The sequence below is a fragment of the Apodemus sylvaticus genome, chromosome 7 (genome assembly GCF_947179515.1).
Source record: "Apodemus sylvaticus chromosome 7, mApoSyl1.1, whole genome shotgun sequence".
NCBI classification, from domain to species: domain Eukaryota; kingdom Metazoa; phylum Chordata; class Mammalia; order Rodentia; family Muridae; genus Apodemus; species Apodemus sylvaticus.
The window spans coordinates 8,076,195-8,364,552 of NC_067478.1; the positions used below are offsets into that span (position 1 = coordinate 8,076,195).

General features: G+C 44.2%; 1 protein-coding gene and 1 long non-coding RNA gene across 2 annotated transcripts; one reads left to right on the forward strand and one right to left on the reverse strand.

The window, feature by feature from the left end:
* Nucleotides 1–13,090: 13,090 nt before the first annotated feature.
* On the reverse strand, nucleotides 13,091–154,110 carry Gadl1 (glutamate decarboxylase like 1). The gene is made up of 14 exons (XM_052187048.1): nucleotides 153,907–154,110; nucleotides 148,289–148,415; nucleotides 145,445–145,535; nucleotides 140,752–140,858; nucleotides 139,918–140,033; nucleotides 133,578–133,657; nucleotides 133,404–133,458; nucleotides 128,059–128,175; nucleotides 123,938–124,002; nucleotides 123,378–123,459; nucleotides 81,634–81,833; nucleotides 67,090–67,141; nucleotides 58,815–58,904; nucleotides 13,091–13,264 (listed from the first exon to the last, which is right to left on the reverse strand). The coding sequence occupies exons 1-14, from the start codon at nucleotides 154,057–154,059 to the stop codon at nucleotides 13,091–13,093; spliced, it is 1,509 nt and encodes a 502-aa protein (XP_052043008.1). The 5' UTR covers nucleotides 154,060–154,110.
* LOC127688432 (uncharacterized) lies at nucleotides 34,807–50,736 on the forward strand. Its single transcript, XR_007978698.1, has 3 exons — nucleotides 34,807–34,915; nucleotides 47,801–48,074; nucleotides 50,635–50,736. It is a non-coding gene; the product is annotated as an uncharacterized LOC127688432 (long non-coding RNA).
* Nucleotides 154,111–288,358: the final 134,248 nt, after the last annotated feature.

Consider the following 288,358-nt stretch of genomic DNA (forward strand, 5'->3'; position numbering starts at 1 on the left):
CAACTTGGCCAGAATGACATACACCTGGGAGGAAGCTATAGAAAGAAGTGGATGAGAAGGGAAGGGTCTGATGGCCCCTGCTTCTGGGAGGGGATGCAGGCAACAGGGCCCGTCTTGAGGTCTCTTGTGGGTGGGTAATCACAGCTGCTCTGATGAAGATAGCTTATGGAGTATTTGTGTGTGTGTGTGTGTGTGTGTGTGTGTGTGTTGTGGGGCATTTTTAGTATAAGCAGGAGGAAATAAGCTTGGCCTTCAGATTTCAGGCAGAAAAAGCCACAGGTGATATAATGTGCTTATAATCCTGGCTGAGGAGGCAGAGATAGAGGCTCCTGTGAGCTTGCTGGTCAACCAGCCTAGCCTAACTGAGCCCTAGGCCAGTTAGGTCAGTGAAGAGACTGTGTGAAAATCCATGTGTACAGGTCTAAGGAATAACACTGGAGTTTAACCTCTGACCTCCCCACCCACATCTGCATGTGTATACGTGAGTACATACACACACACCCGACCAAAAGATAATCCACAACAGAAGCTCTCTAATAAAAGAGGAACAGTAGCTAGCCCTTGGCAGCCTGCTGTCCCTTAGCTCTGGTCTGTCCCTGATCCCTGTGTCCTGGCATGGTGGCTCTTGGTGTGCCAGCACGGCCTCTCCATCCCAGGAACTGCTTTGGCCCATGTGGCTATTTCTTCCAGGACTGTCACAGTGATGGCTGCTTCAGAGAATGTATGTCTGCGTGTGTTTTCATGCCTCTGACTAGCATGCCAGTATAGCTTTTGATAGTCCATACATAGCTTTGCTTTTGTGTGTTGAACTTAGAAAACCTTGCCTGAATCTTGGCTGGTAGTAAAGTTGTGCAGTGGGACAGAGACTACATAGAGTGAGGAAATGCTTGCTGTGAGAACAATGGGAAGAGGCACTTGTCTTCTGGGTGTGGGTAGCATTTCTTCATGTGTGAGATGTGTGCCCGGTACCTGAGATGGTTTCACAATTTGCCATCCATCAAGAACATTTATTTTATTTTATCATATATACCCTTTTCTCAAAAGGTATTAGAAAGAGAGTAGAATGTGAAGCCTGGACTTTCACAAATGTTGTTTCTTGAATGATTGATGAATAAAACACTGTTTGTTTGTTTGTTTGTTTTAAGTCATTGGGAGATTAACAGTACTTATTTATGGCGATCACAGGAGATGAATTCACAGGGCTGCCAATTCTTGTCTAAAAATAGAGACAGCTTATTAAACCCAGGAATGTAAGTGTCCTAACAAGCCACTGAGGAAAGAGCTCCAAAAAACCATCTGCCCATCTGGTGTGCAGCCCTTAGTAGGAGTTTCATAGTCCTTACCTCTCCTGCTTGTATTTGAAGGGCTCCTCTCCACCCCCACCCCACTCCCTGCATAGGCATGCTCTGTTCTGTGGATGAAGCTCAGGTAAGGATGGGCTGCCAATTTTCCTTTGCAAGCTGGCTTGTGCGTGCGTGTGTGCGTGCGCGCGCGCGTGCGTGCGTGTGTGTTCATCTTGAAGCTTCCATTCAGACCCTGCTCCAGCTACAGAAGTATTCTAATGGCAACAGCTGGGCGCCAGAGTCAAATGCCCACCCTGAATACCATCAAGGCTGGAGCCTGGACAGCAACACGGAGCCATGGAGAGCTCAACGGTCTGACTCATTGGTTGTGCTACATTTCTGGTTGCTGGGACCAGATACCTGACAAGCAGGGGGCAGGGAGGCTTCTTTGGGTTTACAGTTGAAGGTGACACGACTTACTATGGTTGGGAAGACATAGCAGCTTGAACAGAAGGCCGCTGGTCACATAGTGTCTGTAAGAGCTAAGTTACATTTTAAGTTTTAATTACTATGCACAAGAGATCCACAAAACAGAAAATGCCTCCAATCTTGACCAAGGACAGATACTTCCTGAAATGCTCGAAGCTATTGTTTGTGTAAGTTAGAAAACCACGTGTTTTAGCTCCCCTAAACAAGCTTGTTTTTGTTTTGTTTTGTTTTGTTGCCAAACTGCGGTTGTAGTCGATCACATGTCGATGGAAGGTCAGTGGGTAGGAAACATGTAAGTATGTATGATGGACTCTGATTGGATGTAGGCAGGAGATACACAGGCAGGAAGTACATCAGGATATATGCTTGTCGCTGATTGGACCTAGTGGCCTTATGGATTTGCCTTTATTAACGTTTGCAGAATGTGACTTGTCCCCATTTTCTGGGAACCCCAGGATGGGCCTGGCCAGAGTCCATCATCCCGGCCAATATTTAATTAAAGCTTGCTTCAGATTTGGCTCAAAAATTGTGGCAGTGGTCTTATTTTCATCTGGTAGGATTAACAGTGTTGGTACCGAGATCTGTGAGGCCTGTGATGTCATATAGGCGACAATTAGAACTATAGGCCTGTTGCCAAGGCAACAGCCGCCATATACCCAGAATTCAATGGCCCACCTTAACCTGTAATTTACATCATCACCGTATATAACTGGGTAGCGTTTTCCCCCTCTCTCTCTTTCTTTTCCTTCCTTCTTCCCACCCGCTACACCTTTCCCCATCTTAAATAAAGTCCCACGTGGAACTGTTTGGCTGGTGTATCTCATTGCGGCCCACATCTCCACTGCATCCCTGCAGCCCGCATGGCGGGCAGACAGATGACCTGTGCTGCAGAGTAGACAGACAGACCTGCGTAGAAAAACCAACAATGTCCACAATCAGGAAGCAAACTTCGGAAGCAGAACCTTACTACAGAACCGGAAGTGAATGCTCAATGACCCACTTCCTCCTTGAAGCTCCACCCACTTCAGGTCCCACAGATTTCCACCAGCCTGGGCTCAGGTGCAACCCTGTGGGGCCATTCACATTCAAACCACACCACCTGCTCAAACTCCAGAGTACAGAAGATGCCCTTAGGACCGGAGAGCTGGAGAGAGCAGCCGACCAGAGCACAAGAAGCAAAACTCTTCTCCCCACCCCCCCAAATGTACAAGATCTCTGGGCTCAGTCCCAAGAGCCTCAGCCAAAACGGAAGCCAAGGACTTCTGACCCACCTCTAGGCTCTGTTCCACCCTGGTCATTTGAGTTCTGGCTACAGCAAGGTCAGGAGTATTAGCAGTGGGCTTTCCGAGGGCCCTCTGGAAGGACCCCGTCTGTCCCTCCTGCCACTCACCAACTTTTAGATGCCAGGTTTGTTCTGCTCCAAGGACTTCCTGTTTTGTGGTGACCTTTTATTTCTTGTCTTAAACTCTGAGTGCAAATGACATGCTAATGGACCCATCTTGAAGGCACTTGCTTCCCCAGGTGACAGACAGGGAACTTTTCATCAAAACCATCCTGTCAGGGTTGGCATCTGCTTATCTAGTTCATTTTCCCCTGAAGTAACTGCCTAATCGCTGCTTATCACGTTTCTAATTAGTTTCCTCTTTTTTTTTTCACTTGAATAATTATGGCTTCATACTTTATGGGTTGGGGACCATGCCTTTCAGGCCTGCTTTGCAAAGACTGCTGATCAAGACAAGATTGGGAACTTGCGCGCATTTCAGGGCCTGCCAATCAGTTGCGCATGGCATAATCTATTCTGGTATACCTCCCGATACTTGCAGCACTTAAAAATAGCTTGTTAATCGCCTTCCTATTCTAATTAAGCAGACATCGCTCCTTTATTTTATTATATTTTTTGAGAATTTCTCGCATGAGCACCCTTTACATCATCACATCACCCCTCGCCCTCCCCCTCGCCCTCCCCCTCGCTCTCCCCCTGGTCCTCCTCTCTCTCCTCCCAGTTCTACATTTTCCAAAGGATTATCTCAACATAGTCCAAATGCTGGAGAAAATCTGGTGTGGCATATTCTGGTCTTCCACAGTGAATTTTTTAGGGTGACATTCTGGTCATCTAAACTATTCAGGCTACATAGGAGGACAGGATGACTTCCAGGGTGGAGCTGTTAAACAGAAAACCAGAGAAGTCTTTGGAACTTCCATAGGATGTCCTTTGAATTGTCTGCAAGCAGTCACTGAGGGCTCTCAGTCCCAGGACAGAATGAGCACCCAGCTCTGCTCACATCATAAGAACAAAGTTCTGTTGTTGGGGGTGGGGAAGGAGGTGATGGGTCTGGAGATAACATCTGAGAAATTAGGAGTGCCTGCAGCTCTTTCAGAGGACCAGAGTTTGCTTCCCAGCACCATATTTGGCACTTAAAACTTCCTGTGACTCTAGTGACAGGGGATCCAGGCTTTCTTCAGGCCTCTGCAGGCACATGAGCTCCTGTGCACAAGGCTTCAAGCAGAGGTAAGCACATACACATAAATAAAAAACAAATAAAAACACACATAAATAAAAAACATATAATAAAAATAAAGGCAGCTATATACCAGTGGTCTCTGAAGAGTGACTGTGATAAAACGACAGCTGCTCTTCTTTGGATATTTTGAGATTGGGGCAGCCTCCCTGCTAGGAATATATATTAAAGCTATCCTCTCCATAACAGAGAAATATGTTAAAGTATTTACAAGTAAATAATAACTATAATTAATGTTCTGAGACTCTTAATGAGGAATGCTTTTCTTTTTTTGCTTGTCCCCTCCCCCCCAAATTCTCTCTGAGTAGCTCTAAAAATTGATAAACACCTTAAAGACAGAGCTGGCAGTTTCTAGATGAAAGACCCTGGCTTCTTATCCTCTACATTTGAGCCTGGCTGGGCTGAATGGAATCTTTAACACTGTCTTATAAACTCAGAGAAGCAATGACTGTTCCCTGGATCTTCTTGGTTAGGGGACAGACCCTAGCTTGGAGACAGGACAGCATTTGTTGGACGCCTATTCAAAGCTATAGTCTATGAAGTCATGACCACTTGGTGTGTGTCTGAATTTTACACAATTGCCCACGGACACCTGATGATCTGAGTTCTACCATGTGCTTTGGTTTCACGAGGCAAGTATTGCATTAGGAAATGTCACACTAGTGTACCAACACTGCCTTCAGGAATTAAACCATCACTGGCATCCTCTCTCACTAATCCATACTAAATGTGATTTTTTTCAATGTGATGAGATACTGTTTAAACAGTGAGCATGCAACATTGTAACATAATCCCCGCTTTGCCAATCCCACCCTGCAACATTGTAACAGGCACCCCCTCCCAAGTTACCATTCTTAGGATAGTCTATCTCAGCAATAGGGAGAGTAAGTAAGACACATCTTCATAACGTCTTGGCAGTTTTCTTCTCCTTGTGAGCTGAGGTCCTTGACTTTTGCCTTCCATCTGCTTCTTTCTTAATCTTCCAATATGGTCTGCAGGCTCTAACCCAATCCTGTGACTTGCAGTACCATTCCTACGATGATGGATCCACAGCTCAAGGCTTTCATTCCCAACTTCCTCCCTGAAGCTGAGATTCATAATTACCAATAAATCATGTGGGGTTGGCTGATTTCTACATGGCTTAAACCTTGCACAGCTACATCAGGTGACATTACAAATTTACTGCTCCCATCTCAGGAAGCCACAAGTCCTCCCTAACAGTTGCCCAATCAAAAGTGTTTGAAATTGTCCTGAACTCCTCCTTGGTCTATGAACACTCTATTCCATTTGCCAGTTCTAGTGCAGCACCAGATATAAACTGTCCCCCACAGGCTCCTGTACTGGCGGTCGATTGCCAGATGATAGGCTTTGGAATTTATTAGAATTTATTAGTCTTAACGTAATTGCTCTATTAATCCCTTGATGGATTCATAACAGGCAATGATTACTAGGGGATGGAGGAAAATAAGAGGTGACACTGAGCTAAAGTAAATAGATTACTGTGAGTATATTCTTTCTGACAGGGCCTGTCTGTCAGTATATGTATACATAAACATATATGTGTGTTTTGTCTGCATATATGTTGCAAGAAATATAAAAATTGAACCGGCACATTCCTGTGCTTATGCTGCCAACTCGCTGTCCTGGTGGTCTGGCTGGCCTTGCACTGACAGGCAATGGCCAACCTGTTACTATCTCATGGAGACTCTGACTCAGAACTCCAAAATCTCTCCACCCAGCTCACTAGGTTCCCACTGGCAGGTCACTACCATGCCAGCATCTTTCTTCAAAACCTACCCGACTTTCGTGGTACACTCAGGCAAACTCACACTTTGCCACCATACGTTTCTCTCTTGAACCCAGATGAGCCGCCACGTGAAGGAAAACACAACACAAACTTAGTTCAGAAACAATGGTAACTCAATCGCTGGGTGCAACCACTAAATTCCTAACTTGTAAGCCTTGTTAAATCTAAATCCTCTGGTACCAAATCCTGACAGATCCACCACTGAAACTGGGAGACACTTATAATTACATCTTGTCCTCATGCTGTCCCTGTCCAAAAGGACATCTTTCCTGCTTCCACTCTTCCTCCATCCAACCCAGAAATCCCGCCTACTTTCCCAGTGATTGGCTCCTTTATTCATCAGGGCATTGGTTCACAAGAAGTCACCTGTGTACGAGACTCAGACCTTGTCTGCAGCCCCTCCAAGGAGAGTAGAATTAGCATCAAAATACAAACAGCACTAGGCCCATCCACAACAATGGAGTGCTCAGATACACATGGAATACTCAGATACACGTTTGGAAGAACACAAACCCAAGAACTGGAAACAAAGCCCAGAAGTAAATATGATGCCAGGAACTGACTTTTTTCCCTATTCATTTTCTTCTTTTCTATTTTGTTTGATTTTCATGTAAGTATTGTGGGGTTGCAGTTAATTATGTTATTTTTCTTTTTTGAAAAACAAATTTTATTAAAATTTGTAAGAATTTGTTCTTCCCCATATCTACTCTTTCCCACTAACACCCCAGTGTACTGAGTGTAGTCCACATGCTTCTTGTGATACTCAGGTCAACTACTGTAGTGTGCTTCTATGCCACTCTAGGTCCTACACACGCAAGTCTGTAACTAACTTCCCAAAACTTATTTGACGTCATCACATATCACCTATCCAATACCCACTTTGCCCCAGGGAGTTAGTTCCATGCTGGTCCTTGGATATCCTGTGGATGCCGTCCTCAGACTCAGTCATTACAGCCTTCTCTGTGGATCATTCTTTCCTGAGAAACTCTCTCTTTCTCTTACATGCTTAAGCTGCTCAACTGCTCAACTGTCACAGGCTTGCTTGGTCCGTTGTTCTACAATTGATAGTTTGCCCTATCCACTCTCTTCTTCCATTCATTCTCTGTTTTTCTTCATAATACTTACTTCTGTTTTGCTACTACATAATACTTATTGGGTAAGACAACTTGCTGGGGTCATTTTGTTCTACACAGATGGAAATCTGAAGAAGAAGAAGAAGAAGAAGAAGAAGAAGAAGAAGAAGAAGAAGAAGAAGAAGAAGAAGAAGAAGAAGAAGAAGAAGAAGAGGAGGAGGAGGAGGAGGAAGGGGGAGGAGGAGGGGGGAATAGGGGTAGGAGGGGGAGGGGTAGGAAGGGAAGGGGAAAAGGGAGGGGGAGGAGGAAGAAGGAGGGGGAGGAGAACGAAGAAGAGGAAGAGGAGAAAGGGGAGGAGGGGAGAAGGATAAAAAAGAGGTAGTGGAAGAAGAGGAGGAGGGAGAGAGGAGGGCAAGGAGAAGAAGGGGGAGGAAGAAAAGGAAAAAAATGAGGAGGAAGAATAGGAAGAGAATGAGGAAGAGGAGGACAAGGAGGGGAGGAAGAAGGGGAAGGAAGAAGAAGAAAAAAGAAAGAGAAAAAGGAGGAGGAAGAGGAAGAAGAAGAGGGGGAGGAAGAGGAAAAAAGAAGAGGAGTATGCAGTTCTTCCAGTGCTGGCAGTTTTGGAATCACAAGTTCAAACATTGATAGAGTGAGCTGGCAGACCCAGGAGTTCATAGAGCCAAGCCTAGAGACACAGAGGCTTATGGTTGTCAGCTGTAAAGGTCAAAGGAATTTTTCGGTGCTCATGTCAGAGACTTCTTTCTCTGGGCTATCCCCACTCTTCGCCTGGCCCTTGGCATTTAGGAGAAGCCTCAGCTCTTCACAGAAACCAACGGTAGTGGCGCTTGTCACAGGTTTGTGGCCCAGCTCCAAAGCCATGGACACCGGGAGTCCTCAACAGCAGCTCAGGCCATACCTTGTGAGCTCTGGAGAGCTAGATATATAGGTGGCCCTCAGGGTTTGCCCATGTGTGAAATCTTGAAGCAGCCAGGGCTCATGGTCTCCCATCTTTGTCTCGCTGAGCTTTGTGCCTCCTGATGGTGTTGTGTTTTACTTCTCTCAGTATCTCTGTCTGCCCACCGTCATTACACATCCCCACCATTTCTCTTCCTCGCTGTCTCTGTCCTCAGTCTGCTCTCTGGAACTGTCAGCTGTCTTCTATTGCTCTGGCTCCTTCCACTAACTCAGCAGTGTCAGGTGTGGGCACCTTTTCTGGCCCTGTGGTTTTCTCATTCTTGCATTACCAACTCAACCTACAGTATACATGCTGGCTAGTTTCATGTCAATGACACAAGCTTGGGTTATTTGTAATGAGTAAGGAACCTCAGTTGAGAAAAGGCACCCATAAATTCCAGCTGTAAGGCATTATCTTAATGACTGATGCAGGAGGACCCAGCCCATTGTGGGTGATGCCATATCTGAGCTGGTGGTCCTGAGACCTATAAAATATATATGAGCCAATCAAGTCATAATGAGCAAGCCAGTAAGGAGCACCCCTCGATGTTCTCTACATCAGCTCCTGCTTCCAGGTTTCTGCCCTGTCTTGGCTTTATTCAATGGTGTACTATAATGTGGAAGTGTAAGCAAAATACTCTCCCCAACTTGCTTTTGGTCATGGTATTTCATCATAGCAATAGAAGCCCTAAGATACTACCACAAAGGACCAGTCTCTGGTCTCAAATGGCACTAGTTTCAAGCTTTCTGTTAGGTCACTGTGGGACATGCTACTTCCTGGTCTGAAGTTAGAAGGCTGAAAAGCTGACAGGTTAGCAAGGGTCAGCACAGGCCACCAAGACTTTTGAAGGCTAAAGCCCATACACAGCAGTCATAGTGAAGAGGTCAGCTCAGGAACTTTGGAGAAGTCCACCAGACCCCTCCCTTCCTGAAAGAGAAAGGCACCCTCCTTTCTGGACTGGAGGGACTAATTACATTCCTCAGACCACAGGGAGGGGACACTAACCATTGGCCACCTCCATGTAGGGGAGGCTCAGAGCTCATAGACACATTCCATGACCACTAGCCATCTACAGACAAGGGAAGGCCTTGCCACCTCATTCCCTAAAGACCAATCAGTTTAAAAGTCACACTGTTCTGCTGATCACTCTGTGCCTAATGGCTGCTGCTTTGAAAACTGTATAAAACCTCGCTGGACAGGCTGCACATGGGTGTTCTCCGTCTCTTTCATGTGCAGGGTAACCTCAGCATGCTGGAACAATAAATTTCCTCTTGCTTTTGCATCAGTTCCCGGCTCCACACTGTTCACTCAGGGGGTGGGGTCTCTGGTAAGTTAAGGCTCATAAGTCAGAGTTTTATAGTCACTGGGGCACAGTCTGGAGCAGGTGCTGCAGCTTCAGTAACAGTAACTCATGCACCTGGGAAGAAGTTTCCCCAGTGTATGCAGCCTGGTGAAAAGCAGCCAGCTTGCTATGACGTCAGCCCAGCCTGTCACTGAGAGGGATTGAATCAAGGTAGCCTGACAACAGGAAGGGTCTGGTAACTTCCAATAAGTCGAACCTGGTGAAGCCCATAGCAACTTAGCTCATGTAAAGCCAGCATGGAAAGGATGCTTAAAGCAAGGCCTCCTATTCCATTCTCTGCAGCTTAACTTTGAGGGAATCATATTTGTCTTGCCTGCTACCACTTGACTTGTGTGTGTCTTTGGCAATTCTAGAATGAAGACTTTAAAAGACAATTTCATCTATTCTATCCATTGCCTATGTTTTGGTTTACTTTGATTTTTTATTTATTTAGTATTTATGTGTTTGTTTGTTTCTGTTGTTTGACACAGAGTCTCAAGTAGATGGAGCTGGCTGTCTAGTCTACCCAGGGCTAAATTACAAGGGTAGGTGATGACATTTAGTGATTTCTGAGGGAACTGACGCAGGTCTTAATGCTTTTAAGGTACATGTTTTACTGAATGAGATCTCACCCTATCCTCTCAAATGATTATTCTCCTAATCATTGAGACAAATACCCGATTATCCTCCTAATCATTGAGACAAATACCTGATTGAGAGTGTTTTCTGAATATTTCAAGAAACAAAAAGATGATATTGTAAACTATCTGCCCCTAGTAGTATTTTCCACCAGTCAAGAAGCTGCTGTGTCTCATCTGTGGAGGCTGGAACTGAGCTGGGTTGTTGAGTTTCCCATGATTCCCTGGTGTTGCTACTTTGTTTCCAACCCAATTCCCCGGTAAAAGAAAGCTCAGCTCAATCAGTTAACAGAGCAAACTACAAGCCTAGATTGGGCAGACCTCCCACTACACTACTCTATTCCCATCTATATTATCCCATATATCTTGAGGTTTCTCCAGGCCACGAGATTCTCTCTCTGCAGCCTCTCTGTCGATCCTCTGTAGCTCCTCCCCTTCCTATTGATCCCCCGTGGCTCCTCCCCTAGACTCTCAGCTCCTCCCACTTCCTCTTGCCCAATCATTGGCTCAAGCCTTTATCTGAAAAGGTAAGGTGGGGAGAAGGTAAGTCACAAGGCAACTCATCTGCATCCCCTCTGAGGAGTGGAATTAGCATCAAAAAACACAATCCCAGGACTATCCACAACAACCTGGTAGAAAAGTTGACTGAACAATAAACCCATACTTTGCTATTTATTCTTTTCCGATTTGGGGGGTGTGGGGGCTATTGACTAAGACAGAGCATATCTGACCTCTTCTGCTGTTAAACTAAATTTCCAGTTGAATCCAGTTCACTTCTTAGGACTGTATTGATACCATCTTTAGAAATAGAACTGTCATTTAAAGAAATGCCAGTCATGCACAGCGCTGACAGAGCTTTTTATTTCATGAAATCCAACTTATTTCTAGCATCAGTCTTAGAAGCATTTTATGTAGAACAATTTTTAAAAGGCAACAAGAATCAAATCATGAACAGATAGCTCTTTCCACCAGGGAATTTGAAGTTACTCAGAAAATGAAGTGAAAATACCCTCATGAGTAGAGACAGTAAAAGATCGCACAGTTTACAGTGAAGATGTTTGGTGCACATAATGCAGTACACATCAGTTTCTCAAAATTTAAATGCCAGGAGTTGGAGATCCAGCATGAGGTGATCGCAGCCCCATGCCCAGACAAATCTCAACATGTAGCCTTCATCTATACATCATCTCGGGGTCATCTTTGTTCTTAGTCAAGAACCTCCCCCCACCCAGAAATAAGTCTAAGGTGATGGCCCCAGAGAGTTGCAATCATTCCCTTCCAGGAACAACAGGGGACCGCCATGGAGTGCTCTCTGACTCTAGAGTCTCTGCGCAAGACAGACCACCGAAAACCCTAATCGACATTGCAGAGTTTGAGAAGGAGAATGTTTGGACTTCGCTTCTGGAATTTATTCTATTCCCTACAAAGCCAAGAGTGAAAATAAGAAATGCATTCCTGAACCTAAAAGAAGGACAGAGACCCACACAGATGTGCAGTGTTTGTTCCCACCCAATAGTGTGCTTGGAAAATGGATGGATGCTTTCTAATCTCTGACCAAACCTGTTTGGTTTTTACCCTAATTTATAACACAGATGAATTAAAATAGTGATTCAATCTAACTCCTGAAACAAAAACTTCAGCCTGAATAAAATAAAGCATACATCTTTAGGCAGTAAAAATCTTACATAGTTTCTCCCTCCCCCCACTCCTCCCCCTCTCTATATATATATCTATATAGATATAGATATATATATATGAATATTTCTACAAACAAGCAAATATAATGAGATTGTGAACTATCTCAACCCAGTGGTATTTTCCATCAGTCAAGAAAGGCACAGTGGGACCTGAACTGCGGTTATTGAGTTTCCATGATTACCTAGTAGAAAAATCACACACACACACACACACACACATATGTGTACATGAATGTGTGTATATGAATATGTATATGCAAATGAAAAATGAACAAGTATATTTATATGATTATGAATATGCATATGTGCATATGCATATACATATGGATATATGTGTGTGTATGAATATGTATATGAATGTGTATATGTATATGAATATGTATGTATATATGTATACGAATATGCATATGAATGTGTATGTGTATATGAATATTATGTATGTGCATATGAATATGAACATGTATATGTATGCATATCTGAATATGTATGTATATGTGTATAAGAATGTGTATGTGTATATGTATATATCTGCCCCCCCCATGCAGAAATACATCTAAGGTGATGGCCCCAGGGGAGATGTGGTCTGTGTATCTCTTTGACATGTTTCAGCTGTTTCAGAGTCCCTGAACATTTGTAGCACAAATGCCACAGCTGAATTTTTCAAAGACTGGCTGGGGTGGGGGGCTACTGAAATATCACATGTCCTTTAGGGTGCAAAACATCTGTAAAGGCTTTTACTGGACCATTGTTTCTCAGAATTTAGTGTGCATCAGGTTCACCTGTTGGGCTTATTAAAACTCAGGATGCTGGAACTAGAGTTTCTGATTCAGGGAGTGTGGGGTAAGGCTGGAGAACCTGTGTTTTCATTAAGCCCCTGGTGGCGCTGATGCTGGTGGCACAGGGGTCACACTGGGGTCCACTCCAGTTGTATTCCAATGTTCTTCAAAGAGCAATGGGAACCTACAATCCAGCATCCATCCACGCGGCACTGCCTAGCATCTCCTCGGGGTTGTTTCCGAGGATAATATTTGAGAGAATAATTTTTTATCACATCTACTTTCTCCATTCTACAAACAGTAGCAGCAGGTAGCCAAAGAACCCTTAGCGTTTGGCTTTCCGTGGGGGGAAGGGGGGGTGAGGGGGATGGGAGGTGGTGGTGTGGGGGGCTGAGGGAGTGGGCGTGTTTCCTAATCGCAGCAGGACTGTCATCTACCTAGAGTGTCTTCAGACGCACTGGATCTGTGACCCTCCCCAGGACAGGAGTCTCTGGGGGGATGAAAGCCATGGCTACATGTCTCTACCCAGGCTGTCTATCTCGTCCAGCAGGAAGTCCATGTCTTCCCGGCTCACTTGAGGGCTGATGACCACCTGGCGGAAGAAGTTGACCTTCCCCCGGTGGGGTTGGTAGCCCAGCATGAGACTTCCCTTCTTCATCATTTTCTCCTTAATGGCTGGGGCCACCTGCAAGGGGAGAAAGGACATGGTTGAAACCTCGCGGCCTTGCACTTTGCCTGCTCTTTCGTCAGCTGGTATGTCTCACGGTCTTGTCCCAAGGGTGATGTAACAATGATTCATGCAGAACTTACAGCATACATACACCAAGCCGCGTGGCTGAGCTGTGTGTGCGACTTTGCCCTTGGCACCAAGGGGAGATAGTGGCAGTGTATCCATTGACAGATGGGGAGACCCAGGCACTGGAAACTCTTGAGATCCCTTTCTGATGCTGGGATTAAATATTCAGCTCAAAAGCAACTCAGAGTAGGAGGAGTTCATTTCAGTTACAGATTACAGTCTATCATCAAGGGATGTCAGGGCAGGACCTCAAACAGAAACCTGAAGCAGAAACCATGAAGGGACACTGCTTGCTGGCTCATGTGAGTATTGATGCTCAGCCCAGGATGGCCTGGACAGGAAATGATGCTGTCCCTGTAGACTGGGCCCTCCTATACCAACGAACAATCAGGACACTCTCCCTGACGCCATTCAATACAATCTGGAAGATCTCTCAACTGAGACTCCCTTCTAGGCTATGTCAAGTTGATGGTTAAAGCTACCTAGGACATGGGATCCCTACTGAGCCAAGGCTTGCCACCTCAGCTCTGCAGGCTGGCCAAGGAGCTCTCAGGACCTGTCTGTCTCTGCTGTCATGGCCGTGCCTGACTTGCATGTTCCCGATGGTTCTCGATGAGTGTACTTTATAGGATGATGGTACTGGGCCATGCGTGATCTACCCTCTACTTAAGCGAAGCCTCACTTAAGTATTTGAAAAGTCACACTCAATGGGCAAGAAATAAAACAAACATCCTTTCTGCCAAAGACGAGAAAATAAAATGTATACAGTTGTGCAGGTATAATGGGAAAATATTTATGTAAAATAGAAAAATTACATGGACTGGAGAGATGGCTCAGAGGTTAAGAGCACTGACTGTTATTCCAGAGGTCCTGAGTTCAATTCCCAGCAACCACATGGTGGTTCGTAACCATCTGTAATGGAATCCAATGCACTCTTTTGGTGTGTCTGAAGACAGTGACAGTGTACTCATATAAATAAAATAAATAAATTAAAAAAATACATACAAAAGTGTTGCATGATTATGCATCTTGTTTTTTTTAGGATTTGATTCTTTAGCTTATTAACCATCGTGGACTTAAGTAGGGAGCTTCTCTGCCTATGTGCACGTAAGTACATGGATAAATGCATGTATCATATGTGTATGTGAGTGCTCATACCTGTAACATGTGCTTTTCTCATTCAGATGTCACTGTGTGCTCTTAACATCTGGTTACAACCCCATTTGGTCACCAGGTAACATAGGGTCAAGTCTTATGTAGGCTTGTGATAAAGCCACATTTTTTTCTTTCTGTTCAAACAAGTAGTTACTGGCTACCTGTATGTAAACTGGGGCCATGAGAGAAATCCCAGCCCGGTGCCAGCAGCAATCAATACTAGGAAGGCCTTGCTCACGAGGGTCAGGTGTCTGTCAAGGAGAGCCCTGAAGCATCCTGTTCAGAGCTAGCAGCTTGTGGTCCTGTGGATGATTTTAGGATCCTGGCCCCTTTCCAGATCCATTTCTATCAGCTTGCAGTTCCACGGCACAAATCTGCTCAGACTCTCTGCTGATATAAAGCACCTACACTCATGGCTTCAGCCTAGTTTTGTTTGTCTGTCTGTGCCAACTTACTTTTCAGTGCTTTTGTTTTGCTCCCCCAAAGGTCATTTCCTGTTCTACCCATGGGAAGCATTCAGGACGTTCCCAAGGCTCAGTGAAGCCATTATCAAAGCAAATCTGACAGGCGGCCACAGTTTATAAGCAAATCAGAAGTATTTTTTTTTTGCTTCAACTTCTTTTACATTTTATTTGTTTGTTTGTTTATTTATTTATGGAAGGAAGTAGGGTACATGCCTCTACCACATGTATGGAGGTCAGAGGACAATTTTTAAGAGTCCATTTTCTCCATCCGCCAACTACCACAGATTGGCAGGCTCAGTGGTAAGCATCTTTGCCTACCGAAGCATCCATCGCCCAGTCCCAGAAATATTTTCTAATGCAATAAACTGCAAAACTAAGAGGGTATGTTTTAATATAAAGATGTTCTGGAGGTTTAAATTTCTGCTCTTGCATCAGGCACAAAAACATACAGGGTTTCGCGGGCAGCGCTCGTGAAGCGGGAAGCGAATATCCTAAGCTCAAGTTAGTCTCTGGTCTTCTGAGATTACGAAGAAGTAATAAAATATCTCCAGGTCCCAGAGAATGAGCAGAGTGAGGGTTTGACAGTGCACAGGGAATTTATTAACCTACCAGTGAACCCCGAAGATTAATTCCTAGAAGTAGTCACTACCGGGCCCATGGTAAAGGCCTCATCTATCCAGAAATGTGGAGCGGGTAAGAGAGTCTGGAGGACCCTCACAGCTGACACCCTATGGAGTCTGTTAGCACAAATCTCCATAGAAAAGGTAGCAGTCAGCACTGTGAACATTTGCTGGTTCTTTCTGCTTTGCAGTGCTCATCTTGAAATAATTGAAAAGTGCCCACGTGTTTACAGTGTGGAGACCGGAGTGTTTTTCTTTTCTTTTTCTTTTTCTTTTTTTTGAGTCAGGATTTCTCTGTGTAGCCCTGACTGTCCTGGAACTCACTCTGTAGACCAGGCTGGTCTCGAACTTATAGATCCACCTGCGTCTGCCTCCCAAGTGCTGGGATTAAAGGCGTGCGTCACCACCACCAGGTGTGTTTTTCTTAACCGTGAGGTTACCACCTTTGCACTCACACACCAGCGTTCTCCCTTTACAAAGCTGCAAGGCACAGGCTGATACTGGGAACTACCCATCCTTCCTTTTTGCTGGAGGCAGCAGAGAAACAGTCCTTATCTGGCAGGATGGACTATTCACAAGGGAAGAAAAACACGCACAAACGCCATGTAAGTCCAGGAGTCTCGTGCCTAAATAGAGCACGCGTGGCAGAAAGCAATTTGGCAGGGCCGAGATTGCTTTCCGGCTCTCAATTATTTTCCCTTCAAATTGTAAATCAAATTCTTTCCTTGTGCCTCAGTGCACCTGGTTCCCGCATCTTAAGCAGAGGAGGAGCCTGACACTTCCGTTTCACTGCACAGCTTCCTCTCCTAGCTTCCCTAGGATTTCTGTTTCCCCCTGTAAATTATGTTCCAGTAACGATTGGGGGTCATTTCAACAGCATTCTGTGGTTGTCCTGCTACAACACAAGGTAGCAAGGCATTTAAGGCTTAAACAGAAGGGAGCACAAAACAAAATGTTGCCATTTGATAACACCTGGCCTAGTTGCTTCTCAGCCTATAAAGAAAGACGGTCATACCCAGAAAAATCTCTTTTGAAAAAACGTGTACAGACTTAAAGCTAACACGGACATGTATCCCTGGGTACAGGAGATGGAGGTTGGAGGATGAAGAATTCAAGGCTCATCTAGGCTACACAAGATTCTGTCTCAAAAGAAAATCAAAACAAGAGGCTGGGAGAGATGGCTCAGCAGTTAAGAGCACTTTCTGCTCTTGCAGAGGACCCAGGTTCAGGAACCAGCACCCACACTGTAGCTCACAACCATCGGTACCTTTTGGAGTTCTGGGGAATTCCGACCCCCTGGAGCCCCTGCACATTCATTCATAGAGGACATAAACATGTAGGTTTAAAACAAATCAATCACAATTGATAATCTGTCACAAAAGAAAACATTGTTTTCTCTAATGGAGTCTGACTGGCTATACAAACTACTCAAGGACAGGTTCCATAGACTGCCAACACAAAACAAACTCAATGGTGATTTTGGAAGATTTTTTTTTTTGTCTCATTGTGCTTTGTCTGGGCATTTTGAAAACTTTACATATCTTTTGCATATATCTGTGTCTGTATCTATATAGATATCTGTCTACAAGAAACAGCAGATGTCAGAGGAATGGGGTGTTACCATGGCAGCCTCCCCACAATGGACCAATACTATTTTGTCAAAGTGTCACTTACAAGGTGGATTATATAAAAGACAGGTCATTGTACTCTGAAGCTGTTAAGTTCACACATTAGGAACTACACCATGCATTTCTTAAAATTAATTTGCTTTTAACCAATTTTAATTTGTACCTGATCTCCCCCCCCAACCCCCATACTCTCTTTTTCCCTCTATGAGTATCTGTTAAGACTTGAATCTTTGGAAACACTGAGAAATCCTCCACTTCTGATTGATTTCTTCTCCGCCAAAGCATCCACTGCATCTCATTGTTAGGAAAAGCCTTTGTGGTTTTAGATGCGGTATCTCACACCTCATGTGTACAGTGACTGATCTTCCATTCAGACTCCAACCTTATTTCCAGTCTGGACAATGTGAGCTTACTTGTTCCTTTAGGAAGTTGGGACTATTATTGGTTACCTTGACAGTGTTTCTCAGTGACGCTGCACCACTGAAATTTATTAGGGATAAGAACGACTTCCTATGGTTTTCTAGAAAGGTCTGTGTTTGCCTAGGTTGCCAGCATACCGGCCTATTTTGTGAATGAAGAAATGACCATGAGGTCCGAATTCAGAACTATCTCTAGGCTCCTCGGTTCCCCTGTAATCTGCTACTTACCTTGCTATCATATGAAGTTTGAGAGGCAGGTTTGGTGTTTTCTAGAGGTGTTTGAAGATACAGGTCACTTGCCTCTAGAGACCTGTCAGAGCACTGGGTTTAGATTTAGATGGACGTTCCTGGTGGTTCATAAGTTTGTTTACTAAGGAACTCAGATGTACTTTATATGAGTTTGGAGAGACTGAATAACAAAGTATTCTTGCTGGGACATCAGCAGAGGTGGAGGTGGGGTAGGTGGTGATTGGAGGGCATTCTGGGTAAGAGATACAATCTTGAGAGAGGGAGGGTAGGGATGAAATCTCCTCTTGATTTGCTTATATCAATTTGCCACAAATAAAATTTTCAAAGCCTTTGGAGACGTTAGTTAGGTTATTGTCAAGGTTTAAACCCACTTAAACATGTCCCAGAAAGTACTGAGTTCTTAAACATGTCCCAGAAAGTAGTGAGTACTTAAACATGTCCCAGAAAGTAGTGAGTTCTTAAACATGTCCCAGAAAGTAGTGAGTACTTAAACATGTCCCAGAAAGTAGTGAGTACTTAAACATGTCCCAGAAAGTAGTGAGTTCTTAAACATGTCCCAGAAAGTAGTGAGTTCTTAAACATGCTCCATAAAGTAGTGAGTACTTAAGCATGTCCCAGAAAGTAGTGAGTTCTTAAACATGTCCCAGAAAGTAGTGAGTTCTTAAACATGTCCCAGAAAGTAGTGAGTTCTTAAACATGCTCCATAAAGTAGTGAGTACTTAAACATGTCCCAGAAAGTAGTGAGTACTTAAACATGTCCCAGAAAGTAGTGAGTACTTAAGCATGTCCCAGAAAGTAGTGAGTTCTTAAACATGCTCCATAAAGTAGTGAGTACTTAAACATGTCTCAGAAAGTAGTGAGTTCTTAAACATGTCCCAGAAAGTAGTGAGTACTTAAACATGTCCCAGAAAGTAGTGAGTACTTAAGCATGTTCCAGAAAGTAGTGAGTTCTTAAACATGCTCCATAAAGTAGTGAGTACTTAAACATGTCCCAGAAAGTAGTGAGTTCTTAAACATGTCCCATAAAGTAGTGAGTACTTAAACATGTCCCAGAAAGTAGTGAGTACTTAAGCATGTTCCAGAAAGTAGTGAGTTCTTAAACATGTCCCAGAAAGTAGTGAGTTCTTAAACATGCTCCATAAAGTAGTGAGTACTTAAACATGTCTCAGAAAGTAGTGAGTTCTTTCATTCTGAGTCTTTGAAGAGTCAGTTTTCTCCCTCCAATGTGTCTATGGCCCACGTCTTAGCATCTCTCTTGTCTTCATTCTTTACCTTTCCCCAATCCTCTGTACGGTGTACTTACCCTGATACCCTGCCCCATAATTTAGAGTTGAGATATATCCCTGTAAGTCTCTCAAGCTTAAATTATATAAAATTGGTGTTCTGTAGTCCATGAAATATGCATCCAAAAGATGGATTCAGCTTGGCGGAACAGGAAGAAGGCTGCATTGCCTCTAGACAAGCTTCCTCCAACTATGAATATTTTTAGCCTAATTTCTCCCAGAGTACATCTGAAAAGTCAGAATAACATGTGCCTCCATTGAAAAGAACTGTCCCTCCTATTCACGCTTTCTCTAATACAAGTGATCAAGTCCCAGAATTAGGAGTCTGGAGTCATAGTGTCTAAAGGAAGCAGTTAGCTTCACGTGGTGTTTACACCATGGAGACAACTCGGGCAGACATTCCAATAAACCTAATGTCAGTCATATATCTGAGGCCAGCTAAAATGAACTGTCATAAAAACAAACCAAACTGAACCGAAAGCTTTAGCTGAAGAATGGATGCAATAAACACTTTACGCCCTCTATAAAGCAAAGCTTAATACTCGTTTGTGATCTGGCGGCCAGTTGAGCTAAGAACAACCAGAGAATTGTGGGGGGCCAACACCCACATTTCAGCGATGTTCAGAGATGTTCTATGTGTGCTGGGAAGCAAAGTGTATCTCAGTAAATTCCAGCAGAGGTAGGAACTGGGGCTTGTGAAAGCACACTGGAGGCTGGGGAGATGGCAGAGTGCTTACCACAAAACACACAAGGACCTGAGATTAGATCCAGGTAAAATCCAACTGGAGTGGGGTGTGCCCACAATTTCAGAATGTGGGAGGCAGAAACAAGAGGATCTCTGCAGCTTGGTAGCAGGCTGCTATGGTCAACCTGGTGAGCTTCGAAGTTAGTGAGAGAGAGAGCCTTCTTAAAAAAAAATCATGTGTGGGAAGACATCGAGGGTTGACCTCTGGCTACACACAAATACACGCACGCGCACACACACATACACACACGAACAAGCAAGTGCACATACACATACACACATCATGCATGCACGCACACAAACATGCAAGTGTACATACACACACACAAACACACACACACACACAAACACACATTTGTTACACTTGCATACACGGCACACCAAACCATTTAAGATGACTTCAATGACTGGAGTGCTACTTACATTTAGTGTTCCCAAGATCAGGACATTAAATAACCCACAGGTCTTGACATAACCCAACTCCCAGGGAGAATTCCATTGTCTCCAGTGTCCAAGAGTCCATGTTCAGCATCACCTTTCAGTCAGTAACAACCCTGATTGCTCTGGGCCCTTCCTGGTTTTCCCATGATTGACTAACATTGCTGTGGACCACAGGAAATAACTAAATTGAAGGGTCAGCAGGAGAGGAAGACTGAGAGTTGAAAAGGACTTTTATGTTTCTCAAGAATTCTTCACATGATCCCTTGGAGATGGTCTCTCCTTGGAGAGTGAGAAAGCAAGGGCCAATTCCCACTTCCCCCATGTCCCGGGCCGGATGGCCCATTATCCCTTCCCACTCCCCTGGCTATCTGAGCACAGACAAGACTTTTCTCCCCAGAGTGATGCCTGACACAGTATGTGGGTGGGAGACATAGGCCAGCATTCAAATCTCACCTACAGAGCTGGGGATGTGGCATAGAGGCCTGGGGTCAAGCCCCAGGACAGCAAGTCAACCTCAGAGAGAGAAGGACGTTTGAGGACCGTGCTGAGGAGGATGAAGAGACTCAGTCAACTTCCTGAGAATGGCACCTGCCTCCATCGCCTGAAGTGAGGTGTCCATGGGCTGAGATTTTTGGGGACTGATTTACTCCATGCCAACAAGCTTCTAACCGAAGCAGAAGCCCTTTAGGTCATTGAATACAATCCCTTTAGAGCATTGAATATAATCCCTTTAGGGCATTGAATACAATGCCTCTGTCGGGCAATGTGGGTGCAAACAGGGGCTCCTTGGGGATGACACCCTCGAACCATGAGCCAAAATAAAACCTTCCTTATGTTGCTTCTCTCCATATCCCTGACCCACACAATACAGAGCAGAAAGGGACTGTTAAAAACATTTATGGACAGGTAAAATGACCACCAGGAAAAGGTGACTGCCACCAAGCTGGGTGAACTGAGTTCAATCTTAGGGACCAACGAAATGGGGAAAGCAAATTGTTCTTTGACTTCCATACAAGCATTATGTCAACTGTACACACACACACACACACACACTCACACATACACACACACACAAATAAATGTGATAAAAATTAAAAAATAATAAAATGGCTATAGTTGTCAACTTATGAAAAAGAAATTGTTCCTGGTACATTAAGTTCATATTTTTTGTTTTGGCCTAAAAGTCTTACAATTTCCATCTTTAGGTACTATCTCTTCAGCACAGGAGAGGCATAAGTGTGTAGCAGAGAGCTAGGAAAGAAAGAGAAGCAGAGATGGAGATGTGAGGTGGTGAGGAACAGCCTTATGTGAGTGACCTATACTGCCACCCAAGGCCATGGTGAAGTCCCAGCCCAGATTGCCACCAAAGGCCATGTCTGGGTCTGTGACCCTGTGACAGCAGGGCTCTGTGTTGGTGTCAGATGACTGTGGCCCATGCTACCACCAAAGGCCTATGGCTTAGGCAGGACATAGAGGTGGGACATCTGGGAAAGAAAACAGATTCTGGGATGGAGCTGGGCAGGAGATTCTCTGGGAAGATGTATGTAACAAGGCAAACACATGGCACCCGAGCACAGGTTTCCAGCTGTGTGGTAGGATGCAGGGTAACAATCGGGTATCTGAGAGGAGTCCCAGTGAGGATCCAGTATTGATGGTGTAGCAGAAGCCAGAGGCCTTGGATCTGAATACTTGCAAGTAACACACTGTGACACACCAGTTTCCACGGTGAGATATTTTGGTTGTTTTGAGTTTTTTTAAGTGTTTTTTTTTTGTTATTGTTGCTTATTTGTTTTTTGGTTTTAGGTTTTTCAAGATAGATTTCTCTGCATAGTCTTGGCTATGGGCTGGCTTCAAGGCCTGGGACTTGCTCTGTAGACCAGGTTGGCCTTGAACTCAGAGATCTGCCTGTCTCTTTATCTATCTTTATCAATCTTTATCTATCTATCTATCTATCTATCTATCTATCTATCTATCTAATCTAATCTATCTATGCATCCATCCATCCACCCACCTATCTATTTATGTCTTCTTTTGTGGGGAGGTTGGGGCAGACATAGAGGGGTGAGGAGATGAGTGGAATTGGGTTACATGATGTGAAATTCACAATGAATCAATAGAAAGCATTAAAAAAAGTTTACAAAAATAAAAAGTACTGCCTTTTCTTTAAGTTAGCTCTTAGTTATACAATAATATAGTTATCATTACGATACTATGTAGTATAGATACATTTTAAACATTAATGTAATCAAGCCATTTGGACTGAAGAGCTGTCTTCTGCTGGCCACTCCAGCCTCTCCCCTCTAGCTTCTGCTCACTAGGAAGGGAAGCGCTTTCAGCCCCCAGCTTTGCCTGTTGATGATGGTAGAATTCTAAAGGACATTTTCTCTCATGGTCCTTCCTTTTTACAGACACACAACTACAGTCTATAGTAAACATGTTTAGTATTTTTCTTTTGACATATTTTAAGGCCTGTGTCTCCCACTATCATCGCTGCAGTGGCCAGAACCATGTAAACTTCCAGCAGGTACCGCGGGTACTCCTCACCTGTTCTGATGTAATGTGGAGAGAAACTTTTCATGTTTAACATCTATTAACCCAACAGGTCACCCACGCAAGCCTCAGCACGTACTGCAGGTGACTCCCCTGCCTTCCAGAAGATTGGAAGGTCACAGGAAGTGTATGTTTTAAGTCAATCTCTAAGGTTATTGTTCTTTCTTTGTGTACCAAAGTGGAAAATATAGTTTTGGATTATATTTTTTTAGTGTGTTCAGAAACAGATGAGAAAGTGATAAAACCTGTTCTTTAAGGCCTGCTTTTTACTTAGCTTCTGAGTGAAGCCCTAAAAATGGAACCTGGGGTGGGGGAGGCCATGTGTAGCTCTGGCTGGCTAATTCATCTCTCCAGACAGTTCCCCGAAAACACCACGTAAATTGTTTCAACCTGCATGAATGGATTATTGTAAAGATTCCTGAAATAATTCTCTCATCTTTTAACACAGCTCTGACCCAGTTTGGGAAGTATCTTTGATACCTCTTCCTGCTTCGCTGGCCTCCAGGATGAACGGTCAGGCACATCTGCATTTAACAGGCCACTTTCATCTCTGGGCTCTCAAAGGGGTCAGTCTTTCTTTCAAAAGGAAATTGAAATGTATATTACTAGGCCGCATTTCAGGAGATGTTGGTGTCTGTTCCGATAACCAGAGCAAACAAAGAACGGAGATGCAAACCCACAGGTGTGTCTTGGAATAGCACATTGATTGGAGGAGAATGGAGAAGCCATCGCTTAACTGGAGTTTACTTCTGTAAGGATTGTTCACAAGTCAGGGACTCTCACTCCAAAAGGAAATACAGACATATATGGGAGATGGGGTGGGGCTGGTTGCTGGAAAGAGTTACACAGGGATAGCCCAGGCAGAGAGGAGTTGGAGGAAAAGAGGAGACCTTGCAGATGAGAACTCTTGAGAGTGGCCTTTGGGAGATGCTATGGGCAAAGTGCTTGCTGCTCAATCAGGAGGACCTGAGTTCAAAATCCAAGGACCGACATAAAGGTGGGACCGGGACAGTCTGCTTGTGATCCCAGTGCTGAGGCATGGGGGAAATGGGGGGAGTTGGAGCAGGGGCAGGAGGACCCTGAAGATTTCTGGCTAGGCAACCCAGTTGAATGGGGAGAATCTTTGGGCTCAAGGAGAGACTTTATTTCAGAAGACAGTGTAGAGAAGTGATCAAGGAAATCCTGTTTACATTCTGAATGATAGAAAATTGGATCATTCTGCACCAGTTTGGGAAATGCCTAAACTGTGCATCACAGCTTTGCCCTATGTAGACAAAGATTAGAAAATACAGCTCTGAGTATTCCCTGCTGTATAAAGCAGCTCCCGTGTTTAAATGGTGGTCAGTCCTGTGTTTGATTTGCCTAACTGGGGTTTTCATCTTCTTTCCCCAAGCCATGACCTCCTATGTTGCTGTGTTCTCTAGAATGTCTGCTCAGGAGCTGTGGTCGTCAGCAGTGACTCAACACTCATTACTCTAATCCACCAACAGTGGGGTTTGACATTATTAGTGGAGATAGCCCTCAGGCAATCCTGTGAAGTGTTCTGGGAGTGTCTTACATGGAGATGGCACCGGAGTCTTAACTTTAGAATCTAGTCTAGTCATTGAAAGCCCTAAGTCCTATAATCACTAAGACTTTGACCTGGAAATTCATGTTAGCCAATTGATCCAAGCAGGGGAACCTCCATGCTAAAGGAGCAGGAAGAGTTCGCGGGTGGGAACATGGTTTTCAATGGCTCTACTGTTGCAGAATTTTCCATATCCAATCATATTAGGGCAGTGGAAGGCCTGTGATTGGACAGGAAAAGGGAGGCAGAGCTAGGGGTTAGGGGAGGGGCAGAGGTCGCAGGTGGAGAAAGGAGGAGAACCGAGATGGCTTTGGACGTGGACCTGCATGGCATTTACTAGCCACAAATAGCTATGTTCTTATAAGGTTAGACATATTGGAATAAAGCTTTTATCATTATCAATTGGCTCTTAAATTACTGTATTGGCATCTTGTGAATTTGATTTTAAATTTACATAAATCTGTTTGGTTAATTAAGCATTATGAGTTTTGATTCTACCAGGTAATTAGGTGGTGAGAAGGCAGATCATGGGGTGTATGGGGCATTGTGTGGTAGCCAGAGGAACTTGGGGTCCCCTGCTGGAGAGATGGCTAACAGAGGGATGACTGAGTGAAATAGCCCAGCGGAGACCTTATGGCCCTGCAGAGCCAGAGAGTTCGCAGACCTAGAGACCAGCAGCTCCAGAGAGTTGGTGGCTACACTCTACTTCCATAGGCGGGGCTTGGGAAATAGCTTAAGGCTCATCCTTGGACAGTGAACAAATAGGAGGGCAAACTCTTTGTGTAGAAACAAGCTTCTCACTCTCTTTCTTACTCTTCCCTCATCTGAGAGAGATTCTAGTCCCTGCCCATCAGACTTCCTACAGTTGCAAGGACAACTTATTAAAACAACAATTCAGAAGGAAGAAAACAAACATTGGAACGATGAGGGATGGGGTGGAATGAGCTAGAGTTATCACATCATCAGAAGGATTTTCCTTAAATGGGGTGCTAGGCTTTTTTTTTGATGCTCTTAGTGACCATCATTGCAGGGGAGTGGAAATAAAATAGTATAAGATTTTTAAAAAGATTTACTTATGTGCCTCTGTGTGTGTGTGTGTGTGTGTGTGTGTGTGTGTGTATGTGTGTGTGTGTGTGATGTGTGCAAGTACTTGGAGAAGCCAGAAGAGGGCGGTGAGTCCCATGGAGCTGGAGCTACAGTCAGTTGTGAGCCAACTTATCTGGGTGTTTGGAACAGAACTTGGATCTTCTGGAAGATCAGTGCGCACTGCTCTTAACCACTGAGTTCTATTTTCCGATTCCTACAATAATATGTTTGAACATGGAAAGACAAAAGAGTCTTGACACATGATGTTCTGAAAGAATACTACGTGGGTTCAGGAGTTTCCACTCTCTATCCTCTTGGGCTATTTTTGGTAGCATGTACATGGTGTGTGCTTGAGAACGCATGTCTGTCTCCAGCAGATACAGTACATGGTGTGTGCCTGAGAACGCATGTCTGTCTCCAGCAGATACAGCGTTCTGGGTCCCTGTGGGTGTGTTCACCTCCTCAGATGGAGTTCATCACCACAGGGATGAGTGTGTCACATGACAAACAGGTCATGAAACAGATTTGGAATTGAGATCTGTTCTGTTTGTGAGCACAGACAGACCATGGCCATGAGCAAGCCGTCCTCCTTCCTAGGACCTTAGTGTCTACACTCTTGGATGATCTGCAGTTTCTTTCTATAGAGCCTTTAGATCTCAAGCACAGACCTCAAGCACCACACACACACACACACACACACACACACACACACACACACAGAAAGCCATTCAGAAAAACAGACATACACTTACAGATACAGTCAGACAAGCAGACAAATATACACTAACAGATACACAGACAAATACACATTCACAGATACACAGACAGATGCTCCACCCTCACTAACACACACAGTCAGAAAGACAGACACACACACACAGACACACAGTCAGAAAGGCTCACAGACACAGTCACACACAGTCAGAAAGGCTCACAGACACAGTCAGAAAGGCTCACACACACACAGTCAGACAAACAGACAAATACACATTCACAGATAGACAGACACCCTAACACACACACACACACACACACACACACACACACACACACACACACAGAGTTAGTCAGAAAGACAGACACACACACTCCCACACACACACAGTCAGACAAACAGACAAATACACATTCACAGATTCACAGACAGACTGAAACACACACACACACACACAGAGTCAGTCAGAAAGATAGACACACACTCACAGGCACTGTCAGACAAACAAATACATATTCACAGATACACAGACACACACACTCACAGATACACAGACAGACGCCCCGACACACACACACACACACACACACACACACTCCAGTCTCTTTGACTACTGGCAGCCACAAATGAGCCAACCCTGCATAAATCTGTCAAGATGGTGATGTGTTTGTGTTTGTCTAGCTGAAAAATAAAGAAGGGCGGGAAGGAGAGAAGAAGCAGAATGTGGAGTTAAATTCAATTGGAAGCACACACGCTTATTCATTCTTGTAAGAGATAAAGTCATATCAATTCAGACATCTCTCTGGACAATTTTTTTCCAGAAATCTTCAAAACCAATTTCCTCCTGAAAAGGTAGCCTCTGTTGTATTTTCCTGAATCAAGTTACTATGTCAGTATCTTAAAAAAACATTAGATTATCACTTGCTTTGAAAGGAAAGTTCTAGGCATGGAATGCGGACAAAATAGTCAAATAAAGTGCAGGGTTTAATGGTTTCCACAGATTTATCTCTTTTAAAAAGATGTATGTGCATCTCTCTCTCTCTCTCTCTCTCTCTCTCTCTCTCTCTCTCTCTCTCTCTCTCTGTGGTATGTGTGTGCCACATGAGTGCAGGTGAGCTCAGAGAGATCAGGAGAGGGCGTTCTATCTCCCGGAGCTGCAGTTGCTGGCAGCTGTGAGCCCCTGAGGTGAGTGCCGGTCCTCTGGAGGACTGATACCACACCATCTCTCCAGTCCCTCCCCCTTTCACCTATTTGTCCTTTCCACCTAAAATCTGAGTTTCACACTTGTCACGATTGTGGCCAGGGGTTGGGGCTTGGGACTGTCTCCTTTAGAAGCCAACTGAGAATGAATCTGGTACTGATTCACTGAACCGGCTGGATGGCTGGGGTCAGTAATGATGGGTCTCTCCAAACTTCCTGCCAATCACACAGAACTATTCTAGGACTTAAGAATGCCACCTCAAAAATATTTCCAAGGACAGCCTACCAAACACTCAGCAACATCATTACTCATCTGGAGATGGGAAAGGGAAGTCAGTCTGGAGGCACGCTCCTACAGACAGGAACACTGGCACAGAGGCTATGGATTGATTTGGAACGCCATCTAGTGAAGGAAATGAGGAAGTGCAGAAAAAATCCAAACTGGATCCCCTTTCAATTGTCCTTTAGAACTATTTTAAATCCTTCTGAAAGAAAACGGTGACAAGTCCCACTTACAGATGCTTACCTCTAGTTACAACTACTCAGGGGGCTGAGGAGGGAGGTCAAAGGTCAAGGTTAGCCTGGCCACTGAGTTCAAGGCCAGCATGGGCAACTTTGGGAGACCTTGTCTAAAAATAAACAATCAAATCAAATCTGTTCGTAGGGGCTTACAAGGTGCCAGCTTCAATCCCTAGGACTGTCCTCTGTTTCCCTGGCCCCCAATATTGATGCCAGCATGTGGTAGTGGTGGTGGTGGGCACAGGCTCAGTCCTGAAGACACACTTTTGGTTTGATATAAGGTCTCTCGTTGGTCTGGAATTACAGGTGAGCCCTGCTAACAGGCCTGGCAACTTTGGTGGAGTCACCTGTCTCAGCTCCTGTCTCTCAGCACCAGGAGTCCACACAGGTGACTCCCCCAGCTTTTTACCTGGGTTCTAAATGCAGGCCCTCGTGCTGGTTCAACAAAACCTTTAGTGGCTAAGGCACCTCCAACCCTCCAGCCTTGTGCGCTTTTAAGCTATAAAAGAATTACAAAGCACGATGACTTCAGCACAGACCAGATTCAGCTCATGACCCTACCTGCCTCTCGCGATGGGTAGACCAGCAAGCTCCCTGCCTTAGTCCTCTTGGGCTGGCGTCCCTGAGACTGCAGTCAGCATGGCCATAATTTCCTCCCACAGCCTCCACGATGTAAAGGACACATAAGGGCCTGAGGAGGTGGATACCAGAGTGCCAGCATTTTGAATCGAGCCTCAGACGGCCATGGTGGTCTGCAGTGAAAAGGCCCCTGTGCAAGGGATCCCAGCTATCAAAAAATTAAAAATTGTCTGACCTCAATAGTTTCCACCAGAAAATCAGTGCCAACAGCACCTGTTTTCCAGCATGCCACATTCAAAGGGCACTCGATAAATACCACACCGTTCAATAACTAGAGGAGGCAGCTAAAGTTTTTAATCCCAGAAAGAGAGCTGAATATAATTCAACTCACACATTTCTTTCTTTCTTTCTTTTCTGTATACAGCCAAGCGACTCATTCCTTTCATTCTGAACCTCTCTCTGCGCCTCAGTGTCATCTCTGGGAACATCACTCTGTGCTTTCTCCTAACTGAATAAATGCTATGTGGTTTTTCTCTCAGATTGTCGCAGTGAAAAGAAAAAGCAAAAGAACAAAACTCCCGAACTCCATGCTGTGGTGGCTTTACTGGAGCTAACGATAACTATTTCTCACCTGACTTTAATTCAACCATTCTGATTTTAAAGCAAACACAACCACCAATGCTGCGGCTACTGCGGCTGCTGCAGCTGCTGCGGCTGCTTCCTCTACCACCAAACCTCACCTCATCATTTCTGTTTCAAGCCTGCTTGCTTCTTCCACCCCCCACCCCCACCCCCGGGAGGGTCACCTCTGAGAGAACCTTTCCTGAAGGGACTAGCTAAGGGGAGGAAGATTCAGCCAGACATGAATGAGTGTTAGCACCTCATGGGCTGGGATCCTGGACACAATGAAAGAGTGAAGGGAGAGACGCGGCTGGAAGTATTATTCACTGTGCTCTTCCCCAGGCCTGCTCAGGTGAGGGGAAGCCATGACCTCTGCCAGTCTTTGCCCTCCGTGATGGACCCTTACAAACTCCTCCTTCTCAGTGAGTTTCTGGTTGCCAGGTATTTGGTTTCAGGGACTAGAAAAGCAATCAATATTCTAGGTGGGAGACTTGGTACTTCAGACAATGGTTTGACATAGCCAGAACTCAACTTCGTTTGTCTTATAGGAAACTTATTCTATTGAAATCCATGACTTGCAAGTAACCCTTACTCCCATCTTCCTTTCCGTTAGCATAAATTATCCCAGAATACCCCTCTCACCCCTGCTCTGACACACTTTAGTTAGTGGGAGAGGAGAAGGGTTTGAAATGGCAGTAAAATGAATACATAATTAGGCATGCAGGTTTGCCCAGGGGAGACCTGAGGGTTTATGTGTGGAGCTGTTGTCATGGTTACAGCATTCACAAGACTGAAAGTGTCCTGAGTGGGACCATCTGTATACTATGGTCACCAGACCCGCATAGTCTATTTAAAAACTGATTTTTCTGTTTTCATGATGTGCGAGTGTAGGCTTGTACACTTGTGTGCTGTGCCCGTGGAGTCCAGAAGAGGGCACCAGGTCCCCGGGAGCTGGAGTTACAGGCAGTTGTGAATTGCACAACTTGGACCCTGGAAACTGAACTCAGCTCCCTTGCAAGAGCAGTAGTCAGTCTTCAGAGATGAACCTGCCTCTGACCCCGCCCCTCTCATATTATGGATTCTTCAGTGGTGGATGGAGCGAGAAGGCAGGCATCTTTCTATGGGCCTGCTAGCCACACCTCACTGTTGATCCTTCTGTTTTAGTTTGCCTAAATTCCACTTCTACCTGTTGTTCCACCATCGCCTACAGATGAAATCTGTGTGAAATGTCACTTTACACTCGTGTGAATACCAACCGATGCTTCCAGACTCTGAAAAGGCCTCTTAGGTGGAGTTTCCACCTCTCCTTTTCCTTTCCTTTTCCTTTTCCTTTTCCTTTTTCTTTTCCTTTTCCTTTTCCTTTCCCTTTTCCTTTTCCTTTTCCTTTTCCTTTTTCTTTTCCTTTTCCTTCCCTTCCCTTCCTTTCCCTTCTCTTCCCGTCCCTTTTCCTCTCCTCTCCTCTCCTTTCCTTTCCTTTCTTTTCTCCCCATAGTCAATCTGCAAACACAACTGCTACATAATCACTAACATCAGCACCCACCCACCCCCACACACACAGGCCATAGTCATCTGACAGTTTCATGTTGGTTTAAATCCACATCGTTGAATTAGTTTATTCAAGGCTGGAGAGACAGCTCCATGACTAAGAACACTTATTGCTCTTTCAATGGACCTGAGTTCAGTTCCCAGCACCCAGTAGGGCAGCTCACAACCTCCTGTCACTCCAGCTCCAGGGGATCTTATACCCTTTCCAGTCTCCCTGGGTACCTATGTGCGTGTGTGTGTGTGTGTGTGTGTGTGTGTGTGTATGTGTGTGTACACACACAAAAACAAATAAATGAATAAAATCTTAAAACATTACTAATCCATTTGCCCAATTTTGCACACCCACTTTTCATTAACATTGAACACTAGGGCCCATGGGATTGGTAATCATATTATTTCATATGTGATTAGGAATCATGGGAAAGTGACCCGCTGGGCAACCTTGCATGTGTGCACTATGCCAATATTAATAATCATTGTAGCAAATGAAAAGAGAAGTGCGCACTGAGGTAAAGAAGCAAGAAACCCTTGCATAAGCAAACTAAGGGTGTCAGACAGAAGCCCCCAGAGCCCTAGATTGACTGGAGGTCTCTGCAGAAGGCAGTCTAAGATGGAGATTTAAAAAGAGAGAATTTCTGACCTGTTTACTGGGGAGCCCGCCCCATATGCTCTCTACCAAAGCTATGTCCCAAAGGACACTGAAGAAAATCAACTAGATCTATTGTGCTGGCACCTCCCAGTGGCCTCACCATCTCCCCGAGTTTAGGTTTTGGAGAAAAGCCCTGACCATTGCATTTCAATCTCTGTGAGGCTTCTCAGCACTTACACAAAGAGGCATTGGAATGAGGAACCTTGGTTGACTACTTGGGATTTAGAATCAGCACAGAAACACACCTTTAGGCATGACCCTGAGGATGTGCCTACGTTGGGTTAACTGAGGAGGGACAGTCATTCAGGCAGCACCGTCCCACGGCTTAAGTTACCAGACTTCACGGGAAGCAAGCTCCTCACCAGCATGCGTCTCTCTCTGCCCCCTGGCTCGGGATGCAGTGTGACCAGCTACCTCAAGCTTCTGCCCTGCCAAGATCAGGCATAGCCTCACACTCCAAGCTAAAAGAAACTCTCACTTCCTTAAATTGCTGTGTGTTTTCTCACAGGGACGAACAGCACCTGCCTCAGGGGCTTCACAGGAAACAGGAGGACTGAGAGGTGCCAGTGGCACACCAAGGCACTCTGAAACAACTGGAAGTCCTTGTGCTAGTGTGTGGCACACAGCACACCTTTAATCCCAGCCCTTGGCAGACAGAGACAAGTAGATCTGCGCGAGCTCAAGTCCATGCTGGTCTGCATAGCGACTTCCAGGCTATACAGTGACACTGTTTACAGAAACAGTACTTGCTCTAGTGGATGGGACAATCATTTCTCAAGTTCTCAAATAGGCGTGAGGCTACCGCTGGCTAAGCAAGATGACGGCGAGAAGCTGGTGGGACCTTGGCATCAGCTGGGAATCGTCCATCATTGTGCATATACAACTATCAAATATTAGGTAGCTTTGTATATGTGAAGGAGACATCTTTTTTTTTTTTTTTTTTTTTTGAGACAGGGTTTCTCTTTGTAGCCCTGGCTGTCCTAGAACTCCCTCTGTAGACCAGGTTGGCCTCGAACTCAGAAATCCGCCTGCCTCTGCTTCCCAAGTGTTGGGATTACAGGTTGTGCCACCACCGCCCAGCTGAAGGAGACATCTTAAGAGACATCTTCCCAATCAGCTTCCTTTTAACAGAAATATAATACCACCACTACCCATAAACAGACACGGTGTTTCCTCACATGGGCAAGGAAGTGACTTACGGCCATACTGACCTCAGTCTTCTAGGTTGAACGGCCCAAATAACTCTGTTTTGTCCTGGTTTTAGCAAAAATCCATCTTGTGCTTCACCCCACCATTCCCTGGGACCTGCTAACTACAACCACATCCTACTAAGCAGAATGTAGCTTTAGTTTGGGGCTCTCCATTGTTTTACAACATAGAGCAAATTGTTTTAATCAACTAGATGCGGCCATTGAGCCTTTGGAAACAGATCAGCTTCCAGCTTGATGCAGTTGTGGGCTTGGGCTCTTTGAGCCATCTCCTGCCGCTCTCCAGGTAGAGAGTCCCATCTGGAAAGAGCCTGTTCTTCACCAATCCGACCTGCACTGAGTGTCCTGGGAAATTGGAAGCAAAACCTAACGTCCTATTTCCCTCCCCCCAGCCCCTTGGAAGACCCTTCCAATACAGGGCAGAAAAGGCAGTGTGTCGGTTTCGTCTTTCAAGGGTGCAGCCCTCCCTCTACGTGTGCTTTCCCTGGGTTACAGAGCCCAGTGCTGTGCAGGGTCAGGGAATAGGCTGCTCTGTTTTTATTGCTATGTAAAGAGAAGCCCTCAGGGTTGTCTTTGGGAAAAAGTGGTAACTATATACAAATGATAAAGTAACACTTTTCATGGAATATCAGATCTCTCCAGGAGAGAAAGGGCATTCTGCAGCTTCCTTTTGAAAGTGGTGCAACAGTAGTGAGAAGCAGCACAAAGCCTCCATCCCACATGGACGTGCGAAAGGGCAGCGCCCGCTTCCTTCCATAGCCAGCAAGGACCGCCTAGAGCATCAGGAGCCTGGGGCTCGGATCCCACAGCTGACCTGAGGGACGGTAAGGAGTGTGTCACCTCCATGCATAAATGCTTAAGTTTCATGGTGTAGGGGATATTTAAATGTAAATGAGCCAAGGATACCAAAAAAAGTTTTTTATTTTGTTTTTCTTTTTTTTTTTAAATGCCTATGAAATTTTACTGGCCAGGAGCTCTGGTTTTGTCAAAGTTGAGACCAATGAAGCAAATTAAGCTTTGGCTTGTTTGCTGAGATGAACAGACAGAAACTGGCAAGCGAAGATGAAATTATCAGGGATTTTACTAAAAGATGAATCTTCACCTTGCTGAGGGCCAATAACCACAGGGTAGTGGTGGCCTCCCTCCCTCCCTCTCTCTCCTCCTGCCTCCCTCCATCCCTTCCCTTCCTCTCCCTGTTTCTTCCTCCATTCCTTCCTTCCTTTCTTTTTACATAGTTTTCTGAAAAACACTCTGACATATGCTTTGAGAGCAATCAAATCTGCTAACCGATGAAACGTAAAATACGGAGAGTCCAAGAGGCTTCTTCGAGAAGGCGCAGCAGAGGAAAGTCACTCCAGCGTCACCATAGAAGATTCTATGCTGTATGCTCCTGAGAGAGCCCAGAGAATTATTATCATCTGTATCAAGAATGGACCTTCAGTTCAGGGAGTAAAAGGACAGATGCCATTGTGGAACAATGACCACAGATAAGTCCTGACTATCTAGTACAGTTTCCCCCAACACGAGTTTAAAGTTCCGATACCATCAAAAGGGCTCAGTCTATCCCTAGAGTCTACCCCAACTGCATTTGCCTGAAGTGATTATTTATTGGCTGGAAGATCCATAGAGATGCTGGCCAAATGGAACCATCAGCCTGTTTCAATAGAGAGGTAGCGTTTTTATTATTAAAATAACAAGAGTCTTGGAAGAAGACACCACTATGAGCAATGTAGGGAGGCTGGGGAGATGGATTCAGGCCTCCTGTACACTGAGAGGACCAGAGTGTGAATCTCCAGCACCTTGGTAAATGCCAGGTGGTAATGGCAGCCTGTCTAGAATCCCAGCACCAGGAGGGCAGAGACAAGGTGTTGTGGGGTTTTATAGCTGTGAACAGACACCATGATGAAGGCAACTCTTAGAAAGTACATTTAATTGGGGCTGTCTGACAGGTTCAGAGGTTCAGTCCATTATCATCAAGGCAGGAAGCATGGCAGCATCCAGGCAGATGTGGGGCTGGAGGAGGTGAGAGTTCTACATTTTGTTCTGAAGGCAAAAAGAAGATTGGCTTCCAGACAGCTAGGAGGAGGGCCTTAAAGACCATACTTACAGTGACACACTTCCTCCAACAAGGCCACACCTACTCTAACAAGGCCACACCTCCAAATTGTGCCACTCTCTGGGCCAAGCACATTCAAACTACCACACAAGGGATCCACACAGCTGACCAACCTGGCTAGCTAGAAGGTTGAATCTGCAAGTTCTGGGTTCAAGTAAGAGACCCTGCCTCAAAATATAAGGTAAGGAGAGACTGAAGAAGACACCAGATGTTAGCTCCTGTGCTCGACACTCCCATACACCTGCATGTACACACACACACACACACACATACACACATACACACACACACACACTACTCACATACACTACTCACTCACAAGATAAATACAAATAAATTTAGGATTTCTGGCTTGCTTGTTTTCTTGAGCTTTCTTAATTTTGTGGGTTTTGGGACTAAACCCAGTTTCCACTGGCTAGATAAATGCTCTACTGTTGAGTACTGATAAGGGAGTAGTTGAAGACACCTCCTTCTCTCTGGCAACTTCTTAGGCCTGTACCCTGAGAGATACCATTGAGGAAGGATACCATGCCTTTCTCTCTTTAAGAGACACCAATCGTAGAGAATGCACACAGGGGTGTGGTTATATATTTGTCTGTCTGCATCTTCCACTTGACCAGAAGGAAGGGAGCCCTCCTCATCCATAGCCTGACAGCCCAAATAATCTCAGTGCAGATATGATAAATGTATGAGTGAAGGGAATGAAAATAGTGTCCAGAAATGTTATGCTGTGATGGAAAAAAAACCTTGAAATGTTTTTAAGGCTCTCTCTGTTGTTCCTGGTAACAAAAGAGTTAAGTTTAGGTTCTCACTGTCTTCAAATATTCAGTTGCTCAACTCATCAACTCATGCTGTTCTGTTTCCTCACATGTAAAATGCAAATAATAAAAACAAAGTGTGACCTTATAGGGTTATTACATATAGCCACCCAGACTGCAGATATGGAAACATTGATCGAGCCACAAAACACTATGCACTGTATAAAGTTATGAAGTCAAGTGTCTTTACCGTACAATAACTGCAATCCCAGTGTTATCTAACAATATTAGTTACTTTTCTCATTGTTATGACAAAAGGCAAGAAGCAGCGTAAGGGGTTGGAGGGATTGTTCAGCCTCTAAAAGTGCTGACTGCTCCTCTAGGGGACCCACGATGGGAGGCTCTGGGGACTCTAACACCCACTTCTGTCCGCTGTGGGTGCCTGAATTCACCTGCACTCACCTGCACATACCCGCACAGGGACACGCATGCATGCATGCACATAATTTTACATTATTTTAAGAAGCAACTTAAAGGAGGAGGAATTTATTTGGGCTCACAGTTTGAGCAGTACAGCCCTCCATGGTAAGAGAGGCAGACGTCCAGGGGTGTGAGGCAGCTGGTCTTCTGCACTCAGGATTCAAACTGTGGGCAAGAACCGCATCTGGAGCCCAACACCACTTTTTTGCCACCTGATTTAAAATGCCGCCATCAAGAGACATGACAGATTCTTTCTCCACCTAATCTGGGTTATTTTGTAGAAACTTCTCAGCCCATAGAAAACAGCATTAGTGATGGTATATTGGTTCTGAGTGCAGACCTCAGGACTTCTTACAAATATTCCCTTGTCCTCTTGGGTCCTTCCTGTCCCAGGACCACCAGCCTGAATTACCTGTCAGAGGGTGAGAGATTACACAGCTGCGAGCCCCACTGTCCCAGACCAGCTCGAAGTAGTTTAATAACTGCAAAGCTTACCTCCTGACCCACAGTCAACTGCAGACATAAAAAAACAGGGCTGTCCAAACCAGAAGGACCACCTAGAAGATAGCAGCAACCTATAGCAACCACTGAGTTGCCTGGTTTATTCTGTGAAATAATAGCAAATCCATGGTCCCCCATGAGTATGCCTATAAATGTGTTCTGGAAGAGGGAGTGACACAGGCAGAAGGGGTGTGTGTGTGTGTGTGTTCACGCCCATGTGTGCGCTTGCATGTGCATATGTGATGCATCATCAAGGGTAGCTTTCTACTCCCCCTTTAGCTTCCTTCAGCTTTTCCAGAGCCATTTGAGAAGCTGCTGTGAGCTGACCTCGGTATGAGGGCTGGAAGCTGCCCCTCTCAGCAGAAAAACTGCCTCCATTCACAGAACGCTGGGCACGGCTGCACTTCTGCTTCCAAGACACGTTCACAGGGAGAGTACGAAATGACTTCCTGGCCACTATCAAATCTCTCTTCATGGATGTCATTCCTCTCAAATATAGCTTCTGAGATCAACCCAACCTGTCTGACATTTAAAGCTCAGCTGATGCAAGAAATCAGGAAGGTATTAGTTAGCAAAAGTGGACAGGGGATAGACGAGGCGCTAGCTCATCAGGAGCCCATGAAGCCGTAGACGCGCAAGGACATTTGAATTGAAAGTGGAAAGGGGATTTGAAAGGAGATGAGAGGGCAGGCCCTGGATAGAGATGACTGAGTCTGTGAAGTGTTTGTCCCACAAACATTAGGGCCTGAGTTCAGATCCTGAGCACCCACAAAAGAGACTGAGTGTGCTAGCGTGCACTTGTAGTCCCAGCAACCCCAGGACTGGGGGAAGAGATAGGAGGGGTCTCCAGGGTCTAGCTTTCCAGCTAATCTGGCCAATCAGCAACTTCCATGTTTAATAAATCATGGAAGAAAATAAGATGGGGGTGATTGGGGAAGACACCTTATAGCAACTTCTTAATTTCACACAAACATACAGGCCACATGCATGGAACTAGAATTCACACACATACAAACACATATACATACATACACAGGAGCACATACACATGCCACGTGCATTAAACTAGAATTTACACACACATACACACACACTCATACACATACACACACATACATATTCACACATACACTCATACACACATACACACGCACTCACACACATACATACATACTCACATATACACACACTTATACACATATACACTTACACACATACACTTACACATATACACACTCATACACTCATAAATACATATACTCACACACATACACACATATTCAGATACATAGACATATACTCACAAACATTCACACACTCATACCCTTACACACACATACACATACTCACACACCCATACATACTCATACACATACACACTCACACATACACTCACACACACACACACACACACCACATGCATGGAACTAGAAATTTACACACACACACACACACACACACACACACATACACACACCACACACTCTAGCAGCAATGTTGTTCAGACAAATCATCAAAACAGAGAAATTCCAGAGCTTAAGGCGGCAGGGCTGATATCGAGCCACAGAAAACGCAGGTGATTTTTATAGCTAGCTCTGATGTGTACTAAGACACACAGTTTTCAATAATTTAAACTTTGTTCTCTCAACTGTTCCAGGAACTAGGTATTATTAAAGCTCTGTTACAGATGAGGCTTGGGCAGATAAAGTGATTTCACGATGAAGGTTTTATAAGATAGTTTTATTTGTTTGTTTTCAGAGCCTAGAGCAAAATCAAATCTGGATGATGGTGGAGGGCTTTTTTTCCCTTAGACTATTTGAACTCGAAACCTCTGCCTACACGACAGACTTTGCGTCTGAACCTAGTACTTGGTGACACTTTTCTAAGGGCTCTATGTTTGTAGTAGTCTGAGTTAAACACCCGTCTCTATGGTGAAGCCCTTTCTTAGTGGGTTAGTGGACCACTCTGACCCCTGATGGATACTCTCCTTAGTTTATCACTTTTCTCCTCCTTGTCTCTGATGCTGGCTCTGCCTTCTTCCAAATCTCAGTGTGTTTGGGGAGGAGGGTGCTGAACCCTATTTGGTTTTGAGTGGGTGCTGAGAGTATTGAGGGGCTGGGAGAAAGGCCTTCTCCAGGAGACTTAGGAGACTCCAGGATCCCTCAAGGCAATCCATGATGAAGACAGTTCTTGCTTGTCCAAACTGCTTTATTTGATGGCAAATGTGAATGCATAAGCCTTACTCAGGGTGAACCAGGGATTAAATAGCTTTTGTGGGAAGGAATGCCCAGGAAGAGAAGCTCATTGGGTGAACACATGGTCTATCTAGACACCTCATTAGCATAGAGAACTCCAGGTTTTTATGTTAAGTGACTGATTGACACTGTCCTCTCAGTTGGGTGTCATGGTCACATGTTCCAGAGCAGGGAGTCTGGCAGGGAGCTGGCCCACAGCTACTGCACTCAATTCTGAGGTTCATGGGGTTTGGGCTTACTCTTTACCAGTCTTCTGTCTGGAGGCATGGTCCACTCGCCCCACACCCAACTCTGGGGATGTTGGAGATAGAGATTAAATGTAAATAACAATATGAACATTTGATGGGAAGAGAGATTGCTCTTCCTAAAAGCATGCATGCATCCATGCAGAGGTGAGAAGACACCTCAGGACCTGTCCACCTTATTTCTGAGAGACATAGTCTCTCATTGGCCTGGAGCCTAATAATTAGCTTAGGCTGGTTATTCAGCAAGCACACTCACTTTCCCAGCCTGGGATTACAAATATGTAATCTATACCTCCATACCAAGCTTTTTATAATGTGGGCAAAATCAGATTTCCCAACTAAGCCCTTTCCCCACACCTTTCCTTGGATTCTTTATCCTGGTGACCCTGTCCAAGAGTATCTATCCCCTTGTGTTTCCATCAGATAAGTCTTCTCCATACTTGCTCCCTGATCAAAAGGTCACAAACCACTTCCATGGATCCTTTGCCATCTTTATCAAAAGCAGCCCTTCCTAAGACCTGGTACAAATGCCAACCCTTTAATAAAGTCTTTTTCTGAGCCTCTAGTGGAAGATGTTACAGTCTGGCTCAGCATTTTCCTGGAGTCTCTCCAAAGTATCTTTCAATCCAGTGTAGACAGTGCTCCAAATTCCTTTACAGCTCAGGGATTTGGCATGATTGACAGCTGCCTTGTTGTAACTCCATGTGTCCTCATTTCAGAAGTAAGTGGGAGAAGCAGCTTATCAGGGAGGAATGTTCTTTGTCTAGTGGGGAATTGTGGTGATGGGATCTAGGGCGGGCACAGCATTGGGGTACAGAGTTTAGAGGCGGCCACACAGTCAAGTGCAAAGCTTGCTGGGCAACCCAGTGTGGAGTATTCTTTTGAGTCACTGTTCCTGTTAGTTTCTTATGAATTTATGTCGTTTAAAAAAGTTTTATGATTTTTATGTGTATGTTTACATGCTATCTGGTCTGTACACCATGTGAGTGCACCATCCACAGAGATGAGAAGAGAGTATTGGATTTGTTAGTTGCCATGTGGGTGCTGGGACTTGAACTGGGTCTTCTGCCAGAGGAGCCAAAGTTCTCAACTGTAAAGCCATCTCTTTAGCCTTGAGCTCAGTCATTTTACTGAAGCATGAGTAATACCCCTGCTAGATAAGGAGCTGAGTTTGAAATCAGAACATGAAGTCTTACCACTATCTGCCTGTGTTGCTTCTTTTTCTGTCAAACACCACAACCAGAAGCAACTCAAGGAAAAAAATCATTTTGACTTAAGATTCAGGGGCTAGCACCCATGATAGTTGGGAAAGCATGGGAGATATGGCGGCAGGTGGAAGGAGAAGGGAGCTGGCGGATAACATCTCAATCCCCTATGGGAACCAGAGTGCACAGGGACCATCATAAACTCTGACTGTCCACCCTAAGTGACAGATTTCCTCTAGCATCTCTAAAGGGTCCATGACCTCTCCAGATGGCAGCACACACTGGAGACCCCATGTTCAAATACATGAGCCTGTGGAGCACAGATCTCACTTGAACCACAACAGACCGCTATCTATAGGGGATTGTTTTGTTTTTTAAATTCTGTATTGCAAAACCTGACCCAAACACCATCTCAGCATGTGGTGGGTTCAGTTTCATTTCAGAACTATCACCTCATGTCTTCCCTTCTATGGCAGAATTGCTTTTCATCAGACCATGGACACTGGACTTTACCCTGCAGCTAGTTGGGCTTGGCTGTCCAACTTGTTTTGATTAAGCAAGTATTAGTAGCTATGAGAGGACGGAGATATGAAATGTTCTTGTACCCCTGTCCAGTCCCTCAGAACCCCCTTCTCATGTTCATAGGTTCAAGGAAGAGGGTAAGAGGTTGACATGGAGGCACATAAGGTAAGTGTGACACAAGGTAACCACCTGCCATCTTCCTCTTCCCTACAGAGGGGTGAGAGACACATGCTCACTATTCTGTGATCGACAGTGTTACAGTGTTATCATGACAGTAAATGAAGGCAAAATGGAAAATTTTCTCCTCCAAAAAGAGTTTGCTGTATTAGAAACAGAAGGCACAACTTGTATCAAAAGGTAGACACTGCCCCAGCTAACTTGTTAAGTGCTCCACACTTAACTTTCTTTGAGGATTAAAATCTGTCCCCTTCCCAGCCCCATCTAGAGTTGCCTTAAACTCACAGTAAGTTGAGAATGACCTTGAACTCCTGATCCTCCTGAAAAATGTGCACCTCCACCTGTCAGGACACACTTCTTTCATTGCCATAGCAACACACATTACCAGAGCTATAGCTCTTTTCCTGTGTTTCCTTTAGCACTCCAGACTTCATCTGTAGGTGTTCCTCTTCCTCCATCATTTGTCTCCTTTAGTTGCCATTTGACTTAAATCTTCCTGTGAGGAACAGTCTACATCTGTCTTCTTCAAGCCATAAACTTTTCCTTCAGCTCTAACTATTATGTTTCAACAGCTAGTAGACTGTACCAAAACCAAGTCTTTCTATAACCCCTTACACAGATAGGATGAACAAGAGACACCTCAAGGATGTTTTCAAATTTGTTCTGCTGTTTCTTTCTTCTGATGACCATGTACCAGGCCAACAACCCCCTACACACACACACACACACACACACACACAGACACACACAGACACACACACACACACAGAAATACAATATACACATATACATACACACACACAATCTCAGTGTGTGTGTGTGTGTGTCCTCTCACTAAGTCACACACAATAACTACCAAACTTTTTGCAACTGTGATGGCCATGGCGTTGATTGACAGTCACTCTGGGAATTTTTCAAGTTACTAGAGGTTTTGTATTAAAGAATACCATTTGGGGGGCTGGAGAGATGGCTCAGTGGTTAAGAGCACAGACTGCTCTTCCAGAGGTCCTGAGTTCAGTTCCCAGAAACCACATGGTGGCTCCCAACCATCTATAATGGGATCCAGTGCCCTCTTTTGCTGTGTCTGAAGAAAGCAACAATGTATTCATATACATAAAATAAATAAATCTTTTCTTAAAAGAATACCATTTGGAATAATTTTGAGAAGCAAAAACGTAACCTTGATAATTTGACTTTACACTGAATACATGCACTGCTTCCAGAATTCTACTATATTCATAATGTTAAAAAATGAGAAACAAGGGACTACGGAAAGATGCTAGAACCTAAGCTATAGTTACAGGAAACAGGACAGTAATCATCCAACGAAGCAGAGAAAGGGAACGTTGCAGCCAGTCCTACTTTGCTTAGCAGGATTAGAGGTTGATTTCCCATGCTGCCCTACTCGAAAATCAATGGCCAGTAAAAATGTGAACGATATTAATTCAAACCGGCCAAACAAGGATTAAACTTTACCATGCGGAACACAGCCCATAAAAATATTTTGCAATTAGATTTCTTCTTCCAATCACAGAGGAGATAACACATCATTTTTCCTATGGGCACTGAGGGAAGAGCCTCTGACCTCAGCCATCATGTCAAGCAGGTATTATGTGGGTGTTCCGTTTACTAATTTCATAGGACCCAGCCTTCTACACTGGCTGGATCCCCCCGAGAGGTACTGCACTGTGGACTTTCACAAGAATTCTGAGCAGAGACTCCAGGGAGATGGCAGCTAGAGTCCATCCAAGTTCCTTGTCCAGTTGTAGAGTTTATAGCTCAAGGTAATAGCTCAGTGGGTAGTCAGACAGCAGGGAGACCTGAGCTGAACAGGACACCCCAAAACTAGTGTAAAAAAGAGCCAGGTGTGGAGGCACATGCCTGCTATCCCATTGCTGAGAAGGGAGAGACAAATGATCACCTGGGGTTCAGAGTTGGAACCTGCTTTGGATAACAAGAGAGATGGAATCCTGAGGAACAATGTACACACCAGTACACACATACAAATTGGATCTGTATAAATTCATTTGGTGGATTTTAGGTATGTAGTGGCTATTCAAGTCGTCAACTTGACTATATGTGGAATGAACTACAATCCAGAATTGGAAGGCTCACCTGTGAGCCTAATCTGGAGGCTGGGAGATATAAGTTTCTGACCTGGATCTCCGCATGGAGATCTTGAGGCAGACTGGCTATGCATCCCAGAAGATTAAGATAGGGAGATCTCTGAGTTCATGGTCAACCAGGACAAGGCAAGTCCCAGATCCAGGCGTGGGGGCACACATCTTTAATTTGGGCCACACCCTCTGCTGGAGACCTACATAAGGACATTGGAGGAAGATTCACGCTCTCTCTCTTTCACCTGCTTGCTTTGTGGGACTGAGCAACTGCTAGATCCTTGGACTTCCATTCACAGCTGCTGCTGACCACTGTTGGGGAGTTGGACTACAGACTGTAAATCATCAACAAATTCCTTTATTATACAGAGATTACCCATACATTCTGTGACTCTAGAGAACCCTGACTAATACAAGGTATGAAAAGGTTTCCCAAACTCCCATGACACATGGGTACATGGGCCCATTGACAAAATGAGTGGTTCGGGTCTCCCACTAGCAGTCACCTGGTGTTAGGGGCTTGAGTACACATGCATGTACCTGTGCACATGCACGTACACACCCATGTACCCATACACCCATAGTATATGGTTACATTTTTATTGGAAATCAGAAGACATAACGTATATTGAGTAAAGCATGCTTATAGGCTTGCAAAACAGTATTTAAACATCCAGTGTCTGATTGTAGGGTGGGAACCAGCTGTCACACTGGAGAATTCAGGTATGTTTTTCACCTGTTTTTTTCATATAGTATACAAAGTTTCAGAAAAATCTCATGAGAACTTTGAACACATGTTTAAGGACATTTTTGTATCAGATTTGTATATAACTGTATATGCTTACATATGTAGGTATGTGTAAATATCTTGTAAATGTGAGAACATTTTCTGCCAATTTTAAATTATGATATTAAGAAATCTGAAGATTAAGAAAATGTAAAAATAATAAAAACAATGCATACAAGAGAAATCACCTTCTCACTGATTTTTTTTCCTTTGTAACAAAAAGAACTAACCTTTCAAAGGCTATTCCTATTTAGATAAAGTTTAAACTTCTGAGTAAGGATTACAGGATGTGAAGTATTTTATTTACCACACATTTTATGCTAAGAGCATAAAAAATTTTACTATAATAAATGTTTTAAAAGTCTGATGTATCTTACTATTTATATACTAAATATAAATTTATTTGTATTTACATTTGAAGTATATTCATCTTAAAATCAATTATTAAAACAATTTTATGTTTGACTTTAGACCAAGATTTGAGGTAAAAATGCATTGTGTGGAGGCTGGAGATGTGGCAGAGGGCTGGCCTGCTGTACTTGAGGTCCTGTGTTCAGTTCCCAGCACTGTTAAAAGAAGAGCTGCCTGACAAATGCTCAAAGCTTATCTCTCTCACGTGATGTCCAGGAACATACAGGCACACAATCCTCTCAGAAGAGGTACAGCATGCCATTACAAAGCCAAGGCCATTTCTCTGCCTAGACAGTAAGAGGCTAACCACAGGAAGTCATTTCTAACACCTGATTTCTCCCAGTCTAGTGTTGATGCGAAAACAAATCAGAGTTTGGTTTTGCAACATTTCTGTGATATTATACTATATATACTCTGCATCAAAATAAAAAAATGCAAGCCATCTTCTACAGCCCAAAGCCAGCTCTTTCTGTAGTCTAACTAAGAGCCACTCAACATGGTCTCTCATCTTTTACATCATTCGTAAAACACAGACCATAATGATAGTTTTCCCAAGAAGTCCGACGAACATTTTATTAATGAAATTACATGATTGGGATATGGGTCCAAGTATGTGAAAAGTGTTTGATGTTTTGCTTTTGGGATAGGGGTCTCACTACGGAGCCCTAGCTGTCCTGAAATTCACTATGAGAAAGACCAGGCTAGCCTCAAACTCACAGACATCTGCCTGTGTTTGCCTCTCAAGTGCCTGGCTTAAAGGTGTGTATCACCATGCTTGGATAAATGTGTACTTTTACGTGTGTGTGTGTGTGTGTGTGTGTGGTGCACATGTGCGTGTGGGGGCATGTGCATGTGTGTATGCATGCATGTGTAACCTAGATGAGATATCTTTATCATTATTCTAGCCCTGTCTACCTGGGTTTTTATGTTTAAAACGTCCATGTATATACATGTTCATAGATGCATGTGTCTGTGCACAGTGTGTGGCCAGAGATCGAAGGCAGACATCATCCTTGGTCGCTCTCTACCGTATTTACTGAGACAGGATCTCTCAGACCCAAAGCTCACCAGCTTGGCTGGTCTAGCTCTGCTTTGGCCTCCTGAGGATGAAGTTGCAGGCAAACCGTTTCACCTGCCTAACTCCCCTGTGGTTGGTGGGAATGCCAAGCCTGTTTCCATAGCAAGTATTTTATCCACTGGGAATCTCCAACTCTAGCTCATTTCTTTTGAGATGGTGTCTCTCCCTGGTCTGAAAGTCACTGAGGAGGGTAGGCTGTCTGCTGACCGAGCACCAGAAATCTGCCGCTTGCTACCTCCTCAGTGTTGTGAGCAAATGCCATCCTCCCTGGGGACCAAACATTCAAGTACTTGACTGACTGAGCCATCTCCCCAGCCCTCCCTGCCTATTTTCGTTTGGGTGGTTTTTGAGGCAGGAGTCTCCTTCAGCAGAGGTTGGCCTTGCACCTCCTACATATTCAAAGCTGGTCTTGAAGTCCCAATCGATCCTCCTGCCTCCTTATGCAGAGTACTAGGATTCCAGGAATGCAGTGCCATGCCCAGCTGAGTCACCTCATGTTCTTTTTTATATGATTTTATTTTTGGTTATGTATATATGTGAATGTCTGTGTGGATTTGAGTTTGTGCATATGAATACAATTTGCTTGCAAAGGCCAGTAGAGGGAGCTGGAGTCCCCGGGGCTGAAACAACATGTGCAGTGAGCCAGACTCTGGTCCTTGGAAAGAGCATCAAGCTCCCTTAACTGCTGATTCATTCCCCCCAGCCACTACTTTCACCATATTCTAGACGAAATCATACACATAAAGAAATGCTTCGTAACCGCCCAGACTGTCCAGGGTCACAGCCAGTAAATGGCAGAGTTACTAAGGTGTTTAGTCATCTCCATAGGTGGTAACTTAAACTCTACCAGAAATCTTAACAAAGTATCCTTTAAAAATAAAAGACAAGAAAACTGTTTAAAGTTCAAAATACATATGCAAAAAATTGAGAACACCCTTGATGGGGCAGGTGAGTTGGCTCCAAGGTCAAGAGCATTTGTTATCCTTGCAGAGGAGCTGGGTTTGATTCCCAGCACCCACAAGGTGATTCACAACCATCTGTGAGTCCAGCTCTAGGGACTTCAGTGTCCTCATCTGGCCCACACTAGGCACACTAGATACTTGTGGGTAAAATACTTACAAATAAAATAGAAGGAGTAAGTCTAATTTAAAAAATTTGAAACACTACAAAAGAACAATAGTAACAAAAAAGTACTTTTGGCTGATTACAGATTATAAAGCAATATTCTTCAAAGACCCACAGTTCCTGACTCCCCAAACCAGAAATGTGAATCACTACAATAGATTGGGTATTCAAAAATAGAATCAATTATTTCTTAAAAATATAGTACACAGATAATACCAACTATGATATTAGTGGAAATCATTTCTTAATAAATTGAATTGGAACATCTCTGCTCTAATTTGGGGAAATAATCAGATCGAATTAATATTTTACTTTGTACACAAAAATACCCTCCACATAGATGAAGGACTTAAACACAGAATACTGACTGATGGTAAGTCAGCAGGAGATGGATTAGAATATTTATCAGGTCTGTGAAACAACAGTAACTTCAGCTTTGACGCCTCGGAATAAATCATGAGGAACGAGACTGACAGATTTGAATACATAAAAAATTCAAAACTTCTGTACAGAGAAGAAAAATCCAACAAGATTAAAATAAAAAGAGGCATTGTGTTGAGGGCTATATTTGCATGCCAGGTAACAAACAGTATTCTCACATCACCATTCACATTTATCAGGAAAATATCTGATTTCAAAATGCAAATATGCAAAAATATGAGAAAGCTAAGTACACAGAGAGACACAATCCATCAAGAGGGGGAGACAAGAAAATCATTTGACTGCTAAAAATTAATACAATATACAGCAGAGCTGACCCAAGATGATATCACTTGCCCTTTCTAAGCAATCTGCCCCCACTGTCTGTCAGTGATGTCCAGTGTAGCCACAACTATGTGGAAGGCTACATACTCTCTTCTGACTTTCAGAATTGCAAATGAATCTCAACTTATTAAGGATTTATAGCATAGGGGCTATAGATATGGCTTAGTGGTTAAGAACACATACTGCTCTTCCAAAGGATCCGAGTTTGGTTCCCTGTATCCCTGTCTAACAGCTCACAACTTCCTTAACTCCAGCTCCATGGAAGCCAGGTCCCTCTACTGCCTATTCACACATGCACACACACTCGCATACATACCAGCACACACACTTAACAATACAAAACTATCTTAGAATAAGTGTGATGTATAGGAACAACCAGGCTTAAATGCCACACAAATTCTGCAATCAGCAACTGCATTTGGGGGCAGTTTGCACTGTGGAAATAGTAAAGATCAAAAGGGGATGTGAGGATTCCAGGACCGAAGGCCAGGGATACAGCTCATCTGATAGAGTACTTGGCTCGCATACACAAGGCCCTGTCTTTGATGCACAGCATTGTATAAGCTAGATATAGTGGTACCACCTACATGGAAGGTAGGAGGAAGGAGGACCAGAAGTCCATTGTCTTCTTTGTCTGCAGACCAAGACTGAAGCTGCCGAGACCCAGGAGACCCAGACTCAAAGGAACAAGGGTGGTGGCTCATGCTTTTGATGCCAGCATGCATGAGACAGAGGAAGACAGATCTCCAAGACTGAGGCCAGCTGGGACTACATAGATATTTCCAGGTGATCTAAGCTACATCGTGAGACTTACCCCGAGAAAGAAAGAAGAGAAAGAGAAACAAAGAAAGAAAGAAAAGATGGATACCAGCAGGAAGACATTCATCAATTGCTGACAGTGAGCAAATACCGAGGTACCCAAAGACCCACACTTAACACAACTATGCAAACACCCACACTTAACACAACTATGCCGAATTTGCCAGATATAATATAACTGTGGGTTTTTATAGATGACAGCACACAATTATGTAGTGTTTTTTTTTCTTTCTCCAGTTTTTCTTCTGATAGAATGGAGATAGATGATAGATAGATAGATAGATAGATAGATAGATAGATAGATAGATAGATAGATAGACAGACAGACAGATAGAGACTGGGCAAGAGAACTGGAGGAGGGTGCAGCTGTGAGGCAAATGAGGAAGAGCTGGCTGCTGTGGAGATGTGCAGAAGAACACAGAGGCACACATGCACATTTGATGGGAAAAGAAGGAGCAGGTTGATCCTTTGAGAATTCCCTCCACTGCTTCCCTGGCTGGTCCTGATGGCGGTTACCCTACAATTCTGTACATTCTCTCCACAGGACTATCCACAGCTCTAAGTGTCAATTCCCATGCAGGAACAAAGCAATGAGCAGAGCCACCAGCAGGGGGCAGCTTTGGTACTGGCAAAAGAGCTTCAAAGATAATTGGGGAACTTTTTTCCACCCTTTAGCAGAGACCATTCTTAATCCTGCAACAATAAATCCTCATTGTGCCCAGTGCAATCTCTCTAATGGCTGTGCTGTGGATATGAATTTTGCCCTGTAAATGCAGGTGCTCAAGAAATGTCACAATCCTTTATTTCCTCTAAATAAAAAGCAAATCCTAGTTGCACCACTGCCCTAAAAGGCCAGGCAGAAAGTCCACTCTCAGTAATGACTATGTTTCCCATGAACCCTTGGGATCCTTCAGAGGATTCACAGGTCACAGGCCACCCTAGGCTTAAGGGCACCTCTTCCTCTGCAGCCCTGCCTCCTGCAGTCTTTCCTCCCGGGCCTGCCTCCCCATTCCCTGTCCTAAACAGCTTCACAAGTTAACCTTGGGCACTGGAAATGCGCAGGAAGAGAGAAAGTCTCCAGGCCACGCAAGCCTCAGGAGAGGCAAGGAGCCAGCGGCCCCGTGTCATCCAGGGAAATGGCAAGATGTATCCAGACACCTTAACTGTACACAGTCCAGACACACACGGGTTTGCAGCCCCGACACAGCTCACCTCTACCCCTGCTCTCTAGGTCAAGTAGGGAGACAGAGGCTTTTATTCTTGGTAGATCACAGGGATTCCTGGGATTGAATGGTGGGTTGGGACTGACTACCACATGAACACCTTGAATGAACAGACAAAAGAGAATCATGGGGGAATAATAGTTTTTTTAAAAGTAAGAGTAGATATGAAAATTGTAGGATTTTAGGACTTGGGGATGGTTCATTTGGTACTTTCTTAGAATGAAAAAGGCCCTGGTTTTGACTTACAGCGTTGTGTAAAATAAAGTGGATACACACACAGACACACACACACACACACACACACACACACACACACACACACTCACACCACGGAAGATAGTTCAATTGGTAAAGTGTCTGCTATGCAGGCATGAAGTCTTAAGTTTGATCCCCTAGAACCCATGTGAAAATGCTGGGTGTGGTGGTACATGTTTAAAATCCTGGCATGAAGGAGATGGAGACAGACAGACAGACAGACAGACAGACAGACAGACGGATGGATCCCCGGGACTTACTGGCCAGCTCAGCTTAGCTTGGTAAGGCCCAGGTCAGTGAAGAGCTCCTGTCTTTAAAAAACCAAGGTAAAGAGCTACAGGGAAAGACACCACCATTGGTTGATCTCCCATCTCTGCAAGGCCACATGTGCATGTGCATTTAGTCCCTCTCTCTCTGTGAAAACACACACACACACACACACACACACACACACACAGAGAGAGAGAGAGAGAGAGAGAGAGAGAGAGAGAGAGAATCCAAATAAAATAAAATAGAAAGTAAATAAAATTGATGTTTATATTAGCTTCTCCTTAAATGCAAATCACTCCTAAAACTATAATTTTTCAAGAATGTAATCAGTTGTGTACCACAATTTTTCCAAAAGGACCTTACTTTTTAAATTTTTAAAAATAAACAAAATCTGGGGCTGGAGAGACGTCTCAGCAGCTAAAAGCACTGGCTGCTCTTGCAGAAAACCCAGATGTGGTTTGTGGCATCCACAAATTGGCTTACAAGTGTCTTGGACCTCAGTTCCAGGGAATCCAGTGCTTTTTTTCTTCTTTTTTTGGCTTTCATGGGCACCATGGAAGCATGCAATGCTCAGACGTATACACAAACAACACACAAATACACACAAAATAAAATAATTAAAAAAACCAACCAACCAACCCAAAACAAAACAAACAAACAAACAAACAAACAAAAAACACTGTCTGTCTTTAGAGAAATAAATATTTTTTAGATCACAAACCAAAAGAATGGCTGGGTATCCCATTATTGCCAAGTATGATTGAAAGAAAACCAGAACCAGAATTCTCCAAAATAGGAGATGTGCAAGTTCTCTTGAACACATGCGCGCCTGCATACTTGCACATGTATATGCACACAAGCGTACATTAAAGCAACCAAAAGATCATCTCTAAAATGCCCCTGACAGGTTGAAGAACAAGGTCTTGAAGTATGGCGATATGGCTATGATTTAAGCCATGAACGGAGCATGCCAAAGACCCCTGAAAACCTGCCTACAGTGCTAAGAAGAGTTCTGTTTACGTATCTGCAGACATCCTCCTCTAGAGGGGTGGCTCACTGGAAGCCTGTTGAGGCAAAGCAGATTCTCCTGAGGATATCAGGATCATCTGTCAAATTATATCCACAACCAAGCAACAAGACAACTAAGATGTCAGGAAGGCTCCAGAAAAACTGATCCTTCTATGACCGGCAAGAAGGGACACCATCAAACATGGCCAACCTTAGTCAGGACTCTGCAGCAAATCAGAGCAGGCTGTCATGAGCACACAGGAGGGCAAAGGAAGGTGTGTTGACTCCTTGCAAGAATGTTAGGATTTTGTGAATGGCCTCTGGACGTTGAGAGTGAAATGCCCACAGAAGAGGAAATTTTCATCAGAACACCAAGGACAGGGCAAGGAAAACTCACAGAATTTTCTAGGCTCTCTTTCTGCTTTGTCTTTACACCCCATTCCCAATTTTCTGTCCTCAATTTGTTATCCCATGGCAGCTCTCAATGAACACACACACACACACACACACACACACACACACACACACACACTCAGTGTATATAGAACTTGGCGTCTACTGTCTATTCTTAGTCTAAACATACACGCAAGATTTTATATACACTTAATATCTATAATGGTTTATCTCCATTGTCAACTTAATAGGGCTTAGAGTCACCATGGAAACACATCTCTGGGCACGGCTAAAAAGAATGTTTTAGATTAGATTAATTGAAGTGGGGAGGCAGATGTTATATGAGTGGTATCATTTTTCGGGCTAGGATTCTAGACTGCACAAAAATGAAGAAAGGAACCAGATACAATGTGGCCAGCTGCCCACTGGCAGCCTACATCAAACTTTCCTTCCTAAAGCTACTTCCTGTCAAAGCAAGGGCAGAAGTGACCAGTATAATCTCCACCCCTCTCTCTACATATATGCGTATGTGCACACACACACACAAGCACAAGCATGCACACACATACACACATGCACACATGCATGCACATAGACAGATCATAAAGAGAGATAGCTATATAGGAACGTAATTTTTCAAAACACATTTGCTACAGTAGCTGACTTGTACATTTTTTCCAAATTAATGATCTATTTTAATTGTCTGAACACTGAGTTTGCCTACAAGTCATGTACTAATATTTAACCAGCACGTTGGAGGTGGCTTTCTCATCACTTCTCAGCATTTTGCTCTTCTGAAGAACTGTGACCCCCTGAGCATCTTTCCATTCCCCACGACTCTGCTACTATTTAAAAGGAAACAGTTAAGATTGAAACTGCTAAAAGAAAATGTATGTAAAATTAAGGTTTTCCCATGTTTTATGTGACTCTAGGAAAAACGGTAAATTTATGTACCCACAAGAAGCTTAGCGAACAGACTGGGGACATGGCTCAGTGTTGAAGTGTTTGTTGTGCAAGCCCGAGGACCTGAATTCACTATGCCAGAACCCACACAAAAAAATCCACCTGTGAAGCAGGTACTTGTAATCCCAGCATTGGCGAGGTATGCATAGGAGGATATGGATTCACAGGATAGGCAGCCTGTCCTAACTGGGTTCAGTGGGGAACCTTGTCAAAGATTTGATGGAGGAAGAGATGGAGGAAGGCTGAGATAGACCTCTGGCATGCACATGCAAACACACACATATGCAACTGTGCCCTCCCTCCCCATCCCCGCCCCATACACACAGTAAAGAAAAACCCCAGAGAACTCTGCTGTGGGGCAGTGGACCATGAGAGGTTGCCTGGTCATCGGCTGAGCTAAAGGCTTTGAAGCCCTGGAGACCCTGAAGGGACAGTAGGAGCTTTGCCTGCTCCCAGGCACCAGTCTTCTGTCACTAGTGGTAGGCAGCACCGCATAGATTTGTGGCCATCAGTCACATAGGGCCAACACCCCCAAACCACTCCACATGTAGGCATCCCTAACAACTCAGACCAAGCCAATATGAAAAGAGATGTGACGTCACCTGTGATCATGTGGGCTCAACACGGAGCTTGCCATGATAATGAGGTACCTAGAGGCCTGGAGGGCATAGCCAAGAAGCCTCTCTTCTAGACATTCCTCCCTGCAAAAGGTTTTTAACCTCAGGCCCACCCTGAGAAGGAGGCTCTGATTTTACACATCCACTTTCTACCGTGGTAATAAATGGTTTGGAAGCACAGACTGTCTCTTTTCACTGATTATGACATCATGAGATCTGCCATGGGGAGCCATAGAGAAGGCCTTCGCCTATAAAGCCACCGTCTAATCTCTCTGCACTCCCAGCCATGACCACCACCTCCAAGCTAAGCCTCCCACCAGACAAGCCAAGGACTCCCCCCATGGGATCAGCTGGAGCCCCCCTTTTTCCCATGACCCTGGGCTAGATCCAGCCTGTGGGCCCCCACTCCATTCTCAGCTCTTCCTCAGCTCCTAGCAGAGCCTGGATGTCTGAGAGGCTGAGAACAAGACATCCCAGGCTTCATTGCAGGCTTGCAGACCCCTGAACCAGCTCTGGCTGTCCCACCCTACAGCTCAGAACCCACCCGGCGCAGCATGGGACAGGGGCAGCCAAACACCCCACATTATGCCTCCCCAAGTGGCCATGACCTATGGGATCCACAACCCTATACTCTGCTGACTCTCATTTCAGTTAGTAACATTCATAATGGCATGTGGGTACACACATGTGTGCAGATACATGTAAGCACATGTGTGAACATACATGTAAGCATGTGGGGGGTACAGAAGTCAACTCCAGGTATCAATCCCCACTGTTTTATTTTTATTGTCTTAAAAATATTGATCACTGAGAGGGCCTCTCACTGGCCTGGAACTCACTAGAATGTCTGGTCTGCAAATCCCAGAGATCCCTGCGTGTCTGTCCCTCAAGAGTTGGGATGAAAAGAAAGCTACCACCCTTGGCTTTTTATAGATCATGAGTTTCGGGAACCCAGTTCATGTCCTCAGGCTTGCACACCTCTGTATACTGACTGATTGATCTCCCTAGCCCTTCTGTGACCATTTCAACATTCGTATTACATTTACTCATGCCTGTGTGTGTGTATGTGTGTGCATGTGCATGTACACACCTATGTATGTTCTATGCATGTAGAGGTCATAGGACATCTTGCCATATTCAGTTCTATTTTTCTACTAAGTGGGTCCCAGGGATAGAACTCACACCTTCAATTCTGACCACCATCACCTTTGCCCACTGAGTCATCTCACCATTCCCTGTGCCCATTTTTAGTAAATACTGTTTTGACTTCATGTAAAACAAGAGAAAAAGTATTTCTCTTGAACAGAAAAGTATTCCTGAGAATGTGGTCACTAATACTGTACCATCCTTATTACTTGCAAGATGGACATCGCCTATTGTAGCATTGTGCCGTTGTGTACAGATTACTCTCAGAGCATGGATGGGAAGTCTTATCAAGTCCAGGCATCTTTTGAAGAAGCCATGCACAAGTATTGATGTGTTATAATGACCCATATATCTAATTATTAACCGTTTTCTTCCTTTCCATGTACGTGAGATCCCATGTGCCTGTTACGGAATGCCATGCACTGGTTTCACCTTTGGGGAGAGCAAGGGGGATGCTAATATTTATTGTGAAGAGTGGTGATTGGTCTGGTGGGGTTGACAACTGCTGCTGCGGAGACGGGGACAGTTCCCAGTCTTGCTGCAGGTCAGGGCTGATGCAGCAGGACCAGACTTAGGGATGTGCTGGGAGGAAGAAAAATAAGAGAGGGAGGATTCCAGGAGGCAAAGAGACAGGATTGAAGGGAAGACCTGAGGCAGATACAGTCATGCCTGAGAGGATCAGGGGGGGATACATCTGTACCGAGGACATCTGAGAACAGAAGTCACAGTAATGTGGTGACTGAACAGTGTCACAGATTGGCTGTCACAGTCTGCATTCTCAGAAAGAGTCTCACATTCTTGCAAGCACACACACACACACACACACACACACACACCAGATTCATTTCTCCCTCCAGCTGTCAAATGAGCCCATTACACCAGTAGTTCTGTAGCTCGTGTGACCAGAGGAGCAAAACCAAAAGCAACATAAGTTTTATTTTTACCTTATTTATGTGTTTGTAGTTCTCCATTGAAAATAAATGAGGAAATAAATTCTAAGTTGGCTTTAAGAGGCTCCATATTATAAATCACAAACATTCAGTCTCACAACTCACCTCTCTCTTTCCAAAGTCATCTGCAAAGCCAGCGCCCATGTGGAGAGAGAAAAGGATAACTGAGAATCTGAGGCCGCCTGCAGCAGATGCTTCACTGGCCAGAAGCAGAAGCTTCACTGGACAGAAAGGTATTAAACCAGGCAGGGGGAATGGGGAGTCTCGAAGGCAAAAAAGCATTTGTTCTTTTGTAAAAGATTTATGATCCCCACTGTGTGTGTGCGTGTGTGTGCGTGTGTGTGTGTGTGTGTGTGTGTGTGTGTGTGTGTGTGTGTGTGTGTGTGGTGTGTTTGACTGGATGCCATACATATGTGAGTGCCTGCAGAGGCCAGATGAAGACATAAGAACTCCTGGAGCTTGAGTTCTTTGGGTGCCCAACCCTTGCTCTGCTTCTGGTTTTCCCTCTTCTCCTCCTGCGCATGGATGGAGACGCGAACTCCCAGCTTCCCTCTCTGACCCCTTCCTGCCGAGCCTCCCCACCTTGAGGGACCTTTGCCTGTAAGTCTCCGTTGGTCACCATATTTTTTCAAAGCAGAAAGCAGTAATTAGCACAAGATCCGTTATTGATTTTGAATGTTCTCAGAGTTGAAGCAAAGGGGGAGCCAGACAACGCCAACCCCACATCCATCCAGGAAGCCGCCGAGTTATCTTAATCTCTGTCTGCGCGTGGTACTGAATCAAAGAAACACAATGGCACATTCTATGTAAATTCTCTGAACAAACAAAAAATGATTTTTTTCAGGCCTTGACCGTCTTTCTCAACTTGAAGTGGTTTCTCTTCAGGCTCCGTTCAACAACCTCCATCTTCAGCAATCAAAGTAAAAAATCCTCTTCTAATCCTCACTCAGATTCCCACCCTATTGCTCCTTTCCCCCTTGCAGCCCAGTCATCCTCACAGAACGTACCTACTTACATTCTGTGATATAACACCAGCCAGATCTCTCAGCATGGCAACCTTGCTGCAGTGAAAGAGACAGTGACGGTGTGGCAAAGCCAGGACACCGGTGCCACCTGACTCCCAACGTCTACGCTCCTAAAATCACTCTTTCTGTCCAAATTGAGGACAGGTAACAACTTGAGAGAGGAGGGTGTCTTTTGGCTCACAGTTTGGGGGTATACTGGGGAGGTCACAGCAGCAGGCCGCTCACTTTACACCCACACTTAGAGGATGGAGAGAGACAGATGCTCGGGCTCCGCCCACTTTTTCCTTTACATCCAGTGTGGACCCCTTGTCCAGGGAGTGATGCTGTTCACATTTAGGGCGGATCTTCCATCCTCAGGTAGACCTTTCTGGAAATGCCCTCACAGACACACCCAAAGATAAATTTCACCAATGCCTTTAACCTAATCAACTTAGAATTAAAGGTAATCACCATTCTCCTTGGTCTCAGGTTTGACAGGAAAAAGCATTGTGTCCACATTGGCATATATTGTATGTTACAGTATAGGGGCATAAAATGTGTCACAGATAAATAGAGATGACCCAAATCAAGAGGTCACGCCATCAAGTAAGGCCACATAGGACTGTAGCTCTCAGGCAATGGAGAACTTTCTCTTAATTTGCTTATGGAAAAAAAAAAAAAACAACCCAAGCTCTGTGGGCTATCCTCACATCCTCCACTACTCCTTTATATCCCAGGGCATGCCCGTCTCTTGATTCTCACTGTCTTCACACTCTGAGCTTTCTTAGGATCTATTTCTTAGTTCTTCCCTCCCTGACATCTCTCTGCTGTGTCAGGCTCTGCGCCAGGTCAGGGTTGCACACTGAAGCAGAGGTCTGCCCGCGCTGCCTTTGCTGCAAGCAGAGCTTATAGTCCTCACTCCTGGAGGTCTCTTTACCTGCTCTGTCCCTGAACAGAGCTTGTCAAGGGCGCAGACCAAGTTCTTTGGATGTTTGTCTCTAGTGCTTAACCCATGCAGCCCTCGGTAAATGTTTACAGCTGCCTGACTGGTTAAGTCCTTTTCTTTTCCTTCAAAGGGCAAATTGAAGGGCTACCAACTGTCAAAAGCTGTTTAATAATTAGTGTTTCCTCCAGTGTGAGGGGGAAAGGGATTGCAAGCCAGAGAGGTTTTATGAACTCGGATGGAGTCATCTCTGCTTACCTCCTGAGGAAAGACACAGAGAGAAGGAGTTGCCTAGTTTTAAAGGTACCAACGCACCAATTCCTAAATGTGTGTATCACATGGCTGAAATTCCCAAGTAAAATTTCAATATGCAGTGGGGAGTGGGGATAAGGAATGTTGACTAATGAGGCTTCACAGTCCCTGGAAGGCTGGAGGAGAGGCAGGATTTTGCGTGGGTCTCTTTTCCTGAGCTGTCAGCTCTCCACAGCTTCATGTGAAGCCTTTGTTTTCATTGCCTGGCCTGTGATTCAGGGCTTTGAACCCACAGGGAAATGTCAGGCAAGTACTTTACCACTGAGAGAGACTCAAGCCCAGTGAACATACTTTCAAGCACATTTTTTTTTTATTTGAAAACCCAGACTCAGCATCCTCTATTTTCTTTTCCTCCAAGTCTCTTGGGTGTATAGTTCAGGGTTTTCTGGTAAAGAGAATGGGATTTTGCTCACTGGATATTAGCACAGGCTAGGCAAGGAGTTAGATGAGATGTTACTGAGAAACACAGCAGTTGGATATTAGCAGTGGTGTCTCTGGATGGTCAGCATGTGCCTTTGTGGTTAAGAATCCTTGAAATTCCAGTTAGCTTGTTCATTCCACAGCCTACACATTATCACTTGCCATGTGGCTCTGACATGACCTGATTTTGTGGGCTTTTCTAGAGGATCATGGGAAGAAATATTCTACAAGAGAGATCGATCCAGTACACCACAATGTTAAAGCATCTTAGGGTTCCTGTTGCTGTGAGGAGACACCATAACCATAGCAGCTGTTACAAAGGATAACATTTAATCGGGGCTGGATTACTGGCTCTGAGGTACAGTCCATCATCATCATGGTGGGAAGCATAGCTGTGTATAGACAGACATGGTCCTGAAGATGTAGCTGAAACTTCTATATCCGATCAGCAGGCAGCGGGGAGAGAGAGCAAGCCACTGGGCCTAGATTGGGTTTCTGAAAGCCTCAAAGTCCACCCCTAGTGACACACTTCCTCTAACAAGGCCACATCCTCTACTAGTGCCATTCCTTATGGACCTATGAGGACCACTTTCATTCAAATCACCACTGATGTCAAAAGGGTTCCCTAATCCCATGAACATTCCACAAGTGTCATAAACATTCATTAAAATGTTTTTAGAATCCAGAATACAGAATCTACTGGGCTCCCCTGGCCCACCCTGGGGGTAGCCCACTCTAATCTCTCTTTGGTGTTTAGCTAAATAGTCTGCTCAAATTCATTATCTATCTATCTATCTATCTATCTATCTATCTATCTATCTATCTATCTATCTATCTCAATTGAGTTTTTTCCTGCAAGAATATATGAAGCCAGAGACATCTTCCCCACAATAACAGTATCAGATTTTGGTTTTTGCATGTTTTCAAGTAAGGTGACAGAATGCTAAGATGGCGATGTTCCTACAGAATTACAGAAGTGAGAGATTCAGCCATTTATCCCACAGCTGTGACTGTGAACCCCGCCACCAGCTCACATTCTCTGAAGCTCACTGCGGGGCAGAACTTCTAAGAAAGTCTACAGTTATCTTCCACACAGCACAGGTGTTTGTGCATGTGTGGGTGGATTGATCTGATGAGTTAATGGGCTAGATACAAACATAATTTACAACTTTTGGCATGTCATCAGGGTCTACTGAGAGAAATGCCAGGAATAGAGGTGCTTCTCTGTAACTTCAAGAGGCAGTCACACATGGAGCTATCCGCGGACCAATAGGAAGGAACACTGAATTAATCTCATCACAGGGAAAAAATACAACCCACTCATTACTCACCAAGCTAAGTTTTTTCCAGAACTCTGGTCCTTCTTCCATCTCTCTGAGACTCGGTGGAATGTACCAAAAACAAACATTGGTATATTCAGGCTGAGGATTAAAAAGAACACACACAATGCTGCTTTATTACCATGAGATTCATTGTAGAATGTAATTAAACCAAGGCTTTTAAACTCTGTGATAATCTCTTAAGAGTCATCAAGGGTGTATATCTTATAACACAACCAAACTCCTGCAGGGTAGTTTTATATAAATTCTGACAATATACTACTGGAGTTTGAATCTAGATAGCTTGCTTTCCTCTACATAAAGGGTAGGCTCAGATTACACACACACACACACACACACACACACACACACACACACGGAGGGGGGGTTTGGGAGGAGAACCATTGTCACACTGTCACATGACAAGTCTGTCTTCACTGGAGCACCAGACTGGCTATGCCAAAGACCATTACAAGACATGTACGCAGGCAGCACTGAGTATCTACTCATGTGAACTACAATTTCTTGTTCTCAGGAACCACTACAGATGATGTCCACCTTCTTCACTAGACCTTAGGCACTAACAGTTATTGAGACATCTTTGATACTTTTTCACTACAAATGTAGTTTTCAGCCAGTAACCAATGCTCACCAGTTCTTACTAGTGCCAGGGCTGTCTACACACCCTGTAGTACCTTTCTGAAGCCTGTGGTACTTCAGAAAGAAGAAGCAGCTAGCATCTCCTATGCTAAGATCAAGACTGGGACCACATGGGGTTCTGCTGTCAGCAGATTCTAAGTCATTACTGAGAGCCCAGGGAGGGTTCCAGCTTCACCATGATAACTTCTTGATCCACACTCCCTTTCATCTTTGAAATTTCCAAGATTCTCATTGGAATTGACAAGGAGAAAGAGTTACAAATCTTTAAACTATAGAGTTGTTTTCACAAAGGGAAGAGCTGTGCAATTCAGTTCAATTTCCACACACTTTTATCACAAGACAATGTTTTATACTATGAATCTACAAAATTTACATTTGGACATCTGATTTGTAATAGGTTTGGCTCCTTTGGATAAACCTTGCTGGGCTTCTAAATTCTTTGATCATTTAAAAAGAACAACATTTTTTTTAAAAAAAAGTACTAATTAGAAAGTGGAAGAAAATCATAGTTTGCATTCTATCTTTGCTTCTAACCATTGATCTGTAAGTCAAAGGCACCCTTCCCCAATACCACAAGCATCTGTTATAAATGTATTAGCCAACCGGGCGTGGTGGTGCACGCCTGTAATCCCAGCACTCTGGGAGGCAGAAGCAGGTGGATTTCTGAGTTCGAGGCCAGCGTGGTCTATAGAGTGAGTTCCAGGACAGCCAGGGCTATACAGAGAAACCATGTCTCGAAAAAAACAAAAACAAAAAACCAAAAAAAAAAAAAATCAAAAATAAATGTATTAGCCTTCAGATCCGAGACTCCTCTTTTCTGGTGCTCTACAATGATGGTGCTGGGCCCTGTAAATATTTCCTTGTTATTGCCTGATTCCATATTATATCTCATCAACAGTGGCTGCTGGCAAATGCTAACGGAAGAAATGCCTCTTCCAGGGGCACTATGTACATTTCGTGAATCCCATGCAAAATACGAGCTGTTTTCAACTGCCCTGGCTGTCTAAAAACAAGTATTTTTTGCTTTAGAGACATCAGCAAAATGGCAGTTCTACTGGGCACATTGCCCAGGCAGCGTTAGGGGGTGGGAGTGGGATTGGAGTTGTCACCAGCCAGGCACTTGGCTCCAGTGATTTGGCAGGTGCCCTCTGAGAGTGGCCTGCAGCTACTACCAAGCTATGGCCCCTCCAGGAAGATGGCTTCCCCCAGGAAGCATAATAGAGATTTCTAGTGAGTCTTGCCAGGGTGACATCTCAGTGAACTCTGCCTTCCTGTCAGCCACATTTATACTCTTCCCAAGGGAACCTGTCTCTCAGCTGTCAGAGAGTGTCTCTTCCTTCTGTGCTCTATCTCAGTTCTAGAAGAGATGGTGGCTCTCTATAGGTCAACTATGCCTGTATAGTTGTAGGGAACTATTTAATTCCTACGAGATCATCTCTCGTGCCTCCTGGTCTCTGTTCATCACCGTATGTATGTATGTATGTATGTATGTATGTATGTATGTCCCATGTGTACAAATATATATGTGTGCATGTACATATATATGTGTATATACACTGCTGTATTTATATAGTTCTCTGTCCATCATCTACATACCTGCCTTCTTTCTATTCATATATTTTATATGTTTCTCACTTCAAGATGCTGGGTCACTTTGTTTTTTGTTGTTGTTTTTGTATCCTTTTGAGTGGACTCTGCTATGTCATCAATTTTTATTCATTGTTATTTGCCAGAGAATACTAGAACCACGTCACATGTTTCCAGTCTGTGTCGCAGACCATCTCAGTTTCAAGTCAGGCCCAGGCTGTCCCAGCCTCTTTCCTTGTGCAACTGTCTGTCTTTCAGCTGCCGTGACAATTGAGAGAGAAACATTTTCCGTGCCCCACCACGTCTTAAACCTTGCTCACACATTCTGTTTTGAATGGCATGGCTTCCTGAAGTAATAGCTGACAAAGCCTAAAGCCCCTTTGACACTTCACTAGAGGATGTCTGATCCCCCATTTGGTGGCATTAATTCACTTCAGTTGTTTCCAAAATAAGCGAGTAGAAAACTGTGGTTGACTGTTCTCCAAGAGCATGGCACACTTGAGTTTTCTCCTACTCTCCCCTCTGTAGCTGCCGTCTCGCACGGTGACTTTGTGTGGAGGCATCAAAGTACCGATGACTGCTTTGAGAGCAGAGTCATGCAAATGTCACTCATGCTTAATTTCTGTCATATACAGAGCATGACCTCTGAGCACCACAGGAGCACACTCAATCTAGATTCTCAACAAACTGTAACATTCTGGACAAAGAAAAAGAAAAAAAAAGGCTGGACAAGGAAACTGGCCACACAGATGAGAGTAGGGGGGAAATGGTAACAACGAGGACATTGTCATCCTCTTCTAAGGGCCATTGATGATAGCCTCCCATCACACTCTGGTACCCTTCCATTACACCCTGAATTTCAGGGAGAAAAGCAAATAGGTGTTTTGTTATTAATACTAGGAAGGGTCATTGATGTATAAATTAGTACTCACTGATGGTTATTGTTAAATTGCTGCAAAACAAAGTTATATCTGATTTTTACACTATCAAAATATCAGTAACATAAAGAAAGTGGCATGGTTTATTTTATTAAGTATAAGTGCAGACTCTAGAACACAGATGAAAATAATCAATTATGTAAATATAGAATGAAGGAGAAGCTGACAAGGCAGATTTCATATTCCTAGGTTTTAAAACCAAGGCTATAGTACTGGAAAACGTTTAAAATAGAACCACAGAAAAAGCCCAGAGTGTAGAATCACAAGATTAGAATTTTAAACTTGCTAGGTCATGTGTGCATGTGTGTGTGTATATGTGTGTGTGCAAGTATTTGTGTGTGCATGTTTGTGTGTATACCTGTGTCTACATGTGTTGCATGTGGGTATGCTTGTATGCATGTTTGCATTTGTACATGTGTGTATGTGTATGTTTGTGTGTGTATGTATATATGTATGTATGTATGTATGCATGTGTGTGTTCATGAATGTATGTGTGTGCATGTGTTGCATGTGGGTATGCATGTGTGTATGCATGCATGTGTGTTTGTGTGCATGGGTTGCATGTGTTGCATGCATGTGTGTGTGTGTGTGTGTGTGTGTGTGTGTGTGTGTGTGTGAACACATAGACCAGAGGTCAACTTCAAGCATCATTTCCCAGGTACTTTCTACTTCTTATCTGAGACAGGGTCTCTCACTCATCTGTAATTTGTCAAGTAGGCCAGGATCTCTGGCCAATAAGGCCCCAGGTATCCATTGACCTCAATCTCTCTCTAAGCATGCACCGTATATTTAGCTCTTTACTTGGGTACTAAACATCAAATTCAGGTCCTTTTGCCTAGTATGCATGTTACTAACTGAACCATTTCCCTATTCCCTTCCCAGGTCATGACTTGTACAAATACCACATGTTCTGGGTCTCTGTTTTCTACCGTGTAATGTGGAGATGGCAGTCTGCACATAGGCTCAGCTGGGTGAGCAAGAAGAGAATTTATTTCCAGTGGTGGGTAGCATATCTGCCACACAGCAGGCACTCTGTGAGGTTAATGACTATTCCTTGGGGCCAACCTGGTAGAAGGAGATGTCCTTTTCAAGTGGATGTACAGCCTCATTAAAATCTGCGCGAGCTGAGACAAATCACTAGGAACATTTCTGGATACCGTATTTGAAAGGAAATCCTAAGATGTATAGAGCATCCAAAGAAGGCCAACCACATTACTCAGCATCAGAAGCAGAATTTCCCTGTTGTGGAAACTTGGGGGGAGAAATTAGAATGAGCAAATTACTTATGTCATATGCCTATGCCCAGAAACTCAGAGACTCCCGTGGAAGGGCGGTGCAATGGCTCATCTGCCCTGGGTGAGTGTTATCAAAAGAGAGATTTCTCATAATGTAAGACATGGATAATGCATCAGTGGACACCAGAGTCCTCCAAACTAGAAGGAATGAGCAGGTGGGGGCAGGGTTTAATGGAGAGGAGTTAAGCTAGAAATAGAGATGTGTCTGCTTTGCAGCAGGCTTCCCCATTTGCCATGCTTGGGGAGAGGAGGGAGTCTCTGCTTGATTTCAGAGGCAGCATGCAGTCACAGCAGAAAGACAGCCCAGCTGTACCTTAGACCATGGGAAACCATTCAAGCTGAGGTGTAGGGAGATTGGCTAGAGAGGCTTCAGAGGGAAGGGGATGACACTGCCCACCTGGGAAGTACTTGACTCTTAACCAAGATGGAGAGGAGAAGACTAAGAAGATGAGCAGAAGGAGGAGGAGATGGGAAATGACCCCAAGAGTTTTGCTCAGAAAAATCATGTTCCTAAAAAAGCAATGAAGAATGTGAACTTTCGGGAAGAAAAGTGGCCACTTCAGCTTCAGGAATGGCAAGTCAGAGGTCTAGGGGAATCTACGGGCTAACCAAACACTAAGTCAAGGGTGGAGCCAAAGAAAAAGATAACACACAACAAACCTAATGAGAGAGCCCTTTGGGAGACTACGCTGACAGACTAAAGGACCAAGGATGAAAGAGTAGAGACAAATATCCAAATGGTATTAGACAAAGAGGACCTTGCACCAAAGCTGAAAAGGCAAAAAATGAATAGTCAAAGAAACCACAGCAGGTGAGGACTCAAGATGGAGTGGGTAACTGTAAAATACAGTAGTAGTTCAAGACGTTTAAATGAGATGTGTTAGATTTTAGCAATTAATGAGGTAACAAGCTGTGTGAGATAAGTCATCTCAAGAAAGGCTCAGGTGCTGGGTCCACAGGACGAGTAAGTGGCCGCAGCTCAAATGTGGGCAGCCACAGCTGGAACACTGGCAGCCACAGCTGGAACACGGGCTGCAGATCTAGCTGCAAGAGAAGAACCAGTGGGCTCTCCATAGCAGGAAGTTGTTGAAGCACAATTTGAAGCCCTGTAACATGCAGCCTCTTTTGTGAGGCTTCTGGCCATGCATGGGAGGTTGACAAGATGTCCTTCCTGCCTCTAAAGTCTATGAATCCCAATAACACTTCCTAATGCAGAATTCAGAAAGACAACAAAAACAAAGAGGTGAATAATTCAGACTCACCCACGAGATTGAAATGGAAAATGTGAACGGGAGTCTAAGAGGGAGTATACCTCTAGGAAAATAACTATCAGATCTTAGATCCAACAGAGTTGGAGGAAAAAAAACAGGACAGAGTTATGGTTTTCAGGGGAGCATGAATAATGCAGGATTCATTTGAAATGATAACTTTCAATCATCTTCAAGAAGAGAGACATTACTTTAGGTCTTTTTAGGAAAAGACATTCAGGTGCTAGATGCTCTGTTTCCCTATACTCATTTACAATTTCTAATGTAGTATGCTCTCCCCTCCTCCTGCCCTTGCCCATCCCCCTTCCCACTCCCTCTCCCTCCATTTCTCTCCCCCTCTCCCACTCTCCCACTCTCCCTTTCTTACTCTCCTTCTCCATTTTTTAAATCAACTTAGCACTTAGATGTGAAATTGAAGGTCTAAATTTACATTATTTCTTGAAACAAAAATCAAGGGAGGGAAATGTGAATCCAATATAAAAGTCCTTCCAACAGGGCTGGGCTGCAGCCTGGTAGGGCACACACATGCTGTGTCTGTAGACTGTCTCAATTCTCAGAACCAATAATGAGGACAAAACCCCAAAACCCTGCTGTAGAAATTCTGAAAGGGTCCTATAGGAAGCCTCCCATACTACAGGAGCCAGACGGCTTCTCAGGGGAAACAATACTCATGGGTCTTGAGAGATGGGCTTTTGCCTTCCCCCAACCATCATTCCAGAAGTACTAGAATCTATGAGCAGAAACAAGCCCCTCCCTTCCCAAGGTGCTTTTGGTCAGTGTTTTATCATAACAGCAGAGAGGAAACCAGAACAGTGAGGTAAGCACCCTCCACCACACTTGACTTCTGTTTGTTTCTTTTTGTGAGAGTCACTGGGTATTGAACTCGGGTCCTCATGCTCAGAAAGCAGGCACTTTACCCCTGTGCTAATTTCAGAACTTAACCCTGCGTACATAATATCTGTTACAGCAATTGCCACATTGATAATGTTATTTGCTCCCAGTCTACAGTATGTCTCACAAACATGCCTCTTTTCTGAAGGCTTCTAATGACTTGGTGCTTCCCACATGCCCTCTTCACTTCCCACTGGAATATGAGCCCAGAGAAGGGACATCTCTGGAGGCTGGAACTGCTGGCACACACTAGAGTCGTGCATCTTGCTGAATAAATGATTAGCACAGATTATCTAGACTTCTTCTACATAGCAGAGTTCCTGAAGTGGAATCTATAAGTGGTTTTACATTAGGTTAAAGACTGCAATGAAGTTTAACATCTAAGATAAGCTTTGCCCTTCATTTCTTAAAAGTCAGAAAAAGACAAGGGGCTGGAGAGATGACTCAGTGCTTTAAAAGCACATACATACACACATACATACATACATACATACATACATATATACATAGGACTCCTGCAGGGCCTCAGTCCAGCTCCATTACACACAACAGGCACACAACAGCCTGTAACTCCAGCACCATGGGATCTCACTCCACTTTCTGGCCTCCACAGGTAACTGCATTCATGTACACATACCTCCCACATGTTGGCATGCCTTTGGGGCACTGTTTTATTGATGTGGGAGGGCCCAGATCACTGTGGGTATTTCAACCCTGAGATTATATGAGGTCAGAAAGTAGGGACACATATATACATAATTTATATAAAAAAATTACACTCCAAATGAAACAAGGCTCCCGGGCTAGGAGATGCATCAATGGGTAAATGTACTTGCTCAGAAAGCATGAGGACATGGGTTGGGGTCCCCATCAACCAGGTAAAGAGCCAGTCATGACTGAACATGCCTGTAACCTTAGTATTGGGTGACAGAAACAGGCAGATTCTGAGAGCTTTGAGAACAGCCAGCCTGGTTGAAAAGACAAGTACTGGTCCAGTGAGAGACGCCATCGCAATCAGGGTGCAATATAAAAAAGGTTATCTGATGTCTTGCTTTGGCCTTCCATGCGCATGTGTGTACACTTATGTATATGAATCATACACACACACACACACACACACACAGAGGGTGGGGGAGGTTATGTAACTTGATATTTTAACAAAAACATTCATCTTAAAAATCACCTGACTTCTTATACACAGCCGGAGATCCAATACCTACAATGAAACATCCTATTTCCCAGTGCTCCAAAGCTCACACACACTCATTATTTCAGAAAAAGAGGGCGTGTATGCATGCTTCATATACCCTTAGTCAGCCTGGAGCACAAAGGCCCAGTTCAAAACACAACCACTATGCTATTTCTGTATTGGGAAAGAGGTCATAATTTATTTAGCATTATCTCTGCTAATTACTATTGAGCATTTTCATTTTCAACACTTAAAGGCAAGAACATTCTCTGTGAGTCCAACCAAGGGCGGGGGGAATGTTCACTAATACAGTAAATTACCATAGCGGGCTTTATGAATTAAGCTAATGACTTGTTTGTTAGCGCACAACACAGAAACCAGAACAACACAATACAACACCCCCGACTGCCTCCACCACCGTCAGTGACAAGCCCAGGTGCTCGTCCCTCAGCCACTTACTTCCATCAGCAACTTGAAGCCTTCTCTTTTCTTGATTTCATCCACCAGGTACCTAAAATTAAAATAACGCTATTTAAAGAATAACAGTATTGGTAATGTGCAATACCATGGACTTGACTTCCATATCCCAAAGCATGGTTTCTAGTGCAGAACTGAGGCTGGGATCCAGGAAGCACAGGCAGAGCTATACAGATGGACAGCTGCCCCTGGGGATGTCTGTATGACCACACTCGGGCTTCCCTAGGAGGACATGTTTTGTTACGGGGATAAGGTAAACCTCACATTCTAACACGGGCTTTAACTCTGGCATGAGAAGTCAGGGTGAATCATATCCAACTTCATTTGGATTTATTGGATTTATTCATCTTATTTTATGTGTATGAGTGCTTTGCCTGCATGCAGTTTTTTGTGTGTATTGCGTGCATGCAGTTGCTGTGGCATTCAGAAGAGGATATCAGATCTCCTAGAACTGGATTTATGAATGGCTGTGAGCAGCCATATGGGTATTGGAAACCGAACCTGGGTTGTCTGCAAATGGCCTTAACCACTGAACCACCTCCAGCCCCTTTCATATCCACCTTTCTCCATTGGGGGATTCAGCCCAGCTATTTGAATAACTTTGCTAGATCAAAGGGAACCTTTTTGGTGTGTCACTTTTGCTTAGCTTTTAAGTTTTAGATCAAAGAGCTTAAACTGGTCAATCCATGACTAGATCAGAGGGAAAAGGAGCAGTGATCAATATCATGCCACAAGTGAGGGGGTGTAGATGCAGCTAGTGTGTTTATGATGGCCTAATGGATATAAAGAACATAGTTTCCTCAGAAGCAAAGGTCTCAGACACACAGGGCTTGGGATACAATTGGAACAGGAGGACAACACTCAACAGAGCGAATTACACTGCCTGACTCTGCTGTGGCTTGGCTGTGATTTTCACATAAACAGGGACATTTTACAAGGTCCACTCTTAGGTAAAGAGCTACAGGCAATCAATGGCTACTCAGACAGGGAGAACTGCTTTCTATGGAGAGAGCCTCCTGATAGGTTATTCAAGACAAGTAGTCAGTCCTAAACAATGTACACACAAGCAATGATAAATGGACTTGGAAGTGTGTGTGTGTGTATGTGCATGTGAGTGTGTGTGTCAGTGTGTGCGTATACTCCTGTGTGTGAATATGAAAATCTTTGGAAAGAACAGAGTTTGCCAGGGAATTATTATATTTTACTCTATGACAAAAGGGGAGGGAGAGGGAAAGAAAAAAAGGAAACAGGATACTCACCAGCCAGAACTGGCTTCAAGGCTTTCGCTCTTACCAGGTAGCCATGGCAACATGACCACAACAATAAATTCTATATATTCAATTACTTCTTGAGAAACTCTCCCCAACAAAACTTTTACACTTGAGACTCATTTCATTACTTCAAAGACCAGACTAATGCAGCCTTTTATTTAATTTTTTTTCTACTCTGGAATCATCACAAAAGTAAGAAAACCTTAGAAACCATATTTTTGTTTCTGTTTTAATCATTATATTACTTTCTATAGAAAGCCCTAGAAATCACATTTTTTTTTGTTTTAATCAGTCTATTGCTTGCTGTAGCATTATATTACTTGCCATAATCATTCTAAAATGTGGACACAAAGCATGAGTTTATAAAATTTGGCATTTTTACCTGTTGATTTTATTTATATAGCTTTTTACTGAAGATACAATATTGATCCTTCCATATAGATATTACTTTTAAATAAACAAACCCTGGCAAAAATTCTGTCAGCATTAACTATTTGTACAGATGTTTTATTTTAAAGAATTGTGTTGTATTCACACAGAGTCACAAAATAACTGACATTCTTCCTGCATATTCACATGCCTGAATATGATGTTGGGGATATGGTATAAGGTAGCTGTTAAGTCTTGAAACCCTTAGTACATAAGAGGTGATTCCAGTCACCAATAAGGTCTTAAATGGTGCTTGAGGTCAGTGGCAATCAAGAAATGCTAACAACACCACAGATACTGAGCTGTGGTTTCACCCACCCAGTGCTGGATGGAAGGCTAGTGGCACCAGGGCCAGTGAGAACACGGAAGAAGGATAGAAACTGCTTAAGGCCGTTCTTTCTGACTGTACTAACCACGTTAGTGATTCAGCTGGGAAAAGCCAATCATATGAACACACATAGAATGATACATATTAATATATAATGTATACTATTCAATATATAGTATATAGTATATAATATACAAAGTGTAATGTGTGATGTGTAATATGTAATGTGTAATGTGTAATATGTAATATACAATATACAACATGTAATATGTAATATAATATATGATATATATGTATGTGTGTATGTGTGTATGTACATGTGTTAAACTACAGCCCTTTGTGTATCCTCTCTAAACTATTACCAGAAACAATACAGAAGTCAGAGGTTAAAGGACAAAAGAGTTCTGGGCGTACCTGTTAAAATGAGCAGACTGTCAGTCAAACCCTCTGCTGTAAACGACCCATCCCCGAAGCTTGAGAGCAAAGCATTGAGAAACATAGATAATTTGATTCCATTTTTCATCATTGTTTTATAAGAGATAAAGCCCAGGGGCGGGCTGGAGAGATGGCTTAGCAGTTAAGAGTGTTTGCTGAGGAATCCTGAAGAGCTGAATTCAGATCCCAGCACCCATGTAAGAAGAGAGGTGTGATCTCGCACACATCTTCCGCCTCATCTCCATCAAAGCCAGAGACAGGAGGATTGCTGTGGCTTGCTAGCAGAGACACCAACAGCTCAGTGTTCAGAGGAAACCCAGCCTCAAAGTTATGGGTCGAAGGTGAGAGAGAAATGTGGACTTCAACACATGTGCCCATACACTTACAGACGTGCACACATAAATGAATAAATAAAATCTTTTAACGGTTAGACAAAAGTAAGCTCCATCTGCATGGTCTACCTGAAGATACAAGCCTGGAGTTGAGTGCCCAGGGACACACAGTACACTGTTGGAGGCAGTGTGCTTGAAAGCAGGAGAGAGAGGGCACTGTAGACTTGGCAGCCACTTTGCTCGTTTTATGACTTTGTGCAGAGTTTCATAGATGTGGTTTCATGCCTAACTTCTGAAAAGGAGCTTTAAGGAAAGATGTAAGCATAGCAGAGAACAGACAAAATCTCTACCTAGATATAGGAAGATTTGAAAATCATTCTTCATCTCAGTCTCCAAGCCAGAAATGTGTGGGCAACCTGGTACACTAAGAACACTGAACTACCCCAGCCTCTGATGTCCCGAGACCCTGGCCAGTGCTCTGCCTACTTGTCACATGACAAGTTATTTCAGGTTAGAACTTGCTAATGGGCTTCTGGTCAACCTTGTGACTGTAGATAAATCACATAGTGTTGGTCCCTGAGCCTGCTTCAGATTCCTCATGCAAGTAATAGAGATGGAGATAAAGTCTAGCAAAACCCTTGCCTGATGTTATTACTATTTGGCATTTCCTCTTGTTAAGTGTATTTTTCTATTTAAAATACTTTTGTCAGAGTGGCTGATGCTGCCTTTCCAAACCAAGGCAAGGCATTTCCATTACATTCTGCTTGTATAGCTGTGTGTCTGGGGCGGAGTCTTCTTCTTCTTCTTCTTCTATATGTGTGTGTGTGTGTGTGTTCTATATTCTTTGTTTACATTCCAAATGCTTTCCCCTTTCCCAGTTCCCCCCTCCCCATATATCTCATAGGTCCTCTTCTCTCCATCCATGCTCCAATCATTCCCCCTCCCTTTTCTCTGTCCTGGTACTCCCCTACAATGCTGGATCAAGCCTTTCCAGGATCAGGGTCCTCTTCTTCCTTCTTCATGGGAATCGTTTGATATGCTAATTGTGTCTTGAGTATTCAGAGCTTCAGGGATAATTAATATCCACTTATCAAGGATTGCATTCCATGTGTATTCTTTTGTGATTGGGTTACCTCGCTTAGGATGCGCTTCAAACGCATGTTCTCAGCCCTTCTGTATCACCTCACTAAGGTTCAGAGAACATAGCAGAAGAGGGGAGGGAAGACTGTAAGGGCTAGGGTTTTGTGGAGTGCCTCCTATGCGTGACCTGGCTGTTGCACTAATGAGACAACAGCAGTTGTGTTGACCTGCACACCATGATGCCTAAGGACATTCCATCATGAGGAGTGAGGCCCTGATGAAGTCCTCTCTTTCCTAGATGTTCAAAGGCAGTTAATGGTTGCTGGGAGGAAAGGAGAGCCATTGTCTTCAGTAGTGTAGCCATGGGTGTATATGGGAGCATGCATACTCCTGTAAATACCCCCCCCCAATTAAACTCATTAGTTCACCAAAGAAAGAAACAAAAGGAAGTTAAAACAGACAGGGGACTAATTGGGAAGAAAGAAAGAATTCATGAACATGGCAAGGAGGCAAGAAGGGGTTATCAGGAGTGAATGTGACCAAAATGAAAGATCAGTGGTGGCATATGCCTTTAATCCAGGCGCTTGGGAGGCAGAGGCAGGGGTATTTCTGAGTTTGAGGCCAGCCTGGTCTACAGAGTAAATTCCAGGACAGCCAAGCTACACAGAGAACCCCTGTCTCAAAAACAACACCAAAAATCTATTGTTACATAATTGATATGTACTACTAGTAAAACATTTTTAAAAAGCAGCAGGGCCAAACAGCAGTGCTCCCAAATACGAATCCTGGCTAATGCTGTTTCCATGAGAAAGAGTTCCACTGTCAAACTGCTTCAAGCACTGCCGAGCGTGACAAGTTGATGTGATCTCCACAAGAAGGACCACCACACCAGCACTGACTTACAGAGGTGGTTGGGTGACATCATACTGTTAACTGAAAACGAGGCACTGTCTATCATGTTAGCTATACTTAGTGTGTGAGGAAAGAGTCTCCCTACACTCACAGGGCAGCCATTGTGGCAGCATCCCATCTCTACACATCAATGTCCCCAGAAAGGACCGGCAGAGCTAGAGCACGCTCTCTTCATGTACCTACCTCTGTGTAGCAACACTCTTTCCTAAGGACTTATGGAAATCTTTCTGTGTCTTATTGTCTGACTCACAGACCCAACTCTGCACTAAACGTTGGCAAAGCAACGTTGTCAGTCAAAACATTGCTCCCTCAATGACATCTAGTCCCTGATGGCAAGGACCAAGAGAGAGTAGGTCTCTGGGCAAGCAGTCATCTTTGTCCCTGACTGGTCTTTAGCTACAGGCATCCCCAGAGCCTTCCACATCCTTATAGGCACTGGACTCTCCAGGGAACAGTAGAGTGTACACATTTACAAAGCAAGCCAGACCACAGTGTTGGTGTTTCTTCCAATAGATCAACTATTAATATCTCCTACATGCCAACTGTCTCACAGAGCATGGCTCAGAGCCGATAATTTAGAAGCACTTCTATCAGGGAGCTGGGTCTTCTTCATATATGCACGACATGGGGTGTCAGAGGGAAACCAAAAATTTCTGAGTCACTTCTGTCTGTATTTACGCAGATGGCTTATTATTTATAGTTTGAAATATACAGAAGCAACTTAAAGTAAAAGTGTGCTTTTGTATTTTTAGAAAGCCCTCTATCATATGGAAGAACCCAGATTAAAAATATACATTTAGTTTGGGGCAGATAGATGCCTTTCTATCAGAGCTATACAAGTAGGTTGACTTCGAAAGTAACCCCAATTTCAATAAATTCATTCTTGTGCCTCCCAGTAAGTTTGGCATAGAAGACAGAGGAAAAGTACATGCATCAACTGACTTCTCAAAGCTTAGTGGGGAAAGGCTTACCTTAGGATCCTCACTGATGTTGAGGTGTTTTTAGCCAGCATTGGATTCAGAATGTGGCTCATTTTATGGTGCCACATTTCCCTAATGCTACAGACCTTCCTCTCTAACGTTTGAATGTTCACTTGGGTGGTTTAAAACACTTGCTGCTCTTCAGAGAACCCAGGTTCAGTTCCCAGCACCCACATGATACCTCACAGGTGCCTGTAACTGCAGCTCCAGGGAGTCTGTCATCCTCTTCTGGACTCGGAGGGTTCAGAACCATCCACCACTCCAGTTCCAGGGGACCCAACACCTTCCTCTGCCTCTGTAGATATCAGGTATAGACATGCTGCACATACATACATGTAGGCAAACACTCAAGACACATGATGTAAAAGTAAATAAACACATCTGACATGCTAGGATTTCATTGTTTCCTTCCTGGAAACAGCCATTCCAACCTCAGTCTCAATTCACCAGCCACGTAAAGTTTCCCTACCACACTCCAGGCTGAGTTTATCTCTGGGTGTCTCCTCAGAATTTCTTCTGATGGATTCATGGAGGCGCCCAGAGCTCTGGGGCTTTCCCCATCTGTTCTCCGAGTGTTGCCTCTAATAGAATGCATCTCCGGCTTGTGTGCTGCATAGCAGCTGAGTGCTTAATTCTGTCCCACTGTGTTTGCTTTCCAAATTATCAGGGTTTAAAAAAGTTTTATTTATTTGTGTAGAGGGGGAGGGAGCTTTTGTGGGTGTGTGTGTGTGTGCGTGCATGTGTGCATGCTTTCATGTGTTTATGTGTGTTTGTGTGCATGCTTTTGTGTGTGTGTGTGTGTTTGTGTGTATATGTGCATGCTTTCATGTGTGTATAAACATGCCTTCATGTGTTTGTGGGTATGTGTGCATGTTTTTGTGTGTATGTGCATGCTTTCATGTATTTATATGTGTTTGTGTATATATGTGCATGCTTTTGTGTGTGTGTAAACATGCTTTCATATGTTTGTGGGTATGTGTGTATGATTTTGTGTATGTGTGCTTGTGGGTATGTGTGTATGGTTTTGTGTATGTATGTTTGTGTGTATGTATGCATGCTTTCACATGTGTTTGGACACACTTTCATGTGTTTGTGTGTATGTATGTATGCTGGTGTGTGTGTGTGTGCATGCTTTCATGTTTGTGTGTGCACATACTTTTGTGTGTTTGTATTTATGTGTACATGCTTTCATGTGTGTTCATGCTTTGTGTATGTGTATGTGTGTGCATGCTTTCATGTGTTTGTGTGTGCACATGCTTTTTTGTGTTCTGTATATGTGTTTGTGCATGTCTTTGTGTGTGTACATGATTTTGTATGTTTGTGTGCACATGTTTTTTGTGTTTTGTGTGTGATTGTGTGTATGTGTATGCCTTCATGTGTGTGTACATGCTTTTGTGTGTCTCTGTGTGTTTGTGTGTATGCATGCTTCCATGTATATGTGTGCACATGCTTTCTTGTATGCCTGTGCATGTGTATGTGTGTGTCTAACTGTATGCATGCTACATGTATGTGGATTCCTACAGAATCCAGAAAAGGATGATGGTCCCCAGGTGCTGCTGTGAGCCAGCTAAAGTGAGTGCTGGGAATAGAACTCAGGTCCTCTGACAGAACACATGTTCTCAGCCACTGAGCCATCTCTCGAGCCTCTTAGATGATGAGTTTAGAGACAATATATCTGAAAGTGTTGGTCCTGCTGGATTCTTCCCTTCCCTGTTATAAAAGCCCCAAATCACTGGATAGCACTACCGGCTTCCTCGGGACAGGAAATGTTTATTCCCTCAGCCCTCATACAACTCTATGGAGTGGATTCTACCAGAGAGACTGCAGATCATGTGTCGGGGGATTAATGAATGGCTCACTGGAGACCCAGTGAAGTAGCAGAACAGAAGGGTCTGCTGCTTGTTGGTGAGACTTGCACAAATGGCTCTTCTAGCCTGCTTTAAAAACTGCCCCCCAGTGACCATCCATTTAACACCAATGCCACAACAAAGGCCTGGGAGGAGCTCTCAGCAACAGGTTAGCCCTGGGTAGCTCTCAGCAGCAGGTAGCCCTGAGTAACTCTGAGCAGCAGCTAACCCTGGGTATGAAAGCAGGGGGAGCTTTCTAGGCAGCTGTCAGAAATACAGTCATCCACTCCTCACACTCACTCTCCCCTCTCTCTCCCTCCCTGGGTGTGTATGCATGTGTGTGCGTGTGTGTTCATGTGTGTGTGTGTTCATGTGTGTGTTCATGTGTGTGTACTGATGTATGTATGTGTGTGTGTTCATGTGTGTGTATTTATGTATGTATGTGGGTGTGTTCATGTGTGTGGGTGCATGTGTGTACTATGGAGATAATAAGGTGACACTGTGTCTTCTTCAGTTGCACTTCACTTTATTTTTTGAGACAGGATCTCTCAATAACCCTTGAGTCACTGATTTTCCTAGGCTACCCAGCCAGCAATCACCGGGATCCTCCTGGCTCAGAGTTCTCAGCCCTGTGATTCCGGAAATAGGCAACGTACCTGGATCTTTTCTTACTTTTTATTTCTTTTCTCCTTTTTTCTCTTTTTAAAAGTTTTATGTGTCTGTTCGTGGTGTGTGTGTTTGGTGTGTGTATGTGTGTGTGTGTGTGTGTGTGTGTGTGCATGCGTGCGCATGCCCATGAATACCAGAAGAGGGCGCCAGATCCCATGGAGTTACAGGCAGTTGTGAACTGCCTCGCAAGGGTGCTAGGCAAAGAGTTCTGATCTTCTGCCAGATCTGCAAGTGCTTTCAACACTGGTCCACCTCTCCAGCTTTATGTTGACTTTAGATGAGGAGCTGGGGGTCAAAGCTCAGGCTTGCATGCTTTTATAGCCATCGCTTTTCCTACTTAACCATCTCCCAGCCCTAGAGGGGGTGAGGCTAACCCCCACCTACCCTCCCACCCAGGCTTTCAATAATGCCCACTCAGTGCATTAGGCGTTGTTGCTTTGGGCTCAGAGAGACCACTGATTCCTCAACAACCCAAAGGGAAGGGATTGTGAATCATGGCTGATTCTTGAGAGAGATGCTGTGCTCCCAGTTGGCTTGGGAGGACAACATGGAGAACAGTAGAACCTCCCCTTCTCATGAGATCCTGACAGCCCATGCGATCAGAGTCCTTCATCTCACAAACATGTCTGCTCTTTCAGAAGTCAGGAGGATGGGGTGAAACTGTCTCCTAAGTATGACATGACCCTCAAATGCATGAACTCACAGCAGCTGTGGTGGCCTGCACAAAGTATAGCTAGCTGACAATCCAGCCTGGATGAGGGAGGGCTTCAGGAGACCCCAGTGCTAACTGGGGACCTACAGAGGGGAGGGGAATCGGGTTTCTTTAAGGATATGACCTCAGGCTAGTAGACCCCATTCTCCAGTGAATAATTCTGTACCTGTGTCTATATGGGCTGCACAGATTGGACTGAGAGGGGTTAATAGCAACACAAAACAGGAGGACATGAAGTTGGGAGGGGGATGTGGCAGAGATCCAAGAGGAGTTGGAAGGAGTGTGTGTGTGAGATGAATACAAACAAATACATTGTATCTGTGTATGAAATTATTGAAGAATAAATAAAAATGTATTAAAATATATCTTCTCTTGCTTTGCCAGGGGAGGAAAGAGAATTATTTAGACACTGGCCTCTACAAATCTGATCCTTCCAACTTAAGGTAAACATATTGATTTCAGAATGAGCCTCTGCTTAGAAGCAGGGATGTAGAAGAGTGGTTCTATGGACTTAAGACGATTCTGACTGGCCGAGGCAGGAGGTTGGGGGGGGGGGGATGCCGCACAGGTGTTCAGTATCCAAGACACCTGATGGAGGACCCGAGGAATGATATCTTAGCTGCACCAGGATGTCAGTGATGCATTACATCCTCAATTCGGTTCCCTCATCAAGCCGGCCCTGCAGAGTGCAGCAGTAATCTACTAGGGGAAGGCAATCTCTCTTGGAGGTAAAACAAGTAGTTAGCCCTCTTAGAGGGAAAACAAGTAGTTGACTCTGAATTGAAATGATAAGAGTCAGACCTTTCTGAACATAGGTGACCTCTGGTAAACTCCAGATTGAATTCCCATGGGTTTAGGGACAAACAGTATCAGAATGGTAGTGTTGTGGTCGAACGAGATAACCTGACTCTTGTCATTGCTGGGCCAGTTTGTGGTGTCTGAGGAGAACCACTGCTGAGTGTAAGGGACTCTGAAAACCCAACTCATGGTAGCTTGCAGAGACAGTATTTGCACCTCCTTCAAAGGCTGTGGTGGTTTGAGTGAAAAGGGCCCCCATAGGTTCATGTATTTGAATGTCTGGTTGATGGAACTCTTTGGGAAGGATCGGGGCGGAGGGGTGGTCTTGTAGAAGGTCTGTCATTTGGAGTGGGTTTTGAGGTTTCAAAAGCTATACCAGGTCTATGCCTGCACTCTGTCTGCCTCCAACTTTTGGATCAGATGTGAGCTCTCAGCTACTGCTCCCAGCACCATACCCGCCTGTCTGCCCATCTGCCTGCCTGCCTGCCTGCTGCTGTGCTCCCAGCCATGATGATCATGGACAAACCCCCTGAAACTGTAAGCAAGCCCTCAATTAAATGATTCCTTTTATAAGCCACCTTGGTCCTGGCATCTCTTTATAGCCCTAGTAAACCCAAGACAAAGGCAGAGAGTGTTGTTAATTGGGATTTTCCTCCTGAGAGCCAGTAACCTGCCTTTAACCTCATGGTTCACACCAAAAGAACAGACACCAGAATTAAGATAATATTTAACCTTTTCTGAAAACAAGGCTACAAGACAATCACTAAGTTCAGAAAGAAATTAGACCAAGATTCTAAGATTTTTTTTTTTTTTAATCCTGGAGAAACACTCTCCAAGAATGTTATTTCACAGTCCTTCAAAGGACTTTTAAAGTCCTTTTAAAAGGACTCTGTCCCCTTTCTTGGCAGTGGGCACAGAAGGAAATGTGACTGTTGCTGACCCCAGGAATATATTGTTGTCCATCAAAAGTGTGGAAAGAGGAGGGGTGCAAACACCCATTGTGAATAACAGTACGAAAGCGGAAGGGTATTTTTCTCAAATATTTAAATATAGGTCACAGAGCCTGCAGCGCTATTCACTGAAATGTTAATTCCACTCAATTCAACTTGACAAACGTTTACAAACAATAAGGATTTGTTGAATTGAATTGAAATGTTAACATTTATCCTCCTGTGATACTGCGTCTGAAAGAATTAGAAAGTATCCGTAGACTATAAACTCCATTCCACCCTGAGATGAATATTAACTTCAGAATAAATACCATCATCAAATATTTATATCTTGCCTTATTTCAAGACACCTGTCACTGAATCACTTAGAGACTTTGGCAAAACAACACGGCACCCTGCCACATTTAAATAGTACAAGAAAATAAGAAACGGGGGCATAGCTTCCTGACTTTTATTTTAATTTAATGGGCAGGTATGAATATTTATTATAAATAGTCTCCTGCTTTCCCTACCAGGTCATTGGCTCTGTATTTCTAGCAGGGGCACATTAACCCCATCTCTAGTTAAGGCACATTTCTCTCAAGGTTCAACAGAGATTTGTTGTTGTTGTTGTTTTAAGGATATTTATTTATTGAATTGTATGTGAATATGCGTATGTGTGCTTGAGTATATGTATGCGCACCATGTGTGTGCAGGAACTCACAGGAGGTCAGAAGAGGATAGTAGATCCCCTGGAAGTGGAATTATAGATATGGCTGGGAGCTGCCATGTGGGCTCTGGGAACTGAATAGGGTCTTCTACAAAAGCAAGAAGCACTCTTAACCACTGAGCCATGGCTCTAGCCCACTCTGCTGTGGAAAGTGGGAACCAGGAGGGGGTGAGGGAGGAGGAGTCACAAACCCAGTTAGCAGACTCGGGAGAGATCTCAGCAGAGATCTACTGCACTGCACAGCAGCAAGAGTTTTTATATAGCTTTTGGACCAATGGAGAATGGACACAAGCTCTGGAATAGTCGACCACTTCACCGGTGCTATGGGGAGGTGCCAGGCTGCCAGCACCCAAGCGGACTTCCATTAAGATGGAGGGTAAGGGGTTGAAGGAACACTGCCCTGTTCCGAGTCTGCTAGTTTTCTAGGATCATCTTATTTTGTGTTACACAGTATGCCAGGGGATATGGGCACTCATACTATTAGGGTGGTGAGAAGGCCTCTGTGTGTGTGTGTGTGTGTGTGTGTGTGTGTGTGTGTGTGTGTGTGCGTGTGTGTGCATGTGTGTACATGTTTTACAGTGTGTTCACTGTGTGGTAAGGTCATAGAACTGCCTCATGTGCTCCTCTTCATCTTCCCCATTGTTTGAGGCAGGGTATCTCTGTTGTTCTCCATACCCTGTGCCAGGGCTGCACACTGGAGGGCTCTCCTGTCTCCCCTGCAAAGCTCTGGTTTCACAGATCTGCATTCACTACCACATTTGGCTTTATTTAGGTTTGGGAGACCCAACCTTGAGTCCTCGTGCTTGCACAAGAAAGGCTTAACCACTGAGCTATCTCTCCAGCCCTCTTGGGCTATCTCTAATCTTAATAACCATTCATTTCTGGTTGGGGTCCATATACTCTGCACTCCCTTTCTGAGACACAAATCCTCCAGAGATGTAGCTACATGGCTGTAGAAAGCTGGAGGCATGTGATAACCTCTGAGGAGGAATGTCCTCACTAGCAAATAAGACCAAAGGGCAGGAGAGTGTGGAAGAAGAAATTCAGATAAAGGGCTTCAAAAGACTGTTCGCTTAAATTCCGCTTGCAGAGCTATCTTTAGTAGCTAGTTAAACTACATCGTATAAATGGCCATATAAAACATAAAAATTATTCATTCCTGAAATGAATCCAGAGTCCTGTATCTCCGTCTTCTATTACCCTCCTTTCCCAAGTTCCCATATCGCCCACAGCTATGTTGCTGTTGATAACTGCCTACCTCTGACCCAACACCACTTTGACAATTAGATAAAATCTTTAAAGTTTAGAAGTTAGCAGACTTTTACCAATCCAAAAGCTAGAATCTCGTCAGATAGCCTCTAAAATCTAGAAGGAGCTTTTCACTGCTTTTTTATAATCTGCCCACCTGCCATTCCTACCAAGGCAGTTGGTAAATGTCTTGGTGTCTGGCTTTCTTTCTGACTGTGCTTGTTTTGCACCTAATAAGGCTTCATGTACTACCCCTGTGGTAGAATAAGTTTTAGGAGGCAATTTTAATCTGTGCTCCAAAATGATGGCCAATGGTGTTTGGCACAAAATAAACGGTTTCTTATTCTCTTTGTACTAAGAGTTGTGTGTTGCACTGAGCACACCTACTGTGCTATCAGACAGTGTTTACAGGCACTAAGCTAATTTCTTTGTGTTCATTTGTGTGTATGGCTGTCTGCCTGCATGTATGTCTGTTTATCACATGTGAGCCCGGTTCTTTCAGAGGTTAGAAGATGTCAGATCCCCTGAAACTGGAGTTGCTGACCTTGTGAGCTACCATGTGGGTGCTGAGAATGGACCTGGGTCCTTTGGAAGAACATCCAATGCTTTTGTTTAAAGAGCCACCTCTACAGCCCCCTAAAACACTTCCTAAAGACCGATCACTCAAATTATTGACTCCTGACTTCTCAAATGGCCAAAGCCAACTCCTTACCTGTCCTGGCAGAGGCCACTTCCTGTCCCTTGAGGTTGGACTGTGACCTTTCTAGCCACTGCATACAAAAGGTGCATATACAATCATGTGGGGAAGTGCTCATCCATACAAAATGAAGAGAAATAAAAATCTTTAAAAAAAAACCCTACTTGAAATAACTTTCATTATTGTTACTTTTCTGGAGTAAAACTGACATAAAGGGAGTTCACACACTTTTTTAAAGCTACACACTATGTTTTGAATTGGTTTGTTCTGCCATTGGTGGTGGTACATCCTCTTAATCCCAGCATTCAGGAGTCAGAGGCTGGTGGATCTGTAAGTCTGAGGCCAACCTTGTCTACATAGTAAAATCCAGGGCAGCCAGGGCTACATAGTAAAACCATATCTTGAGCTTAAAAAAGTTGAATTGGTTTGTCCTTCTGTGCTTGTATGAGACTTGTAAAGCACAGCAGGCAGAGATGGGAACTGTGAGTCTCTGTTTACACAGCATCATCAGGTTCCACTGTCTGATGCAACGTAGGACAAAGGAGTTTTGATGTCTTTGAAAAAAATTTGGATTATGGAAGGATAATTTTAAGGTATGTTAATTAATTAATTAAGAGACAGTATCTTTCCTTACAGTCAAGGCTGGTCTCGACTTCCAGAAATCCTGCTGCCTCAGTGTCCTAAAGACTATGGGTACAGCTATGCCACCAGTTTGGCTTTCAAAAATTTGTATTATATTTCCTTTATTCTGCTCTCTTGCCTTTGTCCCTCAGTAGCATGAAGTAAGGATAGTAGGACTTCTCTGTCATATTTCTAAGACATAGTAGGCATGAAGAAAATGTTTATTGTTTGCAAGAAGAAACTCAGAAGTATAGAATATGTATGGATCTACCAATGCTAATTTTATTTGGTCTAACACACATGCACATGCACACATGCACACATGCACATTTACATATACACATATACACATACACACAGGCACATGCAGACACACATGCACATATATACATGCATATACATATGCACACATACACATGCACACTTTCACACACATATACTTACACACATGCACACATACACATGCACATTCTCACACACACACATATACACACATGCATGCACGTACCGAGATAGTGCAAAGGCACGATTAACTCTCTCCTCAAGTCCTGATGTGCCCAGGGCCTTCCAGGTCATCCAGAACTTGAATGCATCAGGTCTCCTGCTACACTGGATGGACTTGTCTCCCGTGTCATAGCTGACATCATAGAATTTATCCTGCTGGAACAGATACGTTGCTTTGGCAGAGTAGCACTTCTTAAGAAGATCCTTTTAAAAAAGAAAGAAAGGAGAGAGTCTGAGCCCATTCACTTTAAACTCCATGTCAAATATGCACAGAAACAAACCCTGCTTGACATTTTGCTACTGGTCCCAAGGCACACACCACTCTCTGGTTGCTGACAGTTGTATACAGCCTGTGTGCTTTCAGGTAGAAATCCAAAGTTCACCCAGGAGCAGGCAGTGCAAGGCCCACCCTCCTAGTGATGCCTATGAGGAGCTAACAGAACCAAAGGCTCCATATCTACAATATCAAGGCCTCAGTTTCTCGAAAGAAATAAATCACTAAGTCACTCAAAGTGACTCTAAGAGAAACCACAATCATAGCTTTTAAATCTCCTTCTTTTCAACAGATATCCATACTGAAAAGCCAGATGTGACAATAACCCAGGAAGAACTAATCCAGTGGAGGATGAAACAAGATTGAACCGGTGACTCATCCCGAGGCATCAGCGCCAGTGGTTCACCATCCCGAGGCATCAGCACCAGTGGTTCACCATCCCGAGGCATCAGCACCAGTGGTTCACCATCCCGAGGCTTCAGCCACCATTACTCTTTTGTTTGTTTTCACCCTGATCTTATTTGCAACCAAACTCCATTTCCATGTCTGGACTGGTGACTTGACTCTGATTGTCATCACTCGACCATCTTCACCTATTACTTAAATGGAAGCCATGCTTCCCGAGAAGGACTTCCTGAGAGTCCTTAGAGGGCCCCCACTGCCCTCTGTTGACCTTTCTCCACTGATCATGTCTCCTGTTCAAGCTCTTGTCTGCACTTGTCTCTTCTTTACATTATCCTGTTTCTATTTTATTATTTATTTACTGTGGGTGGCAGTGCTGTGTATGGGTATGCTGGCTAATTATTATGCCAACTTGATACAAGATAGAGCCATCTGAGGAGGGGAACCCTCAACTGAGAAAATGTCTCTATGACATAAGCAAGTCTATAGGGCATCTTCTCATCTAATGATTGGTATGGGTGGTCCCAGTCCATTGCGGGTAGGGCCACCCCTGGACTGGTGGCCCTGGGTTCTGTAAGAAAGGAAGGCAAGCAAGCCACAGAGAGCAAGCCTGCAAGCAGCATCCCTTGTTGCCTCTGCATCGGCTCTGGCTTTCATTGGTGGGCTGAGATATAAGCAAAATAAATGCTCTCATCCACAAGTTGCTTCCGGCCATGCTGCTTCATCGCAGCAACAGAAACCTTAGGTAAGACAATGTGTGCTTGTGCACATGTGTGCAGATGTATAGGTGACAAGGTTGGGTGACCTTCCCTATCACTTTCCACCTTACTTCCTTGAAACAGGACCTCTCACTGAACCCAGAGCTCTGTTGGGGATCACTAAGCTGCCACAGTCCCACCGTCTATACCTTCCTGCTGCACATCTGGCTTTTTGCAAGGGTTGGTAGGATTTGAACTCATGTCCTCACAGTGGCAGCAAGTGTTCTTATCCACTGAGCCATCTCTCAGTGACTAGATTTTTTTTAAACTTTCTGTTGCCTGGCTTCTGTGCCTTTTAATGCTACACAGATAGAAGGACATGGCTTCCCACCTTTAACCTCTTATCTGAATCTTTTGTCAGTCAAATCTAGACAAGAGCCAATCTTCGAGGATGCCTGGGAGACATTTAATGGAATAGTCAGGCCTTTTTGTCTGCAAAGGGCTCAGAATAGATCACATAGTAAAGATAGGCAGGGAGGGGGCTCATCTTTCCCTTTTCCTCTGTGTCACAATGCCTAATCTAGCACATTTGATGAGCATAAGCGAGGCTGACATTTTCTAAAGTCAGACTATTTATTCAGACACCGAGCATAATGACGGCATTTAAATTCAAATACCCTAGATCCCATGTCTGCGATGGTGGGGTTCAAATGAAGGCAACTTGGGTTTGGGGCTCGCCTCTTAGTTCATTGCCTCCTGCTGCTTATACCATGGATGCTCAAATACACGTGGAGAGAGTGTTTGGATCTGGGTACTTCAGAACATCCTTGAAAGCTCAGCCCAGCCAGTGGGCTGCATCTTCTCCCTGTCCAGATCACGAAAGAACCTTTGACTTGCATGAGAAATATCCAATTTAGCTGTTTCTTTGCCAGCAGTCAGTGACCACACAGACTATTTTATGTCAAAATTCTGCATTTCACACATAGACCTTCTGTTTCATTACTCTTCAACAACCGACATTTTAGCTTGATGAGTAAAACCTACCAGTAATTTTCTCCTATTGCTTTCCCTATATTTTCTCCCAGGCCACCGTTACTGACATGCAAACAATTTTTCTAAATTGTTTAGCAATTGGGTAATCATCTTTATGGCAATTAATTCAATTATTAGTTACACCATGAACTATCTCTAGCTGTGGTTACCTCCACAAGATCAGTCCAGCCAAAATTCTGATGGGGGAGGAGTTCTCCAAGCCTTTATGCACCAAGTTGATGCCCATTGATAGATGCTGGGGTAGGGAGAATAATAGTTCTTCCTCTTCCTCTGAATCATTGGTAGATTTTTTTTTTTACCTTCTAGTAGATAGCCCTACCCCAAACACAGCTGAGCAGCACAAACTGGACTTAGTGGGTTATGAGAAAAGTGGGGGGATACTGGAGAGATGGCTCAGTGGTTAAGAGCATCTCATGCTCTTTCAGAGGACCTGAGTTTAGCACCTAGCATCCAAGTTGTGTAATTCACAACTGCACATAATTTCACCTTTAGGAGATCCAACCCCCTCTACTGGCCTCTATGCTACAAACACATGCAGGACTGACACACACACACACACACACACACACACACACACACACAGAGAGAGAGAGAGAGAGAGAGAGAGAGAGAGAGAGAGAGAGTGGAAGGAGACATAAGAGGGTATGTTGGAGGACTTGGGAGGGAAACATGAAGTGGAATAAAACATGATCATGTTCCATTGCATACATGTATGAAACACTCAAGAATAAAAATAAGTATTATTTAAAAAGTCAACTTAAGAAATGACCAGACCTCCTAATTGACTTCATCTACTTATGAAGTAAACATTCCAAGTCTCTTTACACATGCGGAAACTTGTGCCAGGCTCTGATGTGACAATGAATCTGAACACCACTGTCATTCTCATGGGAACAGAGGCAGAGAAGCAAACTACACGACAGGGGCTAGGACAGGAGGCAGAGAAGTGGGCCACAGGGTTCGGTGGCAAGGTCCCTTTCAGGACCTTAGAGGTGACACACAGGGCTCTTCAGAGGAAACACATCAGCCCAGGGCCGAGAGGGGAGGTGGGGAAGGGTGGGATTAGGTGTTAATTCTGAATGATTAGAGTTAATTAATGAGTTGCAGCTTAGTTACAGAGCTGGGTGGAAGACAAAGGAAGAATGGTCACAAATCTTTGACACCCGAGGTTGAGGAGGATTTGTGAGGAGATCCTTACAGGCTCCTGGAGATAGCAAATGTTTCTGATCTGGAAAGATGAAGAAGGGGTCAGGGCCACAGGGTTCGGTGGCAAGGTCCCTTTCAGGACCTTAGAGGTGACACACAGGGCTCTTCAGAGGAAACACATCAGCCCAGGGCCGAGAGGGGAGGTGGGGAAGGGTGGGATTAGGTGTTAATTCTGAATGATTAGAGTTAATTAATGAGTTGCAGCTTAGTTACAGAGCTGGGTGGAAGACAAAGGAAGAATGGTCACAAATCTTTGACACCCGAGGTTGAGGAGGATTTGTGAGGAGATCCTTACAGGCTCCTGGAGATAGCAAATGTTTCTGATCTGGAAAGATGAAGAAGGGGTCAGGGGATGTGATTGCTTTTGATTCAGCTGAAGGTGTCAGCTCAGACACAGCTGTGCTGGATTTCTCTCATGTGCCCAACAGAGGTAAGAAATCTTACTCTGTGCTCTAAACAGTCATCTTGGGAAAGACTCACAATCCAATGTCCACCAGTTCAGAGATTGAGCAGAGTCTATCGCACTTTTCCCATGTGCATGCTGGTGTGGTGTGCCTGATCCCTCCAGGTGGTGGTCACTCACTCTTTCTTTGACCCCCTCACTTGCAAGACAGGCACAGAGCAGGGTGTTAGCACCCTGATCTAGCGTGCGATGTCCTCACTCACCTTTCCTGTGGAGTTACATACTTGCCCACCACAGAGTCAAATTAGCATAAAATACAAAGGGCACTGGCAGAATAGAATGTAGGCCTTACAGGAAATCTTAGCCTGGTAGGCAGAGTTGGCCACCATCTTCCTCCAAAGACTGCAATAGCTCTGACTGTTTACCTTTTTTAATAACATGGCTCTTTAGATGTCTCAGCTTGGAAAGAGGAACACTCAGCCTTCTCTAGGAATGTGCCCCTAAAGGTTATCTAGTTTCAAGCAATCAGTCCTCAGCACATACCCATACATGCAACACTAAATGAACTCTAAAACAATATGTGTGTATGCCTGTCTGTGCGTGTGTCTTTGTGTGTGTGTGAGTGTGTGTGTGTGTGCATCTCTGTGTTCTCTGTGTGGATATGCCTGTATCTGTGTGTCTCTGTGTGTGTGTGTGTGTGTGTGTGTGTGTGTGCTGTGTGTGTGCATGTCTGTGTGTGTCATTGTGTGGGTGTGTGTCTGTGTACTTGTATGTCTGTGTATGTCTGTGCGTGACTGTGTGTGTCTCTGTGGATGTGTGTGCCTTTGTGTGGCTGTATGTGTATATGTGCATATGTGTGTGTCTCTCTGTGTGTGCCAATAATGAAGAAAGAGGTCATGTGTCTGAGCAGCAGTACAGAAACACAGAAGGGACTGAAGGGGGTGGATGAAAATGACACAAATACAATACTCAGAAATTCTCCAAAAAGGTAACTTTTAATTAAGCATGGAGATTCAGCATGCTTTGAAGAGAAGTCAATGAAGGCATTTTATGAAATGACAGAAAAAAAGGAGGAGGGAGGAGGGGAAGGGAACAAAGAGATGAGAGAGAAAGGTAAATGGGTGGGGAGAAGAAAGGATGGAAGGAAGGAAAGAAGAATGGAAGGATGGATGAAAGGAAGAAAGGGAAGGAGGGAGGGAGAGAAGAATGGAAGGAAAGATCGAAGGAAGGGAGGGAAGGAAGGAGGGAGGGACGAAAGGAGGAAGGACAGGAAGAAGGAAGGAAGGAAGGATGTGTGAATCCAGGTTTCAGTACTACAGCGCAGGTCACTCAGAGGCCTTTGTTCACACTGAGCTGGGCAATCAGATTCTTAGCTATCTGCTTTGGTTAATCAAGATCAGCTCCTCACTTGGACCCAAAAGGAACTACAGAAGCAGACTGAAGCCTGGCAGCTTTGAATCATGTCTGTCTCTTTCTCTGGCTGAATGAACAGAGATAAGCCATGACGCCAAACCTTGCCTCTTGGGTACCCTTGGGTTGCCCTAGGAAGGAGAAGCTTTGGGACAGGCACCCTTTACCCCCCACCTAGGGGTGATTACTCATGACTGCAAGACCACACTTTGGAGTGGAAATCTTCACCTACTGAGACACACCCTGTCCTCCCAACCAACCAATAAGGACCTTGGCCGAGTTGAACAGGCAGGAACACAGCTTGACCAGTGCTCTTCATGTATGTGCCTCTTGCCACTTGGGGCTTACTGGTCAACCAGTTTTGCCAAGTGGGCAGAAACAGTGAAATGAAAGTCTCTATTGTTGCAAGATAATAAATAAAACAAGGTGGAGAGTAACAGGGGTAGACACTGAAGGTTGACCCCCTGAACCCCCCTAACATGAATGCATGAACACATGACTGCATACCCCACCCAAAAGTACCTGCATGCACAAATTCATACAGATAAGAAATGGGTCATAGAAATCATTTACCTCTAATAAGTCACAAAGAATTGTATTTTAAAGCAATTCCCCTGCCCTAGTTCTGTGCAATTTCCCTAGTGTCATGCATATTAATGACTGATGCTAGGATGTGAACCTCACACACCCTGTGGTTAAGATCTGCCCACTTACTAGCAGTCCCCCCCACAACACTGAGCCAGGTCTCTTGTTCTGAGCCTCGGCTCACCCAGAGTCTGAACTTTGCTCAATGTTCATCTCTCTCCCAGAGTCAGCATCTGCTTCCAGTGAGCCCTTTGGTTAGATACCTTTCATTTTCCTTACAGCATTTCTCTGATCTGTCTATCTGGGGGGAGGGTGTCTATTTAACTCATTCTTTTCTTTCAGCTAGTCTAAGACCCTTCATTACATTACAGTAAAAGTTGAAGTCTTCCAGAACGGAATCTAACTTGCAAAAGGCTCTTCTTGTTTCTAAGTGGCTGAACTTGGTGAGAAGCTGGAGCTCTCATCCTGAGGCACTTTGGTTGGGCCACTTTTGGGGAAGTTAGGGGGAATCGATGTATCTCTTTCCCACTCTTTTGAGGTATTTCTGGGTGATGGCCACCATCTGTAGAATCCCTCTGCTTTTGTCTTCTCAATGCCACACTCGCTTTGCATGGAGGATGCCAGGTATAGACATTGGACGGTGTCTAGGGTGCTTGTATATGCATTCTGGAAGAACTGGTGAACAGTCGGCCATACGCTCTACGGTTTGTTGCACTGGTGGGTGAACTTGTCACCTCGCCTTTCCAACCTCTCCTTTCATACCTTCCTGTTGTCACAGCTACTCAAAACGTACCTGTGCTCTCAGCCTTCTGAGGACTGGCTCAGGATTTGCCTGATTAAACTGGTTGCAAAAAGTGTCCAGGGTACATGAGCATGGCATCCATCATCACAGGACTTTCCCCCTTACTTTCCTTAATAAGTAAATCATCAGTTACTTCATAGTTGTCAGAGAAGGAATGTCGTATGAGAGTTTAATTCATGATACTACAAAAGAAAGATTTAAAATCTGTCTGAGTCTTCCCTCTTCTGCCTTCAGGTTGATAGCCTCAACCTGAAGTTGCTTTTAGAAACTGAATGTCATTTCTCTTTTCCAGTGTGCTCTGAACAAAACCATCCCTTCAGCTCTGGGGGTCCCAGGGGAGGAAAGATGTGTTGTGGATATGGGTGGGCTTAGCTCTGTGGGTCCCCCTGATTGTCCCCTGCTGAGTCCTGTAGTCTGCCAGACGCAGCCTCCACAGGATCTTTCTCCTTCAACTCCCTGGATTCTTTTATATACCAGGACCCTAGGGCAGCCTCACAGCAAAATGGCTCTCAGAAACCCCAGCCTTCAGGACATGGGTCTCTTTGCCAGGAAAGGAGGAGGGGAAAGAAGGGGGTGCAGGAAGGGAGAACAGAGGAGAGGAGGAGAAGAGAAGAGAATGAGGAGGAGGAGAGGGGGGAGGAAAGGAGAAGGAAGAAATGAGGGGAGGGAAAGGGAGGGAAGAGAAGGGGAGGAACAGGGATGGGACTCAGGGAGATGGGAAGACACAGCTTCCTGTTAGGGGTTTAAGTGTTGTCAGCATAGGATCAGACATCCCAGGTCCTGAATCAGTCTGACGTCTGCAGAAAACACCCAGCATATAGACTGTTGGGTGCTTATGAACCCCACCCCATCCCTTCTTACAGGGAAGAATTACTACGTTTTCCCACAGGGTTCTTCAGAGTTTTGATAGCGCACAGGCTGAAATGCTACATTTTTTCCTGAAGCACAATTCTCCCTTAAGCCCTCCTATCTAAGGGTTGGCATGAGCAGACTGGGGAACGAAGAGGCTGAGCTCAAAAGATATTTTTAAGAAATGCAATTTAATAATTTGAAACCCTGACACTGCCTACAGGAGACAGGAAAGTTAGACTCCGTTTCTTGGAGGCTGTGTAAATGCTTCTATAAATAGGGAGGCATTTGATAGTGCAGGGATCACCCCGCAGTCCCACTGCCACCCAACTAGTGTTTAAAAATAGCCCCACTGGGCTTCTCTCAGAGCAAGGGAGATTTTCCAGTTCCTCCTGAGTGTCAGTCCATATACCGTCTCTGCTAATGACCGTCTAAAATGGTGTTTTTCAAGTTCCAATGACCATCCACCACAAGAAATTATTTTTAATTACAGAAGGACACAGGACCTGCCTCCACAGACAAGCTAAAACACATGGCTCACGGAAGAGTGCACTTTATAATGCGGTAAATGCAGCTGGGATTTTCCGTTCCATCCTATTTTGTTCTGTTCATTTTATTTAAAAGAAAAATAAGACAAGCTGCTGTCTCTTGTAATTGATTCTATCCCTCAAGGCCAATTGGTACAATGGGGCTTAGTCCCATTCTATATTTACAGATACCAATATAAAATCTTAATTCCATAGCAAAGATTCTACAAAAAATCATGTTATTATTTATTATTATTATCATCATTATTACCATTATCATTATTATTACTACTACTATTTATTATTATTATTATTGTTATTATTATTATTATCATTATCATACCCAGATGATGCTGTCCAGAAGCCACTCTTAGGATGTGTCTTACCTTCACATTGAAAAACCCTGATCTGGGGCTGGGGAGATAGCTCAGTGGCTAAAGCTCTTGCCCTGTAAGTGTGAGAGGCAAAGTTCGTATCCCCAGAACCCACATAAACACCAGGCAGACATGGAATAAGCTGACTGGTAAAGCCAACTAATCAGCTTGACTGTGAGATCTGTGAGATCAATCGTGCCTCATGAATGATGTGATAGAGTGATTGAATATGATTCCCAATGTCATTCTTAAGTTTCTGTGGGCACACACATGCATGTGAACCCACAAGCATGTGCTCACACATACAAGTACACACACAAGCTCATACAAACATGCTCACACCCAAAAGCACACACACACACAGACACACACTCATAGACACAAGCACACACATGCTCACATGCACAAACACACGTGTATGTGTGCACAATGGAAAAATTAGAAAATAGGATAAAATTAAGTACCATCCTAAAACTTTCAATCAGCATATCATGTTTATGTCAGGTCTATAGTCAGCTGACATCCTGAGTCCTCATGAAAACATGAAACTAGGGCTATTATGTGACTTCTTTTTTGTATTTTTTGTGTCGGCATACATGTGTGCACCTCTACATGTGAAGAACAGCAGCCTTCCCTGCACTCAAGCAGAATTCAGAACTTGCTAGGATCTTCCTTAGGAAGAAGATAACCTCCAAGCTATGAAAGATGCAGGCCTACAGGTTGTTTCTCAGAGGTGACACTCAAGCAAAGCCAGTGTTCAGATGTGCTGTTTTTGTAGTGACTTGCTGTGATGTGCAGAGCAGTCACTTATGTGGAGCAGCTAGAAGTGTGTCAGAACAGATGGGACTAACTTCACCCAGCCAACTCTGTAGACAGGAACTCTGATCCTCCCCAGTCCTGTTGGCTTCCACCCCTGACAGTCTGATTCCTCGTGCCCTGTGCTGACACAGCAGCTGAAAGAGGGAAGGTGTTTAGTAAGCCCGTGGTTTGAAGAGACTCAGTCCACCATGTCTGGGAAGGCATGGAGGTGGGAGCATTGGGATTCTGAGGGCATTGCTTCCATAGTTAGGGAGCAGGGAGAGACACACGTGAGGACTCAGCTAGCTTCTGCCTGTCTTCCCTTTTTACATAGTCTGGGATCCCACCCATGATATCGCTCAAATTCAAGCACAGGGCAGGAGGAGCCTCCCTCCTCAGTTAAACTTCCCTGAATTGACCTCACAGACATACACAGATGTTTGTCTCCTTGGAGGTTCCAAAGTCAGTCAAATTGACCATGGCATTTAACCATTACAGTCTGTCCTACACCGGTTCACAAGACACCAGGCAGCTTTTAACAATGTAGGACTTGGAGGGAAGTGGAGGAAAAGGGGGAGAAAAGCAAGAAGGCGGGTGAGATGAGAGAGGAGTCCGAAGAACATGATGGAAAAATACAGCAGAGCTCGGGGTGGTGGCTGCGTATGAACGGCACGTGGAATGGGCCCTGGAAGAGGAGATGAGGCTCTGGCTTCTTGCTTCACGTGGTAACCCCAGCTCACCAGCTACCCATGCCCAGCAGGAATGCCAGCATTCATTTGGTGCTTTGAACCTAGGATATTTATGGTGTCACTGTCAGCTGGGACACCCTGGCTTCATCCTATCATGGTTTCACCGTTTCACTTGATGTATAATTGAGGATCATGGCAGAGTGCTGCAGCCCACCTCCTGGGAATGTTTTGATTATTTGTGGCATGTGCCTGGAAACAAAAACTTATTAGCATCAGCCATCTTTCCTCCATCTAGATGGATTAATTGCGTCTGTCTAAAAGTACGTGGACAGGCGCGGTGGGAGATGCTCTCTTTTGAATTGGACAGAACTGACGGGAAACAAGTATGCTACTTGGCACTGATGCTAGAAGATTCCATGTGGAGAGCACGGTATCAAATGAAATCAGCCCGTGTCCCTGGCTTATTCGAATGCCGCTAACAAGGGCATGACTCTCCCTCACAGAGAATTTTACACAGAGGCCCAGCAAGGCCTCTGGCCTACATTTCTTGGACGCCAAGCATCCTCTGGAGGTCTGGCCTCTGAGGCTTGCAGTAGAGGCAAGAGATTGATTTTATGAAAGTGCAAAATTCAAGGTAGGGAGGCAATTTCTGAAATGCGATTTTCTTCTTCTTCCCTAGAAACTGTTGGTATTAGTGCAGCTGTGAGGAGTCTCACTTAGAACTGGCCTGGGAAATCACTGTTAAAATGAACCCTGGAGGCTGGAGATGCAGGTTTGAGCCCCTGTCCCACATTAACCAGGCATAGTGGTGCTCTAAATAGATTTATAGTGGTGCTATAAATCCAATAGCTGTGACATGGGGGCAGGAAGATCTCAAGTTCAAGATCTTCCTCAACTATCTGGGGCATTCCAGGACAGCCTGGGCTATAACAGACCCTGTCAACAAACAAACAAACAAACAAACAAACAAAACCAACCAGAGAGTTTTAGAGTAAAATCTGGCTAGAGTCAAAACTGTCAAGTAGAAAACAAAAAGTGTTTTTTTCCATAGTCTTAGGATAAAATACAAAAATGTGTTGATGCAACCTTTAAGAGGACATATGTTCAGACAGAAAAATATCCATGTGTCCACATAGTTCACACAGGACTTACCCCTGGACTTGGGCTGGGCACATGGAATTCACACTCCTTGCACACCCAGCAATGTGCAGCCTAGTCAGGCCCTGTCTCATCTAAGGGCAGAGCTGTTTTTCAAAACCCAGCATCTCCACCGGCAGTGGAGGTGCCCTGTGGTTGGTTCTGAAAGACTCAATGACCTACTCAGATCTGGCAGGTCCTGGCTGCCCAGGCATAGGCTTTTCTGAGCTCCCAGATGTACAGGCTGAGGCTCGATGAGGAGTTCCTAATCCCAGGACTTCCTGGCTCAAACTGAAATGCTAGAGATCAGGCAAAGCTTTCTCCTCAGTTGAATAAGAGGAGAGGAGCAGCTGAGTAAGAGCAGAGGAGCAGCTGAGTAAGAGGAGAGGAGCAGCTGAGTAAGAGGAGAGGAGCAGCTGAGTAAGAGGAGAGGAGCAGCTGAGTAAGAGGAGAGGAGCAGCTGAGTAAGAGGAGAGGAGCAGCTGAGTAAGAGGAGAGGAGCAGCTGAGTAAGAGAAGAGGAGCAGCTGAGTAAGAGCAGAGGAGCAGCTGAGTAAGAGGAGAGGAGCAGCTGAGTAAGAGCAGAGGAGCAGCTGAGTAAGAGGAGAGGAGCAGCTGAGTAAGAGGAGAGGAGCAGCTGAGTAAGAGGAGAGGAACAGCTGAGTAAGAGCTGAGGAGCAGCTGAGTAAGAGGAGAGGAGCAGCTGAGTAAGAGCAGAGGAGCAGCTGAGTAAGAGGAGAGGATCAGCTGAGTAAGAGGAGAGGATCAGCTGAGTAAGAGGAGAGGAGCAGCTGAGTAAGAGGAGAGGAGCAGCTGAGTAAGAGCAGAGGAGCAGCTGAGAAAGAGGAGAGGAGCAGCTGAGTAAGAGCAGAGGAGCAGCTGAGTAAGAGGAGAGGAGCAGCTGAGTAAAAGCAGAGGAGCAGCTGAGTAAGAGGAGAGGAGCAGCTGAGTAAGAGGAGAGGAGCAGCTGAGTAAGAGGAGAGGAGCAGCTGAGTAAGAGGAGAGGAGCAGCTGAGTAAGAGGAGAGGAGCAGCTGAGTAAGAGGAGAGGAGCAGCTGAGTAAGAGGAGAGGAGCAGCTGAGTAAGAGCTGAGGAGCAGCTGAGTAAGAGGAGAGGATCAGCTGAGTAAGAGCAGAGGAGCAGCCGTGATCAGCATAAGCTACTCAAAGTCTTCTGGTTTTTGTCACAAAGACGACAATAACTTGGCAGGCAGCCATGTACCATTTTCAAATAAAGGCTCTTGGCTATCCACTGGACAGATTTAATTCAAAGGCCAGGATTGTTACGGTTGCATTCAAAAAAGCTAGACATCTACATGAAATCAGTCACATTGTATTTAATGAACAAAAAGAGGGCGTGGCTCAGTTGTAGAACCATTGATGAGCCTGTTTGAAGCCCTGGGTTCCAGTACAGTACTGTGTATGTGTGTGTGGGGTGGGGTAGTGGAGAATAGAGCATGGGAGAGGGTTCAGATGGTCCAGTGGATTAAGTCACTTCCCTCCAAGTCCTTGGACACTTCATAGTAGGAGAGAACTTACTCCCTTAAGTTGTACTTTGACCTCTACAAACACACACACACACACACACACACACACACACACACAAGCACCACCCCCATAAAAATAAATACAATAAAAATTCGTTTAAAAACGAAATTGTCCTTCACATTCATTAAGGGAAGCTTTGACTCTATCTCACAGTGACTATGCTACTTCTAAGAAAGGTCCTTAAATTTTGAAGATAAAAAGTATGGTTTGGTTCCTCTTTGGTTTGAGAGATACCACATAATTTCCTTAGGGAGCAGATTTGATGGCTTAGAACCACTCAGGAACATTGTTTCTAATTTCCATTGATCTAGCTGCACTCTGAGAAGAAACACAATTATTTTCTAATGAAACTGGCTAAGCCTCGGGTTGCTTTTTGCTGAAGTTGTATTTTGCCATTTGTAATGGTTCTGTGAAGAAATAGTGTGGTTGGAAGGGCTTTGAGTTTCAGACCGGAAGCTTATTACTGGCAAACAGCAAGGGGGTAGAGATGGAGGAGGCTGGAGATGGAGGGGAGATAGAGAGGAAGGAAAGGAGGAGGGGGAGCAGGAGGAGGAAGAGGAGGAGGAGGGAGAGGAGAAGGAGGAAGAGGAGGAGGACATAAGAGCAACAGGAGAAAGAAGAAAAGGGAGGAGGAGGTACAGAATGTCCTCGCGGGCTTCACGCAGGAGGACCAGATGGCTCCTGGGACCCTAGCTGCAGCTGGTCTCTAGTTAGGAGACTTAGAGGTTTTGAAACCAAATACCAGAACCCTTGTCTACAAAGGGAAAGTGTCCTGAAGGGGTCAAGAGACTGTTTAAAAGACCACATGCCAGTCCTAGGGGACCTTAGCTGCCTACAGAAGTTCTGTACAACCTGGAGGAAGAAAAACCTCTGAGATGGAACTTCAGGCCAAGGCCTGAGGAGTCAGCTGTGTTCAGAGGAGTCCGAATGTGACCGTGGGCATCCAGGAGAGCACTGGACACGGCACATTCAGTGGAGACATCAGCCGACATTCTCTACTTTGGCTCTCAGATCCACAGTCTAGGGTGGGAAATGAGGCCGATTTCTTATTTGGAATCTCTCTGCCATCTCAGTGCGGGAACACACAGGCTGTGGGAGGCAACAGTGGGCTGAGGAACAGACCTGAGAGGTTCTTTGTTTTGCTAATTCTATTGCTTGCTCATCTCAGGCAGGGTCTGTGGAGCCGCAGCAGCCTTTAAACTCCATGGAATCAAGGATGACTCTGAATGTCTGGCCCTTCTGCCTCGACCTTCTGAGATCAAGATTAAAGGTGTGCCAGACCATACCCAGTGTATGGGCTTCCCAGTTGCCAGGCAACCATGTGCCAACCGAGTTCCTCCTCCCAGGCTCACTGGTCAGGTTTGGGATCTCAAATTCATTGCTTACTTGAGCTGTGTTTTGTGAGAGAAAACGCAGGACTCAGGACTCAGGCAAAGAAGAATGTCTGGTTGTCAGTTTGCCTGGGAGAAAGGAAGTGGACTTTGTACAGCGTGTCCAGAGCCTTCCACATGTGACACATGTCGAACTGCCATCTTCCAGCAGAGCAAACTCACAGTCTCCAGTGACAGATCTGAGGTCTAAGTCACTGATGGCGCCACTCTCTAAGAGATCCTACGTTGTTGATTTCTGAGTCCTGCACTTGTCCAAAATCAAGGAATTTCTGCTTTCCTGTCCCAGCTCTATTTCAGACACCAACACGCTCCTCCAACCCACTGATGCCCTAAACCTCCTCTGGGAAGGCATGGTGGACTGACAGTAAGCAGACACCATAACAAGCCCCAGAATGAGTTATAAACACCACTCCCAGCCTTGTTAGCCCGCTGAGAGAGAATGTGAGGGTGTGTGCTCTAGTACCTTGTTTGCCCTGTTACCATGTCTGGCAATTCTTACTCTAAATAATTAAGATAAAAGCGTTGAGACCCGAGTGCTCAAAGCTATAGTAGGGCTGAGATAAAGAAGCTCCTTCCATCCAGGAAGCCATACTCCCAGGAGTTCACACAGGGTCAAACTAGTATTCAGTTAAGACTGTCTCCATGAAACCAACCTCTTCACAAACCACGGCTGCCTCATCCCCTTCAGGGCCATCGATTTTTTTTACCCAACAGAGACATTTAAAGACTCCCCCTCCTGAGGTGTTCCTCTTAGATTTCAATTGAGCCTTTAGGTGAGGGGAGCCCTATGGCTTTCATAATTGGAGAACCAAACCCATTAGAGCTTCCAACCCTTCGCCGCTGGAAGCAGGGACCACACTGTGGAAGGCAGTCTTTCTCTTACTGCGAATAGATCCCTGTTCTCCATGGCTCTGAGAGCGGCCGCTGGCTTTGTGGAATCCTGGAGTATATCTAGTGAGCTGGCCACAGTGGCACCAGGGCGCTGGCAGAATTCTGAAGGATCACTTCAGAATATCTGTAACTAGATGTTGGTGGCACAGTCCACCGACGCTGCTGTCTGGAACTGGCAATAAAGTGGAGATAGCGTCCGCACACAGCAGTGACACGTGCAGCCTCCTGACACGGAGTAATGAAGAGCTCTGGGAAGAAGCAGCCTTCAGACAGAGATGCCTAAAACTGACAGCTGCTGTGTGAAGAGCAATGGGGAAGAGGCTGCCCATCTCCCTACCTTCTCTCTGCCTCTGCGTCAGGTTTAAAACCCCCAGCCCATCACTGAGCTGTCAGGATGTTTTTGTAACCAAGGCTCTCTGCTCAGATCAAAATGCCCCCCCTCCCCATGTCTTGTCTTATCCTTAGAAATAGAGTGATCATCTCCCCTGGCTCCTTCCCTGCCCCAGAGGCCAGAGAAGATTGGGAATTTGGAGCTAACCCTGAGGCCACAGGCAATAGTGTCTTAAACTGTGCTCTCCAGCCCAGTTGGAAAATGGGCAACAGCAAGGGGTCTCTGAATATCTAATGACCAAAAATTTACTCAAAATTAAATGCACCAAGAGTCCAAGGTGATTTTTGGTGCTACCAACCCATGTCCCATCTCAGGACACCATGACATAATAGCAACCTTCTCTCTCTCTCTCTCTCTCTCTCTCTCTCTCTCTCTCTCTCTCTGTGTGTGTGTGTGTGTGTGTGCTTGTGTGTGTGTGCATGCATGTATGTGTCTGTGTGTGCCTGTATGTGTATGTATATGCATGAGTGCATGCATGTAGGTGTGTGTTCATGAGTGTGCATGTATGTGCATGCATGTGTGGGCATGCATGTGTGTATGTGTGCATGTGTGTGCACATGTGTGTGGGCACACACATGCGCACATGTCACAGCATTCACATGGAGGTTAGTACTCATGAGAGTCAATACTCTCCTTCTACCACGTGAAAGAACTGAACACCTCTATTTTAAGTCTCCTTTGTGCAAGTTGTCAGACTTGGCAGTAGTTGCCGTTTCACCAGCTGAAAATATTTGGTTTTTATATCTGGTTTGTATTACCTATGTAGTGGGGCCAAATAAAAACCTCTCAAGTGGTAAAGGCCCAGTGGTAGGAAAGGTTTAATGAGACGGGCCAAGTCTCTCACTGTGCGCTCACATAGGTACACTTATGTATAGTTATGTCCATGTAGTATTTGTGATGTACTTTATGTTACTATTTAGTTGAATTAAAACTTTTAAATGAAGACTGCATTCATGGTATGTTGGGGGTGATTGTGCATATGAGTGCAGTACCCTCTGAGGCCAGAAGGGGGCTCCAGGGCTCCTGGAACTGGAGTTATGGATGGTTTTGAGCCGCCACGGGAGTGCTGGGAATGTAGCACGGGTCCTCTGTGAACCTGACAGTTTTCCTAACCACTAAGCCATACCTCCAGCTCCTGAACTCACACTTAGCTGAGCACGTTACATTATTACTTGTCACATGTGGCACTTGACTTCTGTGGTATGTCACAGGTGCCCTGCACTGACACCAGCTCCATCCACGGCTCCAGGCAAATTGCTCTTCCCACTTCCCTTCTTCCGACTGCTAGACTTCCAGTCTTCCCTGCTCTGTTTCAAGTCTCCTTTGTCACTTAGCCATTTTTTGAGGCCCACCCACCCAGCTACCCTGAAGTATTGTGGAAAAGCAGGCAGGCTACCTCAGGCACTCTTATGCGGTGGACACACCCCGGCATCGCTGTTATGTGCAAAAGGGCATGGGGGATGGAGGCAGAGGCTCCCCCACTCCTCTAGACTTCACCCACAACTGGATTGGTTGTGTGTTTACACACACCCAAAGCTTCTGCTTGTGCCTTTAAGTTGGCACATTCTGGTTCAACAAATGATTCCTCTGCCCACCCTCTCCCCAGCCCTGAGGATGGAGAATCTATCTATTTGGGAGAGGGGGAAGAGATATAAGTAGATTCTCAATGATGAGCCCTTTCCCCAAGAGTGACTATGGAGTTGAAAAGAGATCTCTCACTCACTGTCTGGTTTTAATTCTGACACCACCACAAAGCAGAATTTCATGGGATGACTTGTAAGCTCTAACAGAATTAAAAGTCTCTTTTATAAATCAGTCTTGCATAGAACATCACACCAACATTGTTCTTATAGATTAATTGGAAAATAATTTACATAAAAACATTACAAACCAAAACCTAAAAGAGCACAAAAATATCCTTAAATATGAATTAGCCTTCTTACAGAAGAGAAGCATGAACAGGAAAATATAATAATGACTGAGTATATTTAATAAGGGTGTCTGTGGGAAAGTAGATGTAAGAAATTATTTATCAGGAGATGGCAAGATAAGCCAATTATTTCAGAACACAAATGTAAACATATTTTAAAAGCTAAACTACCAGGTAAGAACATAAGATTGACATAAAACACAGGAAAACAATTATTGTGCCTACATATTCAAAAAATATTAACAAGGTAGATTGAATATTTTGGAAAATGCTAATGAAAGTGCTTAGGCAGGACTGGAAATGCCTTATTGAAGGTTTAAAATTTTCTTTGAGAATTTTATATGATGTAATTTGATCATAATCACCCTCACACTTGTCCCCGTCTCCTCCTGGATGTACGCCCCTCCCCCATGCCCCCAACTTCATAACTTCTTGTCAGCCTTTTCCAAAAACATCAAATCCAACTTGTGCTGTACATATTCTCTTGGCCCCTGCAGGGGGCCACACCCCTAAAAACAACAGAGTGTTCCTCCTCCTTCATCCAAGCTGCTGTCAGGATCTCCTCAGCTAGGGGTTGGACTTCGTAACTCCATCTTCTTCCACACTGGGACTTCATGTGAGTCAGAAACTGACAATATTTTAATTCAAAGGTATGCAACAGACACATTTCTCTCTGAAACTTCCTCAACAAGAGAGTTTTGGGATTCATTTTCCTAGGTTTTCTACAGGGTTGGCATCCCTGTGCCGTAGTGATTCCCTTAAACACAAGCATTTTAAATCTGAAACTCAGACTACAGCCCAGCTGCCCTCAGGACTCACCAGATCTCATTCTACTCCCCAGCATGGACTCTGCCTTCGGATCCACCATGGGCTGAACCCCCAGATGGACATGTCTGTCAACCTTCCTCAGAGATGCTTCTTTCTGCAGCAGACAGAAACTAGCACAGAGAGGCACACTGGCCCAGATGCAGAGAATAAAAGACTGGGATGCTCAATCTGACTGGGATATCTAGACCACAGCCCTCCTCCTGGGCTCAGGGATCACCGTGAAAGAGATGACAGAAAGGCTGTCAGAGCCAGAAGTGGTAGAATTTTCTGGACACAACAGATCAGTCACTCACATGAGCCCACTGTAGCCAGGACAGTGCACGCAAGACCTATGCAAGTTTGAGCCAGGCAAGTTTCAGCATGGAGTAAAGAGGCAGGAGAACATGAAGTCCCACCCAAAGAGATGAACCATTGGCAAGTAATGGCTGCTGAGAGAGAGGGTGTCAGTTTGTTCTAAGGGTGTGGCCTCTCATAGGTCAACCATGTGCCAGTGGGAACCAAGAACCCGAGTATATAGACAGTGTAAATTGGGCTCCATGGGCTTTACAAAATGAGAGTACAAAGTTGGATGGATGTGGAAGTGGGGTAGATCGGGAAGAATGGAGGGGGTGAATATGATCCCCATACATTGTATTTAATTCTCAGAAAATTAATGATAAATGCAGTCTAACCAAGGAAACACACACACACACACACACACACACACACGTGCAGGCACATGGGTGATGGGAATCAATCATAAAATAGACAGAGGCAACGTTCTAAATACATAAATCCATTGATACATTAAAATAATAGCTCGTTGCAACAAAACAGGGTTAATCTGTAACAAGGAAAATCTATAAGCATATATTTAACTGCTGAGGAAACAAAATGGAAATCAGCTTATGGGCTATCATAAAAAGGAATATGGTAAAAATCCAATATTTACTCCCAGATTGTTTCTCAAGAGAATTGATGAAAAAATCTCTATCTCAAGGCAACCCAGAGTTGCACAGAGAAGCATGCCTTCCAGGTCGTGTGACTGAGCACGGTCTCTAAAGTCACGGGGTGTCTTATGGCTGTAACCAATGCCATCCTTCGATGTTAGAACCAGTACAGAATTGGAAGTTACTCTGATGTGATTATCTCAGGAAAAGAAAGAGGATTCCTTTACACCTCCGAGAACTAGTAAAAAAGATCAGGCCAAGCATTGAAACACAAACATCGCTCTAAATGTGTCCCCTATGTCAGCATTACAATTAGAAGGTGAACAAAACACCAGATGCAGAACATGGACATGTCAACGGGTCTAAGGACCCATAGTTATCTTAGCAAATACTTTCCAATTTCCAGCCCTGCCCCCAAATATGGAAACCCTTCAGAATTGAAACTTTTATGTAAAGTTTCAATTTTAGTAAAATCATGTAACATCTAAGATTGTTTTCCTTTTAAATCTCTCTTTTTACTTTTATCTTTAATTTTGTGTGCCTATGTGTGGCTATGTCTGGTAACAAACACGAATGCAGTTTCACATTGAGGCCAGAGGAGGGCACTACATGTGGGTGCTGGGAACAGAATTCTGGTCCTCAACTAGAGCAGGAAGCAATCTTCACTGCTGAGCCTTTCCTCCAAGCTGAACCTTATCTTAATAATACAAAAATGGGGAGGAAGGGGCAGGTATCAGTGTGCTGGGCAGAGTTTTTATTCATTGAAGGGATGTGGTAGGGACTACATGTCTTTATTGTTTGTGCTTGAAATTTTCCACAGCAGGTACATTTTCATCGTGTGTAAAAAAGAGAACACATAGGTGTTCTACTCCCAGACACCTTGGGAAAAGCTAAAGTGATGACAGGTGCTCACCCTGTAGTGAACACCTTCAATCTCAGCACACCTACAAGGAGACAGAGAAACAGGAGATGGAGGCAGCAGAATGGCCTAGAAGCTCCCAGACAAGCTAACTCAGACCATGCCAAGCAGCAGAATCAACAGGGAAGGCTTTGCCTCAACAGGATGGAAGGTGAAAACCAATTCCTCAGAACTTAGTCTCTGACCTTATGCTATGGTGCACACGAGTTTTCCACCTCCCTTGTGAGCACACGGTCACTCGCACACTGCCTTGCTTTCTCGTGTGTGTGTGTGTGTGTGTGTGTGTGTGTGTAATTGTACACACACACAAATAAATATTTAAAATTTTGTGCATACACAAAGACACAAATAAATATTTAAAACATTCAATACAAAGTTTGTAAAATTAAACGTTTCTGTAAAGCTATTGGGAAGCATAAACAGAAAATGCTTGGGAATAATAACCTTTAAATAAAATAATCTCTGGCCTCTACAGGAGAAGAGCACACACACACACACACACACACACACACACACACACACACGCACACGCGCGCACACACACACACACACACATACACACACATACATACACTGTCACCAACAAACAAATATTTGTTTTAAAAAAGAAACTATCATAAGCTGGGTTAAACTCTCAGGATTACAGAAACCAAGAAATTGGTTCTGGAAGAGAAATAATTCACACATGAGTACTATACCAACATGTGTGTGTATTTAATATGTGGACTAACATGCATGCAGTCACATGTATGTACCACTAGGCATGAACTCACATGCATGTACTAAGATGTGATGTGTACTAACTCATATATACTAGCAATGCACCAACAGGCATGTATAACATGCATGTGCTAACGTGTCTACTAACCCATGTTTACTAATATATTAACTATATAATACTAACTATAATAACTATATAATACTATATAATATAATATGATAGCTATATAACTATATAATACTAATATATTAACACACATCCATTAGGAAAACTATGGCTTGCTTTTTAGGTAAAGTCTCATGTACTTGGACTTGAACCCATGATCCCCCAGCCTCTGGCTCCTGAGTGATGGCATGACAAGTCTGGACTCCTGGGCTTGGTTGGCCGATGACCATATGAATTTTATGATCTTTGCTGTATGTGGCTCTCTATACTATCATGACTGTGTGGGTTATAGAAAGAAAATATCAAGAACTGGCCATCTCAAAGTCATTTTTAGGTGCATGGAGTGGACCAGTGGGTAAGAACACTTGTTGTCTGTAAGATTATGGCCCTGAATTTAACGTTCAGTGCCCATGGAAAGAGTCTCGCATGTCTAAGCATGCCTGCAACTCCAGCACTGGACTGCAGAGGCCGACAGACCCAGGGATCTATGAGGCTACCAGCCTTGTCCAAATGGCGAGCTTTTTGTTCAGTAAGATGCCCTGTCACAAAGCAATAATGTGGAGAACAGTGGAGGAAGGCTCTCGACTCTACATGCACCCACACATGTGTGTCTGTGTATAACTCACATGCATGCACCCTTCGACACACAAAACCATCTTTGAGACAACCAAGTTTTCTGGCTAGCCCCTGGTGACATTCACTCTCCTGATCTACACTTTATTAGCGCCTATTACTCATGACATTGCTAAAAGTAATCACATCTTAAATATTTGCTTAAAGTCTCTCCTGTTAGCATTTGAATTTACTCAGGGAGTAGATCAGGCCTTATATGGACACACAGTGGGTGCCATAATTATGTGAGATGAACAGAGGGGATTAGAGTAATTGGTGTCCCGACGCCAGATGCCCCCGATGTCCACGTCGAATGAGCCGAGGCTGAAGGTTACAAGTCAAAAGCTTCCTGCTCATCAATCAGTTCCTCAGAAATCCTCCTACAGAACACAATCTGAAGAGCTGGAGCAAAGCATAAACTCCACAGAGTCCTGTCTCAGACCCATCTAGGGCAGGGACCACTGATGCACTGTGCAAAGACGGGATGGCATGTGAAGGGGAGGATTATTATATTTCTGTCCTGAGATCTGGGAAGGCTAGGGGAGGTTCCTCAAGATGAGAGTCAGAATGGGGGGATGAGGGAGCTCTGTGGCCACCATGAGCCTGATGTGATTATCACCTCTCATGGTAGACACCAATAGCCTGAAGGAAACAATTCATGGGGTTCAATGTCACCATGGCCAGGAAAAAATTGTCCCTTTCTTATCCAGTTCCCTAAGGTCCCCACCCTAAAATAAACAAGCCATGTCCTAGAGATTTAGAAAGTTTTTGAGCTCTAACCTTTGAATTATGACCTCCCCTGAGACCAAGAAGAAGGAAAATATAATCTTTCGTGAAGGAAGTTGCTTTATCTTGGGCCATAAGGTAAAAATTAAATATGTGACCATCGTGAAGAACAGGGCGTTTTCTAGGTGATCTGGTAGTAACCACCTCCCCTCTTTCTCCCTCCCTCTCTCCCTCTCTCCCTCTCTCTCTCTCTCTCTCTCTCACACACACACACACACACACACACACACACACATACACCACACACACACACACACAAACACACACACACACGGGGGTGGGGGGTGGGGGGGTTGGTGGTGATGAAAATAGCCCAGAGGTTGAAATTAGCAAAGACAAGCTGGAAGTGTGTGTTCAGTGTCAGGGAGATTAATGCTCACCGTTGAATTTTCAACAGGAGCCTAGCAATTCGACAACATAAGGAGGTCAAAGGGATACAAATTGGAAAGGAAGAAGTCAAACTATATTATTTGCAGACGACATGATCGTCTACCTAAGTGACCCAAAGAACTCCACTAGAGAGCTCCTACAGCTGATAAACAACTTCAGCAAAGTGGCAGGTTATAAAATCAACTCAAGCAAATCAGTGGCCTTCCTATACTCAAAGGATAAGCAGGCTGAGAAAGAAATTAGGGAAATGACCCCCTTCACAATAGCCACAAACAGTATAAAGTATCTTGGGGTGACTCTTACCAAACATGTGAAAGATCTGTATGACAAGAACTTCAAGACTCTGAAGAAGGAAATGTAAGAAGACCTCAAAAAATGGGAAAACCTCCCATGCTCATGGATAAGTAGAATCAATATAGTTAAAATGGCCATTTTGCCTAAAGCACTATACAGATTCAATGCAATACCCATCAAAATCCCAACTCAATTCTTCACAGAGTTAGAAAGAGCAATTATCAAATTCATCTGGAACAACAAAAAACCCAGGATAGCTAAAACTATTCTCAGCAACAAAAGAAAATCTGGGGGAATCAGTATCCCTGACCTCAAGCAATACCACAGAGCAATAGTGTTAAAAACTGCATGGTATTGGTACAGTGACAGGCAGGAGGATCAATGGAATAGGATTGAAGATCCAGAAATGAACCCACACACCTATGGCCACTTGATCCTCGACAAAGAGGCTGAAAACATCCAATGGAAAAAAGATAGCCTTTTCAACAAATGGTGCTGGTTCAACTGGAGGTCAGCATGCAGAAGAATGCGAATTGATCCATCCTTGTCTCCTTGTACTAAGCTCAAATCCAAATGGATCAAGGACCTCCACATAAAGCCAGACACTCTGAAGCTAATAGAAAAGAAACTGGGGAAGACCCTTGAGGACATCGGTACAGGGAGAAAGTTTCTGAATAGAACACCAATAGCGTATGCTCTAAGAACAAGAATTGACAAATGGAACCTCATAAAATTACAAAGTTTCTGTAAGGCAAAGGACACCATCAAGAGGACAAATCGGCAACCAACAAATTGGGAAAAGATCTTCACCAATCCTACATCAGATAGAGGGCTAATATCCAATATATATAAAGAACTCAAGAAGCTAGACTCCAGAAAACCGAACAACCCTATTAAAAAATGGGGTACAGAGTTAAACAAAGAATTCTCACCTGAAGAACTTCGGATGGCAGAGAAGCATCTCAAAAAATGCTCAACTTCATTAGTCATTAGGGAAATGCAAATCAAAACAACCCTAAGATTTCATCTTACACCAGTCAGAATGGCTAAGATTAAAAATTCAGGAGACAGCAGGTGTTGGAGAGGGTGTGGAGAAAGAGGAACACTCCTCCACTGCTGGTGGTGTTGCAAATTGGTACAACCACTCTGGAAATCAGTCTGGCGGTTCCTCCGAAAACTGGGCACCTCACTTCCAGAAGATCCTGCTATACCACTCCTGGGCATATACCCAGAAGACTCCCCACCATGTAATAAGGATACATGTTCTACTATGTTCATAGCAGCCCTATTTATAATTGCCAGATGCTGGAAAGAACCCAGGTATCCCTCAACAGAAGAGTGGATGCAAAAAATGTGGTATATCTACACAATGGAGTACTATTCAGCCATTAGAAACAATGAATTCATGAAATTCTTAGGCAAATGGATGGAGCTAGAGAATATCATACTAAGTGAGGTAACCCAGACTCATAAGGTGAATCATGGTATGCACTCACTAATAAGTGGATATTAACCTAGAAAACTGGAGTACCCAAAACATAATCCACACATCAAATGAGGTACAAGAAGAAAGGAGGAGTGGCCCCTGGTTCTGGAAAGACTCAGTGAAACAGTATTCGGCAAAACCAGAACGGGGAAGTGGGAAGGGGTGGGTGGGAGGACAGGGGAAGAGAAGGGGGCTTACAGGACTTTCGGGGAGTGGGGGGGCTAGAAAAGGGGAAATCATTTGAAATGTAAATAAATTATATCGAATAAAAAAATTAAAAAAAAAACCAACAATAAGAAATCTAAAAACACAACAGACATAAAATAAGGATGCAGGGAACAACATTGTCAGGACTCTACTGACTAGAAGAACACATCCCTGAACTTCAAGGAAGGTCAGAAGAAGCCATCCACAGTGGAGCCCAGAAGGACGAAAGTAGGTTACAGAGACGGTTCAGTGAGCCAGGTGTGTCCTCAGAACCCATGTTAAAATCTAGGCATGGTGTGCGTTTGCACCAGCTCTGAGTAGGTGGAGACTAGATCCCTGTGGTCCCTGGGCATCCAGCCTGGCCTACCTGGTGAGTTCCAGGCCAGGGAGAAACCTTGTCTTAATAAACAATGTGAATATCATCTAAGGAGAGATAGCCAAGGTTGTCCTCTCTCCTCTGCATCCATGCTCCCACATGTGTGTGTATACCCAGCCATACACGTGTGCATGCACACACACATAAATACACATATATACTCATATATAGAAGCCTTTTCATGTCAAACGTGAGGCTGGCTGGGCAGCTTGTCTGGTAAAGGAGCTTGTCACCTGAAGAGAAAAGCTCTACCTAGAACCAGCGAGGTAAAAGGAGAGATCTGACTCCTGAAAGTTGTCCTCTGACCTCCACACACGCACCGCGGCACACGCATGCCTGTTCACACACTACACAAATCTAAAATGGACAAGATGATGGAACATGCACAATAGATAATAGGGGGAAGCCAAAAGGCAATACATGAAGAAGCCCAACGGGCATTTGGATGCGGTGGCAGAGAAAGAGATAAGGAGGCAGAAACATAACCAAGCAGAAACTTTCTGAGCTTATAAAAAACATCATTCCGCAGATTTAAAAAGCCGAGTTATGAGACATTCAACAAAACTCATATTTAGAACATAAGTAGCAAACAATTTTTAAAAGCTTGAAAATGTTAACAGAAACCAAAAGAAAAAGTCATTTCATCGTAAAAGAAATGACACTTAAACTGCTAACATTTAAACATAATACCAAGAAGCAGGGGAAAGTCTGCCTAAGGGGATGTATCGTCAAAGTCCTGAAAGGAACTCACTCGCTGGAGTTCTAGACATGGGGAACATAGACACGTTTTTAAAAAAAGTCACAATATGCTATCCAATCAGCCAATAAGACATTCCTAAGTACAGTCTTCAAGAAGGAAAATGATTCCAGATGGGACTTCCAAGATTCCGTGAGCAATAAAGATATGTGCAAAAAGAAAAAAATGTTCACAGAAAATTTATGTCAAAACCCAAACCTGCAATAACCCAAGTGCTTACAAGCAATAGAATGGACAAACGAATCAAGTGGTGTGTTCACATGCTCTAGGACAAAAGAGGGAGAATCTCAGCATGTTATTCCAGAGTATGGGGGGAGCCTACCAACACAGCTGGCACAGGAACTCCAGACGCCGAGGCAGAAAGATGGCTTGGAGGCTGGAAGTCTGAAGCTACCCTAGGCAACACAGTGACACTTCCCTCAGAGTCCAGCACATAAACAAAAGGCTCGAATACACTGAAATGACAACAAGCTCAGGAAACACATTACAACTTCTTAAGAGAAATCAAAGGAACGAAAAGAAATTATGCTTTTCGGAGGTTGGGGGAATGTCTGACTACTGAGGAAAACTAAAAAGGAAAATTAGCAGAAGGAAGAAAGACACAGAGGGTGTCTGGGTTTCTGGCTATGTGCTCTTGGCTTTAGTGTAATTGCTTGCTTTACAGTGCTGTGTGTTTACATTTGAGGCTTACCATTGTCTCTCCCTCTCCATGGGTGGTCGCTGTCAAAGCTCTTCATTCTGGTCTGCAGACTAAGACCCTCATACACAATGTGGAAATCCAGGCTGGGAGGTCCTTAAGGAAACTGCTCAAACCAGGGCTTAGCTAATATGCTCTCTTGTAGTCAGCACTGATGACCTGAGCTCCAGCCACACAACCCACACAGTGGACAGAGACAGCTGACAACTGCAAGTTGTTTTTTAACTTTAATTGGTACAAATTGTTTTTTGACTTCCATTGGTGCATTGTGGCATGCACGTGCACACACATACACATAAACACACAGACATACACACACATAGACACATACACACACACACATACATATACACAAATACACAAAGACAGTGAGCACACAGAGACAGATATAGACAGACACACACACACACACACACACACACACACCTCACCTCTTCTGATCTCCCAGCTATTTGAATGCACTGCTACACAGTACAATTAAAGTCCTTTCATATTGTTAGGGTATTTTCAAGGTATGTTATTAGACATAGCTGAGAGTAATTAATAGACAACCGTCCAGATTACTTTACACAGATAGTTTTCAAAAACGCCAGAAATCCACAGAATGTGACATTTAATGTTATTTATTCACTTGTTTTCAAGACAAATCTGCTCCTAACAGCTGCCCGTTCATGGATTCAAAGAAGCAGCTGGGCATCTCTACCCCCAGGTGAGGTTGTACATTGTGGCTAGGTCGCCACTGGGCAGAAATTTCTCCTATAAACCTGTACTGTTCTTGAGAGGACACAAGTTACAGGTTAAGACAGCTTAGTTCTGCTGAGACAAAATAAGCTAGTCCTTAATAATTCCTGTTTTTCAAGGTCTGTCAGATGATCCTGGGCCAGAAAGCTGAATACTAATGGTTCAACTTGCTGAACTTACTGGGGCTGTATAGGTAGGCAGCTGTCTCTGCAATTTGTCTCAGTTCTGGAAGTTGTGTTAGGCTTCCTATATTTTCAGATAGTATTAGTTGCTCTTGGATTTCTGACAGAGTTGAAAGTCTAGTTATAGTCTCATGCCAACCCAGGCCATTCAGCATTGAGAGAACATATTTGAGAAGATAGTGTTCAGAGAGTACACAAGTTAGCCAGGACATAACATATGGATTTATAAGCCCTTTTTACGTTAGTATAGATAACAGAGTATTCTATTTAATTGACAAAGATGGTGGACTGGGTGTTAGGTGTATTTTGTACTTTATAAATTACAAAATGCTCAATTTATATCTGAGAAAGAACCTTTTAATTGGACAAAAGGGTGGATGTGTTGTAGATAGCCCTAGTGCTGTTTGTATTTTGATGCTAATTCCCCAAGAGTGGCTGCTGGGATGAGGTGTGAAGTACTCAGGGGACTTCATGGGAACCTTTCCCTAATGAATAGATTTCAAGGAACCAATCACTAGGCAAGTAAGAAGGACTTCCGGGTCAGAGAAAGGGATGGCGGAAGAGGAGAGGTACATGGCTGGTGAACTGCAACATGGAAACCAAAATGTAGGTAGCAGAGGCCCTGGTTCAGGTGGCAGATCTGTTGGGATCGGATACCGGAGGATTCAATTTAGAATGGCTTACATATTAGGATGCTAGTTGCCACACCAGGTGATTATGTTGCCTTTTGATTCTAAGCTAAGATTGTGTAGTGTTTTCCTTCATTCACACTGTGGATCAACAGGGTTCCAGAGAGAAAGTAGGCGGCAAAGCATCTGGTTGCAAGAAGTGCACCCCAAAAGGCCATGGGAATTTGGAACCGTGGGGCTGGCGTGGCAGCCACCCACCAGGGGAACTTAGCAAGGCAGGTGGAGAGATTTCAGAGTTCCAGGTCAGAGGGTTTGCCAAGATGAGACCAGGCTGGCCTGCCTGCCAGTGCCTTGCCTGTGGTAGCATGGGTTCTTTTTAGAATATTCCATGCTACACTTCCCTACTTTGCAAATCTCCATAAATTGTGATTTCCTTCTTTGTCTTTTGCATTTTGAGATAGACTCTCACATCCAAGCCTAGGCTACCCTTGAGCTCACCAATAGCCCACGCTGACCTCAAATTCACAACCTTGCCTCATGGGTGTCGGTTAGGGGTGTCGCCCGCCATATCTGGTTCCTGTCACACCTCTCAGACAGGCACGCCTGCTATAGAGTATGCATGAGCCCTCTGCATCCCCACAGCTTGGAAACAGAAGCTTCATGACCAGCGTCGCACTTCCGTGGGCATTAGGAGCCTTATGTAAAAGATACATTTCTGTCTTGCTGATTCTGTCCTTCTAGCCAGCTCACAAATGAGTTGTGAATTCATCTTCAATATATGCTATGGCATTTTCTGGACAAATTACACCTTAAGCACAATTACTGAACATCTTTATAAGCAAACTAGACTCACCACCTTTGGGTCATTCACCAGATTCCGTTTTCAATTCATGTGACTAACACTACTTTGAATAAGCCGAGAAGGAAATCCCAAAAAATATAATTGACTTCTTGCCCTCTTTAACTCTTCTGTTCTGGGCATCACAAAGCTACAAAACCCCGATTCGAGGCTTCAGCCTTGGGAGGCCACAGATCTGACAGCCAGAGGTTCACAAAGGAGAAACAGGCTTAGCGCTTATTCCAAGAAGTCACTCCAGTGGGGTGGAAATAAGATTAAGACTCTGTTGTCATGTGGCAACAGAAAAATAAGAGCCAAATGCAGGCAGACATTTGGAGTGCTTGAAACAGGCTAAACGCGAGTTTTAGCCTACCCACAGCGGCAGGTGTGCGTGCTAATTACGGACTGCATCTTTTCATCATTACCTACAGCCCAGGCTTTCTTTCATGCTCCCCACCCCCTTATGTTTCTTTTTCTCTTGGATTTTTAACTTATATAATCTTCCTGTGTTAGAGGATTGCCACCAAGTAGGATAAGAAAGATTTAGTCTGTGAATTAAAAAAAGAAAAGAAAGGAAAGAAAAGAAAAAGGCCTCTTTCTGGGACAGTTGCAATGACAGAAGGGCACAAGGTTAAATTATTTTATGGTTATTTCTTAGTAAAAAAGGGAGTCCTTTGTCATGATTTTCACTGAAATGAAGGTTGGGGTTTCATACTGAACAGAGCTGGCTTCCAAGAGTTGTTACCTGAAAGCGCACCAGAGAGATTCTCACATGCTCGGGGCTCTCTGGAACTAGACAGGCAGAAGAGATGGGACCTGATAGTGGGCGTCGCCCCAGCTCCTCTGCTCAGAGCACATGAAATGCATGATGTTTCAGTCACTAGGACCTGGTGGCACTCACCCAAGAGCTTTGGGGGAATTCAAGGATGAAATTAGGACGCTCTAGACCAAGACGCCTGGTGTGACATTGCGAGGAGCAGCCCCAGCCAGCACGTGGGGTAGGCAGATGGCGAATGCCACCCTGCTCATTCAAAGGGGCAAAAGGGATCCAGCAAAGTACAGAAGCGCAGGCTTCTCCTCTACTTGCCCAGCCTCATTAGACTCCAAAGCAAAAATAACTTCCTGGGGGAAAGACGCTCTGGTGTCTGGGGACGGAGAGCATGAATCATCGGTTTATTACTGGGTGCCCGAGCATCCAAATAACACATCCGGTGCTGGTACAGAGCAAACACCGTTAGTGTCAACCTGGGATGGATGTGGGGGGTGCTACAGATGTTGCTGTGAGGATGAGACAGACAGCAGTTAGCACAGGCCATCAGGAGAAGGGACGGTTGTCACAGCTTATCTTTGAGGTACTCACAGGCATGTTTTGGGTGTGTGCCGTACTTTCTCTTGAGGTATCCCTTTCTTTTAACTCCTGTGCTTAAATCCTATGTTAAAATGTCTTTAATACCTCCATTTTACCCTCCAAAAAAGACACTTGTTGGGACATAAAACACCAGGTCGTGTAAGAAAAGACAGTAGATTATACTGAGGGATATGCATTAGTATTTGGTAATGGAAGGATACTGGAATTCAGCTGCTTCTGGGTGCTTGTTCTATTAGTTAATTTATGCATGTACTAGGCACACATATGTATGTGTGTTCATGAGCCTGACCTATGTGGGGGTCAGAGGACAGCCCCATCTGCCATTCCCCAGAATTCCGGTTACCTTGTTTACTGAGACCTGGAAGTCCCTGACTCAGCTAACCTTTACGTGTTTTTACGTGAATTCAAGTCTTCATGCCTGCAAAGCCTGTATTTTTCCAACTGTGCTATCTCCTCGGCTAAGAAGTGTCTTTACTGAATTTAATTGACTGACAGTGAGTGGTTGTACTATGGAGTGGAACTGCAGGGTGAATGAGGCCCATTCTGTCCAAGAGGGGCTCGAGTGACAGCTGATCCCGGGGGCCACTGGCAGCCTCTGCTGGCAGCTGGCTCTTGCTTCAAATTAGGACCTGAGCTTGTCTATGTCTAGATAGTAACTAATGATTGATATTGGAGTGTGAGATCATGGGTGTGTGATAACACACCCTAGGGACTCTGTAAGCAACAGAATTAATGTACCAGCCTACGAGGAGCCTGGATCTGAAACGTGGCACAGACTCCCTCATTAAAATTAATGACTGAGGCAATACCAACAACCAAACACTGAAACTCAAGTGTACTGGTTTGTTGGTAGGAGATGACTACAGTGGATTTTGAACACAAGATGCTGATGATGTTATAATCCCTTTCCTTAGATAAAGGTAAAAATAAGTGTCACCTATTGGTGACTGACAGCCCCCTGCTTCTTTGTGTGATGCCGCTGGAGAAGCATCCATGTGCACAGCAGTTGTGTGAAAAGAAAATGATCTGTGTTTATTTGATTTTAAGAGTAGATAGTCTGGGAGAGGGCTAAGTGGGGAAGATGCTTGCGACACAAACCTATGGATCTGGGTGCCTAACCTTAGCACTCAAATAAAAAACCAGGTGTGGTGTCCCATGCCTCTGCAAGCCAGTGCCAGGGAGGCAGAGACAGGAGGATCCTGGGGCCTGGTCTACCAGGAGGATCCTGGGACCTGATCTACCACAACCAATGGGTTCCAGGTTCAGAGAGAGACCCTGTCTCAAAAATAAGGAAGAAATTAAGGGAGACAGTCAATGTTGGCTTTTGCCCCTTCCCCGCTATACACATAAACATGCAATCATGTACATACATAACATACAGATAAATTTTCAAAGAAATGTCTATTTTGTCCCTGACGAATGGGATTAGTCCTGGCACAGTGATGCTGTTCTCCACTTGGTCAAAGCACCAGAGAAGAAGCATCACGATGGAGATGAGCATCCGGAAGATGCTGGTTCTGGCTGCATCGGGCATGGGACGATGGGAATCCCCTGAACCGGACGAGCTTCTCCCTACCAGTCACTTCAAGGCTTGCCTCCCTCCTCTCCTACCCCAGTGAGCAGGACTGCCATGAAAGAGATGTATACTGCGTGCGTCCAGCAAAGGCACGTGGGCTCTCTGCATGCGAGGAAACGCCTCTGCTCAGGTGGACAAAACGCAAGAGCAGAAAGGAGATCTTCACTGAAGCAGATACAATCGCTCTACTTTCTAGGATGGGAAAATCTATTGATTTCTCTTCTTTTTTCCCTCCCTTTGTATTTTGGAATGGCACAGAAGAGTGATCATGGCAGTAACGTGCTATTTGGAATAGAACCAGAAATGCAGATGAGAAGAACTAAATACCCCAGTGTATGATTCCAGCAGAAATTCTGTCTTTGAGGGGAGGGAACCATGGTGGGAGAGGGGATCAGTCCCCTCTCCTCCCCTCCCTTTTTCTCTCCTCTCCTTTCTTCTCCTATCCTCCTTCTCTTTTCCTCTTCCCTCTTTCCCTTCCTTTTTCCTTCTCTCCCCCTTTCTCTCTCCTCTTCCTCCACCCTTCTTTCTCTCTCTCTCTCTCTCTCTCTCTCTCTCTCTCTCTCTCTCTCTCTCTTTCTCTCTCTCTCTCTCCACTGCCCTGCCTGGCCCAGAACCCATCCTCAATAGCTGTGTGCTGAATAAATTCCCTTCTTCCTCCTCCCACCCTTTCCCTTAAAAAAAACCCACCAGACCTACAGCAGAGCCTCCTCTAGAAGGAATATGAATGGAAAAGAATGAGCCCCTGTCTCTCAGGCTACACATCTGAAACCTTGGAAGCAAAGGATGATGCCTAAGAAGACGTATAAAATGCCTCCAGATAAGATTAGAAGGAAGATGCCTACAGCCATGTCTACAAGTGAACAGACATCTTGCCTAGCACTGTGACATCCCTAAATACCCCTCTGATGTCAAAGGTTAAACGCATGTATTCTTCTATTCTCCTTGTGAGGATGTAATCAACTTTTGAAGGAAAATAACAAAGCAAGTACAGAAAATCATCATGAACGCTGGTCATGCTTCTTTAGATTCTGGGATTTTACAGAGTGAGCCTCTAAGATGGCGGTTAAATTTGTAATTACCAAAAATTATAATGTGTGGGACTGGAGAGGTGACTCAGTTACTAGGAGTGGGTACACCCTTTGCAGAGGACCTGAGTTCAGTTCCCAGCACCCATATCAGACAGCTACAACTTCCTGTTGCTCTAATCCAGGGGGATGCAATGCTTCTGGCCTCAGGCACCTACACTCACATGCAGACAAACACGAGTGTATATAATTTCTAAGAAGCAGAATAATAAAAAATTAAAACGTTTAATTAGTCCATCTTAAGGGGGTCAGTTATGCAGCCTACAGCACATCAAATGATAGGATGCTTTTCAGCTGTTAAATTACAGAACGATGCAGAACTGTATTCTTGGTTGTGTTTGAAAGGCTGGGTGGCAAAAGCAAACTGTGCAGCACGTTCTGTGGATCGGTGACTAGGTGGGTACCCATCCACTTAAAGGTACGGATGCTGCAGGAAAGGAGCGAAGGGCAGCTTCAGAGAGCAGCGTTCTGTGAGCCTTCCTTCTTCATTCTTTCCTTTATCACTTTGAAAATAGAAATATCAAGATGGACATGGGCTTTTAAAAATGCATTGTGTTTTATGGCTGGAGAGATAGCTCGATGGGTGATTGAATGCCCAGAACTAACATAAATGTGGTCATCCCCCTGGAACCCCAGTGCTCAGGAGGTGGAGACAGGAAGTCCTTAGGCAAGGTGGCTGTCTAGATTAGCCAGATTGGCAAATTAAAGCTTCAAATAGAGGCCCCGCCTCGGTGATTAATATAGAGAGTGGGTGATAAAGGAAGACATTACACCCAACATCAACTTAGTCACACACACGCACACTCACACATACAGATGCAAATGCACACACACACACATGCACACACACGCTTACCAATACACATGCAAGCACATGCACACATGCTCACACATATCACACACAGAACAAAAACAATCCATAGTGTCAGCGTAATCTGGGCAAATAAAAAACCAGGAAGCTGCCACTTGAATTTCCTGTAGCTGCTGGGTTCAAACAGGAGGTTTTGCAGTTAAGCCAGATAACTGACCGGGTGGGTAGAAATTAAATAGAGGTGTTAACACTCCAAAGGACTTCTGATGAGCTGTTCCCTGTTAACATTTATTTTTTTTTGAGTCCTCTGAAAACTAAAATTCTTCTAATAAACACTCAGAAATTGAAAGGTAGATATTGAGATTTTTTTCCTTCTGCATCTGTGCCACAGATAGAATTTGTGGCCTTTCATTTCTGATCAAAGTATCGGAACATGCTCTTTCTTCCTCCACAGCTGCACAGGCACACACCTCTTACACCTGCGGTCAACCTATTTATAATCACAGATTCCTGAGACCATCTCACTTTCTTTTCATCCTAGCGGTACAAAGGGGGCTCCTGGGAATATGGCTTTAAGAATGGAGGTGTGCTTTGTTCCTGCAGTGACCCCTGACTGAGGCAGAGGATTAGTCAGCATACCACAACAAACCCTCAGAACTGTGCCTGGAACACTCTACAGATCATAAATTAGGAAGATCATTTCCTTACCACTGTCTATGCTAATTTACTGTCTTTCAACTAGAGTTAACCCTTACACCAACTGCAGATGGGCATCTAAATTAAAATCACCATTCACAGGGGAGCAATCAAGGTACACTCGGGTCTGAGTAGGGCTTAGCAATGAGCTACCAGTATCTATGTAATGTGAATGATCGCATCTCTAAATTCCCAAAAGGAATAATTTAGGGTGGAAGAAATCGAAGATTCTTAGCTCTCTCCCCTGAGAGAGTTAGGCATGAGGCTGTGAGGGTGAAGTCTAACTTGCAATGGACACCTCAGGATGATGGAAGGCCCAGGAAAGCTGTAGGCAGCACAGGGAGGCCACCCTGAGAGGGACCAAGTGTCCTGCAAATGGCAGGGACTCAGAATCAGGACTTTCCAAGCTCCTTGGAGCTCAAATGATGCCTCTATGTGTCCTGGTAGAAGACATGAGCTGGGCTCCTGGGGTTAGTGTGTGCCTTGCTGGGTTTCCATACTGCCTTGGTCCTCTTGGCCTCCTCTCTCCCCATTCCTTGCTTTTTAGCTGAGGATGCTTGCTCTGTGCCACTGTATATTGGAAATATATAACCTGATTGTTGATTTTACAGTGACTCGTAGCTGAGAGTATGCCCCAAATCTCAGAAGAGACGTTGAATGTGGACTTTTAAGCAATGCTGGTTCGTTAAGACTCTTGAGCCTCTTCAAATTAGACTGAATGCACTTTATGTTATGAGATGGCCAGGAACCTTTGGGAATCAGCGATGGGATGCTGTGGCTTGAGTCTATAACGTGCCCACAGGCTTGTTATGCATTTGACTATTTTGTCCCCAGCTGGTGGCCCTGTTTTGGTAGGTTGTGAAAACTTTAGGAGTGGGGACCAAGCAGACAGAAGTAGGTCGCAAATGTGGGTCCTTTGGGTGTCCTTTCCCTGACTGCTTTTTGTCTCACTCTTTCTGGTTCCTGGTGTGCCACGTTGTGGACAAGGGAAGCCATGCCCTTCCACTGTCATGAACTCCACCAGCCCTTCCTGGCTAGGACAGACAGAAACCAGGAGCAAAAATAAAGCCTTCCCCTCTAAGTTGTATTTTTCCACAGTGACAAGGCAGGAACTGATATAGTGACAAAGAATGGAAGTCACTCACTAAGTCACTAAGAACAGCATTCTGTGGTGGGACAGCTCAGAGGTCGCTCTGACACTCTTCTCCCGTAAGTGGTCATAAAAGAACTCCTTGACTTTTCCCCCATATGCAGGTCTTCCTTTCCCAGGTTTTTGTCTGGCACAGAGAGGAAGCTGAGCAAACATGATGAACCACCCGCCAGTACTTTCCTCCTCTGGTGATACTTCTGTATGGCTGGCTGCAGAAACTCTATTTTCACTTGGTCTTCTGTAAATTATCTTCTATTCTCTTGGTAATTGTTGTCTCCAGGGCTTACTGCTCCAGTCTGCTAACATAGACCTAGCCCTGGAAACTTCTAGCCTCCATACAATTTACTCTAGGCCTAGAATGTTTTCAGCCTCTGAGGCTAACTGCTGAATGAGTTTACCCTTTCCAGCTCTTTCTGAGCTCTGGCTGGCTGGTTCGACTCAGCTGTTCTGGCTTAAAGCTCCTCTCCATGCTGATTGATTCAATCTGGCTTCTCTTGGTTTCTCCTGAATTGCTTTGCTTGGTCTCAAACTTACTCTGACAATCTGATCTAATCTTCTGGCTCCATCTCTTTCTCTGCTGTTTCTGTCTTCACCTATGTCTAGCTTGTTCTCTCTTAACAAGCTGTTTATCCTGTCTCTGATAAACTCCTGATAAAACTGCCTCCTCTCCTTTCCCTTCGCTGGCCCTTAAGTAGCTTCCTTTCCCTCTGTCTTCTCATGAGAGTTGGATATATCCTATTCTGTCAAGTCTTTCTGATTCATCACATTGTCTGCCATTCAGATATCACTTTCAATCATGGGTGCTTCCTTCTACAAACTAACTTTACCTTCATTGTTTGGGATTAAAGATGTGTACTAAGGGTGTGTCTGTATTCAGCCAGAGGAATTGAAGGGGTCTGCCAATGGTAGAGCCACACTACAACTAGAAACAGATATTTTCACTAAATAACACAATCTTGGGGTTCACAGTGTGATAAAATATCCTACATTGGTCTTCAAGTCTTTTAACCTAAAGCTGAGTTGAACTTAGAAATTCACAAAGTTAGGCAAAAACTCTACCACTGTGGGATATTCCCCAGCCTCAGTTTGTTATTTTTAAGTTCTCTAGTGTCACACACAACTTGGCTTAAATACACTTGCTCGTCTCTTTGCTTGTTAGACTATCTTTTCCTGTGGAAATTTCAGTGACAAGAACACAACACACATTTTTCCATATACATTCTTTCTTTGAATCCATTACATCACTCTCCGACTATCTTCCTGGCCATTCCAACTCAGCCTTCCCACAGAGTTCTAGGTCTTCTATTCAATGCCCGAAGCTCTTCAAGACTTTCTGGGTTATTTCATATCAACTTCATATGCTGCAGTCATCTAATAGGAGGGAACCTCAAGTGAAAACGTGGCTCCATAAAATCTAGGATAGCCACAAAATCTAGTATAGTATAGTGCATTTTCTTAATTAGGGATTGATGGAGGAGGGCCCAGTCCACTGTGAGTGGCACACCTGGGTTGGTGGTCTTGGATTCTATAAGAAAGCAGGAGGATCAAGCCATGAGAAGCAAGCCAGTAAGCAGCACTCTCCCATGGCCTCTGCATCAGCGTCAGTCTCCAGGTTTGAGTTCCCACATTGGCTTCCCTCAGTGGACTGTGTGATTCAGGATGTGTAAGCCAAATAGACCCTTTACTCCTCATGTTGCTTGTGGTCATGGTGTTTCATCACGGTGATGGTGACCCTAACACAAAGACAGCCTCTGAAGGCTTCCAATCACCATAGCTAGCATCCTCTAGGTAGACTTTTCTAGCCAAGACTTCTTCATATAGGTCAGCTGCTTTTACTTGAATGGATTGTATTCACACATTGTAGATATAAAACACTGTAATAAAGAGGATTGTATTCACACATTGTAGATATAAAACACTGTAATAAAGAGATTTCATGATCAAATCCTTCCTCACCCCACCTCACTAAAGAGTCTAAATTACTCAGTTACCATGTTAGTACTTAGAGAGTCAACCTCGACACCTCCTTCTCCTTCATCTCTCTGAAGTAGGCGACCATTCAGCCCTGTAGAGTTGATGTAGATATAGGATGTCATAGCATATTTGTTATAACTTCCTAGCTGTGATGGTTAATACTCAGGGTCAACTTGACAGGATTTGGACTCATCTGGGAAGCAAGATTCTGGGCATGCGCTGAGGACCTGTGCAAACAGGAAGCCCCACCTAGATGGTGAATACTTTCCATTCTTGGAAAAGATTGATTTATTTTAACTTTATGTATAGGTGTTTTGCATGCATGCATGTGTATATGTACACCACATGCCTGCCTGCTGCCCAAGGAAGCAAGAAGAGGACCCGGATCCCCTGAAACTAGAGCTACGGACAGTTAGGAGCCACCATGTGGCTTCTGGGAGCTATACTCAGGTCCTCTGGAGGAGCCGCAGTGCTCTGAAATGCCAAGCCACCTCTCCAGTCCCAATACTGTCTAATTTTAATGTTCTCTCCCTTTCTAAATATCAAGTCAGAAATCGTTAGGATGAACTCTAAATCGTGGTGTGGTCTGCCTACATCTTAAACTTTCCATCCCATTTCCTGCCCATTTTAACATTATCATCCGTCCGTGCTTCCGTCAGCCCCAATAAACTCCTTCTAGCTTTTGGAACTTAACAAGGACTTTCTTTTCTTAGAAAATCTGCACATATTGTTCTTTGCACCTGGGATACCGCGTCTCCCTGCTGCAATTTCTCCATCTTACATTCTTCTCTGTATTAGAGGGGAGTGAATTCTCCTGTGCACACAGCTTACCCAATGGAGATGGCTTCAGCCACAAGGACATTTCATGTCACTTGAATCCTGTCACAGAGTCTGAAAGCAGGTGTTTTTGGAGTTGTCACAATAATTCAAAGTTATTTGCCCAGAGCAAGACTTTCATCTTTCTTCTTTGACACCATGGCCATGTTGGTGGTTTAACTTTACACTCACAAAGTGACTGCCAGAAGTCCATGTGTCTGGTTCTATTACCACTGCACACAAGTAAGAAAGGAGGGGAGAATGCTCATCTCATGAGCATCGTCTTGAGCAGAGACTCAAAGCCTTGTTTGAACTGCTCTGCACCAAACTGGCCAGATCTATGACCTACAGATCAAAAAAGGAAGCTGTTTGGTGGGTACTGGGGATGAGAAGAAGAGAACAAGAATGTAATAGCTACCTCACTTAGAACCGAGGCACCTTGGTGTTCTTTGGTGCTTCTATCAAAAGACCAAGCACAGGGTCAAATATAGGTAAGGTTGGCAAGATGGCTCCGTGGTTAAAGCACTTGCTGTACAAGTATGAGGACCCAAGTTCAAATCTCTAGCATCCACACGAAAGCAGGGCACAGTGGTATACATTTGTACTCCCAGCTCTGGGGAAGGGTCCGGTGGAGCTTGGAGACTCAAAGCCAGCTAGTGAAGAAGGAATGGCAAATTCTGGGCTCAGTGAGAGACACAAACTCAGATAATGAAGTTGAGAAGTTCTGTCTTGTACTATCGCATGGTGAGCACTGTAGCAGGAACAGCAGGGCTGCCTCTATGTAAATGCTGGTGGCCCTGCAGCTGCAAAAGCATCTCCTGCAGGAGGACCTAATCGAGGACTGAAAGACCAAGGATTGCTGGTGCAAAACAAAATCAGAAACTGCTGTTTAGAAGAGATGCTTTCTTGGGAGCAATGGGGGCCCGGGTGGAGGGTATTAAAGGAGCTTGCAACAGTGCTCAGATGAGCTTCCTGCAGCATCTCTCATCTGTACCCAGAGGCTGTGTCATTGACTCTGTGCCAACTCAGCCCCAACCCCCAAGGGCAGGTAGGGTTGGGCGGAGAGCTGTCCAGGGCACGAGCAACGGAGCACATTTGCATACATGTATGTATAGAAGCACACGTCACACAAAGAAGTAAATATGCCGGTTATGTTGTCATCTTCTCTGTGCACTGATAAACTCTCTGACTGTGGGAAAAGTCTCTTATTCACTGCCCAACTCTTAGGATAGACACAGTGTAGGGCCTGTCTGGGTCAGTCAAATCCATTAATTGGGAGATTGACTGAATTTAAAGCAGAATACTACAGAGAAGGCAGGTGTAAATGAGACAGACACTCTCAAAGAAAAAACCCTCCAGAAATGATTGACATTTCTCCCATCTCACGGCTGAGCTTTCTAATCCACTTAAGTAAAAAATGAGTTTTTCCTCAAGAAAACATTGCTTCAGTTGCTCAGTTCCTTGCACAGTGAACGCAACTCTGTTACCCTCTTCATCACGCCATGGGAGGGGAACCATTGTTATCACTGCAATTTAGGAAAGAATTCATTTTTCAAAACATGAAAATGTAACCCTTACTAATGAGGTATATGATTCAGAAGTATAATTGCCTACTTATGTAAATGTGAGGCAATTCTTTGATAGGTCATTCAAATATGATCAGAGAAGAAGGAAGAACAGAGCAGCTAGGGAGTTATATAAAGAGTACTCAGAACTTTCTGTCTAAATTTTCCATTTCTGAGAACATCGCTCCAACAGATAGTTTGTCATTCAGGTTGGATGAGGAGGGGAGGAAGAAAATGCCAAGTGCCTGGCACACAGTGTGCATCTGGGATGTTTCTGTCCCTGAATCTAGTCCAAGAGGAAGTTGGGTTTACACCTATTTCTATCCTGTCCTAAATATGCATCTGTGAGTAACTTGAGTGTGTTCTTTGATTCAAAATGGCATGAGAATCTTAAACTACCTCCAGTTAGAAATACAATCAACTCACAGTTTAAAAAATTTTTTTTAAATCAAAAGGATCAGGTGGTAATCAAGATAGTCCCCTATAACCAACTGGGAACACTGTCAAGTATAACCAATCTGTGAAGTCAGTCACATAGTTAACTTGTGACTACAGTCAACAGCAACTAACCCATAAAAACTGTCAACTCTAATCAGCCTGTGAAGACACTCAATTCTAGTCAGCCTGTGAAGACAGTCAATTCTAATCAACCTATGAAGACAGCCAACTCTAATCAGCTTGTGAAGAGAGTCAACTCTTATTAACTTGTGAAGACAATCAACTCTAACCAGACTGTGAAGACAGTCAACCATAACCAACCTATGAATGATCAACTAGAACCAACCTAAGAAAACATTTGGAGGCAGACCATACCCCTGAAAGTAGTCACTGCTGTAGATGCAAAATCTTAATTTTGGTCAGACACTCTGTTTGACCCTGTCAGAACACACAGGGTGCTAACACAAAAGTATCACATTTTTTGTTAAAAAAGAAAGAAATGTCATTTAAATATCTCCACATGTAAGAGTAAAACTTCAAGTTTTAAATGTTTTTCATTTGCAATAAAACTCCTTTAAAAAAATAAGAGAAATTACTTTCCCATTGGCAAAGGGAGTCCCCTCTGAGGTAAACAGATGGCTGGGAAAGATCACCCACATGCTGCAGGCAGATCTTGAGGAGGCATTTCTAAGAACGAAGTGGCACTTCCCAGCCTGGGCCACTTCCCACAGGATCCTTATTTAACCCACACGAAGCACGTCGCTCATGCCTCTGGCCAAGAGGAGCTCAGCCGCCCTTGTCCCACTTGCTTCAGTCGATCCAGAGTAGCACCCTTCTCTCCAGCATACTCCAGAAAGGGCTTGAGCAAGCCATCCCTGGTAAGCCTGCATATGGAGATCAGCTCTTAACTAATACCCTCCCATAGAAACACACACCTAAGTCCCCAGTAAGCATATTAAACGTCTGAGGTAATGTGTGACACACATCTGTTCCAATTTCCTGGTAGAAGAACTTTTGAGATGACTTAAATCCCAGACTAAATCAATGAGAGAGAGAGAGAGAGAGAGAGAGAGAGAGAGAGAGAGAGAGAGATATTTAAAGTCAGGTTTTAACGTATAATCCAAATGAGGGTATAAGAGACCATATTTTTCACTAACAGATAAGATTATATAATGCCTCAATCAAATGCACAAGGCTACTAGAGAATACAAGTTCTTCCTCTGAGTCTATTTATCTCTTGTTTCAAGTTCATGGCCATTCCCTGGGGATCATCTACACTTAGTCCAAGACATCAAGGAATGAGCAACCATGGAGTGTCTAGTGCATTGGATCGCTGTAAACATAGGAAAACTCACAGATTTGTCCTTGACGAGCAGGGCAGAGCACTGGATTCCTGCCATCAGCATCTTGTGAGGGTTCCAGGCCACCGAGTCAGCCCTGCAGTGTCAAAGAAAGAGATCAGAGAGGGGCTTGGCCAGCTGCTCTAGGGAGATGGGAAGTACTACTGAGGACTCCTATCCAAGTTACCCGTCCATGGGATTCCACATCTAAGGGATGAGAACAGTTTAGAGGGTGTGTGTGTGTGTGTGTGTGTGTGTGTGTGTGTGTAGAGGTCAAATTTCAGCATCATTCCTCAGGATGCCATCCACCTCTTTGGTTTTTTGAGATAGAACCTCTTGTTGGCCAGAGCAGGCTGATTAGCCTTGGATGGGCACAGCAGCGAGACCCTGGGATCAACCTACGTCTGCTTCTCCAACATTGGATTACATGTGTGGGCTACCACACATGGCAAGGACTTCACTGACCTAGTTATTCCCCCAGCCATGTTTTCTAAATGCCACTCAGATGGAGACATCCCGACAATTGCTTTTTCCCTAAATAAAAGTTAAGGTGAAAAATGGGAGACTGAATTTACCTGTGGATGCCATGCAGGAGCCGGCAGTGCTTTCTTGACACCAAAGCTGAGCCGCCCCAAGAGGCCTGTTGAGATATTTATATCCCCAAAAACAGTTATTTCAGTGTAATTATCCTACCGGTGAACTGCAATAGAAAACCGACGTGTGCCATTTGGTACTTCATTTGATATAGTGTTTACTGATTTGAATTCTGGGGAGTCTGATCAGGTGATCAGGACCCCAGTAGAGTAGGTGAGTCCTCATTGACTCATAGATGTAAGATCACACATCATAAAGAAACGGGAATATCAATAGCCAATTGAGCTTTGTATGGACAGAAAGATGCCACAAAGATGCAGCCCATGCCCTGTTAATGCTTTGGATCAGGAACAGAAAGTAGCTTCATATTGTTACTGCATATATTGTACTATGAGTCATGAACCAAAGGCTAGTATTCCATACAAAGAATGAGGACATTGTTGGCAAAGTAGCTAGAAGGTCATCAGGGATTGGGTAGGTGGGAAATTATCCTCTAGGGAAAATTAGATCTTTTTGGCCAAGTAGTTTTCAGAAATACTTGCAAGCAAAATGTCGAAGAACAAAAGAGAGGGAGCTTGGAACTTAAGGGGGTGGATCTATTGGAGAGTTGGCATCCTGAGTACCAGAGGACAGGACAGAGAACATGGATGGCCAGTCTCATGGGAGGGGGCAGGAAGGGAAGGAGGAACAATCCAAATGGGCGGACCTGACCTGATAGTTAATCTGGTTCTTGAACATGCAGCAGAGCTGTGACTTTTAATCACAAGAACTTCTCTCTAATTGCCTGCTCATAGGTTAACAGATATAGCCTTGAAATACAAGCAGAGGCAAGAGACAAGATGTTGCAGCCTCCCCAGCCCACGAGTTTTAAGCTACAGATATAGCTTGGTTAGTAGAGTGCTTGTCTGCCATTCATGATCCTCTGAGATCAGATAAGTAGGGAGTGGTAGCATAAACCTGTAAGCCCAGCACCTGGGAGATGGGGGGCAGGAGGAGGGAGGATTGTTAAGGTCATCTTTGGCTACAAAGCAAGTTCTTAAGACACTATTTTAAAAGAAATAGACATAGAATGCTTTTCCCAAGGCTCCTAAGGGAATTGTGGCAACTAGATTGAAAGAAGGGAATCTTTGGGATCCTAGGCCTAGAAGATGCCACCAGCCCCTGCTCCAGAAAAGTGGCCCAACTGTGAGAGAGTCTCACATCCATTCTTATAGGGGAAGGGTGGGGAAAGAGATCACAAAACCGGAAAAGGATTTAATGTCCTTAGAAATGTATAAGATGTCAAATCAACTATTGTGATTCTTCCAAGTTCTTACCTTTAACATTAATGGACTGTGTATAGTATATGGGGTTTCCTAAACATAAGTTATATTCTATTGTAATCACATTGTCGAATGGATTAGATACTTGCCACCATGAAGGATGAATAAAAACTGTCTCAATGTTAGGATGTGTTTGTTTCTTTAATTCAGATTTCTTTCCTCTATTCAGACAGGCTGTTGTCACATTTACTCTGACATATGCCTACTATGCCATCCAAGTACAATCACTTGGTTGCCTACTATGTGCAAATACAATCAGTTGGCGTAGCTTATTTTCTCAATGAAGTATTTTCTTCAAATTTTAACCTTTAATTTAAAAAGGTATTTTTCTTACCATCTACAAATTACAAATTCTGTCTAAGTCACATAAATCTCTTTAGATCATTTCCAATTTCAAAGCTGCTGTAGCTACACTGTTCCACATAAACCTGTAATCCCTATTGATGTTTCTCTTATGAGAGTGGAATATTTAAGGAGAATATTGGCATAGTTGATTGTTTCTCCTTATTTCCACGGTTAACAAAAGTACTCACTTCACATTATCTCTTAGGACATTAAGTATCGCCACATTTCTAAGGCGATAAAAATCAATAAGGTGTAAGTTGAAAAGTGAGCAGATAAAAATACGCGAGCTCCATTTAACGAAGTCACAAAGAGTCGCCTGAAGGATTGCTATTGGCGTGGTATTCAGCTCCATGACTCCAGCGAGCCTGTGTCTGGTTCATCCACCGTCACCATCTACTTAGTGAAACCTTAAAGGACTCAAGTGCTCTCTCTAGCTCATTCTGTAGACAATTGACTTCAGAAGAATAAAATGCACTGAACTATAAAATTATATGTGGTGTATCTCCTTAACGCTTGGCCATCTTCTGTTCAGTGAGTTATTACAAATCCCTTCTGATCAGGAACATCTTGGCTACTCTCCTGCCTGGGAAGACACTAAAGCCTCCTGGGCATGCTCAGACATTCCTTCTCTAAGGTATATTCAAACCCACAAATGCCTGGCTTCATATAAAAGAAAGGAATAGCCGGGCATTGGTGGCGCACGCCTGTAATCCCAGCACTCTGGGAGGCAGAGGCAGGCGGATTTCTGAGTTCGAGGCCAGCCTGGTCTACAGAGTGAGTTCCAGGACAGCCAGGGCTACACAGAGAAACCCTGTCTAGAAAAAACCAAATCAAAAAAAAAAAAAGAAAGAAAGAAAGAAAGGAATAATGAAGGGAAAAGTGTGGAGGGGAGCCAGGGAGGGGAAAAGGGAGGGGAAGAAAAGAGAGTGGGGGAAGAAAGAGAAGAAAGAAAGAGAAGAGAATGGATGGAGAAGATGGGGAGAGGACAAGGAAGAGGGGAGAAGGGAAAGAAAAGGGGAGGGAAGGAAAGGGAGGAGGAAAACACAGAAGGGGAAGTCAAGTGGAAACTGTTAATTTCTTTGGAAAGTCAGTTATGTCAAATGACATCTTGCTAAAGCAGATACTTGAAAGAACACATTTGAGGAAGAAGAATAAATATGTCCCCACAGACACTGGGAGACAAGCACTGACTGAGCATTAGTTTGGGTCGCTCCTCCTCACTATTCTTCACTAGGCTGCCATTGAGAGAAGCCCGCCCAAGAGCTTCCCGTGAGGCTCCTGAGAGGTTCATGCATCAGTTGCCACTTCCTCGGCCTCACCTCAGGCCAGTTGGTGAGCCCACCGACTCCTTCAGAACTGGACAACAGCTGCTGGTTCGTGCATGGTGTCTGCCTGCTGAGGGGACTGGTCTGCAGCTGCTAAGTCATATTTAGTGTTTGCTAAGAGACTGAACTGCTGCCTAAGAAGATAGAGCTCGCCCCCAAAGAGCTATTGCTGAACAGGGCCACTTACCCAACATCCCAATAACCTTTCCACTATCTCTGCTGGGTGATGGGCTAGAGGAGAGATTGTACCCTTATTAAAAGTAGGTTGCAAAAAAAAATCCATGCCTACAGGGAAGAGGAGAAAGGAGGAGATAAAGGGGGGACAGGGTGAAGGGAACAGAAAGCCAGGGGGGATAAAAGAAAGGGAGAAGGTAAGGAAGAGGAGGGAGAAGAAGAAGGGGGGAGAGAAGCAGGGTGGAAGGGAAGGGCAGGGCAGGGAGGGGAGGGAATGAAATAAAACCTGGGGAACTTTTAAAACCTGAACAAGTAGGCCTGTAATAAAAATTACCTTTAGCTTAAAGGAAAATGTATTATGAACAACCCCAGGACTTATGAAATGAATTAGAAAAAAACTCAGCCCTTTAAGTTGGAAAATTATGAAGAACATAAATTATATCCCTTTCTCTCAAACAATTATCTATTATAGATCCAGCTAAAACCTGCTTTAATTAAGACATGTAATTATGGAAGGTAGAATACTTTTTTTTTCTTTTCTGCACTTTCTCACTGATTGGAATCATAATTTTGGAGCTGGAAGATATTTCATCGGCCATCTCCCCCTGCAACTAAAGCAACTGCAAACTGGGGACTGAGCACAGCATTGAAGATGATGCAGATAGAAATCAAAGTCACAGTCTCTGGTTTCTCTGACACTGTTTCCCTAACACAGCACTGCTTTGCCAATTTGGGGGACCAAAAAAAAAGATGGCTCTTGGGAAAGGAGAAAGTCGCATGGAATCCAGAAAACAAAATCAAAACAGATCTGAGGTCTTAGAATCTTCCAGAAGCCTTAGAGTAACTGAATGCTCATTTCATAACTCAAAGCAAGAGGCTTCCATCTTCTGAGGAGCTGGGGAAGGACTTGGAGGTTAGACAGACTGATGAACTTACATCCACATGGAGCCAGAGGCCATGCCTCTCACAGACCTCAGCAATCTCATCCAGGGGGTCAAAGGCGCCCAGCACGGTGGTACCAGAGGTGGCACAGACAAGAAACGGCACTGCCCCCTGTGGAAAGGAGCCAATCACAAAGAGAATCGTCATTACTATTCTGAAACTCACCCTGTTGGAAACTGTGAACATGGGATACAGGACAGGCGGGCTTCCTCGGAAGTCCGGGTTGGTTCAGTGAGTGTTGGGACACCTCCATACTATTTGACCTCTGGTGATTATAAACAAGTTGAGTTCACCGAGAAAATGCTATAACCTGGTACCCTGTTGGTCCAGATCAATGGCTAGAGTCAAGATTATTGCTGTTAGATCCCATCTGTTGTATTCTGCCCATCAGGTGCATGTTCTGGTAATGTCCCACCCTGGGTCCGAAGTGGACAACACCACCGGAAATTACAGAAAGTCATTCCATAGGCTTCGTTGTTTTTGAGGAAACATCCTGGCCTTTCATAGAGCCTGCATTGCCTCCTCTCACCCGTACAAATGCAGGCAGGATTGGAAGACAAAAATCTAGCGCCGGGGTGAATCACACAGGCCTGTCTGCTTATCTAAGTAAATACAGCTGCCAGACAAAGATACAATCAAGTGCAGATACAAAACAAATGTGAACAGAGAAAGAAGCAATCTCACAGGGAAGGGCTTTCCACGTCAGGCAGCCATGAATAAACCGACAGCATGCGTTGGGAAAGAGGACCTGCCTCACTCCTGAGTCGGTCCCTTCGTCACAGCTGATGCTTGCATCTTATAAACTGAGCAGATGCCAGTGGACCATGCATGAGAAAAAGGAGTTCCTGGGTGTAATGGCTATTCCTGGTTGTCAACTTGATTACATCTGGAATGAACCTACAGTTCAGAAGTGTGAGGGCATATCTGAGATCCAGATCTTGAGGCTAAAAGACAGGTTTCTGACCTGGATCTTGACATGGAGATCTTGAGGCATAGTAGCCATGAAAAATTTAGGCCCAGGCAGGGTAGTATGCACCTTTAATTCCAGATTGAGGCAAAGAGATCTCCTGAGACAAAGCAAGTTTTAGATCCAGGCATGGTGGTATATACCTCTAATCTGGGCCACACCTTCTGCTAGAGGCCTACATAGGGACATTGGAAGAAGGAAGATTTGTTTCTTCACCTGCTTGTCTTTACGTGCCAGTACATCTGTTAGAATCAACTTCTACAGAAGACCAGCTGAAACAGCTAGCCTTGTGAGACTGAGCAACTACTAGATCCTTGGACTTCCCATTCACAGCTGCCTATTGTTAGGTTAGTTGTGACTACAGACTATAAGTCATCACAATAATACAGAAAGGCACTGCATAAGTTCTGTGACTCTAGAAAACCCTGACTAAGACAATGGTTATAACACAGAGATGAAAATAATCATAGTCAAGTCACCAAGCACAAGGCACACAGCAGCATTCTTGTCAATCTGACAGGGAAAGAGGAGAGAGGGGTGTTTCCCATCTCATCAATGTGTTATCAGAAGTGTGCTACTTACTGTGACAGGGACAATCTACAGACAACTGTGGGATTGTGGGTAGCTATGAGCTCTAGGGTTTTAGTACATGAGGAATGGGACACTCTTGCCCATTTTATTTCTTCTGAAAAATGTTTTACTTTTATTTACCATAGCTCCGAGTTCCCCTAAGATTTTTGGTGAATCTTTTTTTATCGAAATAGATTATCTACTTGCACGACATAGTCACTTGCGTTTGAACAAAACTTACCACAACTTAACTGACCTTTTGATAGAAAGATGTTATTTCTCTATGGAAAGTGGAGCAGAGGGAGCCCATTGGACTCCAGGTCCCCCAACTGACATGCCCAGGAATCATAGTAGGGGCACAGAATGAATCCAGTTGCCATCTGAGGAGACACTTGTGGCACACAGGGTTAGGCCTACCCCAACCCTTTCAGAGCAAGGCCAAGAGGTGACAGAGCCCCCACTGGGGAGCAGCGAGCATAGCTTCCCTGCACTCAACCACAACTGGTTAAGTGTTTATCATGTCAGTGACCTAAACAGAATAAGAATGGGGTCACATCAGTCAGTCGTTCAGAGCAACAGACAAAAAGTCATTTGCAGAAAGTACTTAAGGTGTCTTTAATGGTGGGATCTTCTCCACGCACTGTTTGATGTTTTGACAGGGAAGAGAAAATCCCCAGGTAAGCTATCAGAGGGTTCTAATGAGTTCTCCTTACCTATTAAATCACATGTTTTTAATAGGGCCAGGAACTACACATTAATGTGCGATTTATTTCCTGTTTTGTCCTGCCTCGTTTCTGGCTGTTAACTACAAAGTTCAGGGAAACAGTATTGATCTCACACTGCCTGTGAGCTAGATTCTGTAAGAAAGTTTGTCGTTTCAAACAAACTCACACATGCTCAAAACCACCTTGGAAATGTACAGTGGTCCTGCTCGCTGGACTGGTCAATAACTACTTCATTGGTGCCCTGCAGTTTGCACTGTCTCTGTGACAACATCAAGCAAAGGTTGTTGCCTAAAAGATGTTTTAATGGGTAGCCTTGGCTCAGAGTTCAACCCCAGCACAAAGCCCCATGCTGATGGCTCTGTGTCTGAAGTACTATGAAAGAAACACTGGAAAAGAGAAAAGCAGATCTAAGCCATCAAGCTATGCAAACCCTTGAATCCTGTGCTAACTACTGTCTGCAAAGGGATGCAAAGTCAGTTGCTGGTGAATCCACGCCCACGTAGGCACTGACTTCAAAGGAAACTGAACAGGAACACCAGTGTGTCCTTGTTGCCCTCCTTTTCAATGTGCCGGAAGCAATTTTCGTTTTTTTCCAAACTTCTGTTCCCCTGGTCTCAGCTACAGAATTACATGAATTTATTATACATGGGGTATCAAAATGAACCAAAACTTGAAAAATGTAATGACTCCAATGGAATCAAACCAACCTATGCTAGGCATGAACCGCTAAGAATGCTCACATACCAGAGGCTATGCTTGGGGGAGGGTGGAAAACAATCTCAGAATATTGAGAACTGGTAAATCAGGCAAAACAAGACATGGTTTTCCTCCTTGCCTGGGAAGAGCATTTCCTCAAGGAAACTGAGCATCCACGAGGAAACATTTCCATTTGTAGCAGAAGGCCTGCCAACAGTGAAGGAGGAACAGAAGCATGAACTCCAAAGACACCCCAGGCAATGGTCACCAGGGCAGCCAAAGCCATGGGTTGACCGTAAGGGAGGGCTTCTTGGTAGATGGAATGCCAAGCTCCACTGATCAATGTCATCCCAGAAAGAGACAGAGGGCATCCTCCCCAAGGAAGGACAAAATGTAAAAGAAAAAGAAAAAGAAAAAAGAAAAGAAATCCTATTTGAATCTCATGGAGGTCTAAGTACTACATTCCAGGAGACAAGGACAGACAGTACAGAGGATAGGCAGAGTCTCTAGAGCAGAAGAACCTGTGGATTACCAAAAATTATCAGATCTACAAATCATATATATATATATATATATATATATATATATATATATATTCACACACATACACACATAGTATTTCCTTTTCTGAATTCTTCCTTAAATAAGCCAGCTATTGTTTCAAAAGGGAGATTTTTTTTAGTATAAACTGAATATTTTATTATATTAAGAAATAAGTACCTTTATAATCAAAGTACTATTTTAAAAATAAAAGTGCCCATACTCCACAGATATATTCCACTATTTCTGAATCAACATATTGACGCTGGGAGGCGGGGGGGGGGGGGGTGTCCGTCTCGGGATTTGGAGCAGTGGAAGGGAACTGAGGTGGAGACGGAAGAAGCTAACTCCATCTGTGAGTGCATACAGTGGGTGCTAAGAGGCATGCTACATCTGCTCTGTGGAGTTCAAGGCCATCTATGATGAAAACTTTAAAGAACAGAGACAGGCAGGCAGGCAGACAGACAGACTGGACAGACAGACAGAAAAGTAAGAAGGAAGGGAAGGGATGGGGAGAGGAAAGGAAGCGAACAGGAAGAGAGGGAGGGGGAACGAGGGCTTGAGAAAAGGGAGGGAAAGAGGAAAGAATATGAGCTTTGCAAGCCGAGCCCTCGGTATCTGCCACACTGAGCATGCCCAGTATCGTGAAGCTCTTTTCACTAGGAAATCGTGTAGGAATACATGAAAGGGCATCCAAAAGGAAGAATTTGTGGCCGGCAGTAAGAAAAACAAACAAAGGGGAAAGAAAATCTGACCATATTTTGAAGTTTTTACCCAACTGAGACTGTGACCCTGTGCCCCTCCCCCAGACAATGATCATGTCAACACAGATCATGTAACTAAAAAATACATGTAGGTTTAAAGACACGTCTGAAGACAACGCACCTACAACAGTAACTTTTTAAAGTATAGACTCTAAGGCCAGCAAGATGGCTCACAGAATAAAGACACCTGCTAACAAGCCCCAAACTCTACGTTTGATCCCTAGAACCCACAGGGCGGAAGAAGAGAACCAAGTCTTAAAAGCTGTCCTCTGACCTCTCTATGTGGACCATGGCATGCACCCTCACCCCATCCTGCCAAATAAATGAAATGCAATTTAAAAAATTAAGTATAGATTGTGGACCAGGTACAGTAATTTAGCATACCCCAGGGTAAAGCAATTTTACAAAATTTGAAAAGAGAGTAACAATATAAATACAATATTAAGGCTTAAACTAATGAACCCATCCATCTTCAATGCAAACGCCTATGAAAATAGACCATTTGCATAAACCACCCCTTTACAGTGTCTGCGGCTCCTCCGTTAGCAGTGGAGGAAGTAGAGAGCCGAATGGGAGTAGAAAGATACTACAGGTGCACCGAACAGCTTGGGCTCAAGAAGCAATCTAGAGTGAATTCAGTCAGCCGCATTTTCAGAGTCCTGTGTGAAGACCAGCCTTGCAGGGTCACTTCAGTCAAGCATGGTCAGGCAGGCCTGGCCTTCTCCAACAGCAAACACACCAGCATTATCTATTCAGGCAGCTCGGGAAGATAGAACATTCTGCCCCAGAAGTGGTAGACTAAGAACTCTCCATGAGAGGACAAGGAGAGATGGAGACCATCTGCTGTGACACCAGTGATTACAGACTCTGGCCACCCAGAAATGACAATCCCTGTGAAATCAGAGAGCCATGCACCCAGAAACAGAACATATGTAATACCAAGTTTCCCTGTGCCAACCATGACACACGCTCTTCTCTCAGCCACTCCTAGAACAGAGTTGGTGGTCTGCATTCTCTCCGAGTTCTCTGCCTCAAGGGCACCACCCATGCCCACCTCTCCCCAACCCTCACTCTCACCTCTTGTCTTGCTTGCTGGATTTGTTTCTCCAGATCCTCCGGTATCATTTTACCTCTGAGGGGTACAGAGTTGAGACATTTGGTTAGACTCAGTACTTAACAGACAAAGGTCATGCTTTTAGAAAGCAAGATCTCACCCTCCACCCATGACACATCTGCCCCTACCCCTGGTACCTTCCATCTGTTTCTACAAAGTACACATTCTGGGTGCCAATCCCAAGGAAGGAGGCCGCTTTCTTCATGGAGTAATGACACTGAATTAGAGAGAGAGAGAGAGAGAGAGGAAGGGAGGACAGAGATAAATCCAAGCACAGAACATGTATTATTTAATATCTTAACTTCTGCTGCGTGTCTTCATAGCTTTGGCGCAGTCTTTGGAACATGATTGCATAGAAGAAAGAAAATGATCATTGGTTAAATGATTGGTTCTAAACAGAGATCAGACACTTGACTAATTTTATAATATCGAAAACAAGGCTAAAATTAGACCTATAGAAATATGGCTAGCACCACATGAATCAAAGTAATAATGATAGGTAATGGCTGTACTCCAGCGTGGCAGGAATAAGGTCAGTAGTTGGGTCTGGCAGGTGTAGCCTATTTCCTGTTGACAAATACTGGCAAGGCTAGAGACTGTCGCATCCTCCACCTCGCCATTCAAAGCCTATCCCATAACTAGCACTCCAACATTGAAAATGCCATTCTTTGTGTATGAAGGGGGACAGGTAGTCAAGTCATTCTTTTCTATGCCAGAGAAACAAAGGCAATAAAGAACATTATTATACCAAAAAAAAAGGTAACTTTAATTTGTAGGGAAGAATGCATTAAAAGAATAGTCATGCCTTCACACTTAGCTTGATATATTTCCTCAAATGTGGTCATTTTTTTCCTCCTTTTGTCAAATGGGGAGGTTTTTTATAAAAAAAAACCCTGTAAAAATAAAATGCAGAAGGAGTCGTACAACCAGGAAAAATGAAACTATCCTAAATAATTAATTTCCAAATATCAAGCAGGACACATCCCAAATGCCCGCAGGATGCATTTATTTCAGGGTGTCACAGAACATATGCATATTGGAGGGTAATAATGTACATAAAAATGTAATTAATGTCTGTGGGCTACATCAGCCTGTGTTGGCTGGGGGCAACACTCCTGCACAACTAAGGTGACACAGCCAAGGTGAATTATTTCTCGCCAGAGATGTGTGTTCTGCCAGCCAAGCAGCTATTGATTTTCTAATGATAAATACTAGCCCACTTCCAGTGATGTCTGATGGCAAGGAAAATCACAGTCCTCTCCTCGTGAGAAATAGCACACTGTCTCCAACTAATGCTCTCCTGAGCAAAAGTCTAGACTAGGAATCAGAACAACAGCCATGGAGTTAATCCCCAGGACATCAGGGCCAGGAACAGCCCAGTAGCATCTTCAAATGCAGAGAAACAGATGTTATTTTAATGTCTGCCAACTAAAAGACAAACATCTGAGAATTTCTGAGAAGGGCCCTGAAAGTGGAGATAGAATGGAGTGAGGCTTTAGATATATCAACTAGTTGAGGAGAAAGGAAAACCTTAGGTGTCTGGACCCAAGAAGTAAATAACTGCATTTTGAAGTAAATGGTGGTTGTTCCCATCACTGGCCAAAGAAAAATTGGGCATTCTAAAACCCAGCCTTTCCATAGGTTTTGCAAATATACAGAAAGCATAACCAAGCCGGTGGATACTGTTTTCCACAAAGATGAACCAGTGAGTGAGCGCTAACATGAAAGTCAGCCCTGAGCTGAAGTATTGCTTTCTGTTTCTTGCAAGGATGCTTTGTCCATGACCTTGGAGGTCATCCCTGTGATCTTGACTTTCAGAATGAATTGCTGATTGGTGTGTGTTGTGTCCAGAATGCTTTGGGTCTAGTGCTGACTAATTCGATGCTCAAAGTTTCAGGTAAGGAAAGTAGACTTTTGTCAGTGTTACCCTTCCAGGGAGGGAAAGCAGAAATGCTCTGGAGATTTCTCCAAGATGGTAAAACTGGTCCCACTCTTAAAGATGCCAGGGTCAGTGCAGATGGATGGCTTTCACCTTCATGCTCTGCACATCTTAAAGGGCACTTGTTTTCCTGCTGGGAAGACCTGGGATTCATCCCTCTCCAGTTCAGGGGGGCATTGTGTAGCAATTTCCTTGGAATGAAAACATTGCCCTAAGGCTCAGGAAATAAGAAAGGAAGTAAGTAACAAGACTCGGGGAGTTCCAGAAACATACAGGACTCACAATGCCCCTCTCCAAAGTTCTAAGAGTGCTGACAGTTGCCAGGAGAAGAAACTCCCCAGCCCGCTGAGTCACTTACAAGTCATACAGTCAACTCCAGGGATTCAACTTTCATGGGTCCTGCCCATTCTGGGCTTGGCTTTTCAGATGCTGTGGATTTTGGAGACACCCATGCTCCTGGATGTAACATCCTATTCACTGCCCATATTCCTTTAAGTAATTCCAGTAAGTTCGCTGGATCACCAGATAGACTTATGTGGCATTGCTTTTTGCTGTTTCATACATGCCCCACCTGGACTGAAGAGATGTTTGTTCATATAGTCCTCAGGCAAAGGAAACATCAGGAAAGAAGAACCAAGGTACAAGGTTCAAGGAGGACCATCCCTGAGATCAGCATCTGAGACCTTTCACTTCAGTCCCTGGTGCCAGCCCCGCTTAGGAGGAACTGGCCCCAGGTCACTCACTGTCTGGGTGTCAAGTGCTTCTTTATGATCCTCACCTTATAGTGGCAGACAATGATCTCTGCTCTGTGCTGTTTCTCAAAACAATCTCTGCTCACAAACCTCAAGAATCTTTCTCCCTTCATACTCAAGGCACTCATAGAAAAGTGCTAAACAAGTAAAAAATATAGAATTGTATCACTTCTCTCCACCAATCTCCTCTCAGCACTGGAAAGGCCATTATGGAAAGGCCAGTGACAGCTCAGGAGTCACATTGACGATCTTGCTGGCCAATAACAAGAGACACGTTATAGTCAAAAAGGAGGGTATGCAGAAACACCTCCAGTACAAGATATATGCATTCCAAATCGGAGGTATAGAGTAGGAATGCGGGGGTGCGGGGCAGAGTGAAGACTGAAAAAAATATAAGAAAGAATTACTGATAGAGCCATGGAGGGACTGTGGGCCACTAACTAAACTCCTAAAGGCAAACGATGACATGCAGCTGGTGACTACCCTGAGCCTTGAGGACTTTACTAAACACAACATTGTATAATTCTGTGTTTTAGCTAGTTTGTTGATTTGTTAAAATAAGCAAAGAGGGTGGTCATTAAGATGGAACTTAAAATAATGTAGATGCTATGACCTCAAGCAGGGAAAGGAAGAAGGTGCGAGTCGCATCAGGATGGACAGATTGAGCCTATGACTGTACACTCAAGGCAACAGTGTGCTCACAGGGATGGGATATCCTCAGGGCAACAGTGTGCTCACAGGGATGGGATACACAACAGTGTGCTCAGAGAGATGGGATACACTCAGGGCAACAGTGTGCTCACAAAGATGGGATACACTCAGGGCAACATTGTACTCACAGAGATTGGATACACTCAAAGCAACAGTGTGCTCACAGAGATGGGATACACTCAAGGCAACAGTGTGCTCATAGGGATGGGATTTACATCCTGCTCTTTGGTTTTCTGAACCCAATTTTGGCTGGCATGTGAGTTAACCATGCCTCTGGGGGACTGGGAGGATTACAAGGTTCTGGCTTTATAACACCTGGAGAACCTGGTGCCTTCTCGTTCCCTTCTCCTGGGCTACCGATCACCCCCATTGTCATCTTCATCCTCAGCCTCTGTTAACCATCTTCCATTACCTGAGGCAACTCTTCCAGAAGAAGAGTCTAGCAAAGAAGAGCTAAACCAAGAGAAGACACAAAGTACAAGAAGACATGGAGGAGAAGGCAGGGACAGCATCGGTCATCAGCCTGCCCAGGAGATGAAACAGCACCTTATTTGGCTGATGACCTGGGTCCCTACATCTGAAATAGACTGGGCTGTAGCACAGAGAGGGAAACCCTATCCCATAATAATCCCAAGTAAGCAAGTGTTTTCACATTTCCAAACATCCTCCTCTGCCTCACAGAAGACACGACTTCTGAAGAACCACGGTGCCCAAGGTAAGATGCTCATGGCACCACCAGGTGAGTCTCCAAAGGTGCCCACTGCCCTCACTTCTGCTCCCTTGCCAGCACAGAGTGAATCAGAACCAAGGGCAGGAAGAAATCACAAAACTCAGCTAGGGTTCTCTTTGCTGAGAACCCTCAAGGCACAAACTCTTGTAATAATAAAGTGACATTTTTGTCTCGTAGAAGAAAATGAATTGCTCAGGAAAGCACAGATGAAAGTCATATAGACAATGTTTAGATTTTAGCCTACTTCAGTTTTTGTTTCTTGTTTTTTGTTTGTTGTTTTTGTTTTGAGTAGGATAAGAAGTCTCAAGTCTCCTTTTGACATTTTCATACATACTTTGGTTTGGTTGGACTTGCTTATCAACAATTCCCCACCCCTATCCCTAAGCCCCTCCCACTCTTGCCCTTCCAGCCCCAGTATTCCCCTTTCCTCTTTCTTGTCATATGCGTTTGTGCCTGTCTTGTCTGATCTTGGAAGCAAAACAAAGCCAGGCCTGGTTAGGACTCAGATGGGAGCCTACCTCCAGCTTTTGACAGAATAGCTGCCCTGGGAATGAACAGAGATCCACAGGAACCACACAAAAAGTAGATTATAGGGAACAAGAGACTCTCTCTGATAAGACTGATCTTAAGCTAGACCATCCACTTACCCCATCTCACTGCGGCTGGCTCTTTCTCCTCCTATTGATAATGACCAGTTCTTTTTCTTCTAATATGAACCAGATTCTACTTTGCAGGCAATAACCCATTCAGTCTTTGCAGACATCTACTCTTTGATGAGCACGGTGTGGCTATTGGATTGCTTTTGTGGGTCCATTGATCAGGGATCCCTAACTTCAGACTCTTTGCAAGAAGACCTTGTGTAAGTTCACTTAGCATCAGATTCTGCTTTCTCTACATCTTGGGTCTGAGATGTGCCTTGCTTTGTTACAAAAATGAGTCCAGACTGGGAAGGTACCCGTTCTGATCTAGCACTCAGTAGCTGGTATGTTTCCAGGTTTCTCATAGTGTGCCTACACTGTCTGTTGGGGTGTACTGTGCAAGGGACACAGGTAGAGAGGGGTCACTGGAACCATCCAGCTGGACCACTCCTGCCCCAGCCAGGCAAAGGAGCCCAGCCAAGAATGGCACAACTTTCCAGGGCTCAGAGGCTTAGAACTGGCTTAGAAATGTGACCGCAGTTCTAGGCTGCTGAGTTTGGGGATGCTGATACACTGTTCACAAATTAGGAAAGCAAAGAAAAGAGGAGGCGTGAACTTTTATAACTTCACTCAGATCACATGTGCTGGAGTTCGGAATCAACTCTGGTGGCCTAACTCAAGGGCAGTGGCTCATCTGCAATCTACACCTTCACCTTACACTTCACTGGAGAATGAAAGAAGATGTGAGAACTCTGGTGACACCGGAGTCTGTGTGTGTGTGTGTGTGTGTGTGTGTGTGTGTGTGAAAGCATGTATACACACATGTATTTGAGACATCAGTAGTTACGGAAGCCTCCTACCTTCCTCTCCACTTTGAAAAGAAAGATTAAAAAACAACTCTTCTATTATTCAACCAAAGCAGCTTTGCAAGGAATTATAAGTACAGAGTAGACCCGATATCTCTCATGATCTGAGTTCTAATAAAGCAAGACACTCGAAGGAAAGAGTCACAGAGAAGGAACCACTACTTTAAAATGGAATCTATGGTGCTCGCACATGCATACACACACACACACACACACACATACACACACACACCTTGTTGAATCCCTCTACTCTTGTACAGATGTACATGTGTTTAGTGCTGACCACATAGGGATCAGATAACCCATTAGGGGTTTTTTCCCTGGAGAAGCCTGATTCTCCTTCTCTCTGCATCTATTAGCTGCCTGGAGCTCTTCGTCTAGAGGTGGAGTCTTGGCAGACTTCCCCCCTCCACATTGTCATGGTGCTGGTCTTGCTTAGGCAATCATATTGATGAGATTTAGGTGGTACATCTCCCTGTTATAGGTAGAAGACACTGTCTTAAAGGAGATGTTCTGATCCTCTGGCCTTACAAGCTTTCCACACCATCTTCCATGAATCTTGGGTTGTACTGTAGCTTAAGGGTTGTGTCATAGATGTGCATCCATTGGGTATTGGCGCCCTGTGTTCAAACTATAAATTTTAAGTGAAACTGATTGGCCAGGGGTCACAAAACCAGAATAATCTGATTTACCCTTGAAACGAAATACTATATCATACGTAGATACATCAATCACACGTGGATAGGATCAAAATCACAAAAGGAATCCTCAGGCAAATGAACTGTTAACTAGCACATCCTCAGGAGGACAAATGTATCCAACACCGGGAATAATGCTTTACCTCTGCCGACGTCAAAAGGATTAATCTTGGCAAACCAGACAGGCCTTTCTCCTTGATATCAGGGCAATGTCTGTATCTAGCTAAGTTCATTGCACACATATTGGACACTGAGCCACCTGGAAAGAGAAAATTTAAATGTCACATTTACAGCATGAAGTCCAAACACCCCAGAAAACCAAATAGGCTAGGAAGCATTGAACAGCTAGGGCTGCCCCTGTCTAATCAAAACTCACTGTGAAAGGCACCCCAACACCCCAGATGTCTCAACTACGCTCTCCCAGATGTCTACAATTTCAGACCTTTTTATCGCAGAAAAGAGGCAAATTTAGGCCTATCATTTTGGCTTAGGACCTTTTTTCCCCAACTAAAATGTTGAACATTTCAGCCTGAACTTAGGATAATATCCAAAGCTGTGTTGTTTATGACACCCTGTCTGTCGCCTCTTTGGTGGAACTAACTGTGGAAACACACGGTCATCTCCAGCCCCAGAAAAAACAGTGTAGAAGAAACTAAGATACTCTGACAGATCTTCTGACAAAACATTGCCTTAAAAACACAGGGGACTTAGCAGTACCTCTCTAAGCTCCCTTGTGTTAGGTAAAAATCTTAAGTGTTCGACATGTAAGTCCTAAATTGTAGACATCCCATTTGTTAAGTTTGCATGATGACTTAGCATTTATGCAAATTTCAGTCACACCATGAAAAGGTGTTAGTCAGCTCCATGGTCGGCCAACTCTTTGGTCACGTGTATGCCTGCAAGAAGAGGTTCCTCGACCAAATAGATGTGGAGATGCTCCAAGAGGGAGGGTGATGGAGGTCACCAGCAGTACTCACCTGGGTTAAATATTCCATCCCCTTCTTTCCAGCCAACACATTCAATCATTTTCTTCAGAACCGCCTCTTCCACTAACAGAAACACTGGGGACACCTCATACGTATAACTAGACAGATATAAAAAACACTTCACTTCTATGGCTAGAGTCAAAACATCCCTTTGGGGGTCCCGAGAAAGGCACAGAGTGAGTTCCATAAAGCCCAATGGCTGCCAAGTGGAGGGAGTCTCTGTAGATGTCTCGGAACTAGAGAAGACTCCATTGGCACTAGGACTACTGCTACTACTCGATACGGTTAAATGCCCACGCTTGGTGGCCTTAGGCCAGCTACTTCAGGAGCCTTAGGTTCCATAGGGAATTGAAGGTGGGGAGTCATCTATGTGTCAGCCGTGAGAAATGGCCATCCTTTTGTTTGGACATTTAGTAAATTGGTTGTTAAGACTAACTAGAAAGACGCTATTGTCTTGGTAGCCATGTTCTGATTCATTAGTACAAGTACACTGTCTCTACGTGGAAGTTCTGGGTCTTAAACATGGCTTCTTCACCATATTAGCTGTATCTGCACAGGGAGGGAGTGTTCTATGAGTAGCTCTCATTGTGTGATGGTTTTATTGTCAAGTTCTGTCCTGATTTCTTCTTCTAGGCAAAGATACTATCATCGGAGAGCCTTGCTATTGTGGCCTTCTTAGGATGATCTCAGCTGAAGGTGCAGCCATATGGCTACACCCATCCTGTGGCATCCATATTTGATGCCTGGTCCTTGTGGAGATTTCTCTAGGGCCAGTGGAGATTGTCACTAAGCCTGTACCAGTCTGACTTGCATCCTTGTCCCTCCCTGCATGTTCTTCCTACACTCTTCCCCCTCCAATCCCTCATGTTGATCCCATGTGCTTAACACACACCTGCCCTTTGAACTCCACCCAGAGCAGCTTCCCAACTCCAGAGTAGTACCCCAAACTCCATCAGCTATATCAGTGTTTATATTACTATATTACATATGTATACATATAATGCCTGGTTATGTAATGTGTAAGTCTCTTCTCTCTCCAGATAACTAAGAGTCACTAAATATCTCCAACTTCTTTTACAATTAGGTGATTGTACATTAATTATATTGTATGTGAATAAATGTATCATTAAAATGTATCTGAATAAATGTGTACCTTAAATATGTAGGCTAGGCAGAGACATTTAAGTTTCTAGTTATAGAATTTTTTTGATATAAGTTTTTTTAACATTTGGAGGGAAAGGCAAAAAAAAAAGCCAAACACCTACTATGGAATGTCTTCCTAGGTGCCAAGTACTCTACAGCTCCTCTTAAATATAAGATAGGCTAAAACTTCCACCATGGTGTGAAACCATTTTATACACACAGACAGTGTGAAAGGGTGTATATGTTTATGGGAGGGGGATTGAAATATCGATAAAATAATCGTTCAATTTGTTGTGAGCCTATTACCAAAAGTTGGCTCAACTCTTATTCTGGGAATGGAAATGCAGATGGAGGTGGGGGTGAGATGGGAGGGGCAGACAAGGGTGGGTACATTCTGATTGAATAGTGCAGTGGGGCAAAATGTAATATATCATAGACCTCGAAATGTACCAGGTCAAGTAATTCAAGAAAGGAGTTCTGAAACCCTAAGAGCAGAGATCTGAAGAGTGGGATTTGGCCGTCTTCTCTATCTGTCTGAGTCTTCCAGCCCTGGAAGACGGCGCCTATGTCTGTCCTCACAGAGGCAATGTCATGCCCATGTGTTCACCCCTGACATCTCTGGTGCTAATTCATAAACTGTCAGTCTTCACCTTGGCCTAGCACCCTGTCCTGGTCACCTGGTCCCTCTCCTATGGCTTCCTTCCATACCTGTACTCCTGGCTCCCTCCCTCCCTCCACCATGGCGGATTCTCTCCCTCCTAAGCATTAGAAGTTCTGGGTCTTCAAGTATTGCTCACCAAAAAAGTAAAAATAAAAATAAAATAAAATAAAGTATTGGTCCCCCCAAAAAATAAAAATAAAAATAAAATAAAGTATTGGTCCCGAAGCCCTGAGTCCCACTCTTTCCTCAGTCTCTGTCCTCATGACCTTGGTTTTCTACCATGGCTGCTCACTGTGGCCCTTCAATCCACAAAGCATGTTCGTTCATGTCATTGGTCCACTCGGACCCCAGGGGTCCTCAGGTTTAGTTTCAATGAGTAGTCAGGGTTGGGAGTCACCAGCTCGGCGCATCTCATCCATGCCCAATATTTCAAAAGCTATTTTCTCCCAGTGTCTTTCACATTTCCACCTTTCAAAATCCATACCACAATTCCAGGCCCCAGGATCTCTCAGTGTGGTTGACTATCTCAAACTCATTGCAAATTCATTACCTCCCAATGGGAATGCAAATTTTGATATTGCCTCTTCGGCTGCACAGTTGGGAACTGGTGTTCTCTTACAGTGTCTGATGGCACAGCCACAAACCCAGTGAGGAAGGGCGGAAACTCAGGCATTAGCCAAGAAGCTTCTCTGACCCCCATTTCCAAGATCCAACACTTACTTGGTCCTTTACATGTTATTGTCTAAGTGTGTGCACACATGTGTATGCATGTCCTTGTGTGTGCACATGCTTGAGGAGGTCAAAGGTGGTTTGTGGGGCAGAGAGAGTCTCATGGGAAGCTGGTCTTGCAAATGTGACTATGCTGGCTGGTCACCAGGTGCCAAGGACTCACCTCTCTCCACCTTCCCAGTGCCGGGACTACAAATGTGTGCAACCGCCCAGGTCCTCACGCGTGTCTAGATGGAGCAATGCTTTTGTGCTTCATCCTCTAAACCCTGAGTCCAAACTGACACCATCTCTCATGGCAGAGGAAATATCCTCTTAATCCATCCCATCTAGTGACTCAGATGTGTGTGTGTGTGTCTGTGTGTGTATGTCTGTGTGTGTGCGTGTGCATAAGAGATAGAAAGAGACAGTGTGTGTGTGTATGTGTGTGTGTGTGTGTGTACATACACATGTGTGGTGTGATGCGCCCATGAAGATCGGAGGGCAATCTTTCCTGATTCATCTTTTCCTCCCACTTTGTTTGAGATGGTCCAGCCTAACCCCGGCTGACTGGGCCACAAGTTTCTGGAGATCAACTTGTCTCTGCCTCCCGTTTCCCTCAGCTGTGTCAGATTACTGACACTTGCTTATTACGTCTGGCTTGTGTGTGAGTTCAGGGATTCTGAACTCAGGTTGTCAAGCTTATGCACTAAGCTGTCTCCCCATCCTCCGGTGAATTGTTTTTAGACAGCAAATGTCACCAGGGCTTCCAATGTTTGTGGAGTAGCTCATAAGCATGTTTCCCTGGCTTAACATGGTTTCTCTCAGTCTCTCTGGTCTTGTTTCCCCTGTCACTCTGTTGGACACACCCACACTGACCTTCCAAAAAAGAGTGGAATCTGCCTCCCACCACAGGGCCTTTGTACATGCTGCCTCCCACCACAGGGCCTTTGTACATGCTGCCTCCCACCACAGGGCCTTTGTGTTCCCACCGCTTGGAACTTGTCTCTCTCAGTTTCACCTGCTTAGCTCTTACTCATCCTTCTCTTAGCTGTAACCTCTTCTCAGAGAAGACTTTCCTGGGACAAACAAACATCCCTCCATTTCCATGTATAGTATAACATACTTGTCTTTCTTTCTTTTTTTTTCTTTTCTTTCTTTTTTTGTTTTTTTGTTTTTTCGAAACAGAGTTTCTTTGTGTAGCCCGGGATGTCCTGGAACTCACTCTGTAGACCAGGCTGGCCTTGAACTCAGAAATCCTCCTGCCTCTGCCTCCAAAATGCTGGGATTAAAGGTGTGTGCCACCACTGCCCGGCTACATACTTGTCTTTCAAATATGAATTTAGATTTTGCATTAATTCACATTAAGGCCATTTAGTATGCATCTTTCTTTTATAACTTCTAAGGATAGCATCAAAGGTACATGTATGTGTCTGTCTGTCTGTGTCTGTGTGTCTATGTCTGTGTGTTTGTGTGTCTCTATGTGTGCCTTTGTGAATTTGCATGCATGTCAATTTGTGTGTTTGTGTTTCTCTCTGTGTCTGTTGGTGTGCCTTTGTGAGTCTGTCTGTCTGTCTGTCTGTCTCCCTCTCTCTCTCTTTGTGTATGTGTGTGTGTGTGTGTGTGTGTGTGTGTGCATGAGTAAGAGGAAAGCCTCAGGCATGGTTCTCTAGTAGCCACTCACTTGTTATTTGAGGCAGGGTCTCTCACAGGCCCAGAGTCTACAAGGAGGTTCATCTGGCTAGCCAGGAGACCAGGGAACTTCCTGTCTCCGCCTCCTAGAACTGGGATTACAATGTTTCAGCTTTATAGTTGGGTTCTGAGGGCTGTGCTCTGGTCTTCATGCTTGGGAGGCAAGGGTTTTCCCTAATGACCCGTGTCCTCAGCCCAAGACTCCTCTTTATTCAGCCACTAATGTGCAGCACAGCCCTGGCTGTTCCTGCAGGAGGTAGTGGAGAGTTGCTAAGCAGGCTCCTGTGATTGATTGACAGGTATACCTAGCATTGTCTCTCAGCTTCACCTGGCAGAAACACCTCCTCCAGTACAGCGTGGAGGCCTAGGACTCTGGCATTTCTAATGGTTAGACTTGGTAAAACAAATCATTCCAGTGAAAATCATGACAGAAACTTTCACGAGTCAGCAGCTGTCCCTAAGCTCCGGTCACATGGTACTTACATGCTTGGATTCAGTGCCTCTGTTATAATCCGGGCCCCCAAGGAGTAGTAATCAAGGCCAGCATACAGCTGGTTGAAAAACCTCGGATGGCCTGTGAAAGGGAAACAAAGTATTCACGTTCACAGCAATGGAGCTCCAGTGGGTCTTTCACACATAGGTCAGCCCAGTGTGATTCCACTTAGAGGACTCTCAGAATCAGCATAGACATCTATAGAATAGAGGTAAGGATTTTCTACATCAAGGAAGAAGGACTTCTCATCTGGGCAGGGGCACAAAGAGCCTCTGAGTTCTAGAAATGGTCTGAGCCTCCTCTGGTCCACGAGTTAAGTGAGTCATATTTGTGTACCTTATTGTATGTAATTACATTTCAATTTTAAAAGTACTTAGCATATATGCAAGAAAAACTGTTGGAGTTCCTTGTCTGTGTGTGGATTCGTGTACATATTCATGCATGTGTGTATGTGTGTGTGCACAGGCATATGTATGCACGTGTGTGCACACACATGTGTCTCCTACAGGCCACAGGTTGGTGGCAGGTGTCTCTCTCAGTTTCTTTCCACCTTCGTTTAAGAGTGAGGATGTCATTCCGTCTGAGCTTCTCCACTCAGCTCTACTGGATGGTCAGAGGGGCCATGTGATGTGCCTGTCTGTCTCCCCATAGCTGAGTTTATAGGTGTGTGAAGCCTCTCCTAGCTTTTTAAGGTGGGTTCCAGGAAGGCAGAACTCCAGTCCTCATGGTTGCATGGCCAGCAGGCTATCAGGGGATCCATACCCACTGTGGTCCACACCCCCTTCCACCCCCATGAAGGGCTTTGGCATAACTCTTTCTCCAGGTCAATGTTTCTCAGTAAAACTGGAGAGATTGAGTGCTTTGCTTTAACTTCGGTCTCTCCTGCTACCCATATCCACCTCAGCCCCTGAGAAAAGGACCCTAGCGCCATTCCCCAAGTGTCAGGGAGCATTTCAAGTGTCCGCCTCCAGTGGTAGTCAGGGAGTGGCCTTCCCTTTCCTCCTGCTGCACGGCCTGACTGGAATGAAGCAGACTGGGTGGCAGCTGTGACTCAACACTCAGTTCAGACTTCTAGATGCAAGCTACTTCAAACTCCATCTTTAAAAGTCTTGTTTGTCATGGAGTAAGAACCTCCGCCCCCCCTCCCCCTCCCCCTCCCCCTCCCCAACTCACCCCCCCCCCTCACTCCCATCTCCCTCCTGACTTAAAAGGTCTCATGGAAGTCCCCAGCTTTCCAAGTGTGAATATTCACACCAAACACCAGGCTCACTAGCTTGACATCCTCAGGCACAGTGTGATGAAAAGCACGAAGGCAGGGGGCCTTTCTAATTCGGGATGTGTGGGAAATGGATTTGGTTATAGAATTCAGTGTGGTTTTCTTTCTCCCCCTCTTGCTTTCAACCATGGGTTCCTTAAAGGAAACCCAAATCGAAGCCAATGCCTTTTCAATTAAAGCATGGAAACCTCCCTCTAATCTGGCAGAGACAACCAGGCATCTCTACAAGTAATTTTAATAGGCTTTTAAAAAAAAAGTTCTGTGCTAATTTATGATTGATTTCCATGGTAACCTTATGGAAAATACTCAGTAAACTGAAAACAATCTCCTGCATTAAACGTCACTCCCGACTTCTGACAGGCACTGTAATAATGAAGGAGGTGTCTCTGCTTAGGAGATTCTAACTGGGTTTTAGATATATGTGCCGGGCTTTCCCAAGGGAACTTAATCCAATTATTTTTAGTCAGGATTTTATGGCGTTCTTTCCACTAAATTTAGTTCAGTGTCAGAATTCACAGAACATAATGCCTGTGTGGATTAAGACACTGGATTACCTTCTCAGCGCAGGAAAATGTGCATATTTCAGAAAATCAGCCCCGCCTCCACTTTTGAAATAACTCCCTTGGGTCTTTGCCCTGTGGTAGCAATCAAGCCAGTGACACAGTGCCAGTGTTTACTGAAAACCACAAAAGTGACAGCATTCGTGTGAAAATTATAACAAAACCTAACATTTACTGGTTTGGTTTTTTTTTTTTTAAATGAGTCTTGAATATCCAGGCTATCCTTGAACTCACTATGTAGCTGAGGCTGGCCCTGAACTCCTGATCTTCCTGCCTCCATCTTCTGAGTGCTGGGATTATAGGTGTGAGCCACCAGGCCTGGTTTATGCAGTGATAGCAATAGAACCCAAGGCTTTGTGCATTTTAGGCAACCACTCTACCAACTGAGCCCTAGCTGCAGGCCTCCTGTTTCTCTTATAGTTACCTAAAGATTTTAATTTTTTACTTTGATTCTGATTTGATCAAATGAGTTGGTAATTAGAAATTGCCAAGAGTAAACCAATATCCCCTAAATAAATCTATTTGTGAACTTTTCCTTCCTTCCTTCTCTTCCTCCTCCTCTTCCTCTTCCTCTTCCTCTTCTTCCTTCTCCCCCTCTTCGCCTCCCCTCCTTCTCCTCCTTCCTCACCTCCTCATCCTTTTGGCATACCCTGGGCCATAGACACATTTTTAAGTCCTATTACATGGTCACATAATCAAACTAACATGGCAGTTTAATAACTAATACATAGGAACTGTAGTGGAAATCTCAGTTACACATGGAGGCTGGAGATTGAGAAAGGAGAGACTGGGATCCCAGGGCTTGCACACTGACTGAGTCCCTGACAATTGTTTAGCTTTGAAAACAAATCTGTGTTAGGGATGAAAGGGACCCACTCGAGCCCAGCATCTGAGCTCCGGTTTGCTTGACCCGTGTGTCTTGTGCTTTAGACACTGGAGCCCTGGTGTTTACTGAGAGGTGAATGGCCGGCTAGGTCAGGGACACGACAAGGCCTTACTGGTTTTGACGCTGAAGTGGATGACATCCTGGCAGAGTTTCAGCAGCTTGTCCTGTGACTCCCCCGTGTCCCTCATCTCCAGGTCAAGGAGCTGCCGCAGCTGCTCAGGGGGCTGCCACTCACAAACCTGGAGATAGAGTGACAACTCATGGTTAACCAAGTTCCCAGTGGAGCCCAGGATGGGGTCCTGGAGGAGCCAGAACTCTGTCCCCGGGTAGCTCTGGAAGAGCAGAGGACACTTGGATTTAACCTCTCGGGGCCGCAGCCCATCTCAAACAGCGCTGTGGGAGCAATGTGGATACAGTGGGGACCAGAGAGGTCCGCTCAGACCTCCTAGGAGAACCAACATGAGACTGGTGACAGATGTCAGGACAGAGAAGCAGGCTGAGATCAGGGATGACTCACAGAATCCTCTAGGTGGAAATGACATGACGGGGGTGGGTGGGGGCGGGAGGGGGGAGATCAGGCAGTCTGCAGCATCTAAGATATCTAGGATGTCATGGAAGTGTGCTAGGGCCACAGCATAAATCAGAAGCTAGAGAAAAGCATCTCTGAAAGCGAGACACTGTTCCCGAGTGCTCTTTCTTCCGTCCCCACACAGTCTGTCAGCCCAGCTGCCGAGCGAGCGAACCTCTCTCCCTCAAACCATTACCGCATATTTCTGCTCAAATACCTTCACCTACTTCCCATCTTCATCAAGATCAACATAGAAGAAATGATGGAGATATAAACTCATCCTGTATGTGCTGCTTCTCTGCCTGTGTTTCTTCTCTGGAACACCAACCTCCTGGCTAACTAGCCTCTCTCTTCCTCAGACACACCGAGTTTGCATACACTGTTAGGGTCTCCACATGCTGCATCCCTGCCTGAAATGTCTCTCACACCCACCTATTTTATAGGGATCTTCCCCAGCTGCCCATGACCCAGGCATGACAACCCTCTCCACCTCCTTCAGCTCTCTGTTTCCCAGGTATCATCACCAAGCTAGTCACTCAGTCGTTACCTCCTACACAGTCACCATCACTGGGGTCAAGACAGGAGCTCGTGGATCCAGGGAGACTGTTCATCACCGTTTCAGAGCTCCTCAGTAAAGAAGGACCAGGATCAAGTTTAATGGTGGTGACGGGGTTACAGAATGAAGGGCGTGTTTGGGAGAAGGCAGGAGAATGAGGCTTAGGTATTTTCACTCTAAGACACTCAGTGGAGACTGTGGAGCAAGCGGTTGAGTAAGTGGAGAGGGGTAGATCAAGGTGGGCTTTATGAAACTCTTGGGAAGGATCAGGAACAGAACTCTAGGCTTCCCAGGAGGACACCTCAGGGGAAGGAGCTCCAGCTCAGAAGGAAGCCACAGGGAACCTGGCACTTACAGCACTTCTGTAATAGCTTGGCAGGGGTGACATCTGATAGGGAGGATGACAGTGAGAGAAGGGGGACCTTCTAGTGTGGTTTAATGGGGCCCAAGCCAAGAATGAAGAGCATCCAAAGACGAATACGCTGCCCAATGATGCCGTGAAGCCACGTGAAGGACCAGTAAGCCCTCACGGGATTCATCACCACGGAGGTGTTCTTGGCACTGGCAATGTGACTGGAGAGAGGTGGGGGTGGAGGTGAGATTGGGGGAGGTGAAGAAGGAGAGGGAGGGACTGCGGGCATCTCTAAAAAGCTTGGTGGTGGAGAGGAGGGGAGGAGGCAAGGCTGAGGGGAGGTGGAGAGGCTGAGGTGAGAGACCAGGGAATAGAAGTGAGCGAGAAGCCAGGGAGGTAGGAAGTGGAGGAAGGCAGAGGAGCCTCCAAGCTGTGCGAGAGGAGAGGCGTGGAATCCAAGTCTCCTGATGCCTGCCTGGCAGACAGAGGTGAGGCAAACATGCCTGAGACCACCCACAGGAATGGCCTGGGCACATACAGCCGCCCACACGAGTCTCAAGTGAGTGGCGATGAGGGAAAATTGTCTCAGAGGCTGCTTGAGATGGACAATCAGGGCTGGAGAGATGGCTCAGTGGTTAAGAGCACTGACTGCTCTTCCAGAGGTCATGAGTTCAAATTCCAGCAACCACATGATGGTTCACAACCATCTGTAAGGAGAAACAAAGAACCTATGGGCAGGAGCAAGCGGGGACCGGAGCAAGATGGAGAAAGGGAAGGAGGCAGGGGCAGGGGGCTGGAAAAAGACAATCATCTGCATGATTTACTGGACACAAGAGCTAGTGGGTCAGAAAGAACAGTGGATGGCAGGAGCTTGAGGGACTGGACTGGGCGGGCAGGCTACTGGGAGCACAGGGAGTCTGGGGGTAGAGGGGTGGGATCTCCCCCCCCCCTCTCTCTCTCTCTGTGTGTGTGTGTGTGTTTGGGTGCTATGTTCCCCTTTCATTTACTCTCCTTTGGGTCTCCTACGTCATCTCTTTCTCAAGCTCTTCAACAAGAGGAGTCCCTTGCTCTGTGCACATCTTGCCCTTGTGCAGTATGTTTGCCAGGTTTCTTCACTGTCCTTAGCAATGACAGCATCTGTGTAACTTCTCTCAGCCTTCCTCAAAGCCATGTTCCCTTTACATTCTACCCCAGGTGAAGCTCCTCTGTGAACCTTCGAAAGGTCTACCTCAAACTCACTGCCCTCTCACTGGGACCCCCCATTCTCTTCACAAATGAAACTTTACTGTTCTAGTTGGATTATAAAGTCATTTTGAAACTGGACCTTTATCTTATGTCTCTTTATTTCCTCCAGGGCTCAATTTAACACCTTTCAAGTAGCTGACATTCAGTTAATATTTAATTACTGAAAGAAAAAGAAAAGAGTCTAGCTTTTAAAAAATATATAACATAACCAGACATGGTGGCCCACACCTTTAATTCCAGAACTCGAGAGGCTAAAGGAAAGGAGACAAATTTGAGGCCAGCCTGGGCTACATAGATCTTATTACAAAAAAAACAAATGAAATCAGCATTTCAGTAATGATTGGAATGGGGCTTCTGAGACTCCACCCCTAGCAGAGGAAATAGCAGAAGCTGATGGACGATGAAGGAGATTCAGTCTCTCAGACTGCCTGTGCTACAGTGGATGGCCAATCCTACACACAGAAACATGGAGGTAGCATAAATTGGAGTAACTAGGTTCATAAAAGAAGTGAAGAAGAAGAAGGGGAAGAGGAGGAGGAATGAAAGGGAGGGGGGGAGGAGGAGGAGGAAACTGAGAATGGGCATAGGGTCATTCTGGCAGGAGCTGGAGGGAAGAGTGAGGTAGGTAGGATCCGAGTACATTGCAAAAGGGCTGGAGAGATGGCCCCAGGCTTAGGAGCACTGATTGTTTTTCCAGAGGACTTGGGTTTTATTTCTAACATCCACACGGCCATTGACAGCTGTCTACAACTTCAGCTCCGGGGACCCTAACACCCTCTTCTGGTCTCTGTAGGTACTGCATACACACGGTGCACAGACATACCTGTAGGCAAGCACTTATACATATGCATACACAGTAAAAATATAATAACTGCATATTTTAAAAACATCATATATGTGTTTGAAACTCACAAAGAATAAATATATCTTTTTAAGGCATTATAAATAATAAAAACCAAAAGTTGCTGGCAGGGAAGTATGCTGCTAACCAAACAAGATTCAAAGTGTTTCAGGGACATGCAGAGAAGTCTGATACTAAATTATAGATATGAGAATGAATATAAAAGCTGCCACAATCACTTTTGTCCTGAGCATGACTATTCATTCTGTCCACGTTCAGAGATCATGACAATCTAGCCTATTAGTTTTCTAATTAGTGACCTACATTTCAGAATAAACACCATCTTCTTTGAACTCAGTTATAAATGGCATTTATCTGCTACTAATACGATTGGGGGGGATCTCTCCTAGGTGTCCATTCACTGGTAATTCATTTTCAACAGGAGGAGTGAGTGGGGTGACAAGAGGCAGTGCAGCCCTTGTTTCTGGGGCGTATGGAGAAGTCAGGAATATGGCCGCTGAAGCCGTAGGCCCTGCATCCAGCCCCAGCTAAATGTGATAGCACGTGATGTGGTGGGCACCGGGCTCTCACTTTCTCCCTCCTTTCTAAAACAGGAACAGTGACATGTCTGCTGTTTGTGAGCTCATGTAATTATCGAGAGAGAGAGTGTGTGTGTGTGTGTGTGTGTATGTTTCTTGTGAGAACATATATGTGTGTGTAACTGTGCATTCATATGCCTCCCTGTGTGAATAAAGGCCAGAGGACAACCTTTCCTGTCATTACCATAAAGAACCTTTCCACCTTTTAAATTATTATTTATCTTTTGAGGCAGTTTCTCATTGGCCCAGAGCTTTCTCAAGTAGCCTTAGGTGGCTGGCTGGTGAGTTCCAGACATGTAACTCTCTCAGCCTCCACTGCCTGATATTTTAAGATCACGCACTATACCCAGCTTTTATATGTGGAGCAGATTCAGGTCCTGATACTTACATGGGGGGCACTCTGTGAAATGAGTTACCTCCCTGGGCCCATCATGAAGGGTCAAATATACAATGCATATGGCCTGGGCCTGAGGGTGGTACTTAGCATGTAGTACTTACTTCCTAGAGTACATGGCCTGGGCCTGAGGGTGGTACTTAGCATGTAGTACTTACTTCCTAGAGTACATGGCCTGGGCCTGAGGGTGGTACTTAGCATGTAGTACTTACTTCCTAGAGTACATGGCTTGGGCCTGAGGGTAGTATTTAGCATATAGTACCTACTCCCTAGAGTAGATGGTCTGGGTCTGAAGGTGGTACTTAGTTTAGTATACAGCAATTACTCCCTAGAGTAGACGGCACTGGTGGCAAGTCATCATGGAGACTAAATCTGAGTCTGTATTTTAATCCTAGACCCAGCAATGCTGCCACACAATAGTCATATTTAACAAGCATCAGTTTCTAGTGTGAGCTAAGGGAAGCTTCCGAGAGGCTGTGAGGTAAATCCTTGTTAGTGTTCACCACCTCTGCACCCTACTTAAGTGAAACAAAGACAATGCCTAAGGAAGCCAGACACGAGCTCTGCAGGGCAGAGTCCACAGAGCTCAGGCTACCGAACAGGGCAGCGGCTTCTCCTGTGCTTCCTGGCCCCCAAGCCCTGAGAGGACAGCCAATCTCCCCAAAAGTAAGACCCAGCAGGGAAGAGCCAGGCTTTCAGGAAAGATGATATGAAGTAGAGGGCAGGTAAGGGAAGGACCTCTGTGGCGTTAGACATCCTCCTGAGACAGAGCTCTGGAGAAATGGAAGCTTAGATGGTCTCCCTTTCCGTCAATCACAGAGGAAACATATCTCGAATTTTAAAAACTGTGTGTGTGTGTGTGTGAATATGTGCATGCCATATCTGAAGGTCAAAGGAGAACTTCAAACATCTGATCTCCTGTTCCTCCTTGATTGACTTGGGGGTCTCTTGTTCACCTCAGCCATAGACAGCCTGAGGCTTCTACATGAGGTCCTGTCTCTATCCCACATCATCTAGGAACACTGGAACTCTAGAATTTTTGCCACAGTGCCCAGCTTCCCATGGGTTCTCTGGGGATTTGAACCCAGGTCCCTGCACTTGCATGGCAAGCACCTTCCCCGCTGAGCCATCTCCCCAGCCCCGCTCCTAGGATTCCCTATGCGTTTTGTTTTTACCTTTTCATTGACATCTGTAGCCTTCAAAACCACCTCTTCCATTATTAGCCTACAGGCTTCTTCAACAAACTTTTCTCCAGCCTTCACATCTGTCTGAGGTCCATTAAGCACAACCCCGTCCACAAAGACGGGGATCTTCTTACCAGGGGTCATCTCCTTCCAGTCAGTGTCTCCTAGGAGGGCACAGAGAGAGTGGGTTTGAGAGCTCACACCACGAAACACAATGAAACCAAACAAAGACTCCACAAATGGTGTACTTTCACTTACATATTTACTTTAAGCTCTCCCGTATTCTATGTCAAGCCCATTTCTCCTCAGACCCCTGTCCTTCCTTCCTTCCCCTGTCCCTTCCTGTCAATCTCCCTGCCACATGCGCATCTCGTCTTCACAGATGAAGGTACCCTGTGTGGTACCACTGCTCACAGTTGTAAGAAGCCCTACAAAGCTCACGATTCCCAGGATATGTGAAGTCATCTTGCGGTGTGTGTTTCTCCCTGATGGGCAGTGAGAGTCCATGGTGGAGCGAGCCAGTCCTTCAGTACTAGGCCAAGTCTGACCCCCAAACTTTGCCATTGAGCGCAATGCCTTCTGTAGCAGAGAGCTATCTTACAGGACACCAGCTCTCAAAGACAGCCAGGTGCTTAGTGACATTCTCACAGGACACAAATGATTGGCACAAGATCCATCCCTTAGACACAGCCCTGCCCCCACCACCACAGAAAAGGAGAGGAGGAGAGAGTTGGCCATTTGGAGGGAGAGAAGAAGAGACAATGCTCCAAACCCAGATGTAGATAATTCTGTGCTTAATCATCCTCTTGAGCTCTGTCTGTTTGCTTCCTTGCTTGTTTTTAACATAACTTTGGATCCCTGTCTCCACCTTCCTGCGCCCAGACTGGAGAGCATGCCACCAGGCCTAGTCGATGCTGGTTAGAGATGGAACCTGGGGTCTGTGCATGCTAAGACAACCACACTTCCAACTGAGCTACACACCCGTCCCTCATCCCTTCTGAACCTGCTTTATTAAGCAGAGAGATCATGTAACAGGGACACAAGGCCCGAGCCCTGTGTGTCAGGCCCTAGGAAGCAACACTGTGCAGGGGTAAAGAAAAAGGCACCCAGACACATACACATTGTTTTTCCAAGAAAGCAAGGGTGTGTGCTTTGAAATTGGAATACCAAATAGAATTCTATAAACCTCATCTCGTATTTGATGTCTCTGAATCACAGAAGAAGCCCGAAGGGTCATCCAGGCATCATCGAGAAAGTAAACACTGAAATCTTCAAAGGCAGAGAGCTAGTCACCACCTTCATCAAGAACAGGCTCCATCAGCACGTTCCTCTAGATGGAAGCGCCCTCGTCCTTCAAGGACAGGCGGGTCGTGGGCTGTTTTCCTGGGAGCTAAATTTCAATGTCTTCAGGGAAGAAAGTTCCTTTACCTTCTAAAAGTGTTTTGCTCGCCATAGGGGAGGGCCACAAGGCCAGAAAGTGTCCTGTGGCCCATATGACTCAACCCCCCCAAAAAACATTTTCAAACTCATATGCAAAAGGATGCGTACAAACCATGCATGGTGGCTCAGGCACTTGGGAAACTGAAGCAGGGGGATTTCCGGGAATTTGAGACCAGCCTGAGCTGCTTCATGAGTTCCCAACCAGCCAGGGCTACAGAATGGGTCTATGTATTGAGGAGAGAGTGGGGGAGGGAGAGGAGAGAGAAAGGGGGAGAGGGAATGGAGGGGAAGAGAGAGGCAGAGAGAGGGAGGGAGGGAGGGGAAGAGAGAGAGAGAGAGAGAGAGAGAGAGAGAGAGAGAGAGAGAGAGAGAGCAGGCAGAGAAGGAGGGAGGGAGGGAGAAAAGAAGGCAAGTACCTTAGTCAGGATGAGGTACCAGGACCAAAGCAGCATGGAGAGGAAAGTGTTTGTTTCATGCCCACTTCAACACAACCAACAGTTTAACACTGAGAGTAGTTAGGGCAGGAACCGGAGGCAGGAGCTGACGCAGAGGCCATCCATAGAGGAGTGTTGCTTACTGGCTTGCTCCCCATGGCTTGCTCAACCTGCTTTCTTATAGAGCCCAGGACCACCAGCCCGGACATGGCATCACCCACAATGCACTGGGCCCTTCCCCATCAACCACTACTTAAGAAAACTCCCTCCAGGGTTGCCTACAGCCTGATGTTACGGAGGCATTTTCTCAATTGAAGTTCCCGCCTCTCCAACGACTCTAGCCTGTGTCAAACTGGCACACAACCATCCAGCACAAAAGGGGAAAAAAGGCTAAGGGGAAGAAGGAGAGGTTTAAGGAAAGGAGAGAGAGAGAGAGAGAGAGAGAGAGAGAGAGAGAGAGAGAGAGAGAGAGAGCGCTTTAGAAACATAAACCCAAATCCATTGCATGAGCACACATCATCTTATAGTTTAACCATATTTCCTCTGCAAATCATTCTTAGCTTAAAGAACTATTTGTTTCTACTTTATATAAATGGGGGCTTTGCTTGGATTCCTGCCTGTGAATGCAGTGCCCAAGGAAGCCAGTGGTTGTGGGCTGCCATGCAGTGCTAAGGTCCGAGCCCAGACCCTCTGCAAGAGCAGCACCTGCTCTTAAGCCCTCTCTCCAGCCTCCAACCTCCGATCTTCTTAAGGATGAAGAAATAATACAACCATTTCCTCCTTCATATTCAGTTTACATCTGAAGTCTTGGTTTAAATGACTTTCTTTCTATATTAGAGTCATTGTGCTGTTCCTTCCAGATCCTCTGACCCTCTGTCCCAGGAAAGACGCCGATAAAGTGCGCAGTGAAGACGCTTCCTCTTGTCTGTTCTCAGTGTCTCCAGCACAAGTGCAGGTCAAGCCCAACCTGAAGGCAGACCTGAGCAGGCTCAGACTGTTCAGCTGAACACGTGACTGATGGCTCAGTCAACCTAGAAATCCATATCTCGGGAGGCTGGCTACTTACTCAAAATAGACTTCCACAGAAATCACTCTGGGTCCCCAACCCAGATATCCAAAGCGTATTTACCACAAGCTCAGATTTGATCGCATTCTCTTTTCCCTAGACACAATCCTCTCTCCTTTCTATAATCCCTGGGTTCAGTTAGCTGTGGAAATTTACAGAAACAATTTCTAAAAGGCAATTTCAGCCCTGGGCCTCTCCAAGTAGCTCACATTCTAAATCCACCTAAATATGCTCACGGCCTGTTTTCAAAACTAAAATGTGTGTGGCTTTGAATATTTTCTATGCTTTCTGGATGTGATGCTCACACAATATTCTTATTTACTTATTTATTTTTATTTATTTATTATACCCATGGGAATCTTCTCCCAAAATTCCTGGTAAAATTTGGAAGCCAGATAAAGCTTTCTGTGCCATTATTCACAAAGGTAAGGGATACATTTGTCTTGGGCTGACACCTGAAGTTTGGGCAAGGCGGGGTCTGCAGTTGATGGCTCCTGCAAATTCCCCCTGGAAGCTGTGTCTGTGGGGGTGCCAGATGCCCTCCTTATTCTTCACTGGAAAGGCTGTGGTGCATTTGGATGAGGGCAAACAGAGGCAGCCCCAGCGGGGAAATGTTCTACATGGAAATGCCTTTCAAGGGAAGGAACTTTCCTCTCAGAGGGAGAAGAAAGTTTTCTAGGTTTTGAAAGTAAAGTAGGAAAGAGGGCAATTATTCCAGGAACTGTAGTTGTGTCAGGAGGCAGTGCTATTATTACACACACAGAAAAAGGGAGCTTTCTTTTTTCAACCTCATTAGTGGGATTTCTGGCTTTTATTGCACAGGGATTAAGAGCCGTTCTTAGCCCTCCTGGGTTCGTTCTCTCTCCCTCTCTCATAAACCATGTCAAACCTCCATTCACAAGCAGGGTAACAGTGGAGCTTGAATCAGCACGGTTACAGAAATCCCTGTCCTTCACAGGATGCATTAGGAGCCTTCTCCAGGACAGGGTGGGGAGCAGGGCTGCTCTGTGACTGCATCTTCTTCTACTGATGGTTGAGACAATGGACGTGCTTCTCCTGCATGCTCTGGAACAGAGACACTCTGGGCATCTCCGATGGACTGAGCCGGTCTGCTGCAGATGCTTATCCAGCATTTTCTTCCTCGCCAGGATCCCTTGGGAAGAACATGCTCAGCACCCCAGTTTTTCCACCTGAGTCCCAACCATCTCCAAAGGCTTGGATCACTGCACTTGTCCCCCAACATAGCTCAGCACTGTGGCTGTTCTCCACACATCAACTTCAACATTCCTGTGGGGAGACAGGTGGCAGCGTGTACTAAGAGGTTCATGACTCCTCTTTGGATCAAAGCCAGTGCCCTCTGTGCCCCACAGGAGGCCTGTCCCTGCTACCTCATTGACTTCAGACCTTTCGTTGTGGTTGTGTTGCCGGCTCCATCATCAAGTGCTTCACTATCCCTCAAGTCTCCCCTTGAATGTCAGTGTCTCAGGGTGGTGGTCCTAGACTCCAGGTTCCATAGCAACCACATGTCCATGGATGCCTTTTTCTTCTTTGACTCAAAAACAGAGATGGCCTGATACCTACCAGAGCTGTCTGCGAGCTGTTGAGTAACAGTCTCCGATGTTCATTTCTCCTCTGGTGCTTGGACTTCACCAATCCATTCTCAGTCAAGGACTCACATCTACATTCTTCTCGTGACTACATTTCTACCAGCTTCTCAACTGCTTGTCTTCTAGATCATCACAGAAGCTCAACATTTGCTTTGGCCAGAACTCTCCTTGCTCAAAAAATGATAAATCCAGCTTCAACTGCTGCTTCAGATAGAGATGGCTTGTCCTTACACAAATGCACCAATACACACAAAGACTTAAAACAACCCGGGTGCACACCAGGAACTATATAAATGTTAGTGGATATGATAATAAATCATATTGTTTATTATATAAAGGTCATAATAACTATTAGCCAACAGAAGGATGTATTATTTAGAATTATAAACACATACACATATGCATACAATGTTAGGTTGCCACAGGAGGCAGGAAGTGTTTCTCAAAGGGTGAGAAAGTGTTTTGTGAGGTGTCAACCTGGGATGAGAGGCATAAGAGGCCCCAAAGGCAGAAGATGCTCATGTGAGGGAGGCAGAGTTTTTCACAAGGCTCAGTACCCAAGATGGAAGGGGATTTTTCCACCCACTCAGGACAGGCATCTGTGCAAGAATGTCATCTTGTTGCTTTATTGTGGTTGTCTGTATAGAGGTTTTATTTCCTGTTCTAGATCACAGACTCCCACAGGAAAAGATCCATGTGTGACTTTGCTGTGTATTCCAGGAACAAAATTCACACACTGGCTTCTAACAATGCTCCGGGACTGAATTATCTTCAAGATAAATGCCGAACTGAATCGTCAGCTCAGACTGACTGGATGCTCTCAGAGGGCATCTCATCAATCACAGACAAGCCCCAAACCCCGCCCACACAATCCAATAGCCTGAGAGTGAGGGAGATGACCCTCAGCTCACACGGTCATTCCTAGGCTCTCTATCCTGGAACAATTACTTTACATACAGCCTTGCTCTCCCCGTTCATCAAATGGGAGAACCTCTGACAAAATGGATAATATTGGCAACAGAAACCTCTGAAGATGTTAGTAAAGGCTCATGTGGGTGACTTCACTAGTCCTTCCTGCACTTGGTGGAACCCAGAATAGTTGGACTTTTCCCAAGCACTCCTGACTTGTACCTATTTTTTGTTTGTTGTTCATTTGTTTGTTCATTGGTTCCTTCCTTCCTTCCTTCCTTCCTTCCTTCCTTCCTTCCTTCCTTCCTCTTCTTCTTTTCAGACTCACCAGCACATGTGTGTGCCATAGTCAAGCTGTGCAATGAACAAAAAGGTAGAAGAGGGCAGCGGAGATGGCTCAGCTGGTAAACTGCTCGCCTTGGAAGTTGGAAGACCTGAGTTCAATCCCAAACTCACATAATGAAAAATCCAGTCCTGATGGGGCATGCTTGTAACCCCAGTAATGAGGTTGGGGATGGGGAGCATGTGGAGACACTTGGATCTCCAAAATTACCTGACCAATCTCCTTAACCTCACCTAACCTAGGTGACCTCTAACCTAGTCCGGCGAAAGACCAGATCTCAAAAACACAAGGTAGATAGTACCCCAGAAACTGTATAAACACACACACATACAGGAACACAGTCACGCACACAGGCATACACACACACACACACACACACACACACACACACACACACACACACCTGACACATTTACATTCAACTGCAGTAACTGTGAGATGAAGGAGACAAAAGCCAACAATGGAATAATTAAGATCATCCCTGACTCTCAGAGATGGTTTAGAGGAAAGTCCTTGACTTGTCAAAACAAGGCTGAGGAGGTATTTTAGATACAGTTAGGGAACCACATTCAAGTTGTCTGAATTAAGACACAAAAGAGAAGAAGACCCCAGATGTGAAGGCTGCAGAAAGAAAAGAAGCAGAAGCAACTGACACATTGGCCTCTGTGAGAAGTAGAAGGAGCGGATCAGGGCCCTGGGGTAATGGCAAGCAGTGGGTAGAAACAAACTGGGAATTGGCTGTGCCCGGAGTCAGAGCAGAGCAGCTGCCTGGCGTTCTAAAAGCAAGCAGGAAGCCGTGTAAAATGTCTGGCAGCTTCAGAGGAACACTGAAGAAAGAAGACGTGGGTACGGTGCACAGTTCAGATAAGGGAAGCGAGGTCTGGATGGCAGGAACCAAGACAGCCCCGATCCTAGCCATGGAGAAGAGAAACATAACCAGCAGGCCAGCTGACAGCCTTGTGCTCATGTGCACTGCAGTCGCGTTAGTGGAGCGAGTCCCACGGCTGTTCACGGGCAGGACTGTTTCTCCAGCCTCCACGACGCCTGAAATCCGACGGCGAACTTTGGGTGAAATGCTGACAGAGCAAGTCAGAACAAAGACCCCTGCACCCTCAAGCTCTTCTCCCATACAGCAGAGGACTGGCGACTACGAAACATCTCTGGGTGGGGACACGCTCCCATCACCCACGGTTTTACTTAGTGGAATCCCATTGTTAGCATGTGTGATGCCAGTTACATGACTCAGACTCAATGAATACTCAAATGTCAAGCCATTTCCTTCAACAATGGAGTTAGGTCTGCCCACTCTGATCCAGCCTCGAGAGGACAAAGTCTACAGGAGTGAAAACAGCTAGCAGTCCCTTGCCAGTGGTCAAGGATGCACGCTGTCCACCACAGCCCTTCTTCCTTCCTCTTCTCCTCCCTACCTTTCTCCCTCTCCCTCCCCATCTCCCTTCTCTCTCTCTTTCTCTCTTTCTGCTTTTGTACACAAGCAACATGCATCTAAGGCTACTTCCAAACCTTCCAGTATATAGCCAAGGATAACTTTGAGCTTCTAATCCTCTGCCTTCATGTCCTGAGTACTGAGGTTGCAGGTATGGGCCATGACTCCCAGATCCTTCAATGCTACGGGTTGAACCCAGAGGTCACAGGTACAGACCATGGACCATGATTACAGGTATGGACCATGACTTGCAGGTCATTCAATGCTATGGGTTGAACCCAGAGCTTCATGTGTGCTAGGTAAGAATGGTATCAATGGAGAGTTACATTGCAAGCCTGATTACTTGATGTTTTTCATGGGGATTGGTGCGTCAGGCCAGTGATTAGGTGACCATCTGGTCTTCTCAGGAGAGACAGTTGTTGATATGGCTTAAGGATGCTTTACTTGTCAACCTGCAGTCGCTACTGCCTTTCTCAACTTGTCATCGTGACAGGAAGCTTTTCAACCTGCCCCCTTCCTATGCCACCTGTAAACCTCAGGAAATCCTCTGGGGAACAGCCCCTCAGTGCCAGAGAGCATCTTCACAGTGAGCTCCACAAGGAGACAGGACTTCACATCCAATGGCATCCACCTCCTCATCCATCAGGCTGGAGAACTGTCCTATGGATCCTAAGATCTGACGCAGCTCAGCAGCAGCAGGGCATGATGGGATATTTCTGGAAGCTGTTTCATTCTGGCTTTCCTCTAATATTCCACAGTACTGTCTCCCCAGGAGTGCTGAGCCTCCTCGGACTTTCCTTCTCAAACACTCCAGCTCCCTGCCTTTCTTCCTGTGCACTTTTATTTCTAGGGCTCTAGATTCCCTTTGCTTCATGAGAACCCTATCACATTTTTGAGACTGAACAGAATGAGTGCTGTTTTAGTGACTGTTGTTGTGATGAAACGCCATGACCAGAAGCAACATGGGGAGGAAAGGGTTTTTTCGCTCACTGTTCGATATAATAATTCATCATCAGCCTGCGAGGGCAGAAACTGAAGCTGAACCTGGAGACAGGTGCGAATTCTGAGGCCAGGGACGGATGCTTGCTGCTTACTGGCTTGCTCATCATGGCTTGCTCAGCCTGCTTTCTTATAGAACTCAGACATGAGCCCAGTGATAGCCCCACCCACAGTGGGCTGGCCCCTCCCTCATTAATCACTAATTAAGAAAATGCTTTACAGCTCAATCTTATGAAGGCATTTTCTCATATGATAATGCTCCCTCCTTTCAGATGACTCTAGCTTGCGTCAAGTTGTCATAGAACTAGCCAGGACAAATATTCCTTTTGGTTTCTGTCTTACTTTTCCTATCACTGTGATAAGACACGACGACCAAGGTAGTTTATAGAAGAAAGAATTTATTTTGAAATAAATAAACTTTCAGAGAGTTAGAGTCCATTTATGAGGCCTTGGAGCCCAGGCTGGCAGGCTTGGCTTGGTGTTTGACCTGAGAGCTCACATTTACATCTTGATAACCATATCACAAGCAGACACACACACACACACACACACACACACACACACACAGAGAGAGAGAGAGAGAGAGAGAGAGAGAGAGAGAGAGAGAGAGAGAGAACTGGGAACAGCTTGGGCTTTTGAAACTCTAAAGCCCACCCTCACTGATGAACCTCCTCCAATAAGGCCATGCCTCATAATCTTTCCTGAACATGTTTAGAAACCGGGGATCAAGCATTCAACTCTATGAGGTCCTCTGGGGGCTCTGCTCATTCAAACTACCACAGTTCCCTTAATGGCATTTAAAAAATTGTTTTTGGTTTATTACTGGAGGTCGGTTGTGTATGACCACAGTGTGCACAGATCACAGTATATATACGGAGATCACAGATGTCTTTGTGGAGTTGGGTCTTTCCTTTCACTTTTACATGGGCTCTTAGGACCCAACTCGGGTCATCAGATCTGCCATTTTTGCAACCCAGAACTCTAATCCATTCCAACATTCCAGTCGGCAACACCCTTCCCCTAGGGCACAGCTTCAGCCCCACAGTGAAATCAAGGCTCCTTCCGGTGGGACCTCTGAGTCCGAACAGCCAAGATCCCCTTGGCTTCTCTAGCTTCTGTGACCACCTTCTTTACATTTCTCCGGGCCTGTGAGCTTCCCTGAGTCCACACCCCCCCCACACACACATACAGCTCCCCCTTTGAGGAAGCAAGAGCCAAGTTCCTGTTCCATGGAACTAGAGAGCCGTGACTGATATCCTGAGAAACTCAGCTTTTATGGCCAGGTCCAACTAAGGAAAGTTAAAGCCAGATAGTTTTACCAAGTATACACTTGGGAAAAATTGGAATTCCTCTCTACTTTTATGACTCTGAAATGTGGAGGCCACCCAGTCACTGCCAGAACGTCTCCACTGTGGTACTTTGGTTTATTTTTGTTGTTGTTTTTGTTGTTCTTTGTTTTGTTCAGGTCAGTTCCAGTTTGTTTGTTTTTTAACACCCCCTCCCCAACACCCATACAATTCTATAGATTGGACATCATCGAGAACAGTGTAAAATCTTAGAGAAGAGCCTAGAAATGTATGGCCAGACAGAAAAGCCATGCAAGTCCTGGTTTCAATCTGACTCGGTAACTTCATTCCTGACATTTAATAGTTGTAGCTACACATAAAACAAAACAAAACAAAACAAAACAAAATCCCTGCATTTAACAACAATCACAGTTAATATTGACTGGTTACTTGTAATAAGCTGGGTATGAAGCAAGGTTCTACATGGCTTACATGGAATTTTCATTATGCGGGCTCTTCATTACCCCTTATTTCCCAGACATGGAACCGGAAGCCAGAGAAAGGAAAGGAATTGACCAAAGTACACAACTAGGAAGTGGTGAGGCCAGAACCAAGCCAGGCAGCCTGAGACCAGGGACCTTAACTCTGAGAACTGGGAGGACAACTTGCCTAGGCCTGGCAAACTGAGTCCAATCACCAGAACCACACGCAGATGCAACCATGGGCCTCAGTAACTCCAGCATTCCCACACTGAGATGGGAGCAGGACACAGGAGAATTAGCTGGAAGTCCTCGAGTCAGCTAGCCTGGAGTAAGCCATGCTGCAGCAGGAAGGATTCCCACCCTTAGCAAGGTAGAAGGAGACAATAGACTTCTAAAAGTTGTCATCTAACTGCAACACATTGGCTCTATACGTGTGTGACCTTGAACACAAGCATGTATACATACAGACACATACTTAATACGCTTCAGAGGACTGCCCCCTGCTGACCCCTGCCCACAAATGACCCTCAAAAGGATACTACTTCCTCATCAGCTGCACTAAACTACTTGGACACGCATTTTGCACTCTTAAAGCAATAAGCAATTATCCTGGAAGTATGTACAAAATTGCAACGTGCTGCAATTTAATATCTAGTTTTAAAACCAATTTGCTGAAGTGTTGACTTCAGGATTTAAAATGTATTCCATTTAACCAGCAATTTGAATGAAAATTTAAGTAAATGCTATAAGTGGGTACCTCATTTGCATGATCTGTTGATTAACTCTGATGTGACATCATCTGTACCCGGGACTATGCCCCCTGTGGAGGGCTTTGATGTGTCATCTTGGGATGAGAAGAGCACTCAGCTCTTCCACACTTCAGTACACGTGCAGGGGCAGTCACACGTGGTCAAGCTCACATGCAGGAAGCGCAACATACCAAAACCCTTTCAAGGCATTCTTGAGTATGCCTTTTGAGAAATGCACTGAGGAGCTGCTTGGAATGACAATGTCACCTCTCTTTAACAAACTCCGAACTGCCTTCAAAGGATGGGGAGCTCTGCTAAGGTGGTCCTGAGTGGTAGATTCCGTCATGAGCCTGGAGCTGAATTGCTAAGGGTGACCTGAGGAGAAGCGTCTGCCCAGGATCTGCCTTAGCGCCACAGGAAGCTCAAGCACTGAAAAATGTTCAGGTGTCTGAGAGTCACCAGTCTGGCACTGGTGAACCCACTGGTGATGATGCGGTCAGTGGTCCCCCTGTGTGGCAAAGGCAGGAGTTCTATGGGACAGCCCTATGCCTCTGAGCCTCCCTGATGTTGAGAAGTATTCCTGAAACTCTCCATAGCACATCACCAAGACACTATCCCGGGTGGTCCATTGATGGAGCCCTACACCCATGTAAGTTTGAATCCCTCTAGAATATACCTCAATGAATTTGTTGGTTATGTGTTGGGACCCTAAGATCTTGGAAGTCTAGAGCCAAGAGTGAGTCACTCAGTGAACGGGTTTTGTCCCCTTTTTATTTGATACTGAAAGTTTAATAGCATGGACTGCTAAATGAGTCTGTTGAAGACTGCCTATGCTCCACTTCTTCTAAGTGTCCTCAGACACAAAATCTCACTCTGAAATTTCACTGTTTAGCTCAGTCTAGTCTCAAACCCCCAGCTACATTCCTGTCTCAGCCTCCCTGGCACTGGGATGGCAGGCATGAGTGGCTACAACTGGTTTATCCTAACTATTTTGAATCTATCGCATATCATTGTAGCCAGGATTTGCTTAGAGCTATGGCAGGAGTGTGGCATGTCCTCTGTATAAAGCTGTCTGTGTACACAGAACAACTCAGCAACAAATAAACAAAACCCACTTTGGGTAAGCTAAGTACAAAATGGCCTCAAGGGAGGGCAGAGTCGCTACCTACAGTTTCCTAAGTAATGACCCCCAGCTGTAGTAGCTTAAATCAAGAAGAGTCTTTTTCCTTGAAGTTTAGCAGGGTCAAATGGTGTCTTCTGAGCTCACTACTGGTGCGCCACACACAGCTGTCATGATACCTCAGAACCATGATCAGCAGAGGTGACAGAAAATGCCAGGCCTCTTCTCATTATCCAGGAGGTTGCCTGGGCTTTCTCACAGATCGATCGGTGGCAACATTAAAAATGGAAAAGTTAAGTCACCCAGCCACTTGTGACCTCAGAGTAGAGGTCACACACCTTTGATTCTCTGATCTTCTTCTACTGTGAGAACACGCCACAAGCAGAACCAGATTGAAGGTCACGGAGGAAAACCTTCACCTCTTGACAGAGAGCAGTGTTACATGGCAAGGTGCTGTGGATGTGAGGAAGGGAGAAGGCTAAGCATTGTCTGCCATCTATCACAAGCCAACATTCTCAGACCTAACTACCCTATTCCCAAACCAGGGTCTCCCAAATCCTAGCCCTTGACACAGTCAGGCTTGAAGTCAAGCATTCTGGGGCTGGAGAGATGGCTCAAAGGTTAAGATCACTGACTGCTCTTACAGGGGTCCTGGGTTCAATTCCCAGCAACCATATGGAGCCTCACAACCATCTGTAATGGGATCGGATGCCCTCTTCTGGTGTGTCTGAAGAGAGCAATGGTGTACTCATATAGATTAAATAAATAAATCTTAAAAAAAGGAAAAAAAAAGAATTCTGTTACCTGAATCCAGTCTGCAGGTAGACAAGCCTACACCATTGCAGCTGATCTTAAGTTCCCACAGATTAGAAATGCAAGTTATTAGCTACTACAGGCAAAGTCCATCAACGATCCAAGACAGAAGAACACAGCACACACTCAAAGGAAAGAACAGGAGGCCCAGGATGATCAAAAGCCTGTAACAAGTCTGAAATCTTAGAGGACTTTGTTGTGTGCATTATTTCGACTGAATATAATCACTTGCCTATCCTAGGTGGTTTCCTGGCCTATTGCTCTCTGATGATCTGACAGGAATCAGAAATCAAAGCAACATCTTGGCTTCCATTAGTAACCTTAGAGATCAGAAGAAGGGATGGGCAGATGCAGGCAAACCAGAAGGTGGCAGCCTGGCCTCTCTCCCATCTCCTGTTGGCTGTGAACCCCACACTTTCTTCGATAAGTGAAACAAACTTGCCCCATCCCCCCCCAAAAAAAGTGTAATGGAAAAATAAATTGTTCCTTAAATTGTTTCTTTTTGGGAGTTTGACCAGAGCAGTAGGGAGTGCAACCAATACAGGATCTATTGTTCCTACAGATGGGCTAATGCTGTCCGATGTCACTAACATCAGGTTAGCCAGGAGGGTTTGGTTTCCTGGATTCACAATGAAACCCAGCTTCACAATGTGTTTGCTAACCACTCACTTCACACAGAATTCCTTCCTTCCCAGCCTACCTCTAGAAAAGCCAAGTCCATGTGTTTTGAATGCCACTTATTTGGATTTGGTTTCTGTTGTTGTGGTAGGAACCCCTCAATGAAAGACAAGATGGTGAAGGAAGGGTTGGCTTAATCTCACAATCTCAGGATGCAGATGCATCCCTCATTGTGGGGACATCAAGGCTGGCATGCAGTCTTTCTACAGTGGAGAGCAGAGAGATGGATCCATGCATGCTTGGAACTCAGTTTTCTCTATCCTTTCACATTCTGGGGTCCCTCGGAGGGAAAGGCACAGCCTACTTTCAAAGCTGGGCATTCCCCGTACTAATTAAGGCAGTCAAGACAATACCTCACCAACAGTATCATGGGACAACCTGAAAGAGCACATTTCTCAATGTGACTGTCTTCCCAGGTGATTCTAGATTTTGTCAAGTTGACAGTTAAAACTATCACACCATGAACTATATACACACTCTTACACAATGTTGGACAAATTCTTGGGAGGAGGCTAATATACCCAGTTCTGCAAATCCAGGAATGAGGAACAGAGAGACCAGTTAACTTGCTTAGAGCATGCCCAGTCGACACAGTAAATTCAGAGCCCCCGTTTGGACCATGACTGATCACAATGCCTCATTCCTTTCCACTAAACCCTGTGGCCTCTCCCACAAAACAACAGAAGAACAATTAAGTGCTGAGCTGACACAATGTATTGAACACTTCTGGGCAAAGCTGTCATCCACCTTCCATTCCACAATTACTTTCTGAAATTCTCTTTTGTTGTGCCATCAACTTGAAAAATAGGGACACTGGCTAGCATTACAAAATTCAATTTTTCATAGATTTTCTTTCTCCTCCATCACTACTTCATACAAATTAGGCACTAAAATAAAGCTGGGTAATAACATAATAGAACATTCCAGAGAGAAAATGCACACAAAGGGGGTATGCTGTCTGTGTGGCTTTTTTTTTTTTTTTTTTTTTTTTGGCTGAAATCACATCTGAAAGAAGAACAGAAATAGCATAAAATACCAGTTAAGTTTGAGTTGATTCTATAAATCAATACACAATCTGAGGTGATCACATAGCAGAGTACCCACAGTGCTGAACTGGAAAGATCTTGTTTGTTGAAAACCACAAAAGGAGTCCTTCGTGTTATATTTCACAGGCAGAAAGAACAGTGGGGAAATTTGACATTTTCTAGTGCTGTGGTTAAGTCACCAGTTTTGTTTGTTTGTTTCTTGTTGAGACAGGGTCTCTTGTAGCTCAGGCTGTAGCCAAGGTTGACCTTTGAACTTCTGATGGTTCTGCCTCTACTTTCTGAGTGCTTGGGATCACAGGCACAGTTTCGGGGAGGGGGGTGGGGTGCCCTGGGATCAAGTCTAATTCTAGGTAAGCACATCACCAACTGAGTTACATCCCTGGCCCACAAAATGGACTTTAATACCTAACAATGGCTTTGCTAGCACCAAATGATTTAGAGGGTTGTAACACTTAGCATTAAAAAGCTTGTAGGTGCTGAAATGCTTAGCCTTGATTTCCAAGAAACGTAAATATTAATAGAAACAAACACAAACTCTTGTGGATAGCAAGCCGGCCGGGCAGGTAAAGCTGTATGCTACAAGGCCAGGGATATAAGTTCCATCCTAAGGACCCAGACAGGAGGAGCAGAGAACTGACTCCCATAACTTATTCTTTGACCCCCTACACATGCACCGTGGCATGCACACAGGAAAGAAAGAAGGAAGAAAATACACGTGGTTTTCTCAGCATTTTACAGGGCGTGATTTTTTTGTTTGTTTAATCACATGCCCTAACAATGTGCACATATTCTGGGATGCAGGTGTTGCATGTACTTGCATTTTTCTGGTTGAATGGTACCGTCAACTAAACTCATCCTCTACATTATATTAGCCAAACAATGAGTTTATGGGTAAAGCCCAATAAATTTTTAGTTGTATAACAAAATTATAGCATTTTAGGGTTTTGAGATGAAGTCTTCCTATGTAGACTATGTTCTACATAGTAGAATGTTCTGTGATGGCTTCATACTCAGGGCACCCATTCTTCCTGAGCCACCCAGCTTCCTGAGTGCTGGGGTTATAGGTGTGAGCCATTGCACATGGCTTCGAGGAACACTGTCACACAAGCCTTATGTTCATCGTCATATGGGTCAGAACAACTGGGACCACCAAGAAGAGACCTTCAGCAAAGTTGAGTCTGTTAACCTTCCCTCAAAGAAGGCATGGAGGGTCATGGAGGGTCATTAGAACCTCAGACACTCCCTCTCAGTCCTGGGTAATTTGTGCTAGCTGCATGGTAAGAAGTGTCAGAGTGTGTAGAGGGTGGAAGGGTGAGCAGAGGTGGCTTTCTACAGTTCCCACCTTTGTGAGCCCTCTGAGCATAACAGCTAGTACCATCTTAACTGGAGATCAGATGAAGACAACTCGGAAAATGTTGCAAGGATGAGCTGTGTTGGTTTTACCTTTCCTGGAATACCTGGGCAAACATCAATAATGGACCAACACCATGATTCTATTCAAGTCTAGCTTCTTGTCTCACCAGGCATACTGGGCTTAAAATATAGGTGAGAGAAGAGTGAGGGGTTGGTTATAGGATCATGGATGAGCCTCAAACAGCTGTGGATTCAAAGATCCACAGGACACCATAGAAACCAAATGCCCAGCATGACTTGATCTCAGGTGTCACTCTGTCCCCTCTTGAGACCATGAGATGACACGTAGCTTGAACAAGGTTGCACAGAGCTGAGAGGAAGTAAGGGTGGGACTAAGTAGCAGGAATCTCAGGTTTCTGTCCAATGACCATTTACTCTTTCTTCTGAGGAAGAAGGTCCCCTAGCCTGATCTTTAAGAACCTTGGTGGGATCACGTGACAATCCCTGACTCCCCAGTAGGGCAGATTACCATTCATCTCTGCCTTCACCCTCCTCAGAGAAGGTCTTTGGAAGGTCATATGGTAAGTGACTTATCTGAGTCATATTGAGGACCTCCCTCCCCATCCATCCTCAGAGGACAACACCACTGACAAAGCTATCAGGTGACCTCCTCCATGAGGAAATGGTCTGAGACTCTGTATTAATTACTTTTCTTATTGCTGTGATGACAAAACAGCTAGCCACAGCAGTTTAAGGAAGGGAAGGAGGAAGGGAGAGAGAGGAGGGAAGGAGGGAGAAAGGCTATATTGGTACACACAGTTTGAGGCACAGTCTGTCATGGTAGGGAAGGCATGGTGTCAGGAGTGTGGGGAAGCTAGTCACATTGCATCTGAGCAGGAAGCAGGAAGGAAGGAATGTCAAAGCTGAGCTCTTTCTCCTTCTTTCCGGAACGCCAGCCCAGGGGGTGATGCCACCTACTTTCAAGGTGGACCTTCTCACCTCAAGTAATCCAATCTAGATACTCCCATACAAACACACCAGAGCCAGATTTCCCCAGTGATTCTAAATCTTATCAATTTGACAGGGAAGATGAACCCTCACAATTTCCTTCTGTGTGTCCACAGGACACCATAGAAACCAAATACCCAGCATGACTTGATCTCAGGTGATGGGATATGGAACGGAGAAGATATGACAGGCCCCCCTCTCTCCTTCTTCTCTCTCTCTCTCTCTGTGTCTCTCTCTCTTTGTCTCTCATACACCCACCCACCCACCCACACACACACACACACACACACACACACACACACTTTATTCCACAAGTGGAGCTGTTCTGCTGACTTACCGACACGTCCCCTCTCTTGCCCTTGGCCTCACAGATAACCTTTCCACACACACTAGACTCCCTTTGCACTCTGAGACAACAATGATTTTGCCCTTCGGGGCGGGTGTGTTGTGGTGAAGGCAAAACAGAACTGTTTAGAAGGCTCTGCCTCAAGGCAACCGCCTGCCTTATGAAGCCACCATCTTGCTTGAAAGGCCTGTTTCTTTGACTGCCCGAATCTAAACAGTCCTCTCCTTCCTCTTTGTCTTCTGCCTACAAAATCACAATTTCTCTGAGGCAGGGAGGTGAGCTGCATGCAGAGAGCCACAGAAGTGAAGCTGAAGAAACGGGCGATAAGTCTCAAAGTGTCCTGTGCTCGGATATGCTTTCAAACTGGATCCTGGTACAGGTTCAACCGCTCTGCAAGTAAATGAAGAACTGAACTAGAGTCTCAAGTAAGCCAAGGTCAGGATGTAACCTGTGTCTCAGTGAAGCCTTATCCTCACTCACAGTGTGAAAGAGGCTTGCATGCATTGGAGTGAGCCACTCAGATACCAGCTGTGTTAATGACCCTCTCGGTGCTATTGCTGATGGGCAGAGTGCAAGTGGAGACTGCAAAGGAAGGGCTAGAGAGATGGTGCAGGGGTGGAGAGCACTCACCCTTCTGGAAGACCCCAGTTAGGATACTATCACCCTCGTAGGGCTGCTCACAACTGCCTGTTATCTCAGCTCCAGAGGATTCGACACCTGTATTGGTATGCACACACCTACACATAGACATACAATAGTACTTGTATCCTTCTACACACATACACATACGGACACCTGCACTGGTATACACAAGCCCACGCACAGACACATGTAGACATCTGCACTGGTGGGCATACACCCACACACCAGCATTCATGTACACACTCCCACACACAGATACACATGAACACCTGCACTGGTGTGCACATACCCACACACAGACATTCATGGATACCTGTACTAGTGTGCATATACCCACACACAAACACACATGGACACCTGTACTGGTGTTCACACACCCACATACAGACACCAGCACTCATTTGCACACTCCCACACAAAGAAACACATAGACACCTGCACTGGTGTTCACACACCCACACACAGACATACATGGACACCTGCACTGGTGTGCACACCCCCCCAGGCAAACATACATGGACACCTGCACTGGTGTACACACACCCACATGCAGACATACATGGACACCTGCACTGGTGTGCACACACTCACACACAGACATACATGGACACCTGCACTTGTGTGCACACACCCACACACAGACATACATGGACACCTGCACTGGTGTGCACACACCCACACACAGATATACATGGACACCTGCACTGGTGTGCACCCACCCACACACAGACATACATGGACACCTGCACTGGTGTGCACACACACTCTCAGGCAAACATACATGGACACCTGCACTGGTGTACACACATCCATATGCAGACATACATGGACACCTGCACTGGTATACACATACCCACATATGAACATGGGTATAACACACCTACACATAAGCACATATGGACACTTATACTCATGTGCACATAGTCACATACCTGTAGAGGAATTTTAATCCAGCAACATGGTTGCTTTGGCAAAGGATCACATCCAAAACCTTCTAGGTCTATGTGATCCAACTAGAATTCAGACATGCCCTTAGGACACATATTTAATTCCAAAAAATGAAAGTAAGGCTAGTTTTTAGAAGAAAGCAGCCATGCTTGAAAATCATAGCTAATTGAGTGGCAGAAAGATTTGACAGAATGAGTCAGAGACGGTTTACAGAGACAGATTGCAGTGAAGTCAGAACAAACCAGAGAAGGAGAAGGGGAAGGAGAAGGAGACAGAAGATTAGAACAAATTGCCAGAGTTAGTTTGAGGTCACACAAAGCAATTCTATCAGAAGCAGAGAGAAGCCAGATTTAACAGTTGGCTTAGAGAGGAGTTTGGGCCGGAATAGCTGAGTTAAACCATCCAGCCAGAGTTCAGAAAGAAAGGGCGAATGTACTCAGCAGTCAGTCTCCAAAACAACAATTACATCTGGCAAATAAAAGATAGTTTTATACATACAGACACTTACACTGGTATGCACACACCCACACACAAACACCTATGGACGCCTGCACTCCTGTGTGCATACACACACACACACACACACACACACCACAAATAAATCCTTAAAGGTAGAAAGACTGCAACAGAGAAAATACTGATACCATTTTCCCTCAGGGAGAGACAAGACGCATGCCCAATCTATGTTACAAGCAGAAAGCTTGCATTTTCCTCCAACCTGGTTGTAAAAATGTTATCAGTTACTTCAAATCATAAACAGGAGCTGCAATTATAGATGCCAACATTTCCATAAAGTATTGCTCCATTTTAACTGTGCCTCCTATGGAAGCTTCTTATCTGATAAGAATTAAGTCAAATATCTAGGATATGCAAAAGAGTGGAGAAGATGAGAACTGGCAGAGCAATGTTGGTGCAGCAGACACACACATGGGCATAGACTCCTCCTGTGGTGGACTTGTGAGAAACAAGCTGACATCGTGCACAGCCCAGGCTTCTGTGGGCTGAACCACCAAGACAAGAGATGGTAATCCATCTTTGAGAAACAACAGTCAAGAAGTGTGCCAAGTGGTGTCATCCTGCTCATCAAGACAGCATCGTGCCAAACCCCTGTGCGAGGCCTCTGTGATGCCTTTCCCAGGGAAAGGAGCAGTTGTAGCTGCGTGTGGCGTAGCCTGGAAAATCAGGGGTGGCAGCATCAGGGGCGGGACTAGCCAGGGTTTCCTCAGGCCACAGGAGGTAAAAGACCTTCCCAGCAGCTCCTAGGGAGGTGCCATATCCTTGTTAAGAAAATATGCTGTGTGTGTGTGTGTGTGTGTGTGTGTGTATGTGTGTCTGCGTGTATGTTTCTGAACAGGAAGTGTCATACAAGTCAGAAGAATCACAGAACTCAAAGCTCTTCCAACCTCATCCTTCACTGCATTTGCTCGTCACTTAGAAGGGTTTTGTCCAAAGAAACTATGTTTAAGACATGCATACTTATTTATTCACCCGATTCAATAAACATTTGCACAGTGAGCAGAGGGGGAAGCATCTGTCTGAGGTGAAGAGTTGGGGGAAGGTGGATAGATATGTCTGAGAAGAGCTTTGGAGTAAATCCAGAAGACTTAGAAAACTCTGCTCTGAGAGCCAGCTCTGAGAGTTTCAAAGGTAGACAGACTGTCTGTAAACCACAGAGCTGCCTGCTTGCATCTGGTCAGTCTATGGCCTCTGAGCTTCCCAGGGATACACTGTGTGCAAAAGATTAGTCTCCATTTGGTCTCCTCAGGCACCACCGCATCCATGAGGTAAGGAGCATTGTCCATCCCTGTAGCCAGACTCACCAGTGTCTGTACTGGTGAATTTCCATCAAGGACCTCACCTCCTGCCCTGCTCACAGCCCCAACACTGTCCTAACAGCTGCTACTGTTCTCCCACCAGCAATATGGTGACAGGCAAAACAGTGCCCACGGGCCAGTGAGATGGCTCAAACTGTGTCTGATCGCCAGTGTTCACATGGTAGGAGGAGAGAACTGAGGAAAAGTTGCTCTCTGACTTCCTCACCTGTGCCCCATCACCCACATGTGTATGCACTCACATAATCTGTGATACATGTGCACACACAATAAAAAAACAAAAATAAACAAAAGTGTGGGGGCGTGGCCAAAGTGCCATCAGTCCAGAATTGAAATGCTTGCATTGACTGGATTTCCAGGAACTGGTCACTTTAGGCAGCTAACTCTGTCCTGTGCCTGAAACCCTGCTGATCTTTCTCCAGAATGGTAGACCCCCATCTTGGATTGTTTTCTGTGGTTTTAATTAATTTCCACCCGGTTGTTTCCCTCTGTCTTGTTTATGATAACAAATGCTGAAAGGCTGTAAATGTTCAGTCCTGAGAATTAATTAGGACGTATTTCAGAATCCAGTGGAAGCCTGTTGTTTAACAACAGAGATGACATCCGTGCTTGTGAGAGAGAAGGTGTAACCAGGCCAGAAAGAAGAACATAGCCGGTAAGGCTGGCTTCGAACGAATGGGAAAAGCATCCACACAGAGCAGAACCCTCAGCCTTTGCCTCCAAACAGGTTTTTGTTTCTTCTTAATTTTTGGCACTAGTAGTAGGGACTCATTTCCAGAAATACAAATTAGTAGAAGAAAGATAAGTCTGCTTTCTACCCAGTCATAGCCATGGTTCTGGGCAGGTGTCCTTGTCCACCCAGCTGCATTTGTCTAAATGGGTTATTCCTTTTCAACAGACTGGACTTTTATTGAATGTACTATTTTGCAATCTGCTGTAATTTAAATAACTCAGTATCTGCATTTTTCAACAGAGTTCCTCCTAGTGCTAAATATTTAATGCATACCAACATTTTACTACAAGTATGGAGTGGGAGAAAAAAAGGATAATTGCTTTAAATTTTAATGAAAAAATTCAAAAACAAACTATAAGAAATATTTGAGAACTTTTGAACAAGATCCACAAAAGCTGAAAATATCAAAACTCGGCAAAATTACCCCCCCATAGTACATCCCATTAGCACTATTTAAAATAATCAGCAAATGAAAGCATGCGTTTTAACTATCTTGTTCTAAAGCTTAATAAAATTAATGGGAAAAAAGTGAGGAGCTGAAATTGAGCCATTTAATAAGACACTAGATTGTCTAATAAGCCTGACTGAGAGGATGATTTCTGTGTCAGTTTCCAGAATTTCAGGAGTGCCTCTGTGCCAGGAGGCAAGCCATGTGCAGAGAAATCGGTGCAGGGGACACATTGATAGACACAGAAGGGGGAGGTGATGTTTTCTAACTGAATCCCAGGATCCGGGATCTGAAGGAGCCAGACAGGACATCTCCCATGAGGAGCAACAGAAGGAACAGGAGTTAAAGTTCTATGACAGAGCCTGGAAAAGATAGGGAGTTAGGATGGCAATGTCGAAGAAGGGATTCTCAGAGGGTTGAAGAGGGAGGAAGAGGGGGAAGGAGAGGAAGAGAAGGAATGCTGAACTCCTCAGAGAGCCAAGCGAAGGTGACATTCTACCGCAGACTTCCTGATGTGGAGCCAAGTTCTTGCAGTCCTTAGGAGGCAACCCTTGAGCTCACCATAGCTGTGCTACACAGAGAAGAGGAGACGGGGAAGCTGGAGGGATGGCTCTGTGGGTAAGAATGCTCACTGTGCAAGCAGAAAGAGCGAATTAAAATCTTCGACATCCTTGTAAAAAGCCGGGCATGGCTATGCACTTGTAACCAAGTCCTGGGGATAGGGCAAAGTGGGGTGAGGGGAGTGGGTAGAGACAGGGTCACTGGGGGCTGGGGACCTACTTGAGATTCGGTGAGAAGTCCCCCTCCAGGGAATAAGGGGAAGAGAGTGGGGTTTTTAAAGAACAAGGTCAGTGCCCAGCGCTCTCAGCGGGCAGTTAGGAGCTGGTTAGCATGAAGGGTAGGTAGTGTTGCTACCCACCATGACAGTCATAGCAGTAGCAGTTAGAGAGGGTGAGCGCCAGCCGTGGCTAAGTGTCTGTGCATCTCTTAACCTTTCCCAGAGCTCTGCTGTAAGCCAGGACCCTGAAGCACAGTCCGGCTGCTTTGCTAAGGAGAACTGAAGAGAACTGGCCCTCAGCTGTGGAGGCTTTGAAACACTCAGGCTCAGGCCCCGGACTGGGAGGAAACGGTTACAAATCGAGCATTCCTGAACCTTCATAAAATGTCCACGTCACTGAGGAGGGAATGTTTAGGGCAGGGGGAAGACAAAGGCCCCCTTAACTGGGGTGCTGGCAGGGCTGGGCAGTCAAGATGACAACTGGCGGGAAAATTAAACTAGCTTTAACCGGTTTTTCTGACTTCAGTTTTTTTCTCATCAGTTTTAAAAGCAGTTACTGTGTGTGTGTGTGTGTGTGTGTGTGTGTGTGTAGGTGTGCATGTGTGTGCATGTGTGTGCATGTGTGTGTGTCTGTGTGTGTGCATGTGTGTGTATGCGTGTGCATGTGTGCATGTATGCATGTGTGCATGTGTGTGTGTGCCTGTATGTATGTGTGTGTGTATGTATGTGTGTGTGTGTGTGTGTGTGTATGTGTCTGTGTTTGACACAGGGCCTTATTTAGCCCAAGTTGGCCTTGGAACTCCTTATATAGCTGAAGATGACCTTGAATCCTGGATTCCCTCGCTTCCGTCTCCTAAGCACTGGGATTATGGGTTGGAGCCACCACTCCAGGCTGCTGTGCTATTTTGTGTCGCTGGGAAGTCAGAAATGAAATGTTCAAAAATAATTAAGGGGTCAAGTTCAGCAGAGTCAGCTGAGAGGATCACCGGAGAGCCCAATGGCTAGTGCTGTGACTCACAGCCTTCAAAGTGTGCATTTAAGGCATGGGGCTGCTTCCTTACCAGAACAAAGCCATCCTCTTAAGCTCTGAAAGACAAGAGACCTTGAAGGATACCTGCCTACCAGAGATTGACCCTCATTTGGTCCTTTGCTACTGATCTGCCTAAGATCAGATCATGATCTAACGCCCACCCCCACAAAAAAATTAGAATGCTTTCAAATAATATCTTATACTCCAGTGTTAAGTCATGTAACTGTATGTCAGCACGGGTTTTTAAAATCATGACTATTGTTTCATGTGTAAAGACTTACACATTTCTCCTGCTGTGAATAACTCCAAGGAGAAAAGAGGAAATACATGTTCAAACTTTAAATGGGACAACAGAGCCAACTGTCACGGGAACTACGTGGCATTATCTGAAGCCTCTTGTTTCCCTCATGAGACAGGGTCGCACGTAACTCAGGCTGGCCTTAAAGTCACTATAGCCTAGGATAACGACCTCCTCCGTCCAACTAGAATCACAGTTATGTTTTCTGTGGTGCTAGGAATCAGAACCAGAGGGTCATGTGTGCTGGGAAAGCTATCTACCAACGGAACTTCATCCCCAGACCCCATGGCTGTCCTATTCATTCATTTCACCAAGCAAGTGCGCTCTGGATGCACATCCCTACTGTGTACCTGCGTTTGGCTAGCTGCTGGCAATGCAGTGCATGTAAGTGGTCCCCTCCTCCGGCCTCAGGAGAGTTATAGGTAAAGGAATCAGAGGGAGGGGCAATTGCAAACACTTCAACTATATATGATGTGGTGATCCAGAACTTTCTGGTTACTCAGAGCAGGGGTACAGAGCTGGAAGCCAGCCATAGAGGGAGGCCCCTTCTGCTGAGGTTCCACAGACCAAGTTGTTTCAGGAAAACACTTTCCCAGCAGTCACCTGACTGAGCTCACTCTTCTGCTCTGCTCCAGTGTGTGAAGTACCTTTCCAGCCCTTCTGAAAACCCAGACTACAAAGCTCACCCGCAGTTTCCAAGTACTAACCGGTGTCAACAGGCGGGCGTCAGCAGCAGAGCGCCCAGGAATACAGTGGATCCGAGCAATTAGCAACACGGGTTAGTTCTCCTAGCTCTCAAGCGTTAACTTTCTCAATTCCACTTGCAGCCTCTGGACAGGAGACGTTGACATGTGCAAAGCCCACTGCGGCTGCACCCTCTCTGTTTTTCCTGATTGTCACAATAATCTTCAGTAACGGTTATTTTATCCTTCTTTGCCAATTAAGAAATTAAGTCTTGGGTAGGGAGAGGGCTCAGTCCATAAGGTGTTTGCATTACGAATGGGAATTTGATCCCCAGAACCTACGTAAAATAATATCAAGTATGGGGATGGGAAGCCAGGGAATTACCTGGGGCTTGCTGGCCAGTCTAGCCAACTGGTGGGCTCCAGGCCTGTAACCAAGCCTGTATCAAAATAAGGTAGAGAGCAGCAAAGAGGAATGGCACCCAAAGTTGACCTCTGACCTCTGCACACATGCTTGCAGAGGCGCACACAGATGCACAGAGAAACTGAGGCTCAGGGGACTCCAGCCATATATCCAGGGACATGGACTCTGAACAGGTACATGGCCAGAGAAGTTTTCATGCCTTCTTCTCTTCCCTCCATTCCTACAGTTACCCCAGGAGAATGTCTGAGGTCCTTAAAGGTCTGCCTGCTCCCAGAGCACTACCCTAAGCTTGGACTCGTCAAGAGGAACAATAGAGCCTGCCCTGAGGGTGGGACTATTACAGAACATGCCCTTCCTCTCAGAACCAACTTGTCTACCAGGCCCAGCAACCAGAAGGTTCTCCCAAAGGAGTGGCACCTACTGTCTACCCTGTCCCCACACATCTTGCATCTTCCCCATCCCCAGAGGTTAGCAGCTAGGATGTTCATGCTGAGTTAGAGCCCCTGGTTGCACACCCAGAGTTACCATTTGCACACATAACTGCTTCCATCTTACCACCTTACTAATGGGCTTAGATAAGACAATCCTGGCAGACTGGCAGAGTAAGGACAGGATCATTTGCCACAGGCTGGATTTTTCCCAGGTTGGGTTTCATTCAGGGAGGTCCAACCAAGAGCCCCTGGCACACATGTACCCCAGGACAGTAGGTAAAATATTGATAGTGCTTTTGGTAATATTTTTCAAACTGGATTTCACAGTTCTCACAGCAACTATGAGATGAACGTGATCCAGCAAAGCCAAAAGTTGAATACTCCTGAAACACGGCTGGGGAGATGGCTCAGGAGTCAAAAGCACTGGCTGCTCTTCCAGAAATGGGGAGAAGGGTGATTCCCAGGACCCACCTGGGGTCTTCAGCCAACATCTGAAATCTCAAAGCCAGTGGATTTGATGCTCTCTTCCAGCCACTGTGGGCATCAGACACACACATGCTACACAGATAGACATGTGAGCAAACATTAAAACAAAATAAAATTTAAAAAATAAATTTTAAAGGGGAAGAAAGTAAAAGTAAGTCTCTCTCTCTCTCTCTCTCTCTCTCTCTCACACACACACACACAGAGAGAGAGAGAGAGAGAGAGAGAGAGAGAGAAAGAGAGAGAGTCTTGTTATCAGACATCAAAGTTTCAATTTCATTACAACATCTCTGTCTACCAGTCTTATCCCAACATAGGCAAGTGACATTTCAACAGAGCAGAAATCATCGCCACCCATCCCACTAAAGTGGGAATCAGATTTCCATTGTAAACATATTTTCAACAATCATCAAATGTAATCCCACAGCAGTACTTGGGTGGTGGTGGTACTATCCAGTAGGAAGAATTATAATTTGAGTAAAAAGGATCTTTCATTGTTAATAAATGCAATGTAATTCAATATAAATAATACCCCAACATTTCCTGGATGCAAGATGACTAGTGCAGAATATCTATCAAAATATGAAGAAGGAACAAGAATTCTTTATCTGTGTGAGGATTCCTTACGGCCTTTTGGCATAATAGACAGGTCTATTACGTGCAGACAATAAGGGAGTTGAAAAGCAAGACCATCATCATTCAGTTTATTTATCAAATGTCACTCTGCACCATTGTCTCATAAACACTGGAGGCTGCGTGAAGTCTGACAGGCAGGTCCTGGACCTGTTGGAGAAGCCTTAACAAGCTTATGGTGCAACTCAGGACCATTAACCATGTTATCATTTGATCACCTGCTCTGGGACATCAAGACAGACGGAGACTTAATCCTTCTGGTCTGTCAGGAATTCAGATTTAAAGAGGCTGAGGATGTGGCTCAGTGAGGGAGGGCGCTTGCCTAGCACCGAGGACTTGGGAGGACAAGAAGACCAAGGTCATTCTCAGCGATGCAAGAATCCATGGCCAGGCTGAGCTACAATGATGATGGAGATGGAGAGAGACCTCTCAGTAGGCAGAATGCTTGCCGTGTAAGAATGAGGCCCAAGTGCTCACTCCCCAGAATGGATAAAAATTATATTATACAGATACATAAATATTATACATATAGCACCATATATATGTATATGCATATATATACATCATACACACACACACACATATACATATACACGCATAAGCGTATATGCTGTGATCTCAGAGCTGTAGATCTGGAGACAAGTCTCTTGGACTTGCTGAATACTTGACTTCACTTGGAGAGCTGTAAGACAGTGTGAGGCAGGCTGTCTCAGAAAATAAGGAGGATAGCACCTGAGAGAAAAGCACCCCAAGGTTGATTTCTGGCCCCTACATTTACATCGATATGTACTTGCATGTACACACACACACACACACACACAGTGAGAGAGAGAGAGACAGACAGACAGAGACAGGGAGACAGAGACAAGGAGAGAGCAGATCGTGTATGGAGAGGTAGCTGTGTTGTTTGACACTCACCTTGGAACAGAAAGAGTCGGAGGATGAAATCAAGCAAGGGTCCTCCCACACAAGAGCCCTTGCAGGCTAGCCACTGAACAAAATACCCAACTCTGAATGTGGCTGATCCTTGGGGTCCCCTGGCGCGGTTACCTGACTACCTGAAGAATGGAAGACCAGGGGGAGGTTTTCAAATCCAAGGAGGCCTCATTAAACCCTGCTCAGTGCCTTCCCAAAGGGTCTCCCACAGAGAGGAGTTATTCCTGGAGGAGGGCTCCTAAAAGGTCAACAGCTAACCAGTTACCAAGAATCTGAACAATAGTGACCTTTCAAAGGGGAGGTAAATGCTTGACCCCCCCCCCCCCCCCGCACAAAGTTAGGGGTCCAGCCTGAAGTCTTTGGCGATGAGTGATTAGAACATACTTCGCTGTAGGTCAGTGGTGACGGGCTAGTGCATTTTATCACATGTGCTAAACAGTCCCAGGTCTTTCCCTGAAAAACAACTTAGTAAATACTACCTTAAAAACACAGAACCAAATGTCACCCGAGTTACAAAGTACCGGCTCATCATTAAACCACAAAGACTCCGGTTATGATCCCAAGCACCGTAGGCTGCCTGTGAGCTAATGATCTGGCATCTGGAGGTAGCACACTGAGGCTGTGCGATCCTTGTCCCAAAGCAGAGGCTGAGCTGTCAACCTTTCTGGGAAACTGTTGGCACCCTAACTCTGAGCCCATGCAGCAGAGCAAGTGCCAAACAAAAGTCTTTCGTTAGCAACTTATTTCATCCCCCACCCCCGAAAGTGCCCCGCAGAGTTCCCTGAACTTTTACAAAAGTTAACTCTAGAATCAAAGGGAAAGACCTAGAAAAATGCAAAGATCTGCGAAAATGAGGGCTCCCGACACAACGTTTCTCCTTAAAAAAAAAGAGGAAATAGCCTGCCTGCTGTCCCCTGGGTCCAACAGCTGCAGGACACTGAAGGCCAGGAAGATAGGCTGGTTACCTTGGCTGGCACCCTGGCGGTCGCAGGCGTGGCTCATCGCGGCTCCTGGTTTCTCTGCTGGGGCTGCAGCGGGGCTCCGTTCTGAATCGCACAGGTGCAGGCAGAGACACTAGGGACCAGGACAAGCCCGCCACTGCTCTGCCGTGCCACCCTGGCTGCAGTGCCCGCCTCCGGAGGCAGCCTGGGGCTCTCTAAGAAGACTCAGCTTGAGCCGGGGCCAGCGTCCCTCCGCCCTGTCTGGAAGGTGGGGAGTAGGTACCAGGGGCGTGTCATTGGGACAGGCATAGAAGCCCCATCAGCCCCAGGGGAAGGGAGGGGCAGCAAGGCAGTGGGCCAGGTATGGGAGTGACCCTCCCATAGTCCACCTACTCTTTTTATTTTGTCTCTCCACCCCCATTCCCCTGTTTTTGTTTGTTTGTTTGTTTGTTTTTGAGTCGGTCTGACTCAGCCCTGGAACTCACTATGTAGCTCAGGCTGGCTGTGAGTGAGTGAACTCGCAGCAGTCCTCCTGCCTCTCAGCCTTCCACTGATAGGAGTATCCCAATAGCTCTTTCTTGCAGGGTTTGAGCTGGACACTCCTGTCTCGAGGTAAATTCGATACTGCTTGTTCCTGGTGCATTCTGGGAGCCTATTTTAAGGCAGCTGCGGAGCCCGGCGCCCATTCTTTGGAACTGCCCTGACATTTAAAAGTTGTACAAACGAATCGGTTTTTCCTTACCTGACTGCAACCTGTTACTGCTACAATATAACAAGTTTGGGGAAGGCAAAGTGGTCAGCAGTTTGTTCCAGGATGGTAACTATATTTATTAGCTTCATATCTCTTTGCTGGAACAACAAAAATACCAAGGAAACCGAGGGGAAGCGGGGTTTATTTAGGCTCATGGTTGCTAGAGGGTTCAAGTCTATCCTGGAGGAGGACGGAGGGCAGCGGGAGTGTGAGGCAGCTGGTCACACCTCACATGCACAGTGTAGAAGAGAAAACAGATGAATGCTGGTTCTCAGCTAGCTTTCTTATTTTGATTCGTCTATGACCCCCCTCCCCCATTGGTACCGCCCACATCCAGGGTAGCACTTTCCCTAAGTTAAAGCTCTCTGAAAGAACCCTCGCCAACACACCCAGGAACATGTCTCCTAAATATATACTGATGTAATTGATATTAAATCTAGTCAAGCAGTCGCGAAGATGAGCCATCACCAAAGGAAACAAAGTGATGTATTAGAAAAATCTAATATTCACCTGATCTTTAGATGAAAGTTTGCTCTCCGATATATGCCCCCGAGCTCTGGAGGCTTCATCTCTGCCATGCTCCTTCTGTAAATTTAAATTTAATCAGCGGGTGCTTTTTTTTTTCTTTGTCATTCCTCCAGCACGCGTTTTGTTTAAAGTTGAATTCTCCTTAGAGCTTTTTAACTCAGACTGTGGACATGATAGCAAGCATCAGCGAATGTTACTTCAAGGCATGCTGTGACAGCTACACGTGGAGTTACACTGATAATTCCGTCCCAGATGGGCTAACACAAAAATCCTGCTTTGACTGGGAGCCTGGTGCCATTTCCTGTGGAGTCTGACATCCTTCCTCCTCTGTCGAATAGTTAAGTGCGACCTTGAACACCCGATAAAGGCTGATGGCTTCTAATATACCAAGTCCATGTAATGCAAGAAACTTAAAGTTGGGTTCAGGAAGATTCTGTGTGTTTTTCAGATGATCACCCACCTCTTTATTGATATATTGAGTTCACTATAAAGAAAGGACTCACACTAGTGATAGAAAAAAATAATTAAGAATTTCTGGAGTTAAACTCAATAACTCCACTGAGACAAACTCTGACAAAGGCCTGAGATGTAGCTCATCAGCTAGGTAATTGCTGCACATGCAAGAAACCTTGGGTTTGATCCAAAAAGCCATTGCTGCTTAAACTCAAGAAGGAGAGGCAGGCAGCTCAGAAGTTCAAGGTTGTCCTAAAATATATAGACAGTTGGAGACCAGTCTGGATTCTATAAGATCCTAACAGGATCTGACTTCACATGGAAAAAGCAAACTCTCTTCATTGGTCATGGGATTTGAGAGAAAATATTGCTATACTGAAAACCCTTGGCATTGACCATGGTTCTTAGAGTCAGCAGGTAATGGAGACAATATTTATGTATCTGGTGATCAGACATTCATTTGTTAAAACAACACAAAACAAAACCACTTCAAAGTTCTGTTTAATATTTATTATTCCCAATTCTGTACATCTGGGAGGGGTGTGAGCATGTGACTCAGGTGTCTGTGGAGGACAGGGATGTCAGATCCCTCTGGAGATGGAGTTACAGGTGGTTGTAAACCACTTGACTTAGGTGCTGAGACTCTAACTGGGGTTCTCCGGAAGGGAAGTGCAAGCTTTACCTGCTAAGCCACATCTCTACTCCCTAAAAACAGAACAAAAACCACTTTTATTATGATATGCCTCAAGACCTAGAATAAGACCTCCCATACCCTCCATCTCCATCCATTGTGTATCTTTTACTGAGATATAAGCAAATGTCCATTCACCCCAGGGAGGTAATGGAAGACAGAACAAAGAAATGATTCCACTAGCTCCGTGACCAATGAGCTCACAGGAATGTGGATGTGGAGTTACTTGCAGGAGTCAGAGTGGTTCAAAAGCAGTCACATTAATGAAAACTCTACCCCAGCAGGGACAACTCACAAAAGCTGCACCCCAGGGACTTCCTGTAGACTTGAAGCTGTCATGAGAGGGTCTCTACTCCCCAGTCGATGCACAGCCTCTATAACCTTTAGGAAGGGTCTTGTGAACCTGTAAGATTCAGGATCTTCCTGAGCCTTTGCAAGTTGGCTTATTCTAAGAGCTTTACCAGAATGTCTCAATTCAGAGCAAATAGTAATCCAATACCATCATTGGCTCCTGATCTATAAGAGTGGATCTTCCAGCATGAGAGTCCATGTGCACACAGTTAACTGACAAGATGCCAGCTTAGATACTATGGTAGAAACATTGCAGTCAAGTCAAGTCAAACTGACTGAGCTGGAAGCTGCCAGTCTTCAGAATGACTTAGAGGTAAACTCTGAAACCAACCAAGATTTCTTTGTTAAATATTATTTTCCATATCTAATGAATTCCATTGCTCAGCCCAGAGGTTCTCTGAAACACAAATCTATCATTAAAGACAGAGGGAAAATACCGCAGCAAACCAGGCTGTGGCCATACGCTGCCCTGGACAATATCAGCTATTTCTCTTTCTAGCTTACTGGGTAGAGCAAGTCATGTGGCCAAACCTGACAAGAGCAGGAGCAGAAGATAATAATAATCCTTCCTCAGAGAAGACTTATAATCGCCTAGTAGCCACACCTCTGAGTGTTCTTGTGAAGGAGTTCTCAGAGAGGATTGATTGTGCAGAGATGACCCACCCTGAATGTGCATGTTTGTGAATAAGAATACAGTCGACCCCACAGGCCATCTGGGAGAGGAAAGAGTGGGAAAGCTCAGATGGCAGAAACGAGAAAAGCACATTAATTACAGTTCTGCTTGCTGTGACAAAATATCCATCACAGAGCAATGTAAAGAAGGAGGAGGAGTTATTTGACTCGCAGTCTGAGGTGGTACGGTCAATGACAGTGAGGAAGACATGAGGTGAGAGTGTGGGGGAGGCTGGTCACGTGGCATCTGCCGTCAGGAAGCAGTCAGAGATGAATGCTGGTGCCCAGCTCACCCATCCTTGGCTCTCAGCCCCTGACTCCGCCCTATGAAATGATGGTACCCAAACCCGGAGTTGTCAGAAGCCATCTAGGAAAGGCGAAGGGCATGTGACTGAGTTTTCTGGAGATGGCCCACTGTTTTGCACAGCCTATGATGGGTGAGCTCTAAGAATGCAGGGTCCTTGGAGCCTTCATCCCAGGATTGAGTCTTGCTACTGATATGCCTTTCCAGTCACTATTACATAGGCTAATGATTCCTGGGCATCAGCCTACCCTACTGGGCAAATTCCCTGCAGATCAACATGAAGATGAACTTTCATGAATTAATGCTGTTTAGATGAATTAATGGCTTTATAGAATTCCTGAATTGATTCAAATAATTTTATAAAGAAAATGCAAGGAGATGGTTGTTTTGCCAGAAAGATGTAGTAAGGTTAGAATCAAGAATAGAATGTGCCCATTCCTCCCAGAATAGTGAGTATAGGTTGCATGATAAGGAATACAATGAGCTTTCACAATTATGCCAAAAAGAGAAATACGCTTGAGACAAATTTGTGATGAAGGAAAAACATTCACTCTATGTCAGGATGAAGCCAAGAGTGTGCACCATGATAAAGCAAAGCCATGTGGCACTGTTGCTTTGAATGTATATTGAACTTACAGAATGAATCACTGCTTTGAACTTAACTATCAACACCCTCCTGTAACTCCCCTTTTGTGTAACATTTTATCTATGAGGCAATTTTCTAAAGAACTTTTGTCTAAGAATATATAAGAAGGCCAGAGAGGGGGAATAAAGTGTAGCTTGGGGGATTCTGTTCTATTCACCAAATGTATATATGTATGTATATATATCATACATGTATAGTTATATGTGTATTATGGAAGCGGGCATTAACATTTTAGAGGTGGTCAGGACCAACTAGTGTGTGTGTGTGTGGGGGGGTGCAAGCATGCACTCAAGCGACTATGTGTCTTGTCTGTATAAATGATTTTCTTTCTTTTTCTTTTCTCTCTGATTCACAGAGGTTCGATGAGTTCCAAGCCACCCACCCTGCCAGTGAGAGGCTCTTGAACTGGAGAGGAAAGGAAGCAGTGTTTATTAGCACAGTATAGTAAGAGAAAAGAAACCAGTGCTTCTTAGTACAAAACAGTAAGAGAGAAGTATAAAGCCAAAGATCAAGAGTATTTGACCTTTATCCAATTCTCTGTCCCACCTCATACCATTCATTTCTAAAGTCCAGGACAAGTTCCTGGCACAGTGTAGTCCTTCTCTAACCAATTGGATCTTTCTGGAAACCCTTACAGACCCATCCAGAGCCACATCTCCTACATGGTTGAAATCTAGTTGATAAAGAGTAACAGTCATGAAATAGTGAAAGGCAAGCCCATGTTTAGCCTGGGATTAAATGCTATCATTGGCCCATTTTGGAATAATACCAAATTTAGTGAGGCTTCCACAAACAGAGAATGTACCTCCTAAGGCTACAGTGGCAAAGTCTCTTATCTTGATTTTCAGAATATAATTAACAGAACCGTTTGGTCTGGGAACACAAATAACCCAGTAAAGGTATCTGAAAAGATTGGAAATGTAATTTTGGAACCAGGCTGGGAGTACCTTAGTGCTATTGAAACCTTAAGTCCTCCTGACTACTGCTTTGGGGACCCTGTGCATCACAGATCCCAAGCAGCACCCCTGCCTTCCACCCATTAGGAACCAGAAATAGCCTAGTTGACAACCACAGCCCTCAGGATGAGCAACCCAAAGCTGTCTCAGAATGCTCCACCATGTGTATTTCAGTTTAACACTCCTAGTCATCTATAATCACCACGCCTTACTATACATTTAGATCAGATCAAAAGAAAAGCTGCTATTGGGCCTGAGATCTCTCCTTCCCCATAAAAATTCACTCTCATCTTCTGCCTTTGTAACCATGGTGTTCACTTGACCAAACCACAGAAGTAGAACATCACAGTCAGAATATAAACACTGCTTTGGGCGAAAAATTAAAATGTATGCCACTTTTTAGAAAATTACACTGAGAGGGAAAGTAAAGCAGCCAAACCCAGGTCTAAAACTTCAGAGCTTCCTTACACAGAGCCGCGAACACACCAGAAGATATCCAATTTGCACAGCAACTATTCCTTAGGGAGTGTGACCACTCTCTGTGTGTTGCTGGTCACTCACAGTAGCCCCTAACACCTTGTGAAGATGAGATGTCCTGTGTAACAGCAGAGCGAAGTGAAATAAAACTCACTTTATAAAAGCATTCATCACAGCTCTGCAACAACCGTATCTTAGAGACGGATGAATTTGGTACATTTTGAAGTTTATTGATGCTTTCCTTTTATGTAAAATGTGGTGTGATACCCATATTTCTGAGTTGCGGTATGTTGCCCAGGGATGCCTGACAATGTGTAAAACCAAACTGTATTACTTAAAGTCTTCAATTACAGATCATCTCACGGCTTGTCTCTTCTTCACATGAAAGTAGGAATCTGGTTAAGTGTCATGCCCAAAAGGTGGGCATTTGAAAACTACACACACAAGGAGGAGAAGGAGGAGAAGGAAGAGGACAAGGACAAGGAGGAGGAAAAGGAGGTGGAAAGGAAACAGCCTATTCCCTACATACAGCGACACAGTGCCTGGTCCTGGAAGGAAAGCCCAGGCACCCCACATCCCTGTGCATGACAGCCCCATAGTACAGGATGACTTCAGAAGCCAGCTGGCACTGGTCTGCTTTACTCAAATACCCCATGACAGAAATGTCTACAGCACTCCCTACAATACTAACAAAAATAAAAAATAAAAAATAGGCTGGCATCACTAAGTTTACCACCCTTCTGGGAAACCAAGTCATTCATTTGTTCTTCCTAGGACAGATGAAAAATTCTAGAAGAGGGAATGGTCTCTCCTAGAGTCCAGCCCTAAAATGTTACACCAGAAAGCCAGGTGGGAGGTCACATGATAGCCAGCCACCAGGGTGGAACACAGTCTATAGAAAGGTTTTCCTCGGCTATCACTGTAGAGGAATTTTAATCGAGCAACATGGCTACTCTGATCACATCCAAAGACAGTCTAGGTCTGTGTTCTGGCTAGAATGGAGACATGCCCTTCGTACATACTTTTAATACCTCTGGCTGGAATCCTTTAGTCATATACTTTTAATCCAAAACAATGATGTCCAATTGAGGAGCAGACAAAGTGAGGAATCAGAGAAAGATTTGACAGAATGAGTCAGAGACACATTGCACACAACTCTTGGGGGGAAAGGCTATCTAAGAGCATCACAAGGGGAGAGAATCAGTTCAGTTAAGTGGAGTTGGGTTTGGTGCAGTCATCTGGGAGTCAGTATAGCGGGGTTGAGTTAGTTCGTGAGTTCATGCAGTTAAGTGTAGGTCAGCAGAGGCAGATGAAGTTGGAGAATAAGAAGGGACTAGAAGACTAGAACAAGTTGCTAGAGTTAGTTTGAGGCCAAACAGAGCAATTCAGTGAGAACCTGAGAGGAGCCAGATTGAATCAGTCAGCCCAGAGAGGAGTTTGAGCCAGAACAGCTGAGGTGAACCAGCCCTACAGAGTTCAGAAAGAACTAGACATGGTGAGTTTATTCAGCAGTAAGTCTCAGAGGCTGAGACATCCTAGGCCTGGGATAGAAGACAGAGTCTGGAAGATTATACAGAGACTAGAAGCTTCCAGGTTTAGGCCTAGGGATAGTTAGATAGAAACCCAGAGGAGGGCCTTAAGCACATGAACTATGAGCTCTGGGTTCAGCTCAAGCCATGTATATTTAAAGCTTGGGTAAAGTTCTCATCTCTTTCTCTAGTGAATAAAAGTTACATTTACATCTCAGACTGATTTTTAAACAATAAATGCCCAAACTAGATTTTCTAAAATTCCCAGTTTCTCTTGAACACTAGAAGCTTGGGCAAGCAAGATGATTCGGGGCAGTTGCCATCTTTGAGGGACTCATAGTGAACCTCTGCTGTGACCCTAAACACACTGCAGACTCTGTAGCTATATAAACTTAATGACCTGTGTTCAGTCCCTGGAAACTATGCCTGCAAGTGGCCCCTGGACCTTAACATAACCACCATGGAACACATGCATTCTACACACATACACAAATATGTGGGTGTAAAAATAAATAAATTAATTAAAAACTTTGAAGAGGACCTTTCAAGGGAATCTATGTCTCAACATTTATTGGGCTGCACTCACTAGCATCCTGGGACCCTGCCGTCGACAGGCTAAAAGTTGAAAATGTCTGTTTTAGAAACAATGGACCTGGCTGTACTCAGTGTGTCAGTCACCCAAAGCAAGAAGCAATGCCTATCTCTTCAGTATTCTTGTTTCCTATTACATAATGAGCTTCTACCGGGTAGTGGTGGCACATGTCTTTAATCCCAGAACTTGGCAGGCAGATTTCTGAGTTTGAGGCCAGCCTGGTCTAAAGAGTGAGTTCCAGGACAGCCAGGGATGTACAGAGAAACTCTGTCTCAAAACAAACAAAACAAAACAAAACAAAACCATAATCAGCTCCTGCTACCATACGACCAGAGGCAGAGTGCCTGGGCTGGACCTGTAGAACAAATCATCCGGATGGATGGGAACATGGGGGGAACAGAGGATTTGGGGTTGAACAGGGCCAACAGCATTCCAGATCTGAGGACATCTCAGAGGAACATATTCTTGCAATGACTAGGTCATTTGAGTGGTGGCCCATGGAAGTAGGGGAACATGAATTGGCTGAAAGGCAGGTATATGGAATATGGAATGTGTGTGTGTGTGTGTGTGTGATAAGAAAAGAACTTAGCAACTGTGAAGGTGGACGTACCAAAGGGAGCCTGTCAATCTGGAATAGGCTGCAAACATTAAGGCAAGAGTCAAGGGAGGGCCTTAAGCACACAAACTATGATGTTTTAGTTTCATCTTAGCTTTGGAACTCAGAATATCTCAAGCATATCTGTAGGAAGAAGGAAGAGCCTACCAAAAAGAGAGATTAACATTTTAAGAAAGAGAATATGCTGTGTCTTTTAGAAGTGAATCTATTGACAAAGCCCACAGTTCATTCTTAGTGAAGTGATGAGAGGGGTATTAACTTTAAAAGACAGCACAGAAGAGCCCAGTACCACCCCAGATTGACTACTCTGGATGAGATACTGCGTCTCCATACTCCTTATACCCCAGTTGAATCCAGAAGCCTCCCTAGAACCAGTCAAGCCAGCATCTTTGGGAAACATTTTAATCCAGCAGCCTGGGGCTACCATGTGACAGAGATATGAAGTGACAGGTAACAACTAATTTCTGGGCCAAATGTTCCAGGCTCAGATTTCTTATCTACCACTAACAAGGTGGCTGGGGGGGGGGGGAAGCTTAGGAAATCCCTGCACTCTCTTCATGCCTCAGTTTATTTCTCTGAAAAAAGAGGGAGGGGGAAAGCAATGAAAGTGCTTTCCTCCATGGGATACTGGTAAGAGATGACTTTGAGACACTGAACTGGAATGTGTGTGTGTATGTGTGTGTGTGTGTGTGTGTGACTGGTTTTGTGTGTTAACTTGACACAGACTGGAGTTATCACACAGAGAGGAGCTTCAGTTGCAGAAGTGTCTCCATGAGATACAGCTTTGGGGCATGTTCTCAATTAGTGATCAAGGTGGGAGGGTCCATTGTGGGTGGTTCCATCCTGGACTGGTAGTCCTGAGTTCTGTAAGAAAGCAAGCTGAGCAAGCCAGGGGAAGCAAGCCAGTAAGTAAGTAACATCCCTCCATGGCCTCTGTATCAGCTCCTGCTTCCTGACCTGCTTAGTTCCAGTCCTGACTTCCTTTGGTGATAAACAGCAGTGTGGAAGTGTAAGCTGAATAAACACTTTCCTCCCCAACTTGCTTCTTGGTCATGATATTTTGTTCAGGAATAGAAACCCTGACTAAGATAATACATGTATATGTCATAGCTAGTACTTCCTATGTATTGACATTACAAAAACTGAAAATGGGCTGTGGAGATGGCTCAGCAGTTAGAGGAGTATGTTGCTATTCCAAAGTTGCCAGCTCCCACATCAGGTGCCTCACTATTGCCTGCAACTTCAGCTCCAGGGAATCCAATATCTCTTGCCTCCACGAGCATCTATACTCCTGTTCATACACATCTCTCTCTCTCTCTCTCTCTCTCTCTCTCTCTCTCTCTCTCTCTCTCTCTCTCACACACACACACACACACACATACTTAAATTTGTAAATATAATTTTAAATGGCAGAAAAACCCTTAGAAAAACCCTGACAATATTCGGCAGACTAAATATTTTCTTCCTGTGGAGAGTGGTTTTACACTTTTACCTCATGCACATAGTGCAGAGGATGGTTAAAAGGTGGTAAAATTAAATATTGCCAATTATCTGCATCCAAAGGTTGGTTACTGGAATGGAGAAATTGGGTGTCTAGATTAGGCTTCAGATACATGGGTTTCGCTGGGTTCCTTCCCCACCAGGGTGCCGGGCAGCTCTACAGCTGCCTGGGCACGTATCCTGCAGGGAGCGTCTGGCCTGCAATAAGTCCAGTGGTTAGACTGAGCCCTGAGGTCCAAGGTTGTCAGCCCACCATCTTGGCTCTGGAAGCTTAGCCAGGGAAGCGCCTGACCTGCAGGGAGTCCTGAGTTTAGTAGGAGCCCTGCGGTCTGAGGTCGCCAGCCACCATCTTGGCACAGGCAGCTCAACCAAGTAAGCAGAGGGCACCAGAGTGAAGGATTACCCAGGACACAGCCTGCCTGGGTTCCTTCCCCACCAGGGAGCCGGGCAGCTCTACAGCTGCCTGGGTATGCATCCTGCAGGGAGCGTCTGACCTGCAGGAAGTCCTGTGGTTAGACTGAGCCCCATGGTCCAAGGTTGCCAGCCACCATCTTGGCTTCAGGAGTTCAGCCCGGGAAGTGCCTGACCTGCAGGGAGTCCCACCATTAGACAGAGCCCTGTGGTCTGAGGTCGCCAGCCACCTTCTTGGCACAGGCAGCTCAACCAGGCCCACAGGAGTTCAAGCACCAGCCAGTGACAACAGGACTAACTAACGCCAGAGATAACCAGAGGGCAAAAGGCAAATGCAGGAACATAACTAACAGAAATCAAGGCAATATGGCAGCATCTGAACCAAATTCTCCAACAACAGCAAGTCCTGGATACCCCAACACACCAGAAAAACAAGATTTGGATTTAAAATCACTGGTCATGATGCTGTTAGAAGAACACAAGAAGGACATAAATAAATCTCTTAAAGAAATACAGGGGAACATGATTAAGTTAGAAGCCCTTACAATGGAAACACAAAAATCACTTAAAGAAATTCAGAAGAATATGGGTCCACAGACAGAAGCCAATAAAGAGGAAATGCAAAAATCACTTAAACAAATGCAGGAGAAATTGAGTCTACAGGCAGAAGTCATGAAAGGGGAAACACAAAAATATATTAAAGAAATACAAAAAAAAATACAAACAAACAGAAGGAACTGAGCAGATACATGGGTTCCACATGCTAATTGGTGATTTTGTTTTTCTGTGCAACTTTCTATCAATTGGCAATAAACACTGGCTTTCAATTACATTCATAATTTTGTTTCATTATGTTACCAAAACATTTTGTTGCCAACACCATGACCAAAATCAACTACAGGAAGACAAGGGTTTACTTCAGTTTGGAGGTTACAGTTCATTATTGAGAAATGCAAACACAATGACCAAAGGCAAGCCCTAGAACTCAATTTAAAGGCTAGAATAAACATTTTAATCTGGGGACTCGAGAGATGGCTCAATTAGTAAAGTGCTTGCTATGTGGGCCTGAGGAATGAGTTTGAATTCCTGTCACCCGGGTGTGACAGTATAATCTCAATGCTGGGAAAGTGGAGACACGTGTCCCCTTGGGGCTTGATAACCTGTCTGGACTAGCTAAATCAGTGAGCTTCAGGCAAAGCTTAAGACCCTGTCTCAGGAAATAAGATAGAAAGTGGTTGAAGGAATGCTCTGACATCAACCTCTGGCACACACACACACACACACACACACACACACACACACACACACACGGCCTTTCTGCCAGGACCCTGCCTGGTCAGCATGTCCACTTTATACCTCCACAATCACCTCTGTACATAAGGATAGGCCCAGCAAAGCTCTTCCAGCCTCGTCTTTATTGATGATGTCATCTCATGGGTGTGAGCCAAGTAGAGCTCCAAGTTGTAACTGGCAGACTTGATGATGTGCTTATCAAAAGATGTAATGTTGCTGAGTGGTAAAAATTTGAAAAGTAATATTATTAATTGATAAGAAGGTTTACCTGACATTACCCTGAAAGCATACCTTGAGGTAACAGGAAAGCAAGGCCCACACTGAGGCAGTTAAGGAAGCACCCTGTGTAGTCCCTTTTACCCCACCCAACCTCAGAGCTCACATATTTAGTGCTCCGTCAAAAGAGTAACTTCTACAAGTTAAAGGTGAAGACATTTCTACCCAACAGGGGAATGAGAGCAGCTGGGATGGTCTTAACTGGCCAGTGAGGCAGGCAGCGAAACTAGTGGTCCATTACTCAAACCACAGGCCTCATGCAGCCCCTACACACTTGAGGTGTGCCTGCAAGACTAGATTCCAGAAAGGCACTATGAGAATATGCAAAATGCCCCACTAATGTTTTAAACATAGCTGTTGAAATGTTGAAGTGATAGGTTCTTGAACCTATTGCCTTAAATGTGATGCAACTAGTACTTTTTGAAAAGCAATAGTGTATTATTGGGAGGGGGGAACTGGGAAAGGGAAAATCATTTGGAATGTAAACAATATAGAAAATAAAATAAAATAAAATAGTGTTAGAAGGCGGCTCGGATCCGGACAGATCATGCAGGACCATCACAGCCCCACAAGGAGAGGTTTTATTGGGAGGGAAGTGAGGAGGAGAAAAAAAAGAGGAAAGGGGTGAGGGGTCAGGGTCTCTGTCTTTTATTCAGGCTATGACCATGACATAGATGCCAGGTAATCATGCGCACCACTTCAAACAGATGGGGCTGTGTGGCAGTTACCATGGCAACAGACACAAGCAGGTCCTCGAGGCCTAGGGGTGACATCATTGCTGGATTTGGAGGCTGACCATGAAGCCATTTCCTTTTTTTTTTTTTTGTATGTGTTTTTATTGGATATTTTCATTATTTACATTTCAAATGTTATCCCCTTTCCTGCCCCTCCAAAGTCCCTACCCAATCCCCCTTCCCCATGCATGAGGGTATTTCCCCCCACCCACTCCCACCTCCATGCCCTTGACATCAAGCCTTCACAGGACCAAGAGCCTCTTCTCCCATTGATGCCTGACAAGGCCATCCTCTGCTACATGTGCAGCTGGAGCCATGGGTCCCTCCATGTGTACTCCTGGCTTGGTGATTTAGTCCCTTGGAGGTCCAGGGGTCTGGTTGGTTGACATTGTTCCTCCTATGGGGTTGTAAACCCCTTCAGCTCCTTCAGTCCTTTCTCTAACTCCTCCACTGGAGACCTTGTGCTCAGTCCAATGGTTGGCTTTAAGCATCCACCTCTGTATTTGTCAGGTTCTGGCAGAGCCTCTCAGGAGACAGCTATATCAGGCTCCTGTGAGCATGCACTTCTTGGCATCCACAATAGTGCCTGCATTTGGTGACTGTATATGTGGGATGGACCCCTAGGTTGGACAGCTGGTGAAGCCATTTCTAATGCCAACATAAAAAGGCTATGTTGTGCCCTGTGGGCTTTTTTTTTTTTGAACAAGAAGCTAGACTCTTTGCCATGTGTATATGCAGTCATCCTCCCTGGCAATAGGATTTTATGGTAGAAGCATGCCTCATCTCTGCTTGCTCCCTAAGAACCCTTCTCCATCTTCTTCTACCTTGCTCCCTGCCCCAAATGCCACAAACCTCCATGCTGTCCCCCTTCCCAGTTATCCTCTGATAACCTGTAGTCTGTGAGGGTCTGTCTGGGCTGGAGGACCGATGGCCTCCAGGGCTTCTCCTTGGGGTCATCGTGACCTTGCTAGGCTCGACAAGACGCGGGAGCTCCTAAAAATATGGCTTGACCTTGTAAGCTGTCTTTCACCCAATTCCTTTGGTCCAGGGACACTGGCAGCCTGTGTTTTCGTGACTATCCCTTGTGGCTGCCTAGGTCCCCTGACTATGTCTCTATAATGAGTCCCTTTGTAAATCCTTGAATTGTCCTCATTTAAAGGTATTGTCTGTTGGCTTTCTTGTTCTCAAAGGAGAAGGTTGCAAAGGGAAACCACCTCCATCCCAGACACAGCAGGACCTGTCTAAGGGGTGAACCCCAATTGCTCTAAACCCTCCTTGTGATCATAATCTTTATGGGTAATCACTAGATTAAGCCCCAGAATTCAGAAATTGTGATGAATACAAGAGGAAGTCTGGTGAAGGATTTCCCACCTGGGCTGGTGTTTAGCTGGTCCAGCAACCTGAAGGTGAAAGCAAGACTGTCAGAAATTCAACTTTGCCATCAGCTACATAGTGAGTTCAAGGTCAGAGCTATGAGACTCTGTCTGAAAACCAAAGAAAGACAAAGGAGCTACACATATTAGCCAGAAATCATAGTCTATGCCTGTGATCCTAGCAGTGGGGAAGGCAATGCAGAAGGACATACCATGACTTTGAAATTAGCCTGAGCTACAGAGTGGGGTCCTGCCTCAAAAACTAACAAACAAACCCCAAAACAGAAAGAAAGAAAGAAAGAAAGAAAGAAAGAAAGAAAGAAAGAAAGAGAAAGAAAGAAAGAAAGAAAGGAAGAAAGGAAGGAAGGAAGAAAGGAAGAAAGGAAGAAAGGAAGAAAGGAAGAAAGGAAGAAAGGAAGGAAGGAAGAAAGAAAGAAAGAAAGAAAGAAAGAAAGAAAGAAAGAAAGAAAGAAAGAAAGAAAGAAAGAAAAAAGAAGGAAGGAAGGAAGAAAGGACAGAAGGATGGAAGAAAGAGAATGAACAAAAGGAAGGAAGAAGAGACAGGAAAAAGGAAAAAAGAGAAATATATTTCATGTATTCAAGTGAGCTTCGAATTTTCCCTAGGTTGGAAGCAATAACTAATTGGCATTTTAGATGTTTTGAGTTTATAAAAATATTGGCTTTTATCATAACACTAAATCAAGAAACTACAGATGATAGTGGGGCACATTACTCCTGTGGGAAAGTTGAATAATCAGACTCAACTCCCTCTGGGAGTGAGGAAAGCAGTCAGCAAGAGGACAAAATAGCTGGCATTCTAAAATGTCAATGGGAACCTTAGAGACATCCCAGGAACTCTGAGCAGTGATTGCAGAGTTCTAGAAGAGAAGCCACGAATAACCAATGAGAGGATGCTGTGCCATCCTGGAAGGCTCCCCCCCACCCCCATCCATGAATCCGACTACCTGTAGCTTTGTTTCCTTGGGACGCTGGGTTATATGATGTTCTGGAGACACACATTAAAAAAAGCTTTGATGGTTTGGAGACACCATCTAACTGCCTCACCATGTTACTTCTCAACATCATAGATTCACTCTATTTTCAAGGCAAAAAGTTTTGTGAAATGCGATGAGCATATATCCCAATGTCCTGGTGGGCTTCTGGGAACTGGCATGTAGTAAAAGGTTACAAATATGACGGTAGATTGGATACCCAGTGACCACTGATTTATGAAACACTTTTAAGTCCTTGGAGTTCTAAACCCTATGTGACCTCCTCCATCTACTCCACAAACAATGGCCACAAGGTTAGGTTATGGCTTTCCCTTTGTTTGTGATAGTATCAAGATTTAGCTAATCTTAAAAACATGCTCAAGGTTCATAGATGGTTAGAAACAATGTAGCTTCTAAACCCCAGTCTTCCTGATTCCAGAGCCCATCAGGAAACACTGATACTCTGTGTCTTTTGCTGACAAAGAAAGTTCTTCATGGCCTTAGACACCTGTTTGCAAGCAGAGGCATGCTACATAAGTGATGCTTCTGCCAGATTTCAGGTATAGACTCAAGCCAAGAAGATATTGGTACAGCATCTTTATGCCGTAGGGACATTGGAGGGGGGGAGGGGACCTTGTTTGATAATGAAATTTTTTTCCTGTAATTGAATTATAGATGACTAATGCTTGTGTCAAATCCTTGATGAATCTTGATTTTTGAGAAATCATGTCATGACTTAAAATCAAATGCCCACGTGTGTATGTGGTGGGGGATATAATTATTCCTAAATTTGTTATACATAATGCTGTGATTTCTTTTCCAGACTTTAAGAGGTAATTGCAACGTAGTTCCTTCTTAGATCTAGAAGTTCTAACCAATTTGAAGTGTCCCCTTGGAAATGGAACCTTGGGAAAAGATAGGAATGCTTGCTGTTACTGCACAGGGGCAAAATCTAGCAGCTTTGGACAGAGTTAAAGGTGCCTGAGATCTAAAGACAAAATCTTTAATGTTTTTAGAGGAATACTGACATATATCAGTTATTTTTGACTGAGGATGTAGCTCAGTTGGTAGAGTACTCACTGAGATGATAAAGTCCTTGTCTATGTCCAGTACTCATAAACAGAATGCAGCGATAACTGCCCATCATCTCAGCACTATGGAGGTGGAAGCAGAAGGGTCAGAAATTCAAGGCCATCTTAGGCTACATGGTAAAATGGAGGTTAGCTTGGTCTACACAAGATCCTGTCTCAAAAGAGGAGGCAGAGGTGAGGTGAAGGACAGGCAGACTAGAGGTTACAGGGGTGAGGTGAAGGGAGGGATCACATTGGAAATATAAAGATGGGGGGAAAGGTGGAAGGAGGGATTTGTAAGGAAGGAGAAGAGGGGGACTTCTATTGGGATATAAAGTGAATAAACAAATTATTTAAAAAAGATGGGAGGAAGGAAGGAGCCAAACTAGGGACTGGAGAGATCTTTAACAAATGAGTGTCTTAATCATGGTTCTGTGAGTTGGTGTTTTAGGTTGGATAAGCTGATTATTCCTGGTCCCTTTGAGTCTCACTGTGAACCTGTCAATCAGCTGGTGAGTTAGCTTGGGCTGAATGGTTTGATGATTGATGGGCTAGCTGGCTCAGCTTTCAATATAGAGTCCAGCTTTCTGATTTTGAGACATGACATTGTCATCTACAAAGTTCATACTGCTTTAAAAAGAAAGAAAGAGAGAAAGGAAGGAAGGAAGGAAGGAAAGAAGGAAAGGAAGGAAGGAAAGGAAGGAAGGCAGGAAGGAAGGAAGGAAGGAAGGAGGGAAATGGAGGAAGGAAGGAAAGAAAGGAAGGAAAGGAAGGAAGGAAAGGAAGGAAGGAAAGGAAGGAAAGGAAGGAAGGAAAGGAAGGAAGGCAGGAAGGAAGGAAGGAAATGGAGGAAGGAAGAAAAGAAAGGAAGGAAAGAAAGGAAGGAAAGGAAGGAAGGAAATGGAGGAAGGAATGAAAGAAAGGAAGGAAAGGGAGGAAGGAAGGAAAGGAAGGAAGGAAAGGAAGGAAAGGAAGGAAGGAAAGGGAAGAAGGAAAGAAGGAAGGAAGGAAATGGAGGAAGGAAGGAAAGAAAGGAAGGAAAGGGAGGAAGGAAGGAAAGGAAGGAAGGAAAGGAAGAAAGGAAAGGAAGGAAAGAAGGAAAGGAAGGAAGGAAGGAAGGAAGAGAGAGAGAGAGAGAGAAAGAAAGAAAGAAAGAAAGAAAGAAAGAAAGAAAGAAAGAAAGAAAGAAAGAAAGAAAGATCCCTTGCTTGAAGTCTGTTTATAGTTTTATGTTGGGCCATATTCATAACTATCCTGGGTTGCACAGACAAAACTTTTAGGTGCCCATATTTAACTTCTTTTCTGTTTTTCCTCATATGAGTAACTTGAATACATATAAATGCTTTTATAATGTTTAAGTCCTTGTGGGCAGTAGCTTGGCACTGAATGATGTAAAGTGTGCTCAAAGGAACTTAGTAACAATAAATAATAAGATATGCTAAGAGTCCTTTACTTTGGCTAAAGGATATCATGCATTACTTAAAGTCTTCTTTGAGTCCCAATTTAAATAAACCTGTTGAAAAAATATTTGAGATGTTTTCAGAAAAATTGAATATAGACAGAGCATTAGATAATATTAATAAAACATCAATTACTTTTGTATAATAAAAGCTTTTTGTTTATTTATTTTGAGATAGGGTCCAGTGGCCTGGAACTTACAGAGACCTGCTCTGTGCCTCTGTCTCTGCAGTGCTAGGTTAAAGGCTGTGTCACCACTCTTGGCTTCTTTTTAACTCCTTTTTAGTAATACATGAATTCTGCTTATTGTTGTGGCCAGTTCCTGACAGAAAACATGTCAAGGAAGTGAGGACTAATTTTGGCTAATGGTTTGAGGTAAAGTACGCCACCCCAGGGGAAGGAGTGTGAGGCAGATGGGCACATTCTACCTGCAGATGAGATGAACTTTGATGCTCAGTAGATTCCTCCTCCTCCTCCTCCTCTCCCTCCTCCTCCTCCTTCCCCTCCCCTCCTTCTCTCCCCTCTTCCTCCCCTTCCACCTCTTCCTTCTCCCCCACCTCTCTCCTCCCCCTCCTTTTTCTGCTATTTCTCTTCCTCCCTTCCTCCTCCTCTTCCTTCTCTTCCACCCCTCCCCCTTCTTCTCCTCATCCTCCTCCTTTTCCTTTTCATTTTAGTTCTGGTCCCCGATCCATGAGATTGTTCCATCTACATTCAAGATTTGTCTTTCCTCCCCAGCTAAAGCTCTCCGGCACCATCCTTGCAGACACACCCAGAGATGTGCTTTCATGGTGACTCCAAAGCCGGTCAAGTCAATGCTGAAGGGTGACTGCCCTGTGAAGAGTCAATGGACTTTGCTTTAAAACCGAAATGAAAGGTAGGCAGATGGCATATACAAACCCAGTGCGACAACTGTCTGTGTCATGGGTACACGGGGGAGACTGCTGCCCCGGTCATGAGACTTGCTATGGCCATAGCATGTGAATCCTCTCAAAGCTTCTGTGGAAACCTAAGTCTCAAGGTGATAATATTAAAAGATGGTGCCTTAGGGAGATGATTGGGTCACATGGACAGTCCTCCTGTGAATGAGATTAGCTCCTTTGAAAGAGGATTGACAGAGCCCTTTCTGCTTCCTCCACGTGAGGATACAACAGAAAGATATCACCTTCAAAATCAAGAGCAAGTTCTCACAGACACTCACCCACAGAATCTCCACAGTTCTAAAATGTTAGTTGGCTTTATCATGTAGGTGTTTTGGTATGCTTTGTGAATTTTTGATGTTATCTATAAGAACTTTATGAATGTAATTGGATTCTTAGAATCAGATTGTTATGGGGTAACAACCTGTTCCCAAAATTATGATAAATGAGACAAGGACAGATTCTCTGGGGGACATGGGAAAGACAGCCAGCTGTAGTCTCACCTAGAAGGCAAGATATATCTCATCTTCCAATCTTGAGGAACAGGGACTGGCCTCAACTCCAGGTTTATGAACACCAGTGCCCAGAGCATTCTCTTGTGCTCTGAGCTATGACACATTTTCCTCCCAGCCTACGGTCCCAGGGGCTTTCTTCTGCATTTTCTTTGCACTTGGCTCTGTGCCTCTCAGTGGCTGCCAAGTCTTTCTGGAGAAGAATCATAAAACCAAGAAGGTCCAGTGATTGGTTTCCAGTGGCAATGCTGGTGTGCTTTCATAAATAGCATCATTTGATAATGTCTAACCCCCTCTTAGGCTCTCTTCTTCTGAACCAGTCCATGTTGGTGTCTGTTTTACTCCTACTCACAAGACCTGGCAGCAAGAAGACACAAAGTCTCTTCAAACCCAAGGGCTACTTTTAAATATTTCTCCTACTTGCCTTTCAATAATATTTTAAAGTGTAAATGTAACCAACCTGGAAGGACTGAAGGTATTCTAAAGGGACATTGTTTCCCTCCAGGTGGCTACTAGAGTATTGAAACAATGGATCCACAGAAATGGGCATTCCCCAGGAGTCTCACACTGACAGAAGGCAAAGGCTGAGGATGTGGTGGTTGCAGGCAAGGTGGGAGCTGGTCTCTCCGGAAAGAGATTCAACTTGTCAGCTCACCTTGCAGAAGAGAGTAGGGCAGAGACGGTGATGGTGGGTGGGACCAAATCCTGACCAGGACTGCTCAGGTGCACACCCCTTGCCTGCTATTTTCACCTAAACTTCACATCGGTAGGTTGAGGGTGGACTGGGGGTGGCAGTTGTCACTCAACCGCTTTGTTTCTCTTCCATCCTCTGACCCTATGACTCTCTCTCTCCCTCCCTCTCTCTCCCTCCCTCCCTCTTTTCCTCCCTCCCTCCAGTCCAGGCTCTGACTGGAACAGTTTTTATAACAATGTTGACTATTATCCACCACCTACTGGAAGTCAGCTCCTCCCATTCTCCTCTGCGTCCTTGACTCTACCAAAGTCTCCATCTTAGGTTCAGTTAATTAATAGTCATTGATCTGTTATCTAATACAAATCATGTAATTATAGGTGCTGAGGACAGAGGAGTGAACCAGGCACCTGGTGATCTCATCAAGCTTACATTCTAGCAAGGAAGCAATGAATATACAGATAAGGTAGTAAGTGCTGTGATGTGGGAAAGCAAAGCCAGCCACAGTCTGATAAACGCGTAGTCTTCCTAGCTCAGATCCTGAATAACATTAATAAATCATTCCTAAACTCCATCCAAGATGGTTGACTGCTTTAAGCAGCAAGAACAGAAAGCAACACAGCCAAAGGCTGGTGTTGAGGGTAAGGGTGTACACAGAGGAAGGCTGAACTGAGTTAAACCTCTTATGTCAGAGAAATTCCACAGAGCCCCTATCTGTTCCCTAGCAGGAGTTCACAAAGAATTTATGCTGTGGTCTGGAACCAGAGTCATCAGAGGCATAAGAAGGGCTGTTTCAGTCTCTTCAAAATCCATCTTCACCTGCAAGCTTTTCGTGGGTTTCTCTTTCTGCACTGTGAGGTGCTTGCTTACAACTGGACAGACTGCTGATGACTATTGAATGCTCAGCCCTAATGGAGATATCTATGCCACACCCTCCAGGGCTCAGGGACCATCCGGGAAGAGGCTGTAGAGAGATCTGAAGAGTCATAGAACAAGAAGGAGTTCTGGAAAAACGGTATGACTGGCCATTTGTACCAGCCCTGGTTAACCTGCACAAGATCCTACAAGACTGAGTCTGTCAACATTCCACCATGGATAGAAAGGGGGTCACAAGGCCACACCCCTCCTTGAGTAACTATAGCAGCTAATGATTGATTGAGGAAACCGTCACTAATTAAATTCCTTAGGCCTACACACAAACACACACACACACACACACACACACACACACACACACACGCACACGCACAGGCACATACACACACATCTACACACACAGACATGCACACATGGACATACACATATACACATAGGCACACACACATGCGCATACACACACATACACATGCATGTGCACAGAAACATGCACATGCACAGACATGCACAAATGAAAAAGACATAAAAGCAGAGAAGAGGTTGAAAAGAGGGAATCAGCAGAAGTAAGAGAATAAGAGAAGGCAATTGGGAATTAATTCATAATTCCTATAATATCAAATATATTATGTGCATGCTGTGAAATGTCAGAGTGAAACCCATTTTTTTATTTAACCAATATATGCTAGCAAAAACAGTGTCATGAACAGGGTCACAGGTTACCCACAGGACAATGGAAACTATGCACATACAGTCTCAGCATGACAACTATCCATCACACCTATCAGGACTCAGAGTTGTATGTCTACTCTTGCTTACTCTCAGATTCCTTCCGAATCATCTCTTGTTTTGTTTTGAACCACAGAATAGAAAACCTTCCGAACTGTTCTCCCTAGGGTCTTTTACATCATTCTTCTTGCCAGTTTCTGCTGGTGGGAGGCCTGGCAGTGGGCCACAGTGTGGGGGGAAGACAAAGCTCTTTCCCATCTCTCTTTTCCTGCTTTAGGTCATGTTTCCAGTCATGGAGTGGTTCAGACTTTGTGCACCAGACCCAAGAAGGTTTACCTCCCCACCAGGCTCCCAGTGGACTGATTCCTCTCCCCCCTCTTCCCTCCTCCCTCTCCCTCCTCCCCCTTCCCTCTCCCTCCTCCCCCTTCCCTCCTCCCTCCCCCTCCTCCCCCTTTCCCTCTCTTTTCCCTTCTCTACCTCTCTCTTCCCTCCTCCACCCACCCAAAGGATGGAGTTGTTGGCTCATCACCCTGCTCTGTTTCCTCAGTCCTTTGGATACTTTATGAGGTGCGCCTACTTGATTTATTCTATTAAATTACTTAGAATAGATTCTCTCTTCTGGATGAACCCTGACTGGCACTCAAGTCCTGGGCAAATCCCCACATGTGATGAGAGTGATTTACTTCACAATACGCCTCAACAGTCACCCACAAAAGAAAGATGAATCCAATTCTGAAACCTAAAATTACAATGTCCGTGGCTTGATTAAAGTCTCGGAGAGGCTGTGGATAAATGAGAACTGCTCAACATGTGACAACTCATCCTAAGGCCATCACGAATGAGACTGAGCCCCAAACTGCTCTCCCAAACCTGTGTTGATTCTCCTACCTTCTTGGAACATAACTAATACTTACAAGAAGGAGAGAACTTACTTATACAGATTGGCCTCTTGACTTCAACACATACATCTTGGTGGACACACATATGCATACGTTTTTAAAATGTGATTAAACGCCTTTAAGGTTAAGTTCAATGACACAGCAGTAAAATCTACTTTTATTGCAATTCATCAATGTCGTTCATCAACATAGACTAACGCCATATTTCCTAGTGGAAATATGAATGGATCAATGAATCGATTTAAAGTAATTTAAAATAATTAATCTCAAAACAAGCAACAAAATACAAAATAATTTAATTTCATGAATATAAGACTGCAAAAGAAAGAAGAGAAAAATACTGGAATAAAGCAGGTAATACTTAAAGAAGGTTTGGAGTCTGAATTATCAATAATTACATTAAATGTAAGTAGGCTAAATATTATGGATAATTGTTTGGACTGTCAGACTGCACAGACAAGTAAAATCTTCTTATGCCATTTATAAAAAGTACAGCCATGGGGATGAGTAAATTTCATAGAGTGTTACTGAATACTCTTTCAAAATCTGCCAAACTTTAATGAGATCATCAGTTGCTGAGGGCCTAAGTTAACAGACTGACACATCCTATCCAAGGATTCACAAGAACAAGCTAAAGAGGTGAATAAATGCTCCGTGGAGAGCCCGCCCTGCTTCTGACACTGGCAGACCATTTTCAAGTCACTCTTAGGTCCTGTTTGACTTGACTGAGGGAGAATCCACTATGAAGGGGGGTCAAGATGAAATCTGTAGACTGGAAAATCTTTATAAAGTTCATGGCAGAGGAAAAGCAGACAACTCCAAACAGGAAAGAGGCTTCAGAGAAAGAGGAAACAGCTGAAAAAGCAAGGGAGAGAACAATCTCTTCACCTCCCAGATGAACAAGCATGTCTCTGCCCTGACAGTAGAGGGCGCCCTGCAGCACAGAAACCTGTGAGCTGTCCAAATCCTCCTCTGCTCTCTCCATGCTGACTCCATTATGAGACAGAACACAGGCAGCACCTTTATAAAGCCCCTGTAACAGAAATAAAGAAAAGGAAACTGAATCATTTCCAAAACAGTAATACTAATAAAAGGAAGAAGAGAAGGAAGGGAAAGGAGAGGAACACAGTAAGAATGTAAAACTCATTAATGAATGTTTGAAATGTGCATGAAAAACTCAAGTAAGAACTACCAAATACTGCTTGCTGAGTCCTCTGGAGCGCAGAGCTGCCCTGAGCAGCCTGCTATCTCAGGGAGACCTCCATTCTCTCCCTTCCTCTCCGCCCACCTTCATTAGACCGGTGGAGCTGAACCATACAGGTAAGTTTCCCTTCCCCCACCACCTTCCCTTCTTGTGGAGTCCCCTAGACATGACAAGCTGCCCTGCGCAGCCTGCTAGCCCAGGCAGACCTGTCTGCCCACCTTCATCTGCAGCTGCTGAAACACAAAGACCTGCAGATCCCAAACCATACAGACCTGAAGATCCCAAACCATACAGATCTGAAGATCCAGAAATACACAACCCAAGGATACCCATCAGAGGCAAGCCACACCAAAACCCTCGAGGTCAACTCTCCTCCCAATACCTACAACAGGAACATCCAGGAACCAAAGCTATCCAGATGGCTAATTTCCTCCAAAGAACATAATCAACAAAAGCCAGGGCAATATGATACTTTCAGAGTATAGCTACCCTTCTACGGCAAGCCCTAGATATTATAACACAGCCAAAGCACAAGAAAATTACTTTAAATCCATCCTTATAAAGATGAGAGAGGCCTTTAAAGAGAAAATGAATAAATCCCTTAACAAAATATAGGAAAATTCAATTGAACAGGTAGAGGTCTTTAAAGAGGAAACAAATAAATCCCTTAAAAATACATAGGAAAATACAATTAAACTGGTGAAGAAAATAAATAAAACTGTACAAGAACCTGAAAGTGGAAATAAAAGCAAGAAAGAAACCACAAACTAACGAAATCCTGGAGATGGAAAACCTAGGGAAGAGAATAGGAGCGACAGATGCAGGCACCACCAACAGAATATGAGATGGAAGAATCTCAGGCATAAAAGATACGATAGAAGAAACTGACACATCAGTCAAAGAAAATGCAAAATCTAAAAAATTCCTGGCACAAAACATCCAGGAAATCTGGAATACCATGAAAAGACCTAACCTAAGAATAATATGTGAAGAGACTCAGCTTCAAGGCCCAGAAAGTATTTGTACCAAAATCATACAAGAAAACTTCCAACCTAGAGAAAGAGATGCCTATAAACATACAAGGAGCATATTGTACTGGCTGGTTTTGTGCTGACTAGACACAATCAGGAGCTATCACAGAGAAAGGAGCTTCAGTTGAAGAAATGCCTCCATGAGATCCAGCTGTGGGGCATTTTCTCAATTAGTGATCAAGGGGGAGGGCCCCTTGTGGGTGGTACCATCCCTGGGCTGGTGCTCTTGGGTTCTATAAAAGAGCAGGCTGAGCAAGCCAGGGGAAGCAAGCCAGTAAGTAACATCCCTCCATGGCCTCTGCATCAGCTCCTGCTTCCTGACCTGCGTGAGTTCCAGTCCTGACTTCCTTTAGTGATGAACAGCAATATGAAAGTGTAAGCTGAATAAATCCTTTCCTCCCCAACTTGCTTCTTGGTCATGATGTTTGTGCAGGAATAGAAACCCTGGCTAAGACATTTGCAGAGCACCAATTAGACTGGACCAAAAAAGAAAATCCTTCTTCCACATAATTAAAACAAAATCTACCGAACAAAGGAAGATTGTTAGAACCAGAAAAAGAAAGATGGCAGGTAACATACAAAGGCAGACTTATGAGAATTACACCCTACTTCTCAGTAGAGACTCTAAAAGCTAGAAGGGGCTGGACAGATATTTTGCAACCTCTAAAAAAACAAAACAAAAGAAAAAAAACAAAAAAACAAAACCACATATGCCAACTTAGACTACTATATCCAACAAAACTCTCAATCACCATAGATGGAGAAAACAAGTTATTTTAAAATAAATTCAAATTCAAACAATATCTATCTACAAACCAGACCTATAGAAAAGACTAGGACAAGTCCAACCCAAGGAATATAACTACATCCAAGAAAACATAGTGAATAAGCAATTCCATACAAGCACAAACAAAGGAAGTACACACACACACACACACACACAACTGCAAAATAACTGGAAATAACAAGCACTGGTCATCATTAATATCTCTCAGCATCAATGGCCTCAATTCCCCAATAAGAAGACACAGGCTAACAGAATGGATGTGAAAACAGGATCCATCATTCTGATGCACACAAGAAACACACTTCAGCTACAAAGACAGACATTACCTCAGAGTAAAGCATTGGAAAAAAGGTTTCCATGCAAATGGATTCAAGAAATAAGCTAGAGTAGCCATTCTAATATCTAATAAAATAGACTTTCAACCAAAATTAATCAAAAGAGACAGGAAAGAGCACACCATACTCATCAAAGGAAAAAATCTACCAAGATGATATGTCAATTTTGAACATCTATGCCCCAAACACAAGGGTACCCATGTTTTTAAAAGAAACATTGCTGAAGCTTAAATCAAACATCGAAACCCACACATTAATAGTGGGAGACTTCAACAACCCACTCTCACCAATGAACAGGTCATCCAGACAAAAACTAAACCAAGAATTAATGAAACTAACAGACATTATTAATTAAAATTACTTAACAGACATTATGAATCAAGTGGACCTAACAGACATCTACAGAATATTTCACCCAAACACAAAGGAATATACCTTTTTCTCATCAGCCCATAGATCTTTCTCCAAAACTGGCCATATACTTGGTTACAAAGCGAGCCTCAGCAGATACAAGGACATTAAAATAATGTCTTATATCTTATCAGACCACGATAGGTTAAAACTGGATTTCAACAAGAGCCAAAACACCAGAAAGCCTGCACACTCATGGAAACTGAGCAACTCTCTACTCAATGCTCTCTGGGTCAGGGAAGAAATAAAGAAAGAAGTTAAAGACTTTTTAGAATTCGATGAAAATGAAAACACAATGTGCCCAAATTTATGGGACACAATGAAAGCAGTGATAAGAGGAAAGTTGATATCACTAAGTGCTTCCATAAACAAATTAGAAAAATCTCAAGCCAGCAATTTAAAAGTACACCTGGTAGAATCAGAGGTGAGGAGATCACAACATCTGTTCTAACACTGGGAGTAACTGGGACCAGTGCGACCCAGGCACACAGGAACTCTACCCAACCAGTGGCACAGGTTCCTTCCAGTCTGGACTGGTGCCCTAAGAAGACCTTGGGCACAAACTACACATTCAGTCCCACAACACCCAGAAGAAGCTCCACTCCCAGGTGCTCTAACATGGCCAGGATCCCAGGAGCTTTGTCACACCAGGATATCAAGGTCCCAGAGGCAGCTTGACTCCTAGGAGCTCGGACACACCCAGGATCTCAGGATCCCAGGATCCCAGAATCATAGGATCCCAGAGACAGCTTGACTTTGAGGAGTTCTGACACAACTGGGATGACAGGAAGGACAGGCTCCAGTCAGATATAGCGAGGGCAGGTAGCACTAGAGATAACCAGATGGCAGGAGGCGAGCATAAGAACATAAGCAACAGAAACCAAGGTTACTTGGCATTATCAGAACCCACCTCTCCCACTATAGCAAGTCCTGGATACACCGGAAAAGCAAGATTTGAGTCTAAATTCACTTCTCATGATGATGACGATAGAGAACCTTAAGAAGGTCATAAATAACTCCCTTAAAGAATTGCAGGAAAACACAAACAGGCGAAAGAAATGAACAAAACCATCCAGGATCTAAAAATGGAAAGAGAAACAATAAAGAAATTACAAAGGGAGAAAACTCTGGCGTTAGAAACTTAGGAAAGGGATCAGAAGTCATTGATGCAAGCATCACCAAAAGAATACAAGAGATAGAAGAGAGAATCTCAGGTGCAGAAGATACCACAGAAAACATTGACACAAGAGTCAAAGAAAGTACAAAAAGCAAAGAGCTCCTAACCCAAAACATCCAGAAAAGCCAGGACACAATGAGAAGACCAGACCTAAGGATAACAGTTATAGAAGAGAGTGAAGATTCCCAACTTAAAGGGGCAGGAAATATCTCCAATGAATTATAGAAGAAAACTTCCCTAATCTAAAGAAAGAGATACCCATGAACATACAAGAAGCTTATGGAACTCCAAATGATTGGACCAGAAAATAAATTCCTCCCATCACATAATAATCAAAACACCAAATGCATTAAACAAAGAAAGAATATTAAAAGCAGTAAGGGAAAAAGTCAAGTGACATATAAAGGTAGACTTACCAGAATTACACCAGACTTTTCACCAGAGACTATGAAAGCTAGACAATCCTGGGCAGATGTCATACAGACCCTAAGAGAACATAAATGCCAGTGCAGACTACAATATCCAGCAAAACTCTCAATTACCATAGATGGAGAAAACAAAATATTCCACGACAAAAACAAATTTATACAATATCTTGCCACAAATCCAGCCCTACAAAGGATAATAGATGGAAAACACCAACACAAGGAGGGAAACTATACCCTAGAAAAAGCAAGAAAGTACTCTTTCAACAAACCCAAAGGAATATAGCCACACAAACCTAATTCCACCTCTAACAACAAAAATAACAGGAAATAGCAATCACTTTTCCTTCATATCTCAGTATGAGAATTAATATTACCAACATATTCTAATTGATTGAAATTCAAAAATATGAAGAATGAGAAATTTGTTGGCAGTCACCCAGTGGGCTCTCTAATTTGGTAATTGGAGAAAAATAGGTCCAATATTGTACAATTCATATACACTTGTTTGTATGTGACAGTGTCTTGCTGTGTACCACATAATGGTCTGGAGATCATGCTTCTCCTATCTCAGCCTCTCTATTAGTAGGATTATTTATTTGATGTTTTTACACTACACTATGGTTTTCAGAACAGTTTATGTATTTCAAAATTATTTATGTAGCCAAAAGGAACATAGACAATTAATTTGAGAAGTGGCTCGTAAGAAAAAAACAAAGAGTGAGACTGAATGTTTTGCTTGATTTTTATAATTAGTGTATCAATTTTGAAGATGACCTTATGTTACTCTTTTTCTGAGACAAATGCTTTTCAAAATCATCGCAGCCAATGAACCAGAATCTTATTCTCACCTAAGTCTGTGCCACCCTCCAAGCAGAACCACTGTTCATTGAAGCAGTTGATGTATGATTTCATGGACTGCTCATCTTAATAACAAACCATTTCTTAAGTGAATGAAACCTGTTCCCTGTGGGCTGAGAATGATGACAATCACTCAAGTCAAATAGCTTTGATCATAGCAGAAAATCTGCATCCAAATGATTGTGCCCACAGTTCATTCCTTGACACAGCAGAACTGTCAGCTCTTAGATTAGCTACTATGGAGACAAAATCCTTTGGTGATGTGAGGGACATTGAAGTTCAGCCTTATCACAATGAACTCCAATGTCTAAAAATTGTTCTTATTTTGGGTTTGAACCACAGTAAGAGCCAAGATTTTTAATATTATTAAGTTCTACTAAAAACAAAACAATAAAACAAACAAAAAACTTTATCTTTTTATGTTTATTTAATAACATGTCCATCATTTTTATGATTGATAGAAAAATATATATTGTGTTGAATATAATAAATAAATAAATAAATATAAAAACATAAATAATTATACTGAGAAAAAGTACATCTGAAAGCTCTGGAAAAAAGAAAGAAACAAGCACACCAAAGAGCAGTAGAAGGCATGAAATAATCAAAATCAGGGCTGAAATAAATCAATTAGAAACAAAGAAAACAATACAAAGAATCAATGAAGCCAAGAGGATGTTCTTTAAGAAAATCAACAAGATAGACAAACCTTTAACCAAACTAAATAAAAGACAGACAGTATCTAAATAAACAAAATCAGAAATGAAAAGGGAGACATAACAACAGTGAAAATATTCAAAGAATCATTAGGTCTTACTTCAAAAGCCTGTACTCCACAAAATTGAAAAATCTCAATGAAATGGATGATTTTCTAGACAGATGACACTTAACACAGTTAAATCAAGATCTGATAAACTATTTAAATAGCCCTATAACCCCAAAAGAAATAGAAGCAGTCATTAAAAGTCTCCAACCAAAAAAAGCTCAAAGCCAGATCGTTTTGATACAGACTTCTACCAGACTTTCAAAGAAGAGCTAACATCAGTACTCCTCAAACTATTCCACAAACAGAAACATTAGGAATACTGCCACATTGATTCTATGAGGCCACAGTCTCCTGATAACTAAACCACACAAAGACTCAACAAAGGAAGAGAACTTCAGACTGATTTCTCTTGTGAACACTGATGAAAAAATACTCAGTACAATACTCAAAAACTGAATCCAGGAATGCATCAAAAACATCATCCATCATGATCCAGTAGGCTTCATCCCAGGGACACAAAGATGGTTCAATATATGAAAATCCATCAACATAATTCACCATATAAACAAACTGAAATAAAAAAATCATGCAAACATCTCATTAGATGCTGAAAAAAGCCTTTGACAAAATCCAGCACCTCTTCATATTAAAAGTATTAGAGAGATTAGATATACAAAGCACAGACATAAATATTATCTTATCGAAGCAATTATAGCAAGACAATAGACAACATCAAGCTAAGTGGAGAGAAACTTAAAGCAATTGCACTAAAATAAGAGATAAGACAAGGCTGCCCACTCTCTCCCTATCTATTCAATATAGTACTTGAAGTTCCAGCCAGAGCAGTAAGACAATTAAAGAAGACCAAGGGGATACAAAGTAGAAAAGAAGAAGTAAAAATATTTCTATTTGCACATGATATGATAGTATATATAAGTGACCAAAAAAATCCTATCTGAGAACCCCTACAGCTAATAAACAACTTCAACACAGTGGCTGGATATAAAATTAACTCAAAGAAATCAGTATCCCTCCTTTATACAAATGATAAAATGGCCAAGAAAGAAATTGGGGAAACAATACCCTTCACTGTCACTATGAATAATACAAAATATCTTAGTGTAACTCTAACCAAGCAAGTGAAAGATCTGTATTACCAGAACTTCAAGTCCCTGAAGAAAGAAATTGAAGAATATATCAGAAGATGGAAAGATCTCCCAGGGATTGGTAAGATTAACATAGTGAAAATTGAATCTACAAATTCAATGCAATCCCCATCAAAATTCCAACACAATTTTTTATAGATCTTGAAAGGGCAACTCTCAATTTCTTTTGGAAAAATAATAAGCACAGGATAGCCAAAACAATCGTGAACAATAAAAGAACTTCTGGAATAATCATCATGCCTGACCTCAAGCTGTATAACAGAGCAGTAGTGATAAAAAATTGCATAGCATTGGTACAGAAACAGATATGTTGATTAATGGAATCGAATAAAATAACTAGAAATAAACCCACATACCTATGGACACTTGATTTTGATAAAGAAGCCAAAATTATACAATGAAAAAAAGATAAATAATTTCAACAAAGTTAAAGATAAACATCTTCAACAAATGGTTCTCAACAAATGATGCTGGACTAACTGAATGTCTATGTGGGAAGAATGAAAATGGATCCATATTTATCACCCTGCACAAAACTCAAGTCCAACTGGATCTAGGACCTCAACATAAAACCAGATACACTAAATCCCATAAAAGAGAAAGTGGGAAATACCCTTGAACACATTGGTACAGGAGGCAACTTCCTGAATGGAAGAACACCAGTGGCTCAGCCTCTAAGATCAACAATTGATAAATGGGACTTCCTTAAACTGCAAAGCTTCTATAAGACAAAGAACATTGTCAATAAGACAAAATGGCAGCCTACAGATTTGGAAAGGATCTTTGCCAACCCTACATCTGACAGAGGGCTAATATGCAAAGTTCATAAAGAACTCAAGAAGTTAAACACCAACATCTCAGATAACCCAATTAAAAAAAAAAATGGAGCAGAGAGCTAAACAGAGAATTCTCAACAGAAGAATCTTGAGTGGCCAAGAAGCACTTGAAATGTTCAAAGTCCTTAGTCATTGCATTTGAAATGCAAATCAAAATGACCCTGAGATACCACCTTACTCCAGTTAGAATGGCTAAGATAAAAAACTCAAATGATAGCACATTCTGGGGAAGATGTGGAGCAAGAGGAACTCTCTTCCATTGCTGGTCAGAGTGCAAACGTATACAACCACTCTGGAAATCAATTTAGTGTTGTTGTTTTTTTTTTTTCCCCAGAAAACTGGGAATCATTCTACCTCAAAACGCAGCTATACCACTCCTGGGCATATACTCAAAAGATGCTCTACCATCCTACAAAGACACTTACTCAACTATGTTCATAGCAACTTTGTTTGTAATAACCAGAAACTGGAAACAACCTAGATGTCCCTCAAATGAAGAATGGATAAAGAAAATGTTGTAAATCTGCACAATGGAATACTATCAGCGATGAAAAACATAGACATCATGAATTTTGGAGGCAAATGGATGGATCTGAGAATATCATCCTGATTAAGGTAACCCAGTCCCAAAAGGACACACGCTTATGAATGTCTTCACCTGTAAGTGGATATTAACCATAAACTACAGGATGCCAATGCTACACTCCACAGACCCAAGGAAGCTGGACATGAAGGAAGGCACAAGCAAGGATATGTGAGCCTCACTTGGAAGGGGAATGGAATGGTCTTAGAAGGCAGATGGGGGAAGGGAACTGGGTGGGAGAGGGGATCGTGAGGGAAGTGGGGGCTCAGAGTTGCGTATAGGGAGGGGCAACGGGGATGGTTAGATGGCCGTGAGAATTCATGGAAATCTGCAACTGACAAGGGGTGGGTGGGGAGCACCTCCAGGAAGAGACGGAGACCTGGGATGTCGAGGCACCCAGGAATCAGTGGGGGTGGCCTTAGCTGAGACTCACAGCAGTGGGGATATGGAACCTAAAGAGGTCTCCTGCCGTGGACAGGCAGGAACCCCAGTGGAGCTATAGGGACACCAACCCACTGACAAAATTTTGACCCTATTTTATCCTATTTACAAGAAATGCAGGGAGAGGGGATGGAGCAGAGCCTGAGGGAATGACCAACCAATAACCGGCCCAGCTTGAGATCCATCCCATAGGCAAGCACCAATCCCTGATACAATTAATGATACTCTGTTATGCTTGCAGACAGGAGTCTAGCATGGCTGTCCTCTGAGAGGCTCCACTCAGCATCTGACTCAGACAGATGTAGACACCCACAGCCAAACAATGGATGGAGCTTATGGGAGAATAGGAGGAAAGATTGTGGACCTTAATTGAGATGCGAACTCCACAGGAAGACCAACCGAGTCAACAAACCTGAACCCTTGGGGCTCTCTGAGACTGAACCACCAACCAAAGAACATAATGGTCAGTGCCTAGGCCTCCCTGCACATCTGTAGCCGGTGTGCAGCTTGGCCTCTGTGTGAGTCCCAAACATCTGGATCCAGGGCTCTCACAGAAGCTGTTACCTGTATGTGGGATGTGTTCTTGTGGCTGGGCTGGCCTTTCTGGCCTCATAGGGACAGGAAACTCCCAGCCTTGCAGAGACTTGAAGAGTCGGGGTTGGGGGATACCTAGGGGGACCCTATGAACTCAGAGGCGAAGGGGAATGGGTGATGGGGGAGGAGGTGACCAGGAGGGGGCAGTGAGTGAGATATGAAGTAAGTAAAAAATTAATAATTAATTAATTAACTTAAAAATAAATACAGAATAAAATGGTCAGAAAACAGGCACAGTTAGAACCCAGGAAGAAACAGAAATGGTGAGAGGGCGGGCGTGTTAAGATGTAACCCGTGGAAGCAGACAAAGGGAGCATGCACTTTGCGCATGCACTGGGAGGCGGACACGCCCAGAACTGTCAACCTCAAACTCAACCTGTAATATAGGAATTGTCATTCCCAACCCGTAAGGTACTGGACCCACAGGAACAAACACTTCCCGGCTTCAAAGACAACCAGAAATAATCACGTGCCTCTCAGTGAAAGAACCAGTCAGACTTGAAAATGACAAACTATCAGGTCTGCGGCAGAATTTTCTAGAGAAGTAATGGGGGAAAGTCACTCCCGGGAGCAACATTTTCTTGAAACTTTGGAAAGTGTCAACCAAAGGTTGTTTTTAAAAATCCAGTCAGAGCTTTTGAACCAAAGCGACTGAAAAACAAGTTGAAACAGAAAATAGCTGAAAGAGCGCACAATCTGTAAACTTTCAACAATTCACCAGAGGGTAACTGAGACATCGTTGGTCAAGACAATACTCTCTGTCATTAAGTCTGTCCATCTGTCTGTATGTCTTTCTTACTCTCTATCCGTCTACCCATTTCTCTATGTGTATTCACCACTCACACCGTGGAAAGGGAACTGTTCTTTTTAAAGATAAATCTTTTATTTTTAAAGATTTATTTATTATGCATACAGTATTCTGCCTGCATGCACACCTGCATGCCAGAAGAGGGCACCAGATCTCATTATAGAATGGTTGTGAGCCACCATGTGGTTGCTGGGAATTGAACTCAGACCCTCTGGAAGAACAGCCAGTGAGCTGTTAGATGGCTCCTAACCACTGAGCCATCTCTCGGGCCTGATAACTGGTTTTTGAAAGTTGTCTTTTGACCTCCACACAAATGCCATAGTATTCATGCCTGCACTACTCTACGTCCCCACCCCCTCCACAATAGCAATGATACATTTTACAAAAAAGAAATAGAATGTTCATGTGGCCCATACTTGCTAAACCTTGTTCCCTAACCATTGACAGTATACCTTCTCAAGCATGTGTGGTCAACCTGATGTTATCTCATTATTTCAGCTCAACACATTCCACAAGGTAAACATGTTGAGGGCTGTTTCTGTCCACTGTGTGTTCAGATGCTGATTTCTCTGCCCAGAGATCTGGTTGCAATCCGGATGTTGACATTATTGTCTCCCATCTCAGTGTAAAAATTATTTTCCAACACCTCTGATTGGTTAATAAAGAGATGTGCAGCCAATAGCTGGGCAGGAGAGAAGGTGGGATATCAGATCCCAGTGGGGACTGGGGGCGGTGACCCCAGGCGGAAAGAGGAGAGAGAACTCACCATGAAGTCACGCAGGACCCTGAGGGAGCAGGAGCAGTCTGAGCAGGACCAAGATGGCAGACAATGGCTGGGATAGGCCAGGCCAGCAGAATCAGGTTCAAACAGCTCAGTATCTGCCCAGCTATAGTGCAAGAAGCTCATTACAATATACCAAGTCTCCATGCCATTATTTCAGAGCAAGGGTGGGTATAGAAAAGTTCCATGGTATTACATAAAAATAATATGAAGAGTGTTCTCTGTTGGCACTGCAATAAAACTAGAATCCATAACAATAATAATAATAATAAATACACTAGCAGTGACTTCAACCAGGAAATGAAAAATCTCTTTAAACTACTCTTAACATTCAAATATAAATTAAGACATTCTAAATAAAATGATAATGAAAATGCCAGCCGGGTGGTCTAGGCAAACAGCCCGAGGAGGACAGTAAATAATGACGGTCGCTCGGGCTGGTATCTGGGTAACCATGACAGCAGCCATGTATTGTCACAACATGCACATGCACTGTGAAGATGGCATAAATGTACAGGTGAGATCTAGTTTATGAGGCCTCCCACAACAAATTGCCACAGACTGATGGCCTTAAACAACAGAAATTTGCTTCTCTACAGTTCTAGAGTCTGGAACGGGTTCATTCCGAGGACTAAGCAATATCCCACTACAAACACCGGCAGTGGGGTGGGTGTTGCCGAAATACCAAGGCACGTGTACTACTACGTTACAGAGTTTAGTTCTATGAGTTGGCCAGGGGGGGTTTCCAGAATCCAGAAAGGATGTGCAGAGTGTAGATTTCAATGGGTGCTACAAGAATGGCTTTCAAACAGCAGTACCTCATAGCACTCCGGGTAGGACTATCCCCTATCAAGAATGCCTGCTTTTAAAGTGCCTTCGAAGTAAGCTGGGGTTCAGAAAAGACAAAGGGCAAGCTTCTGCTTAGCAGGGGTGGAGCTGAGCTCCAAACTCCGCCCCCGCCCCGCCCCTCCATCCTTCCCCCCGCCCCCCCGCGCCCCCACTGCCTGCTGACCAGCCTTCCTCCTATTAGCAACTCAGGACCAAAAGTTAGTTTTGTCCAGACCCAACTGTCCACTGGAGTCTCATAGTGGCTTGAGTATCACTATGCCCTGCTGGGCTTACACTATTTACAGCATCTAATAGGCCACTTATTATAAAAGGCTAATGATGCACAGTTTGCGAGAATAACGACCCTCTAGGAACACTAGTGGAGTCTAGAGCCAGCACCACTAAATTTATCTGAGGGATCCTGAAAGATTGTGAGCAGAGAGGGAAGTGCCAGGCTTCTTCTACCTCATTAAACCCCATTATCCAAGAAAAGACGCTTCCAATAGAGGAAAGGGACAAGAGGCGGATAATGTGGGCAGTTTTATTAGCACAGCTGTTCTCTGAAGTGCTAACAAATGAGGGGTTCCTAGAAGTCCTATGCATGGTTAGTTAGTATGCTTTAGAGGATGTGAAGTGGGAGGTGGGAGAGATGGGGGAGGGATGAAATTAGCAAAAATTTTAGGAATTAAAAAGCTTGGGGCTAAAGAGATGGTTCAGCTGTTAAAAGCCTGCGGGTTGTCTTTGCTGAGAATTAGGGATACTGTTCCCAGCACCTACAAGGAGGCTCACACTCCAGCACTGACAGGTTCAGGTGATCTGGCGCCCTCTTCTGGCTTCCTTGGGTGTTGCATGCACATGGCACACATACAGGTAAGGAAACATTTGCATTAAAAGTCTTTTTTTATTTTTAAATAAAAAAAATTAACAAAGTGAGGCACCTCTTTGCATGTTTTCTCCATGCATTTGGAGAATCCGGTTGTGCCTCTGGACATGTACACAGGTTCACAACCATGATTCCAACAGCAGCATCAGCCAACGTCCTTTCCCTATTAATTTCTGAGAAAGTGAGTATGGTTGCTGTTTGGACCACCACAGGGAACCATCAGCATAGCAGGGCATAGCATTTGAATCCTTGCACAGCTTACAGGAGAGACATTCTGCTCCCTTGTGAGTCCTGGCAGGAGAGACAAGAATAACATTTTATTTTCTCCCTAGAAAAATGTAATTGACTATGGCTATGTCAGCATAGGAACATTCAACAGGTCTCATTCACTCTTGAGCATAAGTGCATGATCGATGGCAGAGGATTTTTCTGGGTCCCTGGCAGAAGGTCAGGGGTCAAAGCTTGGAAGGAAAAGCAAGGAAGGGAAAATAGGTGTCCAGTCCTGTTTGGTGAAGTAATACAATGCGATCCCTCGGAACTTGTGTTTTCTTTGGTTCTTTAGCTGGTTCTCCCTTCCTCTCTCCTCCCACTGTGTGTGTGTGTGTGTGTGTGTGTGTGTGTGTGTGTGGTTGCCTACACATGGAGGCTGAAAACTAATGTCAGGTGTCTTTCGTTAGTGTTCCTTCCTTATTTTTTAGACAGAATCTCTCAGTGAACCTAGATGGAGCTCATTGACTGACTTTCCCTGTGGATCTGTCTTCAGTTGATTGATATGGGAAGACCAGTGTGGGCGGTGCCATTCCCTAGGCACGGAGTCCTGAACTATCTAAGAGTGAAGAAAGCAAGCTGAGAACAAGGAAGTGGGTGAGGGGGAATGCGCTCGTGTATTTTGTGTCTGTGGCTAGCTGGATGTGGTGTGACTAGCTGTTTTAAGTTCCTGCCTTGACTTCCTCACAATGATAAAACATGGAATTGTGGGCTAAAATAAACCTTTCTTCCCCTAAGTCACATTGTGTCATATTTTATCACCGGCAACAGAAATACAACTGGCATAGCAATTCAAGAGGAAACGAACAGCAGAGACAGAAGGGAGGGGAGGACAGGGCTACACTCTGCCTACATCTTCTCTGAGGCTGCTGGCACAGTTCCATCTACTTTCCTCTGTGTGCTCTCACTTCCACTTCTACCCCGGACAAGGACGCATTTGCATTCCTATTAGTTTGTTTGATGAGGACTGGGCTTAACAACTGGAGTCGCCATTGCCTGAGCAGAGAGCTATGGAGGAGCAGAGGAGGAGAGCGCCGGAGGACAAGCTACCTGGGTGTCCAGCTTCCTCTTGCAAACAGTGCTTTCTAGCACAGGACAGCCATGAGCCCGCCTCCTCCACCACCACTGGGGACTTCCCCTCAACTCCTCTTCTACCTGGCCTTTCCCCCACCCCTGCTTCCCATACGCTTATTGATCTCCACAGATAGGACTTTCTAGAGAATCATTTGTACAATTCCTGGAAACAGGTTTTAAGAATGTAAGGTAATATTGGGCCCAAGGGACTGAACTAGACTGGGCAATTCTTTCAAGACGTGTTGTTACATCAAAGCCGCACTCGATCTTCACATATCCCATCTAAAACCTGGAATTATCATTCTGGCAAGTGGTATTTTTCTGCTTCTCATGAAATCTGAGAAACTCAGCGGCACTCAGAGATGAAATCCCATAGTCTTAATGTGATGTCATTCAAGCAGTTAGGAATTATATTGGTATTCTTAATTTGATCCTTTCACGAGAATTCATCATTACAGTTTTAGAAATGATAGCAGTTTCTGAAACATTGCTTTGCAAACAAAAAGTATAGGTTGTCTTTCTAAGACCATGCGTGCGGAGACGGAGGTCAGCTTTAGGTGTTCACTGGGCATGCCCACCATTTTTTGGTCTTATTTTTGTCTTTGTTGTCTTGAAACTGGCTTAGAACTGGTCAAAGAGGCTAAGCTTGCTGGCCAGTGATTGCTGGGATCTTTCTGTCCCTGTCTCTCTCTGGTAGATGTCCTGGACGTATAAGCCATTTTTCATGAGGGTTAGGGTCCTTGAGTTTACAAAGCAGGCACTTTACTGACTATGTTGAGCCTGCCCAGCTCATGCTTGCTTTCCTGCAGAAGAATGGACAGTGACGGCTGAGTTTTCAGTGTCTCTGCCTTCCGTATGATGATGACAGTCACCAATACAGCAGCCCCTGCTCAAAGCTACGTTTCAGCCTGCTCTGTGACAAGTAGCGAGGACCTTCTAGAAGTTTCTTTGCCTTCCAGCACACTTATGCCTTGTCAGTAGGGGGCACTGGAGGGACACCGGAACCAGAGAAGGGATTACTCTTCTCAGTTCTGCTTGCTCTCCCGGCACCTACTGGATCCTGGCCGAGTTGCTCGCTGGCTTTCTCTGGTAGCGCCTCTGCTCTGCTCTGAGGGCTGACCGCCCCCTCCCAAACTCATGCTGAGATGTAGTGGCCACTGCGACAATCCTGGGAAGTGTTTAAGTCAGGGCACCCACCCTTGTGCTAATACATTATACGGAGGTAATTTGGCTCTCTTCTCAAGCGCATGCTCTCCTGACCTCCCCCCTTTCCATGATAGTCACACCATGCTAGAGAGCCTTCCTGCCACCTGCACAGGGGGCTGGGCAGACAGCAGCTCTTTACAAATGAGGAATGTGCATCCCCAGATCTCAGCCTTGGGAGTCGCTCCTTGTGTCTGGAGGACCGAGCAGGACAATGCCATCACAGTGCCACCTCTCCTCTCTTCCTCGACTGTCACATAGCTACATCTTCCCAGAATTCCCTTCTCTCCTCCTTTTCTCTTGCTGCTCTTCACAGAGCCAGCTCTTCCTTGCACACTTCCGATAGCTACAGATCTTCCCAGAATTCCTTTCTCTCCTCCTTTTCTCTTGCTGCCCCTATTGCACCCTAAGGCCCACGATTCCCTCAGGGACAGGACTGAGTAGACTCACCATCCTCGTTCAGTTTCGGCATGGACTCTTCCTGATGTGGGTCCCCTGATGCCTGGACTTTGGTGACTGATGTGTGTACCTCCCCTCAGGGACTGCAGCCATCTGAAGTCCAGAGACTCTGTAACCCAGCGCCAAGGGCTGCACTTCTCGGTAGTCCTTAATAAATCTCACAGAGAGGGAATAGGAAGACAAAGAGAACATGAGAGGAAAGAAGGCAGGACAAGGGAAGGATTGGGGGGCAACGACAAGAAAGCACATCTTTTCTGTCTCTTTGGCTCTCTTGTGGTATTTGGTCATTTAATTAAACCTCAAAGCCATTGCCACTTCTCCGCCATGGCCACCACACAGTAGAAAAGACAGCCAGCAGTGGTGCGCGCCTGTCACAGGCTGGCCTTCAGCGGAGCATCCTCTGAGCTTTATGTCAATAGTCACCAGGGTGACCCAAGGCAGTGACACCGCTCCAGTTTCTGTCTAAGAAACCAGAAGACAAGAGATGCCAAAGGACCTGCCTAGGTAAAAGCAGTACTAGGATTCTGAGTTGGTGTTTTCAAACACAAGCCAAGCAAAACTCCTTAAAGACATGTGAGGGGTTGTTTTTTTTTTTGTTTTGTTTTGTTTTGTTTTTGTTTGTTTGTTTTTGTTTTTTTTTTGTTTTTTTATTCGATATAATTTTTTATTTACATTTCAAATGATTTCCCCTTTTCTAGCCCCCCACTCCCCGAAAGTCCCATAAGCCCCTTTCTCTTCCCCTGTCCTCCCACCCACCCCTTCCCACTTCTCCTTTCTGGTTTTGCTGAATACTGCTTCACTGAGTCGGGTTTTTTTTTAATGTCCAGAGGAGCAGACACTATAACAATACGAATCCTGAAGAGAAATATCTAAACTTCTGAATGATAAAAGTGTCTATAGCTTTACCTAAGATGAGTAGGGTCCATTATTAAAACAACTGCAACTGACGTACAAGGACAGAATGCAGCCCCTAAACTCCCACCTAAAAATCTAGTGCACATCTGCTCAGGGGACAGAGCCAGAAGGAGCCTGAGCGCTCGCTGGCTGGCTCGCCAGCCCGGGCTACATTGGTAACCTTCAAGCTCGGTGAGCTGCCCTGTTTAACACACTTCCTTGACTCTTGTCTGAGGCTGGCATCGGTCCCTTCCGTGTTTCTTGCACACACTCGCCCATCTGTGGGAAGAGAGTGTGTGCGTCTGAAATCCCACTGCACCACTTGGGGAAGAATCCGAGGGTTTCCCTGACGGCTCATCTTCATTCTTCAATGTGACTGGATTTAAAGTCACCATAGAAACACTCATCGGGTCGTGTCTGTGAAGGGGCTTTCAGAAAGATCTCACTGAGGAAAAGGCCGTACCCTGAGTGTGGGCAGCACAGTCCCAGAGGAGTCTGAAGAGGAAGTGAGCAGAACACGGGTATCCATCTCTCTCTGCCTCCTAGCTACAGATGCAGCGTGACCAGCCACCTCAGGCTCCTGAAGTCATGCCTTCTCCACCAGGATGGACTGCACCTGAGTCCTAATAAACCTTTCTTCCTTATGTCTCTTTGTCCGGCATTTTGTCACTGCTGCAACAAAGGTTGCTAATACTAATCTGGATGGGCAACAAGAAAAGAGAATCAAGCAGTGCCTTAACTCTCCCAGGCTTTCCCCCGTTAAATTGAAATAAAATGGAATCCTATTAGAAGGCATCGCAGAAATTTTCCTGTCCAATGTCATCAGTACAGAACGGGTCTGTGATTGGACTGGGGAAATAGGGGGTGGAGCTAGGAGTTGGGTGGGGAGGGTGGGGTGCGTGCGGAGGGAGTGAGGTCACGGGAGGTCGGAGAAGAAACATGGCTTCTGACGTTTTTTTCTGTGTGTTTCTGTGTCAAAAGGTTAGAAATATTGGGATAAAGCTTTTACTGTTTTGGCATCTTGTAATTGTGATTATAATATACATAAATCTAATTGGCTAACAAAGTAAGCATTAAGAGGCATGCCTCTACCTGGGTTAACTGTTAAGCTTTAAGAGTTTCGATTTACTTGGTTACTGGAATGTGGGTCCACCGATTACTGAGAGGGAATGTAGCTGAGATGCTGTGAACGCTAGTTGGGAGAGATTAGCTTGGCAGCAGCGGCGGCAAAAACCGTGCCTGGACTTGGTGCTGAGGCCTGGCGGGGCAGGAGCGTTGACAGGGAATCTTTTTCAATACTTCCCGCAACAAGAAGGCATCAGGTGACTATAACAGGGAAATACTAAAAGAAAGTATAAAATGAAGGGTATTGGGTAGAATCAATTCTTCAAGACTGTCTGGGTCATTGTATTTGTCTTCCACTAACCATGGCCCGTGATATGTGAAGCAAGGATAAACACCAGGTGGAAAAGCTCCCCACCAAGAGATCTCAACTAAATTTGGAACGGCAGTGGAGCGAGCTCCACCAGAGCTGGTTTCAAAATTAAGTGGTCTGCGCGATGCTCACTCCAGTTCTCAGAATGCTACTTGACATGCGTTCCCACAGCCCGTCTCTGTAACACCTCACCGCTTTGACAGGCATGCAATGTTAGAAGGAAATAATATGCCGGGGAGGTGGGCTGCCCGGAGACTCATCCAACCAGCAGCCCTGGGACATGATGAAGTGAAGGCGGTCTGATCGCCATGCGAAGGAGAGTGTGTCTAGATCTCATGCCCAAACCATCACTGTGTCTCTTGAGAGAATAGATGCGGATTTGTAGCTTGGACTCTGGCCTTGTGATCTCCGCTTTGTTTCCTTACTGGTGAGATAGTTCAGACCGGATTTGTTCTCAGTGATTGGTTGTCGGCTAGTGACAGATCACTTCCTTTAATGTGACCGTAGGCAAGACATTGCAAGAAGAATTTGCTTCCGCCCTAGTCCTCAGCTATGACTGCACAGAAACAAACCGTGGTTTGCAAAACGACTACCAATCTCTCCACACAAGCTTTCTGCATTATTGTTCTGTGGCATCTCTCATTTAGGAGAGACGGTTTGTCTGTCTGAAGGGTCCAGGCATGAGCATCATCTGTTTACATCTTTGGCCCCTTATTTGAGCCCAAACTGACATACTGAAGGGCCGCAGACCCTAAGAGTCAGACACTTGTCCTTGAATGAAGTGAGTAATTAAAGACAAGGCAGCATCATAAAGCCCATCTCACCTTTTCCTGTGCTTGATGGGGTCCAGGCAGGACCAGAACCATCCAGCTATGCCTCATCTGGTAGCTACATTATTCACACATCCTGAATCCATGAGTTAAGTAAATTATTATTTTTCAGAGCCACTAACTTAGGTGGGTAGTAACGGGCAAAATAGCTAACTGGTATACCATTTCCATATCACTTTAGTTATAGAAAGGAATTCTGAAATCTCTCTCTCTCTCTCTCTCTCTCTCTCTCTCTCTCTCTCTCTCTCTCTCTCTCTCTCTCTCTGACACTGAGAGCTACAAGAGACCAGGCAGTGTGCCAGATGAGTAATCAGAGGCTCAAGTTCTCTGGCTTTGGAGCTAAAATTGGATCCTCTAAAGAGAAAGGTCAGAACTCTCTAAAAACTAGGCCACGTCTAGACGCAAAGCATGAGGTGTAAGTGCAGCAGCTAAACTGATACCAGTGAGCATGCCAGAGGGAGCACGGGGATCACAGGTGACAAACAGACACGGGGAGATGATGAGAGAACTCAGCAGCTCCCTCCAGTGCGGGCTGTGTGCACATGAGAGCAGACGCAGCGCGGGGCCTATTTGACAGGACCTGGCACACGGAGAGGAGAGTGATGTTTGTGGATAGACTATATGATCTGAGTGGTGAACGTGCACGGTGCCATTTTTTCCTTGCTGGTGAATGGCCTTGCTTCCTAGGGAGGAAATTTCTAGAACCTTTAAAAAAAATCAGCAAACATAATATATTTTGTAAGTATTAAAAAATAATACCACTTTGTAAAGTATAGATGCAAATATATACATACATAGTTGTTAATACGTAAAAGTCTGAATAATACTTTAAAGCATATTAGAATATGAAATCCTCGGGGCTACAAGATGGCTCAGTGGTTGAAGTCTTAGCTGTGCAAACATAAGTAATTATATATGGAGCCCCCAGAACCCCCACAACGCATGATGCAATGACACACATCTGTAATCTTCACACTCCTGTGGTAAGGGAGGAGACAGAGACAAGAGGCTCCCTGTAAGTTGATGGGCCCGCGACCCCACCATACACAGGGATAAAGAACAAAGAGACCTTGTCCCAATCAGATAAAAGGCAAGGATTAACACCTGAAGCTGTCCTCTGGGCATCATAGCATGCATGTACCTGCATTCACCCAAACACAGACATGGACGCACATACACACATGCATACATGCACACATGCACACACGCATACACACACACCATATATACAAATTGAAAACTATACATTTGTATGCTAAAACAAATATATATTTATTTAAATGCATGTAAATAAAGTATATTAAAATACAGTAAAGTTTTGTATATACTATTAAAATGAAAAACTATCCACAAGTATGTTTTCAATTGCATATTATATGTTACTTTAGGCTTTTTATGTCTTTACAATGCATACAGTTTTATGTATATAAAATATATACATGAATTATATTTGAATTTTAATACACTACATTTTCTTTAAATCATCACTTTTGATCACGTGATAAAAATAATTTATCTGGCATAAATATCCCAAGATATAGCTATCATTGAAATATATTTTTCTTCATAAAACACTAAATGAGTCTTGAAGGATTCCATATTCTACCCAGAACTTGCTGTAAACAACCTATAGTTCATTTTTTCAAAAGGGACAAGCTGTCCTTAAATATTGCTACTATCAGGTGCTGGAGAGATGGCCCAGAAGTTTGGAACACGTGCTGCTGCAGAGGACCAGGTTCCATTCTCAATAGCCAACTGGTGGCTGTCAAGCATCTGTGATTCTAGCTCCATGAGAATCTAACGCCCCCTCCTGGTCTCCATGAGGACCTGCACATACACACATTTAAAAACAAAAATAATAGGGCTGGAGAGATGGCTCAGTGGTTAAGAGCACTGACTGTTCTTCCAGAGGTCCTGAGTTCAATTCCCAGCACCCACATGGTGGCTCACAACCATCTGTAATAAGATCTGATGCCCTCTCCTGGTGTGTCTGAAGAGAGCGATGGTGTACTCATATACATAAAATAAATAAATCTTAGAAAAATAAAACAAAAACAAAAGACAAAAATAAACCTAATTTAAACAAACGAAAACAGTGGTATCATTGCGTAAAGACAGACAATGAAGTACATTGTGCCTTGAGAAGGGGGAGCATGAAGACACGCACAGACCTCCATGTACCACACTCTTGCCACAAAACCCCCATCAGAGCAGAGCCACAGTCTGCCCTGTCAGTTTAGAGCAAGTCATGAACAGAGGACTGGCTAAGCAATGCCCACAAATTGAGGGGAAAATCCTGAAAGCAAATACTTCTATAAGACTCACAGCCTGGCTTCTTCAAGGAAATTTATACAAAAGGAAACAGGAGGGGAGCTGAGGGAGGACCCTCTTCAGAGACTCAGGAGACACACAGGCCCAACGCCACCTCAGGAGCTCCTTGGGGACCAACTGGAGAAAGAAAGGTACTCCAGAGACAACCAAAGCTATTGCTACTATTTGTCAATACTGGTGAATTATCGATTTTGATCCTCAAATGATATTGGTGTGTGTTTTAAAGATGCTTTTAGAGATACATACTAACTGTTTGCAATAAATTAATTATATCATTCAACTTACAGATAAAGCAGGTTGGTAAGAGAGAAAGATCTTGATGCTGAGAGGCAGGCATCTACGCAGTGGCCATGCTAGCTTTCCTGTGGTCTATTGTATTAGAGTATTTACAGATTTTACATTGTAAATGAAGAGATGAGTGAAGAGAGGGGAAGACAGAAGGAAAGGAAGGAGGGAAACACAGACAGAGACAGGAAGGAAGCCCAGAGATGGAGGAAGAAGCAGAGAAGGCAGTCGGTGGTGACTCAGGAAAGGCAGCCTCTGGTCCACGTTCTCTTCAAATGCAAGTTCAAGTGATGAACATGGGGCAGGGAAGACGTCTCAGCAGGAGTGAGCGGCACGCTCGCTCTCATGGCACCCTAGTTTGGTGCCTGGCACCCACACTGGGTGGCTTATGACAACCTGTGACTCCAGCTCCAGGGAATCCAACACCTATATCCTCCACAGCCACCCGAACTCTCATATCCTCAGACATCACAGATACACACACACACACACACACACACATCACTAAAGATAATAAAAATACATCTAAAAAAGATGGATTTCTTAATTTCAATACCAGATGAGTTCTGGGATATAGTGAGATAGAAGAAATTACACTTGAACAAGCGATAAGAGGAAAAGAATGAAGAGGAAGAGGAGGAAAAGAAAGAGGAGAAAGCCATTGGCCTCTTCTTTGGATGGATTACTCCCAACCTTCCAGATAATTCCTTGCTTGTTGGGTCTTTCTGACAGGAATTTTGGAGGCCCTCTTGCCCTGAGGCCTCTGGAGTCCTCAGAGAATTCATCAAAGAGCATCCTGTGATGTGTATAAAGATGTAGACACCATGGCTTGGGGACAGAAGAGCAGGTAGACTCGGGTTCTACCTGAACACCTGTCCTGGGGGTGCAGGAGGGGATGGGGTAAGCATCGGTCTGGCGTCTGCTCTTACTGGAAGGCTGACGGGTCCTGTCCAACATGGTGTGACTGTTTTTTTTAATCGGTGACAATGTATGTGGTGTGCCTGTCAAATGCATAGGACTAGGAATAAGAAGTTCCAGAAAGAAGCCGTGTTTGCAGAGGCCAATCAGGGCTTAGACCTGCTGCATCATGGAGACACTGGAAATTGAAGGTCCCAAGGCCAACTAACCATCTCAGGCTATTTATAGCCTCCAGAATAGCTGTTCCTTGCCCACCATCCTGTAGCTAATATATTAGAACCCCTTTGCCTTAACTTAGCCGACCACTAGCCTTTGCCACCTGAAAGATAAAGATGTCATTAACACATCTGGGGCCTATAGAAACACTTCTCTTTTCTTGCTGTAACCACCTCTCTGATAGACCCACCACTGCATTTTAAACTTTCCTTGATTTAGGACTTGCTTTGTTCTGTAGAGCCCGAGAACTTCACGAAGCTGCCTCCTCACTAGAACATGAAGTTTGAGGTAACCTAAATGTGTCCCTGGGTCAAGGTCACTAGAAATGGCTCCAAAATAAACCACCCCTTGTTCCTTTAAACATGAGAGCTGTCAACAAGACTGTCACAATGTCTTCGACGGAAGAAGCACAACCACACAGCAACCAGTGTGCTACAGCCATAAGCCGTGGTCGGCAGGCTGAACCCCGTTGACCGCTCCTCTCAAATACTCAGTCAGGAGAGCCAAACTGAGAAAATGGCCCGGGCATTTCCACAACACCGCTGCTTTCCCAGAACGCGTGTCTGGTCCAAGAACACAAGTGCCGTCATAATTGAATTGAAAAGAATTGAAGACCAGAGGAAGCAGGGAAAGCTGGTTCTGTTCTGTCCTGCCAGTTTTATTACCAGAAGAGACGCTGGAGAGCAGTGTGGCTGGGTAGGAGGGAATATTCACTGAGCAGAACTCCAGGTTCGGCTTCTTCACTGGGACTCCTGTGTCCTCAGAGGTAAGGTCCTTCTTTTCCTCCGTGGAGGGGGATGCCTCTGAGTGACGTCCAAGAAAAATAAAGGACAGCCAGCAAGAGGCCTTCCTGCCTCTGCTGCTTTCTCAGATACCAAGGCTCCTTGCACTGCATTCTGCTCAAAGCAGCTTGTTCCCAAGGCTGATCTGTGGGTGGAGACTGGTGTGTGGGCGGAGACTGGTATGTGGGCGGAGACTGGTATGTGGGTGGACACTGATGTGTGGGTGGAGACTGATCTGTGGGTGGGAGAATCTCACACAGCTGGGCCTCTTCAGAGCTTCAGAGAATCAGAGTCTGGAATCAAGGTGAGGTTGTAGTGCAAGGTGGATTCTAATCAAAGAGGAAGTTTGGCCCTGGGCTTTCAGAAGCCTAAGGGTACTGGCTGGTTGCTATGATTGTTCACAGAGCTGGGAGAACCATTGACTTCAGATAGCAAAGAGAAACCAGTGAATTAAGTTCAAAGTGGCCCATTAGCTTCCGAGGGGAGGCACGATTGAAAGTAAAATGCTCACGTCTGCTCTGGCTTAAGAATTGGTGGATAGGAAAAGGTGGCTCTATTGAGGACAGTGTCTCATGTCTTCTGGTCATTTTTCCTCATAAAAGCATTTCTCTGCTGTCACGTTGAAAATGAATGGAGAAAATGGGAATTCAGGCTTACAGGACTGTATTTTCCAAAGTAGCATCCTGATGGTTCTCGGCGGTCATTAAGAAGCACCTGGAATGGAGGGTCTTCTCTTTAGTCGCGACTCCACCCTAATTAGCTCTAGAACATTCTCTCTGACCCCTTTTGCTTCTCTCTTTATATCCCACAACCCAGCAGTGAACATAGCTCAGAGTTCCTGCTGACGTTGTGTTTGATGAATGAATAAATGCACTTAAGCCGGTAACATCTCTTGCTTCTCAACATAGTAATAAGGGGAAAAAATAGTAAAGCATTTTAACTAGGAAGCTGCTTCATCTATCAGAATATGGATATACCGAGTTCCTGGATTTGCATTAAGATAAATGCATAGTACTTTTGCTTGAAATACTTACAGAAAAGCAATTAACTTATGGGTGTCGTGATGCCCCGGAGATGCTATTCACGTCAATCCTTTCTGAAAGATGAGCACTTCATTTCATTCCGTGGAGAGCTGAAACCCAGAGGACAGCTTTATAAATTGATCTGCCTTTAAGCTTTTTAGAGCCTTGCTTCTCCAAGTAGGAACCCAGGGATCAGCAGCAGTGGTATTGGTGACACCTGGGACCGTATTAGAATTGAAGCTCAGACCCCATCCCACAATGAAGTGGAGTCAGGGTCTGGATGTGACCAAGAGCCATGGGTGATTCGAAAATCAAAGTTTGCAAAAATGCTAGCCATAGCCATATCTCAGCAGTGTGTGTATGTGTGTGTGTATTAATGTGAGTACTCACTTACTTGCATTTTCGCTGAACCTTGGGCTTCAGCTAGGCTGGCTGGCCCAATGAACTCCAAAGGTCCACCTGCCTGTTCCCTTCCTCCTTATAGTACTGGGATCGTAGTTGCCCATCATTGTGCCCAGCTTTTGTGCAGGTTCTGAAGATCCAAACTCAAGTCCTGCAACATGTGTGAAAAACATTTTACGCACAGAACCATCCCTGGTCCCGCTTGAAGTTTCCAGTGAGAGATGTCTCTTGTCACAACCTCTGACCTCTTTCCTCTCCATTTAAGTTTGTCAGTTGTGGCCTATTAGAACACCACGGGACAATCATGTCACAAGTGAAGTTCCAGACACCTGGAGAACATGTCTTTAATCTTTGGGTTGGTCCCCATGAAATGCCCACTGCTGTGAGTCCCGATGCAGAAATGGCTTCTTTGCTGCAGCCAAACACAATAGCCAAGGTTTGGTTGCTGGTTTTTCTACATCAGACTGTAAGTACTTTCTCAAGGTTAATGCTAAGACACAAAACAGATCAAGTGTGCATTAGGAAGCCCCATCTTTACATCTGAGGATGTTGAGGACCAGAATGGGAAATCTTCAAGGTCTCTCCATTATGTAGGTTCAGAGCCACCATCAGCCCCAGCTTCAAGGTCAGGTGTTTCTCCGAGCATCCAGTCGAATCACATAGAACATTTATTATAATGTGCATTTCCAGGCCTCGCCCCAGAAGTGTCTAAATCTCAGCTGCTAGGGCCTGGGAACCTGCATTGTGATACTATTACCAAAACTATAAGGTCAGAGCCTTGTCTATGGCACCCAGGGCTTAGCCACTCACCAAGAGAAACTAAAGATAATTAACAGTGAGGACAGAGAAAGGCGTGTGCACTGTAGGAACTACTCATCTAGGAAGCGGAGAAAAGAACCCTAAGTCTATCTTCTGGGTCCTGATGTAAAGTTTGGGTGTAAATAGCAGGGAGAGATGTACATGGCTAAGCAGTCCTGGTGAAGGTGTGGTACCCACCCATCCTTGTCTCTAACAAGTTTCCAGAACGTTGTAGAACCTCCTCTTAAGAGACAAGCCTCACCCCGCCCCCCCAATCCCTGAGGCCAGCATCGGGATTTAGCTTTTTCTTTTCCACAGCACAAGATATCTCTGAGATTGTTGAATCAATCTCAGCCTATTGATTCAACAGTAGTCTGACAGTGAAAGGGAGGGGCACAGTGTCTCTTTAGAATGTCTTCACTCTTGCCAGGATAGTTAAAGCACCCTTGAGAATTAGGTATATTTTATTTGAGAACAAATTTTATCCCACGGTTCGAGTACACTGCTTCGAGTCTAAGTGGTGCTGCCGTGTCAGCGTCTAAGCGGATGGTAGTACGTAATGACATCATGGCGTATATGGGGATGGTTGTAGTGACGGCATAGCTGGCTTCCTCTGAACAGCGTCGGTTTGCAAACGCCACCGAGGAGCACTCACTCAGAGCTTTTCTCCTCTGATTCTCAGGCTCTGACTTGTGTGGTGAATATGACAGTTTGTTTTCATGGGTGTAAATGAACTGATTTTCTCCCAAGATATATCAGCATCTATATATTCTGGGACAGCTCTCTTGAGTTCTCTGTGAGCTGAGTCTGTCTGACTCACTTTTCTTCTTCCTGACTAGCTTTTCTCTGTCATTGGAGACAGAAGCAGGCATTCAGAACACCCGTGTGCACAAGTTATTCATTTCCACATGGTACCAGGCTGGCATCTCATGGAAAGGTCGCACCTGGGAACCCTCCTATTCTGAATTCCCACTTGGGTCTGTGTACCCTCCAGGCCACTGGGGGGCAGTGTTTGTTCATCCACAGGTTCACAGGTTCCCAAGACTGCTATAGGCAGAAGACAGTGAGCACCAGTGTAGGACAAGCACGGAGTGATGTCTTGATGCATGTTCTTGGATGGCCTAAATGGAAATTAATGCGGTCATCAGACTGCTGCCACAGGAGCAAATTTTGATAAGTCAGGAAGAGGAGTTAGGAGAAGTGACGGGTGGACTAATTCGTGCTTACAAGAGAAACCAAACATGGAGTTTTCTTCTAATGGTTTTGATTACTGTTTCATATTCCCTTACAATATTTTATTATTCTTGCAAGACTAACTAGCCAAGAAACACGCCAAGACACATAGTGCCTGACCAATGCACCTTTTTCTGACCAGAGGCACCAGTAAACTTCTTAACCCTTCCTGGCTACCTTGGGGCCTCCAAGGCTCCTTCGAGACAATCTCAAGGCTCTTGTGTACCTCTGTTGGCTCTGCATGTCTTGTAGAAAACAAGATTTGTCTATATCAATGGGTTCTGTTTCCACTGAGCCTAAAGGCCAGTGTGGATCACAGAAGCTGTGGTTGGCTAGGTTTGACCCTCAGCTCTGATGCCCCCCAACTCTATGACCTTACCAAGTTACCAGCCTCCCATATCTTGATGAGGTGGGGGCCATTAATGACAGTCCTTGTAAATACTGGAGAAGTTGATATATGTACAATTTCCACAATGAGCAACAGAGTAGCCGCTGGCTTTTCCACCAAAATTAAATCAAGCTGAGGCAATGCTCACTTTTTTTTTTTTTTTCAGTTTCCCTGGCTGTAATTGTAGGGCTCGATTGCCCCTGGTTTGGCTCGGGGCTACTATGCTGCTCAGCGCAGACACAGGTGTTTACATTGTCATGGTCATGGAACTGCACAGTCTGGGCAATTAGCGCCTGGAAAGGACCAGGTTTTATGCTCTGAGGCACATGTGACTTCATATTTAATTGTGAGACTTGTAATGCTTAGATCTCCCTTTGGGGATAAATAAAAATAGTAACATCTCAGTCCGTGGTTGACTGATGGACTTTCTCCATCTCTCCCTCCCTCTCTCCTTCCCTCTCTCCCTTCTTTCCTCCTTCCTCCCCTTCTTCCTTCCCATGAAGAAAGTTCTGGAAAGAGCAGCACCTTACTCGGAACCTTCAGAATAAACTGTCTCCTGCCGCTTTGAGGAGAGAGCTGAGCTTTTGTTTGTTTGTGTCCCTTCTTCCTTCCTCACCTTCTTCCTCCTTTCTTCCCCTTCCATTCTCTGTCCTTTCTCCCCCTCCCCGCTTCATGCTCCTCCATCTTGCTGTTGTATTTTTCAAACAGAAAGATGGCCGTAGTGCCCGCTGGTCCCTGGATTATTGCTGTATTTTCCCAGAAGCATGTCCTAAGCATGGAATTACTAAGCATGAAATCCCATGTTGGAGGGCCTCTGCGTTCATGGCGACAGAAACACGGCACCCTGGAAAACCCCTGAGTTCTGTGAGCCAGAAAGAGGAGCCTCGCTCTCCACTGACTTCACCTTCCCCTCTATCAAAGGGAAAGGTTCTGACACAGACAAATGGGATTCTAGTAAATTATTTGTAGTAGCAAATGTCAAGGAACGAGACCAGCCAAGCGCCGTTGCCGTGGGCCACTGCCTGGGCCCCGGAGACACAGGCTTGAGAACTTTCTGCTGCTGATTCTCTGTCACAAGATAGGACCACTATTCCTTCCTGAAGGAGCCGTAATGGATATTGATTCTTAGTCTGGACGTTCGGCTCATTAAAATACCAAACAGAATCCTGTGGGGGAAGGAGCTGTATTGATTGGTTCATATTGTGTTATGAGTTTGTTTCCTGTGTAACATGTAATTGTGTTTTATAGTCTCTCTAATATGCAAGGATTAAAGATGTAATTTGGCTACACAAGAATTGGCTTATAAATTATGAAGTGTTCTCTCCCATCAAACTCTTGGATAATTATGTTAAAAACTTAGCAAATGTTATCTTTGTAGGCTGTTTATGCTGGGGAGGGAGCCGTCAGAGTGAGAGAAAAACCTTCTCTACCCCATGTCACATCTTTACTCTCTGAGCGCTTAAGCACACAGTAATGAGTTTAGGGATTCCAGGCGAGGCTGTTCCATTTTTGCTAAGGTCTATTAAACTGACTTTTCTTTCACATTACTTTGCTTCTAACATCTCCAAAATGAGCTGCCATCCGTGGCATGGTGCAAAAGAATCCTTCTGAAAAGACACAGGCGTAACTGAAACCCTGAAAGAAGGCCAACCAGTGGGATATATTTGAGATTTTTAACCAATTTGTTATTTTCCCTGCACAAGTAGGCTACAACCTAATAACTCCTTCCTCCCCCCTTATTACAGTAGATAGACATTGCCTATAGGGGAGCCTGTGCTTAGCTGTATAATGTGCTTTGGTCAGTGGAGGAACCACCAGGCAAGATCCCAGCAGCTGCTTGAAAAACGCTTGTGTGGGAGAAAGTTCTGGTCTGCTCTCCTTCCCTGGGAAGGGCATGTCTGGACTAGCTGTCTGGTCCCAAGAAAGCAGCATGAACTTGAAGCAGAGCCCTTATGGACCAACTGCAGCTGGCTTGTGGGTACTCACCCTATGGGAGGAGATAAGGGAATCTAGCTCTGTGGCACTGGGGTGTGTATTACAGCAAAAGTGTGTAGCTTTCCCTGCTTCCTTTCCCCATGACCTTCCAAGAGCATGTCTGGTCTCTCACACATATTGTGAGATTTTCAGTCTGAGCTTCTCATTTCCATCTGGATCCCCCAGCATGCCCTCAAAGCCCTTTCTCCTGAAAGGGACTGTGTCTGCTTTCCTTTCCCAGAGGGAACCCCAGTTTTACTATTGTATTTAACAAGCATATGTTTTCCAATCTAAAGACTTCTAAAATCTCACCCCCTCCATATTTCTAGACTAAAACGCTCCAACTGGTATATGTAGATAAGGTCATTAATACTTGCTGAAAGCCATCTATACTACAGCAGCTCTGTGTAATATCTTCAACATTCATAATGATATTTGGGAGGGACTTTAAGGTCAGAAAATTAAGGCTTCTAGAAGTAAAGTAAGCATGAGTAAGCCTTGAATTTCCTCGGTGATGAACCATGACATGAAAGTGTAAGCCAAACAAATCCTTTCCTTCCTTCAGTGGATTTTGATCAGATTATCTCATACAACAACAGAATCAAACCAGAATGACTCTTAATGCTGAGCTACGGAATGCTGCAGAACCTGAGACAAAGTATCTAAGATGGTGACTGTCATAGTGAGTTAGGAAGTGTGGACTGTGGAGAACGTTGGTCCCTCTCCACACGATGGAAGCTGAGGATGTTGTGAGGTGTCGGATTCAGCTGTATTTTGAAGCTAGACACCAGCATGATGTTATAAGAAGTACCAGAGCATAGAGGTGATGTCTTAGTCACTGTTCTGCTGCTGTGAAGAGACACCATGACCAAAACAACTCTTGTGAAAAGAAAACATTTCACTGGGGGCTTGCTTACAATTTCAGAGGGTTAGTCCATTACCATCCTTGAGAGAAACCCAGCAACAGGCTGGTAGGCAGGCTCTGGAGCAGGAGCCGAGAGCTTTATATCCCATTGTGCAGTTCAGCAGGCAGAGAGAGAAAGACACTGGGCCTGGCGCTGGGTCTTCAAAACCTCAAAGCCCACCCCCAGTGACGCCCCTCCTCTAGCAAGGCCACACCTCCTGATCCTTCTAAATGGTTCATAGACTTGAGACTAAGCAAATATGTGAGCTTCTGGGACATTTCCATTCAACTCCTTCAGTGATGACCACATGGGTTCTTCCATCTGACTTTGCACAAACCCAGTGACCACACAGTAGGGTAAAGAAGGCTGTGCTTGGAGACCATGCGAAGGCGGAAGGGAACTGGCTTTGGCTTGTTTGGTTGGTAATCTTTGCTATCCTTTTAAGTAGAGAACTATGGTGCACTATTGGATATTCAGAGAAGGACCTGTGGGCAAAAGTCCTTGCATTTGTCACCCGGCTTCTGCAAGGGACATTCCTGGTCATTTCACTTGACTCCACAGATGAATGTGTATCAGTTATCTGGGTGCCTTTTGTCTTTATGTTTAAGAGACAAAGACTGGGTGTTGCTGAATTTGATTAACTTGGTTAATTATGAAAAGGGGCTCGGAAGGGGAGTATGGAGGGAGCATGCCCGACGTACAACACGTACTTGTATGGAAATGTCCTTATTTAGCATGGTACCATAGATAAGTAACATGCACAATGAACGTCTGTATTTAAAAATTAATAAATACAAGAATAACTTGATTGAGGTTATACCGTCTTTTAGATAGAGAAGCCAGAGCTCAAATCAGGTGCCTGACACTACCCAAAGTCTTCTGTCGTTTTCTTAAGCCGTGTCTCCCTAACCCTGCACATATCTTTATATGTTAGAGAAGCAAATGTACCATCCACTTTTATTAATTAGAATATATGGGTTGCCTTTTCCAGAAACCCAAAATAATACTGACTGTATCGGTTACTCTTATTTTTTGCTGTGACCAAGTCTCTGACAAGAAAACATGTAAAGGAAGGAAGTTTATCTGGGCTCATAGTGTGAGGAAAGGACATGCAGTTTCACGGATGTAAGAATGTGTGTCTGGGGCTCCTCATTTCTTCACATCTTAGTGGAACAGGAAGTAGGGAAAAGACAGAAAGCAGGACCAGGCTATAAAACCTCAGGGACCTCTCTTAATAACCACTTCCTGCCGTGAGGCCCCACCTCCTACAGGTTCCAGAACCTTCTAAGACTGCTCTTCCAGGTGGGGAACAAGTATTCAAACTTGTTCATTTCATTCAGACCATGGCAGTGGACAAAACTGAAAGTACTGCAGAAAACAAAAGGTTGGAGGCCTGCAAGCACATAGAACTGGAGCCCAAGACATCATCATGGGGTTCACTCTACTGATATCTTCTTGTTCCTCTATCTCGATGACCCTCCATCTCTATGACATTTTTCTATTTTGAATGGGTCAGAGCATCCAGCTCCTGTAGTGAGAATTGTGGTTTCTTTAACACATACACACACACACACACACACACACACAAAAAAAAAAAATGGGAATGTACTTTCATTTTAATCCCAGATGTGAAACATGGGGCTGCTTCAGATTGTCCACAGCAGCTGACTATGATTTACCTCATGCTCTTGCAGGGGTGTGATTTTTGCCAGCTGCAACTAGTTTCTGTGACTGTGTGATGTTTGGAATTCCAGGGCCTTTTCAGAGGGAATGTAAGTGCTAGAGCCCTGATGGGTGGGTTGTTGGTGAGTTGTTGGTTGTTGGTAGGTCATTGGTTGGTTGCTATCAGTTGCTGTCAGTCATGGTTTGTTAAGCAGTCATAGAAGAAGGAAGAGGAAGAGGAAGGAAGAGGAAGAGGAAGAGGAAGAAGAAGAAGAAGAAGAAGAAGAAGAAGAAGAAGAAGAAGAAGAAGAAGAAGAAGAAGAAGAAGAAGAAGAAGAAGAAGAAGAAGAAGAAGAAATCAGATATCCTTACTTTGAAGAATCAAACAGCAGGAAGTAGCCTAATGATGATGCCCTTCCTTTCCAACCCCTGACTTTGTTCAGGAATCTCTTTCCTTTCCCCTCTATCCCTTTTCTCTCTCTTATTTAGAGTTAGGGGATTTAAAGAGTGGGGGAAAGAGGGTGGAAAGGGCAGAAGAGGAACCCACAGAGTAGCAAAATGGAACTACAAGTTCTCACACCAGGAGCCAAGGCATAAACTCGATAGAAGAAGAGAGATGAGTTGCTTTCAAAGCTGAGCATCTCATTTCCATCCATGTCCCGTTGGCCAAAATTCAGCCATTTGCCACCTCTAGCTTCTAGGTGGGCTGGGGAGCATCTCCTTGGAGCCTCCAAATGTGGCAAAAAAGATCAATCTTTCCAAGGTTTCACCAGCAAAGAGCAGACTGGGACTCGGTGCACAGCAAGGCTGTCTATTCTGTTCTTCACAGGTTACGCTAAAGCTTTCCAGTGATTGCCTTCAACAAATTGAATTTGGAAATGCAAGTGCAATCTCAAGTAATGTGTGCTTGAGAAACAAGTGCCAATTACTCCCCGTAAAAAGCAAGAAAATACAGTGCTTTATGGGAATGGACAGAGGGAGCTGTGAGCCCTCTCTAAGCTATTGTGGTCAGAGCCCCTACCTCAGTTAATGAACAGAAACACCTGTCATTCTTGGCCAGAATGAGTCCTGAGCTACCAGAGTTTTGAATTATCACAGGCTTTCAGTAGCGCACCTGTCACATAAACTGTAGCCACCAGTAATTCTAATTTTCCTCTCCGTGATCCCACGTCCAGACAGTTCTTTCAGAGCAAAGCAGGTCTTGTCAAAACAGCTGGTACATCTCCAATCAAACTGCCAGTTTCAGGAAGATGGGGTCAAAGAAAATGAGATCCTCTCCTCCACTGCTTTCCACTTCCATTATTAAGTAGAGTAACAATGGGGACATGAGCAGGAGGGATAAAAGAAAAACTTAAATGGAAATTTCAAATTTACATTTTGAGTTCAGGTGACTAGCCCCCACACAGAATTGCAAATGCATGTGTATAATTGCCTCCACATGGAAACCTGATAAATACTACAATGAAAAAAATGTCCCAGACTGAATTTATACAATGTTTACTCTGAGTACAGACTGCCCAACTTGGTCAATGGGCTTTACAGGCCATTCAGTCTCTGACATGACCTTACTGCTGCTAGAGTCACCCATAGGTCAGACAGAAGATCATAGATAGGTAGGTAGGTAGATGGATGATGGATGGATGGATAGATAGATAGATAGATAGATAGACAGATGAGAGAAAACATCCATAGGTCAGACAGAAGATCATAGGCAGACAGACAGACAGACAGATATAGATAGACAGATAGGTGGACAGACAGACGAGTGAAAACATCCATAGGTCAGACAGATGATTGATAGACAAATAGATATGAATACATGAAAGATAGATGACCAGTTAATGATAATAGACAGATACTAGATTTAGATAGATGGTAGAGATGATAGATAATAAATAGGTAAACAATAAACCATACTATGTAACAGAATAATAAGATGAATGAAAGAATGATAGTTGGTTAGATATAGGTAACAGCTAGCAAGCTAAATGATGGTCAGCTAGCTGACAGTCAGATAACAGATGATAGGTTATTAGATGATAGCTAATAGATACATTTTAAAGACATTTTCATTTTTGTGCATGTGTGTGTGTCTCTGTGCACACCACATGGCGGTGGCATGTGAAGAGGAAGGAGGTGTCAGATCCCCTGGAACAGGAGTTACTGGCAGCTGTGAGTCACCTGGTGTGGGGGATGAGACAACCTTGGATCCACTCCAAGAGCAGCAAGTGCTTTTAACCACTTTTTAAGTCACCTCTCCAGCCTCAGTAACAGACATATTGGTAGATGATAGAAAGATGATAGATAGTATATAGATAATAGAGTGATGGATGGATAGTTAGATGAATGGGGAGATATTCAGTATTGACGCTGTCAACCACGTTTTATTAAATCAGTCTGTTTCTGTGTGGAAAATTCTTAAGAGCAGTGCCTTCCTGGCCTGAAGCATCCCTACAGGGCCTCTGGGCATATTCGTAAAAATATAGGACCAGCAGAAGTAAGGGGCCTCTGAGCTGCTGGCCTAGCAAGTCCCGCAGTGTTGCGTGGAGCACCGTCTGAGACACAGCCTGGACTGTGGAGGTAAAACCGTCCGAAATGCTGCTCAACATCACCAAATTGTTCTTCAAAGTAGCCAAACTTGTTTACACCCCAGCAACATGGGCCACTTTTAAGCTCTACAAAGTCTTGTTTGCCCGTAGCTATGATTTTCCAGTGTCTTCCATGCTGGTCATTTGAAAGGTATGAAATTGAATCTTGTTTAAATCTGTTCCTTTGTGCTGATAACAGAAAATTGACCATCATTTCATATGCGTATTATGAATTCAGCCTCAGTCTGCTGTATGGCTCTCATCTGCTTTGGGGACATTTTTGTTATTGATTCGAATGAATATTTTTAAAGAGAAGAGTGGGCTCTGGGTGTAACTCAATTGGTACCTTACCCAGCTTGGCTTACAGGTACAGAGCTCCTAGTTGGATCCCAGCACTAATAAAGGAGGCATGGAGATGCACATGTATTCTCAGTGCTTGGGAAGTGGAGGTGAGAGGAGGAGGAGGAGGAGTCCAGGGTCATCCTCGGTTACATGATGAGTTCAAGGCCAGCCTGGGCTATAAGAGACTGTCTCAGAAAATGTCAGTAGCGCTTTTCTGTCAGGAAGGCCTTAAAAACTTGGCAGGCTTTCGGATTGCAAGCTGAAGATATTCTCAGGGGTTCATTTCAATAACTGTACCTGGTATTAATGATCTAACTGCCGAGGAGTTTAAACATGCAGAGTACATACATTATGCAAACATCACCCTGGCCAACCACACATGGAGGATTTCCCTTCCACCTGCTATCAAGAAACAAAGCTGTGATTAATTCAGGGCCAAGGATGAGACTAATTTGAGCTATAGTAAATAAAGTCTTGCCCCGTGGGTCAGTAGACCCAGAAGGATGCGAAGTGCTCAAGGGCACGGGCTGCCCCGTCTCTGTTTGGTCTGCTTCAGTATATAGGTCAGGGCCCAGCAGGTAAGGACTGTCCATGTTTGTTCAATGAATGAGTGAGCATATAAGATGGCGACTGGGGAAGATGGGATTCCCCCATGGAAACCTCTCAGTGTTACTTTCATGGCTCTGGCTTTATCTATCTCATTAAGACAACTGAAAATAAGGATGAAGAAAATCTCATCCGATAAAGCTTTGAATAATGACCGAGTCCCACACAAAGGGAGTGGGAGGCCAGGGATATGAAATTATTAGTGACAGCCCTATACATCTTCTGATAAAAAGTGTATTAATTAAAAAAAAAAACTTGTAAATTCCTTTCTACTTTTTGTAGTGTCTTTCTAAGAAAAAAAAATCTAATTATTATAAACACTTGTTCCTGCAACATGTTGACACATTTTCCCTGTCTTGAAAACTAAACCGGGGAGATCTGGTTTTGTAGCCTGTAGGCTTTCTGGGGGTTGGGAGGCGACAGTTCGTGGAAATGAACCCTGAGATAAGAACTTTCAGTCCTCTGTGGTAGCTGGAGCTACCAATGAAAGGGGACTCTGAGAGCTGAGAGCAGGAAGACATGGCCGCCCAGTCCTCTCAGCCCGGAGGCCATCTTTACTTTTCTTTAACCAAGGGCTATGGTTTTGTCCATTTGCATTTTTATTTCTTTGTTTGCTTTCTTAAGACAAGGTCTCACAGTATAGGCCAGGATAGCCTGAAACTCACTATGTAGCCCAGGGTGGCCTTAACATCATGGTGAACCTTATAAATACTGCATCCTTCTAAATGTTGAGGTTTGGGGTTAAAGATTTTTAAGTGTGTGTGTGTATGTGTGTGTGTGTGTGTGTGTTTGTGTTCATGTGTGTGTTTTTTGTCTGTTGATTGGTTAGATGGTTTGGTTTGGTTTTTGATCTCTTTGCACTATAGGCAGGAGTCTACATATGACAGACATAACTACAAATTCTTCTGAAACAGCAATCAAGTATTTTCTAGTGTTTGGTCTAAGCCTTGATTTTCTGTCTCTTCACTTCTGCTGTTTTCATTCTGGGACAGGGCAGCTGCAGTCACTCGGGACCTTAGAAGTTCATTTTAGCCAAATGATCATAACATCATCACCATCATCATCATCATCAAAGTTTGTATATTTGTGTGCATGCATGTGTGTGTGTGTGTATGTGCACAAAAATGCATGTGTATAAGCCAGAGGTTAATTTTCTGGTGTCCTTCCTCAGGTGCCATCCATCTACTTTGATCTTTTTTTGTCAGGGTCTCCCACTGTCCTGAAGTTTGCCAATTAGGTTAGGCTGGGTGCCCAGTGAGTCCCAGGAATCTCTCTCTGTCTCCCCAGCACCAGAACTACAAGTGTGTGCCAGACAGTCTAGTTTTCATACGGGTTCCTGCAATCAAACTCAGGTACCCACTGCACAAAGCAAACATTGTATAGACAGTCACCTTCCCAGCTCTTGTTAGCTTTTAAGTCAAGTAATATAATGGCACCAAATAACAGAAAGATATGTAGCAGTAATTGTCCACGGGCCCTCTTGGGTCTTTCTAATTCACGGGGCTGTTAGAGCAAGATGCCCTCCCCTGTCCCTACTGTAAGAGTCTCTGTCAATGGGACGGAGTTTCCAGATCTCATCTGAGGGCTCAGACCATAAGTCTCACGAGGAAGTTGGTATTCCAAGTGAAAATTAGCTTTCCATTTTTAGGGAGCTGTAAGGAGGAGGAAAAGGAGGAGGAGGAGGAGAAAGTAGAATAGGAGAAGGAAGAGAAGGAGGAAGAGAAGGAGGAAGAGGAGGAAGGAGGAGGAGAAAGGAAGAGGAAGAAGAGGACAGAAAAGAAGGAAGAAGGAGGAAGAAGAAGCCTGATTTTTTTCTTTCTTCTAGTGAAAGAAAAATATTCAGACACTTTTCAGCTTGGCCAAGATTAATAACTCATAATCTGAAGATATTGGCTTCTGTTGGAGTAGATATCAAGATTTATTGACCCGTGGAGTAAATATTAACGGAGGTGAAACAGAGGTTAATAACAAACCTCGAGGGATAATACATCTTCATATTTGCTGAAGTAAAGAGCCAGCTCCTATATTGCTCATACATACATTCAAAAGCCTCTTTAACCAAAAAGCCAGCAAGTCTCTCTGCTGTGACAGACTGTTTGAAGGAACTACCAAGTCTCTCCGTTTGTATTAACCTTCTCTGGGGAAGGGGGCCACAGGAAAAAACAAAAGGTCAATCTCCTCCTCTGAGCGTCATCAGCAGCCAATCAAATGCAGTTACTCATTTACATATGTGATTCTATTGGAAGAGACTGATCCTAACCCTCATCAGTCTCCTAATGTGGGCCAGGCCTCCGGCTGACATACTAATAGCTCTCCACCTCATAAACCCATCCTTCTCCATACTCAAAACTAAAATATCCTCAACCAGTAACTTCATACAGACTCAGATAAATCTGTTCACCGTCAACGAATTTCATAAAGTAATGTCTATTAAGAAAATCGGTTTTAAGTATAAAGAAATACATGGGATGAGGAGATGTCTCAGCGGGCATAATTTCTGCTGCCAGGCTCAAGAGCTCGGTTCTAATCCTCAGCATGAAGGAAGGCGGGCAGGTGAAGGGGTTAAGTGCCCAGGGCAAAGGAAGTGATACTGAGTAGTCGCTAAGGGACCTTTAAGACCATGTGGCTGGGGGCCGGAGAAAGGGTCTAGTGGTTAAGAGCATGTGCTTAGATCAGCATGTGGTTCCCAGTACCCACAGGGTGGCTCACAGCTCACTATAACTCCAGCTCCACGGGTCCCAGTGCCCTCTTCTGGCACCCTCAGGTACACACACACACACACACACACACACACACACACACACACACACGCACACACAATCTTTTTTTAAAAAGGTTGTGTGACCAAACGTCTTCAAACATTGTGAGTAGCTGATATAAGCATGTCATAAATAACCTAAACTACGAGTTTGTTGAGCCAATTAATGTTTACATTTGTTTAGTCACTAATATTGTGTGTATGTGTACATATGTGTATGCAGGTGCATGTATATGTATAAGTACATATGCACGTGTGTGCCCACACCTGTAGAGGCCAGGGGATGACCTTGACAGTTAGCCTTCAGATACATATATATTCTGTTGTTGTTGTTGTTGTTGTTGTTGTGAGACAGTTTCTCACTGGCCTGAAGTTTGCCAGGTAATCCAGGCTGGCTAGCAGGAGTCTGACTAGGGCCTCCTTCCCGGTGCATCATCACTAATAACCTTGGGTCTAGGGAATCAACTCAGGCCTTCATGTCTGAGAGGCAGGTGTTAGCATTTCTTCCAGGCTCTGCCCTACAATTACTTGGCAACAGCCAGGTGTGCCTGACTCTTATTAAAGGGTCTGCTTGCCCTCCTCACTCTCTTCCTCTCCTCTCTTGCTTTCTCACTCTCTTCCCCCTCTGTCCCTTCTTTCCCCATTCCCCTCCCCCTCTCTCTCCATGTGCTCATGACCAGCCTGTACTCCTTTCTGTCTGTCTGTCTGTCTGTCTCTCTGCCTTTCCCTGTCTACTACCCCCTCAAGTCCCCTCCCCATGCCCTAAATAAACTCTATTCTAAGAGACCCGCAGAGGCACCCCTTTCCCCACACCATACTGCACCTCCACCAAACATATCCCTGGCTTCTTTTTCTTTTTGTAAGAAAACACCACAGTAGATACTTCACCAACTAAGTTATCTCCCCAGCCTCATCACCAGATTTTAAAATCCAGGAGAGTACCATGTGAAATACCAGGCTACACTGCTCTTCTTCAAGAAATTGTTGGGTGACACGGCCATACCAAACCCATCTCCTCACAGGTCCAAACTCAAGTCCTGCCAAGGGCCAACTAGCTGCTGACTGCAGGAAGGACAGGCTCCTGTTCCCAATTTTTCCAGTGTAAGAGCTCGCCATGTGACACAGTCCCTTACCACCCTCTTCATGTCCACACTGGGGCTAAGTGTCAACAGCCAGGTGTTATCACATCCGCCTATAGGATAGAGTGGGCCTTTCTCTATCCTATCAAAAAGAAGCATTTATCTTCACGCCTGTGTGGTTTTCAGGAGCAGAAAAATTCCCAAAGGCTGAGCCAGCCCCACGCTTTGAGAGAGACACATGTGCTAGACTGGCTTTTTAAAGAACGGGGAGAATCTGTGGTTTAATATACAAACAAGGTGCACTTGGAGAAGAGACACAGCCTACACCCTCCATGAGGAAAACGAACCGCAAGAGGACTCCTGGCAGGAACCTGCACGACTCCGTGTTCTGTCTCTTCTACAGCCATGAAGTATGTATTAGAAGCAGTGGTGCTGGCATTTGCATGGGACTTTCAGGGAGGTACACCTCTTACATCCATGACATCTTACACGTCACCTGCCCAGGTAGATATATATCTGCATTTCTGAGCTAAGCCTGCATCCCCATGAAGTATCTAGAGAAACTGAGGCCAGAGCAGAGTCAAGGATTGTTCTTCCTGCATGTCTGACTTTCCCTTCTGAGACTGAGCGCACTTAAGAGTGAAATCAAGCTTCAAGGTAATTCAGACAGGAAAATAAACCAAACAACCTTCCTTTGTTATTCAGTAGTGAACCTAATGTCTTTTCAATAATCCTGAAGTCCCCTCCTGATAAGCCTGTTTCCACATCAGTGGCCTGGATATCAGGATCAATACTAGGGTTCTGACCCTGTCTCCTTCATCTCCTCAGGAGGTAGAGGTAGCACTTCCTGCTTTGTGGTCTCCCCCTTTGCAGGAAGTCCTGTGACCTCACCACCTTTTGCTGCTGTCACTCTGCCTTTCTCCTCCCAGGGCCACCACCTGCTGCTCTGCTGCTTTCTGGTTAACTCACTTGCTCTCCACTCAAGGGTTTTTTTTTTTGCTCACACTGAGGGACAGAATGTAATGGCTCCAGATAAGTGTTTCTGGCTGTCCGCATCAAGTCCAAAGCCCCAGTCAACGGTCGGATGCTGCCCATGATCAGGTTGGGTGTTCTCCACACCGTTAAACCTCTCTAGAAACATCCCCAATGTGCATCTCCTGGGTGTTTCCAAATACAGTCAGGAAGACAATGAAGACAAACCGACACACTTGCCCCAGCCTTGCCTCATCAAATCTAGTCTCGAGATCCCCAGAGAAACAGCCGTCGGACCTAGACATGCTCCTTGGTGCCATGTCCAATGCTGTGGCTCCTTGTGAAGCGGCTGAACTTTTAAGCCCCTTCTTGGCCACCGTACCCTCCCCTGCCTCCACCTGTACCATTATGCTCTCGCACCGGGCTGTTTCTCAGCACGGTGCTTCCGTGATATCAGCTCAAAATAACCACCAGATTTGGTCCTCTGCCCTCTCGCCCAGAACAATCTCTAGACTATACAATAGGCTGAACATTGGAAGGCTCCAGAATCCCTCACTTCCTTGCCAGTGTTTGGGCAGCTGCACCAGCAGATGGCCCGGCTGCCCCTCCCGCACGCTTCCTTAAACACCCTTGCAGCCTTGTTGCCTCCTAAGCAGCCCTGCTGGCCTCTGTCCCCATAGCGAGCCTGCCAGTGCAGGGACTAAACGCAATTCCCAGCTCTGTTCCTAGACCTTAGTGTAGTGCCACTTAAAGCTGAGACCTCCTAGGGGTTTGAGAGGTGGCTCAGAAGTTAAGAGCACTGACTGCTCTTCTGGAGGTCTTGAGTTCAAATCCCAGACACCACATGATGGCTCACGACCATACACAATGAGATCTGACGCCCTCTTCTGGGGTGTCTGAAGACAGCAACGTTGTCCTTACATGTAATAAATAAATCTTAAAAAAAAAAAAAAAAGGTGGGTCCTCCTGCACAGCGGAGAAGACATGCACCCATTCTCCCTCCCCACACCCTGCCTCCTGCTTCCCAAGGGATTTTATCAGAAGCTGGACTGATACTCATTCCTCCCCCCCCACCCCCGCCACCCTGAAGAGCAAGAATTAAGCATTTAAAGAGTTGGCGGAAAAGATGAGAGTGAAGAGCAGAAGGAAACTGGCCTGGGACACAGTTATTCAGAGCATCCCAAAGACACAGTCACAAAGAGTGACAGTGACAGAGAGAGAACTGGATGCTTGTGGACCTTTCGGAGCACATCACCACATGCTACCTGCTTTCCGCACGTTGACTTACTATAACGTTGATCAAGTTTTCTGAGGTAGAGCTGTGCCCAAAAGTTAAAAAGAAGATATAACAGAAACAAACTGAACAAGTTTTCGTACTACATACGCTCCCGTGAAACGGCTAATAAGAGATGAGATCCAAAGAGAAGACTGTGTTACAACACGGAGGCCCCATCTATCATATCACGTGACTTGCAAAGCGCGCTTCTTCCCCAGGTCTTTGCGGGATCGGAAAGCTCTTGGTGCTGTTGTTGGTGCTGTCGGCAAGCATCTCAGCATCTCAGTGAATCCACGTCATGAGCCCATGAGCAAGAAAGATGCAGCTGTGAGCTTCCTTCTCCTACAGATGGGCAAACTGGAAGGACACGGACCTGCCAAAGCTACGTACGCGCCCTAGTGACAGCTAAATACACCTAACACCAAGCTCTGTGGTGGCACAGTGGGTGCTCAGTGCGACCCTATTCCTTCACAATGTATTCCTTGTGTGTGTGTGTGTGTGTGTGTGTGACTCATTGTTCAAACACACAGAAGAAGCAATTGTACAGTTAGCAAACCATCAAGCGTGTCTCTTCTTATATTTCCGGATGAGAAAAAACAAATTCATCTCAGCAGCCAGAAAAGTCTACACAACAACATACCCCAATTATGGTATTTGTGTAGTAATGCACACATCATTGCTTTTATTTTATTTGCAGATTTTTATGAACAAATCGTATTTTTAAAAATGACTAACAACTCTTTCTTCTTCCTTATGTAAGATGTGTTGTTAACAATTGGTTTTATTTGGTAATGTGTACTTACATTATCAACACATAATTTTGTAATCATTTTATATTTTATGCTTAAAATGGATTTAAGCTTAGTTCATTTGAAAAATTGTTCTAGGCGGTGGTGGCATGCCTATAATCCCAGCACTCTAGGAGGCAGAGGCAGGCAGATTTCTAAGTTCGAGGCCAGCCTGGTCTACAGAGTGAGTTCCAGGACAGCTAGGGCTATACAGAGAAACCCTGTTTTGAAAAGAACAAATCCAAAAAACCAAAAAAAGAAAAAAAAAACTTGCTCTATGAATTTGGATAATGCTCTAGTTTTTAAAAGCATCAATGAAACCAACAGTGTACAAATTATTCACTATAACTTGAACTGTAGTAGCCTATCAATAACAGACAAAACAAAACAAAAAAAACAACAAAAAAATTAACACAGGCTTTTTACTCTGCCATGGTAGCACTTGGTCTCATCACAGCCCTTGCAAGGCAGAGGCGAGTGAAGCTCTTTAAGTTCAAGGCCAGCCTGGTGTACACAGCAAGTTCCAGATCAAGGGGGCTGCATAGAGAGATCCTGTCTTAAAAATGAAGTTAATAAATACAAGTTTCTTCTTTATTTAAAATAAGAAAAGTAATTAAGCATGCGGCTGCATTCACAGAGACTGCGGCTCACTTGTGCACCATTTAGGATGAAATTGTCTTTTCAGAACAATTTCTCAAGCTTTAACATGAGTAAAGATCACCTGAAAATCTTATGGAAGTTGTAGCTCTCATTTTGAACATCTGGGTTAGGCTCTGGCATTTTACAAGTAATGTGGGTGCTACTGGTTCACAGGCTATGTTCTGGAATGCTCCCTATCTTGGCCAGCAAGCACAGGTCTTGGTGTCTTAATCAGTACTGTGTCAGTGAGTGGGGCAGGGACGCTGGAAACCAAGGCGAGGTAAGAGAGTGGAGTGAACTTGGTAGAGGGGATGAAGAGATGGTGCAGTCAGGGAAGCAGCGCTCACTGCCCAAACATGAGGAGCTGAGTCTGAACTCCAGCACCCAGGTAAAGAGCCAACAGGCTGATGCCAGCTTAATCCCAGAGCTGGGCATGTGGAGGTGGGTGAATCTCTGTGGCTGGCTGGGCAGTCAGCCTAGACAGTTTGAGGAGACTCTGGTCCTGATGACAAGACAGAGTGGTGTGGACACACACAGACACATACACTCACCACACACACACCACACATTCACATACTCACCACACCACACACACACACACACACACACACACTCACAGACCACACTCACCACACATACACACCACACATTCACATACTCACCACACCACAGACACACACACACACACACACACACACACACCACACAATCACATACTCACCACGTACCACACACACATATACCACACACATATACCACATACATAACACATGCACACACACACATACACAAACACACATACCACGTACACACTACATGAACACACACCACACACACCACATATACCACACACACATGCACATACCACACACACATACACACACCACAAACACATACACAAACACCACACACACCACATACAACATACAACACACACACTCACACATACACACACACACCACGCCACACCACACTCACCACATACACCATACAAACACTACAATTGTTAGAGAATTTAAGATTTATAAGCAAAGAAGTGAAGATTCTCTATAAGAGTCTTACAGAACTCTACAGCCAATTCAAGGGAAGAAAGTGGCTGAGAGTGTTGGTCTTCGTCTCCTCTCTCAATTACAGCAATCGAGGGACAGTAGGGTGAGTCTGAGCCTTCCCCTGGGACCCCTTGATTGTTCTCCCACCCACAGAAAGCACCCAGCAGTCCCTGTGATTGCCCCTCAATAAAACAGGATGCCACAGTCCCTGCAAGCTTTGCCTGCCACTCAAAGGAGGCTCCCAGACTGTTCACTGCAGCCATGCAGACAACCCTGCTGTGTGCACGCACACATGCAGTCATGCCTCTACTTCCCCAGCACTGCCCTTCCTGCTCCCTAACCATCTAGCCATCCCTGTGCCTCTTCTGTAAGTGCAGCTCTCCCAAGGCTAAGGACCGCTCTGATTCCAGTCTGTCTTCCCCCAGCACATGGTGAACACTGACCCCTAAGACAGTCAACGCTAGGGAAATGAGTGAGATCTTGAGGTCTGTCCTCAGCTGGGAGCGTTTCTTTACAGTGTGTAATGGGGAGGTGTATGGGAGGGTGGGGGGGATGGCAGGGAAGGAGCTAGCTAGCGGCTCTGCTGATTTTCCACTTCTGCTTTGTTCTGTCTGTTGAAATTGGGTTTCAATTCCCGTCCTCAGCCTTCCCTGTCTCTGCACAGCTCTTATTCCTGGATTAAGGACAGACATCACTCAAGTAGTGACAATAGATTCCCCTACCTATTCTGTCTTCCTTAAGATCTTTTCAGTGCTGGAGGAAATGAATGGGCAGACCTCATAGAAATGTCCTAACAACAGGGAGAGGTTAGAGAGAACCTTGCCCGGGAGTGACACAACCCTGTAGGGCCCAAGCTGCAGCCAGCGTAGGTCACTCAAGGTGTCAGACTCCCATATCTTATCTTACTTGCCTGACTCTCCTAAGCAGAAGCCCAAGGCTCTGAACAGGTGTCACTGTATGTTCTGACAGTGGCAAAGGCAGATGATCTTGCAGGACACAAGGGCAGCCTTTGCATGCAGAACTTCCAGGTTATCAGGGATACTGTTGTTAAGTTAAATCAAGAAAGGTCTAGGCAAGTACTGTAGAAGTAGTAGGCGTGGCTAGAGTAGACTAGAGCTCTGGCTGGATCTCCTAGCACTAAAATAAATAAATAAATAAATAAGCAAACTATGCAATGAGACATAGAAGGAGCCCGTCCACGGCTTCTTAAGCCACTCATGGGTCATCCTCTAGTTGGCAGGCCATTCCTCAGGCTGTCCCTTGCCCCCATTATCAAGGGTTGGAATGGGAAGAGGCAATACCAAGCTTCTTCATATGGACATGCAGTCTGTTTCATGCAAATGTCCCAAGACTTTCTACTAAAGCATTCTGCAGACCGAGCCTCTGAAGTCCAAGGTCCAAGCTCTTCAGACACCTGTTCAGGGGCCATGTGTCCGTGTTTACAGTTATGAATGTGTGTTATGGATGCTTGCTTCTCTGAGGCTAGCCGAGGGTCACTGCATTGTGCTTTGGCTCGTTGTACTGAGAATGCTGGTTTCTTTAAAAAGCCTGTTATGTTATGGGAATGTGTTTGTTTTCATCCCAGGTGTGAATTGTGGGGCTGCTTCAGATCCCCCACAGAAAGTAACTATGATTTGTCTCATGCTCCGGCAGGGGTGTGATTCTGCCAGCTGAAGATAGTTCATGTCTGGAATTCTGGGGATTCTTGATAAGGTGTGAAAAGGTCAGAGGCCTCACTGAAAGAGGCTGAGACTGCTGTTCCCCCTGCTGCTGGTCCCTGCTGGTCCCTGCTGGTCCCTGCTGGTCCCTGCTGGTCCCTGGTGGCTCCTGGTGGTGCTGGTGGCTCCTGCTGCTGCATTGACTGTTTTGCTGGTTTTGCTGGCTGCTGTTGCTGACTAGCGGTATCCTAACAATGAAGATTGGACTTGTCCCTAGGAACTTGATGCTCCAAGCAGGAAGTAGTCTAAAGAGACCTATGTTCCCTTTCCCATCTAACCTTCTTTACCTGGTTTTGGAGGTTGGAAGGGATTGAGGTGGAGAAGGGTGATAGGTAAAAGAACCCAAAAAAGTAGTCAAAAGTATAGCTACAGTTCATGATCACACAGAGGCTGGGGTATATGCCTCTGATAATGGGGAACCCATGACAAGAATGGAGGTTAATGACATGTAAACATTAAGTAATTCCTTCTTGCATCCAAACATCAGAAAAAAATCTCATGATTTATATAAATCAGGGTTACCCAAATCTTATTATAAAATAATGACAAAACCTTAGCCATTCCTGTGACAGCATGTGACACAGGCCCCACTGGACATGTGTGGTCACCTATTAGCTTTGAGATCAGCAATTTAGCTCAGAAGAACAGCCCAGACACTCTCTGTTCTGTTGTGTTGAATTGATGAACTATCAAGTTTATCAATTTGATAGCTTATGGTCTCACACCTCCAAAATTTTAGTTTGTAATTTGTTTGTGTTTCATGCCTTTTAATGAAGAACATAATGGGTCATATATTATATCATATATCTTATATTAATCTTCTATATTCTATCTGCATTCTATTTTCTATATTATATACTACATAACATATAACATTTTATAACACGCATTATTGTATGTCCAAGTTACAATTACAACACAACCTGAAGCAAGGCTGGAAGTTCAGAGACTTTGAGTCAGGGAGCATCCATCTACTAACCAAGCCTGAAGAACAAGAGGCGCCATCTCTGGAAGTGTGGCAGGTTAAATAAGAATGGCTCCCATACGCTCATGGATTTGAATCCTTGGTCCGTGGTTGGCTTGGTCCTGGAGAAGATAAGGATCACCACCTTGTTGGAGGAAGCATGCCACTGGGGGTTAGCTTTCAGAGTTTGAAGACGCGTGCTCTTTCCAGTCTCTCTCTCTGCTTCAGGTCTGTGGCTGAGCTATGAGCTCTTAGCCTCCTGTTTCTGATGCTATGTCTGCTGCCACACTATGCCTCAATGATGGGCTCTTATCTCTCTAGAACCACATTAACATTTCCTTCTAGAAGTTCCCTAGGATTTGTTCATTCTCCAGTGCTGGGATTATAAGCCTGTGCCACCGTACCAAGCTTTGTGTTTAATATAAGTTCTAATAGATGAACTCAGACCGCCAAGCTCACAAGTCAAAAGCTTTACCACCTCTTTTCCCAGGCCCTACGTCTCCTTCATTAGGCTAGCGCCTATCTCCGGTGACTGTGAACAATGTCTATTTCTGGATCGTAGCTGTCTCCTCCTCTGGAGAATGGACCAAAGGATAAAGGAGCCTGCCTGGAGATGACTCCTTCCATGTCCAATTGGAGGCACTCCATTGGCAGCTCAGTGGCTGACTAGTAAGAGAGAACAGGAGGCCAGGTCTGGGCCTCTAGGTGACCCAGCGCTGGGGTGCCATGTAGAGTTCAGAGAGATGCCAGCCTCATACTTTCTCTGCATTCTTTCCTTCTTCCTTCCACTCTCTTTGCTTTTGTTCCCCTGCAATGCACTTGGCTGACATGATGCCCAAGACCACCACTACCACCACCACCACCACCACCACCTTTTCCTCCTCTTCATCTTCCTCTTCCCCTTCCTCCTCCACAAGAAACCTGTAAGCTAGAACTTGTTCATTGGCACAAATGGAGTCCCCATATGGTTGGTCCCTTGTTCTCTCTCTGTTACCCTGAATAAGATTTACACCTATCCCGTTTTCCAGAACATGCTGGAAAAAAATCCCTAAATGATATTTAATTGTCAGAACTCTGATCATTTGAATATGAAATTTTTATCTTTTAGTTTGTAGGGAGAAAAAATATTCACCCAAAGAGTTTCCTTTCCAATCTCAAAAACCAAGTGGTTCATCTCCTGGACACAATTATGGGAAATTTTCACAGAATATGTGAGATCTACATCTCCCAGACACTCATGGATGCAGCAGAGGTCCTTGTAGCAAATACAGCCACATCTAGTGGTCCCTTTGTCAGCAGTGAGCACCCTCTCTTTGGTAGGAGCAATCCAGCTTCAAAGTATGAAACAACTGAGTTTTGGTTGTCAGTCCTCCATGAGTAGTGTGCCACTTCAGGAAGCCTGTACAGACTGGTATTTTGCTGTTTCTTATTCTATATCCCACCCGCTCTCTCTCTCACACACACACACACTCACACACAGAAGACCAAAACAGCTCAGCACATACACACACTCTCATACACAAACATACACTCACATACTTACCCTCACTTACTCAACTCACACACTCACACACAAGCTCACAGTCACACACAGACACACACTCACATACAGAGAGAAGACCAAGGCAGCTCAGCACACATACACTCACACTCACACACATTCACATACACGCACATTTGTACTTAAAGACACTCACACACACACTTACTCACATACACACAATCACATACAGAATATCAAGACATCTCAGCATACACACTCACACACAGACATACACACACACACACACACACACACACACACACACAAAGACTAAGATGGCTCAGCAGGTAAAAACAGTTGCCTATAAGCCAGACATTCTGAATCCAGTTCCTAGAACCCACATAAACAGATGTGATGGCATATCTATAATCCTGGGATTCCTACCTTGAGATGGAATGTTAACCATGTAGCTTGAAGCATACAGAAACTGGAGAGATCCTGACTACAAAATAATATGGAAGGAGAGAAGCATCCCCTGATGTCCACAGACCTCCATATGTACACCATGTCCCCTTCATATACACACCGTAGACACTTAAGGATAATATATACGTATGCACATTCATACATACATGCACACCTACATAAAACAAATAAGTGGGTCTGGAGAGATGGCTCAGTGATTAAGAGTGCTCGCTCCTTCTTTCAGAGGAGTCACGTTCAGTTCTTAGCACCCAGGTTAGGAGGCTCACACCCTCCTATGATTCTAGATCAGGAAATTTGGCACCCTTTTCTGGCCTCTGCAGGCACCTGTGCATGTGTCATATACTCACATAGATGCACATACATACACAGTCAATTGAAAACAAATATTTTTAAAAAATCAATGAAAACTAATATAGCAGTTATGGTGACCAGTGTTGAAGTACCGACTGTTGAAACAAAGAGCTTTATCTTCAATATTTCATTCTATTCTACATATAGCTTGTTATTTGGTAATTATCTCTTTCAAGGTAGAGTTAATTTTGTTCAAGTTCAAAACATCTTGGGGTTAACAGGCCGTACCTGTGGAGCATCCCCGTGAGGTCATCAATATACTTGTGTCTTCCTCTTTAGCAGCTTGGACATTTGGCTTTCATCCTAATAGCTAGAGAATGATGGATGTGTCTCTGGGCTCTCCATCTGCAGGAGGAAGGGGGCAGAAGTCATGTTTCTCCTCCAGCACTGATTTATTTAGGACAGCGAGTCCTTTTCAGAAATTTCTGCTTCCATGTCACGGAAGAAATCTGTGAAACTTGGTTACCCTGAAGCAAGGGAAGTAAGGAGACTTGTTAACTGATTTTTCATATATTATGACCACATTTCTAAATGATATTTTACTTATTAGACTAAACTAGGGCTCTGAGACAGCTCAGTTGGCAGAGGTTTGTTGCACATGAAAGAACCTGTGTTTGATTCCCAGTATGCAGGAGATAAGCCAGATACAACCTCTGATGTCCTTGCTGGAAGCCAGAGACAGGAGTGTCCCTGGGGCTCACTACCCATCCAGCCTTACTTATTTGACAGATTCCAGACCAATGAGACACCCTGTCTCAAAAAAAACAAAGTGGAAAAGTTGTATAAAACAACACTCAAGGCTGACTTCCAGCCTCTGCACACTTGCACAAATGAGTATGTACACCCATGAAATAATCCCTAAAATGTAGGTTAAACCACGCGTTATCTGCCTGGGATAGGCCTGGACTATGGTATCACTACCTGCATAAACCTTAGTGGGGTTACCTTCCAGCCTCATGTCATTGTCTGGATGACAAATTACATTGTTAACCTCTCTAAAACTCCACAGCAGAGAATCACAGCAAAGACGCTGAACAAAACCAAACTTCAATATCTGTCATATCCCACCAGTCAAAATAATTGAAAATCAATATAAATGTTAATTTATACTCTTCCATGAAGATGCCAAACAGTGTGTATTTATAACGCAAAACTAATCTGCTTTTCAATTTTTGTTCTCATTTCTCTCCCTGTCAATAGCTCATGCACACGGTGCTGATGTAGTGCGCTAAAGAGCGTCTCACCCTCCGTTCTAACACCCAGAAAAACCTCTATCTGGCTCAGCCATTATTTCCTCTTTTCTCTCCTCTCCCAAGCTCTGTCTAGCCCAGCTCTGCCTCAAATCTGTCTACTTAGCCTCTCTCGTGTCTTGCTTTTGTCCTTGCCCCACCCTACAGCCAGGCAGAAAGTGTTGTAACTTCTCTATGTCCCACTCCTCTACAAAACATGTCACTGTGCACAGTTGCCATTGTACCGAGATTCGACCTAAATCAATGCCTAGGGGACCCCCAAGAACCTCGCTGGCATCCTGATGGTTCTACACACAAAGCCCACCTTGCATGGAAGTCTATTGGATTCCCCGTTATTTAGGACGTCCACAGTAGACTCTTGTATTCTCTGATGCATGTAAAGGCAGAATGTGGATTTAAAATTATGGGAGTTCATTTACGCTAGTCTTCTTATTTGTAACTCCACGCATATTTTCATTTTGTCCTTGGGGACACTCTGTAACAGGGATGAGGATGTAACACAGTTGGTAGACTGTGTCTGGCACGCCTGAAGCCTCAGGTCGCCTGCCAAGCATTGCTTAAAACACACCATAATCCCATCACTCCGGAGACAGAACCAAGAGAATCAGAGTTTATTGACTTGCTAAATGTTTTGTTTTTTAAAAAATACTCCATGACAGGAAACCACAGTTTAACTTCTATTTTTCTTTAATTGAGGCTAGGGCAATAAGGACATTTATAATAGCATTTTTTGTTCTGTTAGTTGGTTTCCATTACTGTAATAAAATGCCATAACCTAAACCATCTTTGAGAGTAAAGGGTTTATTTCAGCTTTCATATATCCGCATTACAGTCCATCATCCAGGGAAGTCAAGGTAAGAACTCAAGTCAGAACATGGGAGTCAGGAGCTGAAGTGGAAGCCAGGGACAAACACTGCTAATTGGCTTTCTCCCCTGTGGCTTTCTTACACAACTTAGAACCTCCTACCCTGGGGTGGCAGTCCCCTCGGTGGGTGTGCTGGCCCCTCCCACAATGATCACTATTCAACAAAATGCTCTACAGGCTTGCCTATAGGCAAGCCGATGGGGGCATTTTTTTTCTAATTAAGGTTCCTTCCTCTCAGACAACTCTAGCTTATATCATGTTGACAAAAAGAAAAAAAAACAAATAACCAATTAGGACAGCTGTCTATTAAGATGGATAGACAATCTCTTTGCTTCCTGCCCCTCTAAGATGTGACCAAGTAGCCTCACACACTCCCATCACGATGTGTCGATTTCCTGACACCATTCCTTCTCCCTTACGGTGACTGTGGTGGAGTGTACTATCAAACTTAGATAACCTAGGAAGGCTATGGTGCATACATGAGACCAGTGTTTTCTTCTTCCATATAAACATCAATGGCATTGACCTACTAAGAGGGCATCTCTATTGAGTAGACAGGGCAGTGTCTCCATCACATTAGGAGTCTTCTACAACTTGTCCTACTGTTACTCTGATGCATCCAGTTCTGCTATACAGCTGTTCTACAAAATCTTCCAAACCCTCAGCACTCTCTACTGAAGCTGCCACAGACCAATATCTCCTTCCCTTCTCTCTCTCTTTTTTTAATCGATAAGGGCCCTGGGGAGATAGTGTGCTTGTAGTCCAGCACCATATTGTTTGCATGAGGACTGAGTTTGTTCCCCCAGAGTGTTTGCATGGTAGTACATTCATGTAATCCCAGAACTGGCCAGGCAGACAGCAAGCCCCAAGGATCTACCAGCCTTGGCCTCCTCAGTGCTGGGCTACGAGCATGTCCACCATGCTCAGCTTACCAAGCACTTTATGAGCCAAGTCATCCCCCTCCCCGCCCCCCAGCCCTCCTCTGCTTTCCACAGTCATAAATATCATCCTGAGGCCTCCATCTCCCAACCTGGCTCAAGTCTGTTCACCTCTAAGTGTCCTTGTTATTTTTAAGAGAATCTCAATTGTTTGATTTTTACCAATAAACACTTGGGAACCTGAACCAGATGATGGGGTGAAACCTGCTACCTCAGAAAAGCAATGAAAGCACCCAGATGACCTTCCTCTTCAGCTGACATCCCAAAAGGAAGCTTTCCTCCTCACGCCGTCTCAGAAAACCTTTCAAATTGAGTGTCTCTTCCTTCTACTTCCTGTGTATCCCTGTAACTCCTTCTGACTCCCTCTCACTCTCCATGGTCCCCGTGTATCCCTGTAACTCTTCTGACTTCCTCTTACTCTCTATGGTTCCTGTGTATCCCTGTAACTCCTTCTGACTCCCTCTCACTCTCTATGGTTCCCGTGTATCCCTGTAACTCCTTCTGACTCTCTCTCACTCTCTATGGGTCTTTTCCTGTGTTCACTTCCTGTCAACCTTTTGCTTGCTTTGCCTTTTGACCTGAGGTTGATTTTATTTAATCCTGATTATAACAATCAGAAAGCTCTTGGAGTAAAGGTGTGTGCTGGCGCTGAGCCACACCACAACTAGAGACAGGTTTTTCCAGTAAGTAACACAATCTCGGGGTTCACAGTGTGATCAAATATCCTGCAACAGTTCCCTCTTTCTGTCTAAATAAAAGGAAAGACTTTTAGCCACAACCCAGCAAAACTATCCACAATAATGAAACTATTTCTGCCAAGCTTGGCTGTAATTGGCAATCTTGGGATTAAATATTTTGAGTTCAAATTTTTAGTGAATGTTTGTGTCAGTCTCATATGAACTCAGCAACTTGGATGTCCTGAGCAGTCTGTAGTCCAAAGCTGAACTTCTGGTGTTGTTTGTCATCTTAGTAGCAATCCTGACTAGGTGGAGCACAGCAGTCGACCAAAGATGTCCACTGTTTTCACAGAACCTAGCAGCAGAATATGCACGGGGCAGTTTTGTCCAGTTGTCAGAGTACCACAATCCAGAAGGATTCATCCTCACTGGGCTCCATCATCTTCTGAGAAACCTCAAAGGTTGTTAGGGATAGTAGAAAATGTAAACAATCTAAATTCAGCAGATCCAGAAAGGGTCGAGGACCACAATATGTTAAATACACCTGAGGTACACAAACTTAGTTCCTAGTCCCCTGCCTCATACTCAATCCTGAAAAACACATACAGCAATCAAGATGAAGTTCATTTCCGGAGTTAGTATTCTGTATGACAACTAGTACCATGACAGAAAGTTTATATATTTATAATAATATGAAAGATTTTGAGATAAATTAACACCTAAGAAAAGTTTTAGAGTCAAATGAAAACCAAAAGATTGAGATTAGTGGCAATAGAATAGTCCCTTATCCCTTATTTTTTTTGTTTCCCTGCATCCCACACCAGCTGACGTTTTGGAGACGGAGATTTTGGATTTTCCTTTAAGAAGCATGTGTTAAGAAAAGGAGAAAGCCATGCTCCAACCCCAAAGCCAGCTGTAGTTTTTAACTGAACTGGAACAACATGAAAACCATTTGCCACTTATGTCTATGCAGGGCAACAGAGACAAGCTGGCGGTGGGTGATGCCACTTGGTCAATTTGCTCTTTTTCTTGGGACATTTTCTCTTGATGACCTGTTCTTTTTCTTCAGATGTTTCTTTCACTTATCCAATGGTCTCCAGGTTGCTTACTTGAATGCTTTTATTCTGGAAAGACAAAGGCAAAACCCTACCTCAACCCTAACTCTGGGGGATTCCTTTTGTCACTTATATCCTGTTTTGATTGTATTCTTCCAAGGGCAAAAGGTTTGTTGGCAACAGTAAAAGTGATATCTTACAATTGAAATTTAAAAAATTCTTTTGAAATTGTGAAACTAGAACATAACTAGTATGTGTGGATAAACATATCTATATTTCCCTTTCTCTTTATATATAAATTCAAGGTTTAAATGTATTTTTAAATCACAAAAGATATTCACTTTGAATTTCAGCCTGCCTCTTGCAAGTGGTTTTTAATTTTAAATCATTGTAATTCTTATTTGCCTATCTCTGCCTCCCAAGTACAGGGATTAAAGATGTGAACCACTGTTTGACTATGGATTCTTTATAATAGTTATTCTCATAGGGTCGTCATGGTCTAATTTGCTTCTTTATTTCTCTTTATTTCCTTGTGTTAGGGGAAAACTTTCGAGTTTTTTTGAATGTGTAACGTAACATTCTTTCTCCCTCCAGGAATTTGTTCCCTGGAAAATTTTATATTCTAACCTTAATTAAACATGATGCCAATGTGTCCACTATTTCATTATTTTCAGAAAATTTTTTTTCTCTCTTGCCTGTGTGAGCTACTGTGATGTCTTTGCTAAGGTTTCTAGGTTTTGCTATTTCCATCCATGCCCTGCCAGAACCAGATATCTTTGCCATTTATCTGCCAGTTAGTGGTTTTCCATTTCGATGACCATATAGCTGCTACCATTGCACACACAGCATGAATTGAAGAAGAAAGACATCTTCCCTTTGCTTTCCTAGTTGTTTGTCTTACAGTCAACAGGGCCGCACTGATTTTGTGGCCCTGCCTCAGTGTGGGCCATTCCATCCCCTGATTTATAGGCTGCCACTGTCCATTAGTTTTGGTTCCATCAGTGGCTGATGAATCATCAGGAAATAATGCATTAGCTAAATGTTGTGACCACTCCATTGGTCCCCACAGTTCAATAGGTGCCTCTTTGCAGGAAGGGATGGGCAATTTAGGGATGAGTATTATAGGCAACTGAGATATTTCCACAGTAAGGAAAGGCACATATCCTTTTGCTAACTGTGTCCTGGTCATGAAGAATTCACATAGGTGCCAGTTCCACTGTAATACCTTCCCTTCCATAGCTAAATCTTGAAGGACTCTGCCTTCGAATGGATCTAATCCATTATTGTAAGGCACACCCTTAGGACCATAGAATGGTTAGCAATGACTGAGTATAGATTCTCCAGGCCTTGTAAAATGTCCAGATTTGTTTTCTCAAAGAGAGAATATTTATTCCTGGTATACTGAAAGAGTTTTCAATAGAACTCAATAGGAAAATATTGGTGGACTCTTTTTTTGCTTTATGAAGAGTTGCCAATTCACCATTAAGTATGGTATCCATAATTAGGGTATCATCTGGTTCAATATTGGTCAGAGTTGCATACACAGGGATGAATTTTTCAGCAGTCACAAAGGCTACTTTTGTTCCTTTCACAAATGAAAATTAGCTGCCCTTCTAGGAACACTGTAGAGAGTTTATATAATAATCTGTAAATATGGTATGTGGTTACTCTGATGTGCAGACATACCAATTAGGATTATTTTAACCCTGGGTGGTAGGTTTAAAGGTTTAAAATTTGTTGACCAATAGCAAACTCTTAATGATTTTCAAATTTAATGGAATATATTAACTGACTGAGGCCTACAATTAGATAAAGTACATATGGATTAAGTAATTTGTTTCAAACATTACAAGGAGATTCAAATTTAAACAGTCCAGGATATCTAACAGCTGAAACAGAAAGAGAGTTAACTCTTGTAGAGCAAAGATTGCAAGAGGCATATGTGGATATAATTGTTCCTAAACTTTTGGTCATTTTGCCTTCAACCCATTTCCCAACGGGGCTCGTTATACAAAGGGAAGATAGTATTATGCAATTGATTTTCTTAGCACAAAAAAGTAAAACATCAAGGACATATATAGAAAAAAATTCTGCATTAATTACAAAAGTTAGAATAGGACTACACCAACTGTCAGGAACAGATCCAGCAAAAATTGTCGTGCCTCTTACAAATGCAAACCTCATGTCATTATGAGTGATCAGTGAAGATTGGCAAAGTGCTTGCAATAAATACTTGTATAAAATCAATAACAAATATCCGAAAAGCAAATGTATACAGTTTTTAAAAAGAACTAATTGGAGTCTTCCAGTATCGTAAAGAGAACACTAATTACAGGGGCACTAACATTTTACACTGATGCAAACAAGACAGGGATGGCAGGCTATCAGTCCAACAAAATGAGCAAGGAGATCAAAAGTCCACACACATCAGTTCAAAAGTCAGAATTGTATGCAATCCTTATGGTATCACTAGATTATCCTAAATTTCATAAGATAATTACTGGTTCTTTATATGCAGAAAGAGTTGTTTTGCTTATAGAGACTGCTGAATTTGTTCCTGATACCTCAGAATGAACTTTGCTATTTATGTGATTGCAACATGTCATCAGAAGTAGAAACTATTATTTATCACTCACATTCAGTCCCATATAGGTTTGACAGGCCCAGTGCCACAAGGAAATGAGGAACTTCATAAATTACTAATAGCAAATGTGTTAGAAGCCTGAAAATTTCAGGAGAAACATCATGTTAATGGGAAAGGGTTAAAGAAAAAAATTTCTATTACTTGGCAACAAGCCAAGGAAGTAATTTTTAAAATTGTTCTATGTATTCTCTATAAAACTAGCCTCTGTTACCTGCTGGTAGTAACCCTAGGGATACCAAAAGAAATGACATCTGGCAGATGGATGTTTTTCTTTTTGCAGAATTTGGAAAACAAAGATCTATACACAATACCATTAACACATACTCAGGGTTTCAATAGGCAACTGCTTTAAGTTCTGAAAATGCTGATTATGTAATTACACACTCGTGGAAATAATGGCAATTATAGGGATACTTGTACAAATTAAGACTAATAATGCTCCTGCATATGCATCCAATAAAATGAAGCAATTTTTTGTATTTTATAAGACATATTACTAGTATACCACACAATCCCACAGGACAAGTAAGCAATTGTATAAAAAGTCCTAAAGTATCTTAAAAGAGATGCTTATCAAAGAAAAAGGAAGAGTAAGAACCTCCAGGGTCATGCTAAATAATGCTTTGTTAACTCTAAATTTTCTTAATATTGGTGAAAATGGAAAAAAACAGCGACTGAGAGACACTGGGTTATTGAAACAAATGTGAGGAACTTGGCCAACCAATGTGCTAGAAGGATGTGTTGACACTAGAGTGGAAACCCACAATAGTCTTCAAATGGGGATGTAGTTATGCTCATTTACTTACAGGGAATAAAAAAAAAAACATGATTACCAACAAAACTAATAAAGATTAGATCTGACCAGGGAAAACCTCTGATCAACTGAGAAATGAATGTCTTCACAAAGCAAATAGCCCAGGTGACTCCCTCCCACAGACTGTCTCAGTCATCGATTTCTCCAAAATATGCATTCAAATCAACTTCAAAAGGGCAAGTGGGAACGATCAATCACACAGACTGGACAACACAAACACTGGACAGACAACACAGAGGTTGGACAACACTGAGACTGGACAACAAATGCTACAGCTAGCTCTTTAAAGACTAACCATTTTTCCCCTTGGGCCCCAAACAGGAATTCTTTGTCCCAGTTTAGCAGGAAGCAATTATAAAAAGACTGCCATCCAAGTCCCTTAAGTTGGGGTGGATAGTTTTGGTTGTTTGATATGTTATGGCTGTTACCATCTAGGATAGTAGGTTGTTATTGGTTATGATCAGGGAAGAAACAAAATAAAGTTTAAAGCAAGGATTTCTCTTCTCTATTTTTTTTCTCTTATCTTTCTCTCTTATCTAGTGATGGGGTGGGGGGAGACAGGGAAAGGGAATAATATAATAATAAATAAATATTTTTAAATAAAAAGCTTAACCAACTAGTCTTAAATATATTACTTTGACATGGATTAATGTATATTGATAGAAATTTAAGTTTATTTTGTTTAATTATTGCATCTTGATAGAAATACAAGGTGATTTTGTTTAATTATATATACATTGATTGTTTAACTATTATTATATATTAATTGTTTAACTATTATATATTGATAGAAAACTTAAGGTTGTTTGGCTGTTTTTTATATTATACATAAGCAGCTTATTTAGAATGTGATGTAAAATTCTAGTTTTATGGTTCTTATGAATATTTCTATTATATGTAGATTGTTAATGTTAGAGAAAATATTTAAACAGAAAAGGGGATATGAAGTGGAAATTTCTGGTTTCTTTGGAAATTCAGTTGTATTGCCTAATTTTTTTCTGGAACCTGTCTTGTGAAAGGATGTTTTGCTGAGGCAGACATATGAGAGGGCATACGACGTTTTGCTGGAGCAGACACTCCATGGAGAGGAGACATGACGTTTAGAAAGAATATAAATATACATCTACATCTACATATAACCCCATGACAGTGAGGATGCTCTTGCATTGCTGCACCTGGTAATGCTTCTCTGGTCTTCACTTTGTAGAGGAAAATGCACCCAAAGAACATCTATCTCATGGTATTCCTGCTGATTCTTGCTGCTTCCACTGACTCATGCTGATTCAGCAGAGCCTTGTGGATTCTGCTGGATCAAGCTGCTGCTACTGATTTGTGTTTGGTGTTTGTTCTCAGAACTGGACTTCTGATAACCTGACAACGAAGACTGGACTTGCTCCAACGAACTACTTCTAAACAGGTCCACACCCCCTTGTCCTATTAGCCATCATTTTCCCATACATGTGGTCTTTGAGCTAGAAGGGAGGTTGAAGTGTTCAAGAACCCTAGATTGACTAAGCTTAGATAGAGAAATCTAAGCCAATAGTAAAATGTATCCCAGTTTCCATTCTGAGGCCAAGACATTTTTAAAATATCCAGGCTCATTTCACTCAGCAGTTGTTTCTACTATCTAAAGTCTCTCCACAGCTGTTATTCCTTTACCATTAGCATTTTAAAAATTAAAGTTAATGAAGCACTATGTAATCCATCTTTGGGGGTCTTTATTACCCCCTTTTGGTTTATTAAGCATATCTTTTAAAGTGTGATTAGACCTTTTTATAACCACTGTCTGTAGGATTGTGTGGTATACCTGTAACATGCTTTATGTTGTACTATGCAAAAACATTGTTTTATTTTACTAGAGACATATGCTAGAGCATTGTCAGTCTAAATCTGTACATGTACTCCAACAATATACATAACTTTTAATAAATGTGTACTTATGAATTTGGACTTTTCAGAACTTAAAGCAGTTGCCCATTGAAAACCTGAATGTGTATCTACGGTATGATGCATGTACTTTAATTTTCCAAACTCTGCAAAATGAAACATATCTGTATTTGCCAAATTTTATTTCTTTGTATAGCTTTTGGTTTGCTTCCTGAAGGTAATGGAATTTGGTTACACAAAGAACAAGCAGGACATTTCCTTATAATTTCCTTGGCTTGTTTCCAAGTAATAGAAAAATCTTTCTTTAAATATTTGCTGCTAACATGGTGCTTCTTAAGAAATTCTGAGGCTTCTTGCACATTTCCTATAAATAGCTGATCAGTTTAATCATTACCTGTACTAGAGGGCCTGGTAGAGCCATGTGAGATTCTATATGTATTATATGTAATGGATAACTTCTGTTTCTAATTACTTATTGTGGTTGAATACATAGTAAAGTTTGTTCTGAATCATCTAAAATACGTGCAGTAGATTCAATATGCAAAATAGCTGCATTTTGAAAGTCAGTAACTATATTAAGAGATTCAGGAAAATATAATAACATGAGAATAGCATACAGCTCTGATCTTTGAACGGAATCAAAAGGGCTCTGAACCACTTTACTAACTTTTCCTGATAAGTCATAAATAAGTTATAACCTGCTTTCCTCATTTATTTGCATCAGTATAGAATATAGGAGCCCCAGTAATTGGTGTCCCTTTCACTATGCAAGGGAGAATCCAATTTGATCTTTTTATAAACTGAAGACTCTTCCTGATTTTAGGGCATTTGTTTTTAATCTCTCCCAAAAAGTCACTGCAAACCCGTTGCCGCTATTCATCTTCTGCCTATAATGATACAATTTCAGCATTAGTAAAAGGTATCACAATTTCTTCTGGGTCTATCCTTGCTAATTCAATCAACTCAGAAAACTTTTCTACATAGTCTTTACTTTTTTTAACTATGCTTATGCGCTAAAAATACCCATTCTAAGATATTACCTTCTCTCTGCATAAGAATTTCCATGGGAGAATGAGTAGAGGGCAGAATGACTGAAGTACAATCCAGCTTTGGATCCAAGCAGTCCACAGTTTAATCCTGTAATTTCTTCTCTACCAGACATAATTCTCTCATCACCTCATCTGATAATCTTTTTGGGTTACTTAACTCCTTATGACCTTGTAGGATTTGAAATAAATTACTTAGCTTTTGAATGGTTAATCTAATTGTGGTCCATAGCCATTTAATATCTCCCAGCAATTTTTTAAATCATTATGAATTTGTAATTGGTCTCTCCTGATTTGTACTCTGTGGTTGAATTATCTGTAAACCTATAGTAGGTCCTAAGTAATTGATAGAGTCTCCTCTTTGTGTGATTTTTTCAGGTGCAATTTGTAATCTCCAGCAAGGCAAAATTCTCTTTACTTCATCACACAGTTTTCCTAAGGTATCTGCATCTGAATCACCCAGTAAGATATCATCCATATAATGGTAAATTTTAGATTGAGGGGACTGTTTAACAATTATTTTAACAACTATTGTACAAAATAATGACTTTATTTACTGACACTGGTAAGACTTTCCAATGATATTTTTTTATTGGACAACCACTTTTTTAAGTAGGTACTGAAAAAGCAAACATTACCCTGTCATGCTTATGCAAAGGGAATTGTTAATAAACAATCTTTTAAAATTCAGTTCTCATTATAGGCAATGACTTATGTAATAGAGAAAACATGTGACTCCAGGCTATAAAGAGCCCATTGGCTGAAACATCTTATTTATAGCTCTTAAATCTGTTCACATTCCCCATTTTCCTGATTTCTTTTGTATAACACACACAGGAATAACAAGTCTACTGGCTGAAACATCTTATTTATAGCTCTTATATCTGTTATATTTGTTAATATCCTCTATTTTACTGAATATATATATATATCCCAGCATGTCATAAGCTGGTAGATTCAATGTGTTGAGCATTTTAGCTTCTCCTAGTACCTATACTTTCTCTGACATCAAAGGCCATTGTTCTACCCACACAGGTTTGTCAGTTAATCATTTTAAGCTTAGAGTGTTTAGTACCTTCGAAAGACCAACACCTGACATGTCCTGCTTATAAACAAGTGAGCAGTCTGTGACTGTTCTTGATAATACCTTTTAATATTTTTCTCAGAAGCATTCTTCACTTTATAGTGTTTTATTTCTGAGATTGGAGAAATGCTAATTTTTGTTTTCTGTTGTCGTGACAAATCATGCCCCTATAAATTCATGGCCATACATAGCTTTAATTTTTCTATTTGTCCATCTGACCCTTTACATTTGACCCATATTTCACATTGTTTTACCTGAGATAAAGTTCCAGTTCTTAGAAGGTGAATATTTACCTCCCAAAGAGGCTGATCTGGATGCCAAGATTTTGATGAAATTACTGATACAACTGTTCCTGTATCTACTAAATCTTCAATTTCAATGCCATTTATTTGGTCGTTGATCATTTATAGCAGTTTCCCAAAAGTACGTGTTTTATTTGTTTTACCTACTAAAGTAGTTCTGTCTTTGATTATATCCAGAGCAGTGTTGTTTTTAACAACAGGCATTAAATCTTTTAATTGCTCTGTGGATGAGTATCTCTGAATCTGACAGGGAGCCACTGAATTGAGTTTTATATTGGTGCCTACAGGAGACCCCTTTGGGAATTTCCTAATGGCCAAGCATTACCTTGCCTGTCCCTTGTTGATCTCCATTCCTTCCTACAATGCCAGCCTTTGCCATAGCTTCTGCACACCCCCAGAAGGCTGGGACCTTCTTTTTGGATTATCTCTAGAAAATAAAATTGTTTCTAGGAACACCTTGCCTACCATTCTTTTCAAATGACCTTGCTTATCACAATTAAAACATCTGATTTTTCTTAAAGCTTTGGCCACCGCTCTTCATTTTTATCATGTGGTGGTACAGCAAGTTCTTATCTAAATTCCTCTTATCTAAATTTATTAGTGCTGCTCTTGTCTTTAAAGGTCTAATTACCCTTTTGCATTTTGAATTAGCATTTTCAAAAGTCAAAGAATAGATTAATATTTCTCTGACTTCTGAATTTGATACTATTCTATTTACAGTTGAAATCAACCTTTGCAAAAAAAAAAAAATCAGTGAAGGCTTCTTTTAGGCCTTGTATAATTTTAGCTAATGATTCAAACCTCTTTCCTGATTCTTCAAACTTGTCACAAGCATTTAAAGCTGATAAATGGCAGAGCACCAACGTGTTAAATTCAATTAAATTAAATTCAAGCTGCCTTTGTAAATCAATACATTGACCTTCACCTAGCAACTCCTACTAGGAAATATTAACAACTCTGTCCCCATTTCATTGTTCTGTGGACCTGGCTTCCTTTTTCCACCATCTTCACCACTGTAGGACCAGCGTCCATTATTCCTAGTGCCAAATATTTCCAATCATGGGGGATGATTATGTTCTGAGAATTTGATATCTGCTTTACATAGGATGAATGCATACCATATGAAATGATTGTTTCATTAAAATCCTCTGAAATCTAATATATCTATAGGATTCCATTTAATTTTTTCATAACCTTGTGGGTATCTGTCATCTCCTGGTAGGTCTTCTATAGTAACTGAATAAACTAAAGTTCATTCTCTAACAACTTTGGCCACCGCTCTTCATTTTTATCATGTGGTGGTACAGCAAGTTCTTATCTAAATTCCTCTGTGATTGAATTTGATTTGTTTTTTGTTGTTGTTTTGTTTTGTTTTGTTTTTCATTTATAAGTCTTCTTAAGGCTTGACTCTTATCAATCCACTTTTTATATTTGGCACAAAAACTACTATGGCAATTAAGGATAAAATATAAATCACCAGACTGATAGTCATTATAATCAATACTATGTCCATCTCAGTTAGGCCATTTATCTTTTCATTTTCTCCTTCTATTTTCAAGCCACCTACACTAACACTACAGAAGGTTCTAACTCCTTGTATTATGGTATTTCCCATCCTTAACTCTCTCCTTGAGGACTTCCTAGGTGACTTACAAAATCCAACTCATTCTCCGTTTGTCCATAGCTGGAATGATTTTTCTGTCTGTGTGGTTGGGCCACATGTTGAAGCATCAAATGTGTTTTTATTGTTGTTTTGGGGTTTTGTTTTTTAACAAAATAATAATCATTTCATTTACCAGTGAAGATTCCAGAGCCAGATGCTGGGGTGAAAGCACCTACTACCTCAGAGAGGCAGAGAAAGCACCCAGTTGACCTTCCTCTTCAGCCAAAATTCCAATAGGAAGTTTTCCTCTCCATGTGGAAAAACAAAACAAAACAAGACAAAAACAAAACAAAACAAAAAAACCCTCTCAAACTGAATGTCCATTCCTTATACTTCCTGTCATCTCTCTATCCAACCTCTTGACTTCTCACTGTTTTATCCTATGTTCACTTTCTGTCAACTGGTTACATGCTTTTCCTCTTGACTTTATTTAATCTTGTTTCCAATAAGCAGAACACTCTAGGATCCACCAAGGCAAAACTAGAAACAGGTTCTTCCAGTAAACAACACAATCTCAGGGTTCACAGTGTGATCAAATATCCTGCAACATGACCTTACCTTCAAATACTACTCCACCGAGTTTCAGCATATACAGTTTGAAATAGTCAGAAGCACTTGGTCTGTAGAGAGAAATTTACCTATTTGTAAAACTCTTAAGTCTTGCTTTAGCATACTGATCTGCGAAGCTAAAATTACATATAATGACATATGCCAGATTTTAAGCTATCATTTTAATAAGGGGAACTTCCTCCCCATTGGATAAGCATGTCATTTATTTTTTGGGCAGCTTAGCTATGAAAACTACACATTGCTAACCTATTTTTTTTACAGTAGCCTTTTTAAAATTTTTTTTAGTAGCCTTCAGCTTAGTTGCTGCTGGGTGGGATCTGGCTAGGAAATCCAAAGAGAGTGGTCCCTCAGGAGACAAAAGGACACAGTAAGGAAAGGAAAGATGGGCAGAGGAAAGCAAGAGGGCAGCTGTGGATGAAGGTGGAGGGGAACTAAGTGAAAGAAAGAAGAGCAGAATGTGGAAGGAGTTACTGTTGTAGCCAAGGCTGCTGGCTGTAACCTGCTTTTAACTTCCTGCGCAGTATTTAGTTCTTTGAATACTTAAGCAACACTCATTATCCAAATGAAACTACATTTGAACTGTTATATAACTTCCAATAAATATAGATTTAAAAGAAACCATGTATCAAATATTTCATATCTGTTAACAAGCACAGGTAGTGTATCAAATCCAGCTACTTGAATTCTAATAAACAAACCATCAATACCAAGAGATATTACCTTACCCATAGTGAGGTTGATGGTGAATGGAGATTTAGATAGCTTTCGTGACTACCTGTCCTGTGAAATAAAACAGAACAACTCTCATGGGTGGAGAAAGGAAGATACCAGCACCAGATGTCAGCAAGGTATTGTCTCCTTTCTATGGTGTTGTGTTTCTACTAAGAGAGCGCTCAAAGGACCCAGAATGCCACAGATCTTCGGGTAACTGAACCCCATTATCAGTCTGGATGAAACCTCTAAGTTCGTTAAATTTGAAGAAATGAAAACTCTTTTGTGAAGCAATGATAATTCTATAGGCAGCCACAGGAATATTGATGCTCTCTCTATATATCTGTATGTATGTATGTATGTATGTATGTACATATGTATGTATGTATATGTGTATATGTGTTCTCATGCTAATTGTGTTACCCCCCCCCCAAAAAAAACCCCTGTTTTCAGTGCACATAGGCTAAAGGAGGCTTGCTCTCAGTCACCTGTGATTGGGAAATAAAATTGCCAGCAGCCAATGGCTGGGCAGAAAGAAAGAGGTGGGATGTTTAGGGGAGAAACACAGGGGAGAGGAAGAAGGGATTTCACCATGAGAGGAGTGGACCAGGCAGTGAAGGAACAGGAGGGTGAGATGGCCTAAATGTAGGTGCAAAGGGACAGCAAAGGTAAAATATAGATTTAGAAATGGTTAACTCAGGAATACCAGAGGGGAGTGTGTGCTAGCTGTGGGGAGGCTTGGAAGTGCACAGGCATTGAGCAAGTCAAGGCTCATTAAACATGGTCCTGTGTGTGTGCGTGCGTGCGTGTGTGTGTGTGTGTGTGTGTGTGTGTGTGTTTTCATTTGAGAATCCAGAGCTCTTGGGTGGGTGCAGAGCCACACTTGTACACTGAGAATTCTCTGCGGTTTAACTATTTACCACTACATAGATAGATGAAGATAGATAGATAGATAAATAGATAGATAGATAGATAGATAGATAGATTCTCTCTCATGTATATATATGCCAAACCTTCTACTCAAAGTCAAGGCCATTTCTGTGATGTTTGTTTTCCTTGTGTTACAGCTAAAGTTTGATTATCACTATCATTGGACTAACAAATATCTAGAGGATTAGTAGAGCATACTTCTGGATGTTTCTCAGAGAGCATTTCCAGTGGCAATTACAATGACGCGGACATATTCAATGCACTAATCTGTAGATGGGTTTAGAACAAGACAGCAGTAAAGGGTAAGAGGTGTACCCTAATTGGAAGAAGTGGGTCACTGGGAGTATGTGCTCGGGGCTGTATTGGCCAGCCTTCTTCTTGTATCCTTTCCCACCAGCTCATTGTCTGCCCTGATGAAGCTCCTTTGCCACAACTGCAGCTACCATTATGTTCTACTCAAGTACATGGAACCAAGTCACAGGGACTAAACCCACTCAAATCGTGAACTCAAAATAATAATAATAGAAAAAACCCTCCCCCATTAAGTTGTTCATGTTAGCCATTTTGTTGGTAAGATAAGAAAAGTAAACAATATATCTTGTAATTCTACTTTCTACTTTCAGAATCCTTAGAAGGGAACACTGTAACAGAAATACACTTCTGGCAAGCCAATATATTTGTAATGTTTCACTTGGCTGTTAGCTAACACCTGACAAGAAGCAAATTAAAGGAAATGTTACAGAGGGAGCAGATACAGTCTGTTACTGTGTTATGGTGGCAGGGGTATGAGATGCCTTGTCTCACTGCTTCCACCATCAGAAAGCAGGGGAGGGGGATGCCATTACTCAGCCAGCTCCCCCCCACCCCGTTTCTTCAGACCAGACCCCTAGCCTGCAGGATGGTGCCTCTTATAGTGAAAGTGGGTCCCCCTCCTTAATTAAACCTTTCTAGAAACACTCTCCTAGATTCATCCAGAGGTGTGCTTCCATAGTGTTTCTGAAATCCTGTCCTGTTGGTGATCAAGATTAATATCAGTCACTTCCAATCAGAAGGTGTTTTATTTGGTGGTGGCTGTATTGTGTCTGGTATCCACCAGTCTCTGAGTATTTTAAGTGCAAGGGGTTGGGTACAATGTTCTATCTAGCAGATTCAGAGTTCTTTAATCAGCAAAGGAGAATCAAAGCACCAAAGAAGTCATGGGGATTTGGGTTCAATAAATACTCTGAGTAGCCTTTGTATACCCTGAAAGTACAGGATCAGATCAAGTCCCTGCCCTGTGCAACTGCTGCCTAACAAAAGAACATCACATCACCAGTGCTGAAGGGGAAAACAGGAAGGAAATTAAGGTATATAGTAAGTGTTTGAAATATGTTAGTGCCTTGTTAGTCCAATTTCATGAAATTACAATATGTGCCTCACAATACAGATGGTAAAACCCAAGGCCCTCAGGAAAAAATTTTCTTCCAAGATTACCTGATGGTAATCCCTGGGGCCCTGACATTTTCAGTTTCTCGATTTGAAAGAATCCAAGGAAGGAGAAGGAGAAAGAAGGGAGGGAAGGGAAGAGGAAAAGGAAGAAGAGAGACAGGGTAACAGAGAGCCTAGGTCTTTGAGCCCCAAGTTACTCCTCCCAGCCCCCATTTGCTCTTGTTTGGTATTCCCATGACCTTCCCATGCTGGTGTTTGAGCACAGCTTAGTGGACAATGACTTGTGAACTTTTTACTCAGAGTACCTGGTAGTAGGAGAGGTGTCACTCAGTAAGGGTCATGCTATGCATCGGGACACAGAACAAAAGTAAACAGCACAGTATTTGTCAGTCATAAGAAGGTTGAGGATGTTAGCAGCTATGTCGCTGCAGACCTGGTTAGCGACTCATCGATCAGAGCAGACAGACCACAGCCATAAACAACAGCCATAAACCACCAATGGGCCCTAGATTCGTTACCTTCCTGTCATGGTGATAAAATACCCCGACCAGAGCAACTTAGGGAAGGAAGAGTTTATTTGAGCTTGAGGCTCCAGCTACATGGACTCCACAGCTGGGGAGGCATGGTGTTGAGAGCAGGACGCTAGCTGATCACATTTATCCAGACCCTGGAAGCAGACAACAAGAATAGAAAGTAGGGCCAGGCTATTAAACCTCAAAGCCTGACCCCGGTGACATACTCCCTGCAGTAGGGCCACTTCTTGAAGGGCCCACAGTCTTCCCTATAGACACCAGCAGCACCAGCAGGGATCAAGTGTTTTTATACATAACCCTGGGGGGGTGGGACCTTGGTGGGCATTATTCAAAACACCACAGGATCCAACTGGACATCACACGGTCTTTTCAGTGAGCTCACACAGGAAGGTCTTTTCCTTTGAATGCAACATGAACATGCAAAGGTTAGGGCTGGGAACCTTTTGTGAGTCCATTTGTTCAAGAGGGAAAAAATACAATAAAACGCAGTTTTCTCTGCTGGCAAAAGCAATGTTCAAGGTACTCTGAAAGTTCTCTTTGGAAGTTAAATAACTTGGGCTGAGGCAAAACGATGAGTCAATAGAAACTAAATCATGATCAGATGGATTAAATTTTCCTCAATAAAATGGTTTTCTAAAGAAAGGGCAGAGTGTTTCGAAGAGTTGGTTTCCAGCGGGTTTTATATTAACAGTCATCACTTTTCAGTGCTTAAGACTTATCCAGTCTATTGTTATGGAAATTGAGGATGTGCTTCCAGCCACATTAGTGTCATTTGACTGTGAGATTAGCCAAAAGGGCAGTAGAAACCGGAGTTAAAATATAGCACCTTGGCATTCTCTTAAGTATAGGGCAGAAAGCAATACACAGTGACAAATCCGCACTGCATCTTACATTTCTAAGCTTAGTTCCCGTTGAGGAAGTATTGTTTGACAGTTACTGCCTTCTGGATGGGTGTTTAAAGGGATGTACAGACTGTATACTTTCAGGGTTAAAATGTTGAGGCTGGGAATGTTTGGGGAAATGAAAAGGAAGGTCAGTGCTAAAGACTGAGGTAGCCAGTCCAAGAGGAAAATACAAAAAGGCTGGTCTCAGCAGGCTCTGACTGGCTCCTACTGTCCCTAAGTAGGGATGACAAAAATCTTTTGGCACCATCAACTTTACAACATTTTGGGTAGTTGTACCTTTATACCTTTATACCTTTGCACCTTTATATATTCTCGAATCAAAAGCATCTAACAGACTGGCTTGTGGGTAAGAGCAGTGATCTACTTTCATCCCTGTTTCAGAATTAAAATATCCAGACAAATAGCAACTTAGGAAAAAAAGTTATGTGGTATCACAACCCCAGATTACCGTTCATTATTGCAGGGAAGTAAAGGCAGGAGTTCAAAGCATCAGGTCCACAGTTCAGAGGAGATAAAAAGTAAACATGGACTGTCGACTGCTTGCTAACATTCTTGACTTCTGAACAGTTCAGGGCCCAGCTTAAGGAATGGTGATTCTGTCATGGTGGGGTGGGTCTTCCCACACCGATTAATAATCAAGACATTCCTACACAAGAAGCCCACAGACCAACCTGCTCTAAATTTTCTTCATTATGACTCTCTTTTATCAGGTGATGCTAAATTGCATCAAATTAACAGTTCAAAATGGCTCCTGATGAAGTCTCTGACTAGTCCAGGTAAAGGAATCTCCTATACCACCCCAGGGGGTAGATGATGAGAGGAAAATCAATTGTCTAAGATCCATGAGCCTAAGTACCAGAGGGATGGGGAATTCTGCTCTCCCTGCCAGTTTACATCCATCTAAACATGCATGAACAGGAAATACTAGAGCCCTGATAAGACAATTCGCTCAGCTAACCCCAATATACCCACACAAACTCAGCTATCCTCTGACCCAAACTAAAAGATATAGCCCACTGTCTTGCTCTGTATTATACTAAATAGAATTGGTCAATCTCCCCTTTAGAGTCTTTCACACATCTATACCTCCACCCATTCTCTCTACAATACAGGCACTGTTGCCCTAGCTCTGCATAATTCTGTTGCCAAACTGATATACAATGACCCATCACCATAAGGTTTTGGCCATGGTGGGTGGGCGGGACTTGGGAATGGAGGCAACATTTTGTGGCCACACACCCACACACTAACAAGATCAATGAAGAGCAGATATACAGAAGGGAAGGAGTGTCACAAACAGGAACTAAGGATGCTGAATATGAGAGGCGTGGCCTGGCGATGGGGAACCCACTAAGCTACAAGCTCCTCCCTCAAGGCCAGGTGCTTCATCTGGTATGAATGGAAGAGGGAAAATTTTTCTTGATTATTATCATTTTTAGTATTGTTATTAATGCCATTTATTGTTGCTGAGATGTTGGGGTTGAATGTACTCTGTAACCAAATTGACCTTGAATTTCTGATCCTTCTGCCTCTATCACCCACCTTGTCATGTCCTCCTAAAACAAGAGTTTTTAAAGTCACTATTATTTCATTCTCAAGTCTATCCCTGGGTCATTGCAAGAATAGGAGCCGTTCTGAGCCTCTTTGAGGTTCAGCGCCCCCTCCTGCAAAAGAGAACTAGCTGTGCGCCCCTCCCCCCCACATCCTCTCAGCTCTAGGCACACAGCAGAAATCTTTCTCCATCTTCTCTTATGAAGAACAAGACCCTGTTCCCATGGTCACCCCCATGGCTATGCAAATGAAACAAGAGAGAAGACACGCCTCTTCTAAACTTTCTGAAACATTCCTGGGCTTCAGCCTCCATGGATACAGATCATACAATCAGGATGAGAGCACAGGCATGTCAGATGCAACCTTGGCCGATACCAAAGCAGGAGTGAAGGGCAGAGGGGGAAGGCAGCGAAGAAATGAGGCGTGATCACAGATTAACACCCCAGGCAAGCAGAGCCCAGTGCTATTGGAAACTGGCAATTCCCCCACCTCCTCCCAAAGGGTTGCCCAGGCTAAGGGTCATTGTGCAACACCCTCCTGTGTCATTGCTGAAGATTATTATGAGTTCCCTTGAGAGGTATGCATGTGCACAACATCCTAGAAAGCCAGAGAAAGCCTTGGGAAGAGATGAAAGGCATGGCCGCTAGGACTGGAGGTTTGTCTAGAGTGAAAGATGGATGGGGTCAGGGGTCAGGGGTCAGGGGTCAGGGTGGAGGTCCTAAGGCTGGATTACCCCTCATAAGCAGCAGTGCCCCTCCTACTGCTCCGTCTCTCAGAACGAAAACACCCACGTCATAGAGGTCGACAGATCCCCAACACTGAAGAGTCATGGATCCTTAAATGGCCACATAGAGGAAGACTGCTCCTAGCTGGGACATGGATTGGGCTTTGTATTAGGAGATGAGCAGTCAGGCTAAGCCCCAAGACCTCAGATGATGGCACTGAGTTAGGCTGCTTTGATGAGTACAGGGAGAAAGTGGTATCTACACAGACCACCACCTCCATTCCCAATCCAGGAACTGATGGGAAACAGATGATAACCCTGCATCACCATTTGGTTTGTGAAAATCACTGGACAGCCAGTTGAGAGCAGCAAAGGTCATAAAGCAACGAGAGGCAAACAGCGGGGTGCAGTCTAGAAAGGAGACCCGGCTCAGAGCACAAAGGGCTCTTGGTCTCTGACCTTTGGCTGTTTTGTTTTCGCTTTTCTTCAATGGAGGACCTGGTCCGTTAGATGTTACAGAAGCATTTTCTGTTGTGCGCTACAGACCTGTCTAAGGTTGTAGAGCGAAATGCCACCGTAAACAGAGACCAGCCCTGGATTTATACCTGAACTCTCATTGGGCTGAGGCAAGAACACACTTGAATCGTGCTCAGAAGGGACGCTGGCTTCACAGTCATAGCCTCACCGTCTTCAGAGATATGAACGAAGCCAAGGGCTGTTAAATGGGAACGAGGCAAAGGTCATCGACCATGGTGGTGTGGTTTAAACGTGAAACATCCCATATGTTGGAACAGTTGGTCCCCAGCTGAAGGTGCGGCTTCAGAAGGCTATGGGAAGCTTTACAAGGGAGATCCTTATGAGAGGAAGTGAGCCACTGGGGGCGGGCCTTGAGGTTTGAGTGGTTTGACCTTACTTCCTGTCTACTCCGCTTCCTGCAGCAGTTGGAGGAGGACCAGCCACTGGAAGTTCCTGTCCCAACAGCCTGGCTCACGTTGACAGACTACAGCCCCTTCAACTACAAGCCAAAATAAGCCATTCTTCCACTGAGGTGCTTTCCATTAGGTGCTGAGTCCCAGCGACAAGAAAACTAATACCTGTGTGCAGAGGGTTGCCTCAAACCAACATAAGCCATCGGGTCTTACAACAGCGCACAATGAACATCTGCGCGTCACTTGCCAAATGGGATGCGCCGCCTTGTTTGTAGTAACATCCAGATGGGAAATTGGGGTCTAGGGAAGAGAAGTGCTTTGTAGAAGGTCAAGAGGCAGAGAACAAGCCAGCTGTCAGTCAGTGAAGGCATCCTGCATTCTGAATCATCCTCTCGGGCCTCTCCACCACACAGCACAGCAAAGGTAAGAAACAAAAGCATAGGGGAATTCTGAAGTCAGCATACAAACTCATGCATTTATCTCCATTTTATGAATAGCCATCTAACTACTTACCAAAATTGCTAAATAAATAGCTAAATTACACTCCATATAGAAAAGTGTTTAAATATTGCCTTCCAATAGTATGGCTGCGATGCACACAGTAGGACCTTTAAAACATTTTGCTGAAGGAATAAAAGAATGTGTGCTGTGTGCTTCCATTCTTGCTCAAGTACTGAATGCATTTCTCTTTGTTGGTCCAATCCAATATACAGTTAAGGGTTGGATTACACAGTGTTCGCCTCACCCCTTTGCCTTAGCATTCTGTTTCCTCTCCCTCTCCTATGCCCCAGTAACAGAACATCAATCTTTCCAGAAGTTTTGATCTTTAGGGATCAATTTCTTCCTCTTCTTTCATGTTATTCCTTCCATGACAGTCTCTCCTCACTTGATCAACCCCGATAAAAATAACCAATGTTATATAAAACTTTGCAGTTATGAAGTAGTTCCCCCACAGTTGAGCCACTTGGGTATCACAATATTCTAGAAGGGAGAGCGAGATGGGTATCATTAACTCCAGTTTCCTATATGGAGGACACCAAGGCTCTGAGAGCAGAGCGATGTGCTCAAGATAGCACACATAGCAGATGAGCAAAGATTAAAGCCCGCCTCTGCCTCTCAAACACCAGATGCTGCATGCTGTCTCCTGTTGTCTCTGAGACATCTGGAGACCCCCAGCCCACCACCTTTAGCCACTAGCTCTGTTGCTCTTGGCTACCAACAGCCATAGCACTGAAAAACAATCAGGTTCATGGTGGGGAGCCTTCTCGACCTCGCTCTCCTAGGCAACCAGACTGTGTAAGGGATGAGTGAAGGCTGATGATGGCCGGAGAAGGGCTGATGTGCACAGAGCTCTGAGGAAGGTGCTGGCCTTAAGCACTGCAGTTATCCAAGTGTTTGCACCCAGCTCTGCAGCGCCCATGAAAAGGAGTTTCATAGGAGTTAAACATAAATCTCCCTGAACCTCCAAGCAGCAAAAACTATATTAACATCGTGGAGTATTTTTAAATATCAGCTGATGTGGGAAATAAAAGTGCTAAGCACAAGACTTCAATAATAGAAGCTATCCTCAATATTTATAATTTATGTAACAGCATATGAGCATACTATTAGTACATATATTGCATAATAACAAATATAAGGAGATAATATACTAAAAAAATGTGGACAGAACAAGGAAACCCAAAACCTATATAAAGAAGAATTGCAGGAAGCTGTCTATTTCATGTATGGGTGTGTGTTTATGTGAGGTGTGTATGTGTACATGTATGTATGTGGGCATGTGGGTAGGTATGCAAATGTACACACACATATGTTGAGACTAGAGGTTGATATCAGGTCTCTTCCTTAATTGCTCTGTGTGTGTGTGTGTGTGTGTGTATAAGAGAGAGAGAGAGAGAGAGAGAGAGAGAGAGAGAGAGAGACAGAGACAGAGACAGAGACAGAGACAGAGAGAGGGGGGCTGTAGGTTGACACTGGGTCTCTTCTCAATCCCTCTCCACTCTATATATCAAGGCAGGGTCTTTCATTGGAATCCAGAACTTGCTGATTCAGGTAGCCTCTCGTCCTAGGCTTCCTCTCCAGCCTTCATCTCCCACACTTACTTACAGATAAGTCACCACATCTATCTAGGGATTCTGTGAGTACTGGGAACACAGACTCTGGTCCTATTGCTTATGGAACAAGTACATTTTTTCTGCTGAGCCATCTCCCTTCCAGTTGGTTTTGGAGACAGGGTTCTCACTGAGCCTGAAGTTCACGTATTTGCTTATGGTGTATGGGCAGGAAGTCTCCTCAGGCATCCCACTGTCTCTGCTGCCCCAGTTCTGGTATTACAGGCACATGCCACCCTGTGTAGCTTTATCCTGTTGGTCTTAGGGATCAAACTTTGGTATTCGTGCTTCTATAGCAAGCACTTTACCCATAAAGCCGTCCCTCCCACCCCCTGATGATTTTCCCTTCACCACCCAGTTTTTCAGTGTCAGCACTGTTTTATCCTGCCTAAAGATTTTCTGTTTGATGAAGGAGGACCGTCACCTAGCGTCATGGTTGCCAAGCAGCAGGCGCTGAGTGACTTGCACACGCGCACCACGCAGCCCTGCCTGGCTCCCTCAGGCACACTGTGGTGGCTAAGCTGTGTCTAGGGAAATCTTGGATTTGTTCTCCTATGGTGCAGCTTTAGGAAATCCTCAGTATATGATTGAGGCTAAAGTATTATTCATGGAGAATAAGAGGCTTCCTGGTGTGGCTTTCTTTCTGGAAGGTAAAGAGTCACTGTAGTGCTGGAGAAAGACACCAGGCCGCAAACCAACAGAGTATCCAGACATATAGATGGCTCTGGGGACCAAGCTCATACTGAGTCCCAGTTTTCTGAAGGCCCTGACAGCTGGGATCTGGCTGCAAGCTCTCTCAGCCGGAATTCTTCAGCATAAAGAATCAGAGAACCTGGAAGGACCCCCTAGGAGAGCTGCTGTGCCCGCCTACTTTAGATGATGCACAGACTTAGAACTGACTTGTGTCTTGTGAGGGCTGGTCTTATGCTTATCTTATTTAACTCAGTTGGGACAAAGGTGCCCAGGCTGCTAGTGAAGCAATGCTCTCGAGAGTCTGTGAGGATGTGTCCCTCAGAGGTCCGCACTTGAATCCAGCATCAGAGTGGACTGTCCTCACTGAGATGGACAGGCGTGACATTTGGTGAGGTTGAAGAGAACGAAAGGTCAAGCTAGGGAGACACCCTTTCTTCTAGACCCTCCCCCTGAGACACCGAAGATCTTAGGTCATCATGGGCTGAAACTTTATCATTGTCTCTCCTAAGCCTGAGTTACAGTGGGCTGTGCTAGATCTCCAGCCTGCAGAGAGCAGACACGAGACTTCTCAGCCTCCAAACAGGCTGAGCCAGTTCCTAGAACAGACCTTTACACACTCACTGTAATACAGAGACACACAGAGAAGGATACATGTATACTCAAACATACTCACATGGACTGACACACACATACTCTCTGCACACACGTATGAACACACCCATATACTTACAGTCTTTAACATGATACACTCCCACACAAATTTTAACACATATACTCAGTACACACATATGTATACAAATATTCACATATATATATACACACTCTTCTTTCTGTCTCCCTCTGTCTCTCTGTCTCTGTCTGTCTCTGTCTCTGTCTCTCTCTCTCTCTCTCTCTCTCTCTCTCTCACACACACACACACACACACACACACACACACACACACACACATACACTAAACAAACAAAAACAAAAAACCAAACCTCAGCTTAGTTCTGCTCTTTTTGGAAAATTCTGACTAAATATATAAAGCTAGAGGGAAAACCAAGCATTCTTGTTGGAAACTTAGAAAACATTCTACTTAGAGGAGTTGAATTAACCTTGCAAGCACATTCATTATCTTAATTAAAACAATAGGCGCAACTTCTATTTATAGACTAAAGGTCCTCTTGAGTTTGCATTTGGAGAACGCTTTTTCTCCTTAGATGCTGGTCTGCAGACCATGGGATGAAGTAGTTTCTCTCTCCTGTAAGCTGATGGTTAAGATACAGGAATGGAGGTGTGGTCAACAGAGGTGTGGCTCTATGACACTGGCACATGATACAGGGCATTGGTTGGTAGGAGACTCTTCACACAGGAGGTGACAGAGCAAGGGTATTTCAAGACTGAATAGCTATGTTTCAAGGACAGGAGGAATAGCAGACAGAAGCAGACAGCAGGTCCGAGACGCAGAGCAACAGAGCAGTGCAGTGGGGACATCAGCCAGGGCCCCAGAGAAACAGAACTGACAGAGTAAGAATGCATTACAGAGGGGTCCACTGGGTTGCCTCACACCGCAGGGCTCTGCAGCTCTGCAAAGGCTGGCTGTACTCTCAAGGGGCTAAGAGCCCAGTAGCTTCTCACTTCACAAGGCCTGATGCCTCTCAAGCTCCAATCTTGTGCTGGAGGATTACTGGAGAACTGCTGCTCTCTGGTGCGGGTTAGAAGGCCAAGGAAGTTGGGCTGCCACCTCAAAGAAAGGATGGCAGCCATGGCGGTAATGAGATAGTGCTCGCCAGCAAGGATAGGTAAGGAGGGAAGTGGAAGGGGGCGAAGCAGCAGCACTCTGCCCTGGAATCTCTTTATAATGAGTCTGCTAGAGAGTATTACCTCTCTGTGGAAGAGTCTTCCTCTCCACCACCACCCCCCCAGTTAATCCTTCCTCAAAATACCCTTAGCCTGCCCAGAGATGTGCCTCACCAAATTCCAGACCCAATCTAGTTGACCACAGTGGAGAAGCACAAGTTACTCACTATAATTTAATAGAGCACAGGAACATTCTAATGGAAAGTGTGTCAGGAGAGCATTAGAGGGCTGCATCTCATCTGCCCATAGACTGCTAGGGATTGCCTCCCTCTCCCCTGTTCCAGGGCCAGCCACCTCCCCTGCCTAGGTCTCCTAGGTCCTTGCTTGTTCTGGGCATAAAGGGTTCTCCATGCAGTGACACTCAGGATATAGCAAGCACTCTGAAAAGTGACTCAAGTCTATACATGCTTCTGGAAGTTGACCTAGCCCTTACACAGGAGGCTCAGTGCTCTGCTAGAAACCCAGATCCCCAAGGAGTCTTCAAGTTCCTAAAGAAATGTCAACCTGCCAGAGATACACAGAGGGACAAGAACTCCGACATGTGTCACATGTATGATATCTGTTCTCGCAACAACAAGCCAAAATGTTTGTCTTTAAGTCTAAAGAGTTCTAACTAGGTTGCGTGAAATGTAGCTCAGTTTTCACAGATTGTGTGTGTGTGTGTGTGTTCATGTGGTTCAATGTATGTGGTCAACTCCTGGTGAGGCCCCTGGACTTTCCTTTCTGTTGCTGTGATAAAACCCTCTGATCAAAGGAACATAGGGAGGAATGGATTTGTTTGGCTTACACTTGCAGGTCAGAATCTAGCACTGAGAGAAATCAGGGCAGGGGCTCAAGGCAAGAACCTGGGGTCAGGGCCTTCAGAGGAACGTGCTTTGCTGGCTCACTCATGCTTTACTATGGGAGAACCCACTATGGTCTGCTAGAGGGACAGGCTCACCTCTTTGGAAAGAGTTCTAAGGTGTGCTGTCTGCCAAAAGGAAGATGTGCATGTGCCTTTTTGTTTCTGTTTTTCAGTCTGAGAGTGGTTAGAATAAAAGGAAGAGAGTAATTGCACTTTCTTAAGTACACAGTTCTCAAAATAAATTCAGAACATGACTTGACAACAGTTTGCATGGGGGTACATGCCTGTTGTCTCAGGAATTAGAAGGTGGAGGCAAAGGAGCAGGAGTTCAAGGTCATTGTAATGGATTCAAGACTAGCCTAGGATAAAGTCCTGTCTCAATGAAGGAGGAGGAGGAAGAGAAAGGGGGGAGGAGGAGAAGGAGGAGGAGGAGAGATTACTTATAAATATCCTGATCTTTCTTTTGAGACAGAAAATAATCAAATGACAATTTTGTAAAGATGAATACAGTTATCTCCTATGGTTCAAAAATATGGTGGCAGAAATAAAAAGCTCCACTGTCTACCCATCATCTCACAAGATGGTAGAGAAGCCAGGCTTCCTCTCCCAAGGCCCAGCAACACTGCTGAAGGGAAGTAGGATCCTTCAGACAGGTGAGCACCCTGCCCTGTGCTCTCAGACTTTCCAAGTTCCACGTACGTTTTCCTTCAAGATTCAAGGTAAGCAAGCTTTGCCCTGGGATCCTACAAGGATGAGCATGGATGTTTCCAATTCTCTGACAATTATTTCCAATCCTGATGATTTCTATGCACAGGGAGTTTCTGTTCAGGATCGCACACTGGGAAAGAAGAGGCTCTGGGATCAGGCCCTTGGACAGATCATTAGCGTTGGTTTCCTACTTGACAGGATCCACACAGTGCCTCCTTCAACTGAGGATGACATTTTAAATCTCAATGGATAATTTCCAAAAAGATAATAACACATTGGAAAAAATTTTACCCCTGAAGTATTATGATACTTTGTTTTCTTCTTTATTCCTGTTCTTCAGGGCCAAATCCCAGGCAGAGTCCTCCATAAAATAAATCAGCACTTCAGAATGTTCTCCATCTTTAGACCCTGTCAAAATAGTCAAAGGGGAGAGAGCTGGAACCAATGAAAGCGAATCACATGTTGCTCGTTGTCTGGAACTAGTGACAAGACACACAGCCCCTCAAAGGACCTGGGAAAGTATAGGTGTGGTGGTTTGAATATGTTTGGCTCATGGGAAATGACACCATTAGGAAGTGTGGCCTTATTGGAGGAGGTGTGGCCTTGTTAGAGGAAGTATGTCACTGTGGGGGTAGGCTTTGACGTCTCTATGCCCACTGCAAATGAGACTCTTCTCCTGGCTGCCTGCAGAAGACAGTCTCTTCTTGGCTGTCTTCTGATCAAGACGTCGATGTCTAGGTTCCTCCAGCACCATGTCTGCCTGCACACTGCCCTGCTTCTCACCATGATGATAATGAACTGAGCCTCTGAAACTGCAAGCCAGCCCCAGTTAAATGTATACCTTTTATATGAGTTGACTTGGTCATGATGTCTCCTCACAGCAACGGACCCTAGCTAACAGTGGACATCTACCTAATAGCAAATATCTCTTTCAAGAAAACCAGAGCACAGGCATCTCCTGACTGACCTCAGGAAGCCATCCATTTCTCTGGGTAGGCTGAGCAGACAGACACACTCCAGTGCCTCCAAACTCTGTGTCAGCTCAACGACAGTGAAAATGATATTTAGAGTTCAGGAGAAAATACAGAGAACATGGCCGAGGTTATAAATCTTGTACCTGCAAAACAGAGTCAGTAGGAGCTCAGAGAACGTGAGACCTAGTGATAGAGGCCTTTCAAGCAATATTCTCAGGCAGGCAACTTCAAAGACAGAGTTAAGTTCTGTGGTTTGAGCCTCAAGACCTCCTCCTTGGAGAGCTATGCTCTATATACTTGGTGGGTTCATACACATACCTAAATTAATTTATTGATGAGACAATAATCACAAAAATATCAATAGAAGGTCAAATGATGATCCTGTTCTCTGTAGAAGTGTTACTTAGCTCACGTAAGTTGAACAATGAGTGACGTATACATTATGACTAAGATGATAAACCAAGCATGCCACGGTCAATGTTCTCTTCCCAGTATACTCCAGTTTGGAAAGATGTTGGTATAAAATACAGTATTGGAAAGAATTTTTATATTTTAACAATCTTAAATATTCTGAATTTAATCATCATGGTGGCTACTTTTATGTCAACTTGACACAAGCTAGAGTCATCAGAGAGGAGGGAGTCTCAATTGACAAAATGCTTCCATGAGATAGGACTGTAGGCATGCTTGTAGGTCATTTTCTTAATTGGTGATTGATGTGAGGGGGCGCAGCCCATTATGGGTGGAGACATCCCTGGGCTGATGGTCCCAGGTTCTATAAGAAAGCAGGTTAAACAAGTTATAGAGAACAAGCCAGTAAGCAGCACCCTCCATGGCCTCTGCATCAGCTCCTAGGTTTCTGCCCTGTTGGAGTTCCTGTCCTGACTTCCTTCGATGATGGGCTATGATGTGAATGTGTAAGCCAAGCGAACCCTTTCCTTCCCAGTGGTGTTTCATTGTGGCAATAGAATCTTAACTAAGACATCTTGCTGTGATTGTATGCGTCTTTGCTCTTGGGGATACATATTAAGGACTAAAAAACTCATGAAACCAGGCTGGAGTTAAGAGCACTTGCAGTTCTTTCAGAGGACTGGAGTTTTGATTTCCAGCACACATACTGGGGAGTTCATAACCACTCATCACTTCAGCTGTAAGGATCTGGTGCTATCTATTTCCTCTGTATGCACCTGTACTAATGTATACACACACATATACCCATACACATACCACACACATATACACACATACATATGCACACGTACATACATATATGCACACATATACTACATACATAAAAATACATATGCACATACATATGCACACACATATACACATATACACATACCACACACATATGCACACATACATACACCATACACATATAAACACATACACACTTACATATGCACACACATACACATATACACACCACACACATGTATACACCTACATGCACACACATACACACATCTATACACACATCTATACACCATACACATAAAAGAATACACACATACATAAGCGCACACATACATACACATGTGCACACACCACACACATATACACACATACATATGCACACACATACACACACATATATATGCACATACATACATCACACACATATAAACACATACACACATACATATGCACACACATATACATATACCCTATTGATTATATATAATGAATAAAATTTTTAAAAATTCAAACTGCACATTATGTACCCAGTGAGACCTTAAGACAAAATAAAATAAAAACAAATCTCCACATATAGAAAAAGTGAGCAGAAGGCAAACACTAATATAACCATTTAATGGATTGGTTGAAAAAGGAATGCTGTTCTTCTTTTTCTGTGGTTTCTTCACATTTTTAATAACCATGAATCACTTTTAGAATGAAAACATCAACTTAAATACAGGCGCATGGAACACCATCCGAACAACCAGAGGCACTTTCCCCGCCTCCCGGCCTTTGAGCCTGAGCCTTTGAGCCTGAGGCCAAAGTTGAAGTGACAGAGAGAGCAAGTTTAAGCTGTCTGCTGCTAAGGAAGGGTGAGGAGGGTCTGTTTCAGGAGCTGACCTTTAATGAACACCTGTCAAAGACAGAGAAATCACAGTAGTCCAGGCTGAAGACTCAGTGTATAATTTTGTTTTAGTATCACACTGGGATTGTTGGATATAGCCCCAGCATTAAGATTTATGGCCACTCTGAGGAGTAGTTTTGAATTTGGCTGATTCTTCACAGACTGAGGTTTCAAGTTCAGATGGTACAAAATTGCTGAATTTGGCTTTTGATACAAAGACAATGGGACCAGGCTGAGTCTATAGATTTCAAGCTTGTATCAGGGCAGGGAGACCCAGGAAAGATGCTGGCATCAGACAGCCCAGCAAGTCTAGATGATTCTCAGTGGTATTCCACACCTCCTCATTTGCTGGCATTTATTTTCCAAGCCTGGTTCTCTCTTTTGTTCTTAACTTTTTATTGAGTCTTTGTGAGAATCATGCACCCCAGTCCCACTCATCTCCCATCCCCTTATATTCTCCCTTCGCCCTTGCAACCACCTGCACCAAAAGCAAAATAAAACAAAGACAAATGAACAAAAAGCCCAAACCCACAACGACAAAAACAAAGCATAGAAATCCTCTCATCGTGGAAGCTGTAGTGTGTCACAATGTGTCCCACAGTCTATCTCTCTGTGCACGCATCTTCACTTGCAAATGTTTGTTGCAATGAGTCACTGGTTTGGTTCTCTGGCTTCTGTGACTCCATTCATATTGGATCCTCACCAGGACTCCCCCCTGGCTATCCTGTGTCACTGAGATCCTGCAGCTTTGGAACAGCAGGACTGGTACTCTCACATATCCCAACCATTCTCATGACATAGATTTGGGAGTAAGCCAACTCAGGTCTGGGTGGCAGCTGAGTTGGTCAGCACATCTCTTATCAGCCAGGCCGGCACTTCTAACCAGGATCACAGTGGCCCTGGTAGGCCAAGAGCTTCCATATAGACCCAAGAAAGCTCAAGTTCCAACTTGCTTAGACTAGAATAAAACTTTTACCAATATTGTCATGACTAACCAGGAAACATCTTCCCTTGTCTGACCTGAGGTCTCTTCTGGGGACTGCAGTCATCCTTAGCTGGCTTGTGCTAGAAGAGACTGAAGTGGAAATTTCTGGTTTCTTTGGAAACTCAGTTGTGTCACGTGATGGTTTCTTGGAGACTGTCTTGTGAGAGGATGGTTTGCTGAAGCAGGTGCATAGAGGACATGTGACGTTTTGCTGGAATGGATGCTTGAGAGGGCATGTGATGGTTGGAAGGAGTGTAAAGGGAGCCCTCTAAACAGTGAGAGGTCACTCTTGCACCACTGCCAGGCAAGGCTTCACTGGTCTTGCTTCTTTGCTGATCTTCACTGGTCTTCAGGTCATAGAAACCTGCCAAGGAACTTTCGGGATATTCCTGCTGATTCTTCCTGCTTCCATTGACTCAGTACTGATTCGGCAGAGCCTTGCGGTTTCTGCTGCATCTGGCCACTGCCACTGGTTTGTATTTGGTGTTTGCTATTGGACTGGACTGCTGGTATCCTAGCAACGAAGAGTGGAGACGCCCCAAAGAACTACTTCTAGACAGGTCCACAAACCCCTTTTCCTATTAAGCTTTCTCCCCAGCCTCTACTCAGTGGGTTAGAAGGGAGGGTGAAGAGTTCAAGAACCCTAAATATGAAGTAGGCAAACAGGCAAGAGTACCTACCAGTCATTTCCTACAGCCCTCTCTCCAAGGTTAGGCAGCTACTTGATTGGCAGTTGGAGCCAGGGAAGGAGTTCCCACCAGGCTTAGCACCAATTAACCCCCCCACACACACACACATACACATACACATACACATACACATACACATACACATACACATACACATACACATACTCAGAATCCTCTCCCCACCTGGTCAAAATGACACAAAATTACACTTTGGTGTTAATCCTCCAGAGAAAGCAAAGGTTCCCAGCTTGTAC

What these genes read in the sequence shown, in the direction of transcription:
- Gadl1 (XM_052187048.1), bottom strand. Translation starts at nt 154,059, where the DNA reads ATGACCCCTGGTAAGAAGATCCCCGTCTTTGTGGACGGGGTTGTGCTT. An exon ending in TCCTTTTGACGTCGGCAGAG is followed by an intron (nt 133,658 to 139,917) that starts GTAAAGCATTAT and finishes TCTCTAATTCAG; the next exon opens with TGTCATTACTCCATGAAGAA. An exon ending in GCTTCAAGTTGCTGATGGAA is followed by an intron (nt 58,905 to 67,089) that starts GTAAGTGGCTGA and finishes TTTAATCCTCAG; the next exon opens with CCTGAATATACCAATGTTTG.